The sequence below is a fragment of the Sebastes umbrosus genome, chromosome 1, assembly GCF_015220745.1.
Source record: "Sebastes umbrosus isolate fSebUmb1 chromosome 1, fSebUmb1.pri, whole genome shotgun sequence".
Lineage (NCBI taxonomy): Eukaryota > Metazoa > Chordata > Actinopteri > Perciformes > Sebastidae > Sebastes > Sebastes umbrosus.
In genome coordinates this window covers 25,429,711-25,633,824 of record NC_051269.1, presented here as the reverse complement: position 1 = coordinate 25,633,824, position 204,114 = coordinate 25,429,711, and the positions used below count along the sequence as shown (strand labels likewise).

Genomic DNA, 204,114 nt, shown 5'->3' with positions numbered 1-204,114 from the left:
GACACAATGTTGTTGAATGTTGTTAAAGTAAACTGACAAAAAAATGCTTCTAATGGAAAACAGAAATATTGAATCTATTGGAATGATTGCTGATTTGAAATTCAAATAATAGTAATAATTATTATTATTGCATTGATAAAAGTAAGGAAATATATTCAAAAGTTTGCAGTATTGCCAATGTTTTTTTAAAGACATCTTACAAAGGGGGCCTTGGCCATCAGCTAACGCTATTTTGGGGGCCTTGGCATGGAAACGTTTGGGAACCCCTCATCTAGACGTATGTTGGACTACTGTAATGTATTTTTCTCAGATCAACCAAACTGTCAGATTAAACCAAACATCTATTAACGTTTTCCAATTTTAACAACTAGATCCGATTTTTAAGTTGAGTTTTATGTACAAAGCACAGCGTGGGTTTCAAACAGCATTTCAATTTAGCTTCTTTCTTATCTTTTAGAAAAATAATTTAAATTGTATTTAGTTTTACTGATATACAACCATAGACTGTATATAAGAAGTGGACGTAGTCACCGTGAGGTAATCCACTGGTTTGTGGACTGCCATTTTGAAGCTTTGAGTTCTGCATTTTATCTGTCACCATCTTTGTTATTTGCAACCGCTATGTACAACCGAACGCTGAATAAGACCTCTTCAGGCGACCAAAAAGGTTATAATTAACTTTAATGAACTGAAAACACACTGTGAAAGGGTTAAAGTAAAACACAGACAACTCCCAGACCGGACAACGCCGTGGTAGCGACCTGTCAATCACAAGGTAGCCACACCCTAAAGCAAACCCTGCTTTATGGTCTATCTGACTCTAAATTGGACCATAATTTACTAAATGAACATCATGCTGTATTGAAGAAGACTTTAAACTAGTGATTAAGACCATGAACTCATGTTTACAATGTTTACTGAGGTAATAAATCAAGAGAGAAGTAGGCTCATTTTCTCATGGACTTCTATACAGTCTGATCTCTTCAGACCCCGGAGTTGCCCCCTGTATATAACTAGAACAAACGTTTAGTTTACTCCTGTTTGTAATTTTTGTTCTGTTTTCTAATGTATTTTCTGTATTTTTTGTAACTGGATATATTTTGTCTGAGACTTTTGTGACTATGCATTATAAATACATGTATATGAATTTACAACTTACTGCTTCTGTACATTTGTTACATGTTTTAGCTCACAGTCTCCCAATAATACCATACATTTAATTGCTTTGTATTTTGTTTTTTCACTTAATGTCACAAAGGCTCTGAGCCCCCCCAGGATTTTGTTAAGATTTAAAGACCTATATTGTGCCTTATTAGTTCTGATTTGTCTAGAGGATTTTGGTTTCTATTTTTTTTTGGTTTTCTGTTATATTCTTCTTTTATTCATTTAGTGATTCCTTCTTTATTTTCACCTTATGTGTCATGTCTGGTTTTACTTCTCACCTTTGTCCCGCCTTGATACGTTCCACCTGTGTCTAATCATCATGTTCTCCTTGTGTATTTAGTGTTTTCCCTCTTTCATTGTCCGTTTGTCGTTGCTACTTGTGAGTAGTGACTGTTTTTTTCTACGTTTGGGTCTAAGCCTATTATTCCGAAAGCGTGACAGTTAGTTTCTTTTAGTCTCATTAATTGTTCCATGTCAGATACCACACATACAAACATCACCACCACAACCCCAGACACATGCACATGAGAAAATAACACAAGGGGTAAATAAAGGAAGGAAAATATTTCTTTGTATTTATTCATCAGCTTTCTCAAACATGAGGTTCAGAGTTATGTGGTCACCTTGACAAATTATGGCTGGATATATGAATGTAACATTCTGTGATCTTCTTCATGCATCTTTAGCTTGTCTGAAATGTCTTCTGCCAGTTTCGTCTTGTTTTAAAGCATCTAATTTTCTCTGGTCTCTCAGCTATTTTTACATAATCCATAATATTACAGACACCAAAAAGAATTTAGTTACAAAATAAATATTTGAAGAAAGGAAACTATGACGGTACTGTCGACTGTTTTTTAGCAACTTTCTGCCAAAAATAAAGACCGCTCTGCATTCACACATGACAAAAGTGCATTTTACATTCTGCAGACTTTTACATTAGCCTCACAACAAAGAAACAAACATATTTGATGTCTTACTGTCATCCTTTGCACAAAGGACTTGTTTTATGCTTTGGCAAGAAATACCTTGTTTTTACTGCTGACGTACTGTATTTCTTTCTCTTATTTAATTTCAGCACACATTCTGGACAATATGGCAAACTTTCAGTGGCGTGATCGGCAATGCTCTGAGCAAAGTCACCAAGCGATCCCATTATTCTCATTTTCTTTTGCTGCACCACATCGCTTATGTTTTCTGCATTAATGGATGTGAGTCTCAGTGCTACAGATAAAGATTTTTTTCTTAGTAGAGCGCTGCCTGTTGCAGAGGTATGAGCAAATTCATTTCTGATTGGCCATGTTCTCTATGTGTTTATAAGCATCTTCTTGTTGATTTAGTCCTTACTGATGTCCAGTTGTGCTGCTGATGGTCACCTGCTGATGGTTGCTGCGATCAGAGGTAGCAGAGCTGCTGTTAGAGGACTGGAGAGGCGTGTTGCTGAACCACACTCCATGGCATTTTCCTGCAGAAGACACAGTCATTTGTGATACATATGAAGCTGTTCAGGGTATGATTGCCACTATATTTTACAGTAAATATGAAGCTAAAGCAACTATTTAGCTTAGCTCAGCATAACATAAAGACTGGAAGCAGGGGTAAACAGCTGGCCTGGCTCTGTTCAAGGGTAAAAAAAATAATCTGCCTATGAGCATCTCTAAATATGTTCTATTCTTTTCTATTTCTTGGCGAGGAGCAGCGACTTCCTGGAGCTTTGCAGTCACCACGAGGTTGTGGAAACTCCAGGAAGTGAAGAAATACTCCTGCACGTAAACCACCATTTGTTCCTGTGCTCCGCGATCAACTTCACTGTATAACTACATGTAGTCACACACATTTGTATGCAGACAAACCAACACTTTCTCATCCCAACTTGTCACATACCGACGCTTTGTCAGACCCCTCACCGTCACTCTTTTCGGTCACAGTAAACACGTGCTTAATGTTGTTAATTAAACAAAAAACACGTGATTAGGTTCAGGTATAAAACCACTATAGTTAGGTTTAGGAAAGAACTACATGGTTGGGCTTAAAACTACTACGTTTGTAAAGTGAAAACTGAACGTTGTGAACACGGTTCACGAACTAACAGCTGATTGTAACGTGATGCACGGGACAAACAGCAGTCTCCTGGATGAAAGCCTTGTGTTTATTGGATACATCCACCTCCCCTCCCACCTGCCCTGTGTGTCTCTTTCGCTCTTTAAACTACGTCACCACAGCACTTTCCCTGAGCGTTTAATATTGATGCAGATGGGTTTACATTCTGGTTAATGTTAAACCCGGTGTGTCTCACACTCGGTATCTAACGGCGACGGCCGTGACAAAGCGCCGGTATTTGGTGCCCTGGGAATGAGAACGGCCTGGACAAACACATCCTCATACCTCAGGGTGGAAAGGATGACATGATTCAGGCTTCTTTCTGTCCTTCTGAAACTTCAGTCTGTCACATTTTAGTGACTCGTTGTGTTCAAAGGCGTCAAGGATGTAAATAAATCAAAAGAACACACAACTCATTTAGCCTGATGTAACACTTGGGTCAAAAAATAACCCTAAAGAAGAAATAAAATAATTCTCAGTCAGTAACTCATAAATATTCTTATTTCTGCTTCCACATATCAAACATCTGTGTTTCATTGGTAAAGGATATACATGATCTCGATGGGTTCCATGGTTACCGGAGGAGAAGTGCTACAGTCACACTTATTGTCCACAACAACCATGAAGAGATTGCTGCTGGGAATCTGCTGTATGACAAAAGACCTGCGGCCCAAACAGAGACAGAGACTGGTTATAATATGATTAGTAGCAGACTGAACATCTACTGTTTAACATGGATAGATATTGTTAAGGATTATTTGATGATTGACTGTGTTGTTACAAGCTGGCCTGAAGCAGTACCTGACACAGCCCTCACAGTCGATGTTGCCCGTTGTTTCTTTGATGGTGCGTTCGGAGACGAAGGCCGGGTATTCTGTATCACACGGCACCATCATGGTTTTACCCCGAGGTCTCTGAGCTGAATGTGTGACAAAGCAAGTTTAACAGCAGTACGTCAACAAAACCTCCACTTCTCCTTCTCATAGTCTCTCACACATTCACCTCTCTTTCTCACACACCTGTAACGTCAACTATAATTACCTTTAACTGAGAGATCCACGTTCCACCAGCTGTACAGGTTAAATTCTAGTAAAAAACTTAAGAGAAAAACACAAAAATCCTCGTAAAACAAATGTTTCCAGTGATAGTTATGACAAAATATGAATTAATGTGAGTTAATGCAACGATAAGCATTAATTAATAGTTAAAGGTCATATTTATGCTCATTTTCAGGTTCATACTTGTATTTTTGGTTTCTACTACTTGTTATACCCCTGCCACAACGTAGTTGTTGTTTTATAGCGCTCCGCGTGTCCTTACGTCCGTTCACGTGTCACACTTCGTTTCCGGAGCAGAGCTCAACAACTATTTAACTTAGGAACTTCAAATTTGGTATGATGGTTGACAGTGTGGTGTAGTTGTGCCTTTTGGAGGTTAGAAGTCCAGCGTGCCCAAAATGTTTGAAATTTTGGCCAAAAACTGTTATTTTTTTTTTCTCCATTAGTTCCAAAAGGCCTTACTTTAGTAGGGTACAAGCGGTGAGCGGGGGTTTGTGAGCCATGCTCACTTTTGCCTTGTTTACATGCTTTTATGTTCCAAAAAACATTATTTTCCTCATACTGTCTGCCTGAATATGCTTGTATTCACCCTCTGTCTATTACAATGGAATTGCGTTGCTAGGCAACAGCTTGGGTCCATGTTTACTTCCTGTCAGCTGATGTCATTCACATATGCTGCGTCCGAAATTGCATACTCACTACATACCCAATCTGTGTACTATCGTTCAACATACTTTTGTGTTAATAAACAGTAGTAATTTATGTCGTCACTTCCTGAGAGCCTCCTTGCAGATGTGTAACCATGGTAACCCGTGCCAACCTCATGTGGCCAAAACGACGGTTTCTGAGAATCAAAGTCTGAACTAATTTAAAATATAAATATCACGCCTAGTAAAGTGAAATCTTAAACTTACACTTAAAGTGTGTCTGTCGACGTCTGTTATGAACATTGTCGTCACTACCGCATTGCATTGTGGGATATTTATGCCGCCGTAGTGTCCAGCGTTTGCATACTGTAATATTTCACCAGAAATAGTATACAATTCACGTACTATTGGTTTCATACTAAGATTTTGGGTATACAAACAAATCTCACATACTGTTTTAGCATGCTAAATAGCATGTTAGTATGGAATTTCGGACGCAACCGTACACTGCAACCGGAAATAAACTGGGACACATTTACAATTTTTATGATTATAACTCTGAAATGGTCTAAATATTGTTTAGTTGTGACGTCACAAAATTACAGAAATCCTGACGGCTTGTTTCAAAAGCACAGTTTCTAAATACGGGCTGTGTGTCTTTCTCCGTGGATAGAGAGGCAAAATCCCGCCCCTTTCGGTCGACCACCATGGCACCTTATTTCAGAAAAAATATGAACGGTAGTCAACAGAGAGAGATAAATATTTTTTGATCCCTTTTGAATTGCGCCATGAATCACACATATGATGTTTGTCAATTAAAAACACAATTTTGCAAGTCAAGAGAGTCGCAGTTTATTGTAAAACTGTAATTAGAAGACTACACACCAAAAAGTTGCGTAAGTGACGTCTCTCTCGCTGAAGCTAGGATTATTGTGTGTATCGTACTAGGATGTACTCACGCAAAGGGCGGAGCTTCACATCTCTATTTAGCGTTTCAATACTTTCATAGTATTTAAATAGCATTTAAACCTGCTTTATAATAAAAAACACATGAAAATGTAATTTTTTATAATATGGAACCTTCAACTAATGTCTTTCTAAAAGGCATACATAGTTAATGAGAAAATTAATTCATATTTATTACCATTTAAGCACAATGATAAGTCTTAAGCAACCACTAACTAATGTACCTTGTTACTGGTTGACTTTTAGAAATAACTTTTTAACTGATGAAACTAATGATATTTATCAAAATGTTTATTGTCCACTTCCATCATGTGAAGAGTACTTGTCACTCAGCAGGCTGGTTGGGTTAATTAACTGAGGAGGAGCAGCTGTGGAGCCTGATTGTCCCTGATGAGGATCAGGTGTGTGAAGCCTTTATCTAGCCCTGGTTTCAGTGATCAGATGCTTCATTCTGTTGCTGGTTCTAGCTGCGTAAAGGTGTGTGAATCTGCAGAAGTTACCACGTGAACCTATCTGCATGATGTGCTCACCGTTTTCTGTTTGCTCTTCAAGCTTAGTCAGTTAGAGGCAGGTCTGTGTGGCCTGGCTTCTCAGTTTTGCCCTGGCATTGCTGCCAGTGTCCCTTTCTTTAGTCGGCTTCTCTCTGTTTCTCGTGAGCTTGTGTTTACAACATGGGAAGTTGTGTACACAATATTCTTGTCGTTCAAGTGTTTAAGTCTTGAGGAACACTGCTGCTAAGCAACGGCAATATTAACGTTACTGTCGGCGTCTAGAAGCCACAGAGGCTAACAATTTAGTAAGCTAGCAAGTGGGTAACATAATGCAGGAAATGGAAAAAGCATAATGACAGAGGACAAAGATGAGGTCGTTGGGAATATCAACATTTTCCTCAGATATATTCTAAAATTGCGAAGAAAAACAATAAACGACTAAAATTACAACATACAATACAATATATATTCACTTATTATTAAAAATTAACTTCCATGGCTTCCGCCATTTCTCACAACATCAACAAACACGTCACAGGTCGTGAACTCTGAGCTTTCAGAAATTTTCCACTTTTCCGTCCCATTTAAAGGCACCACTTGTGATTTTTGTGGTTACCCTTCTGGGGCTAACTTTAAAATTCCCCATGGTCCCACTCCCCGTTACCCTGACACTCCATCCTTCAACTTACTACTTTTTGTTCTTATAAAATACCAACTATTAAGAATCAATATACCCATATGATAAAGAGATACCACATTGTGTACATCATATCATGTACCATAATTTATGGGCCCATGTAATGTACACTTTTTTAAATGTTTTTGTGTTCTTACATGACGAGTTCAGTCAGGAGCCACTTGACAGCAGTGAAGGGCTGAAAGAGAGAGAAAAGTATTGAATGAAATAATGTGTGAGGTTGTTTAAAGGTGCAATATAATAACACTGATAACATTCAGCCACTAAATGTTAGATTCTCCCTCCCCTGTTGCATTGCATTCCCCCCAAAGTGGGATCGAAAGTCCGATATCTTCCACAGAGATAAACAAAACATTCACTTTGGACCGCTCAATTTAAAAAAAAAAAAAAAAAAGATTAAATCACAATCATGAAAGTTTTTTTTGGAAAAACCATACACTAATGTGGCACCTTTCTAAAAGCTCTGTGGATGCATTATTATTATTTTTAAATTATTTGTCTACATAAAAATGTTATCAATATGACTTTTAAATGTCTGACTTCATTTTAAGACTGTGCTCTATACTGCTGTTGATACTGATGTTCAACAGTGTTGACCACAAACTCTGAGATGAGGTCTTTACTGATGATTTTAACTGTAGATGTACAGTAGTGAACCACAGATGATAAAATTATTGCGTCTAATGTCTCCATCTTTAAAGCTGGCGTTCTGTCTTACATCTGATAGAGTGCGAGCGCTGTCTCTGCTCCCAGCGTAGTCTTTGCAAACGGCCTGGTAATCAAACAGCGTGATCCTGCAACACAAACAGAGCAGCAGAGGTTGTAACAACCATCAATTATGATGTTTACAACAACATGCTAATAAAGTCAGGTTTAATGGATCAGTCGAGGGCTCAGAGAGAGAAATGTTATGTTGTGTCTCAGACCTTTTGAAGGAGCCCATCTGGAGAAGTTTGTTCATAACAGCACCCTCCACCGCTCCAAAGAAGAGCCCTGTCTGAGAGAGAAGTTATGTCAAAGCACACAGGCACAGAGCTTAAAGCGAGACACTACACACAGGCAACTACATTGTCTTTCACGCACTGGTCAAGTTTTAGATTTAGGGCTATTTTGCTTCCATAACATGTCTTCTTTCAAACTAGTGGGAAGAAAACATCCAAAATACACATCTAGGTGTTTATTTTACAACACTTTGTCTATTTGTGTCTTCAGATTTCTCCTAAATTCACCAAAAGTTACTGTTAGATAATGCCTCATTTGCATATTTAAACGTACAATCTAATCTATATTATGAAGTTTTTTACAGAGGGGTTTGTTTATTTATCATTCATAGCCTGATTTATAGAACATATTATTCCTATAAACATGGCAAAAATATTTTTTTTAATGGCCGTTGACAGTATTTTCTGATTTATGGAGTGACACAAAGAGATATAAAAAAGTCCCTGTGTAAAAACGCTGACTCTAATATGTCAACAAAATGAAACAAGAATTTTGAACCTGGCTTTATCCAACGTTCAGATTTCTGTTCTAGAGATGTATGCAAATTAGCACATTTCTAATAAGACAATGCATCATTTGGAATACAAAAAGTAAGTAATCAACTGGGGAAGTTCACCTGGGGTGTCTCCCCGTAACACACACACACTGGGTGGATAAAATAATGGGAACATCCAATGAAAAAGGACTTTATCTCGTAACTAAGTAAGTTGTTAATTTTTTCTAGTTTAGAAACAAATTGCATGAGCAGAGAAACTGGCATATATTTCAGGTCTGTGTTTACAGTAGAGGAAGCCATCTCGTCAGAGTCGGTGTTTTATATTATCAGATCTAAACATAATTGAATCTCTGTGGGATGTTCTGAATGCAAAGTTTAGACTTTTATTGCCGTCGTCTTCTATCTATCGACCTATTTCCCTCCAGATCTTTCAGCTTTCCTATTTTGAAGAACGGCCCAGTGTTGCTCTGCAAACATGTTCAAGACTTGTGAGAAAACATTTAAAGAGGACCTATTAGGCTTTTGTGCTTTTTTCCTTTCCTTTTGTGTGTGGTATAGTTTTTTTGTGCATTTAAAAGGTCTGCAAAGTTACACAGCCCAAAATCCACACCTATAAGGGAGTTACTCTCCCCTACAGAAACATTGCTCCTGAACTGCCTCAAACACCTTGAATGAAGTCCTGCCTTTTCTTCCCGAATGTGGTGATGTCACCAAGTAACACGTTTACATGTTTCAGACTGAGGGTGAAAATAGGTGCTGCAGCACAGCAGTTTTTTGAACATCAAAGCATGCAAACATGTTCTAGTAGAAACCCAAAATACAAGTATGCACTTGAAAATAAGCATGATAGGTCCTCTTTAAGGAAAACTGGAGCAGCTACGGGGGTTTCTTATTTATTATTTCAACTTTTGTTCACAGATGTAAACATGCATACACAAACATGCACACAGTACCTGAGATGGCTCCTCTGTGACAAGAATGAAGGCATTGTTATCAATGAGATAACAGTTAATGTCCTGTCGGAAGGGCGAATAAGAAGATTAGGTTAACGAAACAACCTGAAAAAAGATTCAAAAGCCAGAGTTAATGTGATTTTTCTTACCTCGTTATCACAGCTAATGCTACATTTTCCATCCAGAGCTGTACACTGAGCACAAAACATAAGAGGTTAAGCTTCACACCTATTAAGGGAGATCAATGTGTTGTAAAAACATGCTGCAGTAGTCGTTGTGTGGTTACCTGTCTGCACGCGGTCCAGAACTTCCTCTGAAAGAACTCAAGCTTCATCTGGATGCCAACAGCTGAGCACAAGACCAGGTGCATAAGAGGCCGCACAATATCCAACGATAAGTCTTAACATGAAGACAATAATGATATGAAAGGTGGTTGTTACCTGCAACAATTGGAGACTTCCTGTCATCCAGGAGCTGAATTGCTGTGCTGGCCAAAACCACGCTCTTATTTTCTAAAGCTAGAGAGAAAGAGCAGAGAATAAATGTGTTCAGATTACACTTTCTGCTCACTAGATGGAGCCCTTTACTCAGCAGGTCCAGTCGGCAGACTGAAACGAAACCGCAGTACCAGTCCATTACATTATAATGTCCAGTCAGAGCTTTTTCTACAGCCAGATGATTTCTGAAATGGGAGCTGTGATAGGAACATTTCAGGTTATGAGTGGATGCAGTTATCATTAACAGAGGAGAGGTGGTAAATGTCCTGGAGAGTGAAGCTGAATCCTCCATCCTCTGGATAGCAGAGGGAACGTGGGCCACATTAACTGCAGAAAAGCTGTGAGGGAGGTGAGCTGTGCTGCACATCCTATCAGTGGAAACCAGTAAAAACCACAATCCATAACAGAGAGAGGGACATAGAGAAAGACTGATTAAGATGGTAAAATGCTGAATGACAAAAAGTACTTCATGTAACGCTGCAGTCGATAATTTAGAGTAAGGTGGATTTATAAAATGCAGAATGCAGTGCAGTTTTGCTTTTATTTTGTACTGCACACTTGAGCCTCCATCTCCACTGTTTGTTGTGCATACCTGTGCCGAAGGGGATGGAGTAGAGGAATGTGCCGGGGACCTGCTCTGCAGCTCTCTTGTACCACAGAGGGAAGTGATCAGCATTAAACACACCCTCCTTGTCCTCCGCTGTCAGGAAATCTCTGAGGATTTGAGGACGAGGAGCAGAGGATTAGATTCATCAAGCACAATCACGGCCTCGGCCTCGTGCTGTAAGTAATGATTAGGGAGATGTTGAGCGGCGGGACTTACCGATTTGAGAGATGGTCGGCGGGTACAAACAGGTTGGTCCTCGACAGGCCGGTGCGTGTACCCAGGAAGGCAATCTCCACTCCTTTGTCTGAGTTCCTGTTGGTGTAATGCAGAGCAGTAAAAACACATCTGTACATCCTTTGAAACACTATGTTACAATGCCACATGTAATTTAGTTTTTTCTTTTAAATGTATGCTGTAGGACATGACTCAGATCTGCTGTAACTGAAAGGTGAACAGAGGAAACGTCTTATTCATAAGGTATATTGTCAAAATACCACATTAAAAGAGATCTTTTCAAACTTTTATTATTTTATTGGCCAGGTTATGAATGAATTAACAACAAAACAATAATAAATAGATCATCTGTTCATACTGGCTGTTAAAAAACACCACAAACACATAATGTGGTTCATTGTAAGTGATGCGGGTCAAAATCCACAACCTTCATTTTGTGCAAACATGCATTTTTAAAGTTCAGCTGAAACAAATACGAGGCTTCAGCAGTTTGATGTATACAAATGTCTTTGAAGTATAAAATGCCCTCTTTGTGTTTCCCTCTGTCCACCACTGCGCACCAAGGAAACGGCTGTAACTTTGAAAGATATACACTTGAGTTGAGTAAGTTAGACTGATGAAGCCACATATGAGACTCAGCTGGAGCCCCATCTCTTACACTGCTTTAAGTAAAGTACGTACAGAGGGAACAATCAAAGCCACCAACAGCAAACGTGTACATCACTTTAACCCTCATCCTACCAACTGGGGTTCCTGTAGACCCCAGATACTTCTTCTCATATCCCACAGGTGCTTTACTCTATCATTACAATTTTGCATGACTTTGTCAATCGAATTTGTTCCTAATGACTTCATATCATTGTTTTCTGTTTCTGTTTTAATTTGTGCTTTTTTTTAAAAGATCAATGTATTTGTGTCCTGGGGGACCCCAGGCAAAAGCACCCAATTACAGCCTATGCAGTTAAAATAGATAAAATGTTTGCCATGGGTCCTAATTTAAAGTATCACACACTGTCAGCGAGGTAGGGGCACTGAGTCAGTCATTTTGAAGGAGACAGATACAGACACAGCAGACACAGATTTTCTCATTTGCCCTGTCTATTTTCCTTTTACACAACAACACATTACAATTTTACAAAATTAACGGTAAATTTTCTAAAATAATAATCATTTTTTTTCTTCAGGTGACATTAATTGCACAACTAATAATGTTTTGAGAAGAAATAAGTTAACCATAGAAATAGAATGCAGTATTATATTTTCTCCTTGTATGTTAAATAGGTTGGTAGGATGATTGGGGGTTAAGTCATACAGTAATTTAAAAAAAAATATGAAGCTATAATTACTGGTAAAAAATTGAGATATGATTTTAGAGTTTCTGTAAAAAAATGTGGGTGCAACTTTCTAGGAAGGCATACATACTAAAGCGTTTGTAACTAATGGTTTCATTAATGGTTAATAATGCTTTATAGATCAGTCATAAGACATTAATAAGAATCATTTGGGGTTGCCAGGTTGTGAAAAATCCCTTTGGCTGGCTTTTCTTCTACCTGATCATGGCAACTTGATGGAATATTGTAGGAAGCTTTCATTAATGATTTTCAAACATTTTATAATTTCAAGTTTTTATAATTAACAATTATATAGTCGATGATTTACAAACATTAGAAAACCCTATTAATGACTTACCAACACTTGTAACTGTGGACTATTAAAGTGAATATAAAGCATGTTCTTACTCTGACTTGTTGAGGGCCAGTCCAGTCCAGTAGGCCTCCAGCGGAGCAGTGACCACAGCATCGAATAACACCTCCTGGATCAGCTCTCTGTCACCTGCAGAACATCCATCTCTTTCGTTTATTATATTCATGCTTCATTTGATAATAAGTGTAGTCTAGTTTAATCAGGTGTGACTCAGAGGTCTCTTACATTTGAGGTGCGTTCTGCGGCCCGTCATGAAGAGCTTGATGGCTTGAATCTGGGTCAGGTGACGGTGCTCGTGCTGCTCCTCTGTGTTGCAGTAAGTCCTGTGGTCCAAACAGAGCCACGCTGTTACATCACACAGGCCTCAACATCCCTGATGAACACAGAGGGATAACCTACATAACGCATGAGCGCCCGCTCCCATAACCCCAGCGTTACCATTCATCTGCCAGGGCGACATCTGGCTGTTCCAGATCACGGAGCCCTGAAAAACACAAGTCAGTAACGCTTCAGCAATGCCAGCCTGGGTAGACGGATACAATAAGCCCTTCTAAAAGAAAGAAAGTCAGAGTGACATGCATCTCGCTGTGTTCAGTAAATGACATACCGGCTTCAAGTGATACATTTCCTCTGAAGAAGAACTTCCCGTGACCCCTGGAGAGAGCCACTCCGACACTGGAGAGACACAGACAGAGGAGAGAATCACCATTTAACTGCAAGCGAGACAGAAACTGACAGAAAGTCGTTTTAGGAACGTAATGAAACCTGAACGGTGTCCCCTTGATGTCAGTGTAGAAATAGTCATTGTGCATCTTCAGGACACGCCTCTAAAAAGAGCAGAGAAAGAAGTGCAGATGAGATTTAGTCCTCGAGACAACAGAGAGAACAACCCTCATCTGATAGAGAGACACTAAACATCTTTATCTGCAGCCTCACCCCTCCATCCACCGTCTTCTTCACCTCCATGGAGAAAGTCCCCGTCATCCTGTTCACCATAGCGTTGCGTAGCTGAAAGATAAAGCACACAATGAGGCACATAGAGCGGAGGAGTCGAGGCCGGGTCACTGATCCAGCAGGATACTGAAAACAGAGTCACACCTTGATGATTCCTGCTAGATAGATCATTTATTGGACAAACTAATGAACATGCGGTCCAGTAACAATGTGAAATCAAGGCATTTTGTCTGTTGCGATACGATATTATATCAATTCTTTGGACAACGATAGGATATTTGCTGATATCACAAAGTCTGCCACGATTTCAATTTGATTCAATTCAATACGGGGCCGATCGATATGAGACGATATCATACTGTATGTCTATTTAACACAATCAGTTACATTTATATCAACTAACAAAAAACAACTAAACTATGATTTGACAATTTTATGACTCGGCTCCGTAGGAAGGAGGTGCGCTTGGATAGAAATGGTGACACAGAGGTGCCGTGGGAATTTCAAAATAAAGGCATATCTTAAAGATGATGATATGCATCAATGATACTGGACTGTTGATCATTGAATCGATATATCGATCTAGAACGATATATTGTTACACCCCTACTAGGTACCCCTCTAGCATCAATTTTGGATGTGTCAGGGACGGCGTGTCAATATGTTACATGCATAATGTCTTTTCAAAATAAACTTCCATCTTCATAGCAACAAAACCACTTAGGGTTTGGAAACGATCGTGATTGACATTAACTTCACTGACTAACCAGTCACGTGACTAACAGATGACCAATGAGTCACGTGACTAGCGACTCACATGACAAAATAAGTCAACTTTGACTTTTAGTTTTACACGGGACACGAACAGCGGCCCCCTAGGAGAAAAAAAGCCACTCTAAAAATAAGTAAAAAAACAATAAATATGTGGTGTTTTCGCTTGTAATAAGTAGAAAAATCTGCCAATGGAACAAGTGAAAATTACCTTGGTATAAGATGTAATATATAGGCCTTTCAAGACAAAAGGAGATCTTGAAATTAGCTGGTAAAACTCAATTTGAGCTATATTTCACTAGTATATAGGAAATGCTGTGTGTGTCATAGGACAAGAATTTATACTACGTCAGTTGCTCTGAGCGTCTAATAATGACGCAGGTGGGATTACATTAGAGTTAGTTGAAAGTCTGGTGCGTCTCATACAGTTGCTAAAGGGTGCCTCCGTGCGTCGGTATCAGACGCCGAGGGGCACTGACCAAGCTGCGGTATTTTTTTTCCCTACAACATTGTTTTTTAGGGGTTTACCACATCATCTTTGTCCTCCCATTCCACCTCAGAGAGATCCACGCTGCTGTAGTTGGGCTTCCTCCTCTTCTGACCTTGCTGATACTGCACAGAGGAACACAGTACACACGATTTAATGATCCATTTAGTGTAGTGACGTTTTATGTTGACTAACCACCTTGTCTGCTACTCTAGCCTGACCAACTGTGAAATCGTGTGACACATAATTTTCAAACGTATGAGCTTGATATTAAAGAAATAAATCCATTTAGAAAAGCTTCACTGTGATCTGTCTTTTGTGTTTCAGTGTCAGCAGTATAATCTTATTTATCAAGCCTTGTTATGGAGCTTTTCCTGTGTAATTATTTAACAAATCGTCTGTGAAATGAACACTGTCAGGTGAATTAAAAATGATTAATATGATTGATAGGAAAGCCACGCTCAAACAAGGCGATGCATTAAACTGTACATGTCAAACTCTGCTACTGTATGTCGTCTGCTCAACAAGAAACAACAAGTCAATGACTACAACCACAGCACAGTTTTAGCCACAAAGAGACACTCACAAAAAACCAACACAGACCAACACACACACAGTTGCACAGAGAGGAGTAGCACTAACACTGGCACACACAGATCCACTAGCACAGCCATAGCTCCTGAGGAACCAACGGTCCCAGAGCGAGCGGCTGTGGTCTCTGCCAGCGAGTGTTAAGTTACCTCTGGGAAATCTCAGGCCAGCCAGCCCTATGAGTGGCCTTTATCCCTGCATGCATACATCAAAGGAGAAGGTGGGGATTACAGACTATACGAGTCCATTCAGCCTCCAAACCAGATAACACATTTTGTCTCTGTGTGCCATCGTTAAGTTCATCATTTCCGTTATGTATACAATTGCAAAACAATAAGGGAGAACAGGGTAAAGTCAGGGAATACTGTTTTGGTGTAAAAGTGATGTTAAGAAACTGAGTTACCAGAGGCCTGAGGTCCGGATGCGTCAGGATGTAGCCGTTGTTTGTGATAGCAAATGCGTACCCATGGATTCCTAACTAGAGACACAAAACGAGACACACAAGGAAGAAAATAATAATACAAAAATGCATATTAATGAATTAATTTATTCAAAGCAAAAGTACAAGAACAGCTTATTGTACCATATGTTTAGGGATGAGCTTCATCAGCTCCTGCAGAGGGATGTCTGTTCCTACGACCCCCAACAAGATACCCTGGTTCTTCTGCACCAAGAGATTCAAAACACAGAGACAACTTTAGATGAAATCTGCAGGAATATTCACTACTGAGATCCTAGTAAAAGTACCCCACATTTTAGTTTTAACCACTTTATGCACAGTTAGTTAATCCAGAGGTTCCCAACCTAGGGGTCGGGCCCCTCCAAAGGGTCACAAGATAAACCTGAGGGATCGTGGGATGATTAATGTTGTAGGAAAAGAGAAATGCAAAATTCACAAATTTATAACATCTCTATGTTTTGTGAAATATTGGGTAATTTTGCCTCTTTGGGCTTCAAACAGTTATTTAAATGAAACCATGTGTGATGTTTTGAGGGGGACATGTTTCACTACTAACAACTGATAGACATCTGAAATGTGACAAGAAACCCCAGCAAGATTTATTTGTGAGGGGTCACAAGCCAAAAAGGTTTGGAGACATTCATTTATTCTTTACCAATGTATTGAATTTAATAAGCTTATCATATATAACATTTAGATATCATAGATGAGTAACAACAACAACAACAACAACATGAAATGTGGTGAAGCAGAAAGGAGCAAAATATGGAAACACTCAAGTAAAGTACAAGTATGTCAAAATTGTTCTAAATTGTGTAAAATGTGTAAATGTACATAGTTAATTTCCATCATCACGACTCACTCAGTCATTGACTCACTCTCTCACCGTTTCATTCTTTGTGCTGAAGACGGGCATGGCGACTGTAGTCATCAGACTTGGGCCCGCTTTGGACTTCAACTGAAAAAAAAGGACAATTGCTGGTTCTAGTACTACAGAAAAATGCTTTTAATGACAAAACTTCTCAACAAAATCATATGAGAATGTACAATTTAAAAGAAAAAGAAAACATTCGCAATGAAAATGTCAATCAATGTTAACGGGTGAAAAACCAATTTTCTTTTTTTTTTTCACACAGTACAGTAGCTAATTACCAGCGGAGAGGCGGCCTAATTGACATGAAATTAAATTCAAATTTCCAGATAGAAAGGAGAGGATCATGAGTTATTCAGCAGGGAATAACAGCTTCAGGACAATAATGAAGCCAAAAGTGTCTCCAAACTCAAGTAGCAGGGAACAAAAACAGAGGTCTCATTAGATCAGAGTACTGTTTGACACTGAATTAATTAAAAGCAGCATCCTGCAGTATCATGTAACAGGACGCCGGTCGCGGCCTCTCTGATGTCAAACCTGAACCGTGTGTGAGGAGGAGGAGACGGCGTCCGCTCAGTAGGATGAAGGCTGACATAATTAAGCACATGAGCCCTGTTAAAGTAGGTCTGCTATTCCCTCACCTCGTGGGTCGACACAGCTGAGTGTCCCTGTGTGTGTGTGTGTGTGTGTGTGTGTGTGTGTGTTGATGTTCATTTGTGTATGTGCATGCATATGAAGCAAACGAGCTGTGAACTGCAGTGTGCGTATGTACTATCTAGCTTGACAAAATGAAGAATGGTGGGTCCTTAAATTCATCACAACACACAATGGAAGTGGAAACTGGACTGCTTCAGTCTACGCACGCACACACGCACACACACACACACACACACACACACACACACACACACACACGCACACGCACACAGGTAAAGCCACGCACGCCTCCCCCCCTCCCTTTACTCTCTCTCTTTCTTGGTCTCCCCTCCAATGTCAGTTTTATTATGGGCTTTAGGAGATAAAATGCAATGATCCACAGAATGATGAATGGTGTGTCTGAGGCTGAGATACAAGAGCACACACTCCAGAGGACAATCTCCCAACCCTTCTGTGTGTGTGTGTGTGTGTGTGTGTGCGTGTGTGTGTGTGTGTGTGTTTTAGTGTGTGCATGCTCATGGAGAGAAGTACAATAAATGCTCCTCTGCTGCTCCTGCCCCTCAGAGGGAAGAGCCTCTCCTCACTTTACACTTCCTAGGAGATACTGAAGCATAACGTTGAAAAGGAGGGACAATAAGCTGCTATTTAACCTCTCGAGTCACTTCTGCTTTATGCAACATGACTCAAATTTAAACCCCAGTGGGAACATTTTATAACCTGCCCGTGATCTGCTTTCTGATGCTTGTTCAGAACTACTTCCTGATCGATACTTTTGTGATAAGACTACAAATAAATGATGTTTCTTACAAATATGATTCTACTTGTGAGCACTTAAACATCAGACCACATGTAGATATTTACCTTATGAGCCTGGGAAAGCTGCAATGAAAGAAGAGACGCACAAAGATTGAATCGTCCAGTGGATTAAAGCCTTCACTTTGTGCATTGACTTTGTGGAAGCAGATGTACGATGGAGGGGTGGGGGGTGGTGGGGGTGGGGGTCCGTGCAGATTAATGAAGCTCATAATGAGGAATCATTCCAGCAGCATGAAGAGTAATGATGAGAAAGCAGACCCACACATGTGCACACTTACTGTACGGTACAGGGACGGACAAAATAACCTGCAGCTACCACAAACTACAGCCCCAAAAAGTGGAATCAAGGCATGTTGCTTCATTGCACATACAAGCATGCATGAGGACTAATACTTAGGACAATCACAGGAAGTCATGATGCTGCTTCAGCCTAAGAAGTAAAGCACACTCACAGCACTGTCCACGTAAGCTTCAGTCCACACCGTGTCGTGCTCGTGGTCAATAACCTTCGGGCGGCTCATGACGTGAAGATACCTCATCACGTTCTCCTGAACGTCTGCTAAGGTGGAGATCTGACTGAAATATCCTGCAATTAATCACACACACATGTTAACCTAAAATGAGGCAGAGCATATACACGGATCAGCCATAACATTATGACCACCTGCCTAATATTGAGTAGGTCCCCCTTTTGCCGCCAAAACAGCCCTGACCCGTCGAGGCATGGACTCCACTAGACCTCTGAAGGTCTGCTGTGGTACCTGGCATCAAGCCGTCAGTAGCAGATTTTTTAAGTCCTGTAAGATGGGGCCTACGTGGATCGGACTTGTTTGTCTAGAACATCCCACAGATGCTTGATCGGATTGAGATCTGGAGAATTTGGAGACCGAGTCAACACCTCGAACTCGTTGCCATCCACATGATGTAAAAGAAAACGTGATTCATCAGACCAGGCCAACTTCTTCCATTGCTCCGAGGTCCAGTTCTGATGCTCATGTGCCCATTGTAGGCGCTTTTGGCGGTGGACACGGGTCAGCATGGGCACCATGACCGGTCTGCGTCTACACAGCCCCATACGCAACAAACTGCGATGCACTGTGAGTTCTGACACCTTTCTATCGGAACTGGCATTAACTTTTTCAGCAATTTGAGCTACAGTAGCTCTACTATTGGATCGGACAACACAGACCTTCGCTCCCCACGCTCATCAATGAGCCTCGGGTCTGACCCTGTCGCCGATGGACCACTTTTGGTAGGTCCTGACCACTGCACACCGGGAACATCCCACAAGAGCTGCAGTTTTGGAGATGCTCTGACTCAGTCGTCTAGCCATCACAATTTGTCCTTTGTCAAAGTCGCTCACATCCTTACGCTTGCCCATTTTTTTTGCTTCCAACACATCAACTTCAAGGACAAAATGTTCACTTGCTGCCTAATATATCCCACCCACTGCCAGGTGCCATTGTAACGAGAAGGTCAATGTGATCACTTCACCTCTCAGTGGTCATAATGTTTTGGCTGATCAGTGTACATCTTCCACAATATGTAGTCCTACATGTATTTGGACTGTTTAATACTACACATGAAAATATTTAAATTGATATAAAGTGGTGGAAGAAGTATCGGATCAGCAGTGTTTAGTCATGCATCTGAAACTTAAATAAAAGTACTATCAGCAAACAGGGCCGTAGCTTAGGATTTTAGAAATACTGAAGTCATATTTCCAAGTTTCCCCAATGCATCCATCAACGTATCCTCTCACAATGGTTCGGATGATATCTTACGAAAAGTTAATCCTAATTTTTTGTACGTTTTCCTACGAATGTCCAGCAGCAAGTGTCAATTTCAGCTCGTTACATGCATATACAGTCTTGGTTAGGTTCAGGAAAAGATCGTGGTTTGGGTAAAAATAACTACGTAAGTGAAGTAACTTAAGTATGGAAGTTATGTAACAAATAACTCAACGTCGACTTCTGGTTTCACACGGGATACGAACACTGGTGTCCTGCGCAAAAGTCTGGTGTTTTTTGATCCACAACGACATCCGCCATACGCAGTGGGGCTGTGTATTGGCAAGAAACTGGCAATACATTACGTATCATGATACAGGGGTAACGATTCAATATATTGCGATACTGTAAGGCGATAATTGCAATTTTTAAAATCAAATTTTAGGAAAACTGTCATAGTATAAAGAACACACCACAAATACACCATTTTAGAATAGGCAAAAATTTACATATTTGTATTGCATGCAAAAAACTGCATGGTTTTTGCCCCAAACGGCATGTCTGTAAAGGAGAGACTTGTGGGTACCCATAGAACCCATTTTCATTCAGATATCTTGAGGTCAGAGGTCAAGGGACCCCTTTGAAAATGGACATGACAGTTCCTCGCCAAAATTTTGCGTAATTTTGGAGTGTTATTTAGCCTGCTTCACAAAAAACTAGTATGACATGGTTGGTACCACTAGATTCCTTAGGTTTTCTAGTTTCATATGATGCCGGTACCTTTACTCTATCTGAGCCCGCTACCACCTTGGAATCAAATATTTGCCGGGCGCGACGGTGACTCGTCTGATTTTTAAGAGGTTAATCAAAAATCAATACAGTGTTTTGGAGAATCGATACAGTATCACAAACATAATATCGCGATACTCATGTGTATTGATATTTTCTTACACCCCTACTACGTGGTGTTTGTGGCTCTTTACTTCCTGGTTTACGATCACGTGGATTACATACAAATTGATTTTGTGGTATATATATATACACCAATTACAGTGCATTACTTTTTCTAGGTATAGCTACAAACGCTGTATGAGAACAGCCTGCCCCAATGCACCCCTTGCCCCTTTACACAATGTTGTAAATTGCTGCTGGCGTCGCTGACATTACTGCACTGTGTTTCCAGTGGTTCAGCTTACAGTGACACAGGAGCCATTTGACTCGTGTCAGCTCCTGCTGTTGCTGACAATGCTTCATATTGGACATGTAAGGTTATCCCACAGTGGGGGTCTGTATGGGGAGGGATGTTTGGGGCTTGTCTCCCCTCAATCCCCCCGTGATCTGTTTTCCTGGATGTGACTTTCCCTTTCAGAGGGCACTCATCCAGAGCGTTGACACGTGGGAGCCATCAGCAGCGAGCAGCCAAGAGGGAGACACTCTGACAGGAAGAGGGATTAGAGCGGGTTGACCTCTGACCCCCCCCAAGTGCCACTTCATTGCCTCTTGGCAGAAAAGAGTCTGAGCCCAGCACATACACATGCATGCACACACGAAAAACACACATACACGGCCAAACCACACGAGCACCCACACATCCTCCACAGAAACACCACATCAGCTCGTACAACTCGACACTCTTAAGACGTGTTTATCAAAAAGTCCCAAACCTTTGTTGGCACAAGCCATCCATTTGAGGTTATCAGCGAATGCAGACTCTCGTCCAATCAGGTACGGGAATATTCGCACCTGTGCAGAGGACACATAGATGTCGACAGCTTCAAAGATGGAAGGATTAAAAAAAGACCAAACATGCAAAGTGATGTGTCTCCTTAGTACTTTATCTTCCTGTCCTGATTCTATCAGGCGTAGGAGCAAGAAGTAGCTGCATGTTTTTACATCCTCATGAGGAAACACTGAACATTAAGCTGCTTCTCCAGCTCTTTGTTTTCATTCTTCACATTTTCTTTCCAGTCCTTCTTTGTCAGTTTTAAAACTGTACGTTTTTTTTCAGTTTGCACTCTCTGCAGTTAAATTCAGCTAATTTTCTTTTGTTGAGGGTTTGGCATGAGGGCATGTCCCACTGTCCTTTTAAAGAACGCTGTGTGACACTTTGCCAAACCTGCACGGCTCATTGGCTCCAGATGCTTTGCTAAGCATGAAGCATATAGAAAACACTGAATGGCTGCCATATAGCGGCCCTGAGGGCGTCTGAGGGGGGGATGGGGTACCCTGCCAAACACTGCCCTGTACCCTGCCAAACACTGCCAACACACATATGCTTGATAGGACTGAACAAAAGCCCCGGAGCTGTTGTTTTTATTGCTTTGTGAGTGGCACAGCAGTCCATTTCATTTCAATTTCATTTAGGTCTTACAAAGGGAGGCTAACAAAAGATTTAAACCCATCGTTGAGTCCAGGGAGAAATGTGGGGGAAACACAGTGGTGGTGGGGGGACGAGGACCGGAGCCTCTGAGACTACTTCCAGCGTACCCACTCTGCCCTTGAAAGCAGTTAATTTCCCATGTTTTATTCCTCGTGGGGGGAAATATTGCGCTGTAATGCGCCAACACGTTGAAAAACATCATATTGACAAGGATTGTACAATACAGAGTTATGAGTGATAATGAAGTAAGAAACCAATTCCTCAAAACGTCAAGACAGGAGCTCCAGCTGGCATAAAGTATTAAAATGTACATCTATCCCCGCTGGAAGAAAAGTGCAGAGGAAGCAGAAAACTCTGAAAAAGGACATGACTAACATTGAAAACCATGAGGAACAGAAGAGAAGGAGGGAAAAAAGAGAGAGAGAGAGACTCACCTTTCTTTCTGGCCAGTTGTATTTCTCAAAAACGTCGTCATACATTGACGTCGCCCCGTCGGTCACAAGCATTATGGCCTGGCTGCACAAACTGCCATGTCCAGTTTGGTTAAACTGCAGAAAAGGGTGAAAACAAATCAAGATATAAATCAAAAAACAAAATAATACATGCGCTGTTATTTAAACATTAAACAAACAGAGCTGTATATGGTGAGGATGTCTGATATGGCAGCTGAGCAGCACTTCAGTCAATAAAACACAGATAACGTCTTGGTAAATAAAGCTGAAGAGTGTGGAACACTTTATTCTGATGCCAGAAGATGCATCGCAGTAATTAAGTGGTTTATTGACCTGTAACAGAGTGAAAGAGGAGGATGTAGTGACACGATCACAGGATGAAATCTGCTGAGCTCCGCTACTCTCAAATCACACATCAGGAGGCCTTCACAACTCGCTTGTTAATAGAAAATAAGATGCCATGTAATAGAAGAAGTTATGTTCGTGTCTGACAACTGTTTCACCTCTGCAACAGTATTTATCATTTTTGGTGTCTTAAAAGTTTGTATCTAACTTGTATATGCATGACACAATAAATAAAAAAAAAGTTCAATTATAGAAAATCAATTTGTAAAGGGGAACACCACTTAAATTAAGAATTCCAATATGTGATTTTTATGGAAAGTTCAGTCAATATTAGTGAACATGAGCTCCTCTCTCTCAAAGCCAGAAACTGGAGAAGTAAGTCTCAAACTTGTGATGTCATCAAGTGGGAGAAATGGGAGACTGATTTTATGGACCCACAGAATGTTTGTTTTCTTTTTTTTTAGATCCAAATGAGCTTTATTCTATTGTGGTGTTATCAGTTGTGAAACGGAGAATGTTCCTATATACTCAGATCAGTCCTCTGGGTGCTCTCAGTGTCATCTAGAACATCTTTCCTTATTAATTGTCTTTGGAGCAGCTCCATGTTGTATACCCTATGACATCACAAGTTTGTGTTTTAGCCTTTAGTTTTGCATTTGGGAGAGAGTTGTTCTTGTTTACTAATATTTTTTTGGACCGTTTTAGACCATAAGAATAACATGCATGAATTTTGAAAATGGGCGTTGTTCCCCTTTAAGTAAGATGATTATCCACAATATTTTAATGTGAATTGTTTTGCTCTATATCGACTTTTTTCACTGGAAACATTTTGACTTGTGACAAAAAGCACAGGTGTTATTAATGACATTATAACAATGGCTCTGTTCCATTAAACCTCCCAGTAAGTGGTGACACAGCGAGCCACCATGCACAATACCAGGATGCTGAAACTGAAGCAACTAAACTGAATTCAGACATCATTTATTTGATTATTTATTTCACATGTCAAAATGGCGACTGTGAAGAAGTTGGTCTAGTGTGTGACGTTCCTCCCGCGGTCTGTGGGCTTTGGCTGACACCGGAGAGTCGACAGCTCATCTGGTTCACCTGGGCTCCGGGGCTTTAAGTGCTTAACCTTTTCTCTCTTCCTTCAGCTAGTGTCCACCACCCTACATCTGTTTCAACACCTTCATAGCACAGACCCTACACCAAGATGCAGGCTTTCATTGCTGATTTAACATCCTCGATTTTTGTTACGGTTAGTTTAATAAATTATGTTGTTGTGTGACTTTCCATTCCCTGAGCCAGAGGAATATTTTCAGCCATAGGGTGTCAAAAGTAATTATTGAAGCAGGAAAGGCGTATAAAGGCCACGATAATGCGCAAGGCATTTAGCATGCAATAAAAACGCCTTTCTTGCGTGTCATTTGTACGCCATGTAGCCTGTGCTGACTGCAATGTAAACGCATCCACGTAAATATGCTACGCTTAGATCTAGTGACGTAGAATAAAAAGTGAGAAAGACCCCTTATGGCGGGCGGGAGGGGAAGTAGATGGGTCCAACAAACACAGGACTTTTAACCATGACACCGGTGTTTGAGACCGGTGTTTTGTTTTGTAAGTTATGTTGGTGACGTTTGTTTTTAAGTGACGTTTGTGACAGGTTGTCCGTAATCATGTTACTTAGTTTCCGTACTTATTTTAAGGCCAAGTGGTTTTGTCGCCTAAACCTAACTGCGTACTGTAGTTTTGTTGCGTGGCATAAAAACTACATGCAAATACCTAAAATGCGTGTAATGTCCGTTTAATGTCATGCTATTTATACGCCTTCCCGTGAGACCAGGTTGATTGAAGACTCGCTGCACTCTCTGCTGCTGAGCATCAGTCTTTTAGCTAAGCCGTATTAAGCCATTTGTTTCAGTATTGCATGTAAATAAGAACGAGTAAATCTAAATGTTAATGATAAAAGACATAATCAATAACAGGGATAATTAAGTAATTGATGCTGATAAAATCTAATCAATCCCAAGCCCTAGTTGTTGGAGAGGTAAATCAATGATCTCATTCTAAAATCATCCCACGAGGGGGATGTCTTACATGTCTTTTGATGTTAAAATATGTTAAAATATTTAATACGTTCGCTGTTCTGTGATTCTTTTATATCTTCCGCCTGTGAGAGGAATTTTTTCTGTATCTCAACACTGCTCTCGTGAAAATGGTGCCGTGCTCTTCAAGTGAAGCAAGTTTCTTTTTGATTTGGTCCAAGATAAGCTGTATATTCTGACTTCATTCACTGGGCAGTGGTTTAACAATGCATTTCAGTAGCGTGCTACTGGCTACCTGATTACCATATTCATTGCAGGGCTTTAATTAATCTGACAAACGCAGAGGTAAAAGCTGCAGTCCCTCAGCTTCAGCGGCGCCGCCACAGCTCGCCTGAAAGCAGGGAGATAAAAGGAGAGCGGCGTGGCTCCTGGCCTTATCTGCTTTGTGTTCCAATCAGCCACGTTATTAATCATCGACATTAATTAGAGCCATTAATCACGATTCGGAATAGATGTGTCTGTGTTTGGAGGGCGGAACAGGGATAGCGCTGGAGCGTTTCGACAGGCGACACGCCTCCCGAACGCTCAAATACATTTGACTGGAGTGTGCTACTTTTTTATGATTAGCAGAGAACATGCAGAGGGTTGTACTCCAACACTTCCTGTCACTGAAAACAAATGTGGCTTGTAAAATGAAAGTTCTCCTCATGTTCATGGTCAAGTGGAGTCCTTCAGTTAAATTAAAGCAAAGTGTATTTGTGATAGCTGGGCACAAATTCATTATTTTTATGTAAAATGAATCAATAAATAAATGAATAATTTTGTGACAACTCAACAGCATTGTCACATAATCAGTAAACAGTAAAAAAGAATTTAGTTGATCTACTTTGGGATGTGCTATTTCAGTGATTTGTGTTTGCTCAGCATCCCTATTAAACTGACAGTCACAGACACAGAGAGGTTTACTGTACTGGAACTCACGTCGCTCAGGATGGTGAACGCTTCGGCCAGAGCGTCACCCAGCAGCCCGATCCCTTTGGCAAACAGCTTGTCCAGATGTTCACGGAAATGCTAACAGATAACAACCAAAGTGGAAAAGAAAGTTTTTAACCTGATAGGATCCACGTATATTCTTTACATATCAGTTTGATCGTGACTCACATCTTTATTGGTTCTGTCGGCTCGGACCAGCGTGCCATTCAAACAAGGCTCCACATAGTGGATCTCCTGATTATACTGCGGAAATAACATTTATATAGATTAATATTTCATGGAAGACTGAACTCCAGCTGTCTGAAATACTTAATAGAAATGTCTTTGGTGAAAACTATTTTGTTAAGATAATAGACAGCAATAGACTGGGATTAGGCTACTGAGAAATAGAGAGATGCACAAACATATAAACTGAGATAAGGTGAAACTTACTGCAATGATGTTGAAGAAGTCGTCGTCTCCAAGTGTGTCTAATATGGAGGAGACCGTCTGCCTGGCGATGGTCAGCCTCAGTCCTTTCATGCTTCCGCTAACATCCACTAAGATAATAACATCCTTAGGAGATGTTGCTGCCTGAATGTACCTGGAATATGGAGAAATTATAAAATAAATAAAATACATATTTTGAGGCCTTGTTGCTGAATAAGAAAATAAATATTTTATTTAGTATATTATTTATTTATTTACAGACAATGAGGTGCAGGAGCAAGTACACTTTGTCCGGTATGTACAGTAAAGGCTTACCACTTCCTGTTTCTACAGTCAAAGTTAATGACGCCATGTTCATCTGGATGCCACTTTACTCCTGTGAAATAGATCAGCAAGTCAATTAAGAGCAGAGAAAATAACAACATTTTGCAGTGGATAAACACCAGCAAGCTCACACATGCTGCTTAAAGGCTTTGGTTTTGCAAACTGGTTACTAATATTTTTAGTTAATGTATGTATTGAACCCGACACGTAGTCAGTGGAGGAAGAAGTAATCAGATCCTTCACTTAAGTAAAAGCAACAATACCACGCTGTAAAAATACTCCGTTACAAGTAAACACCCTGCATTCAAAATATTTCTTCAGAGAAACTTCAAAAGAATCAAAATGTATCAATAGTAAAAGAACTCATGCAGAAAAGCCTCCGTCAGTGTTGTATTATCATATTATTGGCTCATTAATATGCAATTAGATGCATTAAAGGCCCTGAAAACCTATTTTCTCAATCGCCTTTTTTACTATGAGAAATGAAGTCCTATATGGAGATGATCATTTCTGCCAAAGTTTTGTTTATTTCACCTGAAGGATTTTTGTATTTTTAGTTTTATCTCTCGTCTTACCACTGGTTTCATCTCAGATGAAAACAGACACTTCTGAGCATCAATCAGGATTTAGCAACTCTGGAATCACTGGTGACAAATCACATACTTTTTACTTTTAGTACATACTGCAGCTGCGCTTACAAAGTACGTATTGTACGTACAGTATGCATACAATTGGGACATACTACTTCATCATAACATTGCGCCTTGAACTTTGACCCTCTTGCTCATATATGTACATATACTGCAAAACACGACTGCATGTAGGACATCCTGGTATTTTTGGCATACTGCCTTCGACAGACTAATTATTTGGACATACTAAATATTTTTCTGGCATACTAAATAGTGTGGTAGTATGTATATTGGAACACAGAAAATCTGTTGAGAGTTGGTGGGTTGTTTGCTCACGTTGCCAGCGCTGTTGATCAAACCACACCCACACAGTCCTGATGAAGCAGATTGGAGTGATAAACCCTTAATAAATAATAACTGAGTATGTTTTGACTGCTGCTTATTTAGTCATGAACATTTAAGATTTATGGAAATACTTACTATACGGAACTTTAATTTAATGCTGTAGTTGATCAAGTTGGAGCTAATTTTAACTGCTTTATATGCTGTTGACTGATTTAATCTATCAAAATACTTCATATTTTATAAAAATGTTTTGTGTGCAAAATCTTAATCTGAAAGGTATAACTGTAAAAAATAAAAAATGCAATATTTCCCTTTTAAAATTCAGCAGAGTAAAAGCGTGAAGCAGCATAAAACGGAAGTCCTCACGTAAAGTATGAGTACCTCAAAATGGTACTTAAGTAGTACTTGAGTAAATAGTTACTTTCCACCACGGCCTACGGTATAAACTACACACTGAGGCCTCCATCTATCTTTATTAATGTTTTGATATTTCTGACCAAAACCAGAAGCCAGGAAGAGTTCAATAAAGTGTGATTTTCAAATAACATTTAAATGATGAATACATTAGTAAAAGGCTTTTGTTAAACACTGGTGAAAGAAAACTAAATTTTTTTAATGAATTGCTCCTGACACATTAAACATACAGCGTCCATATTAGATAATATCATCATCTGTATCTCTGTAGCATCACTCCAGCACTGCAGTGAGCCCACCGCCTGTTTCATTTCATTGTAACGGTCTGATAGGTTCGGTTGGATCCAGCAGCCCCGACTGTAGACCCACACCGGCAAATTCTGATTAATTACCGTCTGTATATGTGCATCCTCTCTGATGGTCTGTAAAATTACAACATTAGCCAAATTACCCTTTTAGTAATTCTAAATCATTTGTTCTGATCTGTTTTTTTTTTTTCTCTCGCAATGACGGCTGATGGCTCCCTTGAGACAAGCCTTTCTTTCACACACACACACACACACACACACACGCATGGACTCACCGGGGTACTGCCTGAAGAAACCTTTGGCGCTCCCAAAGTACTGCCAGATCAGTGTTGGATCTCTTTCAAAATTATCTACAAACACTTTATTGAGAGCCTCGGACCAGTAGACCCCGTTCACTATGTCGGGATCTGAGGAGGAGGAGGATGTTGGGCAAAGACACAGAAGAGAGGGAGAGAAACAAGTAAATTAAATGGTGATAATAACAGTAATCATCCTGGTCACCATTACCGAGTGCGCGGTTGACCTTTGTCCCTTATTGACCCCCCTGAAGGAGACACAATGCCTGTGACTAAATCATCCCCTCCCCTCCTCCTGCTGGACGAGCCTCCCTTTGTGCAGTGAGCAGAGAGTTATGGGGAGTTCATTATAGCCAAACAAAAGCAGCCCCGGCGATACACAGGGAGAGGTGACACGCTCCGTTAAAAAACAAGAAGCGGCTGAACAGCTAGCGTATGACAAACATCTTTCCCATCACCCCCTCTCTGCGCTCTTTTCAGTCTCTTTGAGAGGTCTGCAGTTGCTCTCCCCTTTATGTCTGGACTGTTATCGATCCCCCAACTCCACTTCTCCCAGCCCGTTGACACTGATACAGCTTCAGCTACCATTTCTCACTTTCACCACTTACTTTCCTCCCTCCTCCTCCTCTCCTCCCTGTGCATCAGCTCACAGCAGGTAAATAACACTCCTGTAATCCTGCCTGTGTGCAGAGCCGCAGGCTGAGCTCTCACCTTTGTTGTACATGTTGGTGGGCACCTGCACCACGCTGAGGCTCAGGTTGACCGACAGGTTATTGAAATGGTCGTTGGGCTCCAGGAGGAACTCTCCTCCGAGCTCCACGTTGTTGCCCTCCTCGTCCACTTCATTGATCAGCACGGCGTTGAAGTACTCGTACTGAGGAAAAGAGTGAATATGGAAAATGTTAACTGTAATAAAACTATAATAGTTTTACAAATCTATACTCACATGCCCATGTGTATATTGAAAACAGTTTGTTCATGCTGTAATCATTCCTTCTGTCAATACTGGCCATCAAGAGATACCTTACTAATGGGATTTCAATGCAAGTGATGGGGGAGAAAATCTACAGTCCTCAGTCTGTGCAAAACTCTAAACTTCAGACAAAGTCAAAGTCTGAGCATCTTCCAAAGTTAAAGTCTTTTTTAGCATAAATCCTCTCTTTATGTTTCCCCTGACAGTGTTGCTGCAGCGGAGGGATAACTTTATTGATAATTTGGGACATTACAGTTGCTCTTGAAGCATAAAGAAATGTAAGAAAATAGAAATAAAGGAGTAGGTAAAAATGGAAATTATGCACCATCTTATCCTCCATCTTTTCATGGCCGGTATGGACAGGAAGAACAATTACAGCAACCAAAAACTGATTCAGTATCTATACATAGGAGTTTACATGTAAGGCAGACTTGCGAACAAATACAAAAATGTTAAATTAGACAGATTTCTCTTATGCATTTCCTCCACAGATTATCTATCAAATGCACAATAATGTGTGCTTATGTCTACATCTGCCCTTCTAGCATTATAAGCTCATTATAAGGTCACATAGAAGTAAAAAGAACAGAATGAAGTAGTGCAAAATAAAGCAAGTGTCGCAATAAAACCAGAAGAATAAGACAATAAAATAGGGTGTAAATGGTTGAATTGGCTTCTCACAATGTAGAAATATTACATTACATTTTTTTTAATTCTTTTTTACATTTATTTGGAGGAGGAGTTTGTCCAAAATGACATAAATTATTTCTGCCACACACACATACTATTTGGGAGCAATGTTGGGGTTCAGTGTCTTGCTCAAGGACGCTTGGATACACCGACGGAGGAAGCGTGGATAAATGAATCTGCTCTACCACTTAAGCTACAGCCACTAATAATTAATAAACAGTCTTTTAATTACACATAATAACACGCCTGAGTGTGTTCAGATTTCTGTTTAGTTAATGCAGTTTTTTAAATGTTCCCAGTGTGTCAACATGTGCATTAACTACAGCGGTTGTAATTATCACTATAGTCACTGAGGTCTAAGAAGGACCTGGACGTGCAAAGAGGACTTCAAGTCTGGCCTTCCTAAAGTGGAAGCCAACAGTTTGTCTGTCCCGTCCTTCACTGCCTGCTGCTGCAGAAGAAAGACTACCTCATCCTGTCTGAGCGGCCTCTCTGTGGCCTGTGGTCCTTATAGAGAAAGAGAGAGAGAGAGAGAGAGAGAGAGATGGGTGATGGACTCTACAGCATCACACTCGGGGGAGGCCGCGCGGGCATCACCATCAAGCAGCCCCTGACAGCTCATACCACGCCTGAGCAGCTCTCTGACGAGCTGCGGCAGGGCGGAGGAGGAATAGTGGTGGTGGTGGTGGTGGTGGAGGGGGTAGTGGGTTTGCTGCTGCAGAGGGGGAGCAGCAGGGGAGAGAAACGTGCACCCTCAGCAGAACTGATAGTGCTGTAGAGAGGCACGTTAACCACCAGGGTTATTACTGTAGAGCAGGCCGCGGGACACTGCAGCTCTCCGAGACGCCCCACTGACTCTGCAGTTAGCTGAAGGCCCTGCTGCAGAGATCTGCCCTCCCATCACGGGCTGCTGGGCCTTACTGGGTACCCACACACCCAAAATCTGGAGACGGTGGGTCTCAATAAGCTTTAACTGACTCTTTACTGCGGCAGTAACAGCTTCATAGAGTTGAAACTAATTTGTTCAGAAGCTGCACACTTCCCTGATGTTTTATCACATTGTTCAAGGGGACGTGTTGTTTAAGATGTTACAGTAATATGCGATAAATAAAAACATGAGCAAAATACACTGTAGCCTACACTTTACTATATGGATCATATAGCGTATTATAATTTTGTAACAGTGTTTTTATGATTCTTAGAAATTACCATGATAACAGCAGACAATTAAAAAAAGAAATCATGTGGATTATAGCATTTTAAAAACATAATTCTCTCCCATTCAGTTTTATTTTCTCATATAAATACATTTTAAATACTCATATTTTTTCCTTTTTCCTAATGCTTCAAATGTTTTAAGGGCAATCACAAAAGCAGAAATGTTGTCCTTTAACTTAATGCGTGACAAGGTTTTGACAGAAAGATTAGTTTAAAGTTTAAAAGCATTCAAAGACCATTTAATACAAACTGTTTTAATTCTGTTTCTTTATCTAAAATGTAGATTTTCACATTTCATATTTCTAAATGTCTTAAATGTTCCTTGTTTCTAGGCCCACATAAATGTTGTAAATTGAAAGCAGCGGACAGTGCTCGGGTCAATACAAAACACCCGACTGTCCTGACACCAAGCATCTGAGATAAGAGCAGCCGGCTTATCTCACTGTGGTTCAGTGAAATGGTGCGTGAAAAATGTGCAGTGTCAGGGGAGGCGAGGCCGGCTAAATGATGCCACAAGGAGTAATATCATGACATCATTACATTATCGCAGGTGGATATTGAATTTTCCTTATTATTTTTTATGGCCTTAAAGATGAAAGGCCTGCTTGCTTGAATAAAAATATTCGAATAGCTTGAACTTATCAAAAGTGTAAATTTTTTTCATATAATTCATAAAAACATATATATAAATATAATAAAGATAAATATTTTATATTGCAAATCATAAAAAGAAAACCAATGCAACTATCATAAAATCATGTTCAATCAAGTTTACAGAAATATTATTCAAATATTTCTGCAAAAATACTATAAGAATTTAATTAATACTGGTGTCTTTATATATTTGTGGAGTCCACATATATATGTTTGATTTAAGCAAACTGTATGAAATATGGAGAAAATGGAAACCTTGTTTTTCTTACAGAAATAAAATATAATTCAATACAAATATGAAATGAAAACAAGTCTCATACATGCATAAATCCCTCAGTAAAGTGTGTTTTTGCAATCTGTTTTAGAGGATAAAATCATATTAGATATATATGTTCAAGGGTAATGGTGAAAACAAATCATTTTTTTTCTTTTATTATAAATATGAGTTGGTATTTTGTTGTGTTTAAAGATAAATCTACCTGTGTTGTTGTGGCTGTGTGAACAGCAGAGAAAGGAACAAGGAGAACAAGGCGACTGAAATGTATTCCTATGATGTAAATGCTACTATTAACTGTAAAGTGCTGCCGTTATTTCAGTGTTTTGTTGCTCCAGTGGGTTTTCCAATCTAGAGCCATGAAAGTGAAACAAAAGAGTTTCATTTATCTTTGTCCACCGGACAGAGAGAGAGAGAGAGAGAGAGAGAGAGAGAGAGAGAGAAGGGGAGAGAGAGAGAAAGAGAGAGAGAAGGGGACAGAGAGAGAAAGAGAGAGGGAGAGAGAAGGAGAGAGAGAGAGAGAGAGAGAGAGAGAGAGAGAGAGAGAGAGAGAGAGAGAAAGAGAGAGGGAGAGAGAAGGAGAGAGAGAGAGAGAGAGAGAGAGAGAGAGAGAGAGAGAGAGAGAGAAGGGGAGAGAGAGAGAAAGAGAGAGGGAGAGAGAGAGAGAGAGAGAGAGAAAGAGAGAGAGAGAGAGAGAAGGGGGGAGAGAGAAAGAGAGAGGGAGAGAGAAGGAGAGAGAGAGAGAGAGAGAGAGAGAGAGAGATAGAGAGAGAGAGAGAGAGAGAGAAGGGGAGAGAGAGAGAAAGAGAGAGGGAGAGAGAGAGAGAGAGAGAGAGAGAGCACTAACAGACGACAGAAATACTGCATTCCCTCTGCAGACACTGAGGAAGCTCAGTGCATCCTGGAAAATGCGCACTGAGAGTCGCTAAATAATGTCCCGAACAGAGTCTGAGCACATCCTGTGAAATATGATTAAAATTTCTTCTTCTATCTCCCATTTTTCTCTCTGCTTTAGCGACACAGACTTACTGCTTCCTGAGACTTTAATGGAAATAGTTTACCATGCATTACAACCTGCAGCAGCCTTATTCCATCCTGCATGCAACATCAGGACCCTCTCCACTACTGTATTACAGTTATTGGGTTGGTTATACTGTATAGTGAACTGCAGCAGCAGCACAGACTTCATAAACCATGGTCAACTAGAAAATGCATTTCCTGCTGAAAATGCGTGGGAATGCTGACAGCTGAAATGAATTGCAAAGCATTGCTGAAAATGCAGAAATGTGAAATGACTTGCCTAAAAATGTTAAAGCTCAAATGCATTGCACTGCACTGCTGAAAACCCTAGAATATGAAATGTACAACTGGCAGAGTTGGAAACTGAACTGCATTAGCTAAAGAAGCTAAGAGCTGAAATACATTAAGCTAGAAAAGCTGGAAGCTAAACTGTAATACTGTCAAAAGTGGTAAATTTGAATTTTCCTGAATAGGCGGAAAGAAGAAATGCTTTGTATGTATATCAGACAGATGAACTGCATTGCTAAACACAAAGAGAGACAGAGAGAGAGAGAGTAGTATTTTCACTGAATGAACCTTTAAAATCTATAAGTTGTTACACAGAAAGTGGTATTTGGGTGGAAAGTAGCAGTAGGAGTTGTAGTAATAGTAGTAGTAGTCCACATGACGTCATAACTCACACTCACTGGTTTATAGTCTGTGCTGCTGCAGCGTCTCAAGTTCACTATACAGTATAACCAACCCAATAACTGTAATACAGTAGTGGAGAGTGTCCAGATGTTGCATGCAGAGTGGAATAAGGCTGATGCAGGTTGTAATGCATGCACTGTTAAGAATTTCCCAGTAAAATAACAGTAAAGAACTGGCAGCAGGGTTGCCTTTATGTTACTGTAAAATTAACATTATTATACTGTCGCTGAAATTTACAGCTTTGTACTGTTAATGAAAAATACAGTTTGAACTGTTTTCCATGCATTGAACATGCATTACAACCTGCAGCAGCCTTATTCCATCCTGCATGCAACATCTGGACTCTCTCCACTACTGTATTACAGTTATTGTGTTGGTTATACTGTATAGTGAACTTGAGGCGCTGCAGCAGCACAGACTTTATAAACCAGTCAGTGTGAGTTATGACGACATGTGGCGCTGCAGCCTTCACTGTGTGCGCCATTGCTTATCAAAGAAGCATTATGTATCAAAGCGCTGACAGGACATCAGTGTGAAGGACGAAGCCGACGCAATTAAAAAGACTTTTAGGGCCTATTACCCTTCTCTCACCTTGCAGACGCTCCTCCTGCAGACCAGCTAAAATATGATTCATCCTGGTCTGACACAATGACACACCACATTTTTTAATAATTATTTTTTTTTCTTTTCTTTTCTTTTCTTTTGTCCTGGATAAACCTCACCTGCAGGTCGGGATTATCCTCATGCTGATGGTGCGCTTCTTCTGCTGCCTCCACCAGCCGCTAAAAGAGGACGTAAAAACACACAACCATTATAGCTAATACACACACAATATTTTTATATATATAGCACTTTTTTTATATATATATATATAGCACTTTTTTATATAAAGCACTTTTTTTTATAAATAGCACTTTTTTATATTGACACTTTTTTATATACAGCACTTTTTTATATATATCACTTTTTTTATATATAGCACTTTTTTTATATAAAGCACTTTATATATATATATATATATATATATATATATAGCATTTTTAAAGAACTGATTGCTTTTATACTGCGTTTACTCTGTTAATCATCCTGTCATCCACTTTTTATTCTGCTGCAACATCGCACTTTGTTCACTGTTTTAACGACATTTCGTTTTAACCGTGTACTTTTTATGTGGAAAATGACAATAAAGTTGAATTTGACTTGACTTGACTTGATATAATATGTTTAAAAATATATGTAAACGACCTAATAAAACATGCATACTACATTAGAAAATATACACTATTATTTAAGACTTCTACAAACTACCCCAAATGCTTCTTTCCAGTATACATCCATTCATTACTAGAAGCTTTCTACACTCTCTGCAGTTTACACACCGGCAATATTTGAAATATCTGTTTATATCATGTTTATTTTTGATTATAGCTTATTTTGTATATTGTATATTGGTAGAATTTAATTTTTTTAATTCTTATTTTATTCTAACGTTTTTATCTATTCTTTTGTTATTATACTGTTTAACTTGCACCAACAAAACCAAAGCAAATACCTATGTATACCCCTTACACTTGGCAACAAACACGATTCTGATTCTGATTCTGATTCTGATTCTAATTCTGATTCTGATTCTGATTCTGATTCTGATTGCTGCTCTCTGTGTTTCTCAGACTTGCTGTTTGCACATTGCTCTGTCACTCTTGTTATTTTCAAACCTCAACAAATGTCATTCCACTGAAGAGGAACATGATCGAGGACCATTGCCAGACTTTAAGATTAATCTTTGGATTGGATGAAATCCATGTCCATATATTGTTTCAATATAGAATATGTTGCCAGATCTGTTAGTCTATATCCCTCCTTGCCAAATCCTTATAGTATTTTTTTTTTAAAGGGCAAAAATATGCATAAAATGTGGGGCACTATACTGAGGAGTGCTGCTGTGAAATGATTGATGGAGGCAGGTTGGAGCAGGATTTCATGCCATATAGACCAAAGCAGCTATATACTGTATAGCTCCTGTAATATAACTGGATTGTGTAAAATGTGCTTGGCTCTGTGTTTCCACCTAAACGTTACAGTCACTCTGGAGCCAAGCAGGTAATTAACATCCGTCATCATGTGTCAAAATAAACTGCGATATAAACACAACTGCAGGCGGTGGAGAGCAAATCCAATTGACCTCATGGTGAGAGATCTCATGGCGTCAGCAGTTGGCAAATAAAAAAAACCACATCATGAAATAAATAAATATATATTTATTAATATAGAAACCTCTCCCTAGGCCTATATGCATAATTTCCCTTCTTATGAAATGTACCTGCAGACAGCCGACCTCCACAGCTTCATTGAGGTCAATGCATCATTTTTAAACTTCAATTTGGAGCAAAGTAATGACGTCATCATTTTAGGATTTTATCACACCTTTGCTGATATAGGCTATTCTTAAATTTTTTTTTTTACAAATCACATTATTAATAAAACAATCCTAATATATAATAATAATAATAATAATAATAATAGTACATTTTACTTACATAGCGCTTTTCTAAAAACTCAAAGACACTCTACATAGATAAAAAGATCATAAAACAAGGACATCATAAAAAAGATATAAAACACACCATATTAATTACACATTAAAAGCAGTTCTAAAAAGGTGAGTTTTGATTTGATATATTTTGATATGTTGATGCATCTCATGGAATTAAAGTCTCCTTTATTAAATTCATGGTGTAATTTACAGGCTCTGAACTGTCGTGAATTGTCGCACACGTGGGAGATCAGGCAGGACGAGATAAACCTTATCATTTCCCAGCAGTCCCTGCGAGATGCAGCATTGAAATGGTTACAAGCTCCTCTGTGTGATGAGGTCACAGACAGGCTGCTGCTGCTGTGAGAGGTGACAACAGCTCAGACCTGATAATAAATTACACGCAACACCAGAAGGACCTTTTACAGATTTTGGTCTTTGAACGTTGCACAATAGTCTTTGTGTTTCTAAGGGACGAATCTGCTCAATTTAGGGACTGTGCGAAAATTAGACCTATTGTGGTGAGGAGGGGGCTGTGTTTGACTTTAAAAAAACAAAACAAGCCCCTCCTCATATTTATTCATATTTTCTTTGGACCCTTTGAGAAACATTACACCCTCCTCCTGTAACACCTCAAACAATATATACGTTGAAGGGCCCTGAATATCGTCTTCTGTGATTGTAATGTTTAAATGTATGTATCCTTGTTTCTTGTCTTTGTCCTTTCTGTGATGTTGCAAATGGAGCTGCTGGGATGCAAAACAAATTTCAGACCTGTCTGACAATAAAGTATTATCGTATAATCGTATCGTTATCGTATAATCTTCTATTTACCCCATTGTTGCCTAAAACAGTATGATAAGGAAAAATTACGCATTTGTTTTGATTGGTCAAAAATCTTGATATTTGGTATGGACATACTATCAAATATCTACAATTTTGAAATATTTAGATCACACATGAAAAATCACACTTTTCTTAATAGTCAAAGTCAGGATATTTAAAAAATGTGGAAACATTATGTTTATTGAATGGTTTCCATATGTAATTTTTTTTAAACTTCACATATGTGTGCATATATCTTTGATATTCAACTTGTCATGAGTTCATAGATACCAAATACTTGATCGTGCTCCTTGTAGTTTCTGAGATACAGACATTTTCATATTATATTTAGTCTTTGGGCACATGGGACTACTGTTTTTTTTCCTAAAATATAGTGGAGTCTATTGCAAAACACCAACTACAAATTACTTTTCAGCCAAACGGTTTGACCAATTTTGAAAATGTCTTCATATTTCTGCTTAGGCAAGCCCAGCAAACACTTCCACCAAAGGGAATTAAAAATTTCAGTTGCGGGCACAAATGGGTTAAACTTTGATATGTTAAAAAAAGCAATAATTTTCACATAGCCACATTATAATCACAAACTACAAGTACAGTTAGTAATTGCAAAAAGGACAGCAAACTCAAGAAAATGCTGCAGTATATTTTTTTAAAAACATATTTAATATTGCACGTACCCTGGTGGCGTCTGCTTTTTTCCGGAACACTTCCTCCATCCTCACCGCCAGGTTTCTGACCAGTTTCACACCATCGATTTCTTCCACTCTGACTGACTTTTCAGGTTCTTTATATTTCTGTAAATAACCAAAAATAAAAGTGTGGCAATGACAGAGTGTAAAGACCGTAAATCTTATAACACTGGCTACAAATTAAAGCAAACTACAAATTTTATTGAGCTCACATGGTTGATTAACCCATTATGAGCGTCTTAAGATAATCATCATGTGTTGTGCAACATTTTAGAGCACTATTGTTTCGCTGCGTCCCACTCCAGAGAGGTGGGTGCTAGGTGTTAAACAAGGCTTATAAGCCTTCACATGTTGGCTGACAAGCTGCATGCAGCCAGTCTCAGATGAACGGCTGATAAAACCCTCCCTGCAACACCCAATGATTGATAGTCTTTATCCCGTCTCAGTCATTGGCTGCACATGCTGCTTCTTTCTCTCTGATTGGCTGGAGATGGCCATGTTGGGTGGCCGGTGGGCGAGTGAGTGGGGGGTGTTGGGGTGCTGGGTCTGAAGGCTATGCATGGTAAGAGGGTAATTGAAATGGAGTCAAAGCACAGGAGAAAGATAATAACGTGTCAAGCTCGGGCGATTCTGGGTAATGAACTACACCTCACATAATGCTGATTCTGCTGGATGCACAGGACCTCCAGTGATACAGAACAAAGCTCGCCACAGCTCGGAGGAATATAACATTACATAATCACACACCTGCCTGGCACACACACACACACACACGTATGCCAAATAAAAACAAAAACCTGATCCTCTCACGCTGTCCAGTCAGCTGCATCACACACACTTCCAATATCTAAAAATAAAACCACGTTTGGGCTCGAAGCACACAGTCAAACACATTACACACAAAAACACACACAACACACACACACACTAGTACATGAGGCGACAAATTACCTACTGAAAGGAAGAGTGTGGGCTCGCAGTGGAGCAGAACAGTTCATTTCACGCCTGTCCTCCTCGCCTCAGCACCCCGAGTCCCCCAGCCACCCGCCTCCCTCACACTCCTCCAGTCATCAAGAGGAGGTGAAGCCCCATCCATCAAAAGCACTGATCATGATTATTGATTAGAGTAATGACCAACGCAGGAGTGAGGCCTGAAGAGCCCCAGTGTTTCCCCCTTTTTTTTTTGCAGAAATCTTAGTGAAATCGGGTAATTCGCCATAAAAGCATCTAATGATCAGCCTTAATGACCAGCCCCTAACGACCCGTCACTTCCCTCACAGCTCACTGCTTTGTGCTGACTGGCTCGGCTCAGCTCTCTCCAGACATGCATCCATGAACGGCAGCAAAGTGCTTACATACACACAAAACAAAAGGGAACAAATCTGTTGGGCGAAAATGTTTTTGTACATAGATGAAATGCATATTTGGTGACAAATGGATTCAGCCTCCACCGCACGTTTGTTAAATCTTATCTCATATGAAGGAGCTGTCACCTCAGTGCAAGGAGGGCTTAGGTTTGGACCCAGGAGCCGCTTCCTGTATGCAGTTTGAAAGCTCTCCCCATGTTTGCGTGCACTTCCTCTGGTTCCTCCGCTTTCCTCCCACGCTGCAAGACATGCAGCGTTTTTAGGATTAATCCTGCCCTTGAACGAGGTGCCGGGTTCAGAGCTGGAGTTGGTCCCTGGACGCGGCGCTGTGATGGCAAACAGCTCCTAAAATAGTGAGGAGGGGTCAAATGAAAAGGATTAACAAGCATGACGAGGACTCGTGTCGTAACTTAACCTACAGGACTTGTTATAGACACAGAGATCCCAGGTGAAAATGCAAATAGAAACCACTGTCTACTGGGATGCGGTCCTGTAATACAACTCTGACAATTCAACTCAGTTGTCAGAGAAGCGTTGTTTCAATTCTAAGGCTGAAGTTTGTGGTGTTCTTGAATTGAAATGCATCATTAAAAAGGTGTCTCGAACATTTTTTGTTGTTCCCTACTCTATATATAAAATGTGATTTACACAGTATTGAAAGCACTTTGCAATACAATTCAGTTCAATTCATCACTACGTCACAAACTGCAGCCTCACAACATACCGACGAACTGAGTCAACACACAAACAGCTGAAATAGAAAAAACTAAAACAGGACATTTTAGTTGAGGCGTTTTTTATATTTACACAATGAGATTTTTGATAAATAATCATCAGTAATGTGGATATAATGACGAAGTGGGTAAAGGCAAATAATAGAACAGCTAGAACAGTCTGGTAAGTTCAGAAAATGACGTCACTTTACTGTAATGCGGCCTTTAAAACCAGGAAAAGACAACACTTATGCCATATTACAATATCCAAAAGACGATGTCTAGTCTCATATCACCATGTGGATGTATACTATCGATATATTGCCCAGCCCTAAACCCAGCGAGCATTATGTTCAACCTGACGAGTAAAAAAGGAGATTTAACTGCTGATTATAGACCTGAGAGTCTGTAACCTTCTTAAAAGTTCAGTATAGTTTGTCCATAACCTAAAGTGCTGGTAACCTGTTTATGTTGGAAGTATGATAAATAGATACAGTAGATAGATAGATAGATAGATAGATAGATAGATAGATAGATAGATGGATAGATAGATAGATAGATAGATATGCAGGTACGTTACTCTTACAAACTCACGTTATGTGGCCAAACTTTTGTCTTTATTTTAAATTCCAGTGCAGATCCCAGGCTGCATTTTGGGCACGTATGAGATAATGCACACGATTTCCAGAACATTTACTTTTGATGTAATAATGCAGCCATAAAACCCAGGTGCGTTGAATATTTCACATGGTCACAGTATCAGTGTCACAGAGAGTGGATATACTTTCTTTTTTTTTTTTACTTTTTCTAAATGTAAGGCTTCTTAAATGTGATAATAACTTTTACATTTTTGTGGCTTGTGCATGTTTTTATCATCCAGTCCGTCACTCCGTATTTTCTCTTTTCTCTTTTCTCTTGTTTTCTAAAGTGAAAACTTCCTTATTTATTAAGGGGAAGTTTGAGGCTGAAACCAGAGTTAATTAAGATTTAATGCCCCTTTAAAAATGCCATAAGACATGAATGTAAAGTATGTATAATGAGTAACCTTTCACACATCTATATATAATTCTAACATGGGTAAAGGAGACATTATAAGCTGATGAACAGTGACAACATTCAATGCACCTGACTCAACACAGAGTCCACCTTTGCCATCCAGTGGTCAGAAAGTGAAATCTGCTGCACTGGGTCATCACTCATTCTCTGCTGATTTCACTCATCATATCAACAACCCCCCCAAACACACACACACACACACACACACACACACATACACACACACACACGCGCGCACACTATCGAACCCAACCACACACTCATTCAATTTGCCTCCTTGTCGCATTCACATCCAGAGGTTGAAACTCTTGACTCCAGAGAGTTAACTGGAGAGATGAGATGAGAGAGGAATCAGAGCCGTGGTTAATGGGCCGTATCAAGTACAAACACACACACACACACACACACACACACACACACACGCACACACACACACACACACACACACGCGCGCACACACACACACACACACACACACACACACATGCACACACACATACTGTGCTCTGTCCCTGCCAAACACACCTGAGTCTTCTCTCTCTAAAACGACGCATCAGCATTCAGCCGAGACACTGAAATGTCTCTGCAGCCGTTAGATTACATTGTACAATGTGTGTAACGACCATCAGACAAAAAGGGAAAAAAAATGCATTTGTGTTCACACAAGACTTGGGAAATAAGTAGAATACCTTCTGCAGTAGTTGGGATCCAGAATATTTTGCAGAAATGGATTTAATTTCTCCACCAAATGCTGAAGCCCACAGCTTTACGCTTGAAGACAAAACAGACAAATAACAGTTCAGCCAACAAGTATTATGGAAAAATGTGCATAAAATTGTGAAAAGAAATACAAAGAAATGTATTAAATGAAAATAATATCCAAGTTATTGTCCAAGTTTAAATATGGCATCTCAAAAAACACATTTGAAACCATTTATAACAAATGAAACTCAAGTTTGAGCAGTAGTCATGGATGCAGCTTTAAAAGTGTTCTCTCTGTCCTCTCCTCACCCTGCAGCTGCTTTTAAATCTCTCCTCAGCTGTCATTGTGTTTTAGCTTTTTTCTTTTAGTGATCAGTCAAAGGTTTATCACCATGGCCCGGTGTCCCTGACCTTCACTCTCCCGACGGATGATCGCTTGTAATTTTGATGATCTATACTGTAGTTATTGGAGCTTCTTCTATTAAACTGTAAATGCCTCTGGTTAAGCGTGGCAGCGAAATACTGTAAATTGTAGAGCACAGTTGAATGTAACTTAATGTCCTACAGGAGATGCTGCTTTAAGAATGTGGCCTGACTCAAAAATTAAGGAAAACTACATTTATATTTTAAAAAAAAAATAAAGGTTTTGTAGTTACGTGCTGGGGTTAAACTGTCCTCTTCTGCAGAACAACTTTTCAAAAACAGCTCTGAGGTATTTCAGCACAACCTTTTCACAAACAGTTTCTTTAAGAATAAATGTATTTCTTCTGTTTTTCTACCGGTTTGCAACATCTTATTGATTTTTGTATATAATATTGTGGATTTTAAACTAAACTAACCATTTAAAGGCCTTGCAGGAAAATAGAATAAAACAGAATAGAAAGCCTTTATTGTCACTGTACAGAATACAATTAAATTCTGAGCGCTACTCCTGATCAGTGCAGATTAAAGACACAAAATGTTCCTGCAAAATATTTTATCTTTTAAAGGTGCGCAATCCCTTTTTGAGTTTGTCCAAAGAGTTAAAAAAAAAAAAATGTAACTCTGGCATGAACGTTATTCTGGGTGAGATTAACTTTTTGAAAATGCATTTACAATTTATACTTTTATTTTGGATTTTCTATAGTCTTGTATTTAAATTGTTTTGGGTGGAAGGAAACAAAATCTTGCAAAGAAAGGTTCCCCGAGTTAAAGGTTTTTCAAAAAAAGGAAATGTGATTCACTATCAGTTCATTAGTGGTGTGATATGTAGACATTATTAAATTACACATGAAAAGGCCTTCAGAATTGTGATTTCAACTCTACATATTATAATAAGAAAAGTTTGTTAAACTAATAAAAAATGACTTGCTCTTTGTCAATTTGAATTATTATCATTAGAAAACATTTACATTCAGAAAAAAAGAGTTGAATAAAAGGTGTCTCTAAAAATGTACCCTAAAGTCCATCAGATATCTTGTTTTTGGCAGAACCATACAGTGGAGTCTAACAGTAACCCTTATTATTTCTGACTTATTAATAACACATATAATTATTATTTTCAATTTATTGATTGTATATAAAGCAACCATATAACATAAGACAAAGAGGAGATGTAGATTAACCTCTTTGCTGTAGTTATTTACAACATGCCCTATTTTTATTGTTTGCTGCTTATTTGTTGAAATCACATCTGTAATTGCTTGTTATCTCCTATCAATAGTCTTATTCTCTACCAATATATGGCCTGAGTGCTATGGGGGCATAGGTCTGTGGTTAAATTAAACTCCACATTGTGGTAATTTTAAGGTAAAAGACAAACAGGAATCAGATGCATTTACAGATTTTCACAAAAATAAAAAAATAAAGAAATAAAAAAGATCCCAATATCTCTTTACCCATAACCTGTTTAAATCTCCTTAAATTAATTTAAAATAAAAAAAGAAGTCACTTGAAAAATGCTGCACTTCTACTGCATTTACAGATTTTCACAAAAATAAATAAATAAATAAATACAAATAAAAAAGAACAATCTCTCTTTACCCGTAACCTGTTTAAATCTCCTTAAATTAATTTAAAAATATTAATAAAAAAGAAGTCACTTGAAAAATTGCTACACTTCTACTGGCTACATATCCTGCTTGTAAATGATCATCAACATATTAGTTGATAAATAAAGTTGCAGAGCTGCTCGTGACTCACACTGACAGAGGGATCCCTGGCTGGGACCCTGACGACACCTCCACCACGTTCAGCCCGACCAGCATCCAGAGCAGCAGCAGGAGGAAGCTGCTGCTGCTGCTGCTGCTGAAGCTGCTGAAGCTGCTGCTGCTGCACATGTGCGAGAACCGGATCCTCCAGTGCTTCCCCAGCATCTTCAGCTCGCTTTAACAAAATACTATCTGTACAGTAAAAATCCCGACCCAGCAGCAACACCGTGCATGGACTCCTGGACTCCTGTTCGGTGCACACCGTCTCCAACCTGCACGTAGCCTACTGTATGTGATTAGAGAGAGAGAGAGAGAGAGAGATGAGAGAGAGAGCATCAGCCTCTAGCCTCCACAGCTCCTCTCCTCATTCTGCCTCTCTCTCTCTATCTGTAAAGGGAAACCCCCCTCTGTCTTCTCTCTGCTGCAACAATCAAGGACCTTTTTATTGCTGGAAACGAGTCGTCTGCATGTTTAGCAACGAAGCCTGAGAAGCTGGAGGAGGTGAAATCTGCAGAATCTGCAGAAAAGTGTCCAGCTGAGAGGATGGAGCAGCATGGACAAACAGACAGACAGATGTTACCGGACACACAGCTGCTGCTGCTGCTGAGAACATTTATCTGCAAAATGCACAAAAAAATTGTTTTAAAAAAAAAAATCAAATACTAAACTTTGGTTCTCCTCTGCGACTGCACAGAAGTTGTTGCCTTTGTAACGCTGACGCTGCATTTCTACTGTATTGTCTCCAGTCTTCTCCACGCTGCGCACACTAAAAGCAGCCAAAGCGCGTGTTTTTATTCTAACATGCTCTGTGATTATGTCGTGACATGACATAATGAATTGTGAACAATAAAGGTTGGAATAAGAAGAAGCACACACACACAATAAGGGGGAGATTCCAGACATAAAATGGCTCTGTGGGCGATAATGAGACTGCAGATGTTTGATGAAGGTTTCCGCACTGCCAGCAGCAGCACAAAGACAATACACGTGCACACTGAGTTTTATACTAGCAAACAACCACAATGAGAGAGGAAGAAATCATTTAATTGAGTAAAATTAACACAGAATAAAAATAAGTCCAGCACCCACAGTAAATAAAAGTACACAAGTATTAGCAAAAAAAAATGTACTTAAAATATCCAAAATAAAAATACTCCTAATAGAGTGACTACTGTCAGTCTTATATTATTTGATAATTTTTACTGATTTATTAATATGTATGATTTTGCCCACTTTAGTGTTGTTATTGGTGGAGCCACTTTTAACTATTTTACATTAAATCTGTGATGATGGATCATATTTTATAAACTGACATTTTGCGTGTAAACTCTTAATTTGAAAAACATTCCTGCTACTATATTTCCTGCTAAAATAAGAGAACTACTGGAAAGTCATTGGATTTTTATATATAGGACTTTTAAAGACCTGATTGCTTTTATACTGCTTTTACTCTGTTAATCATCCTGTCATCCACTTTTTATTCTGCTGCACCATTGCACTTTGTTCGCTGTGTTATGTTCTATATGTTTGTGACTGTTTTTGTGTGTCTGTGTTTGCACCTTGGTCCGCGAGCAACGACATTTCGTTTTAACCGTGTACTTTGTATGTGGAAAAATGACAATAAAGTTGAACTTGACTTGACTTGACTTGAAAATGTGGTGAAGTATAATGTAGCCGATAAAATGGAAATACTCAAGTACAATAAGTACCTCAAAATTGTACTTAAGTAGAGAACTTGAGTTTAAATTAGTTACTTTCCACCACTGGAGTGAGATACATGTGAATGTGTTTGTCTGTGATTGGCTGAAGTCTAATTATTCATCCCTTTGGCCAATGACGTCACTCACCAGCAACTTCTCCACAGAGATTATTCAGGTGTAGGTGAGGTGAATGGTGAAGGAACAGCTCCACATACAGTATATGAAGTATGAAGTTTCATCAGTGCGTCATTCACCAGTGCTTACTATATATAAAATAAGACCGGATGAGGTTCCCATCGTCTTCTCAAAAACGCTGATTAGGAAGCGATAATGATGTCAAGGCAGCAGCCAGGTTGATGCACCACCTCCTCCACCACCACAGGAACCGTGTTTCGACTTGAAGCTTTTATTAGTTTAGTAATTGCATCGTACATCAAAGTTGTGAGGAGCCTGTACTGTCTGGGACGTGCCGATAAGGTGCCTGCATGTTGGATGACGGACAGTATCATCCAGTCTCTCTCAGTCACACCACCGCCTCCCTGAAATGCTTTAATTAACTATTGATGGCAAATAAATGCAGTTCTCTCTCACGATACTGCAGAAAGTGCTCTCTTAGTTTTATTCACCAGTTAAAAAGTTAAACAGTTAAAGACACGACTGGGACTCATGCTGAAGTGTCCTTGAGCAAGGAAGGTGTTACCTGCCTCTGGGTCGTTGCACCAGTCTCACCACTATCCTTTACACATGAGGATACAAACCACATTCTCAATTTGATTGTTTTTCTGAAATAATGTCATGACCTCAACGCCCACACAGTGCAGTAGGTCAAATAAACACATTAGTAGGCCTGAATGCATTCACCAGAGGTCAATCTTTCATTTAATGCATTTGAATGCAGCAGCTTCCAACACAATAAAATACTTTGGTTTGAATGATAAGTTGTGTCTAAAATGTTTTTTTTAACACAAAATAAATCTTAGACTTCTTCTCCCTCATTGAGAAACACAGAATTTATGGAAATGCAAATATTTTTCATTTTACAAGTTCAACCACTGGACACAAGATGACTCCTACCTCACTAAAAAGTCCATTCTCAGTGTATGTGCGTTTAAGGTCTCAGCTTTCTGCATCACACATGCGTAAATTGCCTACTGGATCATGATTGGCTCCCAAGCTAATTGTGATGTCACAAAATCCTGCTGGTATGAACACATCTTAAACTCGGATTTAAAGGTACAGTGTGTAACATCTGGTGGCATCTAGTAGAGAGATACAGATTGAAACCTCTCCTGTTTAGAGTGTGTGTGTACGTGGGAAGTGAGTGGTGAAGCAAGAGAGAGAGTGTGTGGCGGAGAATGTGTGCAGTGGAACAGAAGACGGAGTTAGTTTAGCTCTGAAAATCAACTCTTGGAAAGGGAGGAGTCAGCAGAGGGGTACTCAGTTGGTTGCAATCTGCAACCACATAAAGATGGTGCCAAATCCTACACACTGTACCTTTAAGGCATGAGGCAGCGGTGCTCATGGAAAACACTACCACTTTTGTCCACTGAGGCCGCCAAAATCAAGACAAAATGAAAGTTCCTCGTAGGTGCTTTAAAGAAAAACAATTGCAATTTAAGGTTAACTTACAAGCTTTTTCTGGGGCTTTCAACCATACCGCACAGACTTCATCAGGGTTTGCTTAGTTGTCATGGAGATGGGTCTGTTGACATGCAAACTGAGTAGCTGTTATCAATTAATCCATAGCACTTTGAGGGGTTCTTGTCCAAGTTCAAGGCTCAATGTAAAGTCGTGTTTAACCTTGGGAATAATAGTTTGACAAAACAATGAATTGATGAATTGAATTTAAGGTCCATTTAGCTTTTTGCAGCTTTCAACCAAAAAAAAAGGTCAGAAAACTCATGAAAAAGATTTAAATCAGCGCTGAAAAGCTAATTAATGGGCCTTAGGTTGGATTGTTTAGTCTTTAGACTTTAATGGTTAACATGTAGGTGTTTTGTAAACCGATAAAGTTCACTTTTCTGAAAACAATGAAAATATAGAGGTGAATGGGCCTCTGTTTTATGAATGAATAAAAATGAAATGTGTTGTAAACATAAAGTTCTCTAATCGGAGCCAGACTGCTGTTGAACTTTCAACCCAAACAGTTGTAATCTCCGTCTTGACTTGATTGGACATAAACCTCTTAGAGGGTTAAACATCGGACACCTGTTGTCATGTTCAGACCAGGGGCTTAACCTCACCTCGTGTCCTCAGCAGCCGCGGGACAGAACACCTACTACTACTTATTCTCATCCAGTGAACTGTAACTGCAGAAAGATTACACCTCACCTCAGTCTCACTCTACCATATGTTGTGAATTAATCTTACTCATGTACAGACCTATTGTCATAGTCAAATAACTATAAAGCTTTAAGGCCTCAATATGTGTAACTCAGCATCAATCTGACTCAGTGTTTGATAACATGTTTACTAGAGACTTATTTCTAGCACATCACAGACTCGACCACTGTGTACGTAAATAAGAGCTTAACCAGTTACTTCTCCATTTTGGGAATACCAGTGGGGTTAAACGGGATCTCACTGCAGAAACATGGACTTGTTCTTAAGCTGACCTGCAGAAAACACTGTCGGACATAAATAGAAAGGGAAGACTGTCCATACACATTTGGAGCTAAATCTCATCTAATGCTTTCATTCATATGCAGTGCAGACGTGTCTATTACACTGCAGGAGATGGACGAAATAACCAAAACAACTCAACAATGATTACCAATAACAATTTAGTGAAGTTCATATAATGTTCATTCTTTTGCAGAGATGCATCACAGGTATTGATTTTATATGCAATATTGTTGATTAGCAGATGACTCATTGAATGGTGCAATGTTGGTCTATAGTCAGGTGTAAAGGCTGTATACTGTGTTTGATGTATGTTTCCATCATTTTAATCCCTCCTTGGCTGCCCAACCAAATCATTACCAACTAAAATAAGGCATGTAGTTGTGTGGCAAATCAGGATAACCATTTTAAGCTTTATAAAGATGCTTGATAAGCTTTATAAAGCAGTATGATGAAGTAAATCTTCAACACACACTGATTCATCCACACAAACAAAAAAATCAAGGTGTGACTTAAAATCTGACAAACCAACTCATTTGTAGGTTTTCCACATAGGTCTATTGTGAAAATGAATTTGATTGCATGGAGAGTTTTACCATCTTTAAAAAAAAGAAAGAAAAAAAAATCCATCTCTAGCATCCTCATCAGAGGACAAATCTTTATTCTTCATCACAAAACATTCTCTTCTTCTCGTCTAGCTACTCTAATCCTAAAGCTAAGAATCAAAATAATTAAAATGCTTCAATAATAGTGAAGAAAATACGAGCAACTGTCCATCAGAGTACATTCGAGTATATCAGTTATTGTATGTTGATCAGTTTAACGACTATACCAAACTGAGCTTGTCCCATCTAGCTGCATTATGTCTAATACTTGTCATTGATTTGTGCAGTTAATATTTCCACAGTGCAATGATGTTTTACAGCAGGTTTAAATCATTAAATCAATTCGTCAGTCATTCTCCATGTTCCAATCCAATCCAAATTTACTTATAAAGCATATTTAAAAACAACAAAAGTTGACCAAAAGTGCTGTACAGCTAAACATAAAAAACATAAAACCAACACAATAAAAGACCAACTTAAATATCTGGTAATATCTAATTTCCGAGGAGGAGAATCATGCTTACAAAATCTATTTTTACAATCTTTTTTATATGTTTTACATGCTCTCATCTCTTTGTGTCTTGACAATTGTAACTCTCTTTATGAATGAATGAATAATTTATTTTCGTGTCTGGTCATTTACGCAGCCCATCCCTCATGGGATTATTCAGACACATTAATGAACATTCATGCATGTTAGACAACCATCATTAGCACAGTACACTACCATCATCCAAACGTGAACCTCCCACAAATAATGCTCCACGATACATCCCACAATGGAAATCCAACAAATAAACACACAGATATACAAACACAGCTCCCTAAGCACAAAACACGTACACAAATCCAAACATGACAAAAAAATGGCATAAGAGTCTGAGGAATTTACTGTATCTGTTGTATGTTACTGTTCTCCTCTTATCCTGTACTTTAGAAAGATATTCAGGAAATACAAAAAGGGTCCAGTCTCCATATCAATCAAATGTAAACCAACTTTTTAAAATTATATTTTTCATAAATCATGATATAAAGGACAAAATAAAATAAAATGAATTTCGTTCTCAACCTCATTTAGTTCACAGTATTGACATTATGTGGGAGTCAGTCAGTCATCCTCGTCTCAGCTTGTCCACGAAGCAACAGCAAGACTCTTCACTATACTACCAAGAGGAGAGACCACATGATCCCTTTTATTTTGTTGCCAACACCTATTTATTTTTCATTTTAATAGTATACATTTTCTTGAATGATTCTGTAAAGCCTTTCGGTCAACATCTATTCTTCTTACATGTACTCTATAAATAAGTTGACCTGACTTTAATCTTTTCTCTGACCCCTGCTTTGTGTGAGGAAAGCAAGAGGGAGGAGAGGGAGGGAGTGAAAGACGTAGAAAGTGAGAGAAAGAACCAGAAAAAGATCATCAATATTTACTGTAGTTACTTATTGTGACACATCTCCTCTGAGCATTTCTTTTTTTGCATTTGCTTAGAGAACTGATCCTGGGGAGGAACACTGTGGAGTCATCCCGTTTAAGTGCCTTTACAATCAAGCAAAAGGTGAGGGATCAAGGATCATCATTTGGAGGAATTAGTCTTTGTTAAATCCAGATCTGGAGGACTTATGCTTAGACTGTGGGCATCTAATCTCAGCTGTCCCACTCGAGTAGTGAGATATTAAACATCCAGAAGCTCCGGGACGAGGAGAAGAAAACTGCCTGACCACTTTTTTTACAGCTTTGCATCTATGCAACCATCTGCTTTTTCCCCAAATGGTTCCTCCTACGTGGGCCCACATGGGGAACCCCCTCTGTCACGCACTGGCTTCATCATACTCTCCATCATTATGGCTGCCTTCACCGGTCCGGCCATCGTACTCAACACTACAGTGATCATTGTGTCCCTCATGCACAAGCAGCTGAGGCAGCCGCTCAACTACGCTCTGGTGAACATGGCTGTGGCTGACCTGGGCACAGCCATGACGGGAGGGGTGCTGTCTGTGGTCAACAACGCTCAAGGGTACTTCTCCCTGGGAAGAACAGGCTGTGTGATGGAGGGCTTTGCAGTGTCCTTGTTTGGTGAGTGAAAGGAAGAGCACAGTAGGTTGAGTTGTTCTTTAATGGCTCATATTATTAAAGAGTTATAGTGCAACATGCATATACTTTCCTGACATTTGATAGGATGACACATTTCAAAACTGCGTTTACATCATTTTTTAATTTTTTCATTCACATTCTACTTCCATGCTTGTCCCATGTGTCCCCCTGACTTTGCTGTCCCTCACTTGTCCTCAGGCATCACATCTCTGTGCACAGTTGCCCTGATCGCAGTGGAGAGGATGTTTGTTGTATGTAAGCCGTTGGGGCAGATGACCTTCCAAAAGAAGCATGCTTGTGGAGGTATTGCCTTGTCCTGGTTGTGGTCCCTCACTTGGAACTTACCTCCCCTGTTTGGCTGGGGCAGGTATGAGCTGGAGGGCGTCGGGACGTCCTGTGCACCAGACTGGCACAACCGAGACCCTAATAACGTCTCCTACATCCTGGCTTACTTTGCCGTGTGCTTTGCAGTTCCCTTTGTCATTATCTTGGCATCCTACTCGAAGCTAATGTGGACATTACACCAGGTGAGCATTTATACATTTGGCTTCATCACAGACAGATACATTTACTCAAGTACTGTACTTGGGTACAATTTCAAGGTACTTTTCTTGAGTATTTCCATATTTCAATCCTAAAGGTGACATATGAAATACTTACTTTTTTCAATAAATAAATAAATAAGACAACACATGCAGGCTCATTAGAATATATCGGCTTGAGAACTACCTTTGCAAAGGTGCACCATATTTTTCTCTCAAGCCAATCAGAGCAAACTGGGCTTTTTCACGAGGGGTCTTAACGAGACAGGCGTTAAAACGCAGCGTTTCAGGCAGAGGGTGACTACAGGTATATTCAGACAGACAGTTTGAGAAAATAATGTGTTTTTTGAACATTAAAGCATGTAAACATGTTCTAATAGAAACCCAAAATACAAGTATGAACCTGAAAATTAGCACGATATGTCCCCTTTAAGAGGTAAATATCGTACTTTTGTATCCGCTACATTTATCTGACATGTGTAGTTACTTTACCTTTCAAAATAAGATTTTACATTAAAAAAAAAATTGTAAAGTTTGTAAAATACAGTGAATTGTTACATATTAAACCTGTGGTTCCCAACCTTACTAAAGAAAAGCATTGCTGGGGCCCCTCAGATTCAGATGTCTATGAGTTGTTAACAAGTCAATTTCCTCTCTAAATTCCTCAGTTGGTTTTATCTAAATATCTTTTCTAAGCCGAAATAATTAAAATTACCCATTATTTCACAAAAAACAATGAGAGAAAGATCACAAAGATAACAAATTGTAGCAGAACTTTATTTTATTGTTTTCTTTGTTCTCGCCTTAATCATCTCACAACCCATCAGATGTATCTTGTGACCTTTGAAGGGGGTCAGAACCCTAGGTTGGGAACCACTGGACTAACTGGATATTTAAAATGAACTCCATCTCAACCAGCTACAACAGTAAAATGCAGCTTACGTGTTGCATCGGTATGAAAAATCTAGTAATAATACATCACTCACATGGGCCATTTTTCTGCAGAATGAGTATTTATATTTTTTACACTTTTTTACACATTTGACTTATACAATTCTGTACTTTTACTGAAGTGAATGCAGGACTTTATGGAGTATTTTTACATTGTGCTATTGGTACTTTTACTTAAGTAAAGGAGTATTTCTTCCTCGATTAATCATAGGGTGTAAAGTGACATGCAGCAGTGGTGCCCTGTCATTATCTTTGCAGTCATGTGGTATGCATATAGGCCAATGAACCCTTGACTATTTTAAACAATATTCTGTGTAACAGGTATCCAAGCTGGCCTGTCTGGAAGGTGGTGCAGTAGCTAAAGGAGAGCTGAAAGTGGCGTCCATGGTGGTTCTGATGGTCCTGACATTTCTGATCAGTTGGTTGCCTTATGCCGGGCTGGCCATGCTGGTGGTCTACGACCCTGATGTGAAGATTCACCCGCTGGTTGGCACAGTGCCTGTTTACCTGGCCAAGAGCAGCACTGTGTACAATCCTTTCATCTACATCTATCTCAACAAACAGGTAACGTAACACCACACACAGAAAACTATTGAATTTAGCCAAAATGTAGGGAAAAAGGTGACTGTGAATTAGCTCTAAAATACTTCACATCAGCACCATCTAGTGGTTTTGATATTGATAGTGGGGGTAAAGACATAACTACATCTTAATGTAATATCTCTTTCAGTTTTATTGTAGATATTACCATTTCAACATTAAAGAAAGTTAAAAGTTAAAGAAAAGTGTGTTAAAGTGTTAAGTTATTTGGCAATATATTTAGCATCATTGTTAGTTATATTATAATATAACATATATTATTTATTAGGGCTGTCAATCGATTAAAACATTAAATCGTGATTAATCGCATGATTATCTATAGTTAATTGCAATTAATCACAAATTAATAGCACATTTTTCATCTGTTCAAAATGTACCTTAAAGGGAGATTTTTCAAATATTTAATACTCTTATCAACATGGGAGTGGGTAAATATGCTGCTTTATGCGAATGCATGTATATATTTATAGAAATCAATTAACAACACAAAACAATGACAAATATTGTCCATAAACCCTCACAGGTACTGCATTTAGCATAAAATCAGTATCTTCACTCTAGCTTTAACCCCACTTGAACCTAAAAACTGCAAGTTGTGTTAATGCGTTATAGAAATTAGTGGCGTTAAAACTAATTTGAGTTCACGTTTTATTATCGCGTTAACTTTGACAGCTCTATCATTTATATGATTTGGAATTGGATGTATGTTTGTATGCAAAATAATGCATCTTGTACTAGCTGTTGAATGATGTCTGAATGAAAGAGACAGTATGTCTTGTCTTGGCTTAACTTTTTACGCTTTGGCTCATTTTGTTTTCTATAGTTTCGTAAATATGTGGTGCCCTTCCTGCTGTGTGGGAAAGAGTCCTCGGAGGACGATGAGGCATCAGAGGCGGTAACGACTGTGGAGACTGAAACCAACAAAGTGTCTCCCGCCTGAAATGTACACACACCACATACCTAACTATCAATTTTATAGATATCAACAAAGACATACAAAATATTCACCCCCTGTTGAAATATATTTTAAGCAATTACAATGGCAAACTCAAATATACTATAGGTAATGTTTATCAAATCTTACAAGGGAAAGAAGAAACAATGAATACAATGAATCCCCCCCCCCTTTATTTTCTATTAACTTATTTGTGTATTTAATTTATTATTATTACTTTCTTATTTTTGTATTATTATTGTTTCCCCTCTATTCTTTCTTTTTATGATTATGATTATGATTATGATTATTATTATTTTTATTTTTTTCTTAATTTTATTTCAATTTTGAATGCTGAAGTTGTTTTCTCTAGTTTACTTAGTGAGTTTGTCTCTAAGATCAATTACTTAAAAAATTGGTTTATAAACTACTGTAATTACGAACTGTAAATTGTATATATGAAAACGTACACACACCTGCAACTTTACATTAAAAAGAGTTTTGCCTGTACAATTCAGTTCACGTCCTTTTTGTCACCTGCTACGCATATCAGTGAAACTATGACTACAACTATCATTGAATGTCTTTTAAATTATGATTGTGATTTTATAGTAGATATGTGAAATGCACTTGTACTTGCCACTCAGCAGGCTGGTTGGGTTCATTATCTGTGAGGAGGAGCAGCTGTGGAGCCTGATTGTCCCTGATGAGGATCAGGTGTGTGAAGCCTTTATCTAGCCCTGGTTTCAGAGATCAGATGCTTCATTCTGTTGCTGGTTCTAGCTGTGTAGAGGTGTGTGAATCTGCAGAAGTTACCATGTGAACCTATCTGCATGATTTGCTCACCGTTTTCTGTTTGCTCTTCAAGCTTAGTCAGTTAGAGCGGGGCAGGTCTGTGTGGCCTGGCTTCTCAGTTTGGACCTGGCATTGCTGCCAGTGTCTCTTTCTTTAGTCGACTTCACTCTGTTTCCCAGAGATTTTATCCTCTAGTCAGTCACTCTTGGCTCTTTCATGGGCTGTGGCCTTGTGGGAGAAGCAGACTCCTGTCTGTTCTGATGCTGCTCTCTTTGTGGCAGAAATGAGGAGAGTTTTTGACCATGGCATAAGCGGCCAGGGAGCGGCAAAAAATCTTATGGGGTTACGTCAGGGGTCCGTCAGAGTAGCCGAGTTCTCCATTGAATTCTGCACCTTAGCTGCTGAATCGGGGTGGAACAGGGAAGCCCTGACATCAACCTTTATCCATGCCCTATCAGAGAAATTTAAAGGCAGGGTGGCTGATTTTGAAAAACTATCAAGAGTACACTAGACTTGTTTAAATGATCCGACCGAAAAACCGCGTTCCCGACTCGCTCAAGGAATTTATTTCCGTGGCCATTCGGATGAATATTCAAAAAGAGAAAGCATGTTCACCACCGCCCCATGTTTGGGGTGGAGTTTAGCATCTCTCAGGAAACGCCCAAATTGCTCCGCGGGCCTCCCGAACAGTGATGAACCCATGCAAATAGAGCACATGAGGCTCTCTTGGGCAGAGAGGGAGAAGCATACTGTAAGAGCTGTGGGTCCTGTCTGTACTGTGGGAAGGATGGACATTCGTACATGCCCACTAAAGAAGAAAAGAGATGTGCAGGGAAACGAGTAGACTCGTCAGAACATGAGGTTCTGCCGAGTCTAAATAATCCCCTCCCGGCAGTCACCAACCGCACCTTTCTGTCAGGTGAGTTATAGTGGGTAATAACAAATACAATTCATCTGCAGCAGGTAGTTTTATTGACTCAACCTTGGCACGAAATCTTAACTGCCCATATCTCCCCTCTCTTGCGGCAGTGGATGGACGACCTTTGGGTTATAGGGTGGGTTGAAAAGATTAGACTACTGGCCACCTAAATCTTGCATTGACAGACACGTAGAAAATATTTAGATTTTCATTATTGATGCACTTAATGTGCCACTCATTCTGGGACACCATGGCTCAAGAAACACGATCCTCCTTCAACTGTGGTTCGGGGGCGGAGTTAAGTTGGGGTCCTGAGTGTGCATCTCGCAATTTCATGTCCGACTTACTAGAGTACGCTGAACTTAATGAAGTATTCGGTAAACAGAAGACCTCTGTCCTACTTCCCCATACTGTAGGCCCTATGATTGTGCCATCGTTATCCTCCCGGGCACTACACCTCCCAGGGGCTGGTGACCTGAAATTCTATGAAGAGCTGTATTGATGTCAGGGGGCTAAGACTATAGGGATCTTAATAGGATCACAGTGAAGAATCACTACCCACTCCCCCTCATGTCCACGGCATTTGAATGCCTGCAGGGTGCGTCCCGCTTCACCAAGTTGGACCTTCAAAATGCTTAAAATTCTGTGCGAATACGTGAGGGGAAGACGGCATTCAACACACCCAGGGGGCACTATGAATATCTTTTCATGCTTTTCGGTCTTTCAAATTCTCCGTCAGTCTTTCAAGCGTTCGTAACAACGTTCTCAGAGCCATGCTAGAACTATTCGTTTGCATGTACCTGGATGACATCCTGATACTAATCCACTCCTATCAGGAGCATGTGTCCAACATCAAACCATAGACTGCATATACAGATGGACGATGCATCTCAACTTCCTCCCACTGTAAGTGAAGCCAAAATAGCCACCTTCTTGAGATTATTTGGTGCAGTAGTGATCGGGCGGTGGAGCCACAGTATCGAAGTCATCCACCCGCACCAATCGTGAGTCAAGCATGGCCACGGCGTGTCAGCGAGATAGACTCATAGCTGCCAATCATGACCCCTGACCTCATTTTTATAGCATCAAATAACTAATTAAAACCAAACTTCTCAAAAAAATTAACACTTTAACATACATCAGCGTGATAAAAAATACCTGAAATGCCAAAAGTCAAAGTACACGTCAAATCAATTTTCCCCAAAGATGGTTTCTAAGTTTGGCCCATGTCCAATCCACTAACATGGAGGGGGCGGGATTTATGACCTATACTGCAGACAGCCACCAGGGGGCGATCAAGATGTTTTGGCTCCACGTCATTTCGTCCATCTTTATATACAGTGTAAGCGTCAAACTAGTACTGCAGAAGTTGCTGGAGAACCAACTCTATGTCAAGGCAGAGAAATGTGTGTTCCATGCCTCCACCGTCAGCTTTTTGGGGTATATTGTGTCACAGGGCAACGTTAGGATGGACCTCAGCAAGGGTCAAGGCAGTACTAGAGTGGCCTCAGTTTGACTCCATCAAACAGATTCAGTGCTTTATCGACTTTGCAAATTTTTAACTGGCACTTCAATAGGGGATTCAGCTCTATTGCCGCCCCCATCTGTGCCTGGTTTCCTCCAACCCAACCACCTGGAGCGATCTACTTGCTTGGGTGGAGTTTGCTTACAATACCCTGTTGAACGTGCCCACCGGTCTCTCTTTTTTGAATCTAAGTATGGGTATCAGCCGCCACTGTTCACAGAACAGGAGAGGGATGCGGGAGTGCCCTCGGCTGCACGATTCATCCAGCTACACATGACCACCCCTTGCGTGTAGAGTTCCACGAGTTAGTGCCGCGCTTCGTCGTTCTGTTTGAGATTATACGAAAGATTAACCCGGTCACCCTCTTTCTCCTGCTCCCCAGGTCCATGAGAGTTCACCCCACATTTCACGCCTCAACTCAGTCCACACCAGCATGTATGACCTCCTACGGCTAACGTTAAGATTCCCCTAGTCTGCGAGTCCACTCCCCATTACCCAGACAAGATACAAGTATTTTTTAATGTCACAGGTACAGACAGACTTGGTGGTGATGAAAACAGTGTCCAGTGTTTGTTCTCTAAAAAGTGCAGAATACAAATAAATGAGAACAGTAATTCAGCATAAGTTTATTCAATGATGATCAATAGAAAATAAAATGTCAGTATCGATTCAAATAAAGTCAAGGCCAAAATAAAATGAAAAATACAAAAAAATGTATTGATAAAAAACCTAGAAGGTTATAGTAAAGCATTTGCTACTAAGAGAAATGATGTTTACTGAATAAAAACATTAAGGAGCAAATATCAAGACTTTCAAGTAGAGAACATTACCATGGGTCTTTCCATACTTTTGTACATATTTTACATTATCTTCTATTTTAATACAGCTTTCAGAACATTAATAGTTGTAATAGTAATTATAATCATAACAATATGAAGAAAACTAATAGAAACGTTCAAATCAATATGTGTTTCTCTGTAAACTGGTACTTTACCATTTTATTTTTTTTCCCTACCCGCGAACAGAGAAACAGTGCACCTTGAAAATGTTTTTTAATACTCTTTCATTCCCAGCATTGTAAGGTGAGGTGTAAATGACAAATATAGATTCCACTAAACCATACACACAGTCACAAAAAGTACAAAATTGTCTCACCTTAATACACAAATCTGTTTAGAAAAAGGAGAAACAAAAGCACTATACAGTTACTTGTGCAAAGACAAACAGCTATGTGCTAATATTTAAATACCATTGGTATAGACTGAACCAAATCATTATTTTCTTTTTTCAGGAATCCCTGACATGAGGTAAAAGTAAGTTCTTTTCATCTTTAGTTTAACACAACTTTTAAAAGTGTTTACAAAATAATGCATATCTTCAGTTCATCAGTACTGTAATTGCTACGAATAGTACAATGTGCCTGTTTATGTGCATTGGTCCTTTTATATGACAGTCATCAACAAAAGGACAAGAACACATTTTTTTTTTTTTTTACTCACAAACAATTCAAAGAGCCCTTTCAATGTGCACACAAAATGGAAAACCTACATTTTCATGACAGTATTCGGTTGAATTAGAGTACAGTACGCACTCGCCTACAAATCAAACACTCATGAACGACACATTAAATACCCTTGGTGCTAACTCAAACTCTCCATGGTAATGCCTGAAAAAGCCCATTTCAGTTTATTTAGTCCAGTATCTGCACTGTAATAGATCAATTAATGGTAATAAATAAAAACTAAAAGACATTTTGTTCCAACTTGTGGGCTTTAGTTGCTCCTTTTTATGCATCCAGGGTGAGTTTTCCCTCCCGGTCTCATTAATAAATAGCGTTATCTAATCTCTTTCAAAGACTCCACTGTGACAGACAGGTAAGTTGAGACAATGATATGTTGTCACCGTTGCCTAACGAGGTATACTGTATGCAGGAACCAGGCAGGCCGAGAGAGAAAGGGGCGGGGGGGTTAGTATTGCTTAGCCTCTCTCCAGCATCCTGACACCAGGACACCTTCTGTCCTTCCATCTACAACAACAACACGTTGGACTGTTTCTGACCTTTGGATGTGTGCATGTGTCTCTGGCCACCACAGGCTGCGAGGCCTCACACACCACATGAAGGCTAAGATGTGATTGCCAAGATTCAGTACAAAGGTTTAATGGAATTACACCATCAACAAAGAGTACGTCATGGAAAATCCCAGCACAAGCTATGCGAAATATTAATTTATCCCTGTTATAACCATCTACCATTTTTTCGTTCTTTCAGCAGCAAAAAGGCATTTCAGTAGGGGCTGACGAAACCTAGGTTTGACTCTGGAACCAACTAAAAAAGCAGCATTGTTAATGCACTATGCATTTTAAATCCTTGTGCATGCCCTGCACAAAATATGCAAACAAATGTGTCCATCACATCTGTATAAAATTTCAGCGCTGGATCCTAAAAATGCTCCTTTAAAGGGGGCTTAACCTTATGCAACTGGTGTTGGTTTAATGAAGTAACACGTGTACTCCTAAGCTAAGAAATCAAAGCCATTTGCATATCTTGTGCAGTAGTGTTGTCACACAAGCAGAATCTCTTAAAAATGCTGTTTTCATAGGCAAAATAAAGGGTGCATATTAGCAAAAGAATAAAAGGCAAATAAATATCAGAATCTTCTACCTAATAAAATAACAAGTCTGCTTTTATAGCATAACAAGGAGTCACAAGGGTCCATATTGCTGATCTTTTAAATGAAACATAATTACAAAATATAGAGTATCTCTTTACAAAGTTTCTTTTGTTATATAATACAATTTACAGCATATCAACTATGAAATATTAATCAGGATATTCTAAAATTTTAAAATAACCTGCCTGCTAGTGCATTTATCACAAATGCTTTTGTCGCTTCAAAAGTACATACAGTATCTCAAGTTGAATGATGCTATAAGTAGGACAGTTAGTTCCTGCATAATCTGGTACAACTCTACTGGAGCTCTTCACTTTTTGACTCGGCTGTAGCGATCATTAAACGGTCTGCTCTAACAACAACGAAGGGATCAAGTCACACTAACAACTACGGGAGGAGATATGCCTTTCTATGCTTGCATTGAAAACTTGCATGATATGCCAAACCTTAATAAAGTGACCGAGGTAATGACATCGTACATCTGATTGTCATCACCCTTAGAGACCCGTCCTAGAGAGTAGCTCACACCTTTTTGCCAGTTGGTCCATCTTTCAATATCCTCATCTCTGATTGGCTGAACCTGTACGTCACCTCCAGCCCGAGGCCTTTGACAGGAGGAGTCCCTCTGTGCTCCTCAGCAGGGATGGTATCTGGCTCTGTGTTGTGACCTCCTTTGCCGGCAGGTGGAGAACAATTAACTGAACGGGACTAATGTGTCTCTCTTCTTTATGCCTTTTCTCTTCAATGTAAAAGGCACTTCTTTTGGTCAGAACCAACAGATGCTTTTCTTTTTTTTTTTTTATTTCCACTGATTGTAGTCTGACAAGTTGCAGATTTCTCCAGCCACTGCTATAAAGTCGTGATGCAGATCATCTCATCTGCCAGGTCCTCCTCATAAGGAGCTCTTGGCTCCGTCTCTGGTTCCTCGTCGCTGTAGCTGGCTGCAGTGTCCTGCAGTTCATAATCCCTCGGAGTCAGAATGGGGAACACGTTGACCCCGTTGACGCTCGGGGCCATCCCTCCGTTCAGCAGGTGGCTGGCTGCACTCTCCATCTCATCTATCGTCATCTCACATGCATCTGCTATCTCGTGCTTTGTGGCAGCGACGAACTTGGGATCCTTGGCGTATCTCCCAAGCCCTTCTGATATCAAAACCTGCTCGACAGAATGAGGGGAAAAAATATCTTACTGTGGATTTTTGCAATCTTGTTTTACTTATCTTGCTTGTCACGTTTTGTTTTTGACAGCAGCATAAATCTAAAAATGTGCCTGTGAGATGAAATTATTTGCACACCTCTCCTTTCCCTACATCCCGCCTCAAAAACTCACCGCTTCCACAAGGCTGGTGGCGCTGCCTCTCTTCTGGTGGTACTGGTTGTGGTACTCAGGTGGCACCTGCAGGTGGACGGGCGAGTACATCCTCTGGGAGAACTCGGGGTCGTCTGTGTACCAGGAGCTCTTGCGCACAGACACTTGGCTGCTAGCAGCACTCTCCCTGTGTGGGTGGTCCACACGGATGAGAGGGGTGTAGTATGGCGACTGGTCTTTACTGGCCGGGGTGGCAGGGGGAGTGGCCCAGGAGCGGGTGGAGCGGGTCGGGGAGAGGCGGTGGGCTCTGCTGGAGTCCAGGCCTGCTACAGCCATAACCTGATGGTTCAGGAGAGACACATGATGCAAACTCTTTACACAGCTGTGCTGCTACTGCTACTCCAGGAGGATGTGTGCACATTTTTACCTTGCTTCAACAAATATACATGTTTTATATCATTTAATGTGGAGACTGAGGGAAATAATAAATTAATTCCAAAAGTGTTCAAAACAATGTGAGCAAACATGTGAGACGAGTGCCTGTGTTACCTGGTGCTGCATAAGGTGCAGTGGTAGAGCGGTACGCTGGTGTGGAAGCTCGTCCTGGCTACTTTGTCTGCGCAGACACTCAAAGTTGAAGGATGGCCTCCTGTGACCTGAACGAGTCAGGAGTGGACCAGTGAGTGACCTCATGCAGGAGATGCTTTGACAGCATGCAAACACTCGAGGAATATGAAACTGAATGAGTGGGTAAATCATACAGCGAGTGTTAAATGTATTGGTATGAGTGCATTTAGTAGAGTGACTCTTTGATGATAAAGCTGTTTTATGACCACAGCTGCATATGTGACATAGTCTACAGTTGGTCTATAGCCGGCCTACAGCCTGCAGTTTTTCTTTTTGTTTCTCTGATCGCTGCTTTGTTTTCACTAACGCCGCTCCCTCTCTTCATTCACTCTATAACTCACTCAACCATCGCTGCTCTCGCTCTCCTCCTCGGCAGTTAAATCCTGTATGTTTACAAACAGCAACCGACAAATGTAAGATATTATACCTTTAATTATCATCTATATGCTTTGTGCATACGAGATCAGACAGCTCAAGGTTTACACTCTCTACCAATGTTTGCATCCTACATGGTGTAGGGAACCAATGTTTGAATCTGTCGTGACTCATATTATGTTTGTATTATGTGTTTTAGTGTATCTAAAATGTATACAATGTATTACTTGAAAAATTGTATATATATATATGAACTGTAAAAATTACCAGGGGGTATGATACCCTGAGGCGTGGCAGGAAGCAATCGTCTCTTTGGTGACCTCCGTGAGTCTCGGTAGAGAGGCTGCTCGTCATCTTCATAGTAACTGTCGGGGTGATGGTAACCTTTGGGAGTCTCGTACTCCGCGTCACTGTTCTGATACCTGTCAACATATAGAATAAAGAGCATGTTGGACAGCAATGGTTTTGCACACACTATCCTGAGCCCTTTCATTTGGATTAAGTTTCTTTATACATGTTTCCTATTCTGAGCACATACACATATGACTGTCAGAAAAGTGTCATACCTGTCCCCTGACAGCATACTGTCATCTTCATAAAACTCCTCCCCGCTGTAATACTCCCCAGAGAGGCGGTCTTCTTCAAACTCCTCCTCCCTGCGGATGGTGGGGTGGTGTCCATCGACTCCGTGAGACCTGATGAGAGGTTAGGGCACAGGGGTCAGAGCATGCTCGCTGCGGCTGCTGCTCAGGGAAGCAACTGGAATATGGCCATGCACTGCCATGCAGACGCAAGCCTCCAGGGGGCAGCGATGCGACTGACCACCCTTATAAAGATTAACCACAGCCAAACCAAGACAACAGGCAGAAGTTTAGAGCTGAGGAGCATCACTCTGCCATCTCAGCATCATAAGATCATCATCGTCATCAGATTAATTAAAACACAGATCTCTTCTGGAGTGAATTAAGTGTAGGACAATTTTGTGGACATGATCATAAAACAGAACTAGACAGTGACTAGATTTTTCAAAACATTCTCATACACCTCCTTGTTTTCGAGCATCTGGGTCCTTTTTCAAGGCAAGCACGTCACTTTTACACATGCATAAAGCAGGGCTGCTCTCAGCGATATGCTGGCCACTAACATTTATGTTATTTCTACTTTAAAAGCATTGACACAACAGCGTCATAACAGAGGCAGATGACAACCAGACAAACTGGCCAGCATATAGCACATAACACTGACTTAGCAAGGATGCAACCATTCCCTGATCCAAAACCAAGTCAAAACGAAACAAATAAACATAAAAAATAGTCCTTCTTTTGCTGTTGAGACATACAGCTGGAGCCAAACCTAGAAAAGCAACATACCTAACATAGGTCTCATAGTAGCGCCTTCTGTCCGAGAAAGCAGAGGGATGGTTGAAAGAAAGCATTTTGGTTAGGAAGGAGAAAGGGGAGGAGAGAGCACAGAGAAAAGGGCAGAGAAAGCATGACATACAGTATATATATCATACGGTATATGAATCATATACAGCATTCTCATATATATGTATGAGGAGGAGAGAGCGTGATGGCGAATGTCGACTTCAGCGTCGATTGACAATTCCATTTTCTATTCTTGAGATAAGAAACAAACTAAAAATCATTTCTCTTTCGTTAAGTGGCAGCAATGAAATTGTCCCCCAAACTTATTGGGTACTAAAGAAAAACAGCAGCGGCTGACTAAACAGAGCATGGGAAATCAGGAGATAAGTGCACTATTGATCACTTATGGAATTAACTGTCAGTATGAGAGTAGGCTTGTGATCCATTATGGAGTGAAGGGTTTACAGTACAATAAAGGTTTGTGAAAAGAGGAACGTTTGATAAGAAGCTGGGTCTCCTGCCTGTGGGAAAAAAATACTTATGCAACAGATAATAACATAATATACTATGTCCTTCTCGTTGCAGCGAGCACTCTGAACTTTAAATTTCAGTTAATTCCTCAGTCAAATATCATGGAATGCCTCATTTCCACAAAGCTCTGTGTACGTATGTGAATCAACAGGAAGTTCATTCATTCCTATGTGAACCTCAGTGATCTCTGATGTGTTTGAAGTAAGCATAAAATGCTAATGTGGAATTAGCAAATGAATAAACTGATTGATGATTGAAATGCAGCTCTATGGGGGCAGTAGGGGCGGCAGTAGCTCAGTTCGTATGGGAAAATAGAAAAAAAAATGTACGTTGTAAATGTGACTCATCTCGACTGGACGGCTGAGAACAGACAGTAACTCGTAGATATAATAACACAGTTTTATATCTATATAGTAACTATCTGCGGTGGTGTTTCTATTCATAAAGAGATGCATTTCCTTGCACTGAACACTAGGGGGGCGTAATTCGTTTACGGATTTACGAACACAAAACTGTGTGGGAACGAGGAGTTAAAGAAGTGTGCTCAGTCTCAGGTGAACAGTGGGACAAGATGAATTTCAAAACTTCTGCAATAGTTTTTCATCTATATTAAATTTCTATATTTGGCAAGTTCTGTAATAAGAACACACCACCCAACAAAATGTGCTCAGAGACACAGGGTACACATTTCTGCAGCAGCTCAAAGGCTGATGATCAGTGTGTGGATACCTTTGACCCTGAGGCGTCCGAGGCTTCTCGTAGTCGTAGTAGGTGTTGCGAAGACCCGGGTAGCCATTGGGAGGTGCGTGTTCATAGTAACGATGGTGACCTCCGTTGGGCAGGCTGGACACGTTGGCGTTGTTGAGGTTGATGTTGGTGGATTTGGGAGACTTGCCGTAGGAGTTGTGGTGGCGGTGGTGATGGTGGTGGTGGTGGTGATGGTGGTTGGGGTGGGACATGGCGTTGGCTCGAGACAGCCGTCCCACCGGCTGCTCCATGTGGGCGTAGTGAGGCGGAGGCTGCACCTGCAGGGGGCGCTGCGTTGCGTTGGTCTGGTGGCCGTTGGATCGCCGATGACCACCGTTCATGAGGTGGTTACCGAAGAGGCCGCCGTTGCGCTGTGAAAGAACGCTCAAAGTAAAACCACCAGAGGCTTCTACTTCTCACAAAGCAGCAGCAGAACAAAATGTGCTATTGATGTTAAGACTCAGGGCTGATTTTTCTTTTTCAGAAATTGTATGAGCAAAAAGAAGTTCAGAAGCCGGTTTCATGGTACATGACGTGAGCAAAATGAACTGTAGTTTGTTGGAATTGAAATGGAGGAAAAACAAAAGGAAGCCAAACCAAATGAACAAAAAGCTACATATTGTAGCAACATAAATAACACATCTACTACATATTTAGCTGATTGATATTTCTCTGAGTGCATTTTTTTGTACATGACTATGGAAAACACCAACAAGTAACTTTACAAGCACAATATTCAAATTATATCCTGTCATGTAAAATTGAATCAGTTACCCTATAAATTTCCTCGTCTTCCTCTGGAATAAAGTCTACTAGCTCGTCATCTTGCAGATCACATGATATCGCTCGCCGAATTTCGGGCCCAATATCATGAAGCGTGCGAAGGCCAGCCTGTAACCATGACAACAAGAGGGCTAAACGCTACAGCGGGGACCTTCATCTCACAACTCACAGTAGCAAAATCTCAGAGTGACAACCACCACACACACTGGGCACACACACACACACACACCTGTGCTGGAATATGCAACACCTGACATTTACAGTACTGACAGACTGTGAGAGATGAGAACACGCAGACAGACAGATGTGCTCTCCTGAATGCAGCCTGCTGTGAGGATTACGCTGCTGAAAATGTCTCGTGTAGCATCCAGCTGTGCTTTGTCTCACACATGTGACAGGGAGTGAATCATTACTTTTCCTCCTTTCCTTGACTGTGTAGGTGTACGTAACCAAATTAGCACCATATACACAAAAATGTCATTATAAATAAATTAAAAGTTGTTTACTGTCGTACAATGATATATGGGGGTATGGTGTAGCCATATATCATACATTATAAAGGTAACAGAAATGGCGACAAGCTTTGCATGTGAATTTCATGACATGAAATGATGGTGACACACGCTTAACATCAACATCTATGATATTTAAAGACGCAGAGACACAAATTCACACATTGGAAACATAAAAAAAAACACAGTAACAGATTCATACTGTACACCAAGATCATGAGCGTCCTGCTGGATCATAAACCATAACATTAGCACACTTAATGATATTTGAATGAAATGCACAAAGACACATTTTACAGACTTGACACAACAGAATTGCAATGCTCATAAATCCACACAATTTCAAACAATCTCTCTCTCATAAATAATATAAACTCAAACACGGTGAGACTCACCTGTAAAGCGATAGCTGTGTTGTTCTGCGTCGGGTGAGCCCCCACCAGGCCTTCCTCTTTACGTTTCTTGAATTTCCTAAAGTAGTCCTGTATCAGGAAGGTGGCATAGAACTTCCCCACGGTTACCTCATCATCTGAGTGAACAGACCACACAAATGCTTCCTGTGTCAGCAGGTCACTACACACAGCACCCTGGGAGAGAGAGGGAGAGGCTCCTCTCCCCTCCCGTTATTCTCCTAAAAACTGTGGCTCCATCACCTCAGGACTGCAGACAAGTGAGGCACTCTTCAACCACCAATCAACCAAAAATTATTTAATATCCCAATTATATACATCCATCTTGATGGCGTATATACTGTACCTCAATCTGCACCACATGAGATCCTTTGCTGTGTTTCAAAAAGAACAGTAAATCAAATATTTGCTACAAAACCTTCATGTTATGTTTGTGTATTGCTACATCTGAACAGCTTTAGATGATATCTTCTACCTTATATGTATGTTTGGTTTTAAATTGGATGGATTCAATTGTATCAATATGACCAACACTTTCTCATCCCAACTCGTCACATACTGACGCTTTGTCAGACCCCTCGGCATCACTTTTTCTGTCGCATTAACACGTGCTTAACGTTGTGAACTAAACAAAAAACACTTGCTTAGGTTTAGGCAACAAACCACTTAGTTTGGTTTAGGAAAAAACAACACGGTTGGGCTTAAAATGACTACATTTGTACAGTGAAAATGGGACTTAGTGTTGTGGACACGGGACACGAACGAACAGCCGATTGCAACGTAAAAGTGAAACTTAACGCACGGGACACAAACGGCGATCTCCTTTCACTCTTTATAATACATAAACACACTCCCGGCCAACTTTTACTGTTGCCTCAGATGAGTTTACATTATAGATAGTGGAAAGCCCTTGTGCGGCGGTATCGAATGCCGACAGCCGTGACAAAGCGTCGGTATTTGACGCCCTGGGAATGAGGACGGGCTGATATGACCCACTAAGGCTGTGAATAATGTAACTTCTCTTATTTAGATAACATTTATCTAAAAACAATGTATTTACCTTTGAAACACTTTTTAAATTTGTTCAAATGTTTTGATATTTTATTGGGAGGCAGGAGGGTGTATGAACCAAATTGTGTTTTTTAAATGTCGGGGATGCCATTTAATTTAATACTTTAGCACATGCAAGCAAGCAGATCTACAGTATGCATCATACATGTCAGTATGTTTGCGTAAATTCACCTGTTTGTGCTCATGTATGCCTTTTTGTTATATGATGTCAGTGAGCATTGTACTACGTATGGGCATGTTGTTGCATGTATTTTTGTCCCATTGGATTTGTATTTATTTGTGTGAGAATCATTCTGAAGCAGGGGTCTGAATCACTTTGAGCAAGCACGCTGGGGACAGAGATCGGAGACAGAGGCAACACTAGTTCCATGCCACCACCCTAAAACAGAACTGCTTCAGAATATTCTGAAGTGCCTCAGAGTTTTGGGATACAGAGATATAAAAAGTGTGAGAAGAATAAGCTGTGGAAGCTCAAGCGGTGAGAAAAAGAGTCTCAAATGAGCGAGTCAGAGAAAGGAGAGAGAGAGAGAGACAGAGACAGATAAATAAGAAACGAGAGAGAGATATTAGTGAGGAGGACAGAGCATGCACTTGCACAGTGGTCTAGAAGGCCATGCAAGCCCAAAGCCCAGCAGACAGTCAGTCAGTCAGAGGCCTCCGTCAGCATCCGGGGCAGAAGGGAAGAGTGTGGATCAAACAAAGACACACATGGATAAGAAACACACTGCTGAGTGAGAGAACATGAGCAGAGCAGAAACAGCACATGTACAGCTTTACTTGTGTGTGAGAATCTATGACGCAGTATTAGGGCCACATTGAGGAGACAGGAGATTTTGAGAATAAAGTCATAACTTTAGAAGAAAAAAAAAACGTAAAATCATGAGAATATAGTCATAACTTTAAGTGAAAAAAGTAATTTCCTCCTCCACAAAAAAGTAATTTCCCCCAGATCCGTGTGATTCTTCATTCCGTATAAACGCAGTTTCTTGCACAATCTTTTCAAGGTCCTGATACTTACGATTATGTGGTACTGATGTGCCAAAAGATTAAGTATTTTGTTATTTGTGAAACCTACTATATACTAAAGTATAACTTCACAAGATGCTCCACGTTCCTCATTTTCCCACAGGCGACATTATTCTCGAATTCTCAGTTTTATTTATTTTTTCCTCAATGTGGCCCTAATACTCCGTCGTAAGAATCAATGTGTGTGAGCGAGTTTGTATTTAACGACATAGTTATGAAAGAGCAGTTTCCGGTAATTAACTGCAAACAGCATGTGGGCAGCATATGGTGTGTGTGTGTGTGTGTGTGTGTGCGAGCTGCTTTAGCTTGGTTTGTGTGTCAAACTATATAACAGAAGGACAGGAAGGTGTGTGTGATTTCATTGACAGACAGAGGCAGGTTCCACTAACCACCAGCAGGAGGCACCACTTGATCCAGCAGCTTCATGCTGGTTCTCTTCCAAATTTTCTTGATGACAGCTCGCAGTTCTTCATTGGCCTGTTCCAGATTACCTGCTCCACGGGGGAAAACAAACGTCCCTAAGGAACCAGCACTGCAGCTCACAGCCATTTTAAATCACACAGAGAACGTTCAGTATATTGAGAGTATTGTATGGACGCTTGTAGGAGCAGAATAGTGTAATGGGATGTATATGTAATTGTCTCAAACCTTCTGTTTTGATCTTCAGAGCAGTGCGCACCAGTGCAAACAAAGTGGCGTTGAACATGACTGTGCCGTCACTGTTCAGAGGCATGTTCATGGCCACCAGCCTCTGAAAGAAGAGAGCACATAGAGGCCTTTAACATGGCAGAACAGCACAGCTACAAGATCAGTAGTTCTGTGTGCATTAGATGATAAAATGAGGGAGGAGAGGAGACCTTGCAGGCCACTCTGTGAGGGCACAGTTTGCCGAAGCCGAGAGGAGGCTGGATACGACGAAGAAGTGTCACGACATCCAGATGTTTAATTCTGCCCCTGTATAAGAACAAAACAGATATAAGACATTAACTGTCTTAAGATAAAAGCAACTGCACAGAAACATGACTGTGAAATACTTTCTGATACTGTTGGTAAAAAAGCACATACTTAGCCTCTGGGTCGTACTCGGACCAAATTCTCTTGAATTCATCGAGGTGGTGTGGACCCAGAATGGACCAATCACGTGTTAGATAGTCAAAGTTGTCCATGATGACGGCCACAAACAAATTGATAATCTGGAGGGGCACAAAATTGTGTTGCATTGTGTGGCCTTTTTAACGTGTTTCTGCAACGGTTACATATTATACCTTTAAATCTCATGGTACTCTAGAGATGTTACACCGCAAATACTGCACTATAAAGTCAATAACTAAATAATCTTGTGTGTACCAGGAAGGCGCAGAGCATGTAGAAGGAGATGAAGTAAATTATTGCAAATCCACTGCCACACGTCATCTCCTCCCCGGGGTTGTAGTCGGACTCGGGGTCACACAGTTTCCCTGCTATACAGGCCAACATGATCTCCTGCCACGCCTCTCCAGTGGCACATCTGGTAGAACAGACGGACACAAATGAATCACTCAAATTTAAGCAACCCAGAAAAAGTAAAAACACAGTGAATCAGTTTCCTGATGAGCCCTGACAATAAAATCCTCCACACCTGAAGAGGAGGAGCACAGCCTGAGGGAAGGTCTGGAAGTTGTTGTTTCTGTTGATGTGCGTGCCGTCCACCATGGCGACCTTTCCAAACACCTGAAGCAGAAGATATTGTGCACATGAATTGAACTGCAACCTCATCGACTCAGGTAACATAGAGGGAAAATATTTTCTTTAGTCACCAACCTGCATGCCGATGACGGCGTAGATGAAGAACAGCATGGCTATCAGAAGAGCAACATATGGCAAAGCCTTCGATGAAACAAAGTAAAAAAAAGATTAATATGAGTGACTTTAATATTTCCCTCTGTCGCAGATCACACACAATCGTACTACGCCTCACCTGGAAGGATTTGATGAAAGTCCAAAGCAGCGTGCGAATGCCCTCTCCTCTGCTGAGGAGCTTGACCAGCCGCATGACTCGAAACAGACGGAAGAAGGTGATGGAGATGCGAGCGCTGTCCTCCGTGTTCTGTGGAGAAACAGTCAGAGTCAGAGGACAGGAGAGCAACACAGCATGTAGTGGACACAGAGCACCTGGCTGCGCTTTACGGGATGATAAGGTCTGAGACCCCGGAGTCAGACACATATGGGCTGAGACAGCAGCACTGCATCTTATGGAAATGTTTAGAGCAAACCTGGTTTTGAGCTTGGATTCGTTTTCTGGTGCCTAGGCAACATCTACTATCAAAGTGCAGTTGTTCTTTACAAGGCTGCAGATTTTAGACAACTTCTGGTCAAATCGTAATCAAACAGAGTCTCTAAAGCAGTGTAGCTGCAGCTGATATGCTTCTGTTAGTCTGCGTCCAAAGCACTGTCAGGAGCCCTGTCACTGTACAGACCTACAGGGGAGGAAGCAAGGAGGCAGGCATGCTGGAGAAGACCTTGCCATACTTGACAGGTCACATCTGCACAAGCATGGCACCCTCAGTCCAGAGTCACTGCATGCGGAGTCACAGTGGGGCCAACCCGAACGGGTCGGCTAGAAGGTTCACAGGTCAGAGCTAGGTGACCTGATCCCAGGGGTCATCCATAGGTCACTACCGCCACGCAACAATGGTGGCAGAGACCATGTAGCAGTGTCAACAGCACAAACGTGAGGAGCGGCAATAAAAACCACTCCCACCTAACAAGACACGCAGCGTCACGTTTGAGTGACACACTCTCCTTAGAAATAACTCCAAACATTTAGGAAAATGGGTAGCAATTCTTTTTTTTTTTTTAAAGATATATGCAAATCAATCAACAAACAAAACAAGAAAAAAATGAAAAAATACAGAGAATGGGATCATACCATGAGAGAGTAAATGAAAGCGATAGATCATAGGAGGTATAACAGAAAAATACCAAACAAAGGAATGCAGATCTTAACATGGCATGGCCCTGAAGGGGGCGGAGCATCTTACCCCCTGCTCATCCACCTGAGGAGTCTCCGTTGGCTTTAAAATCAAAGACCTGGATTAATGACTTGTACAGAGCCCGAAGGTCTCACACACATTGGGGCCAAACATGTAAACATCACATTGGAAAAGTCTTTTTCACACAACGGCCAGCACACGTCAGTCAAGACGCAGACAGAACAAAGTCACTACTCTTCTGACTGACGGGACAAAACTGTCTTGTTTCACTATGACAAAGACAGACATTCACGTATCGCCATCTATTTACACTTAATATAATGACAGACATGACACATTATCTTAACACTTTAAAGGACTGCCACACAACAGGTTTACAGCTTAACATTCCTACGTAGACTGACGGACAACATGGAATTACTTAATTACTTAGTAACATGTAAGACTGGTACACAACTTTATCACTCCCCCGGTGTAATGGTCATTACTGAGGACGGGACTGAATGAATACTTTATGGTTGGGATGTCTTCGCCAAGCTTCAGACAACGTTAATGAGAAGTTAACTTACTGACGTAACAAATGTTATGAATTCATGTCATGATAGAAGCACCGTCTGCTATCCTTACAGAGCTTCGAGTCATAGCTAATTATTATTTGTATCAACATTTAGGCATCAGATTCAGGCATATCAACATATGATTTAACTGGACAAAAATCATACATTGTGTGCATCATTAATGGCACCCATTAAAAGGATTGGAGTACATGTAAGACGGTTGCGCTGTTATCAGGCCATTAAATGGGCGTTATCGGTCGCTATAAGCACCATAGATTTGGATCAGTAGGGACCTACTACGCCTACAATGTTGTAAAAGTGAAAGTGAAACTTAAAAGCAACACATTGTGAAACTGAATTAAACGTTACATTTTGAACACAAACAAAACCGCTTCTTTAGGTTTTGGCAACAAAAACACGTAGTTAAGTTTAGGGAAAAATATTGTGTTTTGACTTAAAATGACTATGTTTCAAAAGCGAAAGTGAAACATAACGCTTGCGAACACAAAGATGACTACAAATTGGTGATTTCACATGGGATGCAAACCCTCGTCTCCTGGGTGAAAACCCTGTGTTTTAGTCTGTCGTCCCCGACCTCCACCCCTTAAGGAGTTTCATGCCGTCGATATTACAGTGTCATAATCACTGCTGTCGCTAGAGGTTGCTGTCGTCTTCTTTTATACACTCTTTCGGTGATCTACTATATGAATAGATGATAAAACCTACTATTGGGTGTAGTAGGCCCCTATTAACTCACATCTATGATGCTTACAGCGACCGATAACGCCTATTTAATAGCCTGACAACGGTTGTAATGATTTTATGTAAACCAAGTATTTCTCAGTGGCTGAGATGAAAGTGTTTGCTGGTCAAAAAGAGATTGAGCATAATAAAATAATTTGATCTACACATTCACTCTTACAAATCCACACCCATACACAGTTTGTGATTCATGTCATAAACAACAAATCGCAAGATAACAGCAGTATTCAGCGAGCATTTGTACACAGAGAAAAGTCCAGGTGCAAAATAAAATCAATCAAAGTGGTGGCGGTTAGATCGAACCTGTATAATGATGATGTGATTTTTTTTTTTGCAAAAGAACACTGAATCATATCAGGAGGCTCAGCACTGAAAACAAAGAGATACTCCAGACAGATATGGCTTCATTCAAATCCCTCAGCACGTTCACAAACCGTCAGTATGAGGTGCAGAATGAGCAGAAAATTATAAAAAAATAAAATGTAGAATTAGCTTGAGGAGGTTCTTTAGGTAATCCTGTCCACAGCGCTGATGGAGCATGCGTTCAGCATAGCCACGTTGCTGCTGGGGAAGCACTGCACGCACACGCAAGACATTTTAAGATGATGAGGAGGAGCCATTGGTGAACTCATAGCAATGCAGCAACTCATGCATGTCAGTAGTGCCCTGCAACAAAACTGCCATAGCAGGGCGCTCTCACAGTCCGGTGCAGAGAGAGGTGAATGAACGACAGAGAAAGACAGAGGGAGGAGGAAACCAGAGATAGAGACCAATACTGCGACAGGAAATAAAACCAGACAGATTGAGTCGTACTAGGATAGGAAGAGGAGGAAAGGCAGTAAAGAGTAGAGAGTTGCTGTTGGAGTGTTCATGCACCTGACTGGAGGCTACACACCTGCGCTACACATGAGCTCCATTCTGAGCTTTAAGAGCTCACTACAGGAAGACAGAACAAAACACAGAGACAATCACTCACAGAGACACAAACACAAGATCATCAAAGAACCTCAAACTCAGCACCAGCAGTGTAAATGTACAAAAAGGAGGACTAATTCAGTGTCTTCTGCACACATTCTTACCTGATGACTGTATGGTAATAGGATGCTTTCATTTGAGGACTGTAACTGAAGCCTAATCTAGTTTTTAGTTGCTCTGTTTCTACATGACTTTACCTAATATTGATGCATTCAATCACAAATCTGTGAAGCTGCAGTGGCCTACACAACTTTAAGGAAAGCAAAAAGATGACATTTCTTAAAAATTTCATCACGATTTTCAGCTTTTCAAGCAGATTGAGCTCCAAAGATTATGCATTGTCCTTAATGTTGTGTAGGATGGACATTAACAAGCTCTGAGCTCCAGGGCCATTCTGTCTGGAGGTAAAGATCGACGGGTATGGCAATAGAGAAAGGGAAAACTTCACAAGGCTCTATGGAAAAAACTGACCGGAGGGGAATGGATCGAGTGGCCGAGCGCCATCTGTGAGAGGCGGGACATGGAAAGGATGTTAGGGGGGTGAGGATGAATGGCTGACACTTCCCAGCATGCATTAGGAGAGGAAACTAAACAATTACAAAGCTCGTGACTGGAATGGCAAGCAAGTAGCAAACATCAATAAATCAAAATGCAAAGCCATTGTAGATCAGCTGTTAGAAATGATTAAAAGTATAATATCTGATCTAGCGACAACCACATGCAATGCAAACCACAAATAAACGGTGGATGAAAGGTGCCTCACAAGAACCACTATGAAAGTCCTTGTGAAATCAACATCATGTCCCCAACATTCATAACACACATACATACAGCACAGCTTAAAGTACACACATGTAAAACACACATGCATAACAATAATAACCTGCACACACCACCACCACCACCACCACCGTATGTTTTAAATAAAGTTTGTTTATACACTCATGCAGACACACATTTAGGAACTCAAACTGAGAAAACACAGAAAACATGAAATATAACTCCAGAGAAACAGCACTGCAGCTCAGACGTGAGAGCACTCAGGAGGGGGAGGAGGGGACAGTTGACCTCTAACAAGAACCATCATCACCATAACTATTCCTTTAGGTGTTTGTTTGTATCTTGGACTACACATCTGACTATCTTTAACATTTTTGCAGACTCAAAGCAAACACAACAAAGTGGATCATGATTTTGTGAAGCCATAAAGAGATTTTTGTAGTTGGTTAATGTAGAGAAGTACTCATCCACTATATTATTGAGCCTTGACATGAATTTTCAAAGTGACTTTGATCAATACTGAAATAAGCTTTCGATGTTACTGTTCTACAAAAATTACAAAAATCGATTTTTGCTTTCATTCGATGACCAATCTAGTTTCTGATCCACTGTAAAGGGGTCCCGGAGATAAAGTTGTTATATACAACACACACACAACATTATTTTGTTCATTGCCATACTTGCCTCTACAAGTTTCTATGGAAACAAAACGAACAAGAGTAAGAATTAGACAACCACATCATAAGTCATCCTGCTCTGAACCAAATACAGGCCTCAGTTCACAGAGAAATGTGAGAGAGACTCCTGTTTTTGACCCGGATTTTCACTGCCGTGTCCGGGAGTTAACAGACATTTTGTCATGATTCCTGCAACAAACAGTACTGCAACAAATTGACGATAAAACATTTAGCAGAAGTAAAATTGCAACAAGACAGATTATTGGATTAACTCACTGTACTGTAGATGTAGCACTAATAACAACAGGATGTAAATGAAGGTCAAACTGAAGCTTTACAGAATAAGCCAATGACGCTTTAACTATGAATGCCTTTCCACAAATAACAAAGATTTAGCATGCTAAGGATCATGATAGCTCTTAGTTTGGCAGACAACATTTTAAAGTGGAGCCTACAACTGAAAACACTAGAGAAGTGGTTCCCACAAGACGTTCCCAAACAAAGTCTGAACTTTTACCTCATCGACTGACAGTGGCGATTATCAAAACACCTGCGGGATTGCCGGCGATCCTGGCTGACATTACTGTCTTTAAGAGGTTGTAGCGGGTTCAGTCTTAAAGCTAGAGTTAGAATATTCATTCAGTATCATATGAAAACTAGAAAACCGAAAGAAGCCATTGGTATCAACCATGTCATGTAGCTCGACGGGAAAGAGGCAAAAATAAAACTCCAACGTTGGGCAAAATTTTGGCGAGGGAAAACTGGCATGGCGATTTTCAAAGGGGTCCCTTGACCTCTGACCTCAAAACACAAAGACATTTCCACCATAACTTGATGCAGAAAAGGCAGACATTGGTGCAAAAAAATGCACCAAAGTGTTTGACGTCAACATTTCGTGGGGGAGGACCCAAGCCCCCGGAAAGGGCGCCAGTCATTGATGCCAATTTTCGTAGTGGCCAAACGACGATACTACAACTTCCGTGTCCGTCACGTGATGCCATTGGTCCCAAAAACACTTTTTTTCCATAGACTTACATTGGGGAAGAGATGTCTGTAAGTCAGCGGATCATTTTTTTTTTTTTTAAGGTGAATCAACTTCCTGCTATGAACGCTTGAATAAATCATTAGTTCCTAAAAGTTGTAAAATGCACTAACAGCCGAATCCAGAGTTATTTCCCTTCCTCCGTTCATGTGAATGAGACCCAGCGGAGGGCTGGGAGGCGGAGTTAGCGAGCCGTGACAACAGCGTGACGTCTGTGACCCCGTGACCGAGCCATGTGACCGAGCGAACGCTACTGCAGCTGCTCCCAATGGATGCGAACGATCGCCAGAAGATCGGACGGGGCCCCGCCTCCAATGCTGTATCCTGTTCTCTTAATACGTCCATGGGAGGACCCCCATAGCCCCCTCTTAATGTGTCGACCCTGTCGATCGATCTTCTCTCAACTCTTGTCAAGAAGGCAAACAGGTTGGGAACCACTGCACTAGAGACTGAGAGTAACACTGGTAGTTGCCATGTGGCTTTCCTGTAAGGCTTCAGTTCAACTTGGAAGGCAGAAAAAAAGTAGTACTTACATTAACTTCAGTGATAGCAATATCGACGACGCTACCGACAACAATTAAGGCATCAAATGTGTTCCAAGCATCAGCGAAATAGTGCTGTTGATGCATGGCGTTACATACAAGGGTGAAGATGGGCATGAAAGAGAAAGACCATGAAGAGAAGGAGAGATGATCAGAAGAGTGGATTTAATGAGATGGCAGGGTCAGGGGAGGACAAAAAGAGAGACAAGAGGAGATAAAGATTGATCAGATAAAAAGCCAGAAAGTCAGACTCCTGCCATGGAGACTAGCAGTGTGGGCCGAGGTGGCCCGAGCAGAGAGAGGTCATCAGAGAGAGGCGGGACTTGTTGAGGCTGAGCTTTACTTACATCAATCTCACTGAGCACAATGTCTACTATGCTGCCAATCACAACCAGGGCGTCGAACACATTCCAGGCATCCCCGAAATAGCCCTGAGTGAGGCGGAGTGAGTGGTGGGCGAGTTGGGTGTTAGATCAGCACAAACACAAAGTCTTTACTCTTTCACTGAAATGTATATAGACTTATTCTGGTTTATTTAAAACGCCCTGCTGGCTACTTCAGCTGAAGGACTCTCGACTATGGTGCATTGATTTCTACAGATTGTGGTTGAGCTGCAACGTACTAGAGCTGATGTTGATACTAATATTACATGCAGAAACACTGCTGCCAAGAACTTGACAAACAGTGAGTGCTATTTTATTTAAAAAGAAAGTCAGCACTGCACCCCACACTCTCTTACTAGTAACCTGTCCTTCTTCGCAACACAGAGCTGTTGGCCAGGCAGTGGAGGGGGGAAATGAAAATCAGTTTTCACACGTTAACGTACGCTGCTCCATTCTTAAACATTCAAGCAATAGTTTAACATTTTTGGACATATTATTTGCTCTCTTGCTGAGTGAAGACATTTGCTCACCCTGGGTTTGAAAGCGATGAGTTTGAGAACCATTTCCACAGTGAAGACAGCAGTGAAGACCATGTTAAGGATGTCCATCACGTAGTTAAAGAGCGCTGACTGTCCGTAGTGCTGCGGAGAGACGATAAACAGGGACGGTTAAAGACAACTGAAGAAAAGGGAGCTGCTTAAATTTTGATTTGTGCTTAATTCATTTGAGACAAAATAAAGACTCTGGTCGTGAAGATGAAAAAAAAAGAAAATTGTATGATACTAATGAGAATTAAGAAGACTACCTTTAGAGCCACTAAGTGTATATTATTTATGTGATTACAGTAGCCTTCAAATTATTCTGAAGGTTTCACTTTTATGTTGGAAGAAAAATGAAACAATCTGGGTGAAAATGTATGCTGCATGTGTTGCTTTTATCTCTTTGTCCCTGGGTCTGCTTGCACCGATGATACCACGGTGTTAATACCACTGGAGGGTGCCAAAGTCAAACATTTCAAAAATAGTACACATTGTAACTGGAAATAAACTGCACTGCTGAAGTAATTATAGCTGTTAGGGAGGTAAAAAGCTAGCAGCTAAGATACTGATAACAAAATAAAAATTTTAAAAGCTGATTCATCTATACTGATATCATCATTACACTCAGATCAATGTTTGATATGTAAGGGATAATGTACAGCGAGCCGGTCATTGTTGTGAAAGAATCCCCGACAGGGTGATGCTGCACCCCAACGTGCAGCGGATCGCCCTGAAGGGGATTCTTTCACAACAATGACCGGCTCGCTGTACATTATCCCACTTATTACACGGCTTACTGAAAAAAAACAATATTTTGACACAAAACGGTCCGCCAGAGTCCGACATCTAAACTGCGCCCATAGCAACGGTCTGTTATACATAGCAACGGTCTGATATACAGAAATTACAGACCGCAGAACGCCGTGATTGACCAATCAGAATCGAGTATTCAACACAGCCGTGTAATAAATAATAACAAAGACTTGACAGCAGATGTTTTAACACATTATATACAGGATATGTTAGGGCTGTCAAAAATTTGTTTTAACAGCACTAATTTCTTTAACGCATTAATGCAACTTGGCCGCTATTCGATATTTCGGATATTTTAGAGTGAAGATACTGATATCATATGAAACTAGAAAATATAAAGTATCCATTGGTACCAACCTCGTCATACTAGTTTGTTGTGGAGGAGGCTAAATAATGCTCTAAATTTGCGCAGAATTTTGGCGAGGAAAAACTGGCATGACCATTTTCAAAGGGGTCCCTTGACCTCTGACCTCGAGATATATGAATGAAAATGGGTTCTATGGGTACCCACGAGTCTCCCTTTACAGACATGCCCACTTTATGATAATCACATGCAGTTTGTGGCAAGTCATAGTCAAGTCAGCACACTGACACACTGACAGCTGTTGTTGCCTGTTGGGCTTCAGTTTGCCATGTTATGATTTGAGCATATTTATTTATGCTAAATGCAGTACCTGTGAGGGTTTCTGGACAATATTTGTGATTTTTTTTTGTGTTGTTAATTGAATTCCAATAATAAATATATGCATACATTTGCATAAAGCAGCATATTTGCCCACTCCCATGTTGATAAGTATATTAAGTTCTTGACAAATCTCCCTTTAAGGTACATTTTGAACAGATAAAAAAATATGCGATTAATTTGTAATTAATCACGATTAACTACGGACAATTATGCGAATAATCGCGACTAAATAGTTTAATTGATTGCCAGCCCTAACATATATATATTATACATATTTAGGACTTACATAAGTAGCTTTATAATGACTATATCACCCAAAATGTCTCAGAAGAATGATTAAAAACACATTCAAAAAGCCTATAATCTGTAAATATATTTGATATCCAGTACTACTGCTGAATAATCCTTGCTGTCTAGTGTGATGTCATTCTTTTGAACATATTTATTTCATTTTATTCACAGAGCTGGTTGGCTTCAGTGGTGTAAATACAGTGTGACTTCTTACCTGTACAGCCAGGCAGAGCGTGTTGAGCATAATGAGCACAAACATGATGTACTCAAACCCAGTGGAGTTCACCACATACCAGAACTTGTACTGGTACGGGTTCTTAGGGATGTACCTCCTCAGCGGCCGCGCCTTAAGAGCGTACTCCACACACTGACGCTGCACAGAAAAACACAAAGCTGGTTTTAATGCTCAGTTAGAGACACACTTGATACTCACTCATTTCAGTCCAACCTATAGAGTATTTATATGAGCCACAATGTTAACGATGGTGATAATCAGTTCTGGGACATTTGTGAGCTGCAATGACTAGGGCCTCATCCTTTTCTTCACACATTACCACAAAGTCAAGAGACCCACTGCAGCCTATTATGGTATCTTCTCTGTGGAATAAATTAAAATCAGTATATTTGAAGTTCTCCTCAATTTCTCTTTAGTTTTGGCCGAACACACACACACACACACACACAAACACACGGCTGACTCTGACCTGGTTTTTGTCGAGTTCACAGTTTTTGTACTCTTTCTCTCCTTGTTCCTGAAACGTGACGATCACAAAACCTACAAAGATGTTCATCATGAAGAAAGCGATGATGATGATGTAGATGATGAAGAAGATGGAAATCTCCACGCGGTAGTTGTAAATGGGACCCAAGTTCTCCCTGTTGGAGTCGATCGCCTTGTACAGTAAACTGAGAAGAGAAGAAAACAGAGAGAGAGAGAGAACATGTGATCCTACTGAGATCTCATTTTCAAAGCTGTGGGATTAAGAAGTTTGAATCTTACGAAGGCCAGCCTTCAAAAGTGGACACAGTGAACAGAGCCATCATAGCCATGAGGACGTTGTCAAAGTTGAAGTCGCTGTTGTGCCACAGTCGTTTGTGGATGGTTGGCTGGTTCACGTCTCCATCCTTATACAGGATGTAGGTGCCCCTATGAGAAAATGTTGTGTGGAGGTTAAGACTGAAACTAGGATCATAATTAACTGTGAAGGAACAAGACTAGAAACACTAACTTGCACTCATCTGGGGCGGACTTGGCTTCATCCGTGCAGCGATAGAACTTCCCCTGTGGATGAAACATTACGTTTTCATGCTACAGACGCAGATTTTAAAACTCAATATCTCTGGCTTCATGTGTAATACAGATTTTTTGTCAACCTCAGTGCTGCTGACCTTAAATAGCTGCACCCCGATACAGGCGAACATGAACTGGAGCAGAGTGGTGACGATCATGATGTTACCGATAGTTCTGATGGCCACGAACACACACTGCACCACGTGCTGTAAGAAAGAGACATAAACTTGTTTACAGATCGTGGTGTCTACGCTGATTGTGGTTGTTGTCGTGGAGAAGCTGCAGGGTGAATTTGTCATGACCCTTACAAAAGTGTGCTATTAGTATACTTCTTTTAAACTTCAAATAAGAGAGTGTACTTTCAGTTTACTTTTTATCAGAGATATACTTAACAAAATTATATTATTAGTATTGTATTATATGCTTGCTTTATACTGACAAGTATACAGAAAAGTATGCGAGAAAAACAAATTGTATTCATTTTTTTTAATCTCATCACAAAAAGTCAAATAGCACAATGAGCAAGTCTCTTTATGTAATACGTAAATCATTGGCTGAGTACTATCATTACACTAGAAGAAAACTTAGAAGTATTTTCATAAACTAAAAACGGGGCCAATTTAGTCCCAAGGAGTATTGAAGTAGTACACTTACAAGTATACTGCTAGTACATTGATATTAGTACACTTACTACATAAAGGAAAGGAGGGAAATATACTTGAACTTTACTTCATAAAATAAACTTTTTTGTAAGGGGAGGCCTCACCTTTAGGCCTTTGGCTCGGTTGATGGCCCTCAGGGGTCGAAGGACACGAAGGACCCTAAGAATCTTGACCACTGAGATGGCCGAGGACCTGAACGATAAAAGCAAAAGCGTGTCAGTTTAACAGCAAGATATCCCAGAATAAAGAGTTCCAGTTTCACCGCAGGAACTTTTCCAGAAGCCCAGGAACCAACTTCCCAACCAACTTTACTTGCTTTTCAACCAGAGGAACCAGGAACTAAATTCTTTCTCTGCCATAGCTGTTCATGCCCCCAAATTTTTTTTACTTTTGAGGTGGAGTTTGCAGGGCCGACTTTTGCTGACTACTCAAACATAAAACTTGTGGCTGCCACAATGTGTTTACAGCTTTATTCACACAATAAGGAAGCACTGGGTGACACTAGAATCAATACTAGAACAAGAGTGGGACATTTCTTATGTAATGTTCCTTGAAAACAATCAAAGTTACGTTGTCGGCTTCCTGACTAATCTAAAAAGAAAGAGATTAAGAGAGAGAGTGAGCAGCGATCAGGAGAACAAAGTGAACTGTTAATTACTAAACCAGAAATAAATAACCATAAAGCACTCAGCAGATTGTCTACACTGGAAACAGAAGTGCTGGGATTTTCAGCCTCCTTTTCCACCTCTGCATTTCTCCCTTACATTCATTCATTGCATCCATTCAAACATCAGACACTGTGTTGTTGTTGTTTATCAAGTGCAGAGATCAACTCTGAGTTTGAAAAGTGAAGCCAATGCTGAGGTGCCTTAAACTTTAATTCTTTCTAACAGCCAGCAGGGGGCGACTCCTCTGGTTGCAAAAAGACCTCAGATTGTAAAGAAGTCAGTGAGAAAATGAGCCTACTTCTCACTTGATTTATTACCGCAGTAAACATTGTAAACATGAGTTTATGGTCTCAATCACTAGTTTCAAGTCTTCTTCATTACAGCATGATGTTCATTTAGTAAATTATGGTCCCATTTAGAGTCCAATAGACCATAAAGCAGGGTATGCTTTAGGGCTTGGCTACTTTGTGATTGACATGTCGCTACCACGGCGTTTTCTTCTTACAACTTTAACTCTTTCACAGTGTGTTTTCAGTTCATGAAAGTTAATTATAACCTTTTTGGTCACCTAAAAATGTCTTATTCCGTGTTCGGTTGTACTTAGCTCCACCCTCTTGTGTCACTTCTGGTTGCAAAAAAACAAGATGGCGAACTCGAGGCTTTAAAACTGTAGTTCACAAACCAATGGGTGATGTCACGGTGACTACGTCCACTTCTTATATACAGTCTATGGTCAAGGGCCACATTCAGTTTTTCACATTCAGTGCACCAGGAGGCAAATGTGCTTGTTTATACTCACTGAATGCCAAAGGAGACGAGGGAAACTCCCACCACCAGCAGGTCAAGGAGGTTGAAGTAATTCCTACAGAAAGCCCCTTTATGGAGAAAGGCTCCATATGTTGTCATCTGAGGAAACGACGGAGGAAGTTAGAGGAGCAAATGACAAAGAAAAAAAACACATATTTCATCCAACGCACACTAGACACACACAAATACAGAGTTACACAGCAGAGGACGCAGACACACATACTGTACAGCATGAACATGTTAAACAGGAAAACCATATGCTCACATACATCACTCTCCACCTTGCACACGTCTTCACACTCTTTTAGATCACTCTGATTCAGGGTGGCGAGCTCAGAGCGGTGAAACAGGAGGCTAGATCTACCGTCGCCACCCCCACAGCCCTTCACTACATGAATGTAGTAGTAAGTCATTCATTTCACAATCGACTATGGGATGAGGCAATAAAACATGCATTTTGTTGCCATGATGTCAGGGATATTTACTACCTGCAAGAGCTCTAGTTATAGTGATTGGAAAATTGAAATGGCCTTACTGTCACATTCATGTGGACCGTCATCTTAAAGCACATTCCATCATGTTCTTTAATAGTTGAGAATAATAAGGGGAAGCAGCTCCCAATTAAAACTTCAGAGTTCAGCAGGCAGAGAAGAAAAACCAGCCAAAATAACTCTTTTTGAAATAATAAAAGTAAAGGATTAATTTTCCAAGTGCATGTAAATGTGGAGGCTCGCAGAGGGACGGAGAGGAGGAGAGCGCTAACTAGGAGCCTTTGAAGTAAAACGGCGATGGACTTTGGCAGGTTTTTTGCCCAAATGGCTGCAGACGCTACTCCACATTTCTATGCACTCAGTCAGGGAAAGCAGACTGAACCATGCTCGGCAGGAACATGGTTGGTTTTGCCCCCTCTTTTATGGGTAATCTGAAGAGCAGTCAGAACGAGAGGCATGGAGGCTGCTTCGACTGGAGTTGACTTCGAACACCTCCCTGAAGATGACCTCGAGCTCAACTTCAGCCGACGCCTTTAACGATGTCTGAACAGCCCGTTAAAATTTGTTGCATCGCACAAAAGGGGTTGCATCGTGTTTTTACATATCTGCATCATCAAAATCATTTCAGCGATGACTGCCCGAATGACGTGACACCCATGTGAGTATGTAATGTAATGTAGATGTGATGTTTCCTTCCCCCAACATGAGTTCTTTGTTTAGTGTAATTTGAACAAATCTTGTGTTTGTGTAAGTGTGTGCAGAGTAACAACTCCAATGATTTTTGCTTTTTAAAAGAGGTGCCGTAAAGAGAAAAAGTAAATAAGAGAAAGGAAACAAACAAGCCAGGTTGTACTGAGTGGCAGGTGACACACAAGGAGAGAATGCAGCAAGGCTCTCGTTGTCATTTAAGGGGTTACCTTCAATACGATCTCAAATGTAAACATACTAGTGAAGACATAATCTGCATAGCCTAGGACCTGGAAGGCAACGAGACGTTTGGAGTGTTATTGGGGTGTGGTTAGTCACAGCACGGACAGGGGACACATGGCATTTACCTTCAACACGATCTCAACAGTAAAGATAGCCGTGAAAGCATAGTCAAAGTAACCAAGTATCTGCAAAAAGCAACGTACATGTTTAACAAAGACAGTTCATCTTGCAGCTTTATACATTATATGTAATCAAGATGAATGAAAAAAAAAGAAGAATTTTCTGGAAAGAGTTTGTTAGAGTAAACAACATACAAAAAGTATCCACTGACTAGTTCATATACTGTATAGTGAAAGGTGATTTTACTACTCCATCATTGTTTATGCAATACATGTCATAAATAACCATAATCAATAAATTAAAATCATTATAATGCACTGAAAATGAAACACAACGATCCCTGGCTGACTGTTTGCTTTACAGCAGTGGTTACCAACCTATTTTCCTCGAAGCCGCTCCTACTTGTATCTAAGAAAAGCTTTTGACTGCAGTGAAAATGTTTTTTTTTAAAGGCTAAACGCCAACAAACATGGATTGAAGCTGAATATTTCGTTAGATGAAAACATGTTGTGAATTTTGGAAATGATTACATCTCTTTTTTAAATAAAATGTTGACTTTTGGACTTGACAACGCTCTGGAGTTTTTGTAAATGTTTGGATCACACGAGTCTGAAACAATCCTACGCAGCCACCACTAGAATCTAATTCTACAAATAGTATAATACTAATAATAATAGTGTAGCCTGATCTTTATCTGCAACTGTGCACAAATACCAGGTTTAAACAGAATGCGGTCTACTAAGCATCAAACAATCAATCTTTTTAATCGTTTTATATACAGACTTTTGTCAGTGTGTTATTATGATTTCAGTTTTACATATGCAAATCTAATTTTGACGACCTCAGAGCAGACAAATCCTGGCGCACCCTCTGTGATCTTGGACCCCAGGTTGGGAACCACTGCTTTACATGACTATACCCGTGTTTTTGCCTGTTTTAGCTTATAAAATATAAATTGCATATCCTTAACATTATTGTCAGCCAAAGTGTACCATAAGTTCAAACCTTCCAGATAGCGAGAGAGGTTCATTTAATATCAGTATTTCAGAAACCTGACACTAGCTGCCTGGCAACATTTTTAAAAGCTCTCCTTTATGCTGCATTTAAGGACACTCTGACATCAAATAACATTGTCAAAAAGATAATTTGAATTTCTTGGATCTAAGGTGTTGCTGTTGAGTACCTAAACCCCTAAATCATGAATGTTGGAACCGACCAGCATGAGCGGGTCGGCCAGACGTCGGCATTAAATTTAGACGGCGTACATTTTCCAAGCATTTATCCCGGCGTCCTGACAGGACCAGTCTTTGTCCTGGTAATAACACTGTATGTATTGTTTTTGAAAAATAAACCACAAGTAATCTTTTTGCTGTCAAGGACAGGATAGATGACGTAGATGTTGTACAAGGAAATTTGTTTCTCGTCCCAGTGTAGAGGAAAACAGCAACAGAGGACAAAAAGTGCAGCTCTATCCTCTCTGCAGAGAAATTCAAAATCTATGATTTGTGGGCAGTTTGGTAGAGTTCAGACTCACAGACATAATAGATAAATGTCAGTTGAATGACATATTTCTGATGACATCTCTATGCAAATAAGTCAAATGCATTATTTGTTTGTTGCTTCACTTATTGTGAAAAACGCTTTAAATCCTCCTCAGACTATGGTGGTTTCATAAAGAACAAATCTCATGAAGTTGCCTTTGTCTTGCATATCAAATATTTTCTAATTGGTTTACTGAAAAATAAGCATGAAATAAAAATAAGCTGCCTCAAAAGAAAGGAATCAATGTATCGAGCTATAACACGTTCTCATCCCAAATGACGCTTTGTCAGACCGCTCGCCGTCACTTTTCGGTTGCAGTAAACACGTGATTAATGTTGTGAATTAAACAAAAACACTTACTACATGTTCAAAAAACGACATGGTTGGGCTTAAAATTACTACATTTTACAGTGAAAATGTGACTGAATGTTGTGAACACGAACGAACAGTTGATTGTAACGTGAAAGTGAAACGTAACACACGGGACACAAACATCGGTCTCCTGGATGAAAGCCTTGTGTTTGTTGGACCCATCCACCCGCCCTGTGTGTCTGTTTCGCTCTTTAAACTACGTCACCACAGCACTTCCTCTGAGCGTATACTGTTGCCGCAGATGGGTTTACATTGTAGTTAATGGAAAGCCCGGTGTGTCTCATACCAACGCTAAAGGGTGCCTGGTGCGGCGGTATCGAACGCCAACGACCGTGACAAAGCGCCAGTATTTAATGCCCTGGGAGTGAGAACGGGCTGAAACTCAGGTGGTGAATGCTTTGGAAAATGGTCAGTAGTAATATAACATATGCAAGTTATAATAAATGGGCTAAAACATGCAAAACCACCGAATTCAATGAATTATGACACAGCTGCATCTCAAAATGCCAAACTAACATTAAACCCAGTGTGAAAGGGATATATTAATAATGTTACTTCACCTGCTTATCGTTGCTACACAGTCTGCTAGAAGCTTTAAATACAACTCTATTGAAGGTTTGTGAACTTACAATATTGCGAGCCGAGAAGTTTCGGATGGGATCCTCAGCTGCGAGCGAGACGGAGCTGAGCATGATGAACACCAGGATGAGGTTGGTGAATATGTGGTGGTTGATGAGTTTGTGGCAAAACACACGAAACCTGGAAGACAAAAGGAAACGCAACACAGCCAGAGAGATCAGTGTGATATGAGGCACAACCTGTGTCAATGTGTGTAAAAAAGACAATGTCTGAGTGTATCGTACGGGTTTGTGGTGCTGAAGATGAAGAAGGCGCTTCCCTCTGGGATCGGAGTGATCTTCTCCTTCTTTACCAGGTCAGAGAGGACCGGCCGAGGCCCCGACGGGACTTCTGGATCCTCCTCCTCCGCCGCAGTTTCGTCGTTCTCCTCCTCTTCCTCCTTACAGACAAATAGAAAGTTTATAAAGTGCGTATAACTCCTCGAACTGTAAAGATAAATTAATGTATAATTCTGAAAGTAAGGATACCTTGTCATCTTTTTCCTCCTCCTTTTTGTCCCTGTAATGAACACAGATATTGTTATGAATGATAGAGTTTGAGCATACATCTGAGCATGAACATAGTAGGAGATCCAGCTGTCACCCTTTCTTTCCTCCATCGTCCGTGTTGAGAGACTCTGCATCTGCCAAGTTGTCCACAGCGATAGCCAAAAAGACATTCAGGAGGATATCTGAGCAAAGTGTTCGGTAAAGGACAACTCTGTGTAAAAGCACTGCTTTATATCTTCCATACATCAAATTATGAATATAGGTATCTGCTGCTGTTTCAGCAGTTTCAGGTGTGTTTGTGTCAGCGACAGAGGATACAGTTTCCACAGATGAAGAGGATGATGAAGTAAAAGCACACGATCATCCCGGAAGAGGAAGGGCCTCCGTAGGCCATGATCCCATCGTACATAACAGCGTTCCAGTCTTCTCCGGTCAGGATCTGAAATCGATCATCATATTTATTTAGTGGTAGATGCATCAATAATAGTGTGTCAAGCTTAACAATAATAGAGGGTATGTCTCTGGTGTCAACCAGAAACATAAACATACAAGTTTACTATATCATATATTTATATATTATATGTATTGTATTACAACAAATGTAATAGTGACTCTGTTTCTACTCCTATCTGCAGTAAGTCAATATCGTGCTGAGTTATTGGTCTAGCTCTGTTTCTCTTCTCTTAGCCTTCGACAGTCTGACCTCGTACCGTAATTCTCTCTAAATCTGTTTGTGCAAACAACGGTACAACAGCTTTTTTCATTTTTATCTACACGTTCATTGTATTTTCCACCGATGGGGGAATGCTGAATGTTTGCTCTTCAGATGGAGTGACTGTGGTGTACAGTTTTGCCATAATCTGAACAGTAAATACCTGAAACACAGTGAGAAGGGCTTGGGGGAAGTTGTCAAAGGTGCTCCTCTTGGTCTGGGTCTCGTCAAAGTTGAACTTTCCACCGAACACCTGCATGCCCAGCAGGGAGAAGATGATGATGAAGAGGAAGAGCAGCAGCAGCAGGGAAGCGATGGACTTCATGGAGTTGAGCAGAGACGCCACCAGGTTACTTAGAGACTGCCAGTGACTGTAAAGCAGTGGAGAGGAGGAGGGACAGATGATGTACTGAACAACACACATACACCAGACGCACAGACAAACACAGCATGGTAACAGTCTCACCGTGTGACCTTGAAGATCCTCAGCAGGCGAACGCAGCGGAACACTGAGATACCGAGAGGAGACATGATCTCCAGCTCCACCAGAATGGTTTCAGTGATTCCCCCACACACCACGAAGCAGTCGAAGCGGTTGAACAGTGACACGAAATAGGCCTGTAGCCCGAGACTGTACATCTTCACCAACATTTCACATGTGAACATTGCTAGCAGCACCTTGTTGGCCACATCTGAAACACAGAACATTAAAAAAGACAAATGGAGAGAGAGAGAGAGAGATACAGTAAAGGGTTTTAGAGTGACACATTGGAAAGTGTAGAGATATGAAGGATGCAAAGAATCATCACTGCTGTTAAACCACCCAGAGATCGTACTGTAAACCCACTGTATGCCAAGGCTGCACAAATATAATAGCTGCACACATAAAATTGCATTTTAATAAATAAAATATATAAATTGTTCACTAATATTTTATTTTTATTATACATTTCTATTCAACTCTATTCAAAGTGAGAAAATTGTTAAAATGTTCCACAATTCCATAATGACATGCAATATTAAGAAATCCTTTAAAAGGGACATATCAAGTACATTTTCAGGTTCATACTTGTATTTTGTGTTTCTACTAGAACATGTTTACATGCTTTAATGTTCAATAAACACATTACTGTTCTCATACTGTCCGTCTGAATATACCTGTATTCAACCTCTGCCTAAAATGCTCCGTTTTAGCGCCTGTCTCTTTAAGCCCCCTCCTAAAAAAGTCCAGTCTGCTCTGATTGGCTTGTGAGAAAAATATGGCGCACCTTTACAAAGGAAGTTCTCAAGCTGTGGGCGATATATTCTAATGAGCCTGCATGTGACATAGGAAGGGGAGCCAAATCTGAACGACTTGTTGAATCACATGTTTTCTGATCTGGGCAGCCCACAAACAACTGACTGGGTCGTCTTATTTCACAGTTTGTGGGTTGGTAGACACTCCAGATACCCAGATGTATGTGCACAAGCATTGAACAAATGAGTTATTCATGATATGTCCCCTTTAATATTTTGGTTCTCCTTGGCTCATGGTTCCACCAACTTTCAATGAAATGTAACATGTCCTATTAACTTAACGAAATATACGAATGAGGTAAAAACAAAATGAATCAAAAGTCTTTGCTGTGTACTGTAGTGCTCTTCATACCCTGCACTTGTGTCAGCCACATGGGCTGGTTGTAATGCTCTGATGATATAGTGAGCGTGTTGAGGAACACCAGGATGATGACCAGCCAATAGAAAGGCACCGATTTGACAGCCAACCGGCACTTCCTGCGGCAGAACCTGTTCCAGCGGCGCCAGCGCCGACTACAGAGGGAGAACATGACGTCAGTACGAAGAACAACGCTCGTGTGACTCACTTTGCTAATGGATTGATTTAGAAGAACACAGGATCTCCATCTGGTCACATAGAGTACATAAATACATCACCTCAGTAATAAAATCACTACAGTTTGTTTCCATTATTAAGAAGAGTGCAGAAGAGCAGGGGGGAAGAAGCGGGGGAACTGCATCGATATATTTTTTTGCAAGTCATACTGTTCAGTAAATGAGCTGAAAAATACTGCGCAAGACTATTCTCTAAAAATACCTCATGGTACATGCTGACTTTCTAAAAGCTGTTGATTTATCATCCCCAGTAAAGTCTCATTAAAATACAGTAAAATGAAAGCCAAGCACTTACAAATAAAAATCTGTATAATCTAATGCTGGGCATAGTAGCAGATATATGCACCGTGCAGAGAAACAAAGATACTGACCTGAACTTTGACTTGGAAATTTTTTGACTGAAAGGAAGAAGAATTTGTCAAAGTTTACAAAGGCAGGTTGTAGCAGGGAAGTGATAGGTTAGTCGGGTTCATTGATAACAACATAAAAGGTGTCCAAACGCAGCATTACAGGATAGGAAGGCAATATAGACGTGTAAGTGAGTTATCTGCTTTAACCGTTTGATCACAAATCAAAAGATAAAGAGCACTTAGAGGATGAAATGTGGCTGTTTGTGCAGATTGGTGTTTTTTAAATATCTGTAGCAACGGTCACACCAGAAGGGAGAGCAATCAAAGTGTTGTAATTCAAAGAAACAACGGTGGTCTTGTTTTTGAAAAGGTTTGTCGTGCAAAGTTCTCACCACAGAGGTCCGCAGCATGGCGTCTTTTCATCCTCCCCGTTTTGATTCTCGGTGTTCACAGATTCTGTTTCGCTGGCTGGAACGCTCGCTGCAGCAGCAAATAAAGCAGACATTTACCAACAAAAAAAAAAATACTTTGCTTTGGCACAAGATTCTTCAGATAGACATAGTGCAGTGCACCCCAGGGGGAAGAAGTGTGAAAGGAAATAAGATAGAGACTGCCTTCATCACTTCACGCTATTCTGACAGGCATTTCTTCCAAACGATACACTAAAGGATCATACTTTACAAATCAGCAAAGATAAAAAGGATTACACTCCAAAGACTAAGTGCATCACAATATTTTGTTGGTGATTTTATAAAATAATTAACAAAATTATTGTATTTTTCACGTCCAAAGCCACAGCAGCTCCAAAACTTTGGGCCTCATAGGAAGGAAGGAGCTAAGCGCTGTGGCTGTGCATCACTGTCATCATTAGTATCATTTACCAAGTGCTGAAAGGGAGCTGACACGGGACAGGCGAGTGGACAGCTGCTCTACGAGGGCTGACTGCTGCACACAAAGAGGGAGCGGAGGGAAGAGGGGAGCCGGCCGAGGAAGAGGAGGACGGAGCTCTTAAAGCTGTCTCTGAAAGGCTACTCTCAAAGTACTGCCAGCGCTGCGGAAAGACTGTCTGCGCAGACAGATGATGATTAACTGTGCGAAAACGTCTCAGTGCTTTAACTCGTGTGAGGGAGCACGGCGTGTGCTGCTGCTTAGCTTATGTAGACGTGTTGGCTTTGATTCCTGAGTGGTCGGACAGCTCTCAGCTCTGAAAATAGTGCTGACTGCTGGAGTAGTGATCTGGGTTTAGCCCTGTTTCCTATATTCACACTGAGCCGCTGCTTTTGAAATGGGACATGGAGAGGAAGCGGGGCGTGTCGGCTATCAAACGCAGCTGTAGCTTCTATTCCACATCACACTCATTTAATGAGTAAAAGATAGGCTCTTTTTTTATTTAGAACTAGTAGAGCTTTGAAAAAGAACAAAACAGGGAGGAAAAAAGAGAGAACAAAAACGGAAAAAAGGCTGTGATGCTCGGACACGACGGGTTTAACACAGTAGTAAAGCACAAAGTGATGAGGTATTACATCAGGCTGCAAATCAACACACACACACAGACTCACTCAGCAGTCACTCAAGATGCTCCAACTGGGATATTAAGGCCACTGTTGCTTATCTTTTTGATTAATTTTCTGGTTTTAAATCCCAATGTATCTCCAATAATGTGGAGTATCTGTGAAGAACAGATCAATCATCCTTCACTGATAGGTGGAAGTGAAGTTTGTAAATAGGGCTGGGTGATATGGCCAAAATCTTCTATCCCGATATAGGTCATTTCATATCTTAATAACAATATATATATCATGATATAGCATGTTTTTGGTTATTCAATAAATAAATAGTCTGAATGAAATAACCACATGATAAAGCCTGCTTTTGTATACTTCTGTGTGAATTAAATACTTTTTCTCACTTTAAGAACTTGAGTGTAAAATTAACATAACACTTTACACAGAAAATTATAGAGAATAAATAAATAAATATAGGCCTACTGTAGCACATATCGCGGTAGAAACACTACATCAAATATTTAATTTAAAGACATTTTTATATTGTTTGACGATATATATGGTCATATTGCCCAGCAATAGTTTCCTTTCCTTCCGCACTTAAAGTTATTTTGTTTTGAGCTTATCTTTTCTATTTATGACACTTTGTATTTTAATGTGTTCTAAGTAGGGCTGTCAATCAATTAAAATATGTAATCGCGATTAATCTTATGATTGTCCATGATTAATTGCGATTAATTGCAAATTAATGTTTGGGACTGTTGTACTATGAGCTCACAGAGCCATGTTCCTAACAACATTTTGTACATTTGTAATGGCAATGAAGTTACTTTATATATAAAAACCTCTGGTCTGATTTTTGAGTGAAAACTGACACATTTTTCTGTATCAGATTAATTTTGGCACCCCAAACACACACACACACACACACACACATACACAAGAGGAACAGAAGACTGGAGGGAAACCACAGGATTTACCATGAGTGTCGGACGACTGGCTGAACCACCCAAACCTTCCTTTCTTCTTCTCAGTGAGGTCAGCCAGAGTCACCCCTTCATGTGTAATGCATGCAAGCCCATGCATTCAGACACAACGGCACAGCAGAAGGACATGTGGGGAGGGAGACGAGAAGGCGAGAATGGGCTGCTATCAAAATGGGTCAGAGCAGACAAGCACCACAGGACAACAACAGTATTCAAAATATCAATATCCAACAATGACAAGAGCAGCGGGAGCCGCGGGGGGCGGCGGACACTGAGGAGGGCAGAAGAACAACACGGAGAGCTGTTAGTCACTGGAAGCGCCTGCAGGTGACGAGGCCCTGTACTAACATGTCACACCGCAAATTAAAGCATCTGCATGTTAACGTGTTAGCAAGGGGCTCATGTATCGTCGACAGACACCAAAAGCCAGGATGGATGTTGAAGGAAAACGGTATGGAGCTGAATCCTCGTCACACAGAACCTCCACAGCTTCAACCATCTAACTTTAAACATGAAGTAGAGGAAAAGAGAGGCGGGAGAGGCGACAGTAGATGGACCGAGTACATTCAAAATGAGGGTAAGGAGTAGACAGAGATCCTACACTCAAACTATAAGGTGAATCAGTCGCACGTTCTCTGTTCTGCATCATGCGTGCTGCTTATATAAAGAGGATTTGGATTAACAGTTCTTCTACTGCTCAAGTAATATCTTTTTTTTCTTCCTTTTACCCTTCTTAGATAAACTCTGGTGGTACTCACAGCATGCTCCACTTCCATCAGTGACTTACATCGAGCGTGAAGATAAGAACAGTCTGTACCGCTCTGCATCAAACACCTTGTTTATATTCTCACCTCTAGAGAAAAAACTCTCAGTCGACACATGCCTTTATGTTATGTAGGTACGTATCTAGGTGTGTGCATTGTGTATCGCCAAGAAAGTCTCACTGACTCGAGCCCAAATATTGTCAATAATTTTGCATCATTAAGGGAAAACTCCATCATCAAGTGTTGGTAAAATGTTAAAGGTGCAAATTTGCAATTGCTGTACTGTAACTTCTGCTTCTGTTAGTGATTTTCTACAATTCTCAGAGTGACTTTTGAAAAGCTTAATCAGACCAACAGAAGAGCTGCATGAATTGCATTATGGGCTATTGACACTACTGTTGGTGGAGAAAGTTGAAACTCTCTTTTCTGGTGGATTTCTTCTTGCATGATTGTTAAAAGTTGATCATGTAGAGCTAAAAGAGGAGCACATGATTTAGTTTGTAGGCTCTTTTTCCCCCCCTAATTAATACTGTCTGTATCTGTGCTAGATACATCTCAACATGATTGACCAGTTACCTGGGGCAATAAGAAAAATAGAGCACTTTCCACCCAAATGGATGCATGAGTGCAAGTAAACATAGCTGTTTTGTTTTAAACAGTATTGTGGGATAAATATTTCTCCTCCAGAGAGAAATTATATTTTAGCTAAACATTTTTTTTTTTTTTTTTACAAAACTCCCACTATGACACATTTTCTGGAGTACACACTCTTGCATTTCCTGATTATATAAAATACTTCTAATTATAGTACACAACCATAGACTGTATATAAAGATGGACGACACGTCTTCACTTCCTCCCACTGTATAAGAGTGAAGCCAAAATATCCCTCTTACAAGAGCTGCCATCTTTAGATTTTGACGTCATTTGGAGCCAGAGTCTGCGCAGTAGTGATCAGGCGGTGGAGCCGCTGTATCAAGGTCACCCGCCCGAACCAATCCGAGCACGGCCGTAGGTTGACAAACACAACGTCTCACCTCCTTTTAATAGCACCAAATAACTAATTAAAACCAACCAGTTGTACTTTGTGATTTATGAGCTATACTGCAACCAGCCACCAGGGGGCGTTTGAGATGTTTTGGCTTCACTTTTGGGGAGCTGTCATGTCGTCCATCTTTATATACAGTCTATGGAAACAACCCTTTCAAGCCAACTATAATACACACTGCTGGATATTTTTCTCGGTGCTGTATTGAAGGGCTCAGCGCCACATTACTCTGGGAGTAATGGGGTAAGGGGCTTACGGTTGCGCTTGCTCCCCTCATCGGCCTCATCCTCGTTGTCAGGGTCTATGTCTTCGGCCTGAGTGATCCAGTCCAGGTAACCCTTCAGATCCTCCTCCAGCTGCTGCTTCTCACGCAGCTTCTGGAAGTCTCCGCGAGCTTTGGCCTTCTCTCTCTCCTTGGAGAACTCTCTGGGTTTGCAGAAGCACACACACACAGAAAAAAGGCAAACACATACAAATACACAAGAGATCATAAATGACCAAAAACACACACTCATAAAGAGAAACTCACTTTCACAGCAAGCAAATGGAAATAATCTTCCTTTCTATATTAAATAATCTCTAACAATATGACATTTTTCACTACACTGCATAAAGATATTCACATAGTCACACAACCTTTCAATGCCTTGTGTGTTTTAGTGAACCCTAGCCACTGGAGGGAGATGTACACTTTTGAAAGACAACACAGCGCTATATTTAGAGCCCGACAGTACAGTAGCGTATCCTTCAGGCGAGCATCTTAATCATACAGAAAAGGCAATTTAGGTGGACAGATGGTTTCAAGAGACACGAAACATTCGCACAGCGTCTAAAAACTCACAGATTATATAAAACGACTGCGGAAACAATGTGCAGGGATTCAGGAGAAGGTAAATATATTCAGTGCATGGTGGAATATTGTCATTACTGAGAAAAATATGTATTTAAGCTGGGATGCTGAAAAAGACAAAAACACGCAAAGCAGCATTTGTAAAACTGCATTTAGAAAGTTGATGCTGATAATAAATTATGCCAATCTAAAGTAGCCACCAGGACCTAACAAGAGTGTCTGAGTTGATGATTCTGTTAACCTAGTTGGCTTTTTTAAATCTGTCTTCGCCGGCTGGTCAACCATCCAGAGTTAATTCTACTGTAATACCCTGCCCCCACTCCACAGAGCTGGGGAAGCAAACTGGGGTTTGAGAGAGCTTAGGAGCGCATAGGGAGTGAAGGGCGAGGAATAAGATTAATTTCCCTCTCAGGAGGTTGGGTGGGTTTGAGGACGGGGTGGGGGAGGAAACGCTCACTTTGCAGTTGCGGCGGAAAGGACGTGATAGTTTGACGCCTACAGAGGTCAGAGTAGAACGCCTGAGAACGAATACTCATTTATCTTGTGGTCCTAACGCAGAATAGCCAATAATATCTCGACATTTTTGTATACAGATTGTCAGGATCTTACATCCCAAGACTCTGCAGCATAAAACAAACCACACGCTTTGCACACTGCAAACCACTGCACACGTTTCCTCTTACCCACTGAGCACACCCAACACAAGGTTTAACACGAAAAAGGATCCCAGTATGATCAGGCTAACAAAATAAATCCAAGGTGTTTCCCATCCGATGGCATCGTTGACCTGCAGGAGCCGAAAGTAGCCGGTTAACAGACAGAAACTCTGCAAAGAGAGGAAGGTGCTTACCCGCTCAACACACCCAAAACCAGGTTAAGAACGAAAAAGGAGCCGAAGATCACAAGACTGACAAAGTACACCCATGGAAGCTCAAAGCCCATAGCATCGTTCATCTGGAGGAACAAGCGTCACCACAGACGAAGGAGAGGAGGAAGAAGAGAGTGAAACAGACTGTTAAAGGTAGAAACTGTCAGAAAAGAACAGCAGAAAAGTCGATGAAGAAAAATAGAGATCTTGCAGGAATACTAAAAGTACCAGAAAGGATAGCATGTTATTGTTTATGTGAGTTGTTGCATGCATTCAATCATTTCATCAATCAATCATATCAGAGTGATAAGAGCCGCCTCAGGAAGTTATCAGCAGCTTCATCATCACAGTGTCAGTCACATTATCGTTGCGTGTCTGATCCGAGCAGACATGTAAGCTGAAGGCGTGTGACAGTCACAGGATGTTGAACTGGGAAGGCAGAGACTCACCCAGTACAGCACGTCCGTCCAGCCCTCCATGGTGATGCACTGAAACACCGTCAGCATGGCAAACAGGAAGTTGTCAAAATTGGTGATGCCACCGTTTGGACCTCGCCAGCCTTCCCTACACTCGCTGCCGTTGATGGGGCATTGGCGCCCGTGCCCTGAGATCGCACATGGAGCTGGTTCCTCTTCTGCTATCGAATCTAAACAAAGAGAGGAACAAAACAGTGTTTGTAACTCAATTATGTCAAACAGGGGTCTCAAACTACAGCCCCTCAGACAATTTCATCAGGCCCTCGCGATGTTTACAATTTATTGTTGTATCTGGCCTACAAATACATTTCTTTACTTTTTCCTATTTGGAGAAATCAATTGGAAATAATTGGAGGCATCTAGTGGTTTGGTTGCAGATTGCCAGTGGAGTACCCCTTCGCTCACTCCTCCCTTTTCCAAGACGGTGGTAGTGTGAGCCGCCGAGTGCAAAACCGTGGTAACGCCGTTCGCCTCGCTCTGAGGCCATCCTCACCATAATAACACTACTTTAGGAGCAACGGAAGTCAGACGGTGGCTGGCGGTACCACGGTTTTGCACTGTGTGGCTCACGTTACCGCGGTTTCACAAGTGTGTCGGAGAACTACGGTGGCCTTCAGGTAACGTAAAAACGTGAAAGGCTCTCTCTAAAGCCAGTGTTTGGTTTATCCGTTCTGTGTTACTGTAGAAACAATGTAATAACCTGATTTACATCAGTTATTTTGCATTCCTCTGTCATTACAAATATGTGGGTTACTGCCAGATATTGATAAGATGCATAAGAACTCTTATTCTGTTAAGGTGCACTGTATATATTGACAAGCTTGCTTAAAGAACAAACTAAAACAAAGAGTGCACTCAGGTTAACACAGACTAAAGACTAAAATTCCCTGGGTCTTTCTATTTTGTTTCTATTTTATTTTTCATATTGTGCGGTCCTGTGTTTTATATGTGCAATAATACCTGCATTCAGTTAATACAAGGTGGAAGCTGAGATACTGTGTATGTGGTGTTATTTCTCATTATAAGCTGTGTGACTGAAGGAGTTACTTCATATTTTCCGATTATATTGTTAGAGTGAGTGTCATAGTGAGAGTCTTAGTTTACCCTAGACTGGTTTATTTTACAATGAGATGTCTCTCATCTTGCCATGTACTGGAGTTTAAAGGGGCTTAACACTATATTGAGTACTGTGTAAAGTGTTCTTCATATCACGAGCCTATGGTGAGATGGTTACACATGGTGGAGCAACACGGCGGACTCCGTGGAGAGGACCCGCTCCCTATGTAGATATGAAGGGTTCATTCTAAGCTAACAAAAACACAGCTATTCTTAGTTTCAGGTGATTATACACAAGTGAAAACATCTGCTAATAGACCCCCCGAAATGGTGCACACTGTTTCTTTTACTGCAGAATTAACACTTAACAACCAACAGCACCTTCTAAATCAACACACTTTCTAAACCTTAAAGAAAAGTTGAACACAAGGACAAATAGTTTCAAGAGAGGTGGATTTTTTTTTCTCCATGTCGTGTAACGCGACTGCTTCCCTTCCCATCTGCAAGGAGAACGCTGCTGTTCTCCAAGAAAACTTCGCATTACTCTAATTAACATGCAGAGCAGCGCCATGTACGAGAGAGGGAGGGAAAACAAACAGTGTGTTTCAGCAGCCCCCCTAGGAGAGAACAAGCTGGCCTGTGGCCACCAGGTTATTGAAGTTTGGGACCCCTGACGTATCCGTTTTTAAAATTTCACCACCCACACGAGACATTGTAAATAAAATGTTGCAGTGTCAGGCTGCATGTATTTCTGTCTATACTGTAGATAAACAGAAGGAGTGTGTCGTTGTTGTCACGGTGTTGAACTAGAAATACTCTAATCAGGTTTTATTCCCCATTTGAGACAAAGTGATTTAGATAAAATTATAAAAATTGGTGCCTGAGACTTTCTATGCTTCAGTTTGTGCAATATACAATGCACATAAGCTATTATGTCAACCTGACTTGATGGATTGTATAAAATATCCTTTGTACACCTGTTAACCTAGGCCTACATGCTGTCAGATTCAATATTAGGTTTCACCTTCAGAATAGAGAAATGCATGTTGATGTTTGTTGAAAGTCAGTGTACAGTAGTTTTAAGGTCATGCTACTATTACTGCTTGTTACTGTATTATAAATACAAGATGTGTAGACCTGAACGTTTACTGGATATGATAGAATCCGTACCTGGGGTCATCCCTGAGCCAGGAAAAAAGCAGGTCGCGTGCATTTTACCGATGAAGAGCTCCAGGCCGATAATAGCATAGATGATGATGACGAACAAGACCAGGAGGGCGATGTGAAGGAGAGGTACCATGGCTTTAATGATGGAGTTCAACACCACCTGTAAACCTAAGCACGGAGAAAAATACACACATTACATGAAGCTCAGCTGTACTTTGAATGCACGGTAAGAAAATACAGCTACAAACGTCAGTTGCTACCAATCTCCATCCCCGTCCTTATCGCAAAAATGGTTCATTTGGTTCATGATGGTTCACATTACGACATAAAACTAGAATTACAGCCTCGCAGTTGTATGCCTCCACCAACCAGTCAACTTGCAGTTTACATCCATGTCTGCCCAAAATGTCATCACTTCATCATTTTATCCGATTAGACATTTGTGTGAAATAACCTGTTTTGTGAGGTCACAGTGACCTTTAACCACCAAAATCGAATCAGTCTATTTTTGAGTTCAAGTGGACGTTTGTGCCAAATTTGAAGAAATTCCCTCCAGATGTTCCTGAGATATCCCGTTCATGATAGTGGACCAGACGGACGTACAGACCCGAAAACAAAATGCCTCCAGCCTTGGCTATCACTGCCGCTGACGCATAAATATATACATTTATTTATAATTAATTAATTATATAATATAATATATAATAATATGTATTAAATAATATAATTAAAATGTATTATTTTATTCATCAACAACAGATGTGCGCAGTGTAAGATGACTATTCTGTAACCTACTGTATGTTTTCCCCACAAGTAGGCGCTTTTTCTTTTTACAAATTTGATACCAGTTTCAGTAGCCATCCTATATAAATATTTCAGTACATCTAGAACCACATATAGTTCATAAATGTGTCAGAAGTGTTTTTATCACAGAGCTCATGTCTCTAGGGCGCTGATGTAGATGTTGAATAGATGTTTCATCCTCAGGGATGATACATAGACCATCTGGACTCGTCATGTGTAACCCTCCAACCTACAATTTACTGGGAATAGTAAGATCATTATGCTATATATACATAAAATATGTGGATAATCTTATAGCTTATCTTGTACTTGGTTGACATGGGTTGCCTGTGTGCTGGTACGTGGAGCTGAGTACTTACTGGGTACTCCTGAGACTAGCCGCAGGGGTCGCAGCACACGGAAGGCTCGTAGGGCTTTAACATCGAAACCACCTGGTTTACCTCCGTGTCCGTGCATCGACGGATGGAGATCTCCTTCAACCTCTACCTTCTCTTCTTTGGTCAAAAGCTCCAAGACAACACTGAAGAGTCTGTCAGAAAACAAAGACAGAAGAACCTCACATTATTAGAAAACATACTGTATAACACACAACAACATGTTTGCATCTGAGCTGCTATATTGTATGTTCCAGAGAATTCGTATGTTATGTTTGTAGCGCTGCAACGATCTGTCGATTGACAGAAAATGAATTGGTAACTATTTTGATTAATTGTTTTAGTCCATTTTCAAGAAAAGAGATGCCAAACAAACAATTTTCAGTCACCTTTGGCTCTGGAAAATTATATAAGAAAGAACGACTAATCAATTCAAAGAAAATATCAACATGTTAATCAATAATGAAAATAATCGCTTGTTGCAGTAATATATAAACATTGCGTACAAGCATTCTCCTCCCCTTCAACTATCTCCGCTATTTATTTTGCAAGGGCACCAGGCACCTCATTTACATAATGAGGCAGAAATGCATAAAGAAATGTAAAAGGAAAAATGTAGAGAAATGTATAAAGAAAATAATACAGAAATAAATAATCATAAATACATATGAAATAAATAATAAATAAATACAAAAATTAATTAATTAATTAAAAATACATGCAAAAATAAAACGATCAATTTAAAAATAAATAAAAATAAATAACTAAATAAATAAAAGGGATTATTAAACAGAAGAGTAAATAAATAAGGGAATTAATTAACAAAGATAAATAAATAAAGAAGCAAATTAAAACCATTTTTTTAATTTTATCAATTAATCAATGGCTAAGTTTATTTTTAATATTATTTTTGCTACATTTAATGACATATTTATTTATTTATCGAGTAATTTATTTATTTATTCATTTATTTTTCATTTTGGCAGATGCCATCTTCTCACACATCAATAATGTCCTTCTGGGACTTGGTGGCCAAGTGGTTACAGCACATCCATTTAACATTAACAGCAATGTCCCGATTCAATAACCTTTTTAATAATTCAATTGACTGGATACAAGTTCTGTCACAAAACTTATTCCTGGCTGAGAGCGTTTTTATTTTACTGTTGTTGATCCCTCAAAGTATCATTTAGCTGTGAAACTATGTGTCATCAGTTTACTTTACAGCCACCCACAAACCATACTGATATCACCAGGATACAGTCGGATTAACAAGAGTACTATATTGAATACAATGCACCGCTAATGTTATTAAATGGTATAAAAACTGGTTAGTAAACACTGTACTGGTAGCTTCCACATATTCATAGTATTTTAAAGACCTGACAAATCAATTGTCAGTTATTTCTTTTCAATGTAAAGCCTGTGAGTTATAATGCCTATCAGTTAAAAGTACACAAACAGCAGATAAATGTTTCCTACTGCGGTCACAAAGGGAAATCATCAGTGAACGAATCTCTCACCATGAAAGAGGACACTTCATTACAGTCAGTTAGACATTCCCCACCTCGCCAAGAGGAGAAATCATCTCGACACATCACATCAACGCTGCGGACTAAAAACAGTGAATGGAGCTGCCGATAGGAAGGAGCTCTGAGGGCCTATAAGCAGCACAGTCTGCTCAGACTTATGTTATACTGAGTCACAGCTGAGAGACTGACCGCCTGCCACTGGGGCTTCATTACTCATCCAGTCATGTTCAAAACAAAACATATCGACACCTTTTTACTGCGTTTACCTGAGGAGAACCGCTTTCATAAAAATGACACAACAGGTTTCTTTACAATGTGTCTCCTCGCTGTTTAAGGAGTCATATAAGTGTTTTTTACTGCAAATCACTTTAAAGTAATTTACACTAAAAGATTTGTAATATCTTAACAGATGTTAAAAATGTGAGAGACCCCACCCATAACTACATGTTATGTTAGATTTAAGAGTTGTGGTCCTGTAGTGTGCAACGATTTGACCAAAACAGCACACCACACACTAACAGATTCATTCATGAACCGCAAGAGTCCCGACTCAGAAAATGAAAATCTCGCAAAATCTCTCGCTATAAAACGTGACTTCAGTGTCAACAAACAAAGCGGACGACGAGCAGAAAGAATTAACGATGTTAGTTTTTGCTCTACTTTGTACTGAGAAAAAAAAGAGAAAAATATGGATGAAGTCATGGAGACAAGTTAAATACAAAGGTGCAGTTTGCGTTGGTTCAATGGGTTCACTGAATGCAGCAACAATGCAGCATTAGAATTCATTAGGAGTCATGTAAAGCCAATATTCACTGTCTTTATGTTTCGGTCTCTTTAGCTGCTAAATCCGTATGTTCACCAGCTAGCTGCTAACTAAAAGCTGAGGGGAATTGCAGATTACTATAATTCTTCTATATGGGTTTTTCCACAATTAATTTAACCATTCACATTACACATAGTTATTTAATCCATTGTTAATATAAAATATTGATTAATATAGCTTTATGAATACATTATTTGTAGTTTAAGAGTTTTAAACTGGCATGATCCTTTTAAGTAAAAAAAATCTTCCTATCTCATAGTTACTCACCTCCACTTCAAACCACAGTACCTAAAAATGTTCCTTTTTTCCCCTGATGAATTCACAAAATGTTCTTTTACATGACCTCACTGTTACCTTTTTCTTTGTTGCAAAGCTAATTTACATTTCTGGCACCCACATCCTTTTAATACAATCATCTTTTAAATAAATCTTTTCAGATAAGTCAAGAAAAGAGACTTTTTACTATAACATTATACACCTTTGATATTTTTTCTTGCATTTGAACACTTTTCTCTCTATGTAGAGCATTACTGAACGAAAAACTACATTCAAGCCCTTCACAAAGCACAGCTGAGTCTTCGAGCGCCTATAGCCTTTATTGAACCGTAACGTGATCTACTATAATCTATAAATACAAAGACTCGTAAACATATTGAAGCCTGTTGTGAAATGTGCTGAACTTTGACTTTTCCACCTGAATTTATGCAGCGGTTTCAGAGCCATATTGACACAGCTATATTTTGATACTGGCAGTATTTTTCAGTGTGTCGTTTCAATGATTTAGCAGCAACCGTCACTCTTCGTAGCAGGAGCAGCCGTCTTTCACTGCATGGCAGATCAACCCTGCATGCTGCATACAGACAGAGATCTGACCCAGCTACCCACTGGACTGTGTGTATAAAAGGAGAGAGAAAGGAAGGGAGATAGAGGAGGAAAAAAGACGCTGCGATAAGGATGAAGATAACCAGAGGAGAGTGTGCAGGAGATAGGAATGAGGGCAGAGTGAGGTGGGGAAGTGTAAAGCGTGACGTACGAGATCAAAATGGAAGGGGGAAGTATAAGAAATAGCTGCAGAGACAAAGCAGAGCAGGATGTGAGCGAAAGACAGTCAGCGAGAGGAGAGGGAAAAATGGGAGGGAGTGTTGGAGAAGAGATGAAGTATGGAGAGATGGTGACTCACACCAGTGGTGGTAAAGCTCTGATTTATTCTCTCTGTCTTTTCTGGGTCATATATTGTGGGCGTATGAGGGTCTCTATTAGCACTTGGCTGCTCGGAGCAGAGGCTTAAGGAACTTTAACTTTAACACGGACTGCCTCTCTCAGAAACGCTGTAAACTGCAACCGTCAAGCTGTTACGCAGACTAATTCTTCTAATTCTGAGATGTTGGTCCGTCTTCTTTGCCTTTCTGTGCTGAAAAGTCGTTTTATATGTTCGGACGATTCACTCGTTTATTTTGTTAACATGATACATTCAAGACAGGAGGCGCTTTGCAATGTGACAAAGCAGAGATTCTTGATTTTTCTATTATTTTCGGTAATGTGCCTATAGCCCTGGCCCAGCTGATATCACAATTTGTAATACTAAGGAAGCTTCAAGTTTTAATATTCCTGCTGATTTTAAATCAACGGCTGGTTTAGGTTTCATCCATTTTAATGTACGCAGTTTTATTACTAAACTGGATAAGAATCATGTAATTATTATGAGTCGTGGTTAAGTAAATCTGTAATTGACAAGGATATTAGTGTTGATGGTTATAATGTTGTAATAGGGGAGGTGGTATTGCTATTTTTATAAAAAGCAGGTTTCATGTAAAGGTGCAACACGGTCTCACGGGAAGGCGTATAAATAGCACGATATTACATTGACATTCCTTTGTCACGAGGACGCATTTTAGGCTTTTCGCGTGTCATCCATACGCCATGCAACAAAACTACGGTAACGTTCGCAGTGAGGTTTAGGCAACAAAACCACTCTCTTAGGTTTAAGAAAAACATCATGGTTGGGCTTAAAATAAGTACGTAAACTAAGTAAAATACGTAGGGAAACAATGTAACAGAAGTAAGGAAAACAAATCTTGTGACAAACGTCCCAAAAACAAAACAAAACAAAACACCGGTCTCCTGGTTGAAAGTCCTGTGTGACGCCTTCATTCCCGCCGTCCATAAGCAGTCTTTCTCCCTTTTTATTCAACGTCACTAACTTTGAGCGTAACATATACGCGGATGCATTCACATTGCAGTCAGTACGTAGGCGTACAAATGACACACCAAAAGCAAGAAAGGCGTTCTTATTGCACGCTAAATGCCTTTGCGAATTATTGTGTCATTCATACGCCTTTTCGTGCAAATGTGCGGAAAGGTGCTACTCTCTAAATCAGTGACCAAACAATTTGAATTTTTGGCTCTTGATCTTGAGGTATCTAAAACGCTCCATTTTACTGCTGTTGGTTGCTATAAGACGCCATCAGTGGTCAGTGAAGCTCTTCCTCTTTAATGCGCCTCATATCGGGATTTCATTTTAACTAAATTGCTCTGATTGGTCAACAAAAGAGGCAGAACACATTGGCCGAAACGCAGTCTCAACAGGCTATCATCTGATGATGATTTAGCTTTTTATTGGTTTAAAATTAGCTTGTAAACTGGCTACTTGTGAAACAATCTGGTCGTACACGTCGTCTCTCAACTCCAACTCCAGTCTCACATCTCAAGTTGCTATTCAGACTGTAAACAATGAGCAGTGCACAGAAAAGGAAGTCTTGGCACGGATGTCCGTTGTCTACACCAGAACTCCAGAAATATAGCCCCGACCCCCAGAGGCTTATCGGTCGTCAGACCGGAAGCTGATGGGTCCTGAGATTGCTACATAAGTGCAATGTGGCTTGGGCCAAAGCAAGGGGTTTTGTCTTGATTCACAGTCAGGCTGGCTGCTTTTCAGGCAACTGTGCAATGCTTGCAGATTTTTAATCTAAATTTCCCTGGTTAAATGCATTTTAAATCAATAAAATTAAAACAAACCTTGAGATCAAAGAATGCAAATCCAAACCCCAAACTGAAATAACAAAACCTCATGATCTGTTCAGCAAAAGGACACGTTGTTTGGATGAGCTGGCATGATGCCCACTAAAGCAGATAATAGGTTTAATCAAATACATTATACACTGTGTTTAAGTAGAGTAAGTAAGGGAAAATGTACAGCATTGTTGTGCATCGCCCTGAAGGGGATTCTTTCACAACAATGTCCCACTAGCTGTACATTATCCCAATTATTACACGGCTACTTATTGAAGAAACCATTATTTTCACACAAAAACGGTCCGCCAGAGTCCAACATCTGAACTGCTGCCATAGCAACAGTCTGTTATAGAGAAATTACAGACCGCAGAACGCCATGATTGATCAATCAGAATCGAGTATTCAACACACTGTAATACAGTAAGTCAATTGAAATAACTGAACTTGATGACTTACCCTATGACGACAATGACGAAATCCAGCATGTTCCAACCGTTTCTCACGTACGCATTCTGGTGCATCACCAAACCATAAGCGATAATCTTCAGAAAGGTCTCAATCGTGAAAATGATGAGGAAGGCATACTCAACTGTTTCCTGCAGACACAGAAAAAAAGAGAACAATAGATTTTTCATATCAAGATATGATGGATTATCATGAAAAAGCATGAGCATGGCATTAATACAGTGTGTTGGGAGGACAACGCACACAGGCACAAACACTGAAGCACAAATATCAGAATCTAATGGGAACATTACGATGAATGTGCTCAATGGAGTAAGGCCAAAGCAACGTTTTGTGGACATAATTGGGTAATGCTATAGATAATGGTCCAAAATGTACATGAACCCAATATTTTTTTTTATTTTATTTTTTTCAGGGACAGCACACAATTAAAACTAATTGCACCAGAGTTACCAAAGCTAATTTGCATCTGTTGTCCCTGGGCAAGTAGACTACATACAAAAACACAGCACATACAAGTCTATCAGTCTGAGATAATAAAATAAAAACAGTATGACAAATAGTTAATACTTCATTTTGCAGGTCCGCAAATTTCATGGTAATTAGGTGATAATTAACAAGTAACCTATTTGAAATTTCTTTGGAAACACTGCCAAATTACCCCAATATTTACCTCAAAAATTATCGAAAATTACTTTATTATAAATATTATTTAGTAATTATATGCTAAAATAGCATATAGTCGTTAAAATAGGGCTCTTAGGCTTGAGAAGCGGCTGCAAAACTAATAGAAGACACTTCAGATCAGACATAAAATCTCACCATTGTGTGACTTATTGTCGACACAAATGTAACCTGGTAGCTAATGAAATGATTCAGGGAGTTTTTTAAGAAATTTCAAATAAGTTATTTGCTAATTATTATCTATTGACCAGCAGACATGGAAATAACGCATATCAATTAACTTTGTATTCTTTTCCTCCAACCTTAAGGGACGACCCGCTCTACCCACTGAGCTACAGCTGGCCAAGGTGACGTTGCGTGACCTAAATCATACCTATCTGTTCTATCTGTGACAAAATATATGTTGTACTTTTATAAATACATTGGAATGATGTCAAACCAAAATAAAGAGGTGCATGTAGTTACACAGTCACAGAGATGGCATCAACACATTGGGTATTTTATATTGGATGAGCTTGGTCAAGCTTGTTGAGTCTAACAATAGGGGGACGACTGTATACAATCTAGTTCACCAGCTTCATATTTAACATCTGAAAGTCCAATCAATTCAAAAAGTAAAAACAACATTGTTTAACCAGAGCAGCCAGGTCTCCCCCTGTCTTGACCTCATTCTGATCTGATTTGGTTCTCACACTTTCTAACACTTGTCTCAGCACATATTCACAGATCACTGTGAGAACCACGACAACCTGAGAAACCTGGAGGTGCACAGGAACATTTCCATCTAGGAGAGAACAGTAGGACCATCAGTGTTTTTATTTAGTATCACCTCAAATTAAGACTGAAAAGACCAGAAGCTATTTGGCTTTACTCACCAAACCGACCTCGAAGTGCAAGAACTTAAAAAGACTGATTGAACGTTTTTTGCTATTGAACACACTACAAAGAATAAAGTGGACGGACAGCTGACCACCGACATGCATGCACCTTCTGTGCCTGCACGACAGAAAATAACTAGTCAGTAGTCCGTACTCGTTTTCCAAAAATATCAAAATAAAACTTTTTGTTATTAGCTTGGAAGATTAATTGATAATATGTAATATGAAGGTAAAAAGTTTGCTTGGTTTTGCGCAGGCGTTGTATCAGTTGCCAGTTTTTTTTTGAAACTCAGCATTGTGCCTTTGAGAAAGGAAAAAAAAAAGGAAAAAGCACAAATGAGGACAAAACGGCACTAAATGGGTGATAACACTGATTCACTGAGCTGAACAGCCGGTCAGATTCTCTCGCCCACCGCTGTATGAATGCCTCTGAGAGAAGTTAAAAAAGGGACAAACACACTTTGAATAAAAAGACTGTTTTTAGAGGGTACGTGGAGACTAGAAACAGTGATGTAACTCTCACTGCGCCTTTCTGCGGTTGTTTCAAAGACAGAGAGGGAACACGGGGACATCCAGCCATCAGGTTGAGGTCGATTGGGAGTGAAGCTAACAACAGGCGCGCACGTTGCTGGATAAAAGGTGGTGTGTGCATGTTAGTGCAGTGCGATGTGTGCGACGTTGGAGGTGGACGCACCACGGGGTGACTCAGCTGATTTAGGACAGTCCTGGGACCTCCCTGGAGATATGAAACCAGAGAGAGGGAGGGCCTCTTCATCCTTTATGCATGAGGCAGGTCAACGTAAACTCGGCACACAAGCTGCTATTCATGACATCTGTCCGTCAATACAACATTTAACTTTTCACACGGGATGCCCGACGGCTCTTATAATACACAATACTCACACACATCTATATTATTATATACATAGTAACGTCTTCCGCCTGAGGGAGTCCTTAATCCTTTGCTCTGTGTTCTCTGCAGACACCGTAAATGTGAGAGCACTGTGGGCCTCGGGGCTCGTTTTCCCAACAGTTTACTGCAGATTGTGAGAAGCACTTAGCCCAGAATAGGAGACATGGGCCTCTTTGTTAGTGAAGTAAAAGGTTGAGTTAAGCTTGTGGCTGCTGCCTCTATGACGGAGCATGCTCAGGCCGCCGGGAGCAGCGAGAACAGAAAGATTGATACGAGGAGGACGGAAGGGGAGTGACGGAGAGACAAGGGAACAATTTTAGAGGCATTGACGGAACAAAAGGACCAAAACGGCTGCTGCAGTAATCTGTTGGTGTAAATGAGGCTTTGGTTAGGGGGTTAAAAAGTACAATTAAACAGAAATTATTCAGCTTGTCTTTTTATATGCCTGCCAATTTAAGATCTATCAAAGAAGTACCATGATATTAGGGCTGAATGACTTTGAAAAAAATGTCTAATTGTAATTATTTTTACTAATATTGTAATTGCGATATGATTTGCGATATTAAAGGGAATGATCATTTTTCTAAATTTCACTGAAAAACATATTACAGCACATCTCTGCAGCACTGCAGCTAAAATAGTATTTTGACACACATTTTGCCTTTCCGCTTCCTGTGATTTGAAAATTGCAGTAGGCTATATTGCAATTTCCATAAAACTTTGATTAATTGTGCAGCCCTACATGATGTGATCACATTTTCTACATGAATTTAGAATAAAAATATAATATAATATTTTCTCCTGTGTGGTCTACAGCAGTAATTAAGTAATAATTGTAAAGATACAGCAAGCAGCATATAATACGCTGTCAGAACAGTTTTGCCTTTCCAAAGCGCAGTAAATTTATGCAAATTGCCACTTCCTGGTTCGTGAAAGCATGTTAAATATAATAGCAAATGATAACCGTTCCCTCTCAATTAACCAGCAATTTATTCAATCATCAGCACGTTAAACTGCGAGCAGAAATAGAACGAGGGAGAGACACAGGAAGAGAAGGAGAGAGAGGAAAGAGGCCTTTGGGGATGACCATAAATATCTCTGACTCATCTTAGTTTATTTGTGCTGTAAGGAGACTTACTGTACAGTGGTATGTTCCCTTTTCTCATACAGTATATATGCATATAAGCAGTTTAGGTGTTCACTTCAATTCTGTCTATTCATGCAATCACGCATACACACAAATGTTTATGTCCTAAAATGCACGTAACAGTAATAAACTCACGCAGAGCGGGATACCACACGCCATAATACATGCTCCTCCTCGAACCCCCACAGCCGTACAGGCCTTCCTCTGCCACAGCAGGGGGAGCGTTCATGTCTACAGGCACGACTCACCAAGCTCAGATCACCATATGACAAAGGATGCTAACCCGCTGAACCGTGCGTTCTTCTGCATAACTCGCCATATGACTGAGCCATGTGGACGGCGGTAATGTAAACCTATTAAGAATTCAGATGGGCCTGTGAATGCCCACGAGGCTCCGTCTCTCAGTTCCTCCAGACTACACTCAGAAAATCACCAATTAAATTTTGTGCATGCTAATAAAGAGTGGAAATGGAGTCATAAAAATGAAATAATAACAATGAAATAAAACAGCGTGCATTGCAGTTACATCGCTATTGTTCATGCATTATCTTTTATTGTGTAAATAAAGTCAGGTTTAAACTACAGCCTCCTGAAATGAAACCAGGAGTATCAAAACTAATCACAGCCTTAAAATGTTTTCAATTCAATATACAGTACTGTATATATATATACGCAAATATACTCAACATTTGGCTTTACTATCTGTAAAGCATACAACACCATCTATCCTTAGACCCAGACATGCAATAGATGGTGTGTGAACAGAATAGACCAATAAATTACAGTATAGACAATCAGCATGACAAACAGTTTAAAGGAATAGTTTGACAATTTGGGATGCTGGCTCACTTTTTCGCAAAGTTTCTAGATTAAAAAATGCGACTCTCATGTCTGTAAGCTTAACATAAAGATGGCATTTTATATTTTACAGTTAGATGCTGAAAAACAAACCTATAGTCTGAATCCAGCATCACATTAAAGAGAGGACAAAGTCATGCTTCAGTTTATTCAGATAATAGTGCTTCAAAAACAAAACATATGATCATCTAGAATATGTAGGACTGTTACTTCTACATTTACACCAACAATAAAGATAGATGATTATATGAAAAGATAAATTACACCTGCATTAAAAACGGCACCTTACTGAATCTAATGTTGAGGTTCATCTTTATCATTTTTAACTCACCAGGAGACACGATCTGTAAAATATAAATTACATTAAAATGAAGTATACTGTATTGAAGTACTATGTTTTTCTTTTTAGTGATCATTGTCTGATTCAAAGTTGCTGGTTAATGTGACTATATAATTAAGCCAATTTTAATGCAATAATGTAATATTATAAGATTAGGGTTTGACATAAAATTCAAGTTTCAAGATGGAAAATATCTGCCAGAAACCGTGACATAAACAGTATATATATATGTTAGGGCTGCAACTAAAGAGTACTTTCATTATCCATTAATCTCTCGATTATTTTCTCAATTATTCAATTAATCGTGCAGTCTATAAAGTGCCCGTTGCAATTTACCAAAGTCCAAAGTGACGTCTTGAAATTTCTCGGCGATGCTATCCAACAGTCAAAAGCCAAAGATTCTCAGCGCAAAAGAAAACTAAAAAACAACCACTTGAGAAGCTGCTACCAGAGAATTCCTCTATTCTTTCTCAAAATGATTAATACGGGTAAAATGTATTGATCGATTAATCCACTAATTGCTGCAGCTCTAATATATGAATCCTCTAACAAATGCATTGTGCGGCCTATTCTGTGTATTTCTGATTAACATGACCACCTGAGTGTTACTACATGTGCGTGTATGAAAAGCCACATCTGAGCGTGTGGCGGCGAGCCAACAGTCATATGAGTCAGAGTGACATCATGCATGTTTGATATCTGTGTGCGACCAGAGCGCTTACAAGCAGAGCAAACTACATGAAGCCATAATACCAACGCAAACCACATATAGTAGAGCAGAGAGTCATGGTGCATATAAGCAAACAGCACGGTGAGACGACACATGGCTGTAAAGTTCGAAGCTAGAATCCACGGGACAGTTTGAGAGCAGATCTCTCCTGAGCGTCACGTTATAATGTCCTTTTGGATCTGAACCTGCGCACAATGAGCAGACATATATTCTGTAGGACTACATCTCCCTCCCCCCATGCTCTCTCCATCTCTCGCTAACTCTCTTTCCTTCCCCTGTCTGTATGGATCAGTCAGTGCCATTCAGCCAAGCCAGGGGGGGTGCTTCTTCACCGCCTTCTCCTGCAGGTTTGCACAGTAAATAAGTGTGTTTGAATGTGCAGTCTATGCTGGGATGTCTGTTCAAGTGTGTGCATCTATTAAGAAGGCCTGTTACATTACAAGCTGATCCTACATACAGTAATTTGGCATTTTATCACAGTCACTGTATAATTTCCTGCTATTTCTCATCAGGAAATAGTAAAATGTCGGTGCATACTGACTGAATCCAACAATAAAACAGTAACAGCAGCAACAAAATGTCTTCTACTTGAATGCATTCAATTGAAATCCAGCAACTGCATTACAAAATACAACATAATGTACCGCACATCTGTTCCTATGCACTGTTCTTTATCGCTCCATATAGCTGGGCCCCTGTGTTTGCATATAGACAGTATATAAATGTGTCTTTGTAAATGGTGTATGTGTGCACACAAAGTTTATGTGTGTGTGTGTGTGTGTGTGAAGTACTGTGGGGGTGGGAAGGAGTTGTTGTGTGAGGATGTGGATGTCACTCTGCCAAGGAAAACACTACAAGTGCAGGTCATCTCCAGTATACCCACACTACCAGTGTCTTCACCGAGAAGGAAAACATCATACTGAAAGTTTGTTGCATAAGCTGCTCGCTGACGTATTGCTTAATTTTGCCCTAAAGTTACACGATCGACGCAGAATTGAACAGCGATGTGGTCGATGAATCAAGATGGTTTCTCAGTTTGTGAAACGCTGCAACTGTCAGACACCAGTTTGGCTTTACACAGTAACAGCTCAGTGCAGTATTACTACTTAGAATCACAGTATTTTATAGCACGATGCAGCACGACCTGTAGAGAGCTGCCTTTGTCTGTCAGCCTAAAGGATTCAATCTGCAGAGTTCATTAGCAAAACCATCAAAGCTTCTCTTGATGTTGTTTAATGTGTCAGTGTATGCAGGAGACTGTTAGTGTGGAGAAAGAGGCAAATAGTGAATCTGCAGCCTGAATGCTGCAACACCTCACAGGGAATAAAGCATTCTCACGATGAAGCCCACTCCTATCTCTCTCACAAATATGAACACATACACACATAAAATGCATATTACAAATGTAAAGACCTATGATCCCTTCTTCCCTCTCTGGTTTTCTTTCTTTGTGGTTCATCATTTGCAAAATGTACCTCTGAATGTAGATGCTCCATTATAGTCAGGGGGCCAAAACTGATATTGCAAATTAAGATAACACTTCTGGGTAAAAGCAGATAACCATATCCAGTATTACTATTTAACCCCTTTACATGTGTTCTGGCCATGTTGTCATTTCAGAGTTTTGTGGGAGCAATTTTATCATTGTATACTTAAAACTGGTAAAATCTGACTTTTTTTCCCCACAATACTGCAAAATTCTTTTAAATTTGCTGCTGTGATTTTGAGCAAATATGTAATATTTTACATCTCATGTTCAAGTATGATCTTAATCATTGATGAAATCAACTAATGCTAATAGTTTACCACCTAAAAGTGATGCCTTGACTCAAAATTACTTTAAATAAAAAAAAAAACTAAATGAAAACTTAAAGGAACAGTGTGTAGGATCTGGCGGTATCCAGCAGTAAGGCTGCAGATTACAACTTCTCCCGTGTGTCAAAGGTGTAGGATTGCTACGATGGCTGACCCGGTGGAGAAAGAGAGAGAGAGCGGCGGCGGTGGCGGCGGCGGCGGCGATAGGAGTGAGTGACGTTATTGACTCCGGCCCAAGCAGGAAAAGTTAACAGTGTTTGGTTTGTCCGTTCTGGGCTACTGTAGAAACATGGCGGTGCAACACGGCGGACTCCGTGAAGAGGACCCGCTCCCTATGTAGATATATGATCTAACGGCTCACTCTACGGTAACAAAAACACAACAATTCTTATTTTCAGGTGAATATACACTACCGAAAACATACTTATTAATATTATATTCAATGTATGCTAATAGAACAATTAGGGGGAATTGTTACACACTGGTCCTTTACGCACATGCATATCATGTTAAATTGGACCATTTGACTATATAGCATGAATTGAGTATAGAAAAAAACACCCTAGAACTTTTTCTATGGGTCCCTTCTAACCAAAAAAATATGTTTGCTATCTTTTACCCGATCATGTTATCAAAAGTCATATCAGAAGCACTATTCTGAATTGGCCCCCTGACAATTACTGAGCACTAAATCTGTAAGAACACATATTCATGCTGGCAGATGTGTTTCTACGAGAGGAAATTCATAAGTCATACAGTAGCTGTCAAACCAAAACAATGGCTGAACTCAGGAAATTAAAGTAAGATCCCAAAAGCCAAACTTTGGCTCTTCAGCTGCACGCTGCACGTCAAACAATCCGCTCGGCTCTCCAGTTTTATTGAAATTCCTCTTTTGTAGCTTTTGGCTCAAGCAGGCTGTAGACAAGGCTACTGGGATTACTGACTCCGTGCAGTAGATATACAGTATCTGTCTTGATGCGAAATTATTATAATATCCGCATGATAAGATTAGGAAGAAAACTATACAGGTGTTTCCACCGCTCTGTCTGGGTTTGCGAGCTCTCTTCATTGTCTCTGCCTCACATGTTAAATTCATCTCCGTCACACACACAAGCCCAAGCATGTGCATACACACATCACACATTGAGAAAGTCAGCCAAGTACTAATAAAAATAAATATTTTAATGGAGCGATTATAGTTTGATAGTAGTGATATGATCTAATGAATATATCTGGTCCATATCACATCAGCAGTATGTGAGTGATGGATTATGCTACTCCAGTGTGTGCAGATGTTTTAACGCCGTGCCATAACTCAACCAAGCTGTTCTTCACTTCAAACCAAAGCAAACAAAAGACAAAAGAGAAGCAAAAGCAACAGAAACAATCATAACTCAGTCATAAATAATAGACAGCTGAGTTATATTAACCACATGTGCATATGTGCTTGTGTGGGCTAGTTTTGTATTGAACTGAATGTGAGCTTGGAACTGCTTGGACCACAGACTGAACTGAAGACAGATATTGATGAAGAGCGGTTATGCGACCTTAGCTTAGGAAAAAAAAGTGAAAAAATGACACAGTCAGTGACTTGGACCTTTTGACCTGGATTGGACAGTCATTCAGTGATTTGTGATCTCCCCCCTTCACTTGCATGTTTTCCTGTTAGAGAAGTTCACACACCTGAGGGAAAATATTCATCACAAAACTGTTTTTTTGTAATTTGTATTTTTTTTTTTTTTTTTTTTACATGAACATGGTCCCATTTTGGTCACCAAGTCAAATAACTCCTATATGCAAAATAATATTAATATAAAAATAACATAAACAAATACATTTTATTAAAATGTATTAAGTAATTAATAAAAAAAAATAATACCTACACAATCATAACATACAAATAAAATACGAAAAAATAAAACTGACATAAAACCAGTTTTAATGGTTTTAGTGCAATACATGTTTTCCTTGTTTTGTATATCATTCATGCTTAGTGCTTCCTGTTTTATTGTGTCACTCACCTCTCCTCCCATTTCAGATCACTTCACTACACTTTTGTGTGTTTTCCCTCCAGTTGTGATTGTCTGCCCCGCCCTGAATAGTTTCCCCTGTCCCTCATTGGTTCGGCAACTCACCTGCTCACCTGTTGTCACTTCCTCAATCAGTCATTCACTATATAAACCAGCCCAGCTCTTTTGTTCCTTGCCAGATCGTCATTGTTGTTCACACCCAATGTGCAGCCTTGTTTTTAGTTTTTCCCAGTGTGTAGTGTTCCTTGTTCTTTCCCTGTTTACCGTTTTTTGGATTTACCTGTTCCCTACCTGCCGGACCTGCTGCTTTATTTGAACTGTAAGTTTATAAATCTTTGAACTCTTCTTGCTGCCTCCTCTTCAGTTCATCTGTGTTTGGGTCCAATCCTGAAATTCCTGAATCATAACAATAAGTTCACAAACTATATTTATTTTTTATTTTATAAACTGGAAAAACAAAGTTTGGAAACTTGTGTTTGGTCGATTATTTCTCTGTTGTTACAATGCTAATGGTCATTGTATTTTACATCGTTGGAAAGCCTGTTTATTTACCTTCGCAATGATGTCCAACTTGTTAAGATCAAGATTGGATGATTGAACTCTCTATCAGTAACAAGGAACAAACAAGACAGCTTTTGGTGGGGGCAGTGTCATGGTGTGGGGCGGCATCTCCCTCACTGGCAAAACAAGCCTTGTCATCATTGAAGGCCATCTCAATGCAGGGAGATATCGGGATGAGATTCTGCAGCCAGTGGCGATCCCATATCTCCACAATCTGGGACCTAACTTCATCCTCCAAGATGACAACGCTCGCCCCCACAGAGACAGGGTTATCACAGACTACCTCCACAATGTAGGAGTAGAGAGAATGGAACGGCCTGCCAAGAGTCCATACCTCAACCCAATTCAATAACTTGTAGGATCAGCTTGGGCGTGCTGTACGTGTTGGAGTGACCAACACAACCACGCTGGCTGACCTGCAACGAATCGTGGTTGAGAAATGGAATGCCATCCCACAGCAATGTGTGACCAGGTTGGTGACCAGCATGAGGAGGAGGTGCCAGGCTGTTGTGGCTGCGTATGGATCTTCCACCGCTACTGAGGCTCCTGACGGTGTATTAAATGAATAAAGTGTAAAATTGCCAGTATGTCTTGTTTGTTCCTTGTTACTGATAGAGAGTTCAATCATCCAATCCACCAAACAACTCAAAACAAGAGTCAATACCAACAGGAGAATACACTGTTTACCATTGACGGAACATTTTGGCAAATTTTTCTTGGGCGCTACCCACATAATCAGCTGTGCTGCTCATCCCACAAATGCATGATCCTTACAAGTTGGACATCATTGCGAAGGTAAATAAACAGGCTTTCCAACGATGTCAAATACAATGACCATTAGCATTGTAACAACAGAGAAATAATCCACCAAACACAAGTTTCCGAACTTTGTTTTTCCAGTATATATTTATACAATTTACTAATCTATGTATACTGTTGTATTTTTACGTTGTTAATTACTGACTGTTTTTATCTTTACTGGTCCTTTTTTTTTTTTTTGTTCTTTTTGGACATAATATTTTATATTCTAATGTTATTTATCTTTTGACTGACTTAGCAGCAGATTGCCGAGTTGCAACTGTAATTTTCTGTTATAGAGAGAGAGATGATAAAACGTTCTTGAATCTAGTGTACGTTTGATGTAAAGTCCAAATATGTCCTAATGTGTAATATAACTGGAAATGCCATTACAAAACATTTGCATCACTGAAGAAATATCCACATTGAGAGTATTAGCAGGACAAAACAACAAAGCATAAAGAACAGCGCCTGAGGGGGGGAAAAAAATCATGAATTCATAAATCGCCTGCATGTCGTTCCCCTTTAAGAAGACCTGTTTGACTGTGCACATGCTCTGCTGTTGTACTTTATCATGGCTGCACTTTCACACAACATCCACACAAAGCTAACACCGCTCTGACTCTTTACTCTCTCTCACACGCACACACACACTCTCACACTTGCACATGCAGAAATACACATTCAAGATAACAAGCAGGGACAGTGCTAGTGTGAGCAACAAATGAGCAGTTACGTTAAGTGACTAAACACATACTTCTACCATCGTCTCTATGGGAGTCCACAGTCCAGACATTACTGCTTGTGCCAGCCATTACACACACACACACACACACTGCCAACTGCTTCATCCGTCACACACGTACAAATTTACGCTCTTCTTTACACGCGCAGTCAAAACACTGGCACACGAAGCACTCCTCATGGAAATACATGTCATCCGCTCCCCCAGTGTTGACTCGAACCAGACTATGATTACTACATCAAAACAAAGACTGTAGCAAACGGCAACATTATAGGTACGTAATAGTATTAATAGTTTTAATAGTTTTGAATTGTAAATACAGACAGGACATGGTAAGTTAAGGGTGATTACCTGAAAGATAGTGGTGCATGTTGGCTAAAAGTTTCTGTTTATGTGTTTGCAGTTCTATAAATGTACAATACGCACCGTTTAACTGGCACAGAGCCTGAACAGCACTACTACTACTACTACTGTGACCTTGGTTTGTCTATGAGTGACTATAAAGCTGGCAAATAACACAAGCCGCTGTAATACAAGAGAATAACAAAGGCAACGCGTACGTGCACATCCACAAGTGTGCGGAGGGAGAACCTGAGCAGAATTATTATGCTGCAATATCCATTATTATTAAAATCAATAGAAAAAGCAAGATGGAGGATATTATGGAGACACTGACAATATTATCAGATGTCAGCTGAAATATATAGAAACTTCCCTGCACTGTGCGTCTGATAATCTTTGACAAGAACCGCTGTAATCTGGCGGATGCCTCTCAGTGGCTTGTTGTCACACTGAAGCACTTGGTGACTGTGATGGTTGTTGGTATGTATTTACATCAGAAACGACTTCTTCCTTGTTGGTAGTTGCTCATTTGTGTAGTATACGGTTGGTATGTGCATTTCACGCCTATAACAGTTGTTACTGATACTCGATACTGATGTTTAAAATAATAATTTGGCCAATGTTGTTGTTATTTAGTCCCCCTTTGGTGCCAGGGAAACAAAGACATCGTCATTATAAAAAATGACTGAACTGTCTTCACTCTTAAAGTCATTTAAATTAAATCATACAAATTTATGAAACGAAAATAACTGCTTCAAAAGCCCCTTGAGCCTGTTTACAAGTACCTACTCAGCGAGAGGAATTTATTTTTCAGTCAATTTGTTTTTTACACAGTCCAACAAAAACATTTTATGAAACATAAATTAAATGTAATTAAATCTGCAGCTAACAACACAACATTTAGCACGAAATGAATGCAACACCAAACATAAACATCGACCACTTCCATCGGTGAATGTCATCTTCATTGTAAAAGTAGTAATACTACAGTGTAAAATACTATAAAGTACAGCGTCAACATATACTTAAAGTACAAAAAGCACAAGTACTCATTATGCAGAATAATATATATTATAGTATTGTATTCTAATTATTGATGCATCAAAGTGTTCATCAGTTTAATGTTGCAGCTGGTAAATGTGGAGGTCATTTTAATTACGTTATATATTGCTGGGTAGTTGGGTAGTAATCTATAATAATACATCATCATTTATTAGTTCATTATATTTTTTATTCATAACCTGAATCTGCAAAGTAACTAAATCTATTATTGAATATTAAATATATTCAACTTAGATGTTTAAGAGAGGGAAAAAGATTGGATTGGTAACGGTATCGGCAAATACTCGAGGTTACGGTATTGGTATCAGACATTAAAAAGAGTATCGAGCCATGTCTGGTATACATAGATTTTAAATGTGTCTTGCAACACAGGAATAACTTTCATGGTGTGCTACTGTATGAAGACAAACTATGGTATGTGACTTTTGAGGATAAAACTGTGGTTCTTGTTCAGAACTTCTTGATTTACAAAAGGAGTCAAACTACTAAACATAGCAGCCATGTTGGGCTTCTGTTTGTTCAATCGATTAGTATTTACTCACTAGGGGTGTAACGATGCATCGATCTGATCAATTCAATGATCAACAACCCAATATCATGGATGCAAAGTGAAAATATCGATACATATTGTCATCTTTAAGATACGTCTTTTATTTTGAAATTCCCAATTTATATGTATTCATTTTATTAAAAATAATAGATTGTTTTTCATTTAAATGGCTGGAAGAGCACAGTAATAAAATATAACATATTTTAGTTGCCTTTTGTGAGTTGATATAAATGTAACTGAATTTAATCAATTTAAAATCATATCGTGGCAGACTTTGTGATATCAGCAAATATTGTATCGTTGTCCAAAAAATCCATATAATATTGTATTGTCGTTAAACTCGTGATTTACACCCCTACTACTCACATGCAGTATTTTGTTAAAATTTGCAAGAATGTCAAGTATAATGAAATGAATGTAACATATTTGTACAACGCCTGCCATCTCAATTAAAGATGGCATTAATAAAGCTGTGCTGTCTAGCTGTGTGTCATAGTAGAAAACCGAGTTACGTCACATTACTGGGAGATGACAAGCATGTAACTATCATTACTGTAAACAAGCTCCACTTCATCTTAAACAGGGGGGACAGTTGTTTACAATGACCATCTCCTGCTGCCCTTCTGAGCTTATTGAGACACCAAATGTCAACATCATGGGAGATTATTGTTCATACTTACCAAAAAGACAGATATTAAATAAGGCACTCAATATAACCAGGCACCAACATGTGTGGTGTGTGTTCATCAGTCCCTCTGCCAATAGTATTCAATCATCTATTAAAAATATTTAGCAAAATGATTCATGTTTTTAAAAAATGCTGACATCCTTAATTTTAACAGCATCCTAATGTGAGGCTGATTTAAGCTGTGAGTTTTCTGCTGGCGTCCTAATGACCTCCTGTATTGGTTTGTGCGCCGACATTTCAGTCTTTACGTGTTTGTGTCCTTTTGTCCCCAGTAAAATAAATAGCTCTGCGGCTCCAGAGTTATGCAATAACCGTGGTACGGGCAAACACTACATGATACCATACGCGATTCGCTGCGTGTTGCCTTACGAAGGATGAGACGTATGAATCATATTCACCATGAAAAGGTCATTGTTTTGCTCAGCTACCTTCAGCCGGAGCTGCCCGGGGTGTTGAGTCTCAGATAGATAAGTCAGAAATGACCTTAAAGCAAAGGCAGGAGGTTTGCAGACTATTTGTCTGTCCCCTAGACAAGGTGGGTGCGGAGGAGACACGGTCACGTGCAGGATGGGTTGTGTGTCTTACTATTGCAGGGAAATGACTAAACAAGGGAAGAGCAGAAAAGGAGAAAGCTAAGCGAGAGAAGAATGAAGAAATGACTGAGTTCCTGACAGGGTTTGCTGTCTTACGTGCGCGTGTGTCTTGCTCGCTACGTCCTGTTACTCACTTGTGCCTCCTGGTGGTGGCAGGACCCCCATCTTTTGCCCCGTGTTCCGCCCGAGGAAGAAATTGCTTTCTATTTATAATGAGCTGCTGCATTTAACCAAGCCTTACTAACAAGATGGGCCCACTCATGCTATTAAGGCCTCTGTGTGACTTTGCAGCATTGCACTGTTCTGACCCAAAGCAGCTCTGCAGCACCTACTACTACTTAATACTTTATTTATATAGCACTTTTCTTAATGTTACAAAGTGCAAAGTTGTGTAGTACAAGCAAATGAACAGATTCCGTATTTTTACCTTTCAGGAGTTAATGTTGAAGGGTAACTTTGATATTTTTTAACCTGGACCCTATTTTCCCATGTTTTTGTGTCTAAGTGACTAATGGGGACAACAGTTTTTGAAAGTGGTCAAGTATTGAGGGATTACGCTGTAACCGGCAACCGTGAAACGAGCTGCGAGGGCAAGTGAGCAGCGTCAATTACATCCACTAAAAGTGCTTGTTTGCCACTAACAGGCTCAGACTGTTATTATAAGTCTGACAACATTATGGAAAGGACCCTACAGAGAAATTAAACATTTTCTTCACTTTTCACGCTTGATCTGGTCTGTTTGTTATTGTGTCCAAGTCCCGCTCATGAGAAGTTGTGAAATCTGAATATCCGTATACTCAAATAAACACAAGCGGCCATCGCATTCAAAGACCTCATCCACATTATGGAAACCATCTAAATATTCAGCCATGATGACACTGAAAATATTTTAGATAACACTAAGCTACGCTTTCTGTTCTCCAACACAACAAACTCTTCCCGGCTGGCACGCACGTTTCCACCGTTGTCTTTTGGAAACACATCACCTTGCAAGATTTCAGGACGAAACTTCTCATTAAGCGAGACTCTTTCCAGACACTTAATGTATAATAACAATCGGAGCCTGTCATGGCAAAAACAATCACTTTTAGTAGATGTACATGACGGTGCCAGCTTGCCCCAATAACACCATATTGCAGCCTGTGAGCAGCCGCCGTCTACAGCACTCTCCCTCAATACTGGACCAGTTTCAGAAATTGTTGTCCCCATTAGTCAGTTAGATACAAAAGATGGGAAAATAGGATCGAGGTTGAAAAATACGAAAGTTAACCTTTAACTGAAATGCACTGAAGTGGACGGTCTACACATCGACAAGCTTGTCTGTATTGCAATGTTTCAGTGTCTCTTTGTGCTAAAAGTTACACCACTTTTGAACATATCACTTAGTAAAACCTGCTTAGTTCGGCAGCCTAGTGATATAATTTGATCCTTGCTGCATCAGGCCTCTCAGCACCCCGCCTCAGGTTTCATATCAGTCCTCAGTCCACCTGTGAGGCTGCCGAGCAGAGAGGTGTGAAATGGCAATCTTCACTACAGCCTTACCTGCTGGCTGCTGTAGCAAATACTAGCTCAGCACTTTAGTCTCTAGCGCTCCTCCTGTGACTACAGCGTGAGTTCTGTAGAACAACGAAGGCCAAGCTGGCACACCTGCCCTACAAACTATTCTATTGTTCAACCTCTGCTGAAAAGGGAAAGATTGCATTATTCACCCGCTATCTGATTTAATGTTGACACTGCAGAATTAAACCAAAGTCCTGTGCAAGCAATGGACAAGGATCAGAAGAAGGATCAGCAAAAACTATACTGTATAAAATATACTGTATAGTGCAGTTAAAGAAGAATCCATATAAGCACAGAGGAGGCAGTTTAAGTTAAGCTTTGTCCTGACTACACTGAAAGGAAGCAACTAAATGATAAATAATTTGATATCCAATCATCAGCATGACCTCATCTCTACTTTATGATCTTGTTCATTAAGGATGTAAGCCGCATCAATGATGCTGCTCAGTCCTGGACCTTCTGATATGCAGTGCACAAATATAGCATTTTTGGCTCAATCTTAATGGGTGCATCCGTAAATCCAATCTGACACATATTTAGAGGAGATGTATACAAGACAGGGTTCAACGTTGATATTTCAGAAATCTACTTGCCCAAAGTAAATTTTTTTTGCCCCAATACAAATTGATTATTTATTAGCGGTTATCCAATAACAAGAAAGACCAAAGTCCTGTTTAATCTAGATTTAAGTAAATTAATCTGGAGTTTCACCCACATCCGCGCCACACCACCCAACTAAACTCCTGTTTCCAGAATAATTTGAAATGCTCGCTTGTGCTTCAGCTCATAAACTTTGTCTTTACCCGCTGCCATTTTCTCGTGAGTGCCCGATCGGTACGGAGCAACTCTCAACAGAGATGAGAAGGAAACGACTTTGGTCACTCCTTAACTACTTCCATTATCCGCTCCGGAAAAAACAATTTGTTGCCCGATCAGGCAAGGGAGTAGATATTTACTAGCCCGACGTGGTATTTTACTTGCCCTGGAAATTGGTCATTCCTTATTGTTCGGCCCTGCAAGGTCCATTAGAATACAGTGACAAATATAACACAGCGATGCCCCAACAGGTTCAGACAACAGACATAATGTCAAACCGTCCATCACATGTTCACACTTAACACAGATTTGGTTTGCATTATAAAGTCTGAGATGAGATGTCAAATTTAGCATATCTCCTTGCAAGCTTAGTTATTTAGTTTGATGCCATATGTTCATCACTAGAGTGAATACTGAAACACTCCCCAGACCTTCCTCTCTGATCTGAACACATGAGAAGGTGAACCTCTGAATGTAAATTTGGACAATGCTCTGAATGTATTAACCTTGCAGTTAGGCTCCATAATGCTTGTGTTGCAAATCTGTCAAAACACCTGAGGTTTAGATACTATACATAAAGTTAGCAGTATGACATAAGCACCTGTCAACACTATACACATGGTCCATTATCAGTCTGAGGCTGGGGACACACATTAGTGAGGGGCATCTGTCGCTGAGAGCTGTTCAGCTCAATGGAGCTTCTTTTAACACTTAAATAAACCTCACATTTATGCTCTGTAGTACAACGCTTTGTTGTACGGCATAAAGGTAGAAGACATAAACATTGTACTCAATCAAGGAAGAGATGCACCAGATGCAACTTTTTCACTAACACCTAAAGGCCTACCACATTAAAGCCTTGATTTTAAAACACATTTATTGAGAGACTATGAATTAAGACTAACTCTCCACAGAAAATTGAACAAAAAGAACACTATATTCAGCCTAATGTGGAACCGTCATGTCTGGCCCGTACCTGGTTCACTTAATAAGGTCAGTGTGGGTGCCGATACCAATCCAGTCGGATTGTTGCATCCGTAAAGCAAAGACAACAAGACAGCTGGTGTGTGTGTAACTACTCCAGTCCAGCAAGAGTTTGCATGCTGACATCTATTTGAATTAGGGCTGTCCTCGACCAAAGACATTTTTAGTCGACTAACACTTCGGGCTGTACAATCTCTATTGAGAGTTACAATATGGCCTATTGCATATTTCAAATCACAGGAGACTGAATTTACAGGTCTGCAAATTTCATTGTAATTAGGTCATAATTAGCAGGTTACCTATTTGAAATTTCTTTGGAATTACTGCCAAATTACCCCAATATTTACCTCAAAAATGTGTTACCGAATATTTCTTAAAGACGAAATGTGTGTCAAAATAACATTTTAAATTAAATACTGTGATGAGATGTCCTGGCCTACACATCATATTCTACAGACTTAAGAAAGCATCATTGTTTGGTACAGATCTCAGCAAAATTCACACCATAATCATTTAAATATGTTTTTCAAAGAAAATGAGAAAAATGATGTGAAAATGATCTTTCTCTCTAATATCGCACATTATATTGCAATATCGGTCCAAATAATCGGAATCCGATATTTTTTTAAAAGTCGTGCAGCCCTACTAACACAACCATTTTGTTGACTTTAATCTCCACAAAGAGTCACACAAAAGCACCACTTTAAATCTTGTGTTTACCAGAGATGTGCTCATAAGTTTCTTGGAAATAAGTCATTCAGCATGAAAAAAACATTAAAAAATGACTAATGGACTAAAATAATTTTAGTCGACTAAAACCGAAACGACCAATTAGACGACTAAGAGGGGGCAGTCCTAATTCCAGGTTTTTGTTCCATACTTTCTCTTCCAGTTGACTTTATCAGGACAATCCAACTTTTTCAAACTTCACTCCCAAACTAACCCTGACAGCACACCGTACATAATACAGCATCAGACACTGTAATGTCCCAGATGGCCCACTTTCCCCTGATGCACCACCGCTGTGTAAACAAACACCCTGAGGTCACCCTCCAGGAGGTCAAACCGAGAAACAGCAGTACGTCTTACTTCTCTAAAGTAGACCAGACACACTTTTAACCGCCCAGCTCTACAGTAGCTGTAGCTTATCTTGCACAGCGGGTTCAGCAGCAGCATAACAGACAGAGAAACACTCCCGCCGGTTTTCTGCAGCGGGCTGGTAACCTTCCTCTAACATGTTCCTGCTTTCAGACGAAGCTTTCAAGAACATTCAGATGTCTGTAGACACACTGTAGCTATAAGCCGCTCATGAATCATTAAACACTACAGCTAAATTCAGCTCATGTAAGGAGGACCACATTCTGTGTGTTTGTCTGGCTTTTGGAGAGTGCACTCATCCTCAGCTGTGGAACAATGCTTACAACACTACATCACCCATAATTCATCACACAGACATAAATGCACAAGGTGCACACAGAGTGGTGCAATGACGATAAATTCTAAAAATAGAAAGCTGAATAAAAACCTCTGTACAGGGAAACTATGACATGATAAAGCACCAATGAGGATAGTTGTCAAAGTGTTTCTCTGTGTAGGCGCAGCACATACTTCAAATCTGCATGATAAAGCAATACACTGAATCTGTATGCAACGTCTCACTATCACTGCAAAATCTCTGACTATATCTTCATCTCAAAAAAGGCGATACGATCAAAATTTGTCAACTGAAAGAGGATTATGAAGTATCAATTAATCTTGAAACTATTCAACCAAAAGAGAAAACAACAACAGACACTAGAAGAGATTATCTTCCATTCTTTAACTCCTTATACAGATAACAATCCTTAATTAAAGCCAGGCATCATCCTGGTTTTAAAAATGTGAACGCAGTCCATATAAAAACTATGCAGAGCAACACCAGTCTGTCTTTGGCTTAAAGAAACAGCACGCCGATACTCCAGGCACCAAATGAATGCATGAATTACATTGACAAACACAGATTACTCACCAGGTCGTGGTTTGTGGAGTTGGAATCATCTGCAGGGAAGGGGACATAGACAGCTAAGGCCATACAGTTGGCAAAAATAGCAATTAATATAAAGATATCAAATGGCCTGAGGAAAAAAAGTTAAGGAAAACACGTAAGAAAATGATGAAACAATCAGACATAATAAATAATATGGATAGAAAATACTTTCCAAATCCCCCCTGTGACATTAAAACATCTGCTCTGCTTGTAAGTTATAAACTATTCACAAAACTAAAGTTAGACATGAAGAAGTCCCTGATCCTGAGTCTTTGATGGCTTTTTCAAGTTTTAAATGGCAGAACAAAGCCATATGTGATCTGTATGTTTATGTTTTGGTCGTATAGCTGCTATATAAGCCAGCGGTTCTCAACCTTCTCTAGTCACGACCCCACAGAATAATCAGGTTGGTGTTCGCGACGACCCCGTCCAGCGTAAACTTATTTTTCTACGCGTCTCCCCCTGCTGATTTTGAATGATTATTGATTATTGTTCTGATTTTAATAAATGTAGGCTAAATAAAAAATGCTTTATTTCTGATGACATTTTTGTTTAGTTTGAACAGCTTGCACCTATAGGCGTTGTCCAATGTGCTCCAGGCGCTGTGGATCTTTGATGCGTTCCGTGATTTTTCTCTCCTTCTGACCCGTCAGGATCTCATGTGCACTCCCACTTTGACTCTCCACTACCATCTGGCAACCCCCGCAAATTATCTCACAACCCCCCCTTAGGGGTCCCGACCCCCAGGTTGAGAATCTGATTCAAACCATGTAATTGTTTAATTGTATTGCAGTGGTTCCCAACCAATTTAAGGGGCCATAATGTGATTAATAAGCTAGGAAAGCAGAAAAAAACATATATTTGTTAATTACTGGATCATTTTGCTTCTTCAGATATCTAAAAAGTATCAAACCGTCTACAAAGACCTGATCACCATTGGTTGACCTGGTTGTAATCCATAGACATCAATGTAATCCTGTGACGAGGGATCAAAAGAAGACTTTGTTCTAAGAGGTCAAAACTAGAGCTGCAACGACTAATCGATTAGTTGTCATCTATTAAATTAATCGCCAACTATTTTGGTAATTGGTTAATCATTTTGAGTAATTTTTTTTTTTTAAAAGTTTAAATTCTCTGATTCCAGCTTCTTGAATGTGAATATTTTCTGGTTTCTTTACTCCTCTATGACAGTAAACTGAATATCTTTGAGTTGTGGACAAAACAAGACATTTGAGGACGTCATCTTGGGCTTTGGGAAACACTGATCAACATTTTATAGACCAAACAACTAATCAAGAAAATAATAAACGGATTAATTAACAGTGAAAATAATCACTGCAGCCCTAGTCAAAGGTCAAAAGGTTGGGAACCACTGTACTATATTGATCATTGCCTCTTCTCTTAATTACTTCTTCAATCCAGACTTCCCAAACTAAAGATTAACCAGAATGTTACTCAAATGATGAACTACTGAAACTAAGAAACAACTGCCATTCTAAAATGAATGATTTAAAGCGCAATATCCTGTAGGTTATACTGAAAACAATTAAATGTTGAACTGATGCACAACGTCAGGAATAGTTTCACTAAAACAACAACTGCATTCCACATTACAGTAACAATGACACAGTAACTGTGGCATCACTAAATTCATTCTTCACACTGTTCTGATCGCTGACGAGGTATTCCGGTCACCAACAACTGTACCACCACTATTGCACTGCTGCATGCAGAACAGTTTGTGACTTGTGATGCGGCCACAGCTGCATTTCCCAAAGTGTACCGGTAGTAAATCCCTATTGACCTTTTTTTTTTTTCAACAAACACACAAAGGTGGATTATGAAATGTATCTTTGCGATTCACGTTAGGCAATCTCCTTTATAACATCTGATGGCTTTAGTGATGACAGCATCTGCTTAAGCAACAAGCCCACCAGACTGTCGCACAGCTGTGTTGTGCCATTGTTGAGTCCCTTTATCTGCATACACCCCGCCGGTATTTTAGGATTCAGTGACTTTCTCTTTGTCTTTTGTGAGAGAAACCTGTTTCTGCTCCTCAGTTTGACATCATTTTCTAACTGGGACCCAGGAGAAAGATCTAAAAAAATGATTAGATGGCTTTGTTGAATACTCAATTCTGATCGGTCAATTGCTGCATTCTATGCTGTTGCTATGGTGAAGGTCTGAACTCGGACTCTGGTGGACCATTTTTGTGTCAAATTATTGATTTCTTAACTAAGTAACAATGTAATACGCAAGATAATGTACAATGAGCTGGTCATTGTTGTGAAATAAATCCCTTCCGAGCGATGCGAGACCCCCACGCGAACTACGACCTGCCTCATCCTGTCGGGGTTTATTTCACAACAATGAATGGCTCACTGTACATTATCCCTTACGTATCAATACCGTGTGATCATCTATACTATATATTGGTTCTTGAAAACACTTCACATCATGCTTCAGCTTGCATCTATTACAGCTATGAAGAATACACTGACTTGTGGAATAACTGGACCAAAAATTGTTCCACAAACAGTCAGACAATGTCTAAACCAAGACAAATTAGGTCTTTTGTTGCCTTTAAGTAGTCTGATTACTATAAAAAGCACTACATTAAATCACCTGATGTGGCCGTCATGAATAATTACCACAGCTAAGGTCCAACAAAGGTATACACACAAGAGCTGTAAACAAGTACTGCAACTAATGATCATTATCAATTAATGTGGCAATTATTCTCCTGACTAATCCATTAATCAAGTGGTCTATTATAGGTCAGAAAATGGTGACAAATGCCCCATGGTGGTGTCTTACTTTGTCTGACTAACAATACAGTTCAAAAGCCAAAGATATCAAATCTACACTGATATAGCTGCATCAATTAATCTATTAATCAATTAGTTTTCAACTATTAAAGTAATCGCCAACTATTTTGATAATCAATTAATCGATTTTAGTAATTTTCTATTCCTCTATGACAGTAAACTGAATACCTTTGAGCTGTGGACAAAGCAAGACATTAGAGGACGTCATCTTGGGCTCTGGGAAACATTGATCAACATTTTTCACCATTTTCTGACATTTTATAGACCCAAACAACTAATCGATTAATTAATAGATTAATCGACATTGAAAATAATCATTGGTTGCAGCCCTCTACACTGATATAAAACGATAAAAGATGAATTCTCACATTGAACCAGATCACGTTGAGTGTTTTCCTTGATAAATTAGGCTATTTAAATGATTAATCGATTATCATTATAGTTGCCAATTAGTTTTCTAATCTAATCGATTGATAAACTAACTGTTTCAGCTCTATAAACACTGAGCCATGCGCCCAGCTCCACATGAAGCCACTGTAAAGGATACTTCCACTCCACCAGGCTGATGCAGGCCCTGCGTATGGGGTTGTTGAGGTTGAGGCAGAACAGAGCTCTCGGTGGCCTGCTGTTGGCGTTACTGCCCTGCTTCTTGCTTTTGGCATACTGCTGCCGCTTCTTCTGCGCCAACGCACCTACCGGGATGGTGGAGGACACTGGGGCAGGCAGGGCAGGAGGTGCGGGTGCGGGTGGTGCCGCAGGGGCTGCTGGGGCCGCAGCGGGGGCCGGGGTCGGGGCGGGAGGGGCCTCTGGGGCCAAGGGGGCGGGGTCTGGGGCTGGCCCGTTGGCGCTCATGGTGCGGGCGTGGCTCTGTGAGGAGCATCCAGCAGCATGGATCTGCCAGGGTAGACGGGGTGGCTAGAGGAGGGCAGAGCAGTCTGACCGATGAGCTGGCACGTCACCCGGGGGAGCGACTCTGGTGCTGCTGGCATAATTTGCCTCTGAGAATGAGAAAAAGGTGAGAAGAGATGGCATCAGTGCAGTTTACACTTTTTTTTAACAACAATAAAAGAATAATTGACATTGCTTTTAAGCAAGAGCAGGGTGCATTACTTCTGCCCTCAAATCATTGACTTTAATGCACTAGAATAGACTTTCAGCTTCTTCTGCCTGTCTATAAAGCTATGAACGGCCTTGCCCCGTCGACGTATATGTTTGTTTAAAAGCTACTCAGACCTGTCGGGTCATTTGGTTCTGATATTCTCAATCATTCTCAAGTCAGCTAAACATCTGGAGAAGTTGCCTTTAGATGTTATGCTCCTAGATGCTTGTTATCAGATGATGTTATCAGTAATGTGCAATACATTGTTTGTAACTGAATAATATACGTGAGTCTTCCTGTGTGATTGTTGTGAATGGCTAGTAGTGTTCTTTGTCTTTCTTTTCTTGTTAAACTTCAAGCTGCGTATGAAACGTGCGATTATAGATGAAGCCAACACGTTCTCATCACATACTGATGCTTCGTCAGATCCCTCTGCATCACTTTTCGGTCACAGTAAACACATGTTTAACGTTGTGAATTAAACAAAAACACTAATTAGGATTAGACAATAAAACCACTTAGTTGGGTTTAGGAAAAAACAATATGGTTAGGCTTAAAATTGCTACGGTTCGTACGAACCAACAGCTGATTGTAAAGTGAAACGTAACGCATGGGACGCAAACAGCGGTCTCCTGGATGAAAGCCTTGTGTTTGTTGAACCCATCAACTTCCCCACCCTGTGTGTCTCGATCGCTCTTTATAAGATGTCACCATAGCACCCTGTGCGTTTACTGTTGCCGCGGATGGATTTACATTGTAGCTAATGGAAAGCCCGGTGCATCTCATACCGGCGCTCAAGGGTGCCTTGTGCGGCGGTATCGAACGCCGACAAAGCGTTGGTATTCGTCGCCCAGGAAATGAGAACGGGCTGATAAAGCTTTCTTTGCTTTAATTAAATGGTAATGAGAGTTCAGCGAAGCAAAAGGTGCAGGGGTTAATTCATATTGGTATAAACTGCCTACAATTAATGTCTGAGACCATGTGAGAACTTTTTACTTCAGCTTAGACTGATATGATCACATACATACCTACAAATATCAAAGATGGCAGAATAAAGCCAATAGGTCTTGGACAGCTTATTAGTCTCTTACAAGGATAAAGAAGCCTTTTATGTTTCCCCTCAAACATGCAAATAATAATTCTATCATGTCATCAAATGTGAAATGTATCCTGCATGGCGTGTGCCTCAAAAGTGGAAAATAATGAAATGTGCCACAGAAGCTGAAGGAAGAAATATGGCATGTTGGCCTGGTTCTGATGTTGCCATCATGAGTAATAAACAATCCAACGTTTTCCTGAACCTGAACATATTCTATGAGGGGGAAAAAAAAAAAAATATGAAAGCAGATGACATACAGATGTCAACACACAAACACACAAATGAAGCTGTAAAATCCAGAGCTGCCACTCTCAGGCATCACTTGGTCACATGTATAATAAGTCCTTGAACTGCTGAGCAGGCCCCGCAGAGGGAAGAAACACAAAAGGTCACATTGCAGTGATGCTCCAAGAAGAATTCATCTTCATATTGCATAGAGAGGAAAAAAAAAAAAAAATGTGCTATGAGTGTTATACTGTGATGTAAGACTGCACATCTTGTGTTGCATTCAGGGGCTGCCAGCTTTACATCTCCTTTGTGCTACGATTGCTGCTCTTCCTGTAGCTTGAGGAGGCTAGTGCCAGCTCAATATGTGAACAATGCGTACAAAAATGCGCTTATTTTTTATTTTTTTTGTTGGGGGGGAATATTAATTTCACTGCTGCATCGACAGCATCGACCGTGCAAACGGGATGAAAATGAACACTGACATTTCCATGAGCGATCCGTGGTAAAATAACCATCATCGTATTTCTCCTTGGACGCCACCAAAGGCATAGGAGAGATGGTGAAATCCAAACCCCCCAAAAAATGATGTGAAATGACAAGCTGGGCTGGCTGCAGGCGCTCATAGTGAAAACTGAGCAGCAGTCAGATGATCCTCTCTGCTCTGCACAAACAGCTGTTATTACAACAAAACCTCAATCAGTGTTACACTCTTACATAGTGGACAGTCCACATGACCAGAGCCCACCTCAGATAGCAGGTACATCAGCCCTGATCCATGCAATATTAACATCAAATCATGAGGATGGATCTCCTGCATCCACAAAACATGAAGTGGCCATTTAATAAAAAAAACCTCCTGACAATAATGAATCATGCATCATCATCATCATCATCATCATCCTCATCATCGCCTGCATGCAGGGGGATGCAGCTATATATGCTAAGATGCTAACTTGAGTCTGTGGACCGAGCTGTACCTTTTTTTCCTCTGAAGACTTTATGACTCAGACGCAGCTCCACAGCTGATTTGGAGGGCCAGAAAAAAAACGCAGGTCCGGTCTCAAACAGGTCCGGTTTCAAATTCATCGGCTCCGGCAGCAGGAGGGGACACACATAAAGCACTGTGCATTAATTAAAGCAGCTCCTCCATGGTGCTCGGTCGGTGGAGAGCTGGAGACAGGAGGAGAGTGCGCACCAGACAACAGAGCATCCTCGTCCTGCTGCTCTGCTGCTGCTGCTGCTGCTGCTGCCTACTTATCGTCACGGCGACAGTGAAACATCAGAGAGCACGAGCTCTCCTCCTCCTGCTGCTGCTGCTGCTGCTGCTGCACGAGACTGCTCACATCACATAGGTGTGCTAAAGCTGTGGCAGGTCCGCAGTGTGTTACCTGCTCCTCAATGAGAGGTGACACCTTTCAAACATGGGTGTCGCATCCATTGATCACGTGAAGGTCATCAAGACAATTACACTCAAATCAGCCTGTATTTTGTGTGTGCTATAGTTGTGTTACTGGTACCACTTATATAAGTAAAGGTACTATATGTAACATTTTTTATTAATTGCTTTGTATTGCCATTGTGTGAACAGACTGTAATGTAACTTAAAAACTGAGACTTTATCGGTCGCCTATAACAGCCTGTAGACTGATTTATGTGTAATGGACTCGGGATGGTTTTGCTTCGTAATGTTAGCTGATGAAGTAATTTGCAAATGGCAAGCTAGTTAGAATCAGCCTGTATTTTGTGTGTGCTATAGTTGTGTTACTGGTACCACTTATATAAGTAAAGGTACTATATGTAACAATTTGTATTAATTGCTTTGTATTGCCATTGTGTGAACAGACGGTAATGTAACTTAAAAACTGAGACTTTATCGGTCGCCTATAACAGCCTGTAGACTGATTTATGTGTAATGGACTCGGGATGGTTTTGCTTCGTAATGTTAGCTGATGAAGTAATTTGCAAATGGCAAGCTAGTTAGAATCAGCCTGTATTTTGTGTGTGCTATAGTTGTGTTACTGGTACCACTTATATAAGTAAAGGTACTATATGTAACAATTTGTATTAATTGCTTTGTATTGCCATTGTGTGAACAGACAGTAATGTAACTTAAAAACTGAGACTTTATCGGTCGCCTATAACAGCCTGTAGACTGATTTATGTGTAATGGACTCGGGATGGTTTTGCTTCGTAATGTTAGCTGATGAAGTAATTTGCAAATGGCAAGCTAGTTAGAATCAGCCTGTATTTTGTGTGTGCTATAGCTGTGTTACTGGTACCACTTATATAAGTAATACTTATATACATAAAGGTACTATATGTAACAATTTGTATTAATTAATTAATTAGGTAATTTGCAAATGGCAAGCTAGTCAGTATCATGGAGATTGGACATTACAGATAGTAAAGGTGATATATGATTGTAATGTCACGTCACTGTTTTGGCCGATGCCCAGGATTCGAGCCTATACGGAGTGCAAGCACGTACACAAGCAACAGGATGCTGACTGCAGTTCACTTAACGGCCACCGCTGTCATTAATAACAAGGATTTTCTGAAAGTATATATAGTATACCTTTAAGTTATACCACTTATGTAAGAATAAGGCACTCTTTATAAAGGGCTCACGAGTAGTAGCAAATGGCTTTGTTGTGACATTGATCATTAACTAATGCTTTATAGATACATTATTATTAGATTACATTATACTAATTTTGGTTTGCCAAGTTGTGAAAAATCCCACGACAGCTGTTTTTGTTATTGCCGTTTGACAATAATGCTGTAATAACTGCTCACGGTTTTTCCACCTTCTGATAATAAGCATCAAATCTGTGGTTGAACATGTTAATAGGTCATTAATAAAGGGCTTTAATCATCAAATCCGCAGTTGTAATTGTTAATAAATTGTCAATAAATGGATTCTCTGTGAGGGATTTCCATATCTTAGCAACCCAAAAGTTGTTCTTGTTATTGGGTTATAACGTTTTTATCTATATAAGCATTATTAAAGGTAATATATGTAACAATTTATGTGTTTTAATCACTTCATATTGCCAATGTGTGTACAGATTGTAACGTAATTTATTAAATGGCTTTGTAGAATACTCGATTCTGATTGGTCAATCACGGCATTCTACGGTCTGTTATTTCTTTATAGCAGACCAGTAAGAGGGATAATGTACAGCTAGCGGGACATTGTTGTGAAAGAAACCCCTTCAGGGCGATGAGCTTCACGTCGGTGTCCATCGCATCGTGCGGCATCGCCCTGTCAGGAATTTCTTTCACAACAATGACCGGCTCGCTGTGCCTTTCCAGACTTCCTGGGTTGCAGACTGATTTCTATGTGAAGGACTCGTGACTGTTTTGCTGGGAAAATCCAAAGAATTTGACGTCTATGCGCGCTCCTGAGTGCCTTGCCTCTCTTCAGCTCCCTTAAAGTGCCAACAGTGTGCAAGTAATGTAGCAAAATACTGTCTTGACTGCTTCAGCTATGGTTGGCCAGCTTGCTGTAACTTACAGTATGCAGCATGGATCTGCTTGGTTGCTTCATAACATTAGCTGATAAAGTCATTTGCTACAGTAGTTGCAAGCTACAGTAGTTAGTATCATGGAGCCATTGGTGCAAATAAAATATAGGAACATTACAGAGCATGATGTAAGGGATAATGTCCGATGAGCTGTCCATTATCAGGAATTAATGGACGACGTGGAGAGATGTCAGGATGCTGACTGCAGTTCACTTAATGGCCACGGGTGTCATTAATAACAAAGATCTTTGAAAGTTACATAAAGTACCTTTTAAATGATTTATTAACCATTAGGTACAACATGTAAACCCTTTATAAAGAGTGTGGTACCTATAATATGGCTGAAATCCTAAAAACCCAGCGGGACAGAAACATCATTCCTGATGTTGGTAAATGGACTTGCATTTAAATAGCACTTTTCGAGTTGTCCGACCACTCAAAGCACTTTACACTACATGTCAGCATTCACCCATTCACACACACATTCATACACTGATGGCAGAGGCTGCCATGCAAGGTGCCAACCTGCCCATTTGGATCTAATCTAAATACTCATTCACACACTGATGGCACAGCAATTTGGGGTTCATCTTGCACAAGGACACTTCGACATGTGGATTGGAAGAGCCAGGGATTGAACCGCCAATCTTCTGATTAGTGGAAGACCCGCTCTACCTCGGATCCACAGCCGCCCTAGTTCAGACTTTTGTTTAAAATTTAAACTCTATGCAAATGAAAACAATTGTTGCTTCCCGGATTCCCAGAACCACGATGGCCACAATCAAAACTATAAACCATGCTGGACTAAGACAGAAAACCGTATACGTCCACTCTCTCATTAGGTTTTTACTGTTTGGTCAGTAAATGATAGCCCTTCCATTGGTGAGAACTATTTGTAATGTAATGTTTTTTTCTGAGAAACTATACAAAATTGTTTAAGATATGTGGAATCATCGAACTTGTTTGCAAACAGTTGCTTATTTATACATCCGGCAGTTATGGAGCAACATTAGTATTCATTTGGAGTCGTGTTTCTGTCCAGCTGGTGAATATAATTCCAATATTCACTCTGTGGTTGCTCTGTTTTTGGTCTCCACCAACTACTGAGGGAAATACTCATCTCTTTAGCTGCTAAATGCTCCACTATGTTCACCAGCTAGTCTCCAACTGTGCCTGTCTGCTGTTTACTGCTGAGCAGATAGTGTACAGTAGGTTCTTAGAGCTGTTTTGCTGAAAACACCTGCCAACTGCAACCAAAAACAACACAATGAGAGCAGTGAGAGTAAAAAAAATAGTAAAGCTGTGATTTGAACAGCTAACAATGAGCTGAAACTCACTATGAAGCTACGTAACGCTGAGCAGAGCTGCAGATTCAGGTGATAATACTCGGTAGGTTCTTTACTACGAGAGACTCCACGTTGTTTTTACATTTTTATTTAATACGTTGTTATAATAAACATATTGATTATAACAGCTTTCAAAAACATCCATTCTGTGTACTAATACAACAACCTCGCAACGAAAATGTAACCTATTTGATGCATGTACATAGACACAAATTTCCTTTTTTTTTTCCTGACGCTCAGCATGACTTTCAAAAACATGTTTTTCATGCTTTTTCCTACGAACGTCCAGCACGTGACGCACGTGTCAATTTCCGATCCAGTCTTTCCAAAATAAAACTACTTTTTAGGTTTAGGAAAAGATTGACTTGGTTAGGTTTAGGCAACAAACTACTCAGTTAGGTTTAGGAAAAGATTGCGGTTTGGGTTAAAATAACACTGGAAGTGCCGTAACTTAAATACGGAAGTACGTGACAAATAAATCAACATTGACTTCTGGTTTCACACGGGACACGAACACCGGACTCCTGGGAAAAAGTCTGGTGTTTTTTTTGACCCACCCATTAATCCCAATCTCCTCTCTACATGGCAAATATATGAATTGATTTCGTGCTGACGATCACAACAATTTTTTTTAATTCATGTCTATATACATGATTCAATACATTAAATTTCGTGACTATTTCACAAACTGCTGTGCAACTGGGCTGACCAATAATAAGACATGTCAGTCAACCAAGGAAGCCACTAAAGACTAAATTTTGCTATAATGACATTCATGTCAAAGCCAATGAAAATGTGTCCTTTCCACTGCCAATATGTGGCCCTCCTTCCAACTGTTCCTTTTTGAATGTAACTACATTTCCCATTAGCCTCCATTGTACTTGATGAGAAAGTAAGTCAACACCACCCGGCCTGATCTAGTCGTAACACACACATACAGTCTCTCCCATTACAGCAGTTCTTTGTGAGCAGATTCTGGGATATTTCAGATGTAATAGATACAAAACTGTCCCTTATGTTTATAAAAGGAGACATACAGGGTTAATGTGAGGCTGTTTGACATTCAGAAATAATTTATTTAGTTTTAAAGCAGCTTTTGCTCTGGGGTCGAACAGACATTAAAAATTTAGAGACTGCTTCTCATAAGATACTGCAAAAATACATTGTTATTGACATTACTGGTAAGATCTGTAACTCTGTAGAAGAGTAAATTATCAGGCCAACTCATTAACTTCTGATCTCAAATGATGACATTCATTTTGTGGAGTTAGTTTTGCCAAGGGCATAACCTCTTAAGCCAATATTGTCGTACCATAAAAAATGCTGATTTGTAAGTTAAAAGGCAGTCTGACAAACTGCATCCCGAAGCACTTGTACATCTGTCATGCATACAGCTACACGTTAATCCCACCCTTATGAAAAACTAATGACCAAATGATCGCTTTGACCCACAGAAGACCCTTTAAATAACAAACCTCTTAAGTAACACAACCACTTATGAAACAGCAACTGTAATTCAAGACTTGACTTTGTAGTGTAACATAAAAGTATTTAAATTAATGGTTTTACCCAAGAAGTATTTCCTTTTCCATAGAATGCCTTCATTAATATCCACAAACATATTACAGCGTAATTCAGAACCTGATATCATAAATTGTTTCAGTTGTATTTTGCCCAAATAGCAGCAACCACAGTTCAGTACTACTGAGCTATTATTGTCAATGCTGTGAAAATCCTACCTGCCAGAGTAGAACAGCTGAGCCGAGGCCTCTGCTTCACCTACATGTCCCAGCTGACAACAAAGAGCAGAAAACACTGCTCTTCCTCCCTGGCGGGCTGGTCAGTGAGTGAACGGCAGCAGTGTTTGGTGAGAGGTGGAGGACGACCGGGCGAGGAGGCAGGGACGAGGCTCACCGTATCAACTTACCTGTCTGCCCAGGATAATGGTTTCTTCTATCGTCTTGAATTATTCACCTATGGATGATGCAATGTGGCAGTGTGCCTGTGTGTTGTTGGTAATTGTGTGGCTGTGTGTGTCAAATGGCAGAAAATGGTTTGATCACATGTTTTGTACATTTTGTACCTAAAAAGCTATTTATTTATTAAATATGAATTGGCTCTTGTTGACTTTAATTCAGCGGTGGGCCAATAAGAAACACACCTGAGGAAATACCCTTCAGAAAGGAGCAGTGATGATACCAACACAGACTAAACAACAATTAACAGAATATTTGATTAACAAGAAACTGTGGCCTCAAACGTGTCATTTGAGTTTAATCAACATCTTCATATAAAACTAAATATAATCAGTAATTTGTAAGTACCTCAGGGCGTCTGCAGCATTGTCTTGGTAGGTATTTCTGTTATATTGTCCACTCTGTAATAGACTCTGTATGTATATGATTTAGAGAAACCGTTCAAACATGATTTTAAACCTGCAGTAGGCAGTATATTTTTGGCATCATTGGGCAAAATTTCCATAATAACCTTTCAGCATATTGTAATTCAAGTGGTCTGAGAGAAAACTAGACTTCTGGACCTCCTCATGGCTCTGTTTTCAGGCTTTAAAATATCTAGCCCGTGACGGGAGACTTTGACCAATCACAGGTCATTTCACAGAGCGGGAGCGTTCCTATTGGCTGTGCTCCAGCTGGTGGCTGGTGCTTGGTATTTCCTCAACTGATCTCAACATGGCTGCCGGGCCACAAACTTTCTCATTTTACAGCTAAACAGTACAATACAAGATGATTCTGAAAACATTTGAGGAGAGAAATTGTCATTACAGTAACAGAATATTGTTTCATATTTGATCAGCGCTGCTTAGTTTGACCGTTTGATCGGAGTTTGCGAGTGATTTACAGCTGCTCAGAGACGGCAGGCCCCAGCTCGGCTCTGATTGGTTGTTTTCCTCCGGTCTGTGAAATTTTGCAGATGCAATTATAGGAGCACCAAAGGACACAAAGGCATATGACTTTTTTTCAGATTACCTGTCTCATGCACTACTGTCAGGATATAGTGACGGTTTTATAAAATAACTTTTTTAAATCATATTTGCCCCAATTCTACCCACTGCTGCTTTAATGTTTAATATATGATTATTTTTTTATTGAATAAAAAAGAAATGCACAATTTCTGAGACACCAGAATATTATTACCTCTCTCATTTGATCCTTTGATGTATGAGACCCAGGCCTCTGGCTCAGACCCCAGCTCGAAAATGACATGCCCAAAATGAATAGAGAATATCTCTGCAACTACAATGTCTATTTGAATAATCTTGGTATCATAACAAAGATAACACTTGCAAGATTTCTGCAGAGGTGTAAGCGTCAGTATATATGTTACTGGCCACATGTAAATGAAGATGGAACACAGCATAAATGAAAGACTTAATTTCCGCCTAACAAAACGGTACACTTTTAGAGTGGAATGATGACGTTGCAGCCCAAAACCTCAAGCAAACTATAGAACAACATCGGAACATTACCTGTGCACAAGACTAATACAACTCTCATTTCAGTACGGTAAATGTGAAGTTGGAGCCAGCTGGCAATTAGTTTAGCTTAGCATAAACACTGGAAACAGGGGGAAGCAGCTAGCCTGGCTACATATGCAAGCTCACCAATGACACATTATATCTCATTTGTTTAATCCACACACACTCCAGGAAGTCACTGCCTGGCTAAGAAATTGTGCAAAATCCCTCATAAGACCATAACTTGCTATTTTGCTGTTTTCTTTTTGTACAGATTAAACAAACAACATATAGTATAAGGTGTTAATTGGAGAGCTTTAGTGGCAATGGTAGGCATTGTTTTTCCCCTTTGGAGGTATCCAGGCTAGCTGTTTCCCCCTGCGTCCAGTCTTTATGCTAAGCTTATAGCCTGCTGGCTGTAGCTTTATATTTAGCACACAAATCCCCTCATAACTCTTGACAAGAAAACAAATAAGTGTGCCCAAAATGTGTTGACAGCCTTCCCATCCAGGACATTTGAGGTGGTTATCACTTTACCCTGATTTAGACATACTGTAGTATTAGCAGTACTTTGTAATTCACTAGGAAACATAGCACTATTATTTATTTTTCCAACTTGACCCTTTAGAAATGTTCTTCTTTTTCTTCTTGTTTTCACTCTTTTCTCCTGTCTTGACCTGGTTTCCTCTGTAGAGATGATTTCCCTACAAAGATGGCCGTACGGTAGAGAGGATGGTGGAAATAACAGTTATATGTTTCAGTGTTCATCCACCTGGAATAGCCGATGTGCATGTATCTGTGTGTGTTTTTTGTGGGATTGTTTTCAAACTCTGTACTTCTCTTCAAACATACACAAACCCAGTCTGTATAGTGCCCAGTAGGAAAGCACAATGCAGAGCAGTGGCCCCCAGGGACCACGGTGCCATTTGGCTCAGCACGACAGTCGGCCCCCACCCCCGACTTGATCTGCCTCTCTACTCTCTGCACCACCAAACTCTCCCAACCAAAATGAACTTTAATCAAATATGGTGATTCACTTTGAACCTGAATCATTCGACAACAGGAGTTTTAGACTTTTCTGCTTTCATAGTACCAGATAAAGGAACGTTATAATCTAAAAGAAACAGTGCATAGCATTAAGGGGGATCTATTAGCAGAAATGTAATATATTAATAAGTATGTCTTCTTCAGTGTATAGAACAGAAAAACCAATCACGAGCTCTATAGAGGGCCTTTTGTGTTTTTACGTCTTCACATCAGCCACCATATTTCTCTGACATGCTACACAGGAGAAGTTCAGTTTGTTACAGTCTGCAACCTCACCGCTAGATGCCGCCAAATCCTACACACTGCACCTTTAAAGGTAGGGTTGGTAGTGCTGTTCAAATACATTTTTGTTATATTTGTTGAAATTCTTATTGCATCTCGAGAGCGATCAATTAATTGAATGCTTTGACAAAAAAACAAAAAAAAAAACAGTATCTGTGGCTGTCACAGGACTAGGGCTGACCTGAATGCTTCGAAGCTTGCCACCATTTTTTTTTTTTTAATATATATATATATATATATACTGTATAAGTAAATCCCACAACATTATTCATTATTCATATTCAACCTTAATCATTATTAGTTATTCTCAGACGGATATCGCTGTTTGTTGTGTGTAGAGGAGTGAAGCTTCTAATCCCATAAAATGGTATTCGGGACAGCTCTACACAGGACTGTAGTAAACCCGTCAGCATTTAGCCTGAATGAAATGATTAGCGACTTTCTCGCTAGATTCAGGGACTTTTGGAGCGAGTGCTGCTAGCTACTTTCATTGGAAAAGAGTTGGCAACACTGGGTTGGGTTTTTCGGTCATTTTTAAAATCTACTGTACTTTTGCTAGTTTCTCAAGATTAACAACCCTGCCTTTAATTCCTCAGTAATTTATTTTGTTTTAGTATTTTCTGTGCTATTTTTTAAAGGTCCCTATGAAGATGTCTTGTCTTGTAATCTGTGCATAAGCACATCAGATTAATATAATTATGCACAAAGCAGGTCTTTAGCTCTGCTGAGGTGAAGGTCCTGAGTCAATGTTGTGTTTGGCCAACCTCTAAAGAGATTACGATGTGTTGACTGGATAAAGATGCACAACGTGTTTTGTTTACACATGCAATTCACTCAAACAGCTGTTATGTTTTTAGATCTCTTTTGTAAATGCACTTAGCTTTTACTCTATGTGTTTTATCCCTCAGCGTCACCCTCTCCCTCCCTCCCTCCCTCCGTCCCTCTCAGCAGCTCTTTTTTAAATCAGATTGCAATAAAGCTATATGAGTGCTTCACTCATAAACTGCTATTTTCTTTCTAGTGCTGTTCTCATATAATCTCAGGCTCATTCGGCATTTCTCCAGCTTCACTTGTTGTATATATGAAATCATTTTTTTTTTTTTTCAATCATATGGTAATGAAACAAGTTTGAATATTAGCACGTGCGACTTGATGTCTGATTTCCTGGCCTTATACCATGCATATAAAACCTGGTTAGCAGGCACTGATGCAAAAGCACTGATGCAACAATCAGTGCTTCTGCATGTTTATGAGAGGGCTGTGTGTATTTGTGTGCGAGAGAGGGAGTGTGTGTTGGTGGAGCTGCTTGAAGGAGAGCAGTAGTGATGGAGCCTGAAAGCCCTGCAGCACAACTGTTCTCCCAGTGCATCGTCAACTTCACTGCTGAGCCCACAACACACGCTCAGCCTTAACCCCTGCTCGCACACTCTGCTCTCCTCTCTCAATCTTCCTTTCTGTCTTTGTTTCTCTTCATCGACTCCCTCTGCTTATCTGAAGCCCTCCATCTCAATCTTTACATCGCTCAAATAGCTCCTTTATGCTTTGATTACTTCACTTATTCACCGATTTCACCTCTATGCCATGGCCATGTCTCAGTGCTTTCCACCTCTTCTTTCAACCCAACCCAGAGCCTTTACTTCCAGGATGATCACCCAGTCCAGCTGCGAACACAGCTATATGATTGAATGCTCTGTTGATAATTCAATCATAAGTCCCATGCTCTTGTCTCATATAGGGGGTGGGGGGGGCCTTTGGGTGACAGACAGCTCTCAGATAGAAGGGCAAGCACTATGTCATCATGGTGACTGCAGAGCGATTTAAGGAAATGGAGTGATAAGAGCAGAGAGGAAGAGGCTGAAGCCTGAAGGAGCGACTGGCATTAAAGCAGTGTACCAAGAGTCATGGATGTGTGTGTATGTGTGTGTATGGTAATATGCATATGAGTGTGAGGATATTCATTTGTGAACACGTCAGCAAGCCTGAGTTCACATATGTAGGCCTGTATATTGTGTATCTGCTGCTTCTAAAATCACAGTAATCATTCAAACCCAACAGTGCTGAGTACATTATTTATTTGTTTACCTGCAGAGCTCTGCATTGTGTGTTGGACACAGCCACACACATGCTCTGTGTTATATTAAGGCATTGTTTCAAAAGTGGTTGCTTTGCTCCTCTTTTTCTGCCAGAGAGATTAAAAATAGAAACATTCATGCTCTCTGAATGTACTTTCCCTCCAGGAAGTGTGCAGTTGTGGGTGTCTAACATTGGCTGCACACCGTCACGTGGCGTCTTCTTCCCAGGCCGCCATTGGCTGGCACCTGTGGGGCTCTGTGAAGAAAAGCTTTTCTGACAGGACCCAGGAGCCCCAGAGGAGTTGCTGGAAACTGGGAGAAGGACAATGTCGGTGGAACCAGGAGAGGAGAGTGTGTGTGTGTGTGTGTGTGTGTGTGTGTGTGTGTGTGTGTGTGTGTGTGTAGGGTGGGGGTTCAAGAGATGGCATCACCATGACTGTGAGCGCTGAGGTGCTGGGACGTGACCTCCCAGCCACAGCAAAGGGCAGGAATCCACAGAGATGATCACATGGCTGAAAAGGTGCAGAGGGAAATGAGTGAGGGGAAAGAGAGGACGATGATTTGCAGCAATGACACTCAGAGAGCACGTGTTGTCATCATCACATAAACTCAGCTGACACTTAAATGTGTTGTCGTCCTATCTCACTGTTCCACAACACTTTACATCTGTCCACATCTGGTTTCGTTCTTAAGATAATGGTTTAAAATACATTTCCTCATTGCAGTTTGACCTCAATATTGATTAATTGATTTTAAAAAATAATGAATTAATCTGCTGAATAAATGTTGTGATTATTCTTTACATCAGTTATTGGCTAATAAAGTCAATGGGCTATCCAATAAACCATAATTTATAGAAGCAATCATCCTACATTTATAGGGAGACAGTGTCCTCTGGTGTTTAATGTCAGGAACACAACTGGCCTGTAACGAAAGGCCGTTCAAAATGGAGTAATGAAACATTGTGAATTTTCATGCGGCACATGCAGGATTATATTTAGCTGATTTTCTATAATGCCGCATTGATTCATTGTGTCGGCATTTTTGTTGACCTTCAAGTCAAGCAAGTATTGTTTGATTTGGTTCTATTATAGCTGTAATACAATAGATAGAACAACATCTTAAAAGACATTGGACAGTGTGTATCATGTTCATTAAGATTTGCATATATTATTTTGATTTCCTCACTGCTCCCCAACAATAATGACATTGTACAATCATTTTGATATGACCCCTCTCTTTCCATCCAGTGGGAGATTCTGGACTGTACCACATCAGCAGAATGAAACAACTCTAATCTGTGAGCAGATGTCTCTGCACATCATCGCGATACAATGCTGCTTTAAACAAGCATACACACTTTAACAGCTGCACATGTCTCTCCACAGCTTGTTTTGTGATATTATGCCATGAAATGTTGGCCCTTTGGTACGAAATAATCCAGTCATTCATGGACTGTAAAAAAAAATATCAATTAACTAAAAGGTCCTAGACAGAACAATGTAACACGTTTTCATTTGGCTCATATTTTATTGATTGTCTTCATGTTGGACTCAGCAGGTGACCAACAGAAACAGGTCAAATGTAGCATCAGAGATTATCCTCTAGATGGCAGGCCAACTCTCTCCATAGAGATAATCCCCTCACATGTTTTATGCGCAGGCATGTTTGTGCAAAAACTGCAAATCAAACGACAACATGTCAGCAAACTGTTTAAAAAAATACACATATTTATCAAAAAAAAATGTAATAATAAATGGATTATTTTTTTTCAAAATCCTTTTTGAGATTGCACACAGTTTGAGTGAAAACCTTAGATTTTATTCAAATTTAATTTCCCACAATATAAATCAATTAAAATGTATTGTGGTAAATTGTAGAAAAGGGTACATATCTGCTGTATATTTGGTGTAGCATGATGTTTCTGTCTGTTTGTACAATTACAAACTCAAATTGTGTAAATAGGTCATCTTAGATTATTGAGAAAGGAAAAATTATTTCAGATGTTTCATTTCATTTTCATGCTCGTATAGAAGTACTCTACTGTTTCACCCTCCAGGTAGAATCAGCTGTGAGCAGCGAGGTCCTGCATGTCTGTATATCTGCTCCATCAGGAACGGCAGCAGTCTGCAGAGGGCTTCATGTGGAAAGAACACGGTGTCCTCAGAGCGGGAGTCATAAAACTCACTGAGTAGCAGGATGTGAGACAGACCAAGGAAAGAAAACAGAGAGTGAAGAGGGGAATATTGTGCTCGTACCATTTTCTCTTCTACCTTTTCAAATTCAAATTTGCTCTAATGGCATGACCCTAGTTAAGTTAAGTTACTACACTATACACCAACTATACCTCTATACTATAGTGTACTGTAATGACAGGGAAATTAACCTTTTAACCAAAATAAAGAACAAAAGAATATATGATGAAAATGAGATATAGTGTTCATCAAATTCAAAGGGGCTTTATTGGCAAGAAAGTTTCAAGAGCAATGTTGCCAAAGCATCAAAATACAATTAGTCAAAATGTTTGAACATTTCACAATAACAATAATATGAACTTTAACATAACATTAAGATATATTAATTATACATGTATACAGTGTATCCTATGCATGTATTTGTGTCTGTGTGTGCTGATGAATTATGTTTAGGGAAGGATGAAGGTGTATAATAGCCATCTCTCTTCATCTTTCCATCTCTTTTTTTCTCCTCTCAATTATCAGCATGGTGAAAGCCAAGACTATAAGTTGTTTAAAGTTATTACACTATGATGAATGATGTGGAGAAATTCATCAGTATGGTCTTACAACATGCTCTGCTGAACAGGGTGAGCTGGTCTTTGGACTTGTGATGAGTTGAGAAAGATGTCTTAATTTATTTGTTTTTGCTCTCCTCCAGGTCTTGTTGTTTTATTGATTTTTGTGGAATATGAATTTATGTTATTTTTGTTGTGGAAAGCAAATGAAAAGTGTTGAAATATTCAGATTATCTTTCTCTCTATCTCTCTCACACTCTCTCTTTTGTTCAGTCTTTCCCTATTTTTCTATTTCTTGTTAATTCTCATTCGTCACTCACATCAATCATCTTTTTTTCCTGTTAGATTTAAAAAAAAAAAGAAAAAAAAAAGCAAATCAGGGCATGTTCAAACATGGGCTTTGGCAATAAGAATGGGGTGTTTGGTGTGAGTCAATAACAAAGAACATCCATCCATTAGCCATACCCTATTATATGCCCCTTTATATCCTTGAGGGGTCACAGGGGGCTGGAGCCAATCCCAGCTGACATTGGTGCGAGAGGCGGGGGACACCCTGGACAGGTCGCCGTTCGATCACAGAGCTGACACACACAGAGACAGACAACCATTCACGCTCACATTCACACCTACCATCAAGATCTGAATTATTAGTTTAGACAGTAAAGCCACAGTGAATCAGAGTGAGATGCTTCAAATGTCCCCTCCTCCTCCCAATTATCCAGCCCCTCCTTACACACACACACACACACACACACACACACACACACACACACTAGCTGTGACACACCTCCACCATCCCAGTTACACAGTAGCCAATAAAATGAGTGGCATTCAATTTTAGCAGAAACACCCAGCTCACGTCACTGGATTCCCCCTCCTCTCCTCCTCTGTGTGTGTGCAATGTGTGTGTATTGTGTCTGTGTACAGTGTGTCTTTGTGCATCTATGGGTCTGCACGGCTGACAGGATAAATCCAGCTTCTCTTCCACTCTCTCTCTCTTTCTCTCTGGCTCTCTCTCTCTCTCACACACACACACAGACACACACACACAGGTGCTGCTCTCTGGCAACCCCTCACTCCCTCACACACACATTCAAAACACACAAACCCAACAGAGGGTCGTAGTTGGTCCACTTTTCTGGTGCCGAGGAACTTGACATTTTGCCTTCATGGAGGATTACCACAAACCTGACCAGCAGACAGTGCAGGCGCTGAGGAACATCGCCAACCGCCTCCGAATCAACTCCATCAAGGCAACAACTGCAGCAGGCAGCGGGTGAGTTGCCTCCACTGGCTCTCATGCATGAGCTTTAATACTATGAATGCAATGCAGATATGCAAAATGTGTGCAAAACACAATGCAAACTTAATATTTCTTTGCAGCATGCATAGATGAACAGCCACATCTGGTGAACTACATACATGCATGTGCAGATGCACACAGACATGTGAAGTGCCAAAGGAACAGCATGTCCTGCCTTTGTTCTCCTCTTTTCTACTGGCACAATCCTTTCAACATCCACAAATGTTGTTCAATAAAGTTGAGCTCCCAATCCCTTATCAATTTAATGAATGAAATAAAAAATATCTTACACCATTTTTTATATAATTCTGCTTTATAAAACATTTTTGGGTATGTAAAATACACACTATGTTGCGTCAATGCATCAATTTATCCCTTTGAGTGAAAAGTAGCATACACAAGTGTAAGACACTTTAATCACAGCTGACATTAAAAGTGAATAATTTATTTTGTTCAGATGATCGGATTTTCATATTCTGGAGAAGAACTAAAATGTGTATGGTCTTTGGTCTCGTTTCAAAATCTTATATTTAATTTGCTTGCAGGATAAATATTGTATTTGATTGCTGACTCCTATATGCAGTATAACACAATAGACTACCATGTGCAACGCTGGGTGGATTGTATGTTGAGTAGCCGGCGTGGTTGCTGCAAGAAACGGGCTTTAGAAGTGTTGCTGATGAACTGAAATCTTGTATATCATGTCCCCTTATAGCTATGTTAAAGATTGCTGTTGGGTTGTTGAATGTATGCTATTACAACATAAAAATTCCAAAAGAAATGTCTCTTTAGAGATCAGTAGAAAAATGATCTAGAGGTTTATCGTCATATCGGAGCCCAACACTTCACAGTTTTGCAGTGTCTAACAGACACTGATGGGAACAAAGAGAAACACTGAATGATAGTTATTTAACCTAAAATATTCATCAGTCATATTAGGATTAATGACTAATGGCTGTGCAAAATGCCAAATGACTTTTGCATGTGTTATTTTTGTACATTATTGAGTGAAATACTCCAATACCTTTACATGTGGGTAAGGCCAATAACCTGCCATTAATATCAGTGCAAAAGAATACTTGCACTGCTAGCACTGGATGGAGCACTTGGTGGTTTAATATAATGGCTCTATGATTGTTTATAAAAGCAAAATTGTGATGGTGTGATTGCATTTACAACCAGTTCTCTGTCTAAACTGTTGAGGGCCTTTGAATGAAGTTCACATCATGGAGTTCTGTGGCTCTATTAGTTCCACAAATGGATTTCATACGGTGTATTTCAATGCATTTCAAATATAGTTACTGGTCCAACATGTAACTACTCGGGGCTTTCCAAGGCTCTGTGACATTATAAAATGAAAGCAGTTATTTGGTCTATTACAGTAGCTGTACTTCCCACATATTCATCTTTTTATTCTACTCATAAGGGTGCATGTGCACAATATTCAATTACAGTAATTTTACATTTCTGGATGATTTCACGACTTGATTACCTGGGCTAATCTGCAATTATCAGACATTAGCATCACTTTCCACCTGTGTTTCCCATGCATTCTTTTCATAAACCTGAATTTGAATCATATGCTCTCAAATGTGCTAAATGTGTCTGTGGTTACTCTACATTCCTGTGTGCATGTGCATGTACATATGTCTGACACATGGGTATAACAGCACCATCTCCTCTGTCATACAGACACCCCACATCATGCTGCAGTGTGGCAGAAATCATGTCTGTGCTTTACTTCCACACCATGAAGTACCGCCCTGAAGACCCGAGGAACTTCAACAGCGACCGCTTTGTCCTGTCCAAGGTGAGAGTCAGTCAGTCCTCCTGGTCTGAACAGGTGTCTAAATGCTTAAGTGACAAAAATAACGTTGATTTGTGACTGTTTTTTTCCTCCCCAGGGTCACGCTGCTCCGGCCCTGTACTCCATGTGGGTGGAAACGGGCTTCCTGAAGGAGAGCGAGCTGCTCAGTTTGTGCCAGGTTGACTCTCCCCTGGAGGGCCACCCAACCCCTGTAAGCTGTCACATACTTTACCACACCTCAGGAATCATCTCGTGGAGCACAAACAGTACCGGCTCTTTTTAATCACATTTCATTATGTGTGTGTTGTGTGCATTTCAGAAGCAGCAAATTGTGGACGTAGCCACTGGCTCCCTGGGGCAGGGTCTTGGTGTGGCCTGTGGAATGGCTTACACTGGGAAGTACTTTGACAAGTCCAGGTAATCTTTCATACATGTGGACACATAGACAAGTGGAAAAAATGACTCTAGTTTGACCATTTCAGTTGCCTTATATGCATTTTGCATGCATTTAAAATCCCTTGCCTGCAAAGAAACATTCAACATCATGGTGTGTTTGGGGTTTTCTTAATTTAAATTTTAGGTCTGCATCATACTTCTCTCGAGTGTTCAGTGATTGGGGTTTTCCAGATTCGGTGGGTGTGTGCTGCGGCTACGCGCTCTGCTCTCACGATTCTTCTGCTCTAATAATCACAGGCCCTGCAGTCATATCTCCCTTATTCTTACCATCCAAGCTGATTTAATCTCAGAATCAAATTCATGCGTTGTGCTTTCAATCATGTATTTTTTCTTAGTCTTAGTCTATTTATTACCACAAACGGATTCAATATTCCTTCATTGTTTTTTTCCTTTGTAATGATGGTATTTAAAAAAATAAATAAATAAAACACCTACTGTATATAGAGGAAATTTTGACTTATCTGGTAATATTTGACTCACTTTATTTATATTAAGAATTTTTTTAAATAAAAGAAGATGACAATTTGTCCCATTTAAAAGACCCTGTGGGGTTCTTACTGTATGGGAGAAATGTTTCAGAGGCAGGTGTGAAACTCGGCAGCCGCACCTTTAAGCCCCTAAAGGAAGCTTTTATCATGTCACAGCTGGTTGCCAACCCAACTGTCAGATAATGGAAAGAGAATCAATCAAAGTGTCAGAGAACATTTTCGTGAGATTTGCACCCCACCCTCATGTGAACGTACACCACGCACACACAGATATACACACACACACACAGAGACACACACACTAATCGCTTAATCTCACCCTGTTCTCCAACTCAGCTATCGTGTGTACTGCCTGCTGGGGGATGGCGAGATGTCGGAGGGCGCTGTTTGGGAGGCCATGTCGTTCGCCTCCCACTACCAGCTTGACAATCTGGTGGCCATCATGGACATCAACCGTCTGGGCCAAAGTGACCCTGCGCCCCTGCAGCATCACGTAGAGAAATACCAGAAACGCTGTGAAGCTTTTGGGTAATAATGCATAATAGGGAAAATTCCGATTCTATTAGAGGCTGATGGTATCAACGCACTGTTTCTGCTGTGTTGTAAGATTAAGATGGTGGTAATACAAGTAGCATTATCTGAAGTCTATCCATAACTATTACGTTTAGTTACACTGTCCTGGTGTTTGTCCATGCCATCTACTTATATCAAGCATACAGTGCCAAGTGTGTCTTAATGTGTGTGTGTGTGTGTGTGTGTAGCTGGCAAGCCATCATTGTGGATGGCCACAGTGTGGAGGAGCTTTGCAAGGCTCTGAGCCAACCACGTCACCAGCCCACCGCCATCATCGCTAAAACCATCAAGGGCAAAGGCATTCCAGGTAACAGTCTGTCACCGTCCACTCCTCATCTGCAAATGCATTGCTCTCACTGTAGAACATATTACATAACAAGCCCAACCCCTTCACCAAACAGCGTTTAAACGTGATGCTGTGTTTATATGTGGTTTCAGCTGCGGAGGATAAGCTGGGGTGGCATGCCAAACCTCTGCCCAAAGACATGGCCGAGATGGTCATGAAGGATCTGCAGAGCCGCATCAATAACAGCAGCAGCACCAACAAGCACCCACACCCTATTGCTCCCGTAGACGACTCCCCACCGGTCAGCCTGAGGAACATCAGGATGCCGAGTGCACCCAGCTACAAGGCTGGCGAAAAGGTTTGTCACCTCGGTTCAGTTTCATTTTCAGCTTTACTTGTCATATGCAGGTTAACAAAAGGATCAACAATGAAATGTATAGTATGAGAGAACGAGTCAGCTCAGCAATAAAAGCTATAATCATGTAAGATAAGATAAAATGACAATAATAAGATAGAATCACATTAATAAGATAGAAAGACAATGATAAGATAAGATGACAATAAGTTGTAAGATAAAAAATGATGACATAATTTAAATAAAAAATATGGTACTTCATATACATATAAAAATGAGGATTATGGGTAAAAGTAAGTGACCTGCACACAAGACCAGCAAATTCACACAATGTCTGCAGAAACCCCAGAGGCAAATTATTGAATTTTTTAAACCAACAACAACCTTTATTATTGATTTGTTTGGTCTCTCCTTCTTTATAGATTGCCACACGGAAGGCGTATGGGATGGCGTTGGCCAAGTTGGGCCGCTACAATGAACGTGTTGTGGTCCTTGATGGAGACACCAACAACGTCACCTGCTCAGAGATCTTCAAGAACGAGCACCCCAACCGCTATGTGGAGTGCTACATCGCTCAGCAGAACATGGTATGATCCCTCTTCAATCTACAGAATTAGGTCTATTTCACAAAGGTATTTTTAAGACATATATTTATTAACAAAGCCATCTATATTCTGGTATTTTTGGTCTAATGCTCTTATTTTTAAAACGGATTAAAATAAAACAAATCCTCCTTCTCTCTCTTTAATGTGTTGATTTTGCTGATTGCTCTTTCTCAGCTCTGATTGGATATGAGTATAACCTTACACCTCACAGCTGTGAGTCTGAGCCTGCTAATTAATTATATACAACGTGTCCATCCATAATGTAAAGATTGGCAAAGACGCGACCCATTTGCCTTCTTATGGCCACTGTGGCTGCTGCTGACAGCCCCCACCCCTACTTCTGCTCTGCCCCTGTCATTATTTTATGTGAGCTCAGATTAATAATTTGGAGAGAGAGGCGATCAGACATTAATTCCTTGTGCTGTTATGGCTCCAGCAGCAGCCAACTCCAATGTAGGTCAGGCATGTGTATGATGATAAGCAGTCATGACAAGTGTAGTCAGAAGTAAAATATTAATAAGCGCAGAGGGTGGGACCATCTGGCTGAATGCATGAGAAAAGTCAAACGTTGAATGGCAAAAGGTTATAGAAATTAGATGACAACCTATTGCATTTTAAGTAAGGAGACTATATATTAATACAGTGATTCCCAACATATTTTTCCTTGAAGCCCCCCCCCCCCCCCTCTCCACTCCCACCCCCCTCCCCACCCATACATTTTTACGTCATCACAAAAATACAAATCCTCGAACTAAATCCTCAATTTTAATAAGGGGATTGGTGCTAGACAGATCTGTGTAAACAGGCTCGTGGCTCCCTTTGTGTGCGCCAAGCGGGAGAGCAAATTGTTTTTTGACCGCGGTGAAAATGTTGTTTTTGAAAGGCTAAACGCCAACAAATACGGACTGAGAATATTTCATTACAAAAAAAACATGTTGTGAATTCCGGATTTTTTTTCAATAACTGTTGACGTTTGGACGTTACAGCGCCCTGGAGTTATTGGAAATGCTTGGATCACACGAGTCGGAAAAACAGCCACCAATGGAATCTACAGCAATTCTACAAATAGTATAATACTAATAATATTAGTGTAGCCTGATCTTTATCTGCAGCTGTGCAGAAATATCAGGTTTAAACAGAATGTGGCCTACTAAAAAGCAAAAAATATATCTTTTTAAATAGTTTCATATACAGACTTTTGTATAAATCATCCAGTAAGTGTGTTATTACGATTTTAGTAACATGTGCAAATCTAATTTTGACAACCTCAGAGCACTCAAATCCTGGCGCACCCCCCTGTGATCTTTGGTTCCCCCCTAAGGAGGGCTCAGACCCTAGGTTGGAAATCACTGTATTAGTATATATTATACTATTGACACTATAAAATCAAATACTCGATTTGGTATAAACACAGATAACTGTACTTTTATTGTATATATTTATTATGAATGGCATCCTTTTTCTTTGGTTTGGATGAAACAACATCTAGTTGAAATGCAGCCTTTAAAGAAGTAGCTTGCCTTCTTTGATTTTATATAAGAATTTATCTAACATCATATTTGCACTTTCATGGACAAGGACAAAGCCAGGAAAGAAGAAGGGGAGAGTTTTGGAGAGAGGACAGAGGAAATTATTTTTAAGAGGAGATATGCTACTGATTCCACACATATGGAACAATAAGCCCTGGAGCTTTGGAGAAAACTCTTCTCATTGACTACCGACTTAACGTGGCCTTTGGTTCAAAGAGGCTTTCAAATACGTTTTGTGCCGCAGATATTTCACCTTCTGGGTGATCTTCTGAGGATCAAGCATGTGTGACCTATGGCAGGTTATATAGGTACTAAGAAAAAAATACATTCCTTTCTTTCCCAGGTCAGTGTTGCCACGGGACTTGTTGCTCGTGAGAGGAACGTGGCGTTTGCCAGCACTCTCGCTGCCTTTTTCACCCGCGCCTACGACCAGCTCCGCATGGCAGCCATCTCAGAAAGCAACATCAACCTGTGTGGTTCGCACTGCGGCCTGTCCCCTGGTTAGTCAACTACTGCTGATGAGCCAGGCACACCACAACCCCTCTCACACACCTTACCCACCCACACTTTCAAAAAAGTTCCCCTGTATTCCCCTCACACTGAAGCCAGACATTTCACAACACCCATTTTCTCAGACCGTATTCACAGTATGATGTTAGATGTATAAAAGAATGATCTTTGTGTGTGTTTGCGAGCGTTTCAATCCTTTCTCACTTTCCCTCTAATCCTGTGTTTTCCTTGCTGTATTTACCCCCTTTGGTCTTACAGCTAGTACTCAATCCTCCCCCTTTTCTCCCTTCCTGTCTGCCCTGGAAGCTGTCAACAGGGAACCAGGTGTCCCTCTGTTAGTGCAGGTATACTGCATGCAATGTCCTGTGGATCTGCATGCATCAGCTCACCTGACCTGTCAGTAACTTTTGAAGAAATTTCTGAATGTTGGATGTATGAAATCAACTATATAAATGCACATATTACAGGAGAGGAAGGCCCCTCTCAGATGGCTCTAGAGGACATGTCTATGTTCAGGGCCCTTCCCACTGCGACCATTTTCTACCCCTGTGACGGCGTGTCTACAGAGAAGGCCGTGGAACTGGCTGCAACCACAAAGGTACGTAAAACTTAAATGCAGTGTTCTTGCTTCCCTGAACATTTATTTATTAGCAAAACAGCCTATTTTTTGCTGTCCCGGTGGTGACTGTCATGTTTCCCTTCAAAAAGGGTGTTTGCTACATCCGAACCAGCCGTCAAGACTGTGCCATCATCTATAACAGCAACGAGGACTTCCATGTTGGACAGGCTAAGGTGAGACAGTCTTTGCGCTCGCATTGCTGTTAAGATCAGTGGGAGGAAAATAAGGAAACAAAAAACTATCAATACAAAATTAACACACAGAGCTCCATCAACACTGTAATGTTTCTCTCTGCCAGGTGGTGTACCAGAGCAAAGAGGACCAGGTGACTGTGGTGGCAGCTGGAGTGGTTTTGCATGAGGCCCTGGCTGCAGCTGAACATTTAAAGAAAGGTACAGTACATGAAATACTGCTATTAATCATAAGAAGATAAGATATATACCACATCACGTATCCAACAGATGAAAATACTATATTTTTTAATCAAATACTGTGTGACCATATTTTATTTGATTGATTCATTGTTTGCCAGAACTATCACAGAATATTATATTGGTTTAAATAAATTGTAAAGCAACATCTATCCTTAGATGTAATATTGTTTCCTTGCATGTATTCTGGCCTTTTTCAATGCTTTTGCATACATAAACAGTGCTTGCTTGAGGTTGAAAAATACCTAAATCTATAATAGATACATTTGTGATGTTAACTTTGTCACTGTGGTATTTCATACAGTACAAGTATTGTGGTGATATTAATCACTAGTTACAGATTAACACCAGGACATCCTGGCCCTAGAACCACTACAGTATATGAATTGCACGCCTCAGTTGCAGCGCACGTTATATGTCGTATTCCTCAACTGAATGAACTGAATTTCCAGAGAGGATCTCTATCAGGGTCATTGACCCCTTCACAATCAAACCGCTGGATGCCAAAACCATCATCGACCACACGCGTGCCACCAGGGGACGAATCATCACCGTGGAAGACCACTACAATGAAGGTAGGTTTCCATGAAAGTTGCTCATACTGTTCAGCTTCTGCATTTTGTCTGACCACCACCAACCTAACGGCAACAAGCTTTACAGCACAGTGCAGCCGGGGCCCTGTCATTGGTCCGTATCCTCGGGTGTGTTGGGGTGGCATGTTTCTATTGGTTCAGCGGCAGAGACGCAATGTGGTGGCATTTGCTCATTGGCCGAGGAGGGGAGGCTGTCTGTCTGTTGTGTGCCCTCATTGCAGGCTAGGTATTGGTATTGTGGTGCGTTTTGTAAGTGCAAGAGCCAGAGAGCCAGAGAGGCAGAGTGCTGTCAGATTTCCTTAACTGAGCATGTGCCCATGGGGCTCTGCGTGACCTAGATAGCACAGACAGCCGTGCCCTGCGCCTGTTAAGAGAAAGGGGTGGGTGATGGCATGGGCTTTACTAGACAAAGGATTTTGGGCATCAGTCTGATGATGGGTATTGCATTCATTTTACATCTGGACCAGATAATGGCATAGTGGTCAAGGGGACATGTTTAGATTTTTTGTAATGTTTTCTCGTGCTCTCTATTTACTGTACATGAGATGACATTATGCTTATACACAGCCTCATTTTTTATGCGAATGAAGCTCCAAAGCTTTTGAGGCAATTGGGTGCCCCCCCATCCTCTATCCCCTCTACATCGCTCTCATGTGATGACTTGTTGTTCCCCAGGTGGCCTTGGGGAGGCAGCGTCCTCAGCAATGGTCAACGAGTCTGGCATCAACCTGCATCGTCTGGCTGTGTCCCACGTCCCCCGCAGTGGCAAACCACACGAGCTGCTCAAAATCTACGGCATCGACCGCGACGCCATTATCCAGGCCGTCCGCAAGATGCTCAGCAGCTCTACCAACGCCAAGTAACTTCCTGCCAGCCCCACCCACCCACCTATCTGATCACACCCCTGCAGATGAAGATAAACCGTCAAGTATGTTTTTGATTCACATGACACCCAGCTCTTTAAATTCCTTCACCGTGAATGCCCCTATGTGTGTACTGAAGTAATGTGATTTTGTGCTGTACACTTTGAAGTAGAGTTCCACATTTACCTTTCTTTTATGCATCCATCACATCACACACAAGAACAGAGATACACACATTCAGACACATGTGTCCTCACTCCAAAACTCATTCATAAATACAGTTCAGTGATCAAAATGTGGCCATAACTTACTTGGATGCTCACCATACAAAACAATACATAAGTCCATGTGATGCTCTCGTGTGTTTTTTTTAAAATGCTCTTTGATTAACTCCAACTGGAAATGTTTTTATATTGTTCTGACGTAGCTCTTGGGTGGGGCGTAGTTTTAAAGTAGTTTATCATGACCGTAGTGTCAGAAATAAGCTAACTGAATTGTTGTTTGTAGAAAGTAGTGGAGAAAAAAAATCAAACAAATGTAGGTGGGTCATAAAGAGCAGTCACTCATAACCACAACATCACATCTTCAGATCTTTTAAACTTGTGTGGTTTCAAAAGTTGTGTCATTTCTCTTCAGTATTTTTTGTTATTTGATTTTAAAGTTACCATCAACCTACACACCTCAGTGTTCATTTGTGCTATAGCTGTACAACTGGACCATACATACCAGCAGTGTGACGATAATCATTATGTGCTCAGTGACGTCATCTTTTTTTTACATAAGGCGGAGGTGCTGATGGAGAATATGGCTAGCTGTGACTATGAAGCTAGAGTTACACCTGACTTGTTAACCCAACGAACAAACACTTTCTTTGTTACTTGAAATTTTGTATGTACCTTACTTTCATGTAATAAAGCCCTCTGCATTTGACTTTGAGCGTTTACAATAGTTTCTTCTTTTCGAACGAATGAATCAATAAATAATTTATTTTCTTGTCAAGTCATTTACATAACCCATCACACATGGGATTATTCAGACACATTAACTAACAACAAATCAAACCTTCCGGCATGCTAGCCCACCAGCATACATACTGTATAAACATCATCCAAACATAATCTCAAACATGAACTTCCCCCAAATAATGCTCCAGGATACATCCCACAATATAAATACAACAAATATACAATCACATACACAAATCCAATCATGACAAAAAAGGCTTAAGACAAATATATCAATCGCATGTTACCTTTCTCCTCCTATCCCATACTTTGGAAAGATATTCAGAAAATACAAAAAAAATAATCAAAAAGATATTCAATTAAGGCTCCAGTCTCCATACCTATCAAATCTAAACCAGAAACATGAACTTTTTTTACATAATATTTGTCGTAAATCATGATTAAAAAAAAAGGACAAAATAAAATGAGGATTTCGTTCTCAACCGCATTTAGTTCACAGTATTGACAGTGTTTTGTCTTCAGTTGCACCTCTTACAGTTTCAATATATAGTGGTAATATACCACATCTTAACTGTGCACACAGTGACCTCTGACTTTTAGGCAAATTATATTTACCATATTTTTCACATTTGTAATCTTTCTTAAATAAACAGTAAGTTCTCAATTTTGGCTTTTGCCAGATTTCTTCTGCCCGTGATTATTTGCATTTAGCCCAGACTAGAGGTATGTTTGTGTTGAAGTGTGCAGTTCAAGCAGTATACATACACAGGAATCTGTACTTGCAAAGTACCGTGATTAATGACAACATATGTTAGTATAACACGATTCTTACAGCACATATCTGCATCACTTGTTTCATAAATTAATTACTTCTTTACCGTAAATCCCTGAGATAGCTAATCAGAAAAGATCTGATCATAAAATTGACTGATATGTGCTTGTCTCTGTGGAGAAATGCAGGACTTCCTGGTAGAACTCTTCGACCTTGTAGAAAGTCCCACTGATATAAATCATGTGGTTGTAAACTCTTTCTACCACCAGGGGCGCTGTCTCTCTCTCAGCTCCCTGTACAAAAGATCACATAAAATACCATCACTTTAACTTTTAAATAGATTTAAAGACACTGAATTCAACCTGTGATAGAGCTACAATAAACTGTTGATCTATCATAACAATGTACAAAATCTGAATCAGCTTTTGTAAGCCCACCTACCTCAGAGAGCTGTATTTCCGTTTTGCTCCTCTAAGAGCAAACACCATTATTCCCCATCCATAAGACAGCGTGTAGACTGGAATAAAGCACAACATGAAAGCACATAAGTAGTATTTTCCCAAGGCGTCTGCATATCTCACATGATGTAAAGTCAGGTGGCCTTACCATGATATCTGTTGAGGTTCAGGATGGCCACGAAAAGTGCAGCCCAAAATCCCCAGTAAACATCTAAAGAGAGAGAGTTAGAAGGTAATGTTAGTTTTTATAAAGAACAGGTCTGAATGTGGCGACTGATTCATAATTACAATTCAAGGTCATTGCTTTATTATATAGTATGTAATGATGGCAATTGCCAGCAATATTATTACTCACTCCAGTGAGTAAATATTGATAATATACATTTTGAAAATGACTATAACACTATTAATCAGCTACAAATCATCAATTATTATTATTTTTATATTATTATGTATTATTATTATAACACATTTGTTAGTGATAAATACATATTTCATTGTTATTATTAATCTGTTGTTCAACAATAAATTGCTGGCAGAAATCATAAACAAATAATGTATTAAGTGTGCACACCTCCTCTGTCATAGGGAGGGCCTTTACATCTCCTAGTATGAGCCGGCAGATCTGACAGGGAAACATAAAAAAATAAACATTGGTATTGTCATTGTTGTCCAACAAAACATAAAGGGGATTAGGGGATCATCTCAAATATGTTTAGCATTTCAAAAGAACACCTTCTGGGGGAAAAAAATGCAATAATGAATATGTTCTTTTTAAGACAAAGTTCAGCTTACCAAATACAATGCCCACAATCTCGAATATTATGGTGAAAATCACAGCAAGAACTGATGGAACCACGAGGGCTGGAAATGCAACACATAAAATATGAAATATGCCACATAAAAATAGGTAGGTTTGCTGATAGATTAAATGATTGAAAATGTACATTGTCCCAACAAAATCTAAATTGTTTAGCATTTAAGAATCTGAATGATAGCGTATGTCTACTTACAACAAAAGGGCCTGTAGAGTGCCATTCCACATCCCAGACCAAAGCAGATTGAATAAAAATGGTAATATTTGTCTGAAATGTTCAGAGGAAAAGATTAGAATCAGGAAATATCTTCTAAATTAAGGCAGACTTTTTTTTTTCTGTGTGCCACCACTATAATGTACATACAGTGTTGGTAAATGTCCCCTTCCATAGTCCTGAAAAAAGGAAACATTATCATGATCTCTTGGTACAGACAGATCAACACAAATAGCTTGATAGATAAACACAAAGTAGGCTATATATGTATAGAGACAGAGAAAGAAAGCAGATGAGAAAATGTAGTAATATAATATAGTAATATACATTATGAAATTAGAGAATGGATTAACATTACCACAGGTGAAAGACCCTGAGACCCAGGAACACAGACATGTATACACACCATTTATGTTCAGCTGCAGGTGAATTCTCCAGTCAAGTGTAGCAACCAAACACCAAGAAGACAGCTTTCTGGATCCGGTCAAACCGCTCTGCCAACTATTATACACAGACAGAGGGAAGTCCCAGATAACCACAGTTTGCTTTCACATTCGTTTTAATGCTTTTACACTCTGTCGTAAAGCTCTTAAAAGTACAGTGTGTCGAGGCTCAGTGCTAATGGTTCAGTCATGTATAGTGGAAGAGTTTGACATCTAGATGAAAAATCTACATGTTTCCTTTGGCATTTGGCACATCAGTAATGTTTGTAAACATTGTACAGACATTACTGATGTAAACAAAGGAAAAAAATAGAAAATATATATATATATATATATATATATATATATATATACTTTAACAGTGTTACTCCATGTAATTAAGCAAAGAAAACAATGCCACATATAGGCTATTTGATGTTTCCAGCCTGCTTTTCAACATTTTATATAATTTTAAATGTAATCTTTTTTTGGGTTCAGGGCTGTTAGTCAGACTAAAACAGACATCTAGGCTCTGGGAGCTTGTTATGGGCATTTTCTTGACATTTCATTGATTACACAAATAATCAGTTATTCAGAAAATGTTCGTATATAGTTATTCATAGTATACTATGAATTTTTTTTTTTTTACTTTTTCAGTATACTATACAATTACTCTTTTCGACATACTATACTATAATGGTTCCAAGAAACTATACTATGACCTTTTTTTTTTTTGACATACTATGACTTTTTACGACATACTATACTATTACTTTTTTTTTAATTTTTAATTTTTTTTTAAAACTTTTTTCGACTTACTATATTATGACTTTTATTTTTTACTTTTTTCGACATACTATATTATGACTTTTTTTAATCTTTTCGACATACTATACTATAATGGTTCCAAGAAACTATACTATGACTTTTTTTTTTTAATCTTTCGACATACTAGGACTTTTTACAACATACTGTAACCTTTATTATGGAGAGGACTGTTTGTGAAACACCTCAAGTTGGACTTCCTTCCTGTTAGCGAGTACAAGCAAGGACTGAGCTTTTGATGTGAAGGGAAAGAGGAAGCGTAATGTGTATAACTGTGACTAGCACCGGGTGTCTGAAGATGGGAACGAGTAAAGACGCCAGCAAGTTCAAGCCTCCGTCTCATCGTGTCCTTATTTCACATAATAAATAAGTATAAACGCACATTAAAAACCGCTCGGTTACAATACTATACTATGACTTTTTCTAACTTTTTCAGCATACTATACTATGACTTTTTCTAACTTTTTCAGCATACTATACTATGACTTTTTCTAACTTTTTCAGCATACTATATTATGACTTTTTCTAACTTTTTCAGCATACTATATTATGACTTTTTCTAACTTTTTCAGCATACTATACTATGACTTTTTCTAACTTTTTCAGCATACTATACTATGACTTTTTCGACATACTATACAATTACCTTTTTTTTTTTTTTTTTTTTTACTTTTTTCGACATACTATATTATGACTTGTTTTAATCTTTCGACATACTATACTACAATGGTTCCAAGAAACTATACTATGATTTTTTTTTGGTCATTTTCAACATGCTATGACTTTTTTCGACATACTATATTATAACCTTTTTTTTTCCGACATACTATACAGTAAGTTATGAAAACAATCGTTTCTTTGCAGTCATAATCACAACATGTGTCTCCTGGGTATATAGTTGTAGTCGTATGATACACTCTCTAGATGGCAGTGCTGTATTAAAAACTCCAGTAAATTACCGAAACACGTCCAAGCCCAACGCAATGCATTCTGGTACTAGAAGTCAACACAACAGCTGCAATATGTAGTCATTGGAATACTGATATCACACTAAAAAACTACATTTCCCATTCCCCCACTCATACCGGTTTGGATGTCGTGCTGCAGGGGTAACTGCTACTATACTATGACTTTTTTTTAACTTTTTCATCATACTATACCATGACTTTTTTTTTTTTTTTTTTTTTTTTACTTTTTCGACATACTATATTATGACTTTTTTATTTATTTTTATTTTTTTCAACATACTATACTGTGACTTTTTTTTATTATTTTTTTTATCATACTGTACTATGACTTTTTCGACAAACTATACTATGACTTTTTTATTATTTTTTTTTTATCATACTATACTATGATTTTTTTATTATTTTTTTTATCATACTATACTATGACTTTTTTATTATTTTTTTTTATCATACTATACTATGACTTTTTCGACAAACTATACTATGACTTTTTTTTTTTTCATCATACTATACTATGACTTTTTTTTTTTTTTTTTTTTTTTACTTTTTCGACATACTATATTATGACTTTTTTATTTATTTTTATTTTTTTCAACATACTATACTGTGACTTTTTTTTATTATTTTTTTTTATCATACTGTACTATGACTTTTTCGACAAACTATACTATGACTTTTTTATTATTTTTTTTTTATCATACTATACTATGACTTTTTTATTATTTTTTTTTATCATACTATACTATGACTTTTTTATTATTTTTTTTTATCATACTATACTATGACTTTTTCGACAAACTATACTATGACTTTTTTTTTTTTTCATCATACTATACTATGACTTTTTCAACGTACTATTCTATGACTTTTTTTTTTTTTTACTTTTTTCGACATACTTTACAATTTATTTACTTTTCAACATACTATACTTTGATATATATATATATATATATATATTTTTTTTTTTTAACTTTTTCGACATACTATGCTGTGACTTTTTTTTTTTCATCATACTATACTATGACTTTTTCATCGTACTATTCTGACTTTTTTTTTTATTTATTTTTTTTTAACTTTTTTCGACATACTATACAATTTTTATTTTACTTTTCAAGATATTATACTATGACTTCTTTTTTTTTACTTTTTCGACATTCTATATTATGACTTTATTGAAATCTACAGTAAGTCACCGAGCCCACGTCCAAGCCCCACGCAATGCATTCTGGTACTTGAAGTCAACAAAGCAGCTGCAGTATGTAGTCGTTAGAATACTGATATCACACTAAAAAACTACATTTCCCACTCCCCCACTCATACCGGTTTGAATGTCGTGCTGCAGGGGTAACTGTTTTTTTTTTTTTTTCCAACCGATGATCTCAACTGAAGTTTCCTCTGTCAGCTTCACGAAGAGCCTGAAGAAGAAACTCCTTTGAGAATGACAAAAGTATCCTCCATGTTGGTGAGCATCGTTGAAGAAGTCTGCGGCGAGAAGAAGGAAAAGGCAACTTAACGCCATTTAAGTCCCGACGATGCGGCTCAAACAAAGACTGCAGTGATTTGTGGTCATCTTGGTGATTCTCTGCGCTAGTAGCCAGGGCTGGGTCTCGATACTGTGAGTCAGCGGCTCCTCTCCAAGATGTCTACGGGGCAGCAGGAGGAATACCCGGACGACGCGGTGCTGGTCACGGAGGCCGGGCCGCAGTGGCTCCGGGTCGAGATGGAGCGTCTCACCAGGGAGCTCCGTGAGACGACCCATGAGAAGATCCAGGCGGCGGAGTATGGGCTGGCGGTGCTGGAGGAGAAACAGCAGCTCAAGCAGCGATTCGATGAGTTGGAAACGGAACATGAGACGGTCCGACATGAGCTGGATCAGCTGAAGGAGGTAACCTCAGGTCATATATATACAGTATAGCCACGCAGACACAGCTAACGTTAACATAACCTTAATATCGGTATGTAATCAGAACCATCAGACGTTATCTATCAATCATGGGGCCTGGTTCCTCTAAAGCTCAGACATAACTTCAGCTCATGCCTCCAAAAAAAACTACAAAGTACCACCAGAGTGTAAAATGACAAGCTGAAAGTCTGGTTATATGATAAAGTCACTGTCATAAGGTTTTTGACAGATTATCATGTGGCAGCCAAATGCTATTCAATAATTAATATCAGTCTGTAATTAGAACTATCATAAGTTATCTATCAATCAGGGGCCTGGTTCCTTTAAAGCTCAGACATAACTTCAGCTCATGCCTCCAAAAAAACACAACAAGTGTAAAATGACAAGCTGAAAGTTTCTTGAATTGTTATATGATAAAGTCACTGTCATAAGGTTTTTAACAGATATTATCATAAGTTATCTATCAATCAGGGGCTTGGCTCCTCTAAAGCTCAGACATAACTTGAGCTTATGCCTCCAAAAAAAACACAAAGTACCACCAGAGTGTAAAAATTACAAGCTGAAAGTCTCTCCAATTGTTATATGATAAAGCCACTGTCATAAGGTTATTGACAGATATTATAAGTTATCTATCAATCATGCGCCTGGTTTCTTTAAAGCTCAGACATAACTTGAGGTCATGCCTCTAAAGAAACACAAAAAAAGTGTAAACATGACAAGCTGAAAGTCTCTCCAATAGTTATATGTAGGTAAATATTAACTACCATTTACCTCCAAATACCACAAAGTACCACTGGGTGTAAAAATGACAAGCTGAAAGTCTCTCCAATTGTTATATGATAAAGTCACTGTCATAAGGTTTTTGACAGATTATCATGTGGCAGCCAACTAAATGCTATTCACAGTTATTCTTAATCAGAATAATAGTCGTGTGGTTTAATGTTTTGTTCACGTTGAAGGATTAAAAAACTACCATTTATATATAACCTAACGTTAATATCGGTATGTGAATACACGGAAGAACCATCATAAGTCATCTATCAATCATGGGCCTGGTTCCTTTAAAGCTCAGCCATAACTTGAGCTCATGCTTCCAAAAAACACAACAAAGTGTAAAATGACAAGCTGAAAGTATCTCGAATTGTTATATGATAAAGTCACTGTCATAAGGTTTTTGACAGATTATCATGTGGCAGCCAACTAAATGCTATTCACAGTTTTTATAAGCAGAATAATAGCCATAGTGTGGTTTAATGTTTTCTTCACGTTGAAGGATTAAAAAACTACAATTTACCTCATGCCTCCAGATACCACAAAGTACCACAAGCTGAAAGCCTCTCTAATTGTTATATGATAAAGTCACTGTCATAAGGTTTTTGACAGATATTATCATAAGTTATCTATCAATCATGGGCCTGGTTTCTTTAAAGCTCAGCTATAACTTGAGCTCATGCCTCCAGATACCACAAACAAGTGTAAAAATGACAAGCTGAAAGTCTCTCCAATTGTTATATGATAAAGTCACTGTCATAAGGCTTTGACAGATTATCATGTGGCAGCCAAATGCTATTCACAGTACAGAATAATAGTGGTGTGGTTTAATGTTTTCTTCACGTTGAAGGATTAATACTACCATTTACTTTTTGGTCACTTCTTGCCTGTACTTGCTCTTGGTATGTAAGGTTGAGGCCTTCAAATCAGACGTCTGCAGCTGCAGCAGTATGTCAAATTTAGATGCCTATGTGGCCAACCTGCTAGTTAGTTTAGTGGGTTTAAAAGTAATAGTAAAGCTTTAGTAGAAAAGATTTGCAGTTCAGTTAAAAGTGAATCTTGAGAAAGATTATATCCCTCCATGGTTTTTTTTTTTTTATAACTTTCCTATCCTGGGGTCCTTTATTTATTTATCCTGCTCTTTGGAGAGATATTTCTAACCCACGACTACAACATTACTTCTAGCCTCTGGTTTCTCTGGCTTTCATCTTTTTGGGGGATTTGTCAGTGTGGTTGGGTCAGTAAAGCAGTCAGAAGAGACTTTGGTTCACATGGCAAGGAGGTTTTTCAATTCAATTCAATTTATTTTTATACAGCGTCAAATCACAACAGAAGTTATCTCGAGACGCTTTATATATAGAGCAGGTCTTAGACCGTACACCATATTAGTTTACATCTGTCATCATCACCAAATTCAGCTGCCCGACTGGTTTAACCCAACACATTTCAGCATTCAAATGTTAGGACTTTAAGCCATGCTGTTGTCAACAAATCTCCTCTAACATCCAATATGACTCCAACTAGCGATGTCACGGTACCAGAAATCTAGTAGTCGATACCAATACCAGTGAATTTCCACGATTCTCGATACCAAATTCGATACCACAGTAAAAAAAAACAACAACAACAATAAATCCCATGTAATTCAACACGTACTCTTATTAAAAACATTTGAACATTACAAAAAACAGGCATGTAGCCTTTAAGTAATGAATAAAAAGAATTGACCCATATTGTTCATATTGGCGTATCAGTGGCATGTTATAAATCGATAGGCAGACCACGGACGCTACATACTGACCGTGAACGCATCTGGTCCGATAGCTCAGAGTAGTAGGAGCAGAAGGCAGAGGATTTGTTGTCGAAGTGAAAGGCAAACGCACCTATTTGGCAATATTTCACGTTTAATCTCAATGCCATAAGGGAACCATAACATTAATGAGGTAATCGCCGCGAGGCGGATTGAGCTGTCAAAGGCGAAGCGTACGGAGCAACGGCGCCAGGTAGACCTCCGCAGCGGTGCCCCGCTGCAAAAGCGCTGCCGGAGAAGGCAGACACACCGCCACCCGACGGTAAAGATCAGAGTCAGCGCTCTGCACGTATTAACCGTCATTTTTTTTTTGTAAAATGTCCGGTGTAATCGGTGACACCGGTGTTGTCACAAGTTTATTAACCGGTGGGAAAATGTTCCTCTCTGTCACATCCCTACCAATGACCATTACAGGCATCGTACGGTACCTTCAGTACTGTAGAAAAAGGGTACCGTCACTTCTTTAAAATTTTGGCATCGACTTGGTAGCGAAGTATCGGTTCTCGTGACATCCGTAACTCAAAAAAAAAAATGAAATGACGTTTTTTTTTTTATCATTTGCTGCCATATCTGACAGTTATTGGAGACAAAAAAAGTGCAAAATTAGAGAATGAAGAAGGGCCTTGGTTGGACTGGAAAAGCAGCAACCACCACAGCAATGTGAGACACATTCAGACACCTGTCAGTCAAGCAATATGGTGCAAAACATACATTTTGCCTAAATATATTGTTAATAAACCAATGATTTTTTTAAATTCCCACAACGACAGACTAAAGAAGAAGCGACATTAGCGACTGAGATTCTAACTTGTGGGAAATTGTGTCTGTATATCAAGAGGGAAGTTGGGGTTTTCCCGTCTGCTCGGTATAGCCTAGTCAGAGTCTTGCAGCCAGTTTATCAAACCTTTAGAGGAACTGCATCCTAACTAGGCACTTCCACATCGGTTTCCATGTTCAGCTGTTGTCACCACTTGTTATTGACTATACCTCCATCACTTACTCTGTGTATTGGGATATTTCATTGTGTGGTGTTTCACTGATAGCCAGAAAGCCACAAATGTATAATATTGTGTACAAATAACAGCTCTGAATAGTGAACAAGATGGGCTCAGATAGATGTCAGTCTCTTACTAACCTGTCCTATTTTCATTTTGGGCTGCAACTGACAACTATTTTTATTATCAATTAATCAGCCTTTTATTTTCTCGATTAAACGTTTTGTCTATGTAATGTCTCCTTGCTCGGGTTGCTTGTTTTGTTCAGCCAACAGTTGAATCCTTAAATATAGAAGTATAGTATAGCTGCAACCAGGGAATGTTTGGCATTTAACTGACTAATTGTTACAGCTCTATTTTCTATTAATAAGTTACACCTCCAGACTCTCTTGTGTCGTCACTGGATGAGTTTCAATGACCTATTCTCATTTGTGTGATGATGGTGATTTTCGTCCACATTACATTATTCATCACAGTCCGGTCACTATGTGACTCATTGATGTAGTCATTGTCTTGGTATCTCATGATTCTGACTGCTGCTTCTCTATTTAGTAGAGTATGTCGTCTGATCAGCACCTACAGTGCTTTTTAGGCGACAGATTGATACACTTCACGACTGACTACTGCTTGTCACACATATCCGTTTGTTTGACTGGAAACTGTTAGGGAAGAAGAGGTGGGGTTAGATGCTGGTGGTAAGAAGAGCTACAGCTCTGTGGTGGGTTTCAGGACTTTCTTGAACAGTAGTTGTTGCATCACCAGTTTGGCTCAGTGGCTGGATGTCTACGAGCCTTTAAGTCACATGGCTGTGGGAATCTGACATTCACCTGTTCATCCTATTTAACCCTCTGAGACCCGCGATCCCGACCGACTTTAAAGTCTTTCAGAGGCTGCAGGTACAGTTTTACGGCTAGAGTGAAGGTACACATATCATATGAAAGTAGAAAAACCTAAGGAATCATTGATGCCAACCATGTCATAGGCTAGCTTGTCAGGAAGGAGGTTTAATAATGCTCCAAAGTTAGACTAAATTTTGGCGAGGAACGGGGGTACCTTGACCTCTGATCTCAAGATGGCAATGAAAATGGGTTCTGTGGGTACCCACCAGTCTCCCCTTTACAGACATGCCCACTTTATGATAATCACATGCAGTTTTGGGCAAAAAATATGCAGTTTTTTTTTTGTAAAGGGACTGTTTGTAACTTCTTGCACATATAAATCAATCTGGGTCGGTGTCCCATGCGCGCTCGCGCGTGGCTACGCTGTTCAGACGAGACTCCAACACAAACTACACGGAAGCACCAAAACCGCAAAGTTATATCTAGTGAAGCCCGTCTTGCAAAACAGTGTTGGCCACGGTCGGAGGACAGGGGGGGAGACCGTAGCTTTGGTCTCCAGGGCCGCAGTCTCTACTGTACTCTGCTCCTCTGCCTGCTGTCGCTGTCAGGAGGCTGAGGCAGGAAAAGCACTAGGATCAGCAGTGATTCATGGAGAGACCTTCATCTGGTCAGCTAACATTACTGCCGAGCAGGTGAAATATAGAGTGACATTGTGGTTTTAGCTGACGTGTGTCGCCTCACTGTGTTGAGCGATGCTCCTTCATGTCTATGTAGAGCGAGCACAAGCGCGAGCCCGACGCTGACTTTCGTTGACTTAACGGCCACAGGTGTCGCTGTTAACAAGCATTTCTGATTCTTACAAACAGTCCCTTTACGGCAGTATAATTGTGTTATTTTCGCCTAGTTCTAAAATGATGTTTGAATATTTCTGCATAATGGAGTCCCTAAACACTCTTGGAATTACATAAATTGGGTATCACTGTAAAGTTGACTCTTGTGGATTCAAGGAGTCCAATTGTATTCATGACGTGTGATGATGTTATTCCCCATATTAGCCATTTCATATAGTGAGACCTATTTTTTGGAATTTGACCTCACTGTATAAAATGACCTGTGGTTACCTCTAGGATAATCACAGCCTCATGAAACTTTAGAACCACAAACTAGAAACCTAGAGCATTCAGAGGATGGATGGCTTTGTGGAGTGGAAGACAGCAGCCTCCAGCTGGCTCCAGGCTGTCGTGTGACCATGACCAATTAGAATTTATGCAGTTCAAATGTAATCAGTGTTTGCAATAATCTCTTTTCATGCTCTGTCAGTGTGTAAGATGAACATCATGACATAAAACCAACATGTAGCAGCAGGGTGACACAGTGCTTGTGAGTGAATGGTCTTCCGTAACACAATAGGCGAACACACAACCAGTAATAATGTCAGTGAATGACAGGCCCTTGGTATTTTTTGAATAAACAGTTTGGGTAAGATAACCCTCATCCATCGCCACTGCCGGTGGTTATTCTGGCCATACTGGTGGTTCTCTGCGCGCGTCTTCAAAAAGGGCGGCTACTGATCCTTGATCAAAGTAGTTTTCCCTGATGTCTTTTCTTTCTCTGTGTCCGCAGGCCTTTGGACAAGCTTACTCAGCCCACAGGAAAGTGGCAGCAGATGGGGAAAGCAGGGAAGAGTCACTGATGCTGGAGTCTGCCAGTAAGGAAGCTCTCTACCAGGAGAAAGTCCTGGAGTTACAGAATGAGCTCCGACAGGCCAAAGCCTCCCTCACCAGCGTACAAGCTGAAAATGATCGCCTGTCGTCCATTGCCGTGGAGATGAGAGAGGTGATTGTTTATTTACACACATTTTAAAAAGCAGATTTACAATATAAATGTTGTGCTCATTTGAATTAATTGTCATTTCAATCATGCTGGTCCTACTTTATAAAGACTATATAAATAAATCTCATAATCTCTGTTAAATTACACAACATGCTCTTGATGAAGTCGGTATGTATTGATGAAAACGGGATCTTACAGAGTAGATCTTTCTTTACTTCTAATTAGGGCTGTCAAAGTTAACTCGTTAATAACACGTCAACGCAAATTTGCTTTAACGGCACAAATTTCTTTAACGCATTAAAGCAACTTGCGATTTTTAGATTGTAGCGGACTCAGTCTTAAAGCTAGAGTGAAGATACTGGCATCATATTAATATGGGAACCTGAGGAATCCATTGGTACCAACCATGACATACTAGCGAGAAGGAGGCTAAATAACGCTCCAAACTTATGCGAAACTTTGGCGAGCAAAAAATTGGCATGTCCTTTTTCAAAGGGGTCCCTTGACCTCTGACCTCAAGATATGTAAATGAAAATGGGTTCTATGGGTACCCACGAGTCTCCCCTTTAAAGACATGCCCACTTTATGATAATCACATGCAGTTTGGGGCAAGTCATAGTCAAGTCAGCACACTGACACACTGACAGCTGTTGTTGCCTGTTGGGCTTCAGTTTACCATGTTATGATTTGAGCATATTTTTTATGCTAAATTCAGTACCTGTGAGGGTTTCTGGACAATATTTGTCATTGTTTCGTGTTGTTAATTGATTTCTAATAATAAATACATACATGCATTTGTATAAAGCAAGTATATTTGCTTATTTTGTTAGTGCTAAAACATGATTAGTTTATCTTACAGCTGTAAATGGGAGCCAGTAACTTTGAATCAAAGTATTTTTGTGTTTGAAATGTTATGCATCTGTCCAATAATGTTGTCCCTTACAATCAGAATAGCATGAAAGAGAAGGTCAGTGAAGCTAATTGAAGTTTAGACTGACACCAGAGACTGAGACCAGACAACCACTAGTTGTCAGGGTGAGTTGTGAGAGAGTTGATGTTCGTGCTTGGAGTGGGGGAGGGTTGGTTGGCGGGATTGCCGTGAAACCAGCAGGAAAGATGATGTAATGGTCCACTGTGGGTGACACAAAGGATGTCCTCCGCCACGGCTCTCTGTAGCACAGATTGGTAAATGGACCATGTCCTCCTTCCGTCATTACACTCGCCAAAGTCTTGCCCCTGTGGTATGCGAAACATGCTGATCCTCATTTCACTTGACCAGACAGTTGCAACGTTGTAGTTTGCACTGCCTGGGAGATTTTTCACTCAATCAAAAATAGTGAGTATTTATTTTTTAACTGGAGTTTTTTCTCATTTATTCTCCCATAACATGTCATCTCTTGCCCCTCTCCTACCGTGTGCAGAATACAGAGCTAGCAGACCTGCAGCGAGGTCAGCTGCGTGATGACATGAGAGAGTACAAAGTGCGCGAGACTCGTCTGCTGCAGGACTACAGCGAGCTGGAGGATGAGAACATCTCTCTTCAGAAACAAGTGTCTGTGCTGAGACAGAACCAGGTGAGACAAACAAGATAGAACATGCACTTTGTTACACATCTTGAACTGGGTGATAATCATGGAAAAATAGTCATGTTTTTTCTGTTTAAACAACTTTTTATGACTCAAACTACATACATTATTTTTGTTTTGTTCTAATATAACTACATAGTCATTGTGTCATATAAGAAAGTGACAAGGCAAGACATTAAAGACATGTCGCCTTCCCAACACTTTTGACGTTTGCTATCATTTGAAATGGAAGTAAAAAATATTGTTTTCTTTTTTATTATTCACACAAAATTTTACATCTAAAGTTTTGTTTTATGTGCACTAGACAATATTTTTTATGGTCATTTTTGACAATATTGGGCACTCAGGCATAATAAAGAAACTAAAGTGGACACAAATCAATTGAGTAAAATTGTTAATAGTTTTATTTGTATTTTTTGAACACCCTGCTAAGGTGGAATTTGAAGGTCTAAAGCACGAGATCCACCGTCTGGAGGAGGACTCCGAGTGCCTCCACAGCCAGTTGGAGGAAGCCATGCGTCTGAGAGAAATCGCTGAGCGACAGCTGACGGAGGCCTTAGAAACGATTAAAACAGAGCGCGAGCAGAAGGCCACTCTTCGCAAGGAGCTCTCCCACTACATGACCATCGGCGGCTCTATGTACAACGGCTCTTTCAATATCTCCATCGACAACTTAAAACTCCACGAGGATCCTTCCGCCCTCACCGAGCCCGACAACGATGATCTTATCAGAGGCTTTGAAAACGGCTTGGCCAAGATGGATGAAGACAACAGAGCTGCTGGGAACAAGAGAGGAGAGTCTTTCAAGCCGGCTCCTAGCCTGGTGGACGACCTGCTGAGTGAGCTCAACATCTCTGAGATCCAGAAACTTAAACAACAGCTTGTGCAGGTATGAAGTCCAGGAAATGGTCTTTGACCATCCAGCACCATTTCTTACGCCATTACCTGATGTCTGATTTCATGTTTTCAACACATTCACTCAAAAGTAGATTCAACTTTCTACTGAAACATATCTGTATGTCGCACAGTACGTGCACAGAAAGAGTTAATTTTGATCATTATAGGGATGTCCTCGACCAAAGAAATTCTTAGTCAACTATCACTCGTTTGCCGACTAATCGATTAGTTGATTTAATCGACAGATCTATAAAACTGAGTTTCTCCACAAAGAATCACACCCAAGCACTTCTTCAAATCTTGTGTTTAGAGATGTACTTAAGTTTCTTAGAAATAAGTCATTCAACATGAAAAAAACATACAAATCACTAATCGACTCAATAAATCTTAGTCGACTAAGACTAAAACGACAGATTAGTTGACTGAGATGGCAGCCCTAGCTAACTAACTATTCTTGGGCACATTTAGTAGATTCATCTGGCCTGTAGTTTACTCACTCTGCTCTTTGAAAACCCTTACAGGTACTTTAGTAGCTTCCGCGACTTTACCTAAACAAATCCTCATGACGACAAAACTAAATTATTCAGTTGAACATTGTATCTGTAAAACAACATCACCTCTATTTATGACCAACATATTGTAAGTCATTTATACAAAAGAGGCTGTTGATTAAGCTTCGGTGAAGTGCCTCAAATATTCCTTTTTATCATATCCAGAATAGGCAAGCTAATTAAATGTTCAGTCTCAGATACACAAGGATAAGAAAGTAGCATTTACTGACTGACGCCACATTTTATTTCATAGACGGCTCCAATGATTGTTGGATTTAGAGTTCTGAAGTTATTTCATTTTGTCAATGTCAAAACAGCAAAAACTTATGATTTCTAAGTTCAAAATGCTGCTGCAGCTACTAGTAGACATAGTCAGATCTTTAACTGTCCACATCAAGTGTAAATACATGGTTATTAATCATCTGTGGCCACATCAATTGCATATGCATGTTTACTAGTGCTGTCAATTGATTAAAATATTAATTGCATAATTGTCCATAGTTAATTACAAATTAATTGCCCTTTTTTTATCTGTTCAAAATGTACCTTAAAGGGAGATTTGTCAAGTATTTCATACTCTTATCAACATGGAAGTGGGCAAATATGCTTGCTTTATGCAAATGTATGTATATATTTATTATTGTAAATCAATTAATAACACAAAACAATGACAAATATTGTCCAGAAACCCTCACAGGTACTGCATTTAGCATAAAAAATAGGCTCAAATCATAACATGGCAAACTCAAGCCCAACAGGCAACAACAGCTGTCAGTGTGTCAGTGTGCTGACTTGACTATGCCTTCACCAAACTGCATGTGATTATCATAAAGTGGGCATGTCTGTAAAGGGGAGACCCGTGGGTGACTGAAAATGCCTTTGTTTTTATTTTGATGTTTAGATGGATCGAGAGAAAGTGGCTCTGATCAACTCTCTCCAGGAGAACCAGAAGCACCTGGAACAGGCCTATGGGACTGTGTCCGAGCAAAAGGAAACTGTCAACCGGCTGACTGAGAACCTCACTGCAATGAGAAAACTTCAGGCCAGCAAGGAGCGGCAGTCTGCCCTCGACAGTGAAAAAGACAGGGACAGCCACGATGACGGAGACTACTACGAGCTGGACATCAATGGACCTGAGATTCTGCAGTGTAAATACACTGTGGCGGTGTCTGAAGCCGGGGAGCTGAGGCAGGAGCTGAAGACTCTGAGGTCGCAGTACAGCGAGTGCCGAACCCAGTACGAAGACGAGCGAGCGCGGCTGGATAGCGACGTCCAGGAGTTGAGGTCAAAGTTGGCGTCCTTGGAGAAGATTAGCCAAGTGGATAAAGCAGAGGTGGCTCGTCTGGAGAAGGAGCTCCGTCTGGTCAGCGAGGCCGCAGGAGAATCACTCGGCAGCCTTAATGTGGCGCAAGATGAGCTCGTAGCTTTCAGTGAAGAGCTGGCCAATCTCTACAACCATGTGTGTATGTGCAACAATGAGACCCCTAACCGGGTCATGCTCGACTACTACAAGGAAGGCAAAGCCATCGTAAGAAAGGGGAATGAGGGGAAGGAGGGGAAGGAGTCTTCCATACTTCTCACTAATGGGCTGATCTCTGAGACTGAAACTGGAAATTCTAGCAGCACCACAGCTACACCAGCCCCAGAGCACCGGCCAGAACCCATGAACATCTATAACCTCGTAGCCATCGTCAGGGATCAGATCCGCCACCTGCAGCAGGCAGTGGACCGCACCACTGGGCTGTCACGTCAGAGACTTGCCAATCTGGAGCTGGGCACAGTGGCAGACAAGGACAATGAGGCTTGCATTGGAGAGATCCTCAAACTGAAGTCCCTGCTTAGCACCAAAAGGGAACAGATCGCCACTCTCAGAGCCGTGCTCAAGGCCAACAAACAGGTCAGAAGACCACTCTGAGCATCTGTATGTGCGTGCTTGTGTGTATGTATGCCTGCTGTGTATGTTTCTCAGAGGAAGGATGTTCATTGTTTCTCAAACTGACAAGTACAACAGAATGCGATAATATAGTCTTAAACTAAAAATAACCACTGAGTTTAGAATGTACGGAAGCGCAAGAAATGAACGAATGAATAATGAATGAATAATTATATAACATCTTATTCCTTTTAGACGGCTGAGGGTGCTCTGGCCAACCTGAAGAGTAAGTATCAAAGCGAGAAGGCCATGGTGACCGAGACGATAATGAAGCTCCGCAATGAGCTCAAGGCTCTGAAAGAGGACGCTGCAACGTTCTCCTCTCTTCGAGCCATGTTCGCTACAAGGTATGATTATACATAATCACTGGTTTATATTTCATTCCTGACAAACATTATAATTAACCATCATGTGGCATCCTTGTGGCCACGTGGTTTAAGGCTCACACCATAATGCATGACCGCTATTGTATTGTATTTGTCACAGGAAACATGACGAAAACACCAAAATAACAATTATATTTCTTTATATCCTGTTAATTCTGCCCCTTTTCAGCATCTTTTCCTAATAATAAAAAGGAAAATTCAAAACATTAGTGCTTATTCTGAACAAATATTTTATGTGTATGCTTGTGAGAAAGACACAAAGCATTGTGGGAGAACAGTCTGTGATATTTGTGTGAGTGAGCTAGCAGAGAGCTCATCCTCCCATCTGGAAAAGGCTGTCTGGGGAAATGGAGAAAACATGTGACAGCAGCAGCAGCAGTTCATGGAAAAATTGCTCCATCTGCTGGAAATAATGTTTATCCCTTGTTTCTTCCTTTTCCCCCTCTCTCTCTTGCTCTTTTCTCCACATCTCCCCTCTCTCTCTCCCTCAGGTGTGATGAGTACGTGACCCAGCTGGACGACATGCAGAGGCAGCTGGGTGCTGCTGAGGATGAAAAGAAGACCCTGAATTCTCTGCTGCGTATGGCCATCCAGCAGAAACTGGCCTTAACCCAGCGCCTGGAGGACTTGGAGTTTGACCATGAGCAGGCGCGCCGCAGCAATGCCACAGCGGTCGGAGGCAAGGGCAAAACAAAGGTTAAGGGAGCCACTTCCAGCCATCATGTAAGTCAGAAGCTGTACAGCAGAACCAACTTTGAGTCACAAAGCCTCAGCGGACACTCTTGGTTCTCTTACAAGGCGTTATGTGGCCTTTTAAAACTTCTTCTACATCTACATTTTTTTGCACGATTCATATTTCCCTCTGGCTTTGCATGCACTAAACTCTCTTTATGGCATACTAGTATTATTACTAATTAATACTTTTGTACTGTACATGGTTGTGTTCACAATGATATACTCGTTGAGTGGAACCAGTCCTTTTTTGTATTCTACTCTTGGTCATTTTCTAGCATAAAACAGTTCTACTTTGAGTTTGAATAGCTCATGTTTTTATGGTAAAAATTAATATACAGAATCTATTCAGTTGGCATTAAAGAAGACACAGAGACAAGTCCTATTTACTGTGTGATATTTATATCATTATTTGGCCTGAGAACCATATGAAACTGGAAACCTGCGTTCTAATTTTAATTCAACTGACATTTGCTTCCAGGCTGCATCCCTTTTTAAATTCGCTGTGATATAAGCAGGTATAATTTGTCGTGGAAAGCACCGAGCTTTCATCCCCGTTTGAGGTCTGTGACATGTTAGTTTGCCGGTGAGTTGGAGGAGGTCGCAATGAGGATGATGCTCCACGTAATCAAAAAACTTGATGTGAACAAGTTCTTCGAAATTTAAGCCTGAAAACGGATTCAGTTTTTTGAAGAGTTGGCCACACTATTTTTATTCCATTTGTTATCTACCTCCTTATTTCTCTAGAAACATTAATTTATATGTAATCTCATTTCATAATACAACTTTTTTTTTCTCTCTCTGGTCCAAAACAGCTTTTGAGATATCGATAAAAAAAAAAAGTGATGGTACCACTGTGAATTTCATGTAGGTTGAATTCCAAATACAAACCAATAAATAAAAACGGTCTGTATTAATATGTTCAGTTTTAACTTCAATAATCATGTTTTTCTAAGATACTATTCGCTATTGTCTGTATCAGATAAATTCTGTATTTTAAAGGTTTATGTCAGCACACGAGAATTATGTAAAAAAATCAAAACTATTTGAATGAAAATTATGTTAAGATCACAAAAACATTCCCTGTACTATTAGTGACTCATCCTTGATGCATGCATGCATAACACACCTCTGTCTTCTGCCTCCTGATTCCATCTAACTTTCCTAACCGCTACCTTCCATAATAAATTTCATCTCTAATCTGTAAATTAAAATTTCAACAATCAATCGACAATCAATTTAATGTGATTTTTCTTCTGTTTTTATCTTTCCATTTGCAGTAAATCAATCATGCCAAGTGCCCTTAAGGAGGTCCGTCAGAGTGTCGCTAACACGAGAACCTATCCAACAGTATTTGCCAAGGGCCTTGTTTTAGAGTGCCAAAACAAGTATATGAAATTATGTCAAACATGCAGAAAGAATGACTCATCGCATCAGCTGCCCACTGCAGTCCTTCAGTCTTCCAACAATATGCACCACTATTATTATTGAACCAGAGGAAGATATCAGGATGGGTGTTTTACTGGTTACCCATCGTCTGTGTTACGCTGACTGTGCACTTTTTGTTTTACTTATTTGCTCTTCGGTGATTCCTTTCTTTCTAAAAAAATCATACTAATTGTTTCAAGTATTATACAGTGTTTTTACCAGATGTGCATGTTTGTCTACATTTTCAAGTGATTCATCACATTTTTAGCTCTATTTATTTCATAGTAACAAATCCAGAGATTATGTGGTAATTCTTTTGAAACCAGAACTTTCTGGTTGAAATCCAACAAAAGAGACAAATACACTTTTCTGCCTTAGTTGTTTTCCTTTTGGCCTTAAATGTATGGATGCCTTTCTAGAAGCCCATAGAAACACTTTTCAAGGTTATCAAGATTCTTGATAACCATTTCTCCTGTTTAGCTCATAAATAATAATGCAATATATTATTTCCGCTATATGATCCTGCAAATATGGAGCTTTATTTTCAGGGTATTACTACATTTGGGCTCCTCCTTTGTAGACATGGCAGAGCTGTTACAAACTCAAGTATGCTTGTTATAACTAAAGAAGAGTATTAATGCAAAGCTTATTTAAAGATTTCTAAGTTAAGTTCAGATGTTAATAGTATTCATAAAAGTTATTCATGAAGGAGAGTTTTTAATGTAATTGTTTTAATACAACTTTTTGTAAACCTTTTGAGTCCTAAAATCTGCAAACAACAATTCTGCAGTGCCATTCTGTGTTTTGTTTCTACAAGTGCAATTTGCAAACATGACCAGAAAAAAAAAAAACTAAATGTTTATTCTATGTAAAAATATTTTACACATTGTTGCTCACATACTTGGTCCTAATTGATTTTTATATGTTTTTACTATAACTGCAATTGTATTTATTTGACACTGTTCAGACTACAGGATGTCATCATCCTTTTTGTTTCCTAAGGGAGTTTGAGTGGAGGTGACTGGTCACAATATTGGTAAGACTGAACTTGTGGTAAAACACTAGCACATTTCATGACTGTGGGTTACTGTCTCTGCTAACAGTTATGGCTGGTGGAGAAATAAAACTTAACTTTCACAATAGTGAGATTGTTGTTCTTTTTCAATCAAACATGAGTTCCAGTTCCCAGCCATTTTTACAGTAAAGCTTTATCCTTTCACTGTTGAGAAATTAAAAACAAGAATGACATTTGAGATGTACCGACCTATATGACTTGTCAGTAGTGAGTACAATATTGATGGTTCCGTGGGTTGAGTAATGGCCGTACTATTGCCTAGTTTTTGCCTGTATATCATTACTTTTTTCTGAAACATACTCAGCAGCTAAGGTACAAGGTGCATTATTGTTGTGCATGCAAACATATAAATATATAAATAAGCAATACAATAAATGTAGACCTCATAACTAACAATAATGATAACAACATACAAAGCTACGGTCTCCCCCGCGTCCTCCAACCGCGGCCAGCAAGATGGGCTTCACTAGATACAACTGCGGTTTTGGTGCTTCCGTGTAGTTTGTCTTTGAGTCTGAGTCTGAACAGCGTAGCCACACACGAGCGTGCATGGGACATCGACCCGGATTGATTTATACGTGTAAGAAGTTACAAACAGTCCCTTTAATTTTACAGTAATGTACATACACTTCTTGTTCGTCATTTACTCTCAAAGGATACATGGATCAAATTTTGTTAAAAATACATTTTTATTGGAGGAAGATAAAAAAAAAAAATGGTTTGTATATGTGAAATTTACTCATTTAAATTCTGACATGTAGGCTACAATAAAACAGATTGATTGTTACATTAAAATGTAATTATAATGTTTTTACCCCTATTTACAACAGAATGCCCAGTTTTTATTGAAAATAAATTCAAGTATATCTGTATAAAACTTAGTTTATAAGGGCCTAGCTCAGCCTTTGCTACATTCTATTTCAAAAGGGACCTTGTGGACAATCATCTCAGTGCTTTAAGACTAATGAAAGGACAACAAGCAAAGTCTCTCCTCAGAGCTTATGAAGAACTGAACATATATGATGATGACCCCTAGAGCTACTATGGAAGAGTGCAGTCTTATTATTTATTTATTTATGCATTTCTTTTTTTGTTCCTTTAATTATCTTCTACCCTCTTTTATTTTTGTTATTATATATATTTTTTAATAATTTTAGTTATCTTTCCTATCCAATTGTGCCTTATATGTTTGAAGCATTGCGTTTAGATTACAATGCCTTAATGTTTGTAAATGAATTATCTAAAAATAAAAACATTCTATTTCTATTTCCGGTGAAAAAGGGAAAATGTTGTTTTTTTCCTTTTCTGAAGACGTGTACGTCAGCCGCTCCCTGCCTGCGTGATGACGTCACGGGGGGCGTGTCCAAACAAAGGACAGAGGAGACTCCACAATGGGAGGTTTGTGTCTTTCTTTAACGCAAAATGAACTAATGTTACCATGTAGTTATAGCCTTCTGTTCCGCTTTCATATCTCCACATTTTAGGTCTGAAACACGAACATTAACCACACTGCTAACGACCTCAAACTGTTGCCTCGCTCTGACAATGACAATGCAACGTCTTTCAGTGCTGTTTGTGAAAAGTTTCATAACAAAACATCTGCTGTTAGAAAGACTTTCAACAGACAACTTCAGACAACTGTCTACAGATCCTCCGTGTCCTCACAGTCCTCGAGGAAGGACTGGAGATCATGTTTCCTCTCAGTATCCTGCTGTGTGGAGGAGAAAGCTGCAGCCTGCTGTTAGACTGTCGTTATGAAGAGTCTTGATGCACAGTAAGCTACTAAGTATGTGTTTTTCTGTTACTATGGACAGACAGTTTTCGTGAGCAGCTGTTAGAGGACAGCGACTTCGTCAAGGCTGAGCGGAGACTGGACACAGAGCTGGTGGACAAAGTCATCCTGCAGCTCAACAGGATCTACCCTCAGATCCTCTCAGACAAGGAGGCCACCAGAGTAAGTCCTCCTCATGCAGAGTACTGTAGCACTGTCTAAAAGTCACTGATTTAGGCTGTGGTGGAAGACATGAAGGAGAAGGACTTTTATTTATTTATTTATTTGCACATATATAAAAAGAACCTCTACCCCAACCCCAGGATAAAAAAACAAACAATAACAAAAAAGGAAGAAACTAACATAATTTTAAAAATTCAACAAAAATTAAATAACAACAAGAAGTAAACAAAATGTGCAGAAAAACCTAACCAAACAGTGGAAAACAATCAAATAAAAACAATGAAATACATTAAAAAAAAAACTACAGAAAAAAAAGAAAATGTATCTGTACTTCTGAAGTAAACATGTACTGCAAAGTTTTCTTTGCAAAATGACAACTTTGCAGTCATTTCATCATGCGGCAGAACGACCCCCGTTAATGATTACTTGACTATTATTAAAGGTGAATTGACTTGTAAGCAGCATTTAAAGCAGCAGTGGGTATTAAAGGAGCTCATATGATTCAAAAATGTTATTTTTTATAAAATGGTCACTATATCCTGCCGCTAGCCGGAGCAAACTTTCAAATTTTTACAGCTAAACAGTACACTACAAGATGTTTCTGAAAACATTTGAGGAGAGAAATAGGCATTACAGTAACCGAATATTGATTCATATGATCAGTGCTGCCTAGTTTGACCGTTTGATCAGAGTTTGCGAGTGATTGACAGCTGCCTCCGTTGAATGAGCAGCCAGTCTAGTTTTATCTCAGAGCACTTGAATTACAATATGCTGAGAGGTTATTATGGAAATTTTGCCCAGTGATGCCATAAACATACTGCCTACTGCAGGTTTAATGTTGTAGCTGTATACGTGCTGTAATTTAATCTATAATGCATCATATTCAATGCAAAATCTTAATCTATAAAGTAATTGGTAACTGTAGCTGTGAGATGAACGTAATAGAGTAAGAAATGTATTATTCCCTCCTGAAATGGAGTAAAATAATGTAGAATAAGATGAAAACACTGCAGTTAAGTACAAATACCTCAAAATTGTACTTCAACAAGCATATTTAAAATTACTTGAGTAAATGTACTTAGTTATGTTATATCACTGCATGTAAAAGTATTTCTTCTCAAGCATCGGATTCATGATACTGATGCATTCAGGTCCATGAGGTTTCTGATCCTGAACAGAGGCTGTGGTAAAAAAATCTAACTAAGAAAATAATGTCTCAGATTTACAAATTGTATGACAATATGAACATGTGATAAATCAACACTTTAATATGAATAGATGAAATAATTTACAAAATAATACCAGTAAAGATGCTTCATTCTGGCCTGTGTCGTCAGCAAGTGCTCCAGGAAAGGATATTTCCATTTGGGGGTAAAAGAAATATCCTGTTCTAACTGTTTTTGTTATCCAGTTCCGAAACTTGGACGTGCCCACGAGTGTTCGGCTTGGTGAGCTCCTGACACACTTGCAGGGGAAAGGAGAGGAAGCATGCAGGGAGTTTTATAGAGCTCTTCACTTGCATGTAGAGGAGGTATACTACAGCTTGCCCACACGGCTCCGCCTCAGAGGTTAGTCCCCAAAAACTGCATCTCCATATCATGTGTGATGATATTTATTCATTATTTGGATATTACAGAATGGATTATCTTGTGTTTAAATGTAATTTGTCAATACATTTGTGTCTTTACCAGTATCCTGTTGTGAGCTGGAATTTAGATTTACATATTTAGTTGTGTATTATAGTATATTCAACATTTTATTCCTCACACTAAAATGCATCTGTCCTGCCTCCAGATTCCTTAGATCCACTCGCACACCCACGTGTCTACAAACAGAAACATGTCTTGAACGACAGAGGTAAGTTGTTAATATAATACTGTATGTCGATGTGTGTGCAACGTTCAACTGTTCAAAAAAATTATTAAATTGATATTCTTAAATGTCATGAAGCAAAATCATAAAATAATCAGTAGATGATAAAGTCATGACTTATAAAATCACCAAATAAGGAGTAGTCAGTGTGATTAAGACTTTTATAACAAGTGTGTTAGGTAGTTATTTACCACTGATACACTTCAGATGATTAATTACATTCATGTTGTTGTTTTTCCAGGTCCTCTATTCTTTCTGGGCTGTTTCAGCGTCGCAGTGGGAATGGCTTTACTCTATTACTACGGTGGTAAGTAGCTTTCCAGGTTTTTAGCATCACTTGGCATTGTGATAATCACATATTGTCAGTATTATTTATTTAGTGCATGCACGCTTTTCAAGGTATATCTTCACTTAATTTGGTGTTACTAAGATGGTGTCTTTGTCCTGTAGAGACTAAAGTGACGGGAGGTAGCCGGGCCCTCGGGATGGCTGCTCTGGGTCTGAAAAGAAAAGCTCAGGAGGTTCTCATATGGTACACTGAAGAAAGCCTCATGAAGTAAAGGGGTCACTCCTTAACACCAGATGACCTGATAAATGCTACTTGTACCAAAGCACAGCGCACACTATATCTTTTCAGGGGTTGAATACTAATTTTGTACACAGTTGTATATATAGTATTTAGCTTGTGATCTAATATGAGAAAGATGGGGTAAATATAGAGCTACATTTGGCATTTTCCTCTTATTGCCTCATATGTTGATACCTATTTAAGTGGGTTAAAGGGACTGAATATGCTCGAGGGATGAACACAGTGAAATGAAAAACAAGCTGATTTAAATAAGTGTTGCTACAGTTTTTAAATGTGGCATAAAACAGCTTTTTACAAACCAATTAAACAAAGAAAATATTGATTGCACTAGTGAGAAAGTAAGGCATTTTAAATGACGAAATATTAACAATTGGAGGTACATTCTGGACCTCATACAGGATCCAGTTTTTTAGCTCTACAAAAAGGATAGCCTCTAATTCATCGGTACATTTTCTAGCCATATATTAATTATCCTTGAATGCAGAAAGCATCAACCTGCATTGTATGTGCCTCCTTACACTCTGGTGCTGAGACTCATTTATTACATTTATTTTGGTAATGAAGATTTTTTACTTTCTTTTCTGCCTTTTTTCTTCTGTCTGTCAAGCATACGTAAATGTACTACCCAAAACTGAGTCAGAAACAAAGATTATAATGTCAATCAGTACTTTCATGCCTCATGAGGCCCAGATCTTGACAGAACATAACCGCCCTCTTGTGGCCAAAAGTGAACTACATCACCCAACTGCACTGATGTGTAGGCTTCAGAAGAGCTTCCTGAAACTCTGCTTCTCACATTTAGACAAAAACAAAGATATTTGTCATGTGAAAAGCCAGAAATGATATCGAGCTGTGTCCGTGTAGTAGATACTTTAGACATTAGACGAGTTTTGCAGTCACGTGAATGCTCTCTACCAATCATATCCCGCTCTACCAGTGCAGTGCATTATGGGTAGAGTCACTACCCAAACTAAAAACAACAAAATGTCGAATAAAGAGTCGTAATAATGAAGCGTAAACACCATCAACCCGTTTTAAAAGAAACACACAACAGCTGTGTGAAATTAAAAAAAAAATAATAATTGTACCATAAGTGAAACCAAGTTGTTTAACTCGGTGTATATATAGTGACCGTGTTGCATCTTTAAGGCGTGTTGGAGGAAAGGAGAGAAGGTTAGCACTCCCCTTGACAAGGATGGAATTGGCCCCTGTGGCCATCAACACACATACGGTTAAGGCACTGCCACCTACTTCGTGGCATCTATAACCATATTTTTTCATCTGTATAATGTTGACTTTCTCTAAACGATGCCTTACTATCTTTCTTTACTTCTTATTTACTTATCTCAGACCGCGTCTCACCATCTGCTTCATGACCGGAAGCATGCCTGCATATTTCCCAGTGTCTTTGTTTCCTCTGGGTCCTGCAGGGTGGAAACTTTTCTTTTTCTTTTCCTTTTGGCACGTAGCATTTAGCTCACTGCTGAATGCACAGAGGAATACTGACATATATACAGAAGTAGTGGCTACACCCAAGTTTCAAGTTTATTTGTCATATGCATTTAAAGTACAATGAAATGCATTTTACCCTCTCAGCCCTTAACATATAGTACAGTTGATAAATACGTCAATAAATAAGACAATACCTGAGAATTAAATCACAAAACAACCTAAAACACCCAGTTTGTGAGAGTTTAAAGTACATTTAAATATTTATATAATCCACCCCAGCTATTGAAAGACATAATTATATTTTATAGTGTGGGTATTATTTTGTTCTTAACCATGTGCCTTTTTGCAGACTATATTGTGATAAATTAGTTTTTCTGATGAGCCTTTTTTAATACAAAGTCTGGCAGTTAATTAGAGTATTAGCGCCACCTTGAGGGGGAAAAAATCTGAGATTTTGAGAATATAGTCATAATATTACGAGAAAAAAAAAGTCGTAATTTAATGGGGAGAAAGTCACACTATTTCAAGAAAAAAAAGTTGTAATATTACGAGAATAAAGTCATAACTTTATGGGGAAAAAAAGTCGTAATGTTACGAGAATGAAGTCATAACTTTACGAGAAAAAAAGTCATTTCACCCAGGTCCACACAATTACAATCGTTTCAATGTCCTCGTAAACCTGACTTTATTCTCGTAATATTATGACTCTATTCTCGACATCTCAGACACATTTTTTTTCTCAATGTGGCCCTAAAACTCCGTCGTAATAAAATAATTTACTACAAACAGGCAGATACAATTTGATGGTATTTCTCAGGCTGTTTCTTTACAATATATAACAAAGAGAAGAGTCTCTGAACATAACAGTAACTATCATAATGGTGCTTTGTTAAACTGTCTTTCTTTGTGGTTTTCTTTATGGTGGTTAAACTTCAGGATATCAGAAGCCAGTATCCGAAACACCTGAAAGATGTATTCAATGTGCATGGCTTTGTTGTTATTCTTGTACTCAACAATTTTGTAATATTATTCCAAAAGGAAATATTGATAATTGTCCAGTGCCTGACAGTCTGTCACATTGTGTTATGTAAAAAATGCCTTACATTTAGAAGTGCCATCATTTGTAGGACTGAGACTTTTGACTTTGTACAATAAAAAAAAAAGCATGATAACAATAAACAGGACAATAAACACATCGTATCGCTTCTGTAGTTTTATTAACAAATTTCATTTAAAATAGTTGTCACAGTGTGTACTAATAGATCATGTAGTAAAAGCTTTGAAAATATTTGGTCCTTAAAAAAAGTGATAAAAAAAGCCTAAAAGTAGCCACGTATACTTCAATACACAAACACTTACAGACATTAACTAATATATACACGTAAATCAGTTCAAACAATACAAGCTACACTTTGCATTGTACTTAAAAAACAAAGCATGTAAGGTCCACTTCAGTAATTGGTTGAGGTTTATAACAGTGTAAACGGTACATTTGTCCCCACAATAAAGCTGTAACATCATGTAACGCCTCATGAGCAGCAGCAGCAGTAGGCAAAGACTGCTCCTGATGCGCTTACTATTAAGGATTTGGATAATGCTTTGGTGATTTCTTTTTCTAAAGATGTAGGCATACGCTGACAGATACTGACAAATGTCAAAATAACAGTAGAATGACTTTTTTTTCCCCAGGAAACATTCACAATGGTTGTGATTGACGTATTGCTCCTGATAAGTTTGTTTTATAAGTAAAGGCAATCCTTTATTTGCATCAGTAATCTGAGCATGATAACACATAACAGACTGGTGTAACATGCCACATGAAATAAAAGTTGACCAAACATTTGTCCACTCCTCTGACACATACGCACGCACATGCACATACACACACACGCACACACACACACACACACACACACACACACACACACACACACACACACACACACGCACGCGCACGCACACACGCGCGCGTGTCACCTGATCCTCAGGGTAGGTTGTGTCTGCTCAAGTCTGGGAGTTCGAATTACAGAAAGGCAAGTGCACCTGCAGTTAGGTGAATAAATATCCTGTCCATTTGCATAAATAATGTGTGGAGGTCCATCTTTACTTGGTTGATCAGCAGGCACGGAGAGTCACGTAATGGGTGATCAAGAACCACCTGTGTTGGGCCGCTGGACACCAAAAGCCGTGATGAAGACGTTGACCACGACTATGATAAAGACGAAGGCTGTGGCGACGTTCTCCAAGATGTTCAGCTTGTAGTGCATGCTGGCATCATTCAGGTTCCACTTAACTGACAAAACAGAAGTTAAACATGAAGACATTACTGACGCTGTGTTCACATTCGTACATTTTGGACTGAAAGTGACTACCGGACGCCAGTAAAACCTCTGCCTACAAAGTGCCGTACAAAAGTAATACAAAATGATGTCTCTACCGAAATGGCCTGTGTTCAACAATAACAATATTATAAAATGCATACTATTATAACGATTTACTTACTTACTTATTTATTTATTAAACTTCCGTAAGGAGCATAAAGTGAGCGATGGACATAAATGGAAGTTAGAAAAATCCAGCACACAGATTTTGAGAGCAATCTCAAACTTTTTCATGTCAAGGACCTCCAAGATAGATGTCCAATAGACTACAGACCATGGATGTATAAGAGGTTTTGCACTGTGCTTTTACCCTGCGTGTTAGTAAATAGCCTTCAACTGCATTAAATTCTGTTTATGTCATGCTACTAGCACTACTAGCTACTGGCCGATAGCCGGAGACGTTAATACATCCACTACGGTACAGGCTTACAGCACACAGCCCATGGGTGTATTATAAGATAATAAAAGTGATGAATTGTACAAATTGCAAATGCAGTATGCAAATTGGGACATACTTGTTCATCATAACATTGTGCCTTGAACTTTGACCCTCTTGCTCATATGTCATAGCGTAGAGGATTGTGGGTCAGATTAGCCAGGAAAGCATGCTGGCTTGTATACTGCAAAATGTGACCAGATGTAGTAGGACATCCTGGTATTTTTGGCATACGGCATTTGACATAATATGTATTGGGATACACTAAGTCTTTTTCTTTCATACTAAATAGTATGGTAGTATGAGTATTGGAACGCACAGTGAGTTTTGCTTAGTCAGTAGGAATGGCCTCCTTTCCACCACAAGGTGGCGGCGCAGGGTTTCCTGTCAGTTTAGCAGTGAAGTAATCATTACTGAGCATGAGGATATAAATTAACAGCATCTGGCAGCTCTGCCCTCAGGTGAGTAATTAGCTTCTTCCTCCATCAGGATATTACATGCTTCGCTGGTCTGAAAGGGGATTTTTCTTTAGGCAAAGGGGAAATATGTAGGTTTTACTGGCCATCTGAGTATTGGCAAATCTCCCGTGACAACATATTTTCCCCAAAGTGAAGAGAGCACTTAAAAATTGGAAACGGCTGACAGCAGAGGCGTCTCTTCCTGTTGTGTTTCTCTAAATTCAGCTCTCTGTCACAATAGTATTCTCTGTTAGGATAAGATAAGGATACACGGGGTTGGAGGGGGCATTCCAATGTATGGGAAGAGAAACTCACAGGTTTATGTCCCCCTTAAGGCTAAATAACATTTAGTTTGAGTGTGAGAAATTCAAGTTTGTAAATTAGTAGAAAAGATCTGTAGCTGTAGAGAGAAGATGACCGTGTCAAAATGACATTTTAAATAAGAAAAGTGAGGTTATACTAAGATAGAGAACAAAAAAAGAACATTTTACAGTACAAATTTAAATGTAGTTGTCAGCTGAGTTCCCATAATGTGCGTGACACTGAAGTTACATATGCACACATAGAAGAACGAGTTTTGGTAGTTCTTGGTGAAAACCTCGCCGCTAGTCTAGATTAAGTAAATAAAGTAAACATTACATCACATGTACTTTACACGATATTGCAGTAGAAGACACTAACACATTTGTGTGTGCAGCAGAAACAAAACAATATATTTTTAGTATCACTGTAAATCTTCTCAGAGACTCCACACTCACCTATGAAGATGAGCAGAACTCCCACTATGATTTGTAGGATGAGGGAGATGCTAATGAGGGCAATAAGGGGCACATAGAAGCTGAAGTCTGATCCTTGCTCCAGTACAGCCTTCAGCTGTGAGGCGTTAGCCATCAGTAGAGCCACATCCAGCATGCTCTCTGCTGCACTCTTCTTATTGGCATAGTGGTTCATGTTCAGAGGTCTCTGTTGCCTCCCCCAGTTGTCTCGCAGCGGCACCTGAATACAAACACAAACCATGATGTCAGTATGACACATAAGTGACGGGTAGAAATGTGATACTTCAAAAAGCTTGGTCAGATTTATCTCTAGTATTTTCTATTAATGGATCCATTATGGTAGAACATTAAAACATATAATCATCAACTGTCAGTTAATGATTTTGTGATGTAGTGTCTCAGTGTATCTTTAAACTAGGGCTGTCAATCGATTCAAATATTTAAGCGCGATTAATTGCATGATCGTCCATGATTAATCGCGATTGATCGCAAATTAATCACACATTTCTGTTCAAAACGTACCTTAAAGGGAGATTTCTCAAGTATTAAATACTCTTATCAACATGGGAGTGGGCAAATATGCTTGCTTTATGCAAATATATGTATATATTTATTATTGGATATTAATTACCAACACAAAACAATGACAAATATTCACCAGAAACCCTCACAGGTATTGCATTTAGCATAAAAAATATGCTCAAATCATAACATGGCAAACTGCAGCCCAACAGACAACAACAGCTGTCAGTGTGTCAGTGTGCTGACTTGACTATGACTTGCCCCAAACTGCATGTGATTATCATAAAGTGGGCATGTCTGTAAAGGGGAGACTCGTGGGTACCCATAGAACCCATTTACATTCACTGATCTGGAGGTCAGAGGTCAAGGGACCCCTTTGAAAATGGCCATGACAGCTTTTCCTTGACCTTCTCGACGAGCTAGTATGACACCAATGTGATATATGATACCAATGCCTTAGGTTTTCTAGTTTCACATACCAGTATCTTCACTACAACCTCCATAGGAATTGATTGCGTTATTACGTTAAAGAAATTAGTGGGGTGAAAACTAATTTGCGTTAACGCGTTATCATCGTGTTAACTTTGACAGCCCTACTTTATACTCAACAGCCCTCATCTAACTAAATACACTTGAAAACTAGAAGGGTACTCAGAGAGTGCATAACTCTGACAAGGCCATGCCCTATCTCGCAATGTTAACGAAACTGAACAAACTATTTATATATCTGCCCTGTGATTCGGACACGCTCCAGCGTGGGTGGTCCACGCTACACCCTTCCACCATGTTCCATGACAAACAAAAATTTGACCATTTTCACTTTCACCACTGCAACACTCACGCTACAAAAAAAACCCTACATACTTATCCTGAAACTTGTGTAAACACGGTATTTAAAAAGTTACTTTAACACGGAGGAAATGAAAGCACTCAGCTGCTTCCATCCAAATATGTGACTGGCTGGAAAGTATGATTTCACCTTTTAGTAAATACATAGCTGGATGTGTGGGGGTTATTTTACAGACTCTAAAATCTCCAACTTGGCATTACAAATTACAGAAGTGAGGCAGCAGCAGAAACTTTTTCATCAAAGCTAACCGTCCAACGTAATAAAAACCAAACATCATATGAGAACTGAGCAGTATAGCAAATCTAAGACCCAGATTTGTGTAATCACAGTATTTTTGTTTGCCATGAAAGATATTAGTTGAAGTGAAAGTGTTCAGTGGCCTAATTCAAACAGGAACACCCATGAGGTCACTGAGTTGGACTGAGTCCAAAGGTCAAATATAATTTGTCAAGCCATGTCCTTTGTGTCAGGCTGACCAAGTCACGCATCTTAAACACAAGAATGGCCTCCACCCAAATGCAGTGGAAAAAGTGAGTTATTACGCTTAGGAACATGTTACAAATGCACCATACATGCAGTAAGTACGTGTGAAAGCATGCATTTATAGAAATAATCAAGCTCACACGCTCACACATAATATTATTAGATTATCGTTAAATATTCTATATTATTTATTAAATAAATAAAAACTAAATATGCAGTATGTAGTGTTGCGGAAAGTCAAAGGAAGCAGAATTTCCTGTGCCATTAACAGTCAAATGGACCGACTAATGTATCCAGGAAGAAGAGGTCGAGGAATCGATTTCCTTTCTTTTTGTGGAACAGCAAAGAAATGAGTTCCTTTTGTCTTACAGGTGAAATGAGTTGGTTGTAAATGGTTAATTTAAAAACACACTAGAAATATGACATCACAGGAAACCAGGGTCATTGCTATTGTGTCTGTGGTGACCAATGGACAGAGAAGTATAAACAATAAGACGTGAAGGCAGGAATCTTCCACTCCTACAGACTGTTATTATCAAGTCACAAAAGCCGAGTCGGTCTGCAGAGCAACTGAAAAATACATTCAGACCTTTCCTTCTTACACAGTTCTCTTTAGTTGATCCTTACATATGCAGCTGGACTGGCTACCATTACCATTCGACAGTCTCATCCTGTTTACGGTTGCTTGAACGTAGCACATTCCCGTCTGGCTTGTTTGTGTTTCTCCAGGGTCGGTATATCGGACTCATATCTTGTTTGTACTCTCCAAGGTCAACTGATGTGACCCACTCTCTTTACTCTCTTCCCGGGACTCTCACGTTTTTCCTTTCGGGGTCACAATTCTCCCACTTTTCTCCAGATTTATGGCAAATTTTCACACCCTTTTTTTCCTTTTCTGTTATCTCAACCTGTTTCTGGCACTGTACGGCGTGTATTAAACCATAAGCCCTACTGTTTCCGTCCGGACAGCAATAGAGCTACACCCTATGTCTTTTCCCTGCGGAAGAGAGCTGTTCGCGACCAAGCCCCCAGGAAGTGTGCCAGGCGTTGATGCAAATTTTCGTAGTGGCCAAACGGCGGTACTACAACTTCTGTGTCAGTCACGTGATGCCACTGGGCTCAAAAGGACTTTTTCCCATAGACTTACATTGGTAAAGAGACGTCTTTAACACAGCGGATCATTTTTTTCAGGTAAATCAACTTCTGAATATGAACACTTGAATATACCTTATTTAAATCATTAGGTCTTAAGAGTTGTAAAATGCACTAATAGCTGAATCCAGACTTATTTTACTTCCTCCGTTCATGTGAATGAGACCCAGACCGCGGCTGGAGCGCTAGTTGGGAGGCGTTAAAGAAAAATGTATTGCGTTTCTGCCTGCTGAAGATCGCCGGATGATTCGGGTTCTTTATCACTCGGCAGTGGAGCCATTTTGGCTTCATGCGCCACTGAGCAGCTCTCATAGGAATGAACGGGAACCCGCCCACAACGCTGTATCCAGTTCTCTTTATACATCGATGCTTGCGATGCGCTCGCCACACATCACCGCATCACCGCATCACCGCATCACAGCAAAGCTTGCGTGAAGTTGCATAAACCATTGGAAATAATGAGTTTCAGAGCGCAGTGGTGCTGTTGTCACATTGTGTCTGAAAGGCCCTTCAGTGAGTGAGAGGAGAGGGAAATGGAGAGTACTAAGAATGAAATACTCAAGCAGGGACAAAAAAGATGAATGAAAACTGATGAATATTAGCCCAGTTTATACCAGAGACTCACACAAGTTCAAATTATTCCGTTTTCTTACCTGAGGATTAAAAGTCAAATTAAAAGCAGGCTTATTTAACAATAAATGCTGTTGCAGTGTGTACTTAATATTTTGTTATTTCATTCTTTAAAAGTCACCAGAATGCAGGAAATTTTTCTCCCTCAGACTCCCCCTTTGGTTTTGAAATCCTCCCTATTTTTGAGGTCTCACTGTTGGTAAGTATGATTTGGAGACATGTGAGTAACTAGATTACTGCTAATAGTATATAGAGACATATATGATTGACAAGGAAATTAAATGCATAAATACATGTTGGCTACCATAACGTGTCTCTTCATATCAGTTTAGGGCAGTAGTCAGGGTTTCATCTGGGTGGAGTTTAGCTTATAGAGTCCAACAATGCCCCCCTTGTGCCTGGGTTGGCAGAAATCATACGCTGAAGTTCAACTCAGCGTATGATTTTCCAGTTTTTTTTACCTCTGAAAACCTGCCAGGCCACAGAGGAAAGGCGTGCTCTTGTGATAGACCAGTAGATGAGTGCCAGAGTCACCCACTAAATCTTCTGTCACAGCTTCATTTTCAGTTTTTGTTCCCACATATGGTTCTCTATGTACCCCGGGCTTTCCAAGGAGTGGTGATCTCTCTTTTAATTTCCTTTTCATAATTCTTTTCATTATGTGCTGAGCTTTTTGGGAATCCCACAGGAATTATATGTGATACTGGGTTCAACAAGTAAACTTGACTTGATGTCCTCTTGATTGCTGCCCAATACAAGAAGTTATTGAATAGAATATATGTATAAAACATAACTACAGCTATTCCAAATTTCCAGTGTTCATTTAAGCACTGAAGGTTATGGAAGCTCTGAAACAAGTAGTCCCGCAACTCGTTATTATTTTTAGTATCAATTAACCTGCGTCAATTATTATGTTTATTGATTAAGCTATTGGTTTGTCTATTAAAAGGGAGGAAAAAAGAGTGATAAGTTGAAAAGATAATAATTTTAATAAAATTACTTGAACAATTAAAGGTGCTATTGATAACATTGTCAACATTCAGCTAGTGGCTGAATGTTATCACTAGACTAGCTGTCACATTCTCCCTCCCCCGTTCTATTGCATTTACTTCACAACAAGTCAATAAAAATAACAATCTCAACCGTTAATTAGTTTTTTTCCACACTAACTGAAGACCCAGAGATACCACGTGATACCAACGTTGTTTTATTATTGGCCAACAAGCCTTGTTAGAACTGGGAACCGAATGTCAGATATCTTCCCCAAAGATAAACAAACCATTGGACCCGCCAACATTTTTAAAATGATTAATTCACAATCATAATAATTTTTTTCAGGCAAAGCCATACTTTTATTCGGCACCTTTCTAAAGGCTCTGTGGATGTATATGTATATATATTTGTCTACATAAAAATGTTATCAATAAAACCTTTAAACAACAATTGAAATAGTTGTAGATTCATTTTGTTATACAGAAGTGAACCTGCAGTTAATCCCCAGTGTGACATAAATTATGACCACTTCCCATTGAAAGTTTTGATAAAATTAACAAAAATAATGTACTTTGTTATATTATACTACGTTCATAAATAACTTGTTATGCATTGAGGCAGGTCTTTTGGGGGGGTGGATTAAGCCGCTGATCCCACAGTATAGACCTATGGTATAGACACGGTGGCAGAGTACCTGACCACCGTGACTGATAGTAAACTTAGAAAAACGTTGACAGTGTCCAGACTGAGTGGACACAGCCCGGCCATAGACACAGTCCGTAACAGGCAGAACAGAACACACTAGACAGAGAGGCCAGGCTGTGTTCACATTGTTATACAAGAGAGGTGGAGACAGAATCTCACTTCTTACTGTACTGTGAAAAATAAAAGGATGTGAGATGTTTTCTTTGAAATAATAAATAACATATATCCTGAGTTCCTCTATCTCCCCGATCCTCAGAAAACACCATACTTATGTGGGGAGAAAAATCAATGTGCAATATTAGCTGCAAAATATGTTGACTGTTGCCATAGAATAAGAGGTGTTACGAGCTCCGAACAAGTTTCTGATTAACTACATCTGTAAAAGAATGTATATTTAAAATGTATTTGATATATTGTGATTGTGATTATTTCTTGTGAAATGTAATTATTCATTAATATGTAATTTCGCTTTGGCAATAATGTAACCTGAACATTCATGCCAATAGAGCTTATTTGAATTTGAATTTGGATTAGACACTTGGACAGGCTTTCCTAATACAACACAAAATATATATTGTTGAAAGGTCAATATTAAAAAATTAAAAAAAAAATTAAGCTGGTTTCATTCCTGAATGTGACCTCCTTAAATTTAACCCATTAGATCAAACCATGATTTAGGTTACTGGCTCTCAGGGTTAGGGAAATTAGCACCAGCCACCAGCCAAATGTCCTCTTGTCCTCTTTTGGCTTATGTGTAGTAACTTATTGTTTTAATACCACTGGTTACAGGTTTTATGGTTCTCATTATTTGGTCTTTACATTTTGTTCTTTTATTGTTGTTTTTATTTTGTCTGTATTTCATTGTATCTGTGCAAGCACTTTGAAACTATGTTTAGAAAGGTGCTATAAAAAAAAAGATTATTATTATTATTATTATTATTATTGTTATTATAAATGCTGGTAAAATATGCAAGTGGCTGCTAGATTTGCTTCACCCACCAGTCCCAAACAAACCAATGGTAATCTACTGAGTGTCTGGTAGATGTTTGAGTCCAGCAGCAGTCACAGTGGCAGGTGGACAAAAACACGTTAATGACCCACCTGGCTTATTCCTTTACAAAGCAATGATTGTCCCACCTAACTCACACCCTCTTGGTCTGCTGAGTATCACCTATCATGAAGTGTAAACTGAGCCTCTCTGTATATAAGAGACAAGATAACACTAGTTACAGTTATAAACTAGTGAAACGTTTTAAATCAGCCCTGAGACTAGCTCATCTAGTAACACGGTTCACTAACAAACAACACTATAATGTGTGACTGGATGATGGGAGAGATGGATGAGAACCAGGCTTCCATAGATAAAGTATACCCGATGATTAACTCCTTGTTTGGGGGTGTTTGTGAGAGGCTTTAGCCTCGCCTGATCCGGTGTATTAACCAGCAGCTTTACATTGAACCAGAGGAATGTCTTTCTTTGTAACGGTGAAGTGATGCGTTCACTTACCTCCGCCAGCTCGCCGTTACGGTCAGCATCACCGTTCATCTCCAAGTTATCCGAAGCCATCTCGTTAATAAGGTTGGTTTATAGTAATGTATATAGTGTGAGCTTTAAGAGACACGGTGGTGCAGCCGGCGGGCAGACACAGACTGACTGAGAGGCTGCCGTGACGACAAGAGAGAGAGAGGGAGAGAGAGAAGAGGAGGAGAGCTGCAGACTACCGCCCTCCAACATGAGGGGCACCGTCCGTCCTCTCGGAGCTGCTGTGGGCTGTGAGGAGGAGGATGAGCAGGGTTAGGCTGCTGCTCTCTAGAGAGGGTATTTATAGGGTTATTATTATTACTCACAGCTGAACTGAAACCATGATGTAATGTAAGAGTGGTTTCATTATAACTATATGTTACTCATTTGACAGACTCTCTACTGCCACCCTGCGTGTCAGTGCGGTATTACATGCTAGAGGGGCTCAGCTCTTACGCCGGGGCCACACAGCACGCATCATGGCCGCGTGACGGCAGCGTCACGTCGTGGCCGCGTCATGCCCACCTAGGGTGTTCACACTAGACGCGAGTTACCCACGTCTCGGGAGCGTCTCGGAGCTACCTGTCAGCTGTGTTTTTGCTGTTGCTGACAGCCCTTTCTTTCTACATAGAGTTTGCCTTTTAATGGCCATTTAACTTCATAATAAATGTGATTTATATTTATTTAAGACAAAAAAGGGTAAGAACTGTGTGGTAATTTGTAAATATTATTAAAAACAAGCAAATAAATTCATACATAAATATTAATATATAGCCCATATAAATCCCTCTTTTCTGTCAGTGAAGAGGGATATATATATAAATCCCTCTTCACTGACAGTGAGGAGGGATTTCTATGGGCTATATATATATATATATATATATAAATCCCTCTTCATTGACAGTGAAGAGGGATTTCTGTGGGCTATATATTAATACAAAAAAATAAATAAATACATTAGTAGTAAGAGAGAGCCTACAGCAATCCCTCTTCACTTTGACTGGCACAGTTTTAAACAACATTTCCAGGGGGTTTCGGGTTCCTGTTCTACAGCATTCCAGGTTGCAGCTTTTATCGAAAACGACTTAATTTACATCTGGGGCGGGACAGCAATTTACATTATAAATGCTGATGTTCCGACATCTCGGGCAACTTGAAGCTTTTCACCACCTTGTTGCTGAACTGCACCTTGATGGAGAAAAACACCTGAAGTATTTCAGAATGATAAATATAAGTAAAGTGTTTTTTTTTTTATTATTATAAAACAAAGCAAAATAAACAGTTTCGTTATTTGTTAACCTTTAGAAAACGAAAATTATTATTAAATATCTTTAAAAAAATTAAATAACACCTCTAAAAGAAAGAACAATAAGGTTACGTGGTGTTTGTTGAGAGAGAGAGAGAGAGAGAGAGAGAGAGAGGGAGAGAGAGAGAGAGAGAGAGGGAGAGAGAGAGAGAGAGAGAGCGAGAGAGGGAGAGAGAGAGAGAGAGAGAGAGCGCATCGAAAAATACTGCCCATCACCTGATGTTCTTAAAACCTATTAACCCAGTCTATTATATTTATAGCATATGTAGGGTTTCTGCTATGACTACTACAGTGTTTACAAAATTAAAAGCCTGTACTATATTAACTTGATGGAAACCTGCAAGTACACCACTGCTTTATTTAGAGTATTTCAGAATAAAAGCATTGTGTTAACGAATGCATGATTCTGTGCACTAAAAACGCTAGAGGCCTTTTATTTTGAAATCTAGATAGGAAGTGTAAAATATTGATGGTCAGTGACATATTCTACAGATGTCTAGACATGGAAACTGTAGTAATCTTGCTGGTATGATGTTCATATACTGCCAATAGATCACCTTCACCGTCTGTTGCTGCTGGGAGACGCAGCCGAGAGGTAAGCGGCTAGCGTGTAAAATAGGCGAGCCTTCTATTCTATAAAATAGACGCACGTCTGACGTGCGTCTGACGCGCGTCTGACGTGCGTCTCATGCGGGCAGTGTGTCCACTCTAACCTGTTAACATGGACGCCGAAATAAAAAACAACACGCGACGTTGCCGTCACGCGAGCATGAAGCGCGCTGTGTGCTCCAGGCTTTAGGGAGTAATTATTACTGATGGGAATTCCGGCTCTTTTTAGTGAGCCAGATCATTTGGCTCAGCTCACCAAGAAGAGCCGGATCCCAAACGGCTCTTCATTTTACCACTTTTTATAATTCAGCCAAATTTAGCGCTGTTTTAATTTTTGATTAGTATGTTTGCGCATATATCACTTAAAGGGACTGTTTGTAACTTTTTACACGTATAAATCTACCCGGTCGGGATCCCAGGCGCGCTCGCGTGTGTCTACGCTGTTCAGACCGCTCCTCTGCCTGCTTGTCTTCACTCACACACCACGCTCGTTCTCTCTCCACCTCACGTTCATGCGCGCTCACTCCACACTGCAGAAGAGTTAGTTTAGCTCTGAGAATATCTAGTGGAAGTTTGTGCAGAAATAACTGCTGCAGCTCCTCCAGACCAACAGAGGTTTCCCGTGTCTTGTGAAGTGACGGGGCTACACAGCGAGTTACGTTATCTTCTCCGACCAGGTGCTGGTGTCTCCCTGCAGGCGCAGTCGGGAGCGCTAACGTTTCTCTTCCTGCTGCAGCCTCGGCACCGACTCGCTTTTCCTGTTTCAGCCCCGGAGCCTGAGGCAGGAAAAACCAACACTAGGATCAGCAGTGATTCATGGAGAGACCTTCGTCTGGTCAGCTAACATTACTGCCAAGCAGGTGAAATATAGAGTGATATTGTGGTTTTAGCTGACGTGTGTCGCCTCACTGTTTTGAGTGATGCTCGTTCATGTCTATTTAGAGCGAGCAAGCACGAGCCTGACGCTGACTTTCGTTGACAAGCATTTCTGAAAGTTACAAATAGTCCCTTTAAATTATTCAATATAATTATACTAAACCTTATAATTTCCTGAATACCATAATTTTACATGCTGCTTCGTTTCCGACTGTCACTCATGTTGTCTGCTATTTGCGCACCGCACTCCTCTCTCTCTTTCTCTCCTCCTCTCCCTCCTGCTCTGTACCTGTAGACCGTCAGCGCCACTGAACCCAGCCCCTCCCTGCTTGATGGTATTCAATTCATTTTTATTTTTTTTTGTATAGCGTCAAATCACAACAGAAGTTATCTCAAGACGCTTTATATATAGAGCAGGTCTATGACCGTACACAATAGTTTAGAGACCCAACAGTATCCACCAAGCGCACTGTGGCCAGGAAAAACTCCCCGAATGAAACTATGAATGAAATCCTTGTCTGTCATCACCTGATTGGTCGCACGGATGTCATAAACACAATATTCAGTCACTTTCAGTGCATGGAGTGCCCGTGGCGCGGAGAAGATTGTCATATCATTCTGCCTTGAATTAAAAAAAAAAAAAAAACGGCTCTCGGATGGGAGCCGGCTCCCATCGTTCACTTGAAAGAGCCAGCTCTTTGAGCCAGCTCGTTCGCGACCGACACATCACTAGTAATTATAAAGCATGCTATCCACCCTATTCCTAGCCCCCATGATGCCTTGCGTGAGTTATCGCCTTAACTTCCCGTTTGTCGGGCTGCACGGTGGTGCATTGGTTAGCATGGGCGCCTCACAGCAAGAGGGTCGTAGGTTCGAATCCAGCTTGGGGCCCTTCTGTGTGTGGAGTTTGCATGTTCTCCCCGTGTTAGCAGCGTGGGTTTCCGGGTACTCCGGCTTCCTCCCACAGTCCAGAGACATGCAAGTTAGGTTAATTGTTGACTCTAAATTGCCCGTAGGTGTGTCTATGTGTCAGCCCTGCGATAGGCTGGCGACCTGTCCAGGGTGTATCCCGCCTTCGCCCAATGGCAGCTGGGATCGGCTCCAGCCCCTCAGCGACCCCTAACGGGATAAGCGGTTGCAGATGATGGATGATGAAGACTTCCGGCACGTTATGTCACTGAATCGTTTTTCCATGGTAACGCTACGCTAATTCAATTCAATTTATTTTATAGATATATATAGATAGATAGATAGATAGATATTAACTCTATTGGTCCCGAGGGAAATTCAAGTAAGGTAACTTACTGTGTTTTTTTTACAGTAAGTCACTTGTCAATTGCTACCAGTTAGTTACTGTGAATTTCACAGTAAGTTTCTTAGGAATTGAGGCTCAGGATGGCAAAGTCACCAAAGCTGACAAAGCAAGAAAACAGCAGCATCATCAAAGTCTTAACTGAAAAGTCTTATCCTTTGATGCAGTCATGTGTATCATCAGGAAATGAGTCTCAGGGTGGCCAGCCACCAATGAATGGTGGTTTGACATTGTAAACAGGCCCCCCAAGGCCTGACCGCACCCACCAAATGGTTCCTATTATTTCCTCTGTTTCCCTGGTGATCTGGGGAGGGTTGTCCTGTCCCTCAAAATTGACCCCATAAAATTTTAAACTGCCCCTTTAGGTTGATCCTTTGGAGAAAAAAGAATACTTTTGAGGCCGTAACCTCTCCATTCTTGTCTTTAGTATTTTGTTTCTTTCACATAAGATTTTATTATATTTTGGTAAAAAAAAAACAATAAAAGTTAGTTATGTGTCAAGCCTAAAACAAGCAGGAAATGTCAATATGGCCTTCTTAGCTCCATATCTGACCTGTTGGCCTATTGTTTAACTGCAATGGAAATTGAAAAATATATATATAAAAATATTTTTTAAATATATTATATTTTTTATTTATTCTCATTTGAACCTCCGCGGGGTGAATGCGCATCGGTAGATCCTCACGCTTCATGAAATGGCTGTATCCTACATTATTATAAACTATAGTTTATGGGTCATACACAGCTGCCTCACTCCCTCTTCCTCTCACCGCAGTTCTCATGCAGTTTGCTTCTCTAAAATCAGGTTTTCCTTGCCATTGTAGCGTGTTTTTGCGCTGCATAAAAACAAAAAGGAGGATTTCCGTACGAGCCGACGCACGGGGGAGGAGGGTGAGAACGAGGGTGCTGTAATTTATTGATACAATTTTCACATCCTTCAAAATCAGTAACCTTCATAATATAGCCAATGAGAGCGAATCATCTACCAGTCATTTTGTCAGAATGCCAGGGAAGAACTGGTTGTGTACTTATGTCCTTTAACCACAAGGTTGTCGATCCCCGGCTCCTACTGTCTGCATGTTAAAGTGTCCTTAAGCAATACACTAAACCCCTAGTTGCTCCCTGGGCGCTTTACAGCAGGCCACTGCTCCTAAAATGCTTAGGATAGGTTAAATGCAGAGGGGAAATTTCATGTACCTGTATATAACGATTCTAATAAAGTTTAAGTTTTTTTAAAACAATCAACTACCTTCAAATTTCCTTCGGAGAGGCCTTTTAAATTTGAAATACACAGGTCATCTCTTTGCTTTGTACAACCGGCGAGCATTTTGTTTTGCCTTTTACCTTAGATTTAATAGCGGGTCTATTTGCAGAGCACCGGAACAAAAACACTGACACATATCCAACAGTATGATAGTAATGATTGTGCATCATTGAAAGTTGTATTTTGAAATGATTTTCCGTAAGTGTCACTTTGACTAATTTAATGTGGCAATTCCTTGTTGACTAGAGGGCAGCAAACACTGGAGATTTTCAATACACAGATCAACATCTCCTAGAAGTAGACTCAGGAACTGTTCATACTTAAAAAATACATACATATATACATACAGGTATATAGGCTACATTATTCAGGCTAAACAACTGGTAAATAAAAATGGCCTGTTGGTAACTTGACCTTTGTATTTAAAATCACGACCTTTAACGTTCACCAGTGGTCACAGGTAGGAACTGCATCATAGATTTGTCAAGCCAGCACCATTGCAGACTTAATAACAGAAAAATACAATTATCAATATTGATTATATTCTTTAGCAGTATCAATAAGACATTTTTATGTTTATAACAGTATCTATATTTGTAATGTATACTTCATTATAAAACAATATAGCCCTGTATAAGGTAATGTGTTAAGAAAGTGTAGCCTACATGAACTATAAAAAGATTAATACATACCTCACTCTACAGTGTAGCATTGTGACTCACTAGTGAGGACAGTTGTGGATGATAGCAAGCCAGGGGCACAATTTTGATTTTTTTGTGACGTTTTCTGACTGACTTTATTATGACTTTTTTTCGCCATACTATACTGTGACTTTTTGACATAGTGACTTTTTTCGAAATAATATAATATGAGTTTTTTTCGACATATAATACTACACTTTTTGTTATTTTTTTTTTTTACATACTATACGATGACTTTCTAATTACTTTTTTCTACATACTATAGTATGACTTTTGGGACTTTTTCGACATACTATACCATGACTTTTTTATTACTTTTTTCGCCATACTATATTATGACTTTTCTTTTTTTTGACATACTATATTATGACTTTTTCCACTTTTTTTCGACATAGTATACTAAGACTTTTATCACTTTTATCGTCACACTATAATATTATTTTTTTCGACATACTATACTTTTACTTTTTTTCTGCATACTACACTATGACTTTTTCACTTTTTTTCGACATACTATTCTATCACTTTTTTATCACTTTTTTCTACATAAAAAATTATGACTTTTTTAATCACTTTTTTTTTTTACAAAATATAGTATGACTTTTTTCGACATACTATACTATGAATTTTTTATCACTTTTCTTGACATGACTTTTTTTCATGAAGTTTTTCTACATACTTTACTATGACTTTTTTTCAATAAATCTTTTGAAATAATATACTATGACTTTTTTTCATTACTTTTTTCGACATGCTATACTATGACTTTTTTTCATAACATTTTTCGACATACTTTACTATGAGTTTTTTTCATGAAATATTTCGAACTTACTATGCTATGACGTTTTGCATTACGTTTTTCGACAAACTATATTTTGACTTTTCATGAAATTTTTTCGACATTCTAAACTACGACTTTTTTCATGAAATTTATCGGAATACTTTACTATGACTTCTTTTCATTAAATTTATCGAAATACTTTACAATGATTTTTTTTCATGAAATCGTTCAACGTACTATACTTAGACTTTTTTCATGAAATTTTTCGACATACTATACTATGACTTTTTTCTTGAAATTTTTCAACAAACTATACTATGACTTTTTTTATGACATTTTTCGCTATACTATACTATTACGTTTTTTTCATGAAATTTCTCAACATAATATACAATGACTTTTTCTTCTGAAATTGTTCGACATACTATACTATGCCTTCTTTTCATGACATTTTTTCAACAAACTATAATATGACTTTTTTTTATAATTTTTGACGAAATAATATACTATGATTTTTTTTCGACATACTATACTATGACTTTTCTATCACTTTTTTCCGACGTACAATACTATGACTTTTTTGACATATTATAGTATGACTTTTTTATGACTTTTTTCTACATACTATACTATGACCTTTTTCGATATAGTATAATGTGACTTTTTTATCATTTTTTTCAACATACTGTACTATGAAGTTTTTATCACTTTATTCGACATACTATATTATGACTTTTTTTCGTTATAGTATAGTGTGACTTTTTTATCACTTTTTTTTGACATACTATACCATGAGTTTTTTCACTTTTTCCAACATACTATACTATGACTTTTTTTATGACTTTTTCCGACATACTATACAATGACTTTTTTCGACATACTATAATATGACTTTTTTAATTATTTTTTACAAAATAATATACTGTTTTTTTTCGACATACTATAGTATGACTTTTTTAATTATTTTTTTTCGACATACAGTACTATGAAGTTTTTATCACTTTTTTTGACATACTATATACTATGACTTTTTTTTATCACTTTGTTCGACGTACTATACTAT

General features: G+C 39.7%; 7 protein-coding genes, 1 long non-coding RNA gene and 1 other non-coding gene across 30 annotated transcripts; 5 read left to right on the top strand and 4 right to left on the bottom strand.

Moving 5' to 3' along the window:
* Positions 1–1,713: 1,713 nt before the first annotated feature.
* On the bottom strand, positions 1,714–45,469 carry cacna2d3 (calcium channel, voltage dependent, alpha2/delta subunit 3). Its single transcript, XM_037768995.1, has 39 exons — positions 44,520–45,469; positions 42,326–42,407; positions 39,994–40,212; positions 38,489–38,605; positions 35,155–35,214; positions 29,625–29,787; positions 28,893–29,024; positions 26,910–26,970; positions 26,598–26,748; positions 26,334–26,408; positions 26,154–26,243; positions 22,765–22,878; positions 21,615–21,693; positions 18,673–18,806; positions 18,266–18,283; positions 16,763–16,834; positions 16,000–16,080; positions 15,820–15,894; positions 14,867–14,950; positions 13,550–13,621; positions 13,379–13,440; positions 13,221–13,288; positions 13,052–13,097; positions 12,839–12,936; positions 12,649–12,742; positions 10,892–10,987; positions 10,661–10,782; positions 10,012–10,089; positions 9,858–9,919; positions 9,721–9,765; positions 9,572–9,634; positions 8,047–8,117; positions 7,839–7,914; positions 7,258–7,298; positions 4,303–4,358; positions 4,063–4,180; positions 3,812–3,924; positions 3,547–3,629; positions 1,714–2,626 (listed from the first exon to the last, which is right to left on the bottom strand). The coding sequence occupies exons 1-39, from the start codon at positions 44,690–44,692 to the stop codon at positions 2,534–2,536; spliced, it is 3,537 nt and encodes a 1,178-aa protein (XP_037624923.1). The 5' UTR covers positions 44,693–45,469; the 3' UTR covers positions 1,714–2,533.
* A 5,346-nt stretch (positions 45,470–50,815) lies between these two features.
* Positions 50,816–55,036, top strand: LOC119493346 (parapinopsin-like). The gene is made up of 4 exons (XM_037778556.1): positions 50,816–51,531; positions 51,748–52,076; positions 53,364–53,606; positions 54,466–55,036. Exons 1-4 carry the CDS (start codon positions 51,201–51,203, stop codon positions 54,580–54,582), a joined length of 1,020 nt encoding a protein of 339 aa, XP_037634484.1. The 5' UTR covers positions 50,816–51,200; the 3' UTR covers positions 54,583–55,036.
* A 3,389-nt stretch (positions 55,037–58,425) lies between these two features.
* On the bottom strand, positions 58,426–133,700 carry cacna1da (calcium channel, voltage-dependent, L type, alpha 1D subunit, a). 22 transcript variants are annotated; one of them, XM_037771813.1, is made up of 50 exons: positions 133,306–133,700; positions 130,450–130,900; positions 127,057–127,162; positions 106,946–107,085; positions 101,108–101,277; positions 99,948–100,112; positions 97,695–97,891; positions 97,228–97,331; positions 95,784–95,953; positions 93,710–93,784; positions 91,617–91,704; positions 91,246–91,272; positions 90,633–90,793; positions 89,451–89,676; positions 89,148–89,355; positions 88,591–88,711; positions 88,367–88,454; positions 88,252–88,282; positions 88,009–88,163; positions 87,775–87,904; positions 85,237–85,296; positions 85,099–85,158; positions 83,683–83,789; positions 82,320–82,407; positions 81,652–81,759; positions 81,492–81,544; positions 81,263–81,409; positions 80,967–81,168; positions 80,477–80,635; positions 78,465–78,575; positions 77,543–77,626; positions 75,975–75,986; positions 72,265–72,297; positions 71,202–71,330; positions 71,045–71,110; positions 70,863–70,954; positions 70,592–70,751; positions 70,310–70,437; positions 70,102–70,198; positions 69,893–69,995; positions 69,634–69,735; positions 67,133–67,266; positions 66,217–66,333; positions 65,425–65,813; positions 64,168–64,194; positions 63,364–63,492; positions 63,065–63,219; positions 62,345–62,451; positions 61,817–62,134; positions 58,426–61,642 (listed from the first exon to the last, which is right to left on the bottom strand). In XM_037771813.1, exons 2-50 carry the CDS (start codon positions 130,752–130,754, stop codon positions 61,337–61,339), a joined length of 6,450 nt encoding a protein of 2,149 aa, XP_037627741.1. In that variant the 5' UTR covers positions 130,755–130,900; positions 133,306–133,700; the 3' UTR covers positions 58,426–61,336. The 22 variants fall into 22 exon arrangements, with proteins under 22 accessions (XP_037627741.1, XP_037627710.1, XP_037627731.1 ...); XM_037771782.1 differs by having other exon boundaries at positions 69,634–69,738; positions 133,306–133,699; XM_037771803.1 differs by having other exon boundaries at positions 64,168–64,191; positions 69,634–69,738; positions 133,306–133,699.
* Positions 112,737–124,572, bottom strand: LOC119489485. The gene is made up of 3 exons (XR_005207186.1): positions 123,977–124,572; positions 120,840–120,844; positions 112,737–112,748 (listed from the first exon to the last, which is right to left on the bottom strand). It is a non-coding gene; the product is annotated as an uncharacterized LOC119489485 (long non-coding RNA).
* Positions 133,701–147,766: 14,066 nt separating the features above from the next.
* tkta (transketolase a) lies at positions 147,767–158,177 on the top strand. The gene is made up of 14 exons (XM_037774122.1): positions 147,767–148,105; positions 149,825–149,942; positions 150,037–150,150; positions 150,259–150,356; positions 151,220–151,411; positions 151,645–151,763; positions 151,895–152,100; positions 152,520–152,684; positions 154,575–154,731; positions 155,209–155,339; positions 155,450–155,533; positions 155,659–155,752; positions 156,244–156,366; positions 157,060–158,177. The coding sequence occupies exons 1-14, from the start codon at positions 147,999–148,001 to the stop codon at positions 157,245–157,247; spliced, it is 1,896 nt and encodes a 631-aa protein (XP_037630050.1). The 5' UTR covers positions 147,767–147,998; the 3' UTR covers positions 157,248–158,177.
* Positions 158,178–164,293: 6,116 nt separating this feature from the next.
* On the top strand, positions 164,294–179,494 carry LOC119490605 (protein bicaudal D homolog 2-like). Its single transcript, XM_037774114.1, has 8 exons — positions 164,294–164,573; positions 170,630–170,842; positions 172,261–172,413; positions 172,859–173,314; positions 174,775–175,770; positions 176,002–176,153; positions 176,684–176,915; positions 178,205–179,494. The coding sequence occupies exons 1-8, from the start codon at positions 164,328–164,330 to the stop codon at positions 178,205–178,207; spliced, it is 2,451 nt and encodes an 816-aa protein (XP_037630042.1). The 5' UTR covers positions 164,294–164,327; the 3' UTR covers positions 178,208–179,494.
* A 1,200-nt stretch (positions 179,495–180,694) lies between these two features.
* card19 (caspase recruitment domain family, member 19) lies at positions 180,695–184,918 on the top strand. Its single transcript, XM_037770396.1, has 6 exons — positions 180,695–180,825; positions 181,242–181,381; positions 182,793–182,949; positions 183,176–183,238; positions 183,495–183,560; positions 183,704–184,918. The coding sequence occupies exons 1-6, from the start codon at positions 180,819–180,821 to the stop codon at positions 183,811–183,813; spliced, it is 543 nt and encodes a 180-aa protein (XP_037626324.1). The 5' UTR covers positions 180,695–180,818; the 3' UTR covers positions 183,814–184,918.
* A 75-nt stretch (positions 184,919–184,993) lies between these two features.
* Positions 184,994–185,121, top strand: LOC119499130. Its single transcript, XR_005209317.1, has one exon. It is a non-coding gene; the product is annotated as a U6atac minor spliceosomal RNA (small nuclear RNA).
* Positions 185,122–186,492: 1,371 nt separating this feature from the next.
* ninj1 (ninjurin 1) lies at positions 186,493–196,477 on the bottom strand. The gene is made up of 3 exons (XM_037770409.1): positions 196,188–196,477; positions 189,328–189,565; positions 186,493–187,587 (listed from the first exon to the last, which is right to left on the bottom strand). The coding sequence occupies exons 1-3, from the start codon at positions 196,245–196,247 to the stop codon at positions 187,442–187,444; spliced, it is 444 nt and encodes a 147-aa protein (XP_037626337.1). The 5' UTR covers positions 196,248–196,477; the 3' UTR covers positions 186,493–187,441.
* Between the last annotated feature and the right edge of the window lie 7,637 nt (positions 196,478–204,114).

Coding starts and splice junctions, on each gene's coding strand:
- LOC119493346 (XM_037778556.1), top strand. CDS start 51,201: ATGCAACCATCTGCTTTTTCCCCAAATGGTTCCTCCTACGTGGGCCCA. Junction 51,532..51,747: donor CTTTGCAGTGTCCTTGTTTG/GTGAGTGAAAGG, acceptor ACTTGTCCTCAG/GCATCACATCTCTGTGCACA. Junction 53,607..54,465: donor ACATCTATCTCAACAAACAG/GTAACGTAACAC, acceptor TGTTTTCTATAG/TTTCGTAAATATGTGGTGCC.
- card19 (XM_037770396.1), top strand. Junction 183,239..183,494: donor ACATGTCTTGAACGACAGAG/GTAAGTTGTTAA, acceptor TTGTTTTTCCAG/GTCCTCTATTCTTTCTGGGC. Junction 183,561..183,703: donor TTTACTCTATTACTACGGTG/GTAAGTAGCTTT, acceptor TTTGTCCTGTAG/AGACTAAAGTGACGGGAGGT.
- tkta (XM_037774122.1), top strand. CDS start 147,999: ATGGAGGATTACCACAAACCTGACCAGCAGACAGTGCAGGCGCTGAGG. Junction 149,943..150,036: donor ACCGCTTTGTCCTGTCCAAG/GTGAGAGTCAGT, acceptor TTTCCTCCCCAG/GGTCACGCTGCTCCGGCCCT. Junction 156,367..157,059: donor GGAAGACCACTACAATGAAG/GTAGGTTTCCAT, acceptor GTTGTTCCCCAG/GTGGCCTTGGGGAGGCAGCG.
- LOC119490605 (XM_037774114.1), top strand. CDS start 164,328: ATGTCTACGGGGCAGCAGGAGGAATACCCGGACGACGCGGTGCTGGTC. Junction 164,574..170,629: donor AGCTGGATCAGCTGAAGGAG/GTAACCTCAGGT, acceptor CTGTGTCCGCAG/GCCTTTGGACAAGCTTACTC. Junction 172,414..172,858: donor CTGTGCTGAGACAGAACCAG/GTGAGACAAACA, acceptor CACCCTGCTAAG/GTGGAATTTGAAGGTCTAAA.
- cacna1da (XM_037771782.1), bottom strand. CDS start 130,754: ATGAGCGCCAACGGGCCAGCCCCAGACCCCGCCCCCTTGGCCCCAGAG. Junction 95,954..97,227: donor GTTTTGGGTGTGTTGAGCGG/GTAAGCACCTTC, acceptor CTGCAAACCCAG/AGAGTTCTCCAAGGAGAGAG. Junction 71,331..72,264: donor CTCAGGTGGATGAGCAGGGG/GTAAGATGCTCC, acceptor GTTTCTCCACAG/AACACGGAGGACAGCGCTCG.
- cacna2d3 (XM_037768995.1), bottom strand. CDS start 44,692: ATGCTGGGGAAGCACTGGAGGATCCGGTTCTCGCACATGTGCAGCAGC. Junction 12,743..12,838: donor CCGCAGAACGCACCTCAAAT/GTAAGAGACCTC, acceptor GATGTTCTGCAG/GTGACAGAGAGCTGATCCAG. Junction 9,766..9,857: donor TCTGGACCGCGTGCAGACAG/GTAACCACACAA, acceptor TTTTGTGCTCAG/TGTACAGCTCTGGATGGAAA.
- ninj1 (XM_037770409.1), bottom strand. CDS start 196,247: ATGGCTTCGGATAACTTGGAGATGAACGGTGATGCTGACCGTAACGGC. Junction 189,566..196,187: donor GTAACGGCGAGCTGGCGGAG/GTAAGTGAACGC, acceptor GTTTGTATTCAG/GTGCCGCTGCGAGACAACTG. Junction 187,588..189,327: donor AGTTCTGCTCATCTTCATAG/GTGAGTGTGGAG, acceptor CTGTTTTGTCAG/TTAAGTGGAACCTGAATGAT.